We start from the raw sequence: 288,358 nt of genomic DNA on the forward strand, positions 1-288,358 counted from the left end.
ACGGAAGGAATTCGACCCATAATTGCTGGTCATCAGCAACATACAACCTCAGGAATTGTTCCACAGACTGATTGAGGCGTTCAGTCTGCCCATTACTCTCAGGATGGTAGGCGGAAGAAAAAGACAACGAAATTTTACATCTTTGACAGAAGGCCCTCCAGAATTTGGACACAAACTGCACACCCCTGTCAGAAACAATATTTTCCGGGATGCCATGTAAACAAACAATCTCTCTCACAAAAATAGACGGCAGGGTTTTAGCATTCGGAAGTTTAGAAAGGGGAATGAAATGAACCATCTTGCTAAACCTATCGACCACTACCCAAACCACAGTCTTACCCTCCGCCAGCGGTAGGTCAGTTATAAAGTCCATCGAGATCTGGGACCAGGGTCTACTGGGAATGGGTAGGGGTCGTAGGTTACCAGCTGGGCGAGTCCTAGGTGTCTTAGACCTGGCACAAACCTCACAGGCTGACATGTAGGACTTGACATCCCTGGTCAGAGTGGGCCACCAATAAGATCTAGAAACCATATCCTTAGTGCCCTCAACACCCGGATGTCCACAAAAGGCAGAATCGTGACACTCACCCAACAGCTGGAGACGAAATTGTACGGGGACAAACAACTTATCTGTTGGGGTGGATGCCGGTGCCAGATGTTGTTCAGCCTTAATGCGAGCCGAGAAATCCTGGGTTAGAGCCGCTAAGAAGATGTTTGCTGGTAGGATGGATTCAGGCGGCGTCTCAGTGGGTTGAAAAGCATGGAAGCTCCGAGATAATGCGTCTGCCTTCACATTTTTACTTCCCGGCCTGAACGTAATGGAGAAATCAAAACGGGTAAAAAACAGAGCCCATCGGGCTTGTCGGGGATTCAACCTATTAGCAGACTCGAGAAACATTAGGTTTTTATGATCAGTGACAACAGTTACTCGATGCCTTGCCCCCTCCAAAAAATGCCTCCACTCCTCAAATGCCCATTTAATAGCCAGCAGCTCCCTATTCCCTATGTCGTAGTTTCTCTCTGTGGGAGAGAATTTCCTAGAGAAGAAGGCACATGGTCTCAGGTTAGTGAGGCTAGCAGGACCTTGTGAAAGGACTGCTCCTGCGCCGTCCTCGGACGCATCCACCTCCACAATAAAGGGTTTCTCCTGATCAGGCTGGATCAGAATGGGAGCGCTACTAAATGCCTTTTTTAATGTTTCAAATGAAGAAATGGCCTTGGTAGACCAATTCTCCAAATCCGCCCCTTTCTTAGTAAGGTCGGTCAATGGCTTAGCAATTACAGAAAAATTCATGATAAATTTACGGTAGTAATTAGCGAAACCCAAAAACCGTTGTAAAGCCTTTAAGGATGAAGGCCTTACCCATTCCTTAATTGCTAAAACCTTACCAGGATCCATCTTAAAGGCGTGAGGAGTCAAAACGTGCCCTAGAAACAGTATCTCCTGTACACCAAAGACACATTTCTCTTGCTTAGCGGATAGCTGGTTCTCCCTCAACACCTCTAATACTTGTTTGACATGAGACACATGAGATTCGAAATCAGGAGAGAATATCAAAATGTCGTCAAGATAGACAATAATAAATTTCCCTAAGAACTCCCTAAGAATATCGTTCATTACGTTTTGGAACACAGCTGGGGCATTGCTGAGTCCAAAAGGCATCACCTGATATTCAAAGTGTCCTATCAGAGTATTGAACGCTGTCTTCCATTCATCTCCCTCCTTGATTCGGATTAGATTGTATGCCCCTTTCAGGTCAATCTTGGAAAACCAGGTTGCCCCCAAAACCTGGTTAAATAAATCCGGAATCAATGGGAGAGAGTATCTATTTTGGACAGTGATTTTATTTAATCTCCGGTAATCAATACAAGGCCTAAGACCACCATCCAAAGGAAAACCCTGCTCCCATAGGAGAGACTGAAGGTCTAATATGCCCTTTAGCAAGGCTCTCCTTAATATAATCCTCCATAGCCTTGCGTTCGGGCCCTGAAAGATTATAAATTCGCCCTTTAGGAAATTCGGCACCCTCTATTAGCTCTATGGCGCAATCATAAGGTCTATGGGGGGTAGAACCTCTGGAGTAGGGGATGAGAAAACATCAGAATATTCTTTAATAACAGAGGGTAATGTATTAGACCTTACTGAAACCCCAGCCTGGACCACGGACAAGCACGAGTCACACTTAGGTCCCCATTTCACCAACTCTCCTTTGGACCAATCAATTGTGGGGTTATGTAAACGGAGCCAAGGCAACCCTAGTACCACCTCAACCGGTAGGTTCTCCAGGACTAGAAGAGAACATCTCTCAGAGTGGCACACACCCACGGTCAGAGAAATTTCAGAGGTACATGACCTCACCGTACCACCAATCAGGGGAGTAGCATCAATAGCCATGACATGGATAGGTGTAGGTAAAGCAAACATTGGAATACCCAATTTACTAGCAAACTCAAAGTCAATAAAGCTGGCCGCTGAACCAGAATCAATAAAGGCCTTACCCGGCCACTTATTAACCCCCAGAGAAATTGTTATGGGTACCAAAAGCTTACATTTAGAAAAATCAGGGTGTACCTGGTCTTTAGGTTGTCTTGCCTTAGGAGACTTGTCAGAGAGGACCCTCTTAGGACACTTGTTGATCCAATGGCCAGGATCTCCACAGTAGAAGCACTCTCTGCGTCTGCGACGAAGATTACCCCGAGTCATGCCAACCTGCATGGGTTCCTCGGTGGAGACCTCAGTGTTGTCCCTGGAAAAGGCCTCTGGCTGGACCACCATCTGAGAACAGAACTGTCGTTCTTGTCGTCTCTCTCTAACTCGTCTGTCAAGTCGGACAACTAGGGTCATCATCTCCTCTAAGGTCTCAGGAATTTGATAATTGACTAATAGATCTTTTAAATTATCAGATAGACCAGACCTAAACTGACTCTTCAGGGCTGGTTCATTCCATCTTGAGGGGACACACCACCGTCTGAATTGGGTGCAATACTCCTCCGCAGGGAGATGGCCCTGAACCAGTGCCCTAAGAGCCGTCTCGGCTACCAGGGCCCTGTCTGGTTCGTCATAGAGGGTACCCAGGGCCTGAAAAAAAACCTCCACAGAAGTTAGACAACTGGCCCCAGGAGGTAACGAAAATGCCCAGTCCTGGGGATCATCCTGTAGTAGAGAAATGATAATCCCCACGCGTTGGCTCTAGGGACCGGAGGACACCGGGCGCAAACGGAAGTAGAGTTTGCAACTCTCCTTAAAGGAGAGAAAGCTCTTCCGGTCTCCAGAAAAGGGTTCTGGGAGCTTGATCTGGGGTTAAAAATGTGGACTGGAGGGCAGAGGAGTGGAAGAACCTTGCCCTAACTCAAAAGAACGGAGTTTCTCTCCTAGCTCCTGCACCATCTGTGTCAAGTTAGAGACATGGTCAGTCAGGGTAGTAAGAGGATTCATGATACAGTGGTTATTGGGCCTGTTAATCTGTAACGGTCACGTCCACACACACAGGGGGAGGGATAGTGACCACTGGCTCCACCCTCACCCATGGCCCTGCCTACTTGCATCACGAGTCCTGATGACAGGGGACAACTGGACGACAGTCCCTAACTTAAGATACGTGCAGGAAGAGACAGACAAGACAAAATACGGAACATGAACGGACCGGGTCAGAACCAAGAGAGCTACGCAGTACAAAGGGTTAAGCAAAGAATGGTCAGGAGAAGCTGGGGTCAAATACCAGGAGAGCAGAAAAGTACCAGAGGAGTCCTAAGAGAGTAGTCAGGTGGCCAGCGTCACATGACCGACAGACCAACCAGTTGAGCACCGAGTGATCAGCTCGGCGCTCAAGGCAGACTTAGGAGCAGGGAGCCACCCAGCAGTAAAGCCGCCCTGGGAATGAGGTCAAATACAGATCCACATTCCCAAAGCTAAGCAACAGGTCTGCGGGTAATGGGGGACCGAGTGCACCTTCGGAACCCCGTTACATATACATTATAATATCAAACCTCTGTTTTTTTGTGTACTCAAGTAATTGTTCTTTAAGCAAAACAATGTTATTATTCTTTAGATATAATAATATTTGGGTAAAAGTATTGTTCTTTGAGTAAAATAATATTAAATAAGAATAAAATATTTCTTTATTGAGTAAGAACAACAATTTGTATAAAAATTTGAATAAAAATAAAAAGATTTTTTATAATTAACTGTTATATAGTCTGAGAAGGATAAAAGTTCAAAAAACGCAGGTGCGTTTTTGTTGCGTTTTCATTGCGGTTTTTGCATAGACTCTGGTTTTTCTCTATAAGTAGCATGCTATATGTATTTCTATTAGTTCTTTAGATTTTTATGTGTTGCTGTGAAGACATTGTAGTGAAGACAGTGTATTGGGTAAAAATTTTTACCCAATACACTGTCTTCACTACAATGTCTTCACAGCAACACAGAAAAATCTAAAGAACTAATAGAAATACATATAGCATGCTACTTATAGAGAAAAACCATGTTTTGCTTAAAGAACAATTACTTGAGTACACAATAAAACAGAGGTTTGATATTATAATGTATACCTGTATATGTATATAACCTATGTCTGTATATAATCCACATTAATGCACAAGATATTGGTGGAACATACAATATTAGGACTATATATATACATATGTAGCTAGGAGAAACGTATGGAATAGACTCATTGCATACCTAAGAAGATTAAAAAAAAAACAAAAAACGCAATTTTGAGAAAAACCGCACCAAAAACGCAGAAGCGTTTTTTGTTTTTTCTCACTCTTTTTTCCTTGAAACATGCATTGAATAGAAAGTGGATCGCTATCCAAGCTATATACTGTATACTTTGGAATATACCACTTATATATGAAAAATGACATGTAAGAATTCCTACCAGAGTTTCCAACACCCCGAAAATCCGGGTTTTCGATGTAACCATCGACTATATGTAAAGAGAAAGTAGTTTGGTTTCCATTCAAGCCACTGATGAAGAGGTGAGGTCACCTCAAAACCCGTCTGGCGGGCTAAAGGAAACAAACTCTCACAGAGATATATACCCTGCCAGGGGCGTACATAGAAATCCTTGGGCCCCATAGCAAGAATCTTAATGGGGCCCCACTAACTCCGTCCACTGGCCCATCCCACCACCTGCCCTGGCTTCTCCCCTGCCATACCCCCAGCAGTTGCAGCCGTGTAGACATTAGGAGCTACTTTCACACTTGCGTTTCTATTTTCCGGTATTGAGATCCGTCATAGGGTCTCAATACCGGGAAAAAACCCGCTTTTGATTGTCCCCATTCATTGTCTGAGGGCACTGTCCACTATAAGCAGCACACAGGGGGTGCTATGGTGGTGCTGGCATAATAGTATACCAGTGCCACCATAGCCCCCCTTGCCTTATGAACTGTCAGAACCTCCTAATGCATACCTCAGCTGCTGCAGAACATATAAAGCTTCGTTCACATCTGTGTTGGGGCCTCATTCGTGGATCAGGTCATAAATGCTGGACACAATTTTATAGCCTGGAAGATGGAAACCTGACAGATCTCATCATAGTCAGCGGGATCCGTGTTGTCGTCCATGAAGTGCCAGATCCGGAACTGCAGTGATTTTCGTTGTTGTGCTCCTATGACAGCAGAACAGCGACCGTCACCAGCACAGAAGTGAACAAGTAATACACACCTCAGCTGCTGCAGAACATTATAATAGTGACAAGGGAACTACAAGTCTCATCATCACCAGATTATTATTGGAAATTAGGGAGCAACACAGGGAGAGGTGAAAGTGGAGAGAACTACAATTTCCAGCATGTCCAGGCTGTTATGATCAGATACAAGTAGATATTACACAGAGTATAAGGCCGGGTTCATATCACCGTTTAGTTTTCAGTTCTTCTGATCCGTCAGATAAACAGAAAAATAAAGAAAAAAAAAATGATCCTGTATTTCAAGCATCAGTTCTGCACATTTGGCATCCGTTTATGCCATTTCTGTCGGAGATCCGTTATTTTAGACAGAAAAAAGTCCTGCATGCAAAACTAAACTGTGATGAGAATCCAGCCTAAGAAAAGAGAACTACAACTCTCAGCATGTCCAGATTATAGGACATCATCTAGTTGTACCAGGTAAGAGCTTTAAAAAGAAATAACTATAACCCCCAGTATGGCCAGACTTATTATGGGTCATCAGTTTACATTCCAAAGAGGGGGTATAAGAGGAGAGAACTACAACTCCCAGCATTACCAGCCTGTACTAGGGCATACGTTTAAATTACATTGAGAAACATATAATACGACAAAACTACAACTCCCAGCTTTTCTAGGATGTTATGTTATCCCAGAACACCACTAACCTCTCCTTCAGGCACCACACAGAAGCTCCGCCCCCTCACAGTGATATGCCACAGGTCTTTCACCAGTCCTCTGCACTGGTCACATGATGATGACATCACCAAAGGTCCTTTAGACTTCTGCTGCTCTGCTATTCATTGGCTTCCTGCACTGGTCACATGGTTGATGACATCACCAAAGGTCCTTCGCCACCTCTTACTTTCTCAGGTAGCCATACAAGTGTAATTAGTGGGCGGGGCCTATCCTCCACTGCGGGCCCCCTTCCCCCAGGGGCCCCATAGCAGCTGCGTGGTCTGCCTCTATTGGAGGTACGCCACTGTACCCTGCAGGAACAAGAAGTGTGCACTCGAAAAAAATCTGAACTATAAAAGACAAATAGCATAACTTCGTCTTTTCTTCAGCATCTATCTCGTAGAGAAAACACGTGACCACAAACCACCACGTGGGATGCCGACATTTAAGTGCCACAATAGCACAGTACGAAAGAAAGAAAAAAAGCTCCTGGTTTGGGTGAGTAGCTGTACTGCGGGAGGGACGCCCCTGCAGTAAGTACCATCAAGTCTTATATAAATAGAGACAATCGATCATTTAGTCATTTGCAAGAAAAATCGCATTGACAATTAGAAAGATACTTATCGATCACAGCTACATAGCCAGATTATTTCAATCGAAAATAACAGACATTTCAGTGGATTAAGTCAAAGCTATTAGTTCTGGACGATTATATATTCTGCAGATCACTATAACCATTGCAACTACACATTTTTTGTATGGAACTTTGAATTGACTCACCAGTAATTTCAATAAGGACATATAGATAATACCTATATTGGATGACAAATGCATGTCTAAGTCTCATTTGAATTTTATCCGAATATTTCCATTCGATATTGCACTCGATTTTTATGTGACTACCATATATTTCAATACTGCATTTTTTACCCTCTTTTAAGTTAGGTTAAGATTATTTTTTATGTCATATATTTTTGGAGTATTGTTTATTTCTATTATCTACTAAATTTTACAAAATTTTTAATAATTTCAATAAATGTGTTATATACACTCACCTAAAGAATTACTAGGAACACCTGTTCTATTTCTCATTAATGCAATTATCTAGTCAACCAATCACATGGCAATTGCTTCAATGCATTTAGGGGGGTGGTCCTGGTCAAGACAATCTCCTCAACTCAAAACTGAATGTCAGAATGGGAAAGAAAGGTGATTTAAGCAATTTTGAGCGTGGCATGGTTGTTGGTGCCAGACGGGCCAGTCTGAGTATTTCACAATCTGCTCAGTTACTGGGATTTTCACTCACAAACATTTCTAGGGTTTACAAAGAATAGTGTGAAAAGGGAACATCCAGTATGCGGCAGTCCTGTGGGCAAAAATGCCTTAAGGATGCTAGAGGTCAGAGGAGAATGGGCCGACTGATTCAAGCTGATAGAAGAGCAACGTTGACTGAAATAACCACTCGTTACAACCGAGGTATGCAGCAAAGCATTTGTGAAGCCACAACACGCACAACCTTGAGGCGGATGGGCTACAACAGTAGAAGACCCCACCGGGTACCACTCATCTCCACTACAAATAGGAAAACGAGGCTACAATTTGCACGAGCTCACCAAAATTGGACTGTTGAAGACTGGAAAAATGTTGCCTGTTCTGATGAGTCTCGATTTCTGTTGAGACATTCAAATGGTAGAGTCCGAATTTGGCGTAAACAGAATTAGAACATGTATCCACCCTCTGATGGCTACTTCCAGCAGGATAATGCACCATGTCACAAAGCTTGAATCATTTCAAATTGGTTTCTTGAACACGACAATGAGTTCGCTGTACTAAAATGGCCCCCACAGTCACCAGATCTCAACCCAATAGAGCATCTTTGGGATGTGGTGGAACGGGAGCTTCGTGCCCTGGATGTGCATCCCTCAAATCTTCATCAACTGCAAGATGCTATCCTATCAATATGGGCCAACATTTCTAAAGAATGCTATCAGCACCTTGTTGAATCAATGCCACGTAGAATTAAGACAGTTCTGAAGGCAAAAGGGGGTCCAACACCGTATTAGTATGGTGTTCCTAATAATTCTTTAGGTGAGTGTATGTGTGAAATACAGATGGTGAGTGCCTGCTGATTAATATACAATTGTTCAATTCAAGAGATTAGGTGAATCGCTTACAGCAGGGCACCATTACCAGAGTGACAAGTAAGGTGAGCCACTATATTCCACATAATTTTAGGGTGTAGTTTCTTAGGGGGGGTCACTTTTATAGTTTCTGCAAACTACAGAATTGGGGCAATAAATTTAGAATTTTGTTTGCTTTGTTACTGGAAAAAATGGATTAAAATGGAAAATTTGCCAATAAATTGAAATTCTCAAATTTCATCCCCATTTGCCAATAACTCTTGTGCAACACCTAAAGGGTTAAAAAAGTTTGTAAAATCAGTTTTTAAATACCTTGAGGGGTGTAGTTTCTTAGATGAGGTCACTTTAATAGAGTTTCTACTCTAGGGGTGCATCAGGGGGGCTTCAAATTGGACATGGTGTAAATAAACCAGTCCAGCAAAATCTGCCTTCCAAAAACCATACGGCGCACCTTTCCCTCTACGCCCTACTGTGTGCCCATACAGTAGTTTACGGCCACATATGGGGTGTTTCTGCAAACTACAGATTCGGGGCAATAAATATACCATTTTGTTTGGCAGTTATCCCTTGCTTTGTTACTGGAAAAAATGGATTAAAATGGAAAATTTTCCCAAAAATTGAAATTCGCAAATTTCATCCCCATTTGCCAACGACGTTTGTAAAATCAGTTTTGATTACCTTTAGGGGTGTAGTTTCTAGAATGGGGTTGCTTCTATTATGTAAGCCTCACAAAGTGACTTTAGACTTGATCTGGTCCCTAAAAATTGGATTTTTGAAAATTTCTGAAAGATTTCAAGATTTGCTTCTAAACTTCTAAGCCTTGTAACGTCCCCAAAAACTAAAATGTCATTCCCAAAATGATCCAAACAAGAAGTAGACATATGGGGAATGTAAAGTAATAACTATTTTTGGAGGTATTACTATGTATTATAGAAGTAGAGAAATTGAAACTTGGAAATTTGCAATTTTTTCAAAATTTTTGGTAAATTTTTATTTATTTTTTATAAATAAAAATGAATTTTTTGTACTTCATTTTACCAGTGTCATGAAGTACAATATGTGACAAAAAAAAACAATCTCAGAATGGCCTCGATAAGTAAAAGCGTTTTAAAGTTATCACCACTTAAAGTGACAGTGGTCAGATTTGCAAAAAATGGCCGGGTCTTTAAGGTGAAATAAGGAGTTAAAGAGCATTGTACAACTAGAGTAATCACGTGTGCCATGCAGGGAGCATGTGTTATTTCCCCCAGGTTCAGAGCAGCCATGATGTTGTGGCCATTGTCGCTGACTACCTTGCCCAGTTGAAGTTGGCGGGGAGACAGCTAGCGAGATGTTTGCTGCTTGATTTGCACTTTTTGCAAGTGATCGACCATGTGGCTACTCCCACCCAGGCCGATCACCATCGCATGGCAATGCTTGACACATGTGACAGGAGGGAGAGGGAGGGGACTAGGGGAGTGATGGTCTGCCCTGCTGCTGTTGATGAAGGGAGGATGTCCATGGAGGAGTAGATGGAGCATAAGTGCCTGTTGTGGGAGCCAAGCGACACAAACATGGTGGTGTCAAAATAACCTGGCCTTGTTGCTAGGGTGCTGCCTCGCCACTGCACCAAAAACATTTTCCCAGTCAGCCGTGAAAGACATGTACTGTCCCTGCTCATAACAGCTGCTCCTGGTGTTCACCATGGAGTGCACCTTGCCCAACAGTGACAGTTGCAGGGAGTGGTCCATGTTCGCCGCCACATGAGAGTAAAATGTAGGGATGGTTTTTTGGGAGAAATATTGCCAGCTAGATATCTTTCACTGAGGCTGAGTGCAACTTGGCCAGTCATGTCACTCCCACGTAATTTGTGATCCACTGCCTGTTGTCAAGCAAGATCCGTCTCTAGTGTAACAGGGACACAGAGAGGAAGCGGGGGCATGTCAGAGCTAGCTGATATCCTGATAAAGGAGATGCTTCTACACTGCTTCTGAATTCACAGAAGCATCCTGATTTTCTGCATATATGATCTCCCCCTCCTTAGGCTACTTTCACACTAGCGTTTTTCTTTTCCGGCGCTGAGTTCCGTCCTAGGGGCTCAAATCCGGAAAAGAACTGATCAGTTTTATCCCCATGCATTCTGAATGGAGAGTCAGTCCTTCAGGATGCATCAGGATGTCTTCAGTTCAGTCTTTTTGACTGATCAGGCTTTTCAGAAAAACGTAGCATGCAGTATTTTTACCTCCGGCCAAAAAGCCTGAACACTTTGACTGAACGCCTGATCAGGCCTTTTTCCCATTGACTTGCATTAACGCCGGATCTGGCACTGTGTGTTCAGTCAAAACGGATCCGGCTTTTGCATGTTAAGCCCGAAAAATGTGAAAAAAAAGTTAAAGTCCATAAATGGCGGATCCGTTTTTTCCAATGCATTTTTTCATTGTGATCAAAATCCTGATCAGGATTCAAATGTAATCCGTTTTCACACGTTTTTCCGGATCCGGCGGGCAGTTCCGGTGTCGGAATTGAACGCCGGATTAAAACAACGCTAGTGTGAAAGTAGCCTTAGCTGTTCTGTGAGCTCCAGCGCTGAAAACAAACATAGTGGGAAGTAAAGGAAAGGATGTCACAAAAGTACAGTGCTAGCAGATTCCACAGAAGAGAGACCACCCCTGCTTCTGTGAGAACTGCACCTAGCTGTTCAGCTGAAAAGGGGTATAATTAGGCTAAAAAAGACATTAGGGAAGCCCAAAAAAGACCTATTACTTCCCAGCTATGATTCTACAAAGAAGCACAGCCATTATGAAAATATTTTTTTGCAAGCTCAGGTACGCTTTAATGGCTATTTACACCTTTGTGGGATTTCTTTTTGTTATTGCATTTTACTCATTTTGATGTAAAAAACCTTTTTATTACCGGTAATTTTATTTATTAGTTATCTCACTTTATTAAAAATGTTGAACCACTACTGATGAACTGGTCCCATACCCCAGAGGTGCTACACACCTTAAACAGGAGTATCCCTAATGTCTGTTGGAGATGCTCAGCCAATGGTGCTTCCATATACTCTGGACGTGCCCCTTAGTTGTGCCCTTCTGGAGGATGGTAGCTTCTGTGCTGCAGGACGTTCTGGGCCATTCGGTGAGGATGGACCCCCTTACATACCTATTGAATGTCCCACCTAGGGATATGGGAGGTCACGTCTCCAGGCTGCTCTTGCATGTTCTCACTGCGGCTAAAGGTTTGATTGCCCTCTTTTGGAAAAGAACCACTCTTCCATCTAAGGCGGATTATTATTCCCGTATCCAGGAGATTCGCTCATTAGAATATTATACAGTCGTATCGCAAGGAACTGCAGACAAATTTCTGCAGATATGGTCCCGCTGGGATACCCACCATGAGGAGCTGCACTTGTAATAAAGGAGAGATCTCTGGGCTAACTACCTTCTATTCCCTCCCCGCTTAACCTTCTTTGTTTTCCCCCTTTTATTTTTACTTTTATTTATTTATTTATTTATTTTTTCTTTCACGGAATATGGAATGGTTTTGTTTATATTATATGGCTGATGATATTATGTTATTCTGTATTTTACATGTAATACCAAAGACATGATGTCTGTAAAAGTTTTTCTTTTCTCTTTTATTACATATGTTGATATATGGAAAGTGAATTTTTTTTAATAAACATAAAGTTGGAAAATAAAAATGTTGAACCACTGTCTTTGTGCAGCTTTGGGTTTTTCTAAGAGCAGGATCTGAATTTCCACTCCTTATCTCTGACATAAAAATGTGGCTTAAATAAGTGTTTATGACCCAGGCCGAGGGTGTTTGGCAACCAGGACGGGTCCTTTCTCTGGCTTCCCCTCACAGTACTATTGCCCTCATTGTACAACCTTCACAGTAGTTTTGTCCAGATATGTGCCCCCGATATTATGCCCACACTGTGCCCCCTCACAGTATGCCCTCACTGTACAACTTTCACAGTAGTTATACCCATATCGTGCCCCCTTAAAGTACTTATCCCTTCATTGTGCCCCCTTTACAGTAGTTATGCCCTCCCTGTGTCCCCTTCACAGCTGTAATGCCTGCTCTGTGCCCCATATTAGTAGTAATGCCCTCTATGCCCCTTTACAGTAGTAATGCCCATTGTGCCCCTCACCAGTTATGCCCACCCCCTTCACAGTAGTAATGCCCTCTGTACCTCATTCACAGTAGTAATGCCCTCTGTGCCCACATCATAGTAGTAATGCCCATTGTGCCCCCTTCATAGTAGTAATGCACATTGTGCCCCCTTCATAATAATAACAACACCCATTGTGCCCCCTTTATTACAGTAATTCCCTCTGTGCCCCCTTTATAATGGTAATACCCTCTGTGCCCCCTTTATAACAGTAATGCCCTCTGTTCCCCCTTTATATCAGTAATTACCCCCTTCACAGTAATTCTCTCTGTGTTAAAAAAACAAAAAACACAGTAACAACTTACCTTATCCTGTTCCTGAAGATCACATCCCTCTCTCCCCCTGCAGGCACAGATTGCTCTGCAGTCCTGTGTGTGAGGAGCTTAGGCAGATTCCCGGGCTGCAGGCTCCTCACACACAGGGCGGCAGTGCGATCTGTGCTTGCAGGCTGAATGATGGAGCAGGGAGAATTCTCCCTGCTTCACCATTCTGTGTACTGCGGCCTTAAGAAAAGGAGCGCGGGGTGCTGAGCTGTCAGTGACAGGATGGCAGCTCCCCGGCGCTCTAGTATCTGTATTGATGGAAACGCGCATTGCTTCTGGCACCCCCCCTTTCGCGACAGCGGACATCCAGGGCGGACCGCAAACCCCAGCCATCCCCCACCCCCTGTTAGCATGCCACTGTTTGAGTTAAGGTTTATGGCACAAAGTGAAAGTAAAAAGTAGATTCATACCGTTAAAAAACTGTAAACCCTTTGTGCCAGAATGGCTCAATATGTTTAATAAAGAAAAAGAAAAAAATTATTTTTAGCCCAAAATTACTAAAATGCAATCATAAAACAATTTCTCCCAAGGTGTACATAACATTTAAGCTTGCACACCATCGGATTGCTGGGCATATAAAGTTGTTTCCTGTCCATGCATTTCGTTATTTATGGCTTAAGATGGAACTGAGGAGGAGGAATCTGAGCGGGATAAGTAGTAACTGATGATGACGATGACAAGGACACCATACTGCATGTGAATGTGGCCTGGCTGCCGCAAAGGAGACCAGGAGAGAGAGGACGCTCTTGTTGTGCTAGCTGGTGGCCACCTCTGTTTTTCCACTGGATCAAGTGATGCTACGTCATGTGGTTCAATAGAGTTGTGATGCCTATGTTTGTGTTTGACTGCCCTCGGCTTATTTTACTCTTGCCGTTCTTGCACAGGGCAATGCTGTTGTCTTCCGGCAGCATGAAGAAAAACTGCCAGATGGGAAATACTCATGCAGGCCTAGCAGCAGTCAAGCTTCGCTTAGCTCTGGCAGATTTTGGGCCTGCTGCACCCGCAGTATTAGTGTCATCACTAATTCACAAAGCAGATCTGGCTCTGGCAGTTCTTTCTGAGGTTCTGGCTCTATGTCGCATCTGTTTTTTATTGCTGCCACCACCCTCCTCATCTGATATTATCTCCTCTTCAGCACCCCGATCCAGCTCCCAAGTCCTGTCCAACACACAATCATTATCAGAGTTCTCACCCTCCCCGCCACTTTTATCCAACTGTGATATTACATGGTGGGCTCCTTGGCTCCCCTCTCGATTCCCTGCTCTGTATTTGCCCCAATTGCCACTCTTGCTGACACTCCCCTCACCACCAATACCATGGAAACAGACGCCACTATTTACCACCACCAACACAGCTGTGCATGGGGTCCCCTAACTCCCCTTGAACTTTCTCCTCAAAGCAGTCCAAACGTTGACTGCTCTCACACAAGTCATCAAAAGGGAGACTCTCTTGACTATCTGCCGGAGTGCAAGGTGCGGTTTTTCTTAGAGTTTTTCTAGGAGTGGGCAGTAAAGACAGAGAGGATGCAACTGACTATTATTACTACTACTACAGCCTGGATGCTGCATCTGCTACTACCCACATTCTGGCTCTGGACAAGGTCTGGGTCTTTAGTTTTGAACCCTTCCGTTTTTCACACATTTTATTACGAGGCCTAAAGTAAACTCACAATTTTCCTAAATGAAAAGTCACAGGTTTGGTACATCGAATAGTTAAAGCTAAATTGCAAGCATGTTTTCTGTAACTTAACCCTTTCAGGACCAGGTAATTATAGGTTTTTTCATTTTTGTTTTTTTACTTCCAGCCTCCCCAAAGCCATATATTTTTAATTTTTCCATTCACATAGCTGTATTACAGCTTGTTTAATGCAGAGCAAGTTTTACTTTCTAATGGCACTATTTACAGTTGCATACAATGTAGTGAGAATCGGGGATAAAAATCCAAATGGGGGGAATTATTAAAAACACATAATTTTACCACATTTGTATGGGTTTTATTTTTACAGCATTTCTTATGCTGTAAAACTGACCTGTTACTTTCATTCTCTGGGTCAGTATGATTACAACAATACCACATATGTATAGTTTTGTGTTTTAATATTGAAAAAAAAATATATAAAATAACTTGTTCTTTGCATTGCCATATTCTGACCCCCATAACCTTTTTGCACTTATGTACATGGAGCTGTGTGAGGACTCATTTTTTGTGGGGCAACCTGTACTTTTCATTGATACCATTTGGGGGGAATTTTTGGTCACTTTTTATTTAATTTTTAGTGGGAGATGAAGCGACCAAAAAATGGCAATTCAGCCATTTGGACTTTACACCGTTAATAGTAAGGGCATTTTCGCACACGGTGATGCCCATGATGTTTATTTTTTAAAATTTATTATGTATTTTTATTTTCATTTTAGGGAAAGGGCGGTGATTTGAAATTTAATTTTTATATTTTTAAAAACTTTTTTCTTTCCCCTATGGAACTTTAACAAGTAATCATTAGATTGCTTCTCTCATAGACAACAAAGCATTAGCAATGGTGTCTATGAGGATTACACTGTGTTCCTATGGAGCTCTGCCACAGGCATGCTCTCCATAGGAACTAATGTGTGCAGTCTTGTACCACTCAGGAGTACAGAGGCTGCTGCACGTTACATCTGGCTCCCACAATCCTCACTAGGGGGAGCTGGTGCATGGCCAGGAGCAGGCACTCAGTTTTTAACCTTACATACAGCGTGGTAAGATTTGACTATGGCATCTGAGGGGTTAAATGTATGCGACCGACGTTGTCGTCGATCGCATACATTAGTCCCGGATGCTCTTAAGCATAGCCAGCGTCATCTTTAAACCGACAAACATAATTTTATGTTGGAGCTGCGGGAAGGGGTTAAAGACAGAGGCCTAATTAAATGTCCTTCTCCTTTTACAAACACAGGAAATACTGCAATTGATTTTTTACTTTGGGAATAATGCAGTATTGGCGATGGTAATATTTATCTACTGTGTTATTTGTGTTTAAAAACAGTTTAAAAAAAAAAGACCTTTCTCTACTGTAAAACACACATTTGAAACCTGTAATGCGAATATCCTCCCCCCAACAACGCCAATATAACGATGCAGGAAAGGTCAATGTAAGATTTGTATATTGTGTTAATTTATGTGTGTCAAAACTGAGATTTTCTATATTATAAAATACACATTGCAAACTTGTAATGCGGTTAGTCTCCTGCCCAGAACACCAATGTATAGCAATCCAGGGCAGGCGGTAACATTTCTGTTTCTACTGTGTAATTTGCATCTAGGTTCACTTGTATAACTGGCATTTTTGCCATAAAATGCTTGTGCAATTACTCAGCAGCAGAATGCTACTGGGGCGCCATGCTGGCAATAATAATATGTACTAAAAACCCAGCAATCTCTGTTGAAATGAGAATTTTTTTAAAATTTTTTCTTGCAGGTGGCTGGTTTTGTAACACAAAACTGCTATGAGGTTCTGCAGCAGCTGAAAACTTGTATTGCGATTAATCTCCTGCCCACAATACCAATGTATAACATTTCAGGATAGGCAGAAAAATTTCTGTCTCTACGGTGTAATTTGCATCTAAGTTGCTTTTTATAACAATGGCGTTATTGATGTAAAATGCTTGTGCTATAATGCAATGCGTTTAATAACACTGGACAGATATAATGCACTGAAAAATATTTAATTGCTTGGCACAGCAAAATACTATTGGAGTGGTGCGCTGGCAATAATCATATGTACTAGAAACAAGGTTTTGAAAAAAAAAAAAGTCTGTCTGTTCAAAAGAGAAAAACTCAATTTTTTTTTCTTGCAGGTGGCTGGTTATGTAACGCAAAACTTGTAATGCGATTAATCTCCTGCCCACAAATCCAATGTATACCAATTCAGGAAAGGATTGCTGTGCTGGCAATAATAATATGTACAGGAAACTTGAGGTTTTGAACAAAAAAAAAAAACAGCTGTCTCTGTTTAAAATAGAAAAACAAGAATATATTTTTTTCTTGCAGGGGGTTGGTATTGCAGCACAGAACTGCTAGGATGAAGTTCTGTAGCAGCAGTATTATTAAGCACTGTCTGTGCCCCACCCAGCCCCTCACTCCATGAAACTTCTTTCCCTAAACAGATCCTAGTTTTCTACACAATTATTTTTTTCTATTCTGTCCCTACACTGTCCCTGTAACACTAGAAACGATGATTGCTTGTGCCTCTGTATACTGCTTATATTCGCACACCCTTACTGCACACTCAACTTTATTATACAATTTATACCTTTCTATTTTTTATAGAATCTGGGCATGCTTTTATTATTATTAGGCCTTACGTACACTATATTTTTCATCCGTGTGCAGTCTATGGGGCTATGCACCCATCTGTGTTTTTGCAAATCCATTTTTCCATTATACATTATTTATGGCCATAGTATTTCACCCCGTATTGACCACACAGTATTTACTAATTGTTATTATATGCTAGTTTAACCCCTTAAAGAAGCAGGACAATCTCTTTCTAACAAAGCTAGAACCAGCCCTGTACATACCTCTCATGGATCCAGAGATCTCCACATTGATTGTTTTCATTGCTTTTCAAGATTTATTTCAAGCTGGCAGCTCAGAGAGGCATGTCCTTTCTCAGGGGCATGTCCTTTCTGCTGCAGATCTGTTCCTATCACAGTCCAGGGGATGTAAGAAAACCGGCACTCCCAAAAATCTTTGCTGGTGATAGATTTATTGGTCACTCATATGACGCGCAGCGTTTCGGCACTCACAGGTGCCTTTTTCAAACAAGAAGTGAGCAGCAGTATGAGTGGAAGAACATGCAAACAAAACAGGTTTAAATAACCCTCCCCTGGTCATGTGATGATGACATCACGTTGCCGGGGAGACACATAAACAACAATGTGAGTGAACGCCTCCTGTTGAGTCTTCACAGAGGTCACACCCTGGAAAGTAAATTTCAGTTGCACTGTGAAGAGAAACATTGTTGCAAGTAAGTAACACAAATTGTGCATATAAACATATCATGGTAGCAACATTCACTAATTGTTATATATTACAAAATTGTGCAACCAACAATAAATTTCAGTTGCACTGTGAAGAGAAACATTGTTGCAAGTAAGTGACACAAATTGTGCATATGAACATATCCTAATAGCAACATTCATTAATTGCTATATATTGCAACAGTGTGCAACCAACAGAGAGAGAGAGGCAAAAAAGAGGACTAAGCGGTCTTATAAAAGATCTTATAAGAAGCTGTTAATTGCATAGTCCCGGTTTAACCCTTTAGGAGCCAGTGTCTGTAGCCGATGGATCCAAAAAGCCTCGCGTCTGAGTAACATTTCTATACGGTTCCCACCCCGTCTAGGTAAAGTGACTTCTTCAATGATCTGAAACCGGAGTTGTGAGGCATTGTGTCGCTGCTGGTGAAAGTGTTGAGGAATGGGGAGTAGTAAATTCTCATTGCGTATGGTAGATTTGTGTTTACCAAAGCGTTCCTTCATGCGCATGCTGGTCTCACCCACATAACACAGACCGCAGGGGCACTTCAGCAGATAGACAACAAAGGAGCTGTCACATGTGAAGTGTCCCCTCACTGGGATCTGCTCACCTGTATGGGGATGTGAGATACATGCCCCTTTAATGACACTATATTCCAATGTTTATACATGACAGATCTATAGTTAAATCCTCTTACCCCACTGTTGCAGAACTCCAGAACCCTCCCATGATCTGCTACAAAAGGGCAAGAAACATCAGGGACATGGTGATTAGGGCCGACATAGGCAGCAATAAACTAAACATTAGACAAAGGACACTTGCCACTGTCAGAAAGGGCACCTTCCCTTGTCTCAATTGCGTCCACTGCTCAAGTGTCATTAAAGGGGCATGTATCTCACATCCCCATACAGGTGAGCAGATCCCAGTGAGGGGACACTTCACATGTGACAGCTCCTTTGTTGTCTATCTGCTGAAGTGCCCCTGCGGTCTGTGTTATGTGGGTGAGACCAGCATGCGCATGAAGGAACGCTTTGGTAAAGACAAATCTACCATACGCAATGAGAATTTACTACTCCCCATTCCTCAACACTTTCACCAGCAGCGACACAATGCCTCACAACTCCGGTTTCAGATCATTGAAGAAGTCACTTTACCTAGACGGGGTGGGAACCGTATAGAAATGTTACTCAGACGCGAGGCTTTTTGGATCCATCGGCTACAGACACTGGCTCCTAAAGGGTTAAACCGGGACTATGCAATTAACAGCTTCTTATAAGATCTTTTATAAGACTGCTTAGTCCTCTTTTTTGCCTCTCTCTCTCTGTTGGTTGCACACTGTTGCAATATATAGCAATTAATGAATGTTGCTATTAGGATATGTTCATATGCACAATTTGTGTCACTTACTTGCAACAATGTTTCTCTTCACAGTGCAACTGAAATTTATTGTTGGTTGCACAATTTTGTAATATATAACAATTAGTGAATGTTGCTACCATGATATGTTTATATGCACAATTTGTGTTACTTACTTGCAACAATGTTTCTCTTCACAGTGCAACTGAAATTTACTTTCCAGGGTGTGACCTCTGTGAAGACTCAACAGGAGGCGTTCACTCACATTGTTGTTTATGTGTCTCCCCGGCAACGTGATGTCATCATCACATGACCAGGGGAGGGTTATTTAAACCTGTTTTGTTTGCATGTTCTTCCACTCATACTGCTGCTCACTTCTTGTTTGAAAAAGGCACCTGTGAGTGCCGAAACGCTGCGCGTCATATGAGTGACCAATAAATCTATCACCAGCAAAGATTTTTGGGAGTGCCGGTTTTCTTTCATTCTTCTGATTTTGGGATTACCTCCACACAAACCGAGCACCCCTCAACCAGTACGCTGTGCCGCCTGACTTCATTACACAGTAGTCCAGGGGATGTGTCCCTTCTCAGGTGTGTGTCCTTTCTGCTGCAGCTGGTGGAGCAGGTGCATCCAGCTCAGAAGGTGGACAGAGAAATTAGAAAAATAGCAAACAGCAGGAGGCATTATACATATACATGTTATTGAATAACTCAGTGGCTATACAAAATTTTTATTATATGCAATTACAAAGGTTTTCAAATCAAAGTCCTGGTTTGAAATCAGTAGAATGTTTTTCGTAGGACAACCCCTTTAACGATAAGGCTTATTTTTGGCTGTAGGGCCATGACAATTTTCTGTTTTTCAAATTTTATTATTTTGTCGCTGTTGCCATATGAGAGCTTGTTTTTTGCTAATGAATTGTAGTTTTCAATGGCAACATGTTGGGATACATATAACTTATTAATTAGCTTTTAGGAAGAGGGTATGCAAATCAGCTCTTAGCAAGCTCTGCCTCAAATGCCAACAGATGTAAGGTAGCTATTGTATAAGTCAGGAGTGGGGAACCTCTTTGCTGCCAAGGGCCATTTGGATATTTGTTACATCGTTCGGGGCTCATACAAAATTTTGTAGCACAAAATGGCGCCTGCGCTATATATTGCAAATAGTACAGGCGCCATTTTGACCACATATAGTAGTCTAATTTTTAAGTTGAGAATGTTATATTTAGTTCTTTATTTGGCATTAATGGCAGCCAAGCTAAACCCAGAGGGGTCCAGCGAGGGCTTCACCCAGCTTTCACTCTCCCTGCCACTGCCTCTTTCTTCGCAACTGTCTCTGCCTGTCCTTTTCTCAGCCTCAGATCTGCCCCCCACCTTCATCAGCCTCAAATCAGCCTCCCATCAGACCCCGCAGCCTACAACATCCTCAGATCAGACCCTCATCAGACCCCCAGCCTCAGATCACACCACCATAAAACCTCCTAACCTCAGATCAGACCCCCATCAGACCCTCCCTAGCCTCAGATCAGACCCGCATCAGACCCCCAGCCTCAGATTACACCCCCATTAGACCTCCCAACCTCAGATCAGACCCCCATCAGAGACCCTCCCTAGCCTCAGATCAGCCCCAATCAGACCTCCCAGCCTCATATTAGACCCCCCAGCCTCAGATCAGACCCCCAGCCTCAGATCAGACCCACCAGCCTCAGATAAGACTCTCAATAGGCCCCCCAACCTCAGATCAGACCCCTATCAGACCACCAGCCTCAGATCCCCCAGCCTCAGATCAGCCCCGTCAGACCCCCCAGCCTCAGATCAGCCCCCATTAGACCTTCCAGCCTCAGTTCAGACCCCAATTAGACCCTCCCCAGCCTTCATTAGCCTCAGATCAGCCCCAATCAGACATCAGATTAGACATTTAAAATAAATAAAAAAATAAACTTACCTCTCCAGCTCCGGACGGCGCTGCCACTTGGCTGATTCACTTACCCTCCCTGGCCTTCTACTCGTTGCGCTGTACTGTGACCTGACAGCGCACAGCATCAGGTCATATTGCGCACCTACATGCACTATCTCCTGATACTGTAGGTCAATGTTCAACCTTTTAAACAGGTCTTGAGAAGCAACTTGGATAATAACTAAGCCAGCACCTCATTTGCAAACAGCTGTTTCAACTAACTTAGCTGGGTGAAAGGTCAGGATTTGAGGGATACTATATCTCTTTATATGACGAGGCAAACACAAAGCATGTAGCATGGAGACTTAACTTGAGCACAGAGAAGCTTGACAGGTTGGGTTAACTTAAACACATACTGGACTTGAAAGGGGATGGATTTTGAAATGCGTCAACTGGCCCTTTAAGAGGCTAGGAGTGAACATGCGTGCCCTAAGGGAGCATCAGGCAGGGGCATGGAGGCAGAAGCATAGAGAGGACATTGGCAACATAGACTCTGGATCTCATAGTAAGTGGCATAGCATCTGCTGCCACAGGGGACAGTAGGAGGTCACTGAGAATGGACTGCACACCTAACAATACTCCCCCTTCTTCAAGCCACTCTTTTCCAGAAAAGGAGCATCAATATTCTCCCTTGGATCCCAAGACCTCTCCTCTGGACCATAGCCTTTCCAGTCCACCAGAAAATATGTTTGGCCCTTGAGTTTTTCATTCCAGCAATATTCTTGACTTCATTAGAATCTTCAGAACTGATAGGACAAGAGACTTAGGCCTCATGCACACGACCGTTGTGTGTTTTGCGGTCCGCAAATTGCGGATCCGCAAAACACGGATGGCGTCCGTGTGTGTTCCGCAATTTGCGGAATGGCACGGACAGCCATTGATATAACTACCTATTCTTGTCCGCAAAAAAACAGACAAGAATAGGACAGGTTATATTTTCTTCGTGGACCACGGAACGGAGCAATGGATGCGGACAGCACACGGAGTGCTGTCCGCATCTTTTGCGACCCCATTGAAGTGAGTGGGTCCGCATCCAAGCCGCAAAAACTGCGGGTTGGATGCGGACCAAAACAACGGTCGTGTGCATGAATCAAATGAAGACTAGTGGCTTGAGCAGAAATACTTAAAAAGAATATGGTACTAAAGAGATATGAGAAGTTATAATTTATAACAAACAGGATTTATTTTCTTGATAATTTCAAATGGTCCAAGGAAGCAAGAAGACAATTTGTTGGATGGCACTTTAAGTTTTAGTTTTTTTTACTTAAATACTGATGACCTCCTCTGGACAGGTCATCAGTACCTAATTGGTGGGGGTCTGACACCCGGGACCCCCACCGATCAGCTGTTCAAGGCAGCAGTAGTTTCTTTATCTGAACAGAGGCTTTTTCCAATGCGGTTATGGTTTCCTGCCAGATTCTAGAAAAAGTCCTCACTGAAACATCAGCCGCTTGAACTCCTGAGGAAGCAGAAACAGCTAGAGGGATGCTGGTTTGCTGACCATATACAACAAAAAAATTGAGATTTTACATGTGGACTTGCTGACATTATTATGAGAAAAATCTGCTCAAGGTAACAGTTCAAATCAGTCATCTTGATGGTCATTGGTGAAATGATGTAAGGCAGGGATGCTCAACCTGCGGCCCTCCAGCTGTTGTAAAACTTCAAATCTCACCATGCCCTTCTGTAGGCTGTCCAGGAATGATGGGAGTTGTAGTTTTGCAACAGCTAGAGGGCCGCAGGTTGAGCATGCCTGATGTAAGACATTGGTAAGGATCTGATTGATACATTCAACCTGCCCATTAGATTGGGGATGATATGCAGAATAAAAATCCAAAAATACATCCAGGAGTTTACAGACCGCCGTCCAGAATTTTGAAATAAATTGAACACCTCCGTCAGACACAATATATTGTGGAAAGCCATGGAAACAGAAGATAGGTATGAAAAACTTTGCCAACTGAGAAGCAGACAGAAGGCCAGACATTTTTGAAAAACGATCATGCACTACCCATATACAGTAACTGTGCAACCAAAAGGTGGCAATTCCGTAATAAAATCCATAGCCACATGTTGCCAGGGAGCCTCAGGAACTGGAAGAGGGAGAAGACCAGTAGGTTTTTGTCTTGGCGTTTTGTTTTGGGCACATGAGGAACAAGCTGAAAAGTAGTCTTGTACATCCTTGAGCATGGTTCGCCACCAATAATACTGAGAAATTAGTATAAAGTTTAATGCTTCCCAAGATGTCTTTTCGAACAGTGTCCCCAGGTCAAGACCTGCTTTCTCTTAGACTGTGGCATGTAAATTTTGTCAGAGAAATGTCCTTTATATTGACTGGAGTCACTGTTACAAACCTTGCTGGATCTATATGTTGTGTTTTTTCTTCATGGTCAGAAGAGTGAAATAATTTTGAAACAGGGTCAGCTTTAACATTTTTGACTGAGGGATGGAAATAAAGGAGAAAATGAAATTAAGCAAAAAACAATCCCTCGCTTGACAGGGATTAAGCCTCTGTGCAGACTGGAGATATGTAAGATTTTGGTCGGTGTAAAATACCATTGGGTGAGTTGCATCTTTAAGAAGATACTACCATTCTTCTGGAACCATCTTGATGGTCAAGAATTCCCTATTGCCAATGGAATAATTTCAGTAAAGACCTTGGAGAAAAAACACACATTACAATTTTGCCACAAAAATACATTTGGGTTAAGATTACTCCATCTGCTATAGAAGACACATCTACCTCCAAGCAAAATTGCTTACTGGAATCCAGATGATGCAAAGCTGGCACTTAAGAAAAGGCTTGTTTTAAAGTCACCAATGCTGTTTCAGCCTCAGGAGTCCACTTTTTAACATCTGCTCCCTTGCAGGACAAGGCTGAAATGGGAGCCGTGAAATTATGGATAAATAGCTGATAATAATTTGCAACCATTGGATTGCTTTCAGACCAGATGGATGAGACCAGTTCAATGCAGCAGTTAATTTTTCGGGGTCTACCTGAAGACGATCTGAAAAGATATAGCCGAGGAACGGGAGCAAAGATTTTTCAAAGATACATTTTTAGAGTTTAACATAGAAACAATTCTCCCTCAGTCCCTTTACAATTCGGACATGTGTGCAATGGGACTCAAGGTCTTGAGAAAAAATTAAAATATCCTCCAGATAAACTACTACACAGATATACAGAAGGTCTCTGAACACATAGTTGACAAACTCTTGGAAAACTGCCAGAGCGTTGCTTAAACCAAAGGGCATCAGCAGGTATTTCTAGTGAATGGGTGTTTTCCATTTGTTACCTTGATGAATATGAATCAAATTATGGGCCCAACGTAAGTAGTCGGTCAAATAATGTTATTCAAAAATTAATGGTAGCAGATACTTGATGGTGATTTTATTGAGGCATCTGTCAACTACAAATGGATGAAGATATCCATCTTTTTTCACAAAAAGGAAACCAGCACCAGCAGGAGAAGAAGAATTAATTGGGCCATTCCTCTCCCATAAAAGATGGACCCTTTCCTGGGCCTCTCCACCCAGATGAGAGACTATGAAGACCCCTTTGGCCTGTTCAGACAGGAATTGGTGTGGCAATAACTCAAAACGAATAGTAGATAAGTTCAGAAATCCATGGCAAAACTTTGGATCACCATCATAGAGTGGGGGAGGAGACAATGTAAGTCCAGAACCTATGGAGGAGAAAACCTTGCAGGAGCAGTGCAGTGGCTGCAGTGGTTGTTGCAGTACCACTGCAGTTGTAGTCAGAGACTCTCAACGGGTAGATACAAAATGTTAATAGGATAGTATTTGTTTTTGACTTGCACTCTGGTTTTCAAGCTCTTGGAGGACCTCTGATTCATTTGAGATGGGCCAGCTGGGTCCATGGTCTGAGCTTACTGTTACTAACTGGTTTGGCTTTGGGCTAAACCCTGAGAACGTTATTCAGGCGCTCCCCTGATATTCACCCTTTAACCCCTATACAGAGATCTGGACTTTGCTGCAAGGAAGCAACTGGAACACTACCTCCGGGGATAGTTCCGGTGTAGATGGCAGCTGACCCACTGGGGTCATAGACTGGGGTCTGGTGACGTTGGCGACCAGGACGTCAGATGGCATGGTAAGTGGCACAGTGTCTGTGCCCACAGGTGACAGCAGAAGGGTGGCAGGCACGGACTGCAGACCTAACACTAATGACTGTACAAAGATGAGAAATGTGCAGGCCTTCATTAGGCTTCATATTACCATGAAAACCCATTGGCATGCCGAAAAGAGTGACATTGTCTCTTTCAAAACCCCTTGGATGCTGTGGTCAATAGCGACTGTGGCATTCAAGGAGTTAAATAACAGACTGGAGTTATCTCTGTGCAAGGGAAAGTGGGTGTGGAACCAATATACCAACCAAGCCGTTTGACTTTGCACTAGACCTAAGGGCGCTATCCTCGCAGTTCCCTCGTTTTCACCCTTTCACACCTATACAGCAATCTGGATTTCGCTAACTCTTGGAGTGGTCCCGGTGAGGTTGGAAGCAGATTCACTGGGGTCAGAGACACCTCTGCGAAGCACTGAGGGGTCAACCAATACTCTTAGTCAGTAAACAGGCAGAGTTCAGGGCAGGCAGAGAATATGCGTGTCCATGAAATAAATGTAAGGTCAGGGCAGGCAGCAAAAGGTCAATACATGGGTATACAGAATGGCACACCTTCTCAGGAAACTAACAAGCTAGACAACCTAAACCTCAGGCACCCTTCCCTAGGGGAATGTGCCTTAAATACCTTGAGGTGGTAAGCCATAGGCTGGTTAAGATTAAGATGTATGTATGCTGGCCCTATGAGCATACAGGAGAGGCCGGGCAATGAAGCACAGGCTGTGGCCTGCAGCACAAGCTGGAAGATGGAGCTCCCACCGGGCCGGCTTTGGGAGAGGAGAGGAGGGGTAGCAGATCCAGACTGCCGAACCAGCAGCAGGAACAGGATGAGTAACGCACACCCAGAGGAGCGGGACAGCGGTTGGCATGAACCACCAGCGTAACTCTCTGTTCATAGCTGTTGTAGCAGGATGTCAGTTGTATATTACAACTGACAACCGCTGATGGCAGTCTCATCTCCTGAGCCTATGCATTCATGATGCTGTAAGGGTATGGAATATCGCCTTTAAAGGGGTTATCTTACTTCAGCAAATAGCATTTATTATGTAGAGGAAGTTAATGCAAGCCACTTCCTAATATATTGTGATTGTCACTTTTTCCTATAGTGTGCAAGCATGACCACCACTGATGGATTGCATGGTGGTCATAACTATGGAAACGAGCAGTGTATAATGTGATGGAAAAATGAATTCAGCCAGCAAAGAAAGCAATATGGACAATCATAATACATTAGGAAGTGGCTTATATTACCTTCCTCTACATAATAAATGCTGTTTGTTGAAGTGAGACAACCCCTTTAAGGGGTTTTCGATTGTGTTGCTGTGTCCTTAGGGGTAAAATATATACCGTATTTTCCGGCGTATAAGACGACTGGGCGCATAAGACGGCCCCTAACTTTTCCATTTAAAATATAGGGTTTGGGCTATACTCGCCCTATAAGACTGCCCAGCCCTCCCTGTCTCCAAGACGATCTTCTCCAGTCCAGGGAACTGACCATGGCAGCCAGGGCTTCAGTAGCGTCCTGGCTGCCATGGTAACCTATCTTTTTCTTTTGACATTCCCAGTTTCCCACATAGGAACTACTAGGGGCTGGGAAAAGATGGTGGGTCCATTGCCATGGGGGATCTGTGGATGGCAGGGTTATGGAGGGGATCTGTGGATGGCACTGTTATTGGGGGGGGGGGGATCTGTGGATGGCACTGTTATGGAGAGGGGGATCAGTGGATGACACTGTTATTGGGAGGGGGATCAATGGATGACATTGCTATGGAGAGGGGGATCAGTGGATGACACTGCTATGGGGGATCTATGGATGCCACTATATAGCATCTTATGCTATATGTGTCATCCACAGATCCACCCCATGACAGTGTCATACACAGATCCCCCTCCCCATAACAGTGCCATCCACAGATCCCCCTCCCCGCCGCTCACAGAAGTATACATTTATAAACTGTAATCCGTAACTTTAACTTTAAATCAGCGCTCATCTCTTTACTACCTTACTCTCAGCTCCGGTAACAGGCAGTGCGGGCGGCGCTCACTCACTGACGTCACGCGCCTGCCCCGCCTAGTGGGCACTGCCTGATACCGGAGCTGAGAGTAAGGTACAGGGGCGTAGCTATAGGGGGTGCAGAGGTAGCAGTCGCTACCGGGCCCAGGAGCCTGAGGGGGCCCAACGACCCTTGTGCCGCATATGAAGACACCAGTATTATAGAAAGGGCATGTTGTTTAAGTTAGACCTCTGACTGGAGGGAAGGGGTTAGGTCAAGAATTTGGCATGGGGCGGGGGTACAGTTTTAATTTTTGCCTCAGGCAGCATGAAGGCAATGTGCTTCCCTGCCCCTGGCGACAAAGCACTGAGGGAAGGGGGGCCCAAGCTGAACTCTTGCATCAGGGCCCATGAGCCTTTAGCTACGCCCCTGGTAAGGTAGTAAAGAGATGAGCGCTGATTTAAAGTTAAAGTTACGGATTACTGTTTATAAATGTATACTCCTGTGAGCGGCGGGGCCCTGTATATTCTAACCCTCAGGCAAGCGTCCCCGTCACCATGGGAACGCCTGGGGGTTAGAATATACCATCGGATCTGAGTTTTTTTACGATCTCACTGAGATCGTGAAAAAACTCAGATCCGGTGGTATATTTTAACCGCCAGGCAAGCGTCCCACTCACCATGGGAACGCCTGGGGGTTAGAATATACCATCGGATCTGAGCATACCCAGCGTATAAGACGACCCCCGACTTTTGAAAATAATTTCTAGTGTTAGAAAGTCGTCTTATACGCCGGAAAATAAGGTGTATATATATATATATATATATATAAATATATAAACACACACATACAGTTGTGTTCAAAATAATAGCAGTGTGTTTAAAAAAGTGAATAAAGCTCAAAATCCTTCTTATAGCTTTTATTTCCATACACACAAATGCATTGGGAACACTACACATTATATTCCAAATCAAAACATGAAGAAAAATATATCAAATTTGTGTTGTTCCTCTAAACAAAATTGAAGAAAAGTGAATATTAGACTGTTCAAAAAAATAGCAGTGTTTGTACTCTTCTTTACAAACTCAAACATTCACTATATAAACTGAAAAATGTTTGAAGATTTTGCTTTCCTTTGAATTACTTAACTAATATTTAGTTGTATAACCACTGTTTCTGAGAACTTCTGTACATCTGTGTTGCATGGAGTCAACCAACTTCTGGCACCTGTGAACAGGTATTCCAGCCCAGGATGATTGGACTACATTCTACAGTTCTTATCTATTTTTTGGTTTTGCCACAGAAACTGCATTTTCGATGTCACCCACAAGTTTTCTATTGGATTAAGGTTCGGGGATTGGGCTGGCCACTCCATAACGTCAATCTTGTTGGTCTGGAACCAAGATGGTGCACGTTTACTGGTGTGTTTGGGGTTGTTGTCTTGTTGGAACACCATTTCAAGGGCATTTCCCCTTCAGCATAAGGCAGCATGACCTCTTCAAGTATTCTGACGTATTCAAACTGATCCATGATCCCTGGTATGCGATAAATAGGCCCAACATCCCCATATCATGATGCTTGCGCCACCATGCTTCACTGTCTTCACAGTGCACTTTGGCTTAAATTCAGTGTTTGGGGGTCATCTGACAAACTGTCTCCGGCCACTAGACCCAAAAAGAACAATCTTACTTTCATCAGTCCATAAAATGTCTCTTTAGGCCAGTCATTGTGCTCTTTGGCAAATTGTAACCTCTTCAGCACATGTCTTTTTTTCAACAGTGGGACTTTGCGGGGGCTTTTTGCAGATAGCTTGGCTTCACATAGGCTTCTTCTAATTGTAACAGTACTCACAGGTAACTTTAAACCTTCTTTGATCTTCCTGGAGCTGATTGTTGGCTGAGTCCTTGCCTTTTTGGCTATTTTTCTATCCATTGGAATGGTAGTTTTTCACTTTCTTCTACGTCTTTCAGGTTTTGGTTGGCATTTTAAAGCATTTGCGATCATTTTAGCTGAGCAGCCTATCTTTTTCTGCACTTCTTTATATATTTTCCCCTCTCCAATCAACTTTTAATCAAGGTACACTGTTCTTCTGAACAATGTCTGGAACGACCCATTTTCCTCAGAATTTCAGAAAGAAATGCACTGTAACCAGCATGTACAACATTTGCTGCCCTCCTTCCTTAAATAAGGGCACTAATTGCCATCTGTTTTTCAAAGAATGAATGACCTCACTCATTGAACTGCACACTGCTATTATTTTGAACATGCCCCTTTCAATAAGTGATTCAATTACAGAGAATCAGCAGCATGTATTTCATGACTGTTGGGTCTTTTGAGTTTCTATTACTCTACTACACCTGCTAGTAAATTATTATCCATGTAGAAATATCATTTCTACCAAAAACAGTGATTGATAAGTTTAGTGATGTCTGACTGCTATTATTTTGAACACAACTGTATATATATATATATATATATATATATATATATTGTGGGGATTCGCTCTGGTAGGCAGGTTTGCGGACGCAGTATAGAGGGAAAGGACTAGGTTTCTAAATCACTCTTCAGTGTTTATTCACACTTAAAACATAACACAACAGTCACTTTTCAGGCTTGGTGCTTGTTCACACACAGAAAAACAAAATAAAGTTCACCTGGTATCCTGGGTGTCAGTTCACACCCGGCTGAATGCTCAGCCTCAGAAAGTCCACTTGCAGGCTTTAAGGCGGCCTGCTCGCCTGACACACAGTCTTCAGACCTCAGCACAGAGATCTCCAGAGCTCCACTGTCAGAGGGAGGTAAATCCACCACACCTGGCAGTGCTGGCTGGTTTTTATGCCTGGCAAAACCCGGCCTCGAACATGAGGAGTAGTCACCCACCCAGCACTTTGACTACTCCCAGTAAGAGCCGTCCCAGATCAGCTATGACAGCCATACTAAATCTCACTGTGTCAATTAGCAATAGCTGCTGCTGCTGACACATAAAATACCGGCTCTTACTTCACCGAGGCCAGGAATCTTGGTGACACATACCTTCCGTCCACGATGATTCCAGGTACCTTCTTACATACCCCCCCAATAGCAAGCCTTCATCCAGACACAAGGCTCCCAGATCCCATCACAGAGACCCCACTTCTGAGCCCAGCTGCCTATTTAAGGACAGCCAGCTGCTGCCAAAACCCAGACCGGCACTTAAAATCCGGTCCAGTATTTGACCTCACCTGGCTGTAAATCAACCCAGCAGCACTTGCTGGGAGGAAAATACCTGTTTTCCAAGACAAAACCTCTCACTGTGTCACATACCCCCCCCCCCCCCCCCTTGTTCAACCCTGAGGGGGTGAACACGCGCCAGACAGTGTCCGCGTTTCCCTGTAACCGGCCTGCCCTTTGTTCCACCGAAAACGTAAAGTTTTATAGGGAGAGAAACCATTGGGTAACCCGGGCATTTCTGTCCTTGGCCTGGCTCATCCACTTTCAGAGGGGAGTGGTCAGTCATCAGGCGGAATTTTCTCCCCAATAAATAGCAGAGAGATTCTAGTGCCCACTTGATAGCCAGGCACCCTCTCTCCACTATAACTATACCGGGTCTCGGCTGGGGTGAACTTATGGCTGAGGAAGACAACAGGATGCTCCTCCCCGTTGACTTCCTGAGACAATACAGCACCGAGGCCTACTTCGGAGGCATCGGTCTGTACTATAAACTCCCTTTTAAAGTCGGGTGTCACCAAAACCGGTTACTCGCACAGGGCCGACTTCAAAGCGGAGAAAGACTCCTCCGCCCGATCATCCCATCGAACCATCATTGACTTGTGTCCCTTTAGGAGTCCTGTCAAGGGCGCGGCTAGAGTAGCAAAGTGGGGAACAAACCTCATGTCAAAGCCCACCATTCCCAGGAATGACTTTATTTGCCTAGTGGTGACAGGTCGGGGCCAATTCCGTATCGCCTCTATTTTGTTCACTTGGGGTTTGATGACTCTGCGCCCAATGACATACTCCAGGTACTTAGTCTCTTCCAACCCTATCGCACATTTTTTTGGGTTAGCGGTTAGGCCAGCTTTCCCAAGGGAGTCCACTACAGCCTGCACTTTGGGTAGGTGACTTTTCCAGTCGGTACTATGGATGATAATATCGTCCAGGTAAGCCGATAGCGTCCATTAGTCGCTGAAAAGTGTCGGGGGCGCCATGCAGACCAAAGGGTAAGACCTTATATTTATATAGCCCCTCAGGTGTGATGAAGGCAGTTTTCTTTTTTGCAGCCTCCGTTAAAGGCACCTGCCAGTACCCTTTTGTGAGGTCCAAAACAGAAAAATACCGGGCTTGTCCTAACCTCTCGATGAGCTCATCCACCCGGGGCATGGGATACGCATTAAATTTGGAAACCTCATTAAGTTTTCAAAAGTCGTTACAAAACCGCAACGTCCCGTCCGGCTTGGGTATCAATACTATAGGACTGGCCCACTCACTTTTTGACTCCTCAATGACGTCTAGCTGCAACAATAGCTGCACCTCCTGCAATATGGCTTGTCGCCGATCCTCGGGTACCCGGTGTGGTTTTAGGGTACATTCACGCGTCCATAGTGTATTGCGGATCCGCAAATTGCGTATTCGCAATACACCCAGCCGGCACCCCCATAGAAATGCCTATTCTTGTCCGCAATTGCGGACAAGAATAGGACATGCTCTCTTTTTTTCCAGAGCTGCGGACCGGAAGATCGGGGCCGCGCTCCGGAAATGCGGATGTGGAGAGCACAGTGTCTGCTGTCCGCATCCATTCCTGCCCCATTGAGAATGAATGGGTCCGAACCCGTTCCGGATATTGCGGAACGGATGCGGACCCATTCCACGGACGTGTAAATGGAGCCTAAATCTGACTTTTGCCTGAGGCTCAGTGACAATGTCATGCTGGATTATGGAAGTGTGTCCAGGGAGATCCGAGAACACATCCGTGTTCCGACTAACGAACTCCCTGGCCTCCTGAGTCTGTTTAGAGGAGAGGCTGTCAGCAATTTTTACTGTGGCAGCCGCCTCTCTTGCATCAGACAGAGGGGCCCAGTACCTCTTCTCCTAGAAAACCAGGCCACGGACTGTCTTCTGTACAGGTTTCCCTATCTTTCCACGGTTTAAGTAAATTCACATGGTAAACCTGCTCTGGCTTTCGCTGCCCTGGCTGGTGTACCTTGTTGTTTACATCTCCAATTTTCTCGAGTAGCTAGTAGGGCCTAGGATGCACCTACCTAGGAACTTACTGTCCACGGTTGGCACCAGAACCAAAACCCGATCACCCAGGTTAAAGATCCGGACCCGAGCCTGCCGATTATAGACCCGACCCCGGCTCGCTGAGCTGCCTCCATATGCTCCCTAACAAGAGGCAACACTGTCTCTATCCAATCTTGCATCTGGGTAACGCACTCAATGACACTTTTATGTGGAGTGGGTTGTTGTTCCCACGCCTCTTTGGCCACCTCCAAGAGACCACGAGGGTGTCTGCCATATAGAAGTTCGAAGGGCGAGAACCCAGTAGAGGCCTGGGGTACCTCTCACACTGCGAACATGAGATAGGGCAGAAGGAGGTCCCAGTCCTTCCCATCTTTAGCCACCACCCTTTTTAACATATTTTTTAATGTTTGGTTAAACCTTTTTACCAGACCGTCCGTTTGCGGATGGTAAACGGACATCCGTAGCTGTTTTATGAGCAGCAACTTACAGAGTTCCCTCATCACCTTGGACATAAAAGGGGTCCCTTGGTCGGTCAGAACCTCTCTTTAGGTAGTCATACTCGGCAAAACATCTCCATTAATTCCTTAGCTATGAGTTTGGCTGAGGTATGTCGCAGTGGCACCGCCTCCGGGTACCGAGTGGCGTAGTCTAGAATGACTAAGATGTGTTGATACCCTCTGGCGGACTTTGGTACTGGGCTTATGAGGTCCATAGCTATTCGGACAAACGGTACTTCGATAATCAGGAGATGTATTAGGGGACTACGGAAATGTGGCTGGGGGCTAGTTATCTGGCAGGTTGGGCAAGACTTACAAAACTCTTCCACTTCTTTGAATATGCTGGGTCAGTGAAACCGCTGTAGAATACGATCCTGAGTTTTCTGCAGCCCCAGGTGATCCCCGAGAATGTGTTGGTGGGCTAGATCTAACACAAGCTTGCGATAAGCCTTGGGAACCACCAACTGTTCAATAGGCTCACCCTGTAGTTGGTTTACCCGATACAACATATCCTGATGAACCACAAAACGGGGAAACACTGACTCTGCCCCAGGTTGTTGTGGTTCACCATCTACTATTAACACATTTTCCCAGGTGCGGGATAGGGTTGGGTCCCGACGTTGGGCGGCACCAAAATTATCCCCGGAGACATTGAGGTCTGCCAATTCAGGGCCCGGCGGCAAGTCCTCCACGTCTCCTACCATCACACTTAGCGGGATTGTCTCCCCCTCTTCCACCGAAGTGGCGGTCACCCTACTGCTGGCACTTCGGTCTCAGGTTCCCAGGGTTCTGGTCTTCCCCTGAGCCGGGCCACTCTGCTAGGGTTACCCCTGTCTCATGGGTATCAGTCACTCTCATAGCAGGCCACAGTGCTGGGAAGTCTCTCCCTATTATGAGTTCATAATGTAGATTTGTGGGTCCATCTACCGGCCACCGTAGTTAGAGACACCAGCGCGGTGGGATAGTCTTTTAAGTCTCCGTGGATGCACATCACCCCGACTTTCCGGCAGGTATACTCAGGGGACCGCACCAGGGTAGCCCTTACTAGGGTCACCAAACTCCCTGAGTCCAGCAGAGGCTGCGCCAGAGTGTCTCCCACTTCCACCTGGCACAAATGATCTAGAGACTCTGGGGAACCTGTTGCACACAGCCTGCTGGCATATAGCGACTGACGGTAGCCATAGTTAGTGTCCATGGGCTCAACCCGATGGGGACAGTCAGCCCTTACATGGCGAGGCTCCTGACACCGCCAGCAGACTATCGGAGCCAGGTCTGCCGTGGGTACATCCCGGGCGGGTTTTATCGGCTCAAATCTCCGGGCCTGGGGTGGAGATTTCCGGGGTTTGCCGACCCCCCTCCCAACAGAACCCTCCTTTAGATTCCTGGTAGCTTCATAGCGTTCCACCAGGTCCACCATCTCAAGGGCATTGCCAGGAGACACCTGACTGATCCAGTGCTGGAGAGGGTATTGCAAAGCCCTCCAGAACATATCGACTAACATACGATCTAGCATAGCAGTGGGACTCAGCACGTCAGGCTGTAGCCATTTTTGCAAGAGGTGAAGTAAGTTATAATACTGGGGTCTTGCAGGCTCAGCCGGGTTGAACCCCCACTGATGCACAAACTGGGCCTGGACCAACACATTCACCCCCAGTCTTGCCAGAATCTCACCCTTGACTTTCTGGTAGTCGGCCGCTTGATCGTCCAGCAAGTCAAAATACACCCGCTGGGAATCAGATGCCAGGAATGGAGCGACGACCTCAGCCCACTGGTTAAGGGGTAGCTTTTCCATGATGGCCACTTTCTCGTACATCGCCAGGTAGGTGACGATGTACGTCTGCGGGGGTCATCTTAGGAATCGCGGCACGGACTGCTTTCCGGGCATCGTGGACACTCGGGGTTGCTCCTGCTGTCTGCAAAGCCATCACGTGTTGTAGCAGCAACTGGTTAGTCTCCTGCTGCTTATTAGCCTTGCATTGCTGCAGGTTTGTCTCTCACTGCTGCAGATTAGCCTCCATGAGGGCCTTTACAACAGCCTCCATTTTGTCGTGGGGCACTGATTGTAATACAGCTGGTTTAATGTACAACATACAACCGTGCTTGAAAAATGCAGAAACAAAAAAAAAAAAAAAACGGCGTTCATGCCAGCCTCACTGCTCATGCCCGTATCCTCCACCAATTGTGGGGTTTCGCTCTGGTAGACAGGATTAGCGGACGCAGTATAGAGGCAACAAGTTCTTTGGATCAAACAGTTCAGTGTTTTATTCACACTTTAGGCAAGTGACAAAACAAGCTGTCATATTCAAAAAGTCACCTTGCGGTGTTGGTGGTAATTCACACCATGCAGCAATTCTGCCTCAAAGAGTACTTGACCATAGCAGCACCAACCTGTTTACATGCCAAACAGGTAGAAAGCTTTCATCCAGACACAAGTCTCCAAGATCCCAACACAGAGACATGGCTTTTGAGCCCAGCTGCCTATTTAACAGCCAGGTGCTACAAAAACCCAGACCGGCATTTAAAATCCGGTCCGGTATTTGACCTCACCTGGCTGGAAATCAGCCCAGCAGCACATGCTGGGAGGAAAATACCTGTTTTCCCAGACAAAACCTCTCACTGTGTCACAATATATATATATATATATATATATATATATATATATATACATACATACATATGTACATACATATATAGTAGTAGAAAAAAAGGCAGCACTCCAGCATAATGTGAAAAAGGTGGATGGTTTGTTAACCATCCTAACAGCAACATTTCAGCTCTACTCAATGGAGCCTTTGTCAAGCTGTGGTAACATGTGCCATACAAGATATATAAATACCAGTGTGTCATGATCAGTGTGGGGGGAAACTCCACACTGAACACATGAGGAAAGGGGAGCAGTAACTGGGCCTGGAACCTAGGGAAGAAACAGGTCACCTCCTAGGCAACCCTAATCCGAGCCCTGACTACCTATCAATATGAATAGACCTTGAAGGTAGGAATATTCATAAGCAGGATACCTAGACCCTGATTTCCCTATAAGGCCCTGGAATAAGTATAAGACCAGAGACAACCGATTCCTCCCCAGATGGACGAATGGAAGTCTCTGTCTCAGGCCCAGATACAACAGGGAATATAACAAATAGGAAACAAACGTGACACTTAACTTCAGTAGAGATGGAAGAACAGGAACACCAGAGAGGATCTCACACCAGTTCAGCCAAACCCAAATGAAGCTATCAACCGCATAGTCAGAAGGGTGGGGTGAGACTATAAAGGGTAGAAGTGATGACCACTGAGCAACAGCTGAGAAAAGGGAAGTGGTCATTAACCCCATAAACACTGAATCAAGAGAAATCAAGGAGGCTGTTAGATTCCTCCATGATAAGCCAATCTCCTTGATTTCCTAATATCAGTCATCTGAGGGACCGTGACATAGTGTCAATCACGTGTAACATAATTGCATGATTATCAAAAAAAATCAAATAAAACATGATTACAGTTCAAAATTCCAATATATGCATAATTTTACAGTGTCTCTTCAGTTTGTGGCATGATTGCAAAAAGTCATCCTTTGTTTTAAAATATCTTGTGCATAAAGTCCATAATGTGGCATGATTCCCGTTAGTGAATTAATCAGGTGTACAAAATAAATCAATTGTGCATAATATAAATAATTAAAAGTGTCCATAGGCAAGTCTCACCAGGAGCTGGATAACCACGAGATCTAGTTCGGCATCAGGAAACATGGTGCGCGCATGCGAGACGCGGGATTACAAAAAGGAACTGAGAAACCACAGTAAAGATGGCCGCCGTCTGTTAGGTATTCAGAGCGCATGCGTCTGCCCATAGAATTACCAGCATGGGCCGTATCAACATATTGGTCACCTAGGTGACCATAAACAAGCCATGTTCCATGGATACCATATAGCGATCAAATACCACTATTGGAGGAGGTCCATGTTGGCAGGGGGGAGGTGTCCTGAAAAGGGCATCAGTCACCGGCCCACCTAGAATAAATAGATCACCGCGGCCAGCACCAATAGGGTGTTGGACGCTGACATTACTGTCATTCATCCAACATTGGAAACCACCACAGATAGACCCAAGGGGCAAGGAGACTGCCCCTGTATCTCCCGCAAAGCAGTCCCCTACCATATTAGGGAGAGAGGTCCCAATGTTACGTTTATGTGACTCAGGGCCTCATCCCAATTCAAGGGAGTGGTTCTATATACAATCTATGTTTCCATATACTAATATAAAACAAAAAAAATAAGTCGCTATCAAGGGTCCCACCATCCACTGTCCCATAAGGGGCAGAGGAAGGAAGAAGTCAAGATATGAATGCAGACACCATCCCCACAGAAAAATAACACAGAAAAAAATAAAAATACAGCCTCGATGATCTTGGGGTCCAGCATCAGGTGTGACTGTCCTGTTCAGATTCATATATAATGATACTGCCTAAAGTAAAAGAAGAAAAAATATAAGTAAATCAGAAGCACATGTCTTTCCATATACTACGTGAGGTCAGCAAGGACACTACAGAACTGCAGATGTGTAACGTATAGATTTCCCCTACCTTATGTCACCTTAAATTCCACATTCAGTCCCCTCGGTTTGAGGGTCTGAAGTGTATAGATCCAATAGAGCTCCCTTTTCTTTAATAGCGCTGTCCTATCTCCACCACGTCTCAATACCGGTATCTGTTCCAAAACCCTGAATCTGAGATCTCTTTCAGAATGTTTGGCTTCTGTGAATTGCTTGGACATGGGTAAATCTAACCTTTTCTTCCTAATAGAATATCTATGCTGGTTCAGTCGGGTTTTTAAGTCCCAGGTCGTTTCACACACATATATTAGGTGACAGGGGCATTGTAGAACATACACCACGTAGGTGGAATCACAGGTCAAAAATTGCTGGATTTTGATCACCTTACCAGAGGAAGGGTTCAAGAAAGTGTCTCCCCGTGTCGGGATTCGAACCCGTGACCAGCCACATCCCAGGCCGTAGCCCTGTTTACTAGGCTACCGTCCTCTCTGGACATTCCTCCCTGAAACCTATTATGTAACCTCAGTCTTGCCAAGCCTTGCTCATCACCCTTGATTCCCCACACCTGGTACTTCCCCATATAAGTCCAGCCCCTTGCACTCCAGCTTGCTGATTATTGAGCTCCTGAGCCTTGATCAAGCTTCTCCTCATCTGCTGCTCTTGCTACTGGAAGTCCATTGCTGACCAGGAATTGCCTACCGACTACTCTTCTGCTTTGTCCCTACCTACTGAACTGCTACCACCGTTGCCATCCGGTTTGTCTGACCACGCTTACTGCCACCTGCCCTGACCCACCGCCTGCCTACCGACTACTCTTCTGCTTTGTCCCTACCTACTGAACTGCTACCACCGTTGCCATCCGGATTGTCTGACCACGCTTACTGCCGCCTGCCCTGACCCACCGCCTGCCTACCGACTATGCCTCTGCCAGACTTCCTGCACCTACTACCTGCCTTCGGTCCTTGTCACTGGGCTCCACTCCTACCTCCAGCCAGCGGTCCTCTGACTCAGGTGAGCCTGTAGGACTGTTACAGAATAATCAGCCTCACTATGGAGTCCGCAATGGCCACTCTGCGTAAGCAGGTCTCCGAACTTCAAGAATTTGGTACTACATATCAGGAGAAATTTGCCCAGCTCCAAGGCGTAGTCCAAAGCCAACAGAGGGAGATTATGGAACTACAGAGGCAACTCCTGGACGTCCGTGGCGCGCCCGCAGACACCCGCATGCCACTCCCATCAAGATTCAGCGACGATAGACGCCAGTATCGGGGGTTTCTAAACCAATGCCGCATCTATTTTCAGATGTACCCGGCCCCCTTCACCACCGAGAAAAAGAAGGTTCTATTCTTGGTCAATCTCCTGACGGATGAAGCATTAGCATGGGCATCACCATACGTGGAGACTAACAGTCAGCTCCTGGACAACCTAAACAACTTCATCACCGCCATGAGCCAAGTCTTCGATGACCCCAACCGCTGTGCGACAGCCGAGGCGAGACTACATGGTCTGCGGCAAGGGAGATGCTCAGTCGCCGAATACACCGCCGAGTTTCGCCGTTGGGTCACGGACACCACCTGGAACCCAGCGGCACAGAGAAGCCAATTCCGGCGAGGCCTGTTCGAATTAATAAAGGACGAACTTGCCAGAGTTGAGGCCCCGGACGATCTGGATGACTTCATTCAGTTATGCATCCGGATAGATCAAAGACTCTCCGAGAGGAAGAAAGAAAGACTCTGGTCCTCGGACCACAGACCCACTTACTCCTTCTCTTCCACCGCCCAGCGCGACCCCCAGTCAGTAACTGAACCTATGCAGGTCGACGCTCTACGTAGGTCTCTATCCACAGCTGAGAAGGAGAGAAGGCTGGCCGAAAACCTCTGCCTCTACTGTGGGGAGCCGGGTCATTTTGCCATCAAATGTCCTCATAAGATCCGAAAGACTATTGCCGTCACGGAGCTAAAGGAGCAACCACAGACTCCAACCCCGCCAGCAGCGCCTGAAAATAACAACACGGCGGCTCATGGATCCCACTTCATCGTCCCGATCCTCATCGACATTGAGGGGCGACAACTCCCTTGTTCAGCGATGTTAGACTCCGGGGCGGGAGGAAACTTCATGGACCAAACCTTCGCCCGCGAAAAGAACATTCTACTGACAATCAAGGAAGCCCCCGTTGACCTGGAAACCGTCGACGGATCCCCACTCTCCTCGGGGCCGGCCACTCACAAGACCACCGAACTACAACTCCTCATAGAACCAGATCACCGTGAAAGGATCCACTTCTCGCTGATCGCCTCCCCGAAGTTCCCAGTGATCTTGGGCATCCCATGGTTGGCCACCCACAACCCCTCGGTGGACTGGGAAACCCGCTGCATACGATTCCCGTCCGAGTTCTGCTCGCTAAATTGCTCCCACAAACCCGTCCTTCCACCCGAAGACACCACCACCTCAAAACTATCCGTCAAGGATCTGCTACCCCCTCAATACCGCGAGTTCCAGGATGTCTGCGACAAGAAAAACGCAGACAAGCTGCCACCACACCGACCCTACGACTGCCCTATAGAACTGTTGCCCGGGGCCGAAATACCTTTTGGCAGTATCTACCCCCTCTCAGAGCCTGAACTCAAGGCTCTGAAAGAGTACCTGGACGAGGACCTGAGGAAGGGGTTCATCCGGCCCCCTACCTCCCCCGCGGGAGCCCCCTTTTTCTTCGTAGAGAAAAAAGACTCCTCCCTGCGTCCCTGCATAGACTACAGAAAGGTTACCGACATAACCGTAAAAAAACGGTACCCGCTCCCACTGATTTCAGAACTCCTCGAGAGACTCCGGGCAGCGAAGATCTTCACTAAACTTGACCTTCGAGGGGCCTACAACCTCGTCTGAATCCGCCCTGGGGACGAATGGAAGACCGCCTTCCGGACACGTTATGGTCATTTCGAGTACCTGGTCATGCCTTTCGGACTCTGGAATGCTCCCGCCACCTTCCAGCACTTCATTAACGACATCCTCAGGGACATGCTGGATCTGTTTGTAGTCGTTTACCTGGACGACATCTTGATCTTCTCTGAAAACCTCGAGCAGCACCGCGAACATGTCCGCAGGGTACTGCAGAGACTCCGACAGAACTCTCTCTATATCAATCTAGAGAAATGCGAGTTTGAGCGAACCACCACTCAGTTCCTCGGATACATCATCTCCCCAGAGGGCCTAAGTATGGACCCGGGGAAGGTCCAAGCTGTGATGAACTGGCCCGTTCCGAGAAACGAGAAGGAGATACAAAGATTCATTGGCTTCGCCAACTTCCATCGGAAGTTTATCCGGAACTTCTCCAAGGTCATAGCACCAATGACCCAACTCACCAAAAAGGCAGTCCCCTTCTCCTGGACACCCGAGGCCCAGGAGGCCTTCACAAAGTTGAAACTCCTCTTCACTTCTGCCCCAATCCTAATCCACCCGAACCCCGAGCTCCCATTTACAGTCGAAGTAGATGCATTAGACTCCGCGGTGGGGGAAGTTTTGTCACAACGGACAGAGAAGAGGATGCTATTACACCCGTGCGCATATTTCTCCCGCCAGATGTCCCCCTCCAAAAAGAACTATGACATCGGGAACAAAGAACTACTGGCGATCAAGGATGCCTTCTCCGAGTGGAGAAACCTGCTGGAGGGAGCCACCAACCCCATAATCGTACTAACTGACCACAAGAACCTCGAGTTTATCCGCAGCGCTAAGAGACTCTCAGCCAGACAGGCCAGATGGAGCCTATTCTTTTCCCGCTTCAACTTTCTCATCACCTATCGCCCCAGATCAAAAAACGGCAAGGCTGACGCCCTCTCCAGAATGTTTTCCGATCCCTCACAGAGTAACAAGGGCCAAAATAACATCTTACCCGAGAGAAGGGTCGTAGGGGCCACCTACTGTAAAGAACTCCTGGGCACAATCAAAGAAGGATACGAAAATGACCCCATCCTCGCCCACCAAACAGGGAATATCAGTCTTACGTTTAAGAACGGTCATTGGTTTCATCAGGACCTACAACTATCTGTACCAGAAATCGCACGGCTCGAAGTGCTCAAACTCAACCATGACTCCAAGCTGGCCGGCCATTTTGGCACAAGAAAGACCCAGGAGCTTCTCTCCCGCTCCTTCTGGTGGCCAACATACAAGGAGGACATCAAGAGGTACATCTCCTCGTGCACGGTCTGTGCCCGCAATAAGACTCCTCGTTCCTCTCCTGTGGGTCTGTTACAACCCCTCCCTATTCCCTCCTGCCCCTGGGGCTCGATCTCCATGGACTTTGTGGTAGACCTTCCTCCTTCAAAAGGGATGAACACCATCCTGGTCGTGGTCGACCGTCTCACCAAGATGGCCCATTTCATCCCCTACAAAGGCATACCCACCGCCAAACAGACGGCCGATCTTATTCTCAGAGAGGTCTTCAGGCTGCATGGGATCCCGGACTACATGGTCTCCGACCGAGGCGTACAATTTGCCTCAAAGTTCTGGAAGAACTTCTGCCTGGTGCTCGGGGTTAAAGTGAACCTGTCCTCCGCTTTCCACCCTCAGTCAAACGGGCAGACTGAGAGAACTAATCAGACCCTAGAGCAGTACCTACGCTGTTTCAGCTCCCACCTGCAGGATGACTGGCTTGACCATCTCCCCACGGCCGAGTTCGCCTACAACAATGCTGAGCACAGCTCAACCAAGCACAGCCCCTTCTTTGCTAACACAGGCTCGCACCCGGTGTTCATTCCCCACCTGCCCGTCGCCTCCACCCTCCCAGCAGTGGCCGAACGCCTAACAACCCTACAGGAGGCACAAAAGAACATTATAGACAACCTCCAGCTCACCCAGAGGTGCTTTAAACAGGGAGCAGACAGACGTCGCAAACCCACCGCGGGCTTCCATGTGGGAGACAAGGTGTGGATGTCCACCAGGAACCTCAGATTGAAGGTCCCCTCCAAAAAGTTGGCCCAAAGATACATGGGTCCGTTCCGGATCACCACACAAATCAACGAGGTCACGTTCCGACTCGACCTTCCGGACTCCATTAGAGTGCACCCTGTCTTCCATTGCTCACTCCTCAAGCCATACGTGGAGAACACCTTCACAGGCCGCCACTCGACCCCTCCACCACCCGTGAGGGTACAGGGTGAAGAAGAATACGTTGTCGCAAAGATCCTCGACTCCATGATCCACCGGGGAAGACTACAATACCCAATTGGGTGGGAGGGTTACCCTCCCGAGGATAACTCCTGGGAGCCAGAAGAAAATGTCCACGCCCCCAGGCTGGTAAAAGAGTTCCACCAACGGCACCCCGGTAAGCCTGCCCTTGCGGTGCCCAGAGGTCACCTTGGAAGGGGGGGAGTACTGTCAGGATTCGAACCCGTGACCAGCCACATCCCAGGCGGTAGCCCTGCTTACTAGGCTACCGTCCTCTCTGGACATTCCTCCCTGAAACCTATTATGTAACCTCAGTCTTGCCAAGCCTTGCTCATCACCCTTGATTCCCCACACCTGGTACTTCCCTATATAAGTCCAGCCCCTTGCATTCCAGCTTGCTGATTATTGAGCTCCTGAGCCTTGATCAAGCTTCTCTTCATCTGCTGCTCTTGCTACTGGAAGTCCACTGCTGACCAGGAATTGCCTACCGACTACTCTTCTGCTTTGTCCCTACCTACTGAACTGCTACCACCGTTGCCATCCGGATTGTCTGACCACGCTTACTGCCACCTGCCCTGACCCACCGCCTGCCTACCGACTACTCTTCTGCTTTGTCCCTACCTACTGAACTGCTACCACTGTTGTCATCTGGATTGTCTGACCACGCTTACTGCCGCCTGCCCTGACCCACCGCCTGCCTCCCGACTACGCCTCTGCCAGACTTCCTGCACCTACTACCTGCCTGCGGTCCTTGCCACTGGGCTCCACTCCTACCTCCAGCCAGCGGTCCTTTGAGCCTGTAGGACTGTTACACCCCGCAGTATTAATGGACAATTTACACAGTTATAACAGGGATAACATCCCTGGCGCCACAGGTTTCCATTCTTTTCTTAATTCAATTGATCTGGAGGTTAAGTTTACATTGACCTACTCGACAGAGATGGTAAAATTTTTGGATACTAAGGTCAGCATACAAGGCGAGACCCTTAGCACCGATCTACACTCACCTAAAGAATTATTAGGAACACCATACTAATACGGTGTTGGACCCCCTTTTGCCTTCAGAACTGCCTTAATTCTACGTGGCATTGATGCAACAAGGTGCTGATAGCATTCTTTAGAAATGTTGGCCCATATTGATAGGATAGCATCTGGCAGTTGATGGAGATTTGAGGGATGCACATCCAGGGCACAAAGCTCCCGTTCCACCACATCCCAAAGATGCTCTATTGGGTTGAGATCTGGTGACTGTGGGGGCCATTTTAGTACAGTGAACTCATTGTCATGTTCAAGAAACCAATTTGAAATGATTCGAGCTTTGTGACATGGTGCATTATCCTGCTGGAAGAAGCCATCAGAGGATGGATACATGTTCTCATTCTGTTTACGCCAAATTCGGACTCTACCATTTGAATGTCAACAGAAATCGAAACTCATCAGACCAGGCAACATTTTTCCAGTCTTCAACAGTCCAATTTTGGTGAGCTCGTGCAAATTGTAGCCTCTTTTTCCTATTTGTAGTGGAGATGAGTGGTACCCGGTGGGGTCTTCTGCTGTTGTAGCCCATCCGTCTCAAGGTTGTGCGTGTTGTGGCTTTACAAATGCTTTGCTGCATACCTCGGTTGTAACGAGTGGTTATTTCAGTCAACGTTGCTCTTCTATCAGCTTGAATCAGTCGGCCCATTCTCCTCTGACCTCTAGCATCCACAAGGCATTTTTGCCCACAGAACTGCCGCATACTGGATGTTTTTCCCTTTTCACACCATTCTTTGTAAACCCTAGAAATGGTTGTGCGTGAAAATCCCAGTAACTGAGCAGATTGTGAAATACTCAGACCGGCCCGTCTGGCACCAACAACCATGCCACGCTCAAAATTGCTTAAATAACCTTTCTTTCCCATTCTGACATTCAGTTTGGAGTTCAGGAGATTGTCTTGACCAGGACCACACCCCTAAATGCATTGAACCAACTGCCATGTGATTGGTTGACTAGATAATTGCATTAATGAGAAATAGAACAGTGTTCCTAATAATTCTTTAGGTGAGTGTATATGTTAAGGCAGAAACACAAAGAAATAGAGCTCATAGTACCAAAATATATATATTTTATTGACACATAATAAAAATTACATAAATACAAAAGGACAATGAATGTGATGCCATAGACCAGTGGTCCCCAACCTTTTTTGCACCAAGGACCGGTTTCATGCGAGACAATATTCCCAGGGACCGGGTGGGGGAAGGGGGCGGGGGTTCTGGGGCGGGGCTTAGGGGGTGGGCAGGGCTGACTGATTCACGCGCATAACAAAACACAAGGTGCATATTAAAATGTATAACACTATATTATGACTATATAAACTGACTATGGTCTCTGCTGCACTGGTCTCTGCTGCACTGTACTGTATTTTTCGCCCTATAAGATGCACCTAGTTTTAGAGGAGAACAATAAGAGAAAAAAAATTTCATTACACCTCAGGTCAGACCAGCAATCAGACCCCCAATGTTAATCAGACCTCAGATCAGACCCCCAATGGCTCAGATCAACCCCCAAACCTTTAGCCATCTATCAGCCCCCAATGTCAGCCATAACCCCCCCAATGTCAGCCATAAACCCCCCCAATGTCAGCCATAAGCCCCCCAATGTCAGCCATAAGCCCCCCAATGTCAGCCATAAGCCCCCCAATGTCAGCCATAAGCCCCCCATTAGCCCCTCATGTCAGCCATAAGCCCCCCATTAGCCCCTCATGTCAGCCATAAGCCCCCATTACCCCCTCATGTCAGCCATAAGCCCCCCATTAGCCCCTCATGTCAGCCATAAGCCCCTCATGTCAGCCATAAGCCCCCCATGTAAGCCATAAGCCCCCCATTAACCCCTCATGTCAGCCATAAGCCCCCCATTAGCCCTTCATGTCAGCCATAAGCCCCCCATTAGCCCCTCATGTCAGCCATAAGCCCCCCATTACAGCCATAAGCCCCCCATGAATAATATAACATATTTATACCAAGCTAAAGAAAGTAACAACTAAATTGAGGAACTCAACAGGACTTTTTTCTTCTGAGATTTTTATTTTTAATGATTTTATTGATCTTATATGTATTCTCTTATATGTATTATTATAAATATTATATAGCATGCTAAGTATATATGTTTAATTACGATTTTATCTAATACTATATACAATTTGGTTTGAATAAAATACATTGTTTTCATAAAAACTCTCCATGTGCAGCTGATTGTAGGTGTGCCCTACTATTTCTTAAATATATATATATATATATATATATATATATATAAACACAATGTTTGGTAAATTACTGGAGAGCTAGAGGGGGTACATAGCTATTCCAGATCGCTTAGGTGGGTGAAGTAAAAGAATCCAGGAAAGTTGGGTTGTTTCAGCAAAGTGTAGATTTTTATGGAATGGTATGTAGTGCATCACTTTCTCCTAGTCTGAGGAAAAGCTGCTGGGCTCATTACTGTGGAGATAAATGCAGGACTGAAATGCCTATTTAGGGTCAGAGCATGAAGGCTGCATGACCTACTGGTTGAGTAAAGCCATTGCCATTTCCTTAGTTCGAAATGTAATTAAGAAATGGTAGTAAACAGGAACAGTGGAGGTCAAGAGAAGGTCTTGAGAAGGCAAATGAGAACCCCCGCTTGACTGTAAAAGACCTTCAGGAACACTGAGCAGACTCTCGAGTTGTGGTACATTGTTCTACTGTTCTGCGACATCTGCAACACCAATCATGGCCCTCAGGAAAGCGTCCTCACCACAAAATTTAGCATCAGGCTTTAGCAAAAGAACATCTAACATTTTGGAAACAAGTCCTGTGGGCTGATGAGGTAAAATAGAACTGTTTGGTCACAATGAGCAAAGGTATGTTTGGAGAAAAAAGGGTACAACATTTCATGAAAAGAACACCTCTTCAACCATTAAACATATTGGTGGATAAATCATGCTGTGGGGTTGTATTGCAGACAATGGCACAGAGAACATTTCATGGGTAGAATGGATTCAATGAAATTCCAGAAAATTCTGGAAGCAAACATACCGTAACACCAACTGTAAAAAAGCTGAAGTTAAAAAGAGGATGGTTTCTACAAATGGATAATGGTCCTAAACACACCTCAAAATCCACAATAGACTACCTCAAAAGGCCCAAGCTGAAGGTTTTAGCATGGCCCTCAGAGTCCCCTGATCTGAACATCATTGAAAATCTGTGGATAGACCTCAAAAGAGCAGTGGATGCAAGACGGCCCAGGAATCTTACAGAACTGAAAGACTTTAGCAAGGAAGAAGAAATAAGAACTGAAAGACTCTTAGCTACAAAAAGCATTTACAAGCTGTGATACTTGCCAAAGAGTGGTGCTACTAGGTATTAAACATGCAGAGTGCCCAAAGTTTTGTTTTGGGTCCTGCTAATTTTTTATTATTTTGAAAATGTAAAATATAAAAATAAAAATAGTTTTTGCTTCAAATACAAAAGGGGATCATTTTATCTTCAACTTGCTTAAAGAGGACCTTTCACTTGTAAAAACTATGTGAACTAAGTATGCTGCCATGTAGAGCGGCGCCCGGGGATCTCACTGCACTTACTATTATCCCCGGGCGCCGCTCCGTTCTCCCGTTATGCCCTCCGGTACCTTTGCTCCTTAAGTTATAGTAGGCGGGTCTTCCCTTGTCCTGTGGGCGTCTCCTTCTCCTAGGCTGCAGCGCTGGCCAATCGCAGCGCACAGCTCACAGCCTGGGAGAAAAAAACCTCCCAGGCTGTGAGCTGTGCGCTGCAATTGGCCAGCGCTGCAGCCTAGGAGAAGGAGACGCCCACAGGACAAGGGAAGACCCGCCTACTATAACTTAAGGAGCAAAGGTACCAGAGGGCATAACGGGAGAACGGATCGGCGCCCGGGGATAATAGTAAGTGCAGTGAGATCCCCCGGCGCCGCTCTACATGGCAGCATACTTAGTTCACATAGTTTTTACAAGTGAAAGGTCCTCTTTAACTAATCACAGTAACAGTAATTTTGACTAAGGATACCCAAACTTTTGCATGTCTCTAGTGTATATATAGTGAGAGAGAAAGAAGCAATAAAAGTCTTTGTGAAAAGATTACATGGCTAACCTGTAGCAACACTAATTCAAGTTGGAACTCAGAAAATGAATCAAGAAATAAACCAATAAAGTTTCCAAAGTATCAAATAAAAATGTACCTATTAAAGAAAGCTTGGGCCATTATTTACAATAACAGTGAAAGATTATATAATTAAACTATAATTGAAAAACCTTTAGGAAATCAGGACCGAAATGCGCCTGTAGTGTTCAGGAGACGTTTGGTCATGCTCACACCATGGCCAATCCAATAAAAAGAAAAAATCTATGCAATTAAAGAATAACCATTTTTTTAAACCACATACCTCCCAAAGTGAAACCATCATGTTTTCATAAAAAAAAAATTTGCATATGTTACTGCTGCAGCAGCATTATGCATAAAGTAATCTTTAGTTTCTTCACATACCGCTTTTTTTTTCTTGAGTCTTTTCCTTAGTTACGGCTGTTTAAACATTTACAATATGAGGACCTTCTCAAGATAGCTCCTCTGCCAGTTCTCTGAGGCCAAAACTGCTTTCCCTCACTTCACATACAGACTTGCTGTAGCCAGCAGATCCCTGTCAGCCAATCAGATTGGGTTACTGAGAGACACGCCTCCTCACTCTGAAGCCTAAGGCAGGCATGCAGTGTGAAGGTCTGCCCCTCCTTCTTACTGTCTTCTTAGCCGGAGACAGACAAGCCATAGCGCCTTCCTACTAATTCCAGCAATGTAATTTTTATTTTTCTAGCCCCACACCTGTTGTCCCTCTATGGCCCCTGGTCTGTTTTACCACCAGATATGCATCTCATGTCCTCTCTAGACAGTCTTCTGCATTGCACTGTTGCTGTCCAATCAAAACGGACAGCCTCTGAGCGACACATAGGACCTGAAGACTTTACAGTGGCTGATCATGGCTGATGGTACTCAAACCTCCTCAGTCCAGTCCTTTACCTAGCCTCATATATATATACTACTAGAAAATTAAAAAAGAGCTGAGATTTGCAAAGTATGAACTGCTAGTCGTGCTTGGTTAATGATCACACAACCAAGGTGGTGCACCCTTTAATTTGGGTTCTACAGCAGGCTATTTGTTGAGGCAGGGTTACATTAATACTGCAGTTTATACTATGTAAATCTCAGCCTTACATTTTCCAGGTGGTCTTTTTCAATTTGCGGTAGTGTATAAATTATCCAAGAAAATATTGGCCGGCGGTGGAACCCTACAAGTAAACATCAGTGGGAGAAAGAACAGTTCGTTTCAGCACTCTAGTAGTAGACATCTTATGAGAAATGCACAGGATGGACATCCCTGTACATTCTCCGGACTCCAGGCAGCAGGGCCGGTTTTAGACAAAATGTGGCCCTGGGCGAAATTAAAAGCGGGGCCCCAAATTCTGAAGTACTGTATCAACAGTCACGTTTATTCACTTGATGCAAGGGGAGAAGTCACCGCTATGGCCCAAAATTGGTTGTAGGCAGTGTCAAAATGGATGATGACATCCAGGGACCTGAGCAGAGGTCGGAGAGCACTGGAGCTGCGAGCCAGTGTCAGGAAGCAGGTAATGCTCAGTTCACACTTCAGTTATTTGGTCAGTTATTTCCATCAGTTATTGTGAGCACAAACCAGTAGTGAAGGCTACTCAGAGATAAGGTATAATGGAAAGATTTCCTCCTGTTCTGTGTTTTTGACCTGAATCTGGTTTTGGCTCACAATAATTGATGGAAATAACTGGTGTGAACTCAGCCTAAGGGCTCGTGCATACAGCCGTTGCTCGTCTGCAATATGTGGGCACCCCCCCATCACGGATACGGATCCATTCATATGAATGTGTCCGCAATCCAAAAGGAGCAATGTGGAACGGAGGCACGGAAGCACTACGGAGTCCTTCCAAGAGGTTTCTCTCCGTGCCTCCGCACCGCAAAAAAATGGAACATGTTCTATCTTTTTGCGGTGTGGACGGATCACGTACCCATTCAAGTTGAATGGGTCTGTTTCCGTCTGAAGCAACCGCACGGATGGTGCACCTGCATTGGGAACAGCAAATTGCAGTCCCCAATGCACGGAATGGTTGGCACACGTTTGTGTGTATGAGCCCTAAGTGTGCTTCCCTTAGCAACTTTGCCAGGAGACTTGCTTAACTCTCTTAGGCTACTTTCACACTAGCATTTTTTGCGGATCCGTCATGGGAGGCTACTTTCACACTAGCATTTTTTGCGGATCCGTCATGGATCAGCAAAAACGCTACCGTTCTGATAATACAACCGTCTGCATCCATTATGAACGGATCCGGTTGTATCATCTTTAACTTAGCCATGACGGATCCGTCATGAACACCATTGAAAGTCAATGGGGGACGGATCCGTTTTCTATGTCACACAGGTTCCATATGGTATTCTGTGGCACATTTGCACACAGATGTTACAAGTGGTCCTTTAGATCCTGCACATATGTAGGTTGCTGAAGCTGGCGTCCGAGCTGGTCCGATAAATACTCAACTGCCAATAAATCTGGCAACCAGGCAGACCAAGGAAGTGTTGCAATCTGGTGGTGACATTCCTGGGAAACCCTTGCTGTGTGTGGGTAAGCATTATCCTGCTGAGAAATGCCAGTTGTAAGCCCTGCCATGAGAGGAAACATGTGGCCACAGGATGTCTTGCACATATCAAAGAGCTGTAAGTGTCCCTAGTATCACTAGTAGGGATAACTGACTGTTGCATGAGATAGCTTCCCCGATCATCACACTAGCAGCAAAGGCAGATTTGAAGCGCTCACCACAGGACTTCCATACTCGAACCTGGCCGTCATCGGATCCAAAACAGAACCTGAATTCATCTCAACAGGCCATACGGTTCCAGTCTGTAGCAGTCCAGGTTTCTTGTTCTTGACACCACTGCAAATGAAGGAGATTGCGACTGGCTGCCAATAGCAGGATATGTGACGAGTGCCATGAAACCAAATTTCCTTATGCTAAGTGTCTGTAAATGGTCTGGGCAGAGACAAGGGTGTGTAATGAAGGTGTCACCTGTGTCTGGATGGTGGACAACAAAACTGTGGGTGCGGCTTGTGCCTGTTGGCAGATCAAACAATCCTCTCTACTGGTAGTCTGTCTTGGCTGTCCAGAGCCTATTCGCCTTTTGTGTGCTCTCATGTGACCACTGCTCCCAACATCTTCTAACAGTTAGGTCACAACGGCCCAGATGGTGAGCAATTAGTTGAAATGACCATCCTGCTTCTCTCAGTCCAATGATGTGCCCCCTCTCAAAGTCTATCATCAACTGGGCAAAATGTATTTAAGTGCATTATAGATTTACATCTAGCAGTCAACTATTTCTCACTAAGAGGTACATTACCAAAAAGTAAACTCTAAGAGCCTTTTTACAGGGCAGCAGGGGAAGCACTTTTATGGCCTTTTGTGGCAACATCCAGTGTCTGTCTCTGCCTCAGACATAACGGCATACAACGTTTTGCAACGATCCGACATTTCTATCTGGGTGCATTATTTTTTTTACGTTAGCTTTTGACAGTGCAGCTCCTTTGCACATTACAACTGTCCTGCTGGATGGCACTTGTCACATTTAGAGCTGTTCTGGGTCTAATGGCCAAATATATGCCAAAAGGACAATCTTTTTAGCATACAGCTCTCTAATGGTAGCCTATGGGCATTAGACATATATGTTGAGAGAATTTTCCAGCACGCACACCGAATTTTATACCACATATGACGGGAACCATGCATTAGAGACAGCAGTTCAGCCTTCATTAGAAAGTCTCATTGATCACTGCATGAAAACAGGAGGCGGAATTGCTGTAGCGGTATTTTATAACTGAGAAGATAAAAAAATGCAGTATTATAGATGGAGATCTTGGCAATTACTGACAGCTAGTTCTCCTGTGGGTGTTTGATTACTTGTGAAGTTTATAATATAATAAGATTATACATAGATCTTAACTAATTGTCACATGGAATAAAATGTGGATCAGCCCAAACTTTTAGGGCTGCATTTGTGTTGACAAGTGTCATCACATTCAACATATCCTCTAATGTATGTAGAGGCATAATCTGGGGGCTATATACACTGCGTGCAGAATTATTAGGCAAATGAGTATTTTGACCACATCATCCTCTTTATGCATGTTGTCTTACTCCAAGCTGTATAGGCTCGAAAGCCTACTACCAATTAAGCATATTAGGTGATGTGCATCTCTGTAATGAGAAGGGGTGTGGTCTAATGACATCAACACCCTATATTAGGTGTGCATAATTATTAGGCAACTTCCTTTCCTTTGGCAAAATGGGTCAAAAGAAGGACTTGACAGGCTCAGAAAAGTCAAAAATAGTGAGATATCTTGCAGAGGGATGCAGCACTCTTAAAATTGCAAAGCTTCTGAAGCGTGATCATCGAACAATCAAGCGTTTCATTCAAAATAGTCAACAGGGTCGCAAGAAGCGTGTGGAAAAACCAAGGCGCAAAATAACTGCCCATGAACTGAGAAAAGTCAAGTGTGCAGCTGCCAAGATGCCACTTGCCACCAGTTTGGCCATATTTCAGAGCTGCAACATCACTGGAGTGCCCAAAAGCACAAGGTGTGCAATACTCAGAGACATGGCCAAGGTAAGAAAGGCTGAAAGACGACCACCACTGAACAAGACACACAAGCTGAAACGTCAAGACTGGGCCAAGAAATATCTCAAGACTGATTTTTCTAAGGTTTTATGGACTGATGAAATGAGAGTGAGTCTTGATGGGCCAGATGGATGGGCCCGTGGCTGGATTGGTAAAGGGCAGAGAGCTCCAGTCCGACTCAGACGCCAGCAAGGTGGAGGTGGAGTACTGGTTTGGGCTGGTATCATCAAAGATGAGCTTGTGGGGCCTTTTCGGGTTGAGGATGGAGTCAAGCTCAACTCCCAGTCCTACTGCCAGTTTCTGGAAGACACCTTCTTCAAGCAGTGGTACAGGAAGAAGTCTGCATCCTTCAAGAAAAACATGGTTTTCATGCAGGACAATGCTCCAACACACGCGTCCAAGTACTCCACAGCGTGGCTGGCAAGAAAGGGTATAAAAGAAGAAAATCTAATGACATGGCCTCCTTGTTCACCTGATCTGAACCCCATTGAGAACCTGTGGTCCATCATCAAATGTGAGATTTACAAGGAGGGAAAACAGTACACCTCTCTGAACAGTGTCTGGGAGGCTGTGGTTGCTGCTGCACGCAATGTTGATGGTGAACAGATCAAAACACTGACAGAATCCATGGATGGCAGGCTTTTGAGTGTCCTTGCAAAGAAAGGTGGCTATATTGGTCACTGATTTGTTTTTGAATGTCAGAAATGTATATTTGTGAATGTTGAGATGTTATATTGGTTTCACTGGAAAAAATAAATAATTGAAATGGGTATATATTTTTTTTTTGTTAAGTTGCCTAATAATTATGCACAGTAATAGTCACCTGCACACACAGATATCCCCCTAAAATAGCTAAAACTAAAAACAAACTAAAAACTACTTCCAAAAATATTCAGCTTTGATATTAATGAGTTTTTTGGGTTCATTGAGAACATGGTTGTTGTTCAATAATAAAATTAATCCTCAAAAATACAACTTGCCTAATAATTCTGCACTCCCTGTATATTTTTTTTAAATCCAATTTTTTTATACAATTTACACCCCAATAAAAGTATATAATTTCAAGCTATACCTTTTAGTTTCAAAAGTATATTATTGGAATATAAACAAAATAGGTATGCCACTCAGTTGGGTCAGATAACCCCTTGCAGGGGGAACGGAATAAAGTGACAGTCTTAAACAAAAACTAGTAATGTTGTTCAATTTCTTTTATTCAAAAGAGTTATGAAAGAACATTACATCAAGAAACATTAACAGCTCGATGACAAGTCGAAGCTGTGAACAAATAGAAATATACACTCCAATGTTTAAAGATACAGAGAACTTCAGGGAGCATATAAGGGTACAAACCAGTGGTCATTCTTTACAGTCAAGTGGCACAACACAGTCTGGTTGACGGACGCTGTAAAGTAAACGCTCTGTAGCATACAATCGCAGACAGACAAATGACATAGACAGGACATACACAAAAGAACATGGGGGGGGGAAGGGGAGATAGATCCTGACCATAGATGTAGAGAAACAAAAGTCAGAATAATAAAATACAATTGAAGCGAACCAGTCGGTAAACCTATACCCATTTCAGGTGTGAATGGTAGCCTGAAAAAGGGAATAGGGTAATGGAGACTAGAGAGGGGGCCAACATCTCCTCAGGGACTGGCCTCATCCCTATTCAGCCAGTTGGTAAATTCGTTACAAAAACTAGTAATGTTCCACAGTAATAATGATCTCTTAGACTACTTTCACACTGGCGTTTTGGCTTTCCGTTTGTGAGATCCGTTCAGGGCTCTCACAAGCGGTCGAAAACGGATCAGTTTTTGCCCTAATGCATCAGTTCAGTCTCCATTCCGCTTTGGAGATGCTTGCAGCGTTTTGGTGTCCGTCTGATGAAACTGAGCCAAACAGATCCATCCTGACACACAATGTAAGTCAATGGGGATGGATCGGTTTTCACTGATACAATGTGGCACAATAGAAAACTGATCAGTCCCCCATTGACTTTCAATGGTGTTCAAGACGGATCCGTCTTGGCTACGTTAAAGATAATACAAACTGATCCGTTCAGAACGGATGCAGACTGTTGTATTATCTGAATGGATCCGCCCATGACGGATCCGCACAAAACGCGAGTGTGAAAGTAGCCTAACAAAAAGAAGCTATACACAGTCTGACACTCTTGTCCATAGCAATGTCCAACGGGTTTCATGCAATAAGTTCCTCACTGAAAATGCCGCCTTGCATCTGTATCGAAATATAATAAGGCTAGTTTCACACTAGCGGCAAGGAACTCCGGCAGGCTGTGTGCCCCCGGACTACCGCTCCGGCCCCATTGACTATAATAGGGGTGGGCCGGAGTTCCGGCGGCAGCACGGCAAACATGCCGAGAGGCGGCCGGAATAAAACTATGACATGAACAAAAGTTGGAGGAATGGGAAGAGGACAACCAAGGGTGTCATACTTTATCGCACAGCCAGAGTCAGCATAAATTTTTTCATAGATAGCTGGCAGCAATTGAAAAAATCAGGCAATTTCCATCTAACTGCTATGTGGAGGGGGGCTGCCAATAACATCTAGTGTCATTTTAAACATTGTGTATTTCACGACAGTCGATTTGTCTCCCAATAGGCAACTAAATGGCTGCATATTGAAGACCAAAATGTGCTAACTATAGGCCAGGACCACCGCATATAATACATTGTGCCCAACGATCCACAACCACAAAAAAACATGGGTAATACAGATAGGAATGCTGCATGAAGACAAGCAGGTACCATGTACTGTAGGTACTGTGTAGTATTTTTAAAGCAATTTCAACTAAGGGGACTTGCCAACTGCTTTTACTAATGAATTCACTGCAGTGGTGCCATTTTTGGAATGATAGTTGACATGAGATGTCTTCCCCCATTTTATCTTAGAAAGTAGCTTACTAATCTTTGATGACTTGTTAAGTTCACTGTATATATGAGAGATCAAGCCAGCTCTCTTCAAAGAATAAATTATGATAGGAGTATAATCGATGGAATTACCCATTAGTGACTGAGTTTTTACTCTGGGGATGTCTCCCTGACCAGATGAAGTGGGTCACATCCTTATGGAATTTCTGACATTCAAATATGGGGATCTGTAGTGATCAAAACAGGTAGATTATAAAAGGAAGGACCACTTTTTTATAGTGTGTAGAAAGGAGAAGACCCATTTTTTCAGGTCTTCTCTAATTAACTTTAAAGGGGTTAATCGAGGCGGCATTTTCAGTGAGGGACTTATTGCATGAAACCTGTTGAACATTGCTATGGCCAAGAGTGTTCACTGTATATATGAGAGATCAAACCAGCTCTCTTCAAAGAATAGATTATGATAGGAGTATAGAAAGGAGAAGACCCATTTTTTCAGGTCTTCTCTAATAAACTTTAAAGGGGTTAATCGAGGCTGGAAATGACCCCCCCCCCCCCCCCCCCCCCTTCCATATGCCCGGGCCACTCACACTTATTCTACTTACCTGGCTCCCCGCACCCTCTTGGTCCTCACATGGCTGCCGCTGCTTCTCCCAGTGCCATATGGAAGGGAAGGAGTGCCATATGGCGTTTAAAGAGCAGATTTCAATGGAATCATTTTCAGGTGCCATATCACATTTGAAGACACCCTGAGATACCCCTACAGTGGAAACCCCCAAAAAGTGACCCCATTTTGGAAACTACACCCCCAAGGAATTTTTTAAGGTGTGCAGTGAGCATCTTGACCCAAAAGTTGTTTCATAGAATTTGGAAACAGTTGGTCGTGAAAATGAAAAACTACATATTTTACAAAAAATGTTGCTTTAGCCCCAATATTTTTATTTTTAAAGGGGTAACAGGATATAATGCACCCATAATTTGTTAACCATTTTCTCCTGAATATGACAACACCCCATATGTGGTCGTAAACTGCTGTATGAAAAAGAGCACCATGTGCATTTGAGGCTTAGATTGGTGATTTATACAGCACTGGCCAACTGCAGAGGCTCTGACGTGAAATAAAAAAGACAACCCCTAGAAGAGACACCATTTTGAAAACCACACCCCTCACAGAATTTACCAGGGGGTGTCATGAGCATTTTGACCCCACAAGTGTTTTGCAAAAATCAATTCACAGCAGATGGTGCAAAGTAAAAAATTAGGGCTGCACGATATGGGAATTTTGTGCGATTGAGATTAGGGCCCTAAAAATTGCGATAACGATGTGCGATGCAATATTTTAAGGGAATTTTGCTAGAGGTCTATTTGCTTGGATTTTCCCATATGAGCCGCTGACGCGGCTGGGTATGACATAGTTATGGGGGATCTGTGGATGGCGCTGTTATGTGGGGGATCTGTGGAGGTGTAGATCTGTGGATGACGCTGTTATGGGGGATCTGTGGAGGACGCTGTTATGTGGGGGATCTGTGGATGACGCTGTTATGTGGGGGATCTGTGGATGACGCTGTTATGTGGGGGATCTGTGGAGGACGCTGTTATGTGGGAGATCTGTGGAGGACGCTGTTATGTGGGAGATCTGTGGATGACGCTGTTATGTGGGGGATCTGTGGAGGTGTAGATCTGTGGATGACGCTGTTATGGGGGATCTGTGGAGGACGCTGTTATGCGGGAGATCTGTAGAGGACGCTGTTATGCGGGGGATCTGTGGATGGCGCTGTTATGTGGGGGATCTGTGGAGGACGCTGTTATGGGGGATCTGTGGAGGTGTAGATCTGTGGATGACGCGGTTATGGGGGACCTGCGGAGGACACTGTTATGGGGGACCTGCGGAGGACACTGTTATGGGGGACCTGCGGAGGACACTGTTATGGGGGATCTGCGGGGGACACTGTTATGGGGGATCTGCGGAGGACACTTATGGGGGATCTGCGGAGGACACTGTTATGGGGGATCTGCAGAGGACACTGTTATGGGGGATCTGCGGAGGACACTGTTATGGGGGATCTGCGGAGGACACTGTTATGGGGGATCTGCGGAGGACACTGTTATGGGGGACCTGCGGAGGACACTGTTATGGGGGACCTGCGGAGGACACTGTTATGGGGGACCTGCGGAGGACACTGTTATGGGGGACCTGCGGAGGACACTGTTATGGGGGACCTGCGGAGGACACTGTTATGGGGGACCTGCGGAGGACACTGTTATGGGGGACTTGCGGAGGACACTGTTATGGGGGACCTGCGGAGGACACTGTTATGAGGGACCTGCGGAGGACACTGTTATGGGGGACCTGCGGAGGACACTGTTATGGGGGACCTGCGGAGGACACTTATGGGGGATGTGTGCTACGACACATGGGGCCACGAGGGGGGCCAGCATAAGACACACATATAGCATCTTATGCTGGTCCCCCTCATGGCCCTATGTGTCTCTTCATGTGTCCTAAACGCACATAACTCTCCTATTCATAAAATGGCCAGCCTCTGTACTTTCACTATGAATGCACTGCAGTGCAGAGAGCGGCAGAGAGCGAGCCGGCCGGCGCGTGACTGACGTCACTGTCACGCTCCTCCCACTTAATTCAGGAAGCAGGAGCGTGGCTAAGTGACGTCAGTCACGCGCCGGCCGGCCGCCTCGCTCGCTCCCGCTCGTCGCTGCAGTGCATTCATCGTGAAAGTAAGTACAGAGGCTGGACCTGTTATCAATAGGACAGAGGACTTTTTATCAATAGGGGCCCCTTCATATATAATCGCGGCCTTTTTTGGGTCGGCCGAATCGCCAAATCGCATTTGCCGATTATCGCGATTCGATTACTTTTGCGATATATCGTGCAGCCCTAGTAAAAATTGAAATTTGTACACAGATATGCCATCTCAGCGATCAATGTATTGTGCCCATTGTGTGCCAGTGTGAAAAGCAAGCCCCCGTATAATTATGCCTTGCATCCTGGTTTTATACCCTACATGTGACCCTAATCTTTTGTCTGGACATACCATAGGGTTAAGGAGTAAAAAAGCACTACGTGCATTTGAGGTGCATTGTGGTGATTTACGCATCATGTGATGACAACTGCAGAGACTCTGGTGTGAAATAATAAATGGAACCCGAGAAGTGACCCCATCTTGAAAATGACACCCCTCAAGGTGTGGGTGGAGTGAGCATTTTGATACCATAGGTCAGGGCTGGCCAACCTGCGGCTCTCCAGCTGTTGCAAAACTACGACTCCCAGCATTCCCAGTCTGCCTACAGCTATCAACCTACAGCAGGGAATGGTGGGAGTTGTAGTTTTACAACAGCTGGAGAGCCGCAGGTTGGCCAGCCCTACCATAGGTGTTTTGCAGAAATGAATGAGCAGGGGACAGTGCGAAATTAAAATTTTACGTTTTCTACAGATATCACATTTCAATGCTCAATATGTTGTGCCCAGCATGTAGGCACACCGTGCCCTTCAAAATGTTAGGCAGGTTCTACTGTTACTGAAATGCCATAAATGTGGACGCACACTGCTTGTAACGGTCACGTCCACACACACACACACACACACACAGGGGGGAGGATAGTGACCACTGCACTCCACCCTCATCCCTGGCCCTGCCTACTTGCCACACGAGTCCTGATGACAGGGGACAACTGGACGGCGGTCCCTCACTTAGGATACGTGCGGGAAGGACAAACAAGACAAATAGCGGATAGTGAACGGACCGGGTCAAAACCAAGAGAGCAACGCAGTACAGAGGGATAAGCAAAGAATGGTCAGGAGAAGCCGGGGTCAAATACCAGGAGAGTAGAGAAACACAACAGGAGTCCGCAAAGAATAGTCAGGTGGAAGCCGAGGTCAAAATACCAGGAGAGATGCGCAGTACAAGGGAAGCAGGCAAAGGATCGTCAGGGAACAGGATCAAGTAAGTATGCAGGTATCCAACAAATCGCCAGGAACCTAAATTAACAGGCAACCTGTGGCCAGCAGGCTGCCTGTTAAATACTAGTTAGCTGGGGTCATGTGACGTGGTCACCGTGACCCGGACCAGGAAGTACAGCTGAGCACCGAGTGCCCAGCTCAGTGCTCAGACCTCGCCTGGTTGCTGGGGAAACTGGGGACGCCGGCTGCGCGGAGGAGACATGCGCGGCCGGTCCTTCCCGCCCCCTATCACCAAGGAGACGAGGACGCTGTGCGCGTCCTTGCTCCTGAACATAAATGGGACGGCGGCGGCGCTGAGGAGAGCGAGCGCCCCGGCGTCTCGTGACAGTACCCCTCCTTTTATGCGGGGCCACCGGACCCAAGACTTCAGATGACGGCCTTTCAGGGTGTTCTAAATTAAATTTTCAAACAAGTCTAGGAGCATGAACCTCCCTAGCAGGTATCCAAGATCTCTCTTCAGGTCTATACCCCTTCCAGTGAATCAGGTACTGCAAGGAATTACGCACCTTCCTGACATCCACTATTTTAGACACACATATGCAACAGCATCATTAACAAGAACCGGCGGAGGCGAGGCTTTCGATGGTACTACAGGTTCAAAATATTTTTTAAGTAGAGATTTATGGAACACATTATGAATGTGGAATGACTCGGGCAGCTCCAACCTAAACGATATCGGGTTAATCACCTCTGTGATCTTATATGGACCAATAAAACGAGGAGCAAACTTTTTAGAATCTACCTTGATAGAGAGATTCTTGGAGGACAACCATACCTTATCCCCAACCTGAAAATTCACCCCCCTTGAACGTCTCTTATCGGCCTTGAGTTTCTAAAAACTTCGAGACTTTTCTAGGTTCGATTGAACCCGGGCCCAAACTGTGCACAGTTCGAAGGAGAGCCTATTCGCCTCAGGGTTAGAGGAGGAGACAGATGACCCAGAATGAAAACGGGGATGGAAACCATGGTTACAAAAGAAAGGCGAAACCCCAGCAGAAGAATTAACACGGTTATTCAAAGCAAATTCAGCCAATGGAAGAAATTTAACCCATAATTGCTGGTCATCAGCAACATACAACCTCAAGAATTGCTCCACAGACTGATTAAGCCTTTCAGTCTGCCCATTACTCTCAGGGTGGTAGGCGGAGGAAAAAGACAATGAAATTTGAAATGTTTGACAGAAGGCCCTCCAGAATTCGGACACAAACTGCACACCCCTGTCAGAAACAATATTTTCTGGGATACCATGTAATCAAACAATTTCTTTCACAAAAATAGATGCCAGGGTTTTGGCATTCGGGAGTTTAGACAGGGGAATGAAATGGACCATCTTGCTAAACCTATCGACCACTACCCAAACCACAGTCTTACCCTCCGCCGGCGGTAGGTCAGTTATAAAGTCCATAGAGATATGGGACCAGGGTCTACTGGGAATTGGTAAGGGTCGTAGGTTACCAGCAGGGGGAGTCCTAGGTGTCTTGGACCTAGCACAAACCTCACAGGCTGACACGTAGGACTTTACATCTCTAGTTAGAGTGGGCCACCAATAAGACCTAGAAACCAGATCCTTAGTGCCCTCAAAACCCGGATGTCCACAAAGGGCAGAATCGTGACACTCACCCAACAGCTGGAGACAAAATTGTACGGGAACAAACTTATCTGTTGGGGTGGATACCGGTGCCAGATGTTCAGCCTTAATGCGAGCCGAGATATCCTGGGTAAGAGCTGCTATGAAGATATTTGCTGGTAGGATGGATTCAGGTGGTGCCTCAGTAGGTTGAAAAGCATGGAAGCTGCAAGATAATGCGTCCGCCTTCACATTTTTACTTCCTGGCATGAACATAATGGAAAAATCAAAACGAGTAAAAAACAGAGCCCATCTGGCTTGACGGGGATTCAACCTCTTAGCAGACTAAAGAAACATAAGGTTTTTAAGGTCAGTGATAGAAAATCCTCCAGAGAAGGCCTCTACTCCTCAAATGCCCATTTAATGGCCAGCAGCTCCCTATTCCTTATGTCATAGTTTCTCTCCGTGGGAGAGAATTTCCTGGAAAAGAAGGCACACGGTCTCAGGTTAGTGAGGCTAGCAGGACCTTGTGAAAGGACTGCTCCTGCGCCGTCCTCGGACGCATCCACCTCAACAATAAAAAGGTCTCTCCTGATCAGGCTGGATCAGAATGGGAGCGCTACTGAATGCCTTTTTTCATGTTTCAAATTAAGAAATGGCCTCAGTAGACCAATTCTCCAAATCCGCCCCTTTCTTAGTAAGGTCGGTCAACGGTTTAGCAATTACAGAAAAATTCAAATTAAATTTACGATAGTAATTGGCGAAACCTAAGAACCGTTGTAAGGCCTTTAAGGATGAAGGCCTTACCCATTCTTTAATCGCTAGTACCTTACCAGGATCCATCTTGAAGGCGTGAGGAGTCAGAACATGCCCTAGAAACAGTATCTTCTGTACACCAAAGACACATTTCTCTTGTTTAGCGGATAGCTAATTCTCCCTCAACACCTCTAATATTTGTTTAACATGAGACACATGAGATTCGAAATCAGGAGAGAATTCAAACTTCCTGCGCTCCTCTCTCCCCTCCTCTTCCTGTCCAGCACCCTGACCGTGCAGCACCGTCCAGCTCCTGAGTCCCCCTAATCGTAATCCATCACCCTCCTGCACCCATCGCCACCCAGGTAGGTTAGGGTCAGTGAGGGAGAGGCACCGTTAGGAAGGGAAAGAAGGGAAAAGTTAGGGGAAAAAAAAAACTTTTACACTAAACTTTCTTTTCTTTCTTTCTGATCCATCTATCAGACCCCAGACCGCCCCCTGCCAATTGCCCCCCCCCACCCCCCACCTCACCAGCCCCCCCCCCCTTTCACCACCAGCCCCCTTACCACCACTTTTTTTTTTTTCTGCGTGTGCTGACTGTCCGGCACTTTTTTTGTCCGGCCACTGTTAGGGCATCGCCCGCCCCACCGCTGATCAGCGTTGTACCGCTGATCAGCAACTTAGAACTTTTTTTTTTTTTTCTAACACTTGCCCCTTTTTTTTACTTTTTTAGTAGGCGAACACCCGTTGCCCCCACACACACGCACATATAATAAAGTTTGCCACACACGCACACATACACGCACACACACCCATGGCCCGCCGGATGTTCTCGGCCGAGGAGGCATACGCCCAGATTGCCTCCGACTCCGAGAGCCCCAGTGAGGATGAGGATGACCCCAAGATCCTTTTATCATCCGCCTCATCATCATCGGATGACGATGAGCCACCAAGGCGGCGGAGCCAGGGGCCCCACATGCTAGGGATCCTGTGGCCCACCCTAGTACGAGCCGCCCTGGGGTTCGTACTGGTTTCCCGGCCCACCAAATAAGTCCACCGGAGCCCCCTGCCGATGAACTTAGCTGGTGTCCCCCAGTGGACTTTGAGCCTGAGATTCCGGATTTTGCTGGCAATCCTGGAATCCAGATTCCCACAGTGGGGTTTACTGAAATTGACTATTTTAGTTTTTTTTTCAGTAACCCACTGGTGAATCTGATGGTGGAGCAGACGAATCTGTACGCCCAACAGTTCGTCGCTCAAAACCCAGGCTCATTTTTGGCTAGACCCGGTGGCTGGACGCCGGTCAGTGCAGCCGAGATGAGGACATTTTGGGGCCTTGTGCTGCATATGGGTCTAGTCCAAAAACCCAGTGTCAGGCAATACTGGAGTGGGGACGTCCTATACCAGACCCCACTGTACAGTATGGTCATGACACGTCCCCGGTTTGAGGCCATCCGGAAATGTCTGCATTATTCCGATAATGCAGCATGTCCACCCCGAGGTGATCCTGCCTATGACCGGCTGTATAAGATACGGCCGGTCATCGATCACTTTGGGGCCACATTTCAGCAGGCCTACGTACCTGGAAGGGAGGTCGCGGTTGATGAGTCTCTCGTTGCGTTCAAGGGGAGACTCAGTTTCCGCCAATATATTCCCACAAAGCGGGCGAGGTATGGCGTGAAGCTATACAAAATTTGTGAGAGTACCTCAGGGTACACTTACAAATTTCGTGTGTACGAGGGGCGAGATTCCCGGATTCAACCCCCAGAATGTCCCCCCACTCTGGGTGTTACCGGGAAACTCGTGTGGGACCTTATGTACCCACTGCTGGATAACGGTTACCACTTGTACGTGGACAACTTTTATACCAGCATTCCCTTGTTCAGGTCCCTTGCCGCCAGATCCACGTTCGCTTGTGGGACCGTGCGGAAAAATCAACGCGGCCTCCCTGCCCACCCCCTCCAGGTACTTATCCCCAGGGGTGAGACCCGTGCACTTACCAGTGGAAACCTGTTGCTGGTCAGATATAAGGACAAGAGGGATGTCCTTATGCTGTCCACAATCCACGGTAACAGCACCACCCCAGTCCCTGTGCGAGGTACCGCGGCAACGGTCATCAAGCCCGATTGTATCGTCGATTACAATCGGTATATGGGAGGAGTTGATCTCTCTGATCAAGTCCTCAAGCCATATAATGCCATGCGCAAAACCCGGGCATGGTACAAAAAAGTTGCGGTCTACTTGGTACAGGTTGCCATGTACAACTCTTTTGTACTATCCCGAAGCGCTGGCAGCACAGGGACATTCCTCCAATTCTATGAGGCAGTCCTCAAAGACCTGATCTTTTCGGACCGGGAAAGAGCAGGCCGGAGTACCTCGGGAATTGGAGGCACCCGGATCGTCCCTGGCCAACACTTTCCAGGTGTGGTCCCCCATACTGGAAAGAAGGGACGAACCCAAAAAAGATGCAGAGTGTGTCACAAGAGGGGGATACGGAAGGACACCACTACTCAATGTGACACGTGCCCCGATCATCCGGGCCTCTGCATTATCAATTGCTTCAGGGAGTATCACACTTCCATGGAGTACTAAATTTTTATAATCCCAACAGTCCACTAGAGAACATAAAAAACTATGGCTCTCAGACTTTGGAGACACGGAAACAATTTTTTTTCCCCAAAAAAATATTAGTTTTAGAGCAGGCATCCTCAAACTGCGGCCCTCCAGATGTTGTAAAACTATAACTCCCAGCATGCCCAGACAACCTACAGCCATCAGCAGGGCATGGTGGGAATTGTAGTTTTACAACATCTGGAGGGCCGCAGTTTTTAGGATGCCTGCTTAGTGTCTCCAAAGTCTGAGAGCCATACATACTGGGCATCGTCGCGTGCGTAAAAGTCGTCGCTATAAAAATAACTTTTGACCAAACGCCTCGGATGAACGGTGTTAAAAATATAAAATAAAAACGGTGCCAAAACACCCATTTTTGGGCAAAATTTCCATTTGAATCCTTTTTGCCGGTAATAAAGCAAGGGTTAACTTAACAGCCAAACAAAACTCAATATTTATGGCCCTGATTCTGTAGTTTGCAGAAACACCCCATATGTGGTCGTAAATGGCTATATAGCCGCACGGCAGGGCATAGAACGAAGGGAACTCCATACGGTTTCTGGAAGGCAGATTTTGATGGATAGTTTTTTTTTTTACACCATGTCCCATTAGAAGCCCCCCCTGATGTAGCCTAGACTAGAAACTCCAAAAAAGTGACCCCATCTAAGAAACTACACCCCTCAAGGTATTCAAAAGTTACTTTACAAACTATGTTAACCCTTTAGGTGTTCCACAAAACTAAATAGCGAATGTAGAAACAATTTTAGAATTTTTTTTTTGTTACATTGCCTCAAAAAAGAGTAATATAGAGCAACCAAAAATCATATTTACCCCTAAAATAGTCTCAAAACAACAACCACCTTATCCCGTAGTTTCCTAGATGGGGTCACTTTTATGGAGTTTCTACTCTAGGGGTGCATCAGGGGGCTTGAAAGGGTACATGGTGTAAATAAACCAGTCCAGCAAAATCTGCCTTCCAAAAACCATATGACGTTCCCCTTCTTCTATGTCCTGCTGTTTAGCCAAATAGCAGTTTACGACCACATATGGGGTGTTTCTGCAAACTACAGAATCAGGGCAACCCATTTTGAGTTTTGTTTGGCAGTTAACCCTTGTTTTACTCCTGGAATAAATTGATTATATTGGAAAATTTTCCAAAAAATTGAAATTTCTAAATTGTTTCTCCATCTGCCAATAACTCTTGTGGAGCACCTAAAGGGTTAACAAAGTTTGTAAACCCAGTTTTGAATACCTTGAGGGATGTACTTTCTTAGATGGAGTCACTTTTTTGAAATTTCTATTCTAGGGGTGCAACAGGGGGCTTCAAAGGGGACATGGTATAAACAAAACCAGTCCTGCAAAATCTGCCTTCCAAAACCCATATGGTGTTCCCCTCCTTCTATGTGCTCCCGTTTGGCCAAACAGTAGTTTACGACCACATATGGGGTGTTTCTGCAAACTACAGAATCAGGGCAACCCATTTTGAGTTTTGTTTGGCAGTTAACCCCTGTTTTACTCCTGGAAAAAATTGATTATATTGGAAAATTTTCCAAAAAATTTAAATTTCTAAATTGTTTCTCCATCTGCCAATAACTCTTGTGGAGCACCTAAAGGGTTAACAAAGTTTGTAAACCCAGTTTTGAATACCTTGAGGGGTGTACTTTCTTAGATGGAGTCACTTTTTTGAAATTTCTATTCTAGGGGTGCAACAGGGGGCTTCAAATGGGACATGGTATAAACAAAACCAGTCCTGCAAAATCTGCCTTCCAAAACCCATATGGTGTTCCCCTCCTTCTATGTGCTCCCGTTTGGCCAAACAGTAGTTTACGACCACATATGGGGTGTTTCTGCAAACTACAGAATCAGGGCAACCCATTTTGAGTTTTGTTTGGCAGTTAACCCTTGTTTTACTTCTGGAAAAAATTTATTATATTGGAAAATTTTCCAAAAAATAGAAATTTCAAAATTGTTTCTCAATCTGCCATTAACTCTTGTGGAAGACCTAAAGGGTTAATACAGTTTGAAAAAACAGTTTTGAATACCTTGAGGGGTGTAGTTTCTAGAATGGGGTCATTTTTGGGAGGTTTCTATTATCTAAGCCTCACAATATGACTTCAAACCTGAACTGGTCCATAGAAAGTGGGATTTTGAAGATTTCTGAAAAATTTCAAAATTTGCTTCTAAACTTCTAAGCCTTGTAACATCCCCAAAAAATAAAATATCATTCCCAAAATGCTACAAACATGAAGTAGACATATGGGGAATGTAAAGTCATCACAATTTTTGGGGGTAATACTATGTATTACAGAGGTAGAGAAACTGAAACTTTGAAATTTGCTAATTTTTCAAAATTTTTGGTAAAAATTTTATTTTTTTATGCAAAAAAATTAACTTTTTTGACCCAATTTTAGCAGTGTCATGAAGTACAATATGTGACGAAAAAACAATCTCAGAACAGCCTGGGTAAGTCAAAGCGTTTTAAAGTTATAAGCACTTAAAGTGACACTGGTCAGATTTGCAAAAAATGGCCAAGTCCTTAAGGTGAAATAGGGCTGAGTCCTTAAGGGGTTAAATTATCAGACAGACCAGACCTAAACTGACTCTTAAGGGCTGGTTCGTTCCATCCTGAGGGAACACACCGCCTTCTGAAGTGGGTGCAATACTCCTCCGCAGGTAGATTGCCCTGAACCAGTGCCTTTAGAGCCGTCTCGGCTACCAGAGCCCTGTCTGGTTCATCATAGAGGGTACCCAGGGCCTGAAAAAAAACCTCCACAGAAGTTAAACAACTGGAGCCAGCAGGTAACGAGAATGCCCAGTCCTGGGGATCACCCTATAGTCGGGAAATGATAATGCCCACGCGTTGACTCTCGGGGCCAAAGGACACAGGGCGCAAACGGAAGTAAAGTTTGCAATTCTCTTTAAAGGATAGAAAAGGGTTCTGGGAGCTTAATCTGGGGCTCAAAATGTGGACTGGAGGCCTGAGGAGTGGAAGAACCTTGTCCTAGCTCAAAAAACCGGAGTTTCTCCCTAGCTCCTGCACCATCTGCATCAGGTTAGAGATATGGTCAGTCAGGGTCACCAGAGGATTCATTATACAGTGGTTTTTGGGCCTGTTAATCTGTAACGGTCACGTCCACACACACACACACAGGGGGGAGGATAGTGACCACTGCACTCCACCCTCACCCCTGGCCCTGCCTACTTGCCACACAAATCCTGATGACAGGGGACAACTGGACGGCGGTACCTAACTTAGGATACTTGCGGGAATGACAAACAAGACAAATAACGGATAGTGAATGGACCGGGTCAAAACCAAGAGAGTAACGCAGTACAGAGGGATAAGCAAAGAATGGTAAGGAGAAGCCGGGGTCAAATACCAGGAGAGTAGAGAAGCACAACAGGAGTCCGCAAAGAATAGTCAGGTGGAAGCCGAGGTCAAAATACTAGGAGAGATGCGTAGTACAGGAGGAGCAGGCAAAGGATCGTCAGGGAACAGGATCAAGTAAGTATGCAGGTATCCAACAAATCGCCAGGAACCTAAATTAACAGGCAACCTGTGGCCAACAGGCTGCCTGTTAAATACTAGTTAGCTGGGGTCATGTGACGTGGCCAGCATCACATGACCCGGACCAGGAGGTACAGCTGAGCACCGAGTGCCCAGCTCGGTGCTCAGACCTCGCCTGGTTGCTGTGAGCGTCCTCGCTGCTGAACAGAAACGGGACGCCGGCGGCGCTGAGGAGAGCGAGCGCCACGGCATCTCGCGACACTGCTGTTTGGGTACACTGCAGGGTTCAGAAGGGAAAGATCGCCATTAGCTTTTGCAGTGCAGATTCTGATGGATTCAATTACCGGGGCGCCATGTTGCTATTGAACCAGTACAGCCTTTTTCTGACAACCATACGTTTATGAGCCATTTCCTGACAACCATACAGGGAGTGCAGAATTATTAGGCAAGTTGTATTTTTGAGGATTAATTTTATTATTGAACAACAACCATGTTCTCAATGAACCCAAAAACTCATTAATATCAAAGCTGAATATTTTTGGAAGTAGTTTTTAGTTTGTTTTTAGTTTTAGCTATTTTAGGGGGATATCTGTGTGTGCAGGTGACTATTACTGAGCATAATTATTAGGCAACTTAACAAAAAACAAATATATACCCATTTCAATTATTTATTGTTACCAGCGAAACCAATATAACATCTCAACATTCACAAATATACATTTCTGACATTCAAAAACAAAACAAAAACAAATCAGTGACCAATATAGCCACCTTTCTTTGCAAGGACACTCAAAAGCCTGCCATCCATGGATTCTGTCAGTGTTTTGATCTGTTCACCATCAACATTGCGTGCAGCAGCAACCACAGCCTCCCAGACACTGTTCAGAGAGGTGTACTGTTTTCCCTCCTTGTAAATCTCACATTTGATGATGGACCACAGGTTCTCAATGGGGTTCAGATCAGGTGAACAAGGAGGACATGTCATTAGATTTTCTTCTTTTATACCCTTTCTTGCCAGCCACGCTGTGGAGTACTTGGACGCGTGTGATGGAGCATTGTCCTGCATGAAAATCATGTTTTTCTTGAAGGATGCAGACTTCTTCCTGTACCACTGCTTGAAGAAGGTGTCTTCCAGAAACTGGCAGTAGGACTGGAAGTTGAGCTTGACTCCATCCTCAACCCGAAAAGGCCCCACAAGCTCATCTTTGATGATACCAGCCCAAACCAGAACTCCACCTCCACCTTGCTGGCGTCTGAGTCGGACTGGAGCTCTCTGCCCTTTACCAATCCAGCCACGGGCCCATCCATCTGGCCCATCAAGACTCACTCTCATTTCATCAGTCCATAAAACCTTAGAAAAATCAGTCTTGAGATATTTCTTGGCCCAGTCTTGACGTTTCAGCTTGCACGCTTGACTTTTCTCAGTTCATGGGCAGTTATTTTGCGCCTTGGTTTTTCCACACGCTTCTTGCGACCATGTTGACTATTTTGAATGAAACGCTTGATTGTTCGATGATCACGCTTCAGAAGCTTTGCAATTTTAAGAGTGCTGAATCCCTCTGCAAGATATCTCACTATTTTTGACTTTTCTGAGCCTGTCAAGTCCTTCTTTTGACCCATTTTGCCAAAGGAAAGGAAGTTGCCTAATAATTATGCACACCTAATATAGGGTGTTGATGTCATTAGACCACACCCCTTCTCATTACAGAGATGCACATCACCTAATATGCTTAATTGGTAGTAGGCTTTCGAGCCTATACAGCTTGGAGTAAGACAACATTCATAAAGAGGATGATGTGGTCAAAATACTCATTTGCCTAATAATTCTGTACACAGTGTAAGTATACAGGGTGGGCCATTTATATGGATACACCTTAACCACCTCAGCCCCTATGGCTTAAACACCCTGAAAGACCAGGCCACTTTTTACACTTCTGACCTACACTACTTTCACGGTTTATTGCTCGGTCATGCAACTTACCACCCAAATGAATTTTACCTCCTTTTCTTCTCACTAATAGAGCTTTCATTTGGTGGTATTTCATTGCTGATGACATTTTTACTTTTTTTGTTATTAATCGAAATTTAACGATTTTTTTTGCAAAAAAATGACATTTTTCACTTTCAGTTGTAAAATTTTGCAAAAAAAACGACATCCATATATAAATTTTGCTCAAAATTTATTGTTATACATGTCTTTGATAAAAAAAAAATGTTTGGGTAAAAAAAAAATGGTTTGGGTAAAAGTTATAGCATTTACAAACTATGGTACAAAAATGTGAATTTCCGCTTTTTGAAGCAGCTCTGACTTTCTGAGCACCTGTCATGTTTCCTGAGGTTCTACAATGGCCAGACAGTACAAACACCCCACAAATGACCCCATTTCGGAAAGTAGACACCCTAAGGTATTCGCTGATGGGCATAGTGAGTTCATCGAACTTTTTATTTTTTGTCACAAGTTAGCGGAAAATGATGATTTTTTTTTTTTTTTCTTACAAAGTCTCATATTCCACTAACTTGTGACAAAAAATAAAAAGTTTGATGAACTCACTATGCCCATCAGTGAATACCTTTGGGTGTCTTCTTTCCAAAATGGGGTCACTTGTGGGGTAGTTATACTGCCCTGGCATTCTAGGGGCCCAAATGTGTGGTAAGGAGTTTGAAATCAAATTCTGTAAAAAATGGCCAGTGAAATCCGAAAGGTGCTCTTTGGAATGTGGGCCCCTTTGCCCACCTAGGCTGCAAAAAAGTGTCACACATGTGGTATCTCCATATTCAGGAGAAGTTGGGGAATGTGTTTTGGGGTGTCATTTTACATATACCCATGCTGGGTGAGATAAATATCTTGGTCAAATGCCAACTTTGTATAAAAAAATTGGAAAAGTTGTCTTTTGCCAAGATATTTCTCTCACCCAGCATGGGTATATGTAAAATGACACCCCAAAACACATTCCCCAACTTCTCCTGAGTACGGCGATACCACATGTGTGACTCTTTTTTGCAGCCTAGGTGGGTAAAGGGGCCCACATTCCAAAGAGCACCTTTCGGATTTCACCGGTCATTTTTTTACAGAATTTGATTTCAAACTCCTTACCACACATTTGGGCCCCTAGAATGCCAGGGCAGTATAACTACCCCACAAGTGACCCCATTTTGGAAAGAAGACACCCCAAGGTATTCGCTGATGGGCATAGTGAGTTCATGGAAGTTTTTATTTTTTGTCACAAGTTAGTGGAATATGAGACTTTGTAAGAAAAAAATAAAATAAAAAATATCATCATTTTCCACTAACTTGTGACAAAAAATAAAAAGTTCTATGAACTCGCCATGCCCCTCACGGAATACCTTGGGGTGTCTTCTTTCCAAAATGGGGTCACTTGTGGGGTAGTTATACTGCCCTGGCATTCTAGGGGCCCAAATGTGTGGTAAGGAGTTTGAAATCAAATTCTGTAAAAAATGGCCAGTGAAATCCGAAAGGTGCTCTTTGGAATGTGGGCCCCTTTGCCCACCTAGGCTGCAAAAAAGTGCCACACATGTGGTATCGCCGTACTCAGGAGAAGTTGGGGAATGTGTTTTGGGGTGTCATTTTACATATACCCATGCTGGGTGAGAGAAATATCTTGGCAAAAGACAACTTTTCCCATTTTTTCATACAATGTTGGCATTTGACCAAGATATTTCTCTCACCCAGCATGGGTATATGTAAAATGACACCCCAAAACACATTCCCCAACTTCTCCTGAGTACGGCGATACCACATGTGTGACACTTTTTTGCAGCCTAGATGCGCAAAGGGGCCCACATTCCTTTTATGAGGGCATTTTTAGACATTTGGATCCCAGACTTCTTCTCACGCTTTAGGGCCCCTAGAATGCCAGGGCAGTATAAATACCCCACATGTGACCCTATTTTGGAAAGAAGACACCCCAAGGTATTCAATGAGGGGCATGGCGAGTTCATAGAAATTTTTTTTTTTTGGCACAAGTTAGCGGAAATTGATTTTATTTTATTTTTTTCTCACAAAGTCTCCCTTTCCGCTAACTTGGGACAAAAATTTCAATCTTTCATGGATTTAATATGCCACTCGCGGAATACCCGGGGGTGTCTTCTTTCCGAAATGGGGTCACATGTGGGGTATTTATACTGCCCTGGCATTCTAGGGGCCCTAAAGCGTGAGAAGAAGTCTGGAATATAAATGTCTAAAAAATTTTACGCATTTGGATTCCGTGAGGGGTATGGTGAGTTCATGTGAGATTTAATTTTTTGACACAAGTTAGTGGAATATGAGACTTTGTAAGAAAATAAAAAATATTTCCGCTAACTTGGGCCAAAAAAATGTCTGAATGGAGCCTTACAGAGGGGTGATCAATGACAGGGGGGTGATCAGGGAGTCTATATTGACAGGGGGGTGATCACCCCCCTATAAGGCTCCATTCAGATGTCCGTATGTGTTTTGCGGATCCGATCCATGTATCCGTGGATCCGTAAAAATCATACGGACATCTGAATGCAGCCTGACAGGGGGGGGTGATCAATGACAGGGGGGTGATCAATGACAGGGGGGTGATCAGGGAGTCTATATGGGGTGATCACCACAGTCATTGATCACGCCCCTGTAAGGCTCCATTCAGACGTCCGTATGCGTTTGGTGGATCCGATCCATCTATCAGTGGATCCGTAAAAATCATGCGGACATCTGAATGGAGCTTTACAGGGGGGTGATCAATGACAGGGGGGTAATCAATGACAGGGGGGTGATCAGGGAGTCTATATGGGGTGATCACCACAGTCATTGATCACGCCCCTGTAAGGCTCCATTCAGACGTCCGTATGCGTTTTGCGGATCCGATCCATCTATCAGTGGATCCGTAAAAATCATGCGGACATCTGAATGGAGCTTTACAGGGGGGTGATCAATGACAGGGGGTAATCAATGACAGGGGGGTGATCAGGGAGTCTATATGGGGTGATCACCACAGTCATTGATCACGCCCCTGTAAGGCTCCATTCAGACGTCCGTATGCGTTTGGCGGATCCGATCCATCTATCAGTGGATCCGTAAAAATCATGCGGACATCTGAATGGAGCTTTACAGGGGGGTGATCAATGACAGGGGGGTAATCAATGACAGGGGGGTGATCAGGGAGTCTATATGGGGTGATCACCACAGTCATTGATCACGCCCCTGTAAGGCTCCATTCAGACGTCCGTATGCGTTTTGCGGATCCGATCCATCTATCAGTGGATCCGTAAAAATCATGCGGACATCTGAATGGAGCTTTACAGGGGGGTGATCAATGACAGGGGGTAATCAATGACAGGGGGGTGATCAGGGAGTCTATATGGGGTGATCACCACAGTCATTGATCACGCCCCTGTAAGGCTCCATTCAGACGTCCGTATGCGTTTTGCGGATACGATCCATCTATCAGTGGATCCGTAAAAATCATGCGGACATCTGAATGGAGCTTTACAGGGGGGTAATCAATGACAGGGGGGTGGTCAGGGAGTCTATATGGGGTGATCACCACAGTCATTGATCACGCCCCTGTAAGGCTCCATTCAGACGTCCGTATGCGTTTTGCGGATCCGATCCATCTATCAGTGGATCCGTAAAAATCATGCGGACATCTGAATGGAGCTTTACAGGGGGGTGATCAATGACAGGGGGGTAATCAATGACAGGGGGGTGATCAGGGAGTCTATATGGGGTGATCACCACAGTCATTGATCACGCCCCTGTAAGGATCCATTTAGACGTCCGTATGCGTTTTGCGGATCCGATCCATCTATCAGTGGATCCGTAAAAATCATGCGGACATCTGAATGGAGCTTTACAGGGGGGTGATCAATGACAGGGGGGTAATCAATGACAGGGGGGTGATCAGGGAGTCCATATGGGGTGATCAGGGGTGATCAAGGGGTTAATTAGTGACAGGGGGGGGGGTGTAGTGTAGTGGTGCTTGGTGCAACATATTACTGAGCTGCCTGTGTCCCCTGGTGGGCGATCCAAACAAAGGGGACCACCAGAGGACCAGGTAGCAGGTATATTAGACGCTGTTATCAAAACAGCGTCTAATATACCTGTTAGGGGTTAAAAAAAATCACATCTCCAGCCTGCCAGCGAACGATCGCGGCTGGCAGGCTAGAGATCCACTCGCTTACCTTCCGATCCTGTGAACACGCGCGCCTGTGTGCGTGCGTTCACAGGAAATCTCGCGTCTCGCGAGATGACGCGTAGATGCGTGACTGTGCGCAGGGCTGCCACCTCCGGAACGCGAATCTGCGTTAGGCGGTCCGGAGGTGGTAAATAAAATGGGAATGGTTGGTGATATTAACTTCCTATTTGTGGCACATTAGTATATGTGAGGGGGGAAACTTTTCAAGATGGGTCGTGACCATGGCGGCCATTTTGAAGTCGGCCATTTTGAATCCAACTTTTGTTTTTTCAATAGGAAGAGGGTCATGTCACACATCAAACTTATTGGGAATTTCACAAGAAAAACAATGGTGTGCTTGGTTTTAACGTAACTTTATTCTTTCATGAGCTATTTACAAGTTTCTGACCACTTAGAAAATGTGTTCAATGTGCTGCCCATTGTGTTGGATTGTCAATGCAACCCTCTTCTCCCACTCTTCACACACTGATAGCAACACCGCAGGAGAAATGCTAGCACAGGCTTCCAGTATCCGTAGTTTCAGGTGCTGCACATCTCGTATCTTCACAGCATAGACGATTGCCTTCAGATGATACGAGATGTGCAGCACCTGAAACTACGGATACTGGAAGCCTGTGCTAGCATTTCTCCTGCGGTGTTGCTATCAGTGTGTGAAGAGTGGGAGAAAAGGGTTGCATTGACAATCCAACACAATGGGCAGCACATTGAACACATTTTATAAGTGGTCAGAAACTTGTAAATAACTCATGAAAGAATAAAGTTACGTTAAAACCAAGCACACCATTGTTTTTCTTGTGAAATTCCCAATAAGTTTGATGTGTCACATGACCCTCTTCCTATTGAAAAAACAAAAGTTGGATTCAAAATGGCCGACTTCAAAATGGCCGCCATGGTCACCACCCATCTTGAAAAGCTTCACCCCTCACATATACTAATGTGCCACAAACAGGAAGTTAATATCACCAACCATTCCCATTTTATTAAGGTGTATCCATATAAATGGCCCACCCTGTATATTTCTCTCAATGGAGCTGTTTGAGGGCTTATTTTTTGCCACCATCATTGGTTCTATTTTGGGGTATATATGGCTTTTTGGTTACTTTTTGGGAAGCAGGATAAACTTTTTGGGTTTTGTTATTGTGCAATGCACCATTTGGGAAAAATGACACATTATCCTTATTCTGCTAGTCAGTACGATTACAGAGACACCAATTTTATCTAGTTTTTAAATGATTTACCACTTTTACACAAAGCATTTTTGATAATAAAATCATGTTTTTGCAATACCATTTTCATCTGTTTTCGGGGTGGGGGGGTCACTGTAGCAGGGTGTGAGCGCAATTTACACTCTTCTGCCTGTGCCAGCACATTTCCTGATTAGATAAAAGAATATACAAGCTCAGAGGAAACACACAAGACCCAGCTATGGTCTCAAGCACTTACCCAACGTTATTATCAAAACATACAATCTTATAGGTAATGAAACTAGCCATTTGATTAGTTATTCATATTACTGACTATACTAACGGCATTTTAGTAGTTAAAGGGAGTCTGTCACCTCCATACGGCCATATACAGTGCTTACATGGCTCTGTAGCACACCTATACAGGATTGTAACGGTACCTTTGTTCTTTTCTTTAGACTTGCACAAGCTGGAAAAATGTATTTTAATTAATATGCAAATGAGCAGTCGCAAGTGCCCAGGGGCGGCGTTCACTGTGTAGGTGCCCAGGGGCGGCGTTCAGTGTGTCCCTACCTGGCGCTCTTGTCCCTACCTGGTGCTGCCTGAGGCAATCGCCTCACCTGGCCTCATTGGTGGTGCACAGCATGCATGACTGAACGCCTTTAGAGGCATTATGCAGGAGTCCGCTTCTGCATAACGGAAACCGGACATATCCGTTATGCAGGCCTTAGACTTTTATCATAATGGAATGTATAACGGAATGCCTTTACTTGCGTTATGCTCCCTGGTAACGGAATCCATAACGCAATTCAGCATATACCCCAACTTCAAAAGTTGGCTCATGCCTATTTAGACCATTTCCCTCACAAGGAGTACTGTATGGCAGGCACTGCATGTGACCTCCTGGCCCCACCACAAAGCCTGCCTCATAGGAAGCCGCATCAATAACGCCTCTAAAGAACAGCTGTATAATACACCGCCTATTCCTAACCCATAGCAGATTGGAGGAACATTTCCTTCTTCGCTGTTTTTGACTATAATGTTGAAACTCCAAAAGCTTCCGTCCCCGTCCCCCGCCTCACAACAGGTAACAACAACACAGCAGACTCCGCCCCTCTCGTCCGGCCAGTACGCAGGCGCAGTGCTGCCCTGCTCCGTGGAGACGGCGGCCACAAGTTGCACAGTTGTCGGTTATCGTTCTGCACCGAGGTGAGTTTTGCCGGTGTGGTGGCTCGGTCTTCTCACAGTGCCTGCCGCTACTGTGGCCTCGTAGTTGTAGTGAGACACCTGATTTGTAAGCTGGGGAAGTGTTGGTTACCATGACGACCTGTCACGCTGCTCTCTGGGCACGTCACATTACATATTGATGCACGTGCTCTGCCAGCGCATTGTGCCCCAGGAGCTGCTCCTGAATTATTCACCATCATAGCAAATTTGACTGAAACTTTAATTTGGCGGCGAGTGGGTCTGTATAAGTTAGTAAGAGCTGGAGAATCACCAGTGTTCCTGACGTGTATCATTACTGTGCACAGTCCGATATTTAGAAATGACACAACCCAGACACATGCCCCTACCTAGGGGCAGCCACAGATCACCCTATGTTAGTTAGATGCCAGCATACCAGTTGGGGGAGCCGCTGGTGTGCCCCCAGAGTGGTTGAGGGGGCAGCCACAGATGCCTCCATACGTGTGCCAACCACTGACGCCACAGGAACAAAACCAACTTCAGGCAGAGTTTTTGTGTGGCATTTTCTGCACCTAAAATCCGCACATAAAACGTGCAGCCCACCGCCCATTGATTTCACTGGTACATCAAAAAACACGCCAAAAAAAGTGCAGAATGTTGAAGTGGATTCAGCATTGTCTTTTTTTTTTTTGGGCAACTGTGTGAACTCATCCTTCACATGAGCGAGTTTTCCGCGCGGGTGCAATGCGTGACGTGAACGCACAGCACCCGCACTGAATCCTGACCCTTCATTTCAATAGTTCTGTGTGAGAATCGCAGCAGGTTCTATATTCTGTACTTTTCCCGCAGCCCTGGCCCCATAGAAGTGATGGGGGCTTCAGTGAAAAACGCATTGCGTCCGGATATCACCTGGATGCAGTCTGATTGCACCCACACGGAAAAAATGGAACAACTGAACGCAATTGCAGACAAAACTGACTGAATTTGCTTGCGAAATGGTGCGAGTTTCACGGAACTCACCCTGAACGCATCTGGAGCCAATCCGTATCGTTTGTGTGAAAGAGGCCTAAAAGCCTGTTCATATGGCGGATTCACGGGGTATTCCACAGCAGAAGCCACCATTGTGCTTGGAGTGCAGCAGGCCCGCTGAGGGACTGAATGGAGGTAAACAGCAGACGACGCCGCTTCTACCTGCAGACACGAAGAAAAGACATGTCCCTTCTTGGCGTGGTCGCAGTTTCACACCTGAATTTTTGCCAGTAGGAAATGATGCCATGTGAACAGCCAAGTTTTTGGTGGTGGTTTTTGTCATTTTTGCGTTTATTTTTGCTCCAGTGTTTTTGACTAGTATTTTGCAGTAAAAACTCCAACTCCAAATGTCAGCTGAAGCTCCATGGAAAGCAGGACACTGAAGCATTTGTTTATGGCATTTGTTCAGCTTTTGGAAGAGAACGCAGCTCTTGTACAAGCGCCGCCTTCTCTTCACTGTTTACCTACTCCCTGTCAACATTGCAGAGGCAGAGCAGCTCTGTCTCAGTAACTTACATGGGACGGAGGAGCTGTAATTACGCTGCTCTGACTCTGCAATGTAGACAGGAAGCAGGTAAACAGTGAAGAAAACGCAGCGCTTGTACGAGAACTGTGTTCTCTTCCAAAAGCTGGTTGGCGGAGGTGCCTGCAGTCGGTCCCCCACCAATCTGAAATTGATGACCTATGCTAAGGATAGGTCATCAGTATGAGAAAACAGGACAACCCCTTTAAGAACCGAGCCGTGCCGTTTTTTGCGGGCCGCAAAACGGACAAAAATAGGACATGCCTCATAATTTTTGCGGGGCCACGAAACTGAGCAACGGATGCAGACAGCACACAGTGCTGTCCGCATCTTTTGCGGACCCATTGAAATTAATGGTTCCGTATACGGAATCAAAATACGGCCAGTATACAGAACGCAAGAAACGTTTGTGTGCATGAGCCCTAATTTTGTAAATCTGACATATGTTCCTTTATGTGATAACAACTTTGGATGGTTTTTACTTCTCCAAGCGATTTTGTTGACCTTTTCGTTACACATTGTACTTCATGTTAGTGGTAAATTTATTTATAAAAAATAAATCCAAATTCATTGAAAATTTGCATTTTTCTACATTTAAATTTCTCTGCTTTTAAGGCCTCATGCACACAAATGTATTTTCTTTCCGTGTCCGTTTAGTTTTTTTTGCTTATATGGAACTATTCATTTCAATGGGTCCGGAAAAAAACAGAAGTTACTTTGTGTGCATCCCATTTCCGTATGTCCGTATTTCCGTTCCGTAAAAAAATCTGTGTTACGGACAAGGATAGGACTGTTCTATTAGGGGCCAGTTGTTCCGTTCCGCAAAATACGGAATGCACACGGACGTCATCCGTATTTTTTGCGGATCGCAAAATACATACGCTCGTGTGCATGAGGCCTAAGACAGAGAGTGATACCTCACAAAATAGTTATTAATGAACATTTACCATATGTCTACTTTATGTTGCCAGCATTTTTTTTAATGTCATTTTATTTATTTTTTACTTTTTTTATTTGTATTTTTTTTATTATTATTACTAGAAAGAGATACAGCAGAACAGATGATACATAGCTGCTTCCCATAACATGGCACTATAGTACAGAGGTCATAAATGTAACAGTGACATATCAATAGATCAGCTTTCACAATTTCAGACTTCAGCACTATGGAGAAGTAATATAAAATAATTTTCCTGTATTTTGACACAATGAGAAAAACCATGAGAAAGAATAAAGTGTATCTCAGGGTCCGACACTGGTATAATTCCGCCTCCCATTTGATGATGTATGTAACATCAGACATAGTAACTAGTCTTACATAGAAGCTGATATCTTAGGGGTGGCAAGGACTCTTCAAAGTGGTTTCTAACCAGCTACTAAAGCTGACTTGTGGGAGAGTCTTAGAAGAAATGCGCCATGTACATTCAAAATTGTGTTTCTGGATTAAATCCATAAGAGAGATGTTTGTAAGGCTACTTTCACATCTGCGATTTTCCGTCACAGCATCTCAATACCAGAGGAAAATGCGTCAGTTTTGTCCCCATTCATTGTCAATGGGAATGCATTCCGTTCTGTTTGGTTGCATACTGGTCATTGAGGCCCAAAATACATGTGGGATTAGGCTAGGGCTACACGACGACACCTGTCGCGGCCAGGATCGCTGAGTACCAGTGATCCCATAGAAATGAATAGGATCGTCGCGGCAGTCGCAAGAAATCCAGCGGTGTTGGTCTTCTTGTGACTGCCGCTTCGATCCCATGCATTTCTATGGGATCACCGCTACTCAGCGATCCTGGCCGCGACAGCATTCCCGCGACCAGTGTCGCCGTGTAGACCTAGCCTTAAAGTGAATCTGTCACCAGCGACCTCCCTAGCAAACTGTTTGCATAGACACATGGCTGCAATTCTCCTGATTAAAATGCTGTGTTTCTTTTGTTGATCCGAGGCCCCGTTCCCGAGTTATGATACTTTTTCTTAATATGAAAAGTAGGCCTTTGGTGCAATAAGGGCGTTGCCGTTGCTCTTGTTACACCCAAGCTCCACTCCTTTCTGTGGTAAACCCCTCCCTCACTGCTTTGCCACTGCCTGGCTGTGTCAATGAAAGCAGCAATGGAGGGGCTGGCCACAGAAAAAAGTGATGCTTGGGTGCAACAAGAGCAACAGTGACACCCTCATTGCACCAAATTTTCATAGTAAGAAAAAGTATCAAGCAGTGCTTCACAGCTGTCCCTTACTAAACATGTCCAAGGGTCTATATGGGAAGGGAGGAAAATAATAAACTATTGACAGATCAGCAGCCACAGGAACCGGAGTATAACGGAAGCCGACTAGCTGGGTCAAAACCGAACCAAAGCAGGAACCGTATATCAGAGTGAGAACCGTGCCGGAGTCAATACCAGGATATCACACATGGAAAAACAGGAATAAACAAATCAGATACGATACCAAGCCAGGGTCCAAATCAGAGGTCGAGATTCGTGGGGTATGCGATACACAGAACAGGGATGGTGAGGCGATCAGGAGAACTTGTGTCTAGCTGATGGCCTATTCAAATATGCCGCTCTTCCTGGTCATGTGACGTGCCCGGCGCCATGAGACCGGTGACGTCAGCACATCGGGCAAAACATATAATTGGTCAGTGCTCCTGTACAGGGAACACCCGGTGGTGCTGCCTGCAGAGGAGCATGCCCTCCGGCCCTAGACATGGCACTATGGGGGTCATTTATTAAGACCGGCCCATCCCCTTTCCCGCCTATGCTACGCCCACTTGTTTAAAAAGTCACAGATTGCAGCACAAAAGACCTTGCTGTGCAATCTGCGCCCAAAATACACCCAATGTAGGCGTATTTCCCGTTAGTAAATGACCCACTATATGTGTATGCAAACAGTCTGAAAGGGAGGGCACTGTGGGCAAATTCGGTTATATCACTCACCTTTTTTTCTTTTTACTCACCTGGAGGATTTTTTACCCCTTTTGTGGACTGGCCTCAGTTCAAATCTCCCAGAATGCAATGCAATTATCACCTGTTAAAGGGTTACTAAGTTTTGGTATGTCATATGAGACCCAACACAGAAAAAAACCAAAACAGGATCCAAAAAAACGGATCCTGTTGCACATTTAGCATCTGTTTGAGCCATTTCGGTCTGAGATCAGTTTTTTTTAGATGGGGGGGGAAAAAAGATCCTGCATGCGGATCTCAGATGGAAATGGCTCAAACTCTCCCCAAGTTGGTATTATCTGTAACGGTGGAGGCCGTTCTCCTGGAAGTGCATTTCTCCGCTTGATTATCTTTATTGTCTTTTAGCTGGTGGTGCTGGTAATGGTATTATTGTGACCGGATGGAAGAATCCAAGGCTTTACAGAAGATGCATTCCTCCCGTGATAAGAGATCAGACCCTTTTTATAAACCCCCCAATTCTGTCCAGAAGACCAGCGCAGAAATAATAAATGAAGCCAGAAATTCTCTTCGGACTCTGAAAACCAAAAGACCTTTCACACCAAGAGAAGATCAAAGAAAACTGTTTGGTCCTTTATCGTCCAGGACGCCAGACAACAGACCGCCTTCCTCATTCAGGTAAGTGCCCCGTTCAGTGTTTTATCCATCCTAAAAAATGCTGAATAATGTTCACTATTTTGCCGTATCTAACATCTTTTATACCAGAGTTTTTATGATCACGTGTCTGTTTCCCCATGCAGCATCCTGTTATAGTTTTGAAGGAAGATTGTATTCTCTAGTTGTTATATGGCTTATATCCTTGATGGGTAAAAAAGAAATACTTGATATAAATGAAGTATACTATATTAACCCCTTCATGACGCAGCGATTTTTCCCTTTTTACGTTTTCATTTTTTACTCCCTGCCTTCGCGGAGCCATAGCTTTTTTTATTTTTCCGTTCACATAGCCATATGAGGGCTTGTTTCTAATAGAACCATTTAATAATACATACACTATAGTGGGATGCTGGAAAAAATCCAAATGGGGTGGAACTGAAAAGAAATGCAATTCTGCCATCATTTTCTGGGTTTTTATGGTATTCCCTATGGGGTGTGGTGGAAGCTGGGCAAACAGCTCGTTCAAACCGCTGATCAGCGGGGATGCTGAGCGCCAGAAAGCACAAATCGGGAGCTCGTCTCATTACTGGGGCATAAAAGCTCTGGAGTTTGGGGATGTTTAACCCCTTCCTGACCTATGGTGAAAATGTGCTAATGGGACTGAAAGAAAACAAAAAAAAAATGTATACAATGTTGAAAAATAAGAAAAAGCACAGTAGAAATAGATCATCAAGTTTCAAAAAAATACAATAAAGTAGTTGGTATTGGCATGTCCCTTATGAACCACACTATAAAATGATCATGTTAGTTAGCTTGCATGGTGAACACTGTTAAAAAACAAAACAAAAACAAATGTTGTTTGTCACCTTACCACCCAGCCAAATTGAATAAAAAGTGATCAAAAAGCTGTATTAACATGTAGATAAAAGAAACAATGGCACTCGCCAATATTCTTTCTGCAGCTTTTATTGATCCAAAGCGGGTACAGCACAGCAAAAGGCAACAGCCCCTTCGCGCTTCCTCAGGCCTCAACGTGACGAGGCTGGCGCATACACGTAAAATCCCTTACGCCAGCTTCGTCACCATCACTACATAAGACAACTCAAAATAAACAAAAACTAAAACAAAACTATACGAATACTTCTAAATTGTTCTTATCCTTGAACCCCAAAGGACCCATTGCCTTTGTCTTCATAACCCATGAAGCTTCTCTTTGTAATAGTAGACGGTTTCTGTCCCCACCACGATCTAGGACTTGCACTCTCTCTATTCCTGCACATGCTTCATGTACATGTTCTATCAATCTAGATGCTCCAACTCCTCAATATCTATCTTCCTGGTAAATTGCATATTCATGTGATTGTTCACATTCAGATATTCCACAAATTCGTCAAATTGCACCATGGTACCTGTCCACACTATAAAGACACCTTCAATGAATCTCACAAATACCTTAATATATGCCACAAAAGGATTCCTCACCGTAAATACATATTGATCTTCGAAAACTGCAAGAAACAAATTAGCAAAAGTACAGGAGTCCCCATGGCTGTCCCCGTTTTTTGTTTATACCACTTTTTGCCAAACATAAAGGCATAATGGGTTAAAATAAACTGCAATGCTTCAGTCACAAAATCCACATACCCATGAGTTTTACCTTGTCTCACAAGAATAATGCGGATACACTGTTGTGGTAAAAATCACCGGTGTCTTCCAAATAGGAAGGTATCCCTTTTAATAAAGCCAATCTACATTCCTACAATGGAGGATGCCTGCAGCGGACCACAAGTACCACAATGGACATCCTACACAGGATAGCAAGTGTGTGGATGTGATAAACAGTATATATAATATAACACTGCGCCAAGGTTTCTCAAGTAGCTCGGGACCTAACGCTAAACCTACCTGGGCCGTATGGGCAATGCCCGAGCTACTTGAGAAACCTTGGCGCGGTGCTCGGGCTCAGACATGTCCTCACGTAGGACATGTTGGCTAATCTCTAAATTTTAACACCAGTTTGAGGGCTTAGTAAGACCGCAGAGTGCACCTGTCTTTGTTTTTGTTATATTATATATACTGTTTATCACATTCACACATTTGCTATCCTGTGTAGGATGTCCATTGTGGTACTTGTGGTCCGCTGCAGGCATCCTCCATTGTATGCATTTTTGCTGGGGATTGCCATTGGCAACGGGCCACAAGTGCAGGATCTGCCCCCCCCCCCCGGTATAATTGCACCACTGCATATGTAGTTGTGCACTTCCTGCTTTTTAATACCACGCCAATTTGTAGTTTGTATTTTAGAATTTTTTGGAGGTGTAGAAACTCCTAGTCTGAATGTGCCTTCATTTCCATCCACAAGCAGCATTCTGGTGCACATGTAAGGCCCGGGCTATATCAGCCAGTCTTGGGTGGGGCTCAGAGCTCTCTCCCTCCTCCCACTGTATACATGGTCACATGCTGGAGGTCACTGGGTGATTGCTTTGAGTCGGACCTTGCGCTCCTGTAATTTGCCCACTGGCTCCTGGTATTGCCCATACGGCCCAGGTAGGTTTATCGTTAGGTCCTGAGCTACTTGAGAAACCTTGGCGCGGTGCTCGGCTCAGACATGTCCTCACGTAGGACATGTTGGCTAATCTCTAAATTTTAACACCAGTTTGAGGGCTTAGTAAGACCGCAGAGTGCACCTGTCTTTGTTATATTATACAAAAAGTGGTATAAACAAAAAATAAGGAGAGCCATGGGGACTCCTGTACTTTTGCCAATTTGTTTCTTGCAGTTTTCGAAGATCAATATGTATTTACGGTGAGGAATCCTTTTGTGGCATATATTAAGATATTTCTGAGATTCATTGAAGGTGTCTTTATAGTGTGGACAGGTACCATGGCACAAATTGATGAATTTGTGGAATATCTGAATGTGACCAATCACATGAATATGCAATTTACCAGGAAGATAGATATTGAGGAGTTGGAGCTTTTAGATGTTAAGGATAGGGTGTAAGAGATAGTAATCTATGTACTACTGTCTTTTGGAAACCCACTTCCACAAATTTACTCTTGCACTATGGTATCTTCCACCCGCCCCATGTGAAATTGGCAGTCCCGTATGGACAGTTCATGCGCCTTAGAAGGATAATAACCAACTCCTTAGATTGTTCAATGGACTCATCCCCGTCAAAGAGTTTTTTTGCAGAGAGGTTACCCCAAGAATGTGATAGACTCTGCTTATAGGAAGGCCCTTGCACGAGAACGAGGGGGTCTCATTAAACATAAACAGTTTAGAGGTAAAGACAAAAGTGAGAGACCGGTTTTTATTTTTAATTACACCCCAATGGCTCCTCTTATTAAAAATGCCATTTTAAACAACTGGCATGTATTGGCCCAGGATGAGTCCTTAAAGGTGAAAACCCAATTGAATCCCATTATCAGTTTTAGGAGGAGTAGAACTATTAAGGAATTTGTAGTAAGAAGTCGCTTCCAAGAAGAGGACTTGAATTGGCTAGGGAAGTATACCCCACAAGGTAATAGTTGTGGGCATTGCTCCATGTGTAGATTTATGTGCAGACGTAAGTATCTTCAGATAGGAAGGGTTGAACATGTGGTGAGACACTTCATATCCTGTAAGACACAATTTGTGGTATATGTCATTTTTATGACCTTGTGGTAGATTTTATATAGGAAAAACCACAAGATGTCTGCATGTGAGATTTAGGGAACATAGGAGGTCCATAGAGACAAGAATATGAGCATCTAGATTGATAGAACATGTACATGAAGCATGTGCAGGAATAGAGAGAGTGCAAGTCCTAGATCGTGGTGGGGACAGAAACCGTATACTATTACAAAGAGAAGCTTCATGGATTCTCAAGACAAAGGCAATGGGTCCTTTGGGGTTCAATGATGAGAACAATTTAGTTGTCTTATGTAGTGATGGTGATGTAGCTGGCGTAAGGGTATTTTACGTGTATGCGCCAGCGTCGTCACATTGAGGCCTGAGGAAGCGCGAAATGGCTGTTGCCTTTTGCTGTGCTGTACCCGCATCCACTGTGTTTTAATGGATCAATATAAGAATATTGGTGAGTGCCATTGTTTCTTTCATCTACATGTTGATTCAAGACTTGAAGCTGTAGGCCAGCTGAGCACCGCCGGAGATCACAAACAAATGTACGCAGGAGTAGTCCACATACGTATATGGTTCGCTCTGGGCAGTGCCGACCGCCTTTCTACATATTGGCGTCAAAAAGTTGTATGTATGCTAAAATGGTCCTGATGAAAACATCAAATCATCCTAGAAATAGTAAGCCCTCACTATAAATAAAAAGTTACGGCTCTCGGAGTATGGCAGCACAAAATCAAAATTCGTTCATGAGCTAATGGATGGTGGTTCTGCAATGCATCACACAGATCATGATGATAATTGTTCCCCCTCTAGGCCTTGGAATGGCTTTAGAGAGCGTAAAATAACTTTTAAAATATGGGGTCAAGTCATGAAACTTTATTTCTTATTGGTGCTCATTGCGTTTCACTTTCCAGGTCACGTCACAGAACCGCAACTCTTTCTTTGCTCATCCATATAGTGAGATTTATCAAAAACTGGCATAAAGGAACCCATAGCAACCATTCTTCTTTTTTTTTTCACTCTGAACGCTGAAAAAAGAGAGGTGGAATCTGATTGGTCCCTATGGGCAACTAAATCAGTTTTCCTTTGTGATAAATTCCCCCATAATTCAAGGAGATTTTACTTTGTTTTTCGTCAAAGGTGAATTTTTGTTTGGCCTTTCACATTCATTTCATTTCGGTATGTAGTAGTCACAAGTACTTTAAAGGAAAAGAAATCACAGCTTTTCAGTGTCCTCCACAAGGAGCAAACAGCGAACGGCTGTGCCAACTGCGGAGTGAAAGCGTCTCAGAGATCTGTTGTTATTTTACTAAAGCATATGGTTTCAGTTTAGTAATTTCTGATATTACTAGAACTCCCACATGTTCTTGTTTTCTGTGCGCGATAGCTAGTCATGTTTATCTCAGAAATTCACTTTAGTGTTGAAATGAACAATGCTCCAGTGCATGAACTCAGTGGGGCAGATTTATTAAGGCTGAGCTCACATCATCGTTTAGCTTTCCGTTCTTCTGATCCATCAGAAGAGCAGAAAAATAAAGGAAAAAACGGATCCTGTTGCACATTTGGCATCCGTTTGAGCCATTTCTATCTGAGATCCGTTTTTTTTTAGACAGAAATCAGAAGAACAGAAAAATAACGGTGATGTGAACTCTCTCTAAGATTGGCGTATCCATTTTTAGAATTGATAAGGCTACTTTCACACTAGCGTTCGGGTGTCCGCTCGTGCGCTCCGTTTGAAGGGGCTCACGAGCGGCCCCGAACGCATCCGTCTGGCCCTAATGCATTCTCAGTGGAGGCGGATCCACTGAGAATGCATCCACCTGCCAGCGCTCAGCCTCCGCTCCGCTCAGTGAGCGGACACCTGAACGCTGCTGGCAGCGTTCGGGTGTCCGCCTGGCCGTGCGGAGGCGAGCGGATCCGTCCAGACTTATGATGGAAGTCAATGGGGACGGATCCGCTTGAAGATGACACCATATGGCTCAATCTTCAAGCGGATCCGTTCCCCATTGACTTTCAATGTAAAGTCTGAACGGATCCGCTCAGGCTACTTTCAGACTTAGAAAATTTTCTAAGTAATAATGCAGACGGATCCGCTCTGAACGGATGCAAACGTCTGCATTATCGGAGCGGATCCGTCTGATGTTTCATCCGCTCCGAACGCTAGTGTGAAAGTAGCCTAAATTTGTCAGCTATGCCTCTTTCCACATAACCCACGTTTTCACATAAAAAAGTGATGAAAAGGGAAAAAAGATTTTATATTAAGCTAGTTAGCAGCATATGTCGGCAGTGCGTATGAGCGTCTGGGAACTGTAGCTTGTCATAGGAAAATAGGCAGTCATGTGGCAAGCGGGACTGGACCACCCATTTTCCCTGCAGCCTGGTGAAGACATCCAGTAGGCGCCGCCAGGGTAAAAAATTAGAAGAACAGAAAAACCTAGGAGGGGTCTGAACACAAGGTGAGCTTAGTTAGGGTTAGAGCAGAGGGTTAGGGTATGTTCACTCGATGCATTTTGAAAACATGCAGTGTTTAATTTTCACAGATTTTAAAAGTGTTTTTTTTTATGTGCAGGTTTGGTGCTGTTTTTGATACGTTTTTGTGTGTTGTTTGGAGTGTACGCTTCAATGCGAATCTGCATTTTTGCTGGTGGTTTTTGGCGCTGATCTGCCGCAAAAACAACGCGAAAAAAACACAGGCACGAGTACATGGCGTACGACACATTTTTTTTTTTCCACTTGATGCGGAGCAGTTTCTGTGCCAGTATAGGGCATGCTGCCTCTTTTCTCCACATGGGAAAAAAAAGCAAGTGCTGTTTCTTATTGAAATGAAAGGGAGGCTATTTACCTTGGCTGGCGCTGAAAAAATTCTGTAGAAACTGCTTGTGTTTTTTCCATACCGCATGCAATTTTTATGACTTTTTTTAGCGGTGTTCTTAGCATATTTTGTCCCCTATGGAAAAGGAGTTTACCATTTATTGTGGATGTCAAAAATGGGTCAACCATGGTGAGAAGCCACTAATACACATACTGATATCGGGGTCTGATGCAAAATAGTCCAGGTTTTTACATCTGTAAAGTGGACGCAGATATGTAAATAACATTGAGCCTACATTTTTCGTGCAGCATGTTTTCTGTACTATATTCTTGGGGAAAAAAGGCTTGGTCCTATAGGACAAAATAGACCCAGTCCTTAAAGGGGTTGGCCACCATACGCAAAAAAATAAATAAATGGCCCCAGATAATAACTAAAGCCAAGAGGTATTAGTATAATGAGAGATATACTGTGTATGTATAATTTTTCTAATGTGTTCAGCATAGTATGCTCCCATAGAGGACAGTCTGTGTGGGAGGAGCAGCAGCAAAGTGAAAGTAAAAATCCCAGCATGCATCACAGCAAGCATCTTCAGAGGAGTGGTCACATGACATCCCTGGCCAACTGTGATACCATCCATAACAGGATCTCAGGTGTCATTTCATCACAGACAAGTCAGCATAAGGGAGCATTCACATGACCGTGTTGGTTTTGCGGTCCGCAAATCACGGATCCGTGTGTTCCGTATGTCTTCAGTTATCTTTCCGTTTCCGTTCCGTAAGTCCGTATAATACGGACGTGGTGCTTCCGTGTGTCATCCGTTTTTTACGGTCCGCAAAAAATGAAATGGGGTTTCCTAGAATGTTTTCAGTCCAGGGGTCCGCAAAAAACGGATGACATACGGATGCATTTCCGTATGCTATCTGTTTCTTACGGACCCAATGACTTTCTATGGGGCCACGGACTGCAATTTGCGGCCAAGTATAGGACATGTTCTAAAATAAAAGGAACGGACAGCACAGGGATGACAAAGAAAGGCATTCCGCAATTTTTTGCGGAAACATAGAAATTAATGGGTCCGTGAATTGTCCGAAGAAAAACACGGTCGTGTGAATGCTCCCTAATGATGAGAATCTCCCATTACCAGCAATGAATAAAGATTATTACTGTTCACAGAAAATAAAGTGATCAGTACAGTACAAACATGTAAGTCTATCTATAAAATATCTATCTGCCTATCTATTTATCATCTATCTCTTATATATCTATATATCTCCTATTTCATATATATATATCTATGGTTTATCTGTCTGTCTATTTATCTATCTCATATCTATCTATCTTCTATCTATCTAATATCTATCTATCTTCTATCTATCTAATATCTATCTATCTTCTATCTATCTATCTATATTCTATCTATATCTCATATGTATCTATCTAATATCTATCTATCCCATATCTTTATATCTATCTAATATCTATCTCCTATTATCTATCTAGCTATCTATCTCCTATCTACCGTATTTTTCGCCCTACAAGACGCACCTAGGTTTTAGAGGGGGACAATAAGAAGATTTTTTTTTTTTTTTCATGACACCTCAGATCAGACCCACAATCAGACCTCAGCTCAGACCCCAATGTGAATGACCCCCACTCTGACCTCAGATAAGAGCCCCATGCCTCTTATCAGCCCCCCAGCCTCTCATGTGCCCCCAGCCTCTGATCAGCCCCCCAGCCTCTCCCTCTTATCAGCCCCCTCTGGCAACTCAATCCCCCCCCCTAGTATTAATCATTGGTGGCAGTGGCCACAGGGTCCTCCCCCCCCATCATTGTTGGCAGTGGTCAGTTCTGATCGGTTGCCATGGCAGCCAGGACGCTACTGAAGTCCTGGCTGCCATGGTATGTTAGTGAGCAGCATTATACTCACGTGCGCCGTGGCCGCCGGGTGCTCCTTTTTCTGTCTGTGCGGCGCATTGTTAATGCTTATAGCATTAGCAATGCGCCGCACAGACCTATGAGAAGAAGGAGCGCCCGGCGGCCATGGAGCACGTGAGTATAATGCTGCTCACTAACATACCATGGCAGCCAGGACTTCAGTAGCGTCCTGGCTGCCATGGTAACCGATCTGAGCCCCAGCATTACACTGGGGGGTTAGGGTTATGTGAGGCTGTGGCGCCAGTGACAGACTGGGCATGCGCTGCGAGGATGAGGAAAAGCAGCGCATGCGCATTTACTCTGCAGGCATGGACGAAGCTCCTCCATGTCACGTGCAGCCATGGACGAACTGGCTGCACGGCAGAGCGGGGTTCAGGGGGCGTGTCATCAGATTGTAGAAAAAACAGGCAGATCTACTTAAAGACATATATTAGGAAAAGTACTTTTTTCCTGCCTCCCACACAGTAGTAGAAAATACATGCAGAGTGGCCAACCATTATGGTTGAGACTTTATAAGGGTACTTTCACACTTGCGTTTTTCTTTTCCGGCACTGAGTTCCGTCCTAGGGGCTCCATACTGGATAAGAACTGATCAGTTTTACCCCCATGCATTCTGAATGGAGAGCAATCCGTTCAGGATGCATCAGGATGTCTTCAGTTCAGTCTATTTGACTGATCAGGACGGAGATAACGCCTAACGCTAACGCCTCCACAACGGCACTTATTGGAGGAGTGTCCCCGCCTCGGACAGGAAACAACGACGTAGAAGCAGAAGATTTAAGAACCTCCTCCCCTTTACCTAGTCAGTCGTTGTTTCCTGTCCGACGGAAGACGTGGAAGCCGCTCCTGTAGCAGGAGTATCTTTTCTTCCGCCCAGCCTCACCTCGGTCCTGGGGTTCTCCCCACTTTCATGTGGGAGGGCTGGAGCAGGGAACGGGCCCTCGGGGACGCATGGCCTCCCTTCCTGTTCCTTGGAGTAAGTCCTGGTTGCAGGCGTCCCCGGGCGCCTGCGCGGTAGTTTCCAGGAACTATCGCGGGATCCGGCGTGTGACGTCAGCGGGTGAGATTCTCCTTGGGCAAGAGAATCTTGCGAGAAGGCGGAGCTCCAGCGGCGCGGTTTTTAAAAAGAGTTCCTCAAACACAGCTTCCTTGTGCTACGCAGAACGATGCAAAGCCCTGGAGATATGGACACCGCTAGAAAACCCGTGGATCCTTCAGCCTCTGCCCTCAGCCCGGTAAGCCTCCTCCCAGAGGAGAGATATGCTTAAAAGTGTGTGTTTTCTGTTCTTACCTAAGTATGTACACACTTGGTGCCTGCTGCTTTCCACCACCGGTGAAGGGTCTGGCCTCTTAAACAACTCTACTGGTCTCTAAATATGCCCCATTCTTTTGTGTTGATCTTAGGCCAGAGAGACCGTGACCCTGAAACCACCTGGTGGAGATTTGGCACGGAAAAAATGTGGCATTTGTCGCAAAGCACTCTCCTCCAAGTCAAAAAAGCCTCTGTGCCCCAAGTGCACAGAAAAAATTGTCTCAGAGGAATCCACTTCCCTTCTCGAGTCCATGAGGTCAATAATTAAGGAAGGAATTAAGACCTAAGAATGCCGTCATCCCCAAGACCATCCACCTCTCAAAGATCCCTAACCTCTGACGCCGGGTTTGAATGGGATGAAGGGGAAATCTTTTCCGAGGTAGTCTCCTCCTCTGAAGACGACTCGGGTAAACCCCTCTTTCTGCCGGAAGAGACAGATGGATTCTTAAAAATCATCCGAGCAACTATGAACATCGAGGAGGTGAAGGAGGCTCACTCTGTACAAGACCGAATGTACCAGGGGTTAGGGGAAAGGAAGAAAAGAACCTTCCCCATTCATAATAACGTCAAGTCCCTTATTGCTAGGGAATGGAAAGATCCAGAAAGAAGGGTTGCTATATCGGGTACCTTTAAACGCAAATACCCCTTTGATGATGCTGATTCTAACCTGTGGGAAAAAACCCCAAAGGTAGATGCACCTGTAGCCCGGATCTCTAAAAGAACCTCGCTACCCTTTGAGGATACTGGCCTCCTCAGAGACCCCATGGACAAAAAGTGTGAGAGCCTCCTAAAGAAACCATGGGAGACTAACACAGCTATGCTGCGACCAAGTATAGCTTCCACCTGTACTGCAAGAACACTCTCAGTATGGCTGAACCAGCTAGAGGATCACCTGGCGGCAGGTACCCCGCGAGAAGAAATCCTGACTTCCCTACCAGCTCTAAAGAAGGTGTCTAATTTTCTTGCCGATGCATCTGCAGACTTAGTAAAGTTTTCTGCCCGGTCAGCAGCCTTATCGAATGCCACAAGAAGAGCTGTCTGGCTCCGCACCTGGTCAGGGGACGCAAGCTCAAAGAATCGCCTATGCTCCATCCCGTGTGAAGGCGATAGACTATTTGGGTCCACCTTGGATGATATTCTGGATCAAGCTGCGGACAAGAAGAAGGGCTTCCCTATAGAGAACCGCTATTTCCATCAGAGGCGTTCCTTTCGGAATCAAAGAAAGCCCAAAGGAGATCCTAAGAAAAAAGAGAGTTCAAAGAGGTGGCAGCCCTCCAGAGGTAGGGTAGAGGGTTTCTCTTCAACCCCAAGAATGCTTCATCCTCAAAACAATGAAGCTAGACATCAAGTGGGGGCCAGACTAATCCACTTTGCTGCCGTCTGGGAAAATATAGGAGCATCTCCCTGGGTGGTGAACACCCTAAGTCATGGCCTAAAGTTAGAGTTACTGTCAATACCCACAGATCATTTCATGATCAACAAAATCCTGCCTCATCGAGAAAAACAATCTTGCCTAGAGTCAGAAATTACGTCACTCATTCAGAAAGGAGTAATCTGTCAGGTTCCTGCGGAAGAACAGGGAAAAGGGTTTTACTCCCCTGTCTTCTTAATCCAAAAACCCAACAAGACCTATCGACTAATTATTAACTTAAAAGGCTTAAACAAGTTTATCGTTTACAAACGCTTCAAGATGGAGTCGGTGAGATCCACCATAAATGTCCTTCCCCAAGACTGCTTCATGGCGACCATAGACCTTCAGGACGCCTATTACCACGTCCCGATTGTTATGGCCCATCAAAAGTATTTGAGAATTGCTATCTATATAAATAACCGGCTCTGTCACTTTCAGTTCATAGCCCTTCCCTTTGGGCTCTCCTCAGCCCCAAGGGTGTTTTCAAAAGTTATGTCTGATGTCGTCAAAGCCCTTCACCTAAGAGGCATCCAAATTATACCTTACCTGGACGACTTTCTGGTAGTTGCTCCCTGTGCAGAGACCCTTCTGTCCCACCTAGCAGACGTTCAGAAATTTTTTACCACCCTAGGGTGGATAATACATTTCAAAAAGTCAGACTTAAATCCAGCACAAAGGAAAACCTTTTTAGGGGTAACATTAGATTCCCATCGATTAATGTCTTTTCTTCCACAGAACAAACAGATCGAGCTCCAGGAAAAAGTCTCGCTATTCTGCAGTCAAAGATCCACAACGATAAGGAACCTCATGACCATTCTAGGTATCCTTACGTCCACGATCCAGTCAGCAAGGTGGGCCCAACACCACACAAGACCACTTCAGGCGTTCCTCCTATCTTCCTGGGATGGCACCTCCTCGGCCCTAGAAAAGCGAGTGTTGATTCCGAAATCGGTAAAAACATCTCTTCTGTGGTGGAGAATCAGAAAACACCTTCAGACAGGTGTTTCCTGGAGACAAGGAGATCAAATGATCATAACCACAGACGCCAGCAGCATCGGCTGGGGGGGGTCACTCAGGCGGAAGAGTGGTCCAAGGCACTTGGGGAGCGGATCTACTACAAGCCTCCTCCAACTTAAAAGAACTCTCAGCGGTATACAAAGTCATGGTCGCTCTCTTTACGCCCACATCACCAAAAAGTATAAAAGTCTTCTCAGACAATACTATCGCGGTCGCCTATTTAAACAAACAGGGAGGAACCAGGAGTCGCTCCCTAGCGGCCGTAAGCGAAAAAAATCTTCTCCTGGGCAGAGAGCAACCTAATTTCCCTTACAGCCTTACATGTCAGAGGAGAAGAAAATACTTTGGCCGACTTCCTCAGCCGTCAAACTCTGAAAGAAGGAGAGTGGTCCCTAAATCCACACATATTTCACCAATTGTGTCTCAAGTGGGGGACTCCAGAAATAGATCTGTTTGCGACAAAGTCCAACAAACAGACCAAACAGTTCTGTTCCCTCTCCCAAAGGGACCAGCCACTATGGATAGATGCCCTATCCCGACCATGGCCAAACTGCCTTCTCTATGCCTTTCCTCCCTTCAGCCTAATATCGAAGACTCTGATAAAGGTACAGGAAGAGAAGGCCAAGGTAATATTTATAGCCCCTCACTGGCCGAGAAGATCCTGGTTCCCCTTGCTACTTCACCTTTCAGCAGGGGAATCCTGGGTCCTCCCATTCATTCCGGATCTCCTTCATCAAGGCCCAGTAGATCACCCAAGCGTCAAAAACTTGAACCTGAGGGCCTGGAGACTGAGCGCAACACTTTAAGAAAGAAGGGACTCTCGGATTCAGTTATCTCTACTCTCATGCTTAGCCGGAAACCTATAACATCCAGAATTTATATGCGGACCTGGAAAGCCTTTCAGAAATTCGCGGGTGACGCGATTTTGCCCAACATTCCTCAAATTCTGCAGTTCCTTCAAGCCAGACTTGACAAAGGCCTCAGGCCAGCAACCCTTAGAGTGCAGGTATCAGCCCTAAGTGCGTTTTTATACGTCAAGTTGTCAGAATCCTCTTTAATAAAGCGTTTTCTCAAGGGCGCAACGAAAAAGACTCCTGTAGCCCGTCCTACCATTGCTCCCTGGGACCTTAACTTAGTGCTGTCTGTACTAATGTCTCCCTCGTTTGAACCTATAGAAGATATATCCCTGAGACTTCTAACGTTGAAGACAGTATTCCTTATGGCCATTACAACGGCTAGAAGAGTCGGGGAGATCCAAGCCTTTTCATATAAACCTCCTTATCTGACAATCTTCGATGATCGCATAATTCTGAAACATTGCCCAGCCTTCCTACCTAAGGTAGTGTCCAGATTTCACTGCGAACAAGAAATATTGCTGCCCTCGTTCTGTCCTTCACCAACCTCGGAAAAGGAGAAGAATTACCACAACTTGGATGTAAGAAGGGTGGTAATCTGCTACCTCAACAGAACTTCATCTTTCAGGCACTCAGACCAACTGTTCTTACAGTACCAAGGGCCCAACAAAGGTCACGGGGCAAGCAAACCTACGATATCCAGATGGATAAAAAATATGATCCAGTTAGCTTACCTGCAGAAAGATCTCCAACCCCCGGTTGGAATAAGGGCTCACTCCACCAGAGCAGTATCATCCTCATGGGCGGAGGCGGCATCAGTATCATTAGAACAGATATGTAGAGCCGCAACCTGGGTCAATCCTATGACTTTTTTCAATCACTATAGGCTGGATATCCTTAAGAACTAGGACTTATCATTTGGGCGCAGGGTACTTTCTGCTGCTGTCCCTCCCTAAATCCTATTACTCTGTTAATCCTCCAATAAGTGCCGTTGGGGAGGCGTTAGGGAAAATAAATAATTACTCTTACTGGTAATTGGTTTTTCCAATAGCCTCCACAACGGCACTGGGATTCCCTCCCTAAAATATTACATGGGTCTAAGTTTTGAAAAGACTTATTGTTTTCCTTCTAATGATGTAATTGTCCTTGGTTATTAATACATGATTTATCTTGGCATCACTTCCGTGTCCTCTCTTATTGACTGACTAGGTAAAGGGGAGGAGGTTCTTAAATCTTCTGCTTCTACGTCGTTGTTTCCTGTCCGAGGCGGGGACACTCCTCCAATAAGTGCCGTTGTGGAGGCTATTGGAAAAATCAATTACCGGTAAGAGTAATTATTTATTTTATCTCCGCCCCAAAAAACTGAAGACTTGCCTGAATGCCGGATCAGGCATTTTTTTCTATAAGAATGTATTAATGCCGGATCCAGCATTCAAAATACCGGAATGCTGGATCCGTCCTTCCGGTCTGCGCCTGCACAGACGGGTAAAAACGTGAAAAAAAAATAATCAAAACGGATCCGTTTGTCCGTATGACAAACGGACAGACGGATCCATTCTTGCAATGCATTTTTAAGACGGATCAGGATCCTGATCAGTATTAAAATACTATCAGTTTGCATGCGTTTTGCCGGATTGCGACGGAACTGCTTGCCGGATCACTCTGCCGCAAGTGTGAAAGTAGCCTAATAGGAAGTTTTTTTTGAACATTTCATATTGGGGTTTTTTTTCGTTTTTTTTTTGCGTTTAAAGAACTATATTTGGTGCTTTTATTTTAGTTCTCCTAATGCTTCTCTGTTGCAGTGTATTGTACCTGCATGTCATCTTGCCTCTAATGTAATGGAAGTATGACAGTGGCAGGCCTAGGGGTGTCATGACAACAGATGTTTCTAAACTGTTAGTTTTTAAATTGTTTTTATTTTTATTGATTGTTTTGCATGTATAAAACAATGCAAAGAAGCTATTCAGTACCCTAGTTAAAACATGATCCATCTTCTTAAACATTTAAAAGTATGTCTCATGTTATAGAGAATTTTGAAGACCACCATAGACTACAGACATTTTAAGCTCTTGTTTAAAGGATAACTGTCGTATTTTTTATTTATTTCCTGGTTTATTAGAGCTAGGCATGTATACCTGAGTTAGTCTGTCAATGATTTGTCAAAAGATCTGTAATTACCTTATAATAACAGCTTTCATTATGTCCTCTGTCCCTTTCCACTGCTCCCTTAAAAGACAGTTGCTATGGCTCATCTGTCTCTGGCCAAGAAGACAGGAAAACGGAGGGACGGTCCTTCACACTGCATGCCTGCATTAGGCTTCAGAGTAAGGAGGCGTGTCTCCCAGTAATCCAATCTGATTGGCTGGCAGGGAGCTGGTGGCAACAGCAAGTGTGTATGGGAAGTGAGGGAAAGCAGTTTTGGCCTCAGAGAACTAGCAGAGGAGCCATCTTGAGAAGGTCCTCATATTGTAAATGTTTAAACAGCCATAATTAAGGGAAAAACTCAAGGAAAACAGTGGTATGTGAAGAAACTAAAGATTTCTTTATGCATAATGCTGCTGCAGCAGTAACATATGCTAAAATAGATTTTTTGATGAAAACATGACGGTTACACTTTAAAGGGGTTGTTTCATCAAGAAACCCTGTTTTAATTAGTCTGAGACGGATTTTGTAAGAAAGAATTTGTCTAATCAAGGCAATCCCTTTTTAAAATTGAAGTCCACCTGCTGATCTGCCAATCACCACTGGTCCAGCTTTATGCCTCTTACAGACGAGTGTGTCTTTTGCTCTGTGTGTGAGCGTTATTCTCCGTTATGGACACTACTCGTTGTGCGTGACAGTATACTGATTTATAATGCTGTGTGTCTCTGCATGACCTTAATTCTACAGAATTATACTGCCATAATGCTGTCAGTTTAAGGACTGAATTGTACTGACCTAAAGCTATCAGTATAATTCTGTTGAGGTAAGGTCATGCAGTAACACACAGCATTATAAATCATTATTATGCCGTGCGATCCTGTGAAACGAGCAGTGTCTACAACGGGAAATCCTGCTCCCACATGGAACATGTTTTCCGCACTGGACCCGTTTGTCTGAAAGAGGCCTTAGAAGGCCTTGGGGTGCTATTAAAGTTACAAGTAACAGCTGTCAACAAGAGTTGCATAGGTTGGACTTGTTAAACTCTAGTCAAAAATCCATGCGAAACGTTCCATAACAGAGTACAAGGTCTGTTACTTCCCCACACTGGTTAAATATTGCATAGCGCTGTGCTATATTTATGTATGCATTCACTTCCTCTTTCTATAATAAAATTGTCATGCACCACTGAGGTATATGTAATGAAAATGGAAAAATACATAAAAACTAGTGTCAGTAGCAGGCCTCATGCACACTACCATGTAACGAGCCCCCACAGCTTCCGAGTATCCGTTTCCATTAATATTTTTATATGTAGCAGTTTTTTCATTAAACGTTGTAATACATGGCTTTATTTATTTGTATACATGGTATTTTATGGTGATATAGTAGCAAACTCCAGCTTCTGCTCGGACCTCCGGGGCACGGATAGTGCAGGACTGCACTCACACAGCGACAAATGTAAACGATGTCCAGCCATCGGTGTTGGTAAAATCCATTTAGTTTTTTTTTTTCTCCATTAAAAAGCAGTTACAAAATGGTGGGCACAAACCAGGCCTTACATCTCTCTGATTGTGGTTAAGGAGTTAATACGGGAGTAGTTTGTATTCTCTAATGCCACCTACTGGGTGTTTCCCCTCCCACCTTTTCCACTATATAGCCTGACTGATGTAGTCATCTAGTTAGTCTATGATTAAGGGTGCTAAAAACATGCACCCGAAACGCGTCAGGGAGATGTAAGGCCTGGTTTGTACCCACCATTTTGTAGCTGCTTTTTAATGGAGAAGAAATAAAACTGAATGGATTTCACCAACACCAATGGCTGGACATCGTTTACATTTGTTGGTAATTATCTTATAAGATTAGTACTACATTCACCTGAACCCTTCCTTTCTTCACCTGTTTCTTAGTATTTACTCATTTTCACTTTTTTTATATATTTTTTCATAAAGTCGTATGTTGCACTGTTCTGCTTTTAAAGGCTCATGCACACAAACTTATTTTCTTTCTGTGTCCGTTCCGTTTTTTTTGTGGACCGTATGTGGAACCACTTATTTCCATGGGTCTGAAAAAAACCGGAAGTTACTCCATGTGCATTCCGTTTCCGTATGTCCGTTCCGCAAAAAAAAAAAGAACATGTCCTATTATTTTCCGCTTTAGGATAGGACAGGACTATTATTGGCCAGCTGTTCCATCCTGCAAAATACAGAATGCACACAGACATTTTTTGCGGATCCATTTTTGCTGACCGCAAAATGGATACGGTCGTGTGCATGAGCCCTAAGGCTACGCCATTAATCCATGTGGAATGTGCTAAGGCACCTAATGCATTCTGATAATTTATCTTATGTAAATGTTGTATAACCAAGACGTTAAAGCATTCCTACTGACATCCATGGCATGTACAATCGCATCTTTCTTCTCTTTTCCCAGCCTGCATTCCTGTAGCTTTGAATCTCCTGAATCAAGGCCGTTGTCTGGAACACGTTTAAGCCCTTTGCCGCATGTGAGTATCTCACTACATCCTAATATCTATACAGATTTCTTAAATAAAGGAAGATAAGTCTACGGTCTGAGAAGCCAGCCATAATTATAGCTGATTTCTATGTGTATTTCCATCAGACATTTTAGTGCATTGTATGCTAACATGTTATTTTGTTATTCATTTTGTATTCAAAAGGGTTACCCAACCCCAAAAATGCCCCCCTAAATGCCGGGCCCCTCACACAGATTGTCCTTACCTTGCTCCCTGTCACCCACGTCTCTTCTGATGCCCACACGGCCGCCACTGCATCTTCAGGCCACAACGGGAACAAACCCCCATAGTGTCACCTGCGATGCTAGGAAGGCTTGTCCCTGTCACGGCCTGCTATTGGCTGCCCCCCCTTCCCTGTCCCCAGTGTTTTGATCCGCACGATGGGGAGATGCAGCGGCGGCCATGCGGGCATCAGACGCGGTGCCGGGGAGCAGGGTAAGTACAATCTGTGTAAGGGGCCCAGACATTTGGCATTTGGGGGGAAATTTTCGGGGTTTGATAACCCTTTTAAATGGAACAGTACTGCCCACATAATAATTCACCAAATCAGTGTGGGTGATAAGGCCTCCATATACATGAGTAAATTGTCAGCTTAATCTGCTGAGAAAGGCAGGTTCAGCCAACAGTCTAATATGTATGTGGCACTCCAGTCTCTCAACCAACAGATGATGTTGGGTAGAGTAGGATTGAGTGAAGTGAATATTTTTGCGCCATTCTTTTGTTCTCCTGCCAGAGTTGTCCGAATGTGTATGTCAGCCTTAATGTGCAGATAATATGATGTAGGTACATGAACCTACAATTTTGATCGTTCACTAGGCAGGGGGCTGCCTGCTCCTATCACTGCCTGTCATTGAGTAGGTGTTTTTTTAGTTCTTGAATATACTGTGTATGTGATATATATGATCCTAATGTCATAAAATAGTTTGGATGTGGCCCTGAGTTTAAGAATAACTATATCTGAATTGACGTTTTGCACAGCTTATTTTTTAAGTAGTAATTTCTTCCATATTTTACAGAGATAAAGCAGCACAGACTTCCCATTGTCCATACCGCCAGATGCAATAAATTCTCAGATTTAGCACATTAGCCTTTCTGTGAGGCTCAACGAAAAGTAGAATTGCAGCAGAGGCTCCTGTGGTTGATACTAGGGTCTAGGAGAGAGGGTTTTTTCTCCATTTCTTTAGAAGAGGCCCGTGCTCTGTTATTTTTACAGTGCAATACAACTGTCCAGCAAATGTTATAAAAATAATGTTAAATGTAATCCATACAAGATAGGAATAGGAATAATCCATGAAGACCAGATACAACTTTATCAAAATATCATATTCATTCACATCTATCCATAGGCATCTGTGGTTATACCCACCATGTTATAAGGAGATTTAGCATGCAGTGTATACAGCCAGGTCCATAAATATTGGGACATTGACACATTTCTAACATTTTTGGCTCTATACACCACCACAATGGATTTGAAATGAAACGAACAAGATGTGCTTTATCTGCAGACTGTCAGCTTTAATTTGAGGGTATTTACATCCAAATCAGGTAAACGGTGTAGGAATTACAACAGTTTGCATATGTGCCTCCCACTTGTTAAGGGACCAAAAGTAATTGGACAATTGGCTTCTCAGCTGTTCCATGGCCAGGTGTGTGTTATTCCCTCATTATCCCAATTACAATGAGCAGATAAAAGGTCCAGAGTTCATTTCAAGTGTGCTATTTGTATTTGGAATCTGTTGCTGTCAACTCTCAAGATGAGATCCAAAGAGCTGTCACTATCAGTGAAGCAAGCCATTATTAGGCTGAAAAAACAAACCCATCAGAGAGATAGCAAAACCATTAGGCGTGGCCAAAACAGCTGTTTGGAACATTCTGAAAAAGAAGGAACGCACCGGTGAGCTCAGCAACACCAAAAGACCCGGGAGACCACAGAAAACAACTGTGGTGGATGACTGAAGAATTATTTCCCTGGTGAAGAAAACCCCCTTCACAACAGTTGGCCAGATCGAGAACACTCTCCAGGAGGTAGGTGTATGTGTGTCAAAGTCAACAATCAAGAAAAGACTTCACCAGAGTGAATACAGAGGGTTCACCACAAGATGTAAACCATTGGTGAGCCTCAAAAACAGGAAGGCCAGATTAGAGTTTGCAAAATGACATCTAAAAAAGCCTTCACAGTTCTGGAACAACATCCTATGGACAGATAAGACCAAGATCAACTTGTACCAGAGTGATGGGAAGAGAAGAGTATGGAGAAGGAAAGGAACTGCTCATGATCCTAAGCATACCACCTCACCAATGAAGCATGGTGGTGGTAGTGTCATGGCGTGGGCATGTATGGCTGCCAATGGAACTGGTTCTCTTGTATTTATTGATGATGTGACTGCTGACAAAAGCAGCAGGATGAATTCTGAAGTGTTTTGGGCAATATTATCTGCTCATATTCAGCCAAATGCTTCAGAACTTATTGGACGGCGCTTCACAGTGCAGATGGACAATGACCCAAAGCATACTGCAAAAACAACCAAAGAGTTTTTTAAGGGAAAGAAGTGGAATGTTATGCAATGGCCAAGTCAATCACCTGACCTAACTCCGATTGAGCATGCATTTCACTTGCTGAAGACAAAATTGAAGGGAAAATGCCCCAAGAACAAGCAGGAACTGCAGACAGTTGCAGTAGAGGCCTGGCAGGGCATCACCAGGGATGAAACCCAGCATCTGGTGATGTCTATGCGTTCCAGACTTCAGGCTGTAATTGACGGCAAAGGATTTGCAACCAAGTATTAAAAAGTGAAAGTTTGAGTTATGATTATTATTCTGTCCCATTACTTTTGGTTCCTTAACAAGTGGTAGGCACATATGCAAACTGTTGTAATTCCTACATCGTTCACCTGATTTGGATGTTAAAAGCACATCTTGTTTGTATAATTTCAAATCCATTGTGGTGGTGTGTAGAGCCAAAAATGTTAGAATTGTGTCGATGTCCCAATATTTATGGACCTGACTGTATATTCTTCCTTTTAGGCACTTTGTACATCCCTCAACTGGAAGGGGCAGTTGAGCTATGCTAGGCTCCCTGTCCTTTGACAGATCCCGAGCCTGCCATTGGTTATCTTAACCTGTAGACTACTTGTATACAGTACTTTTAATCAAGCTGGATTCCAGGATATGTTTAAACTCTATCTTTTAATTTCCTAGAAACCTAAGCTTCCCTCTCTAGAAACAGAAGATGAAATTACACCAGCAGCTCCTCAGCCACCTCCGCACGCAGTGCCGTCTAGACGGCCTAGTAGAACTCGGACACACTTGTTGAGATCTCATGGAAACATTTTGGCCGAATCTGGAATTCACCAAGTAGAGGGTACGTCTGCATTGTTACATGGAGCTCACCAAGTAGAGCAGGGCTGGCCAACCTGCGGCTCTCCAGCTGTTGTAAAACTACAATTCCCACCATGCCTGGCTGCAGGCTGATAGTTGTAGAGGCTGTCTGGGCATGCTGGGAGTTGTAGTTTTGCAACAGCTGGAGAGCCGCAGGTTGGCCATCCCTGAAGTAGAGGGTACGTCTGCATTGTTACATGGCGCTCACCAAGTAGAGGGTACGTCTGCATTGTTGCATGGAGCTCACCAAGTAAAGGGTACGTCTGCACTGTTACATGGAGCTCACCAAGTAGAATGTACGTCTGCATTGTTACATGGAGCTCACCAAGTAGAAGGTACGTCTGCATGGTTACATGGAGCTCACCATGTAGAGGGTACGTCTGCACTGTTACATGGAGCTCACCAAGTAGAGGGTACGTCTGCATTGTTACATGGAGCTCACCAAGTAGAGGGTACGTCTGCATGGTTACATGGAGCTCACCAAGTAGAGGGTACGTCTGCATGGTTACATGGAGCTCACCAAGTAGAAGGTACGTCTGCATGGTTACATGGAGCTCACCAAGTAGAGGGTACGTCTGCATGGTTACATGGAGCTCACCAAGTAGAGGGTACCTCTGCATGGTTACATGGAGCTCACCAAGTAGAGGGTACGTCTGCATGGTTACATGGAGCTCACCAAGTAGAAGGTACGTCTGCATGGTTACATGGAGCTCACCAAGTAGAGGGTGCGTCTGCATTGTTACATGGAGCTCACCAAGTAGAGGGTACGTCTGCATTTTCGCATGATGATAGAAATCTGCTGATAGCAGGAGGCATAGTAACTGTGAGCTGCGATCTTTGGAAATATCTTGTTGTCAGGATTGCTTGTAGGCTAATGACACTCTTTATTAAAAGAAGATGAGATCTGATAGTAGCCAGCTGGTCATGCTGGCCACTTTTATGTTGTTGTCATCTTAGTGTCTGCAGATACAACCTAAGGCAATTTCCAGGCAACCTTAATGCAACGTAGTGAGGGAGCTGTAGATATAGTATTTTGTGGCAAGAACAGATACTTATCAGAACAAAGCTGTTGGGGAAAGGGATCTCTGCTTTATTTTGAGTCAATCTCGCTCTTGGCACAATGTATTTTTATATGGGGCCATATTACGGCCACCTGACAGCGGCCTTCAACAGAAAATATTGGCAGGTTAGTATTGATAATTTGTTAATACCTTGGATTTCTAAATTTGCAAGGCAGGTCAGTTTCCGCATGGAGAAAAAAAAGCTGTGTACATGAAATTTGTCAAATCTCGTTCACTTTGCTTTTACTCTATTGAGCTGTTTTAAATTTTAGCTTTTGAGTTCTGGTGATTTTATGAAGATATGTGCTTGTAAATTTAGTCCTAAGTTGTATGTATGAACGTTTATTTCTAAGAGGTGTGGTTTGTATAACCTTCTGCTTGGGTTATACTTTTTACCCACTTAAATGTCAACATTTTGCAATTTGTATGAAAAATTACACTTTGATGCAAAGTTGCACGAAGGTGTATGTGTGTATACAGGGCCGAGTGGCATTTTGACAATGTACTAAGTATCTACTTTCAGAAAATATATGGGGGAGTTAGTATTATTTTTATTTTATTTTGTAATTTAGGTTTTATTTGTACTTGTCGAAACTTTGAAAATTGAGGTGCAAAATGACATCGAAAGCGTTAAAGGTGCCCATACATGGAGTGACCAAGCAACAGTGATCGTACGTTGTTTACCACTAATTGTCATGGTTTCAAGGCAAGTAGAGGTGAATCACATGGCTTTTACTTGCTTCACTTTTTCTTGCAGCAAAACCACAGCAATTAGTGGTAAACTGCATGCGATTACCTTGGCTCGGCTGCACCGTGAACGAGCGGTGTGTAAAACCACTCCATGGTTAGTACCTCATTCCCATATTTGCATGTAAGGGTCCATTCACACGTCTGTAGTGCGCATGAAATGCGGATGCGCACAGCACAGTGTGTGCTGTCTGCATCCATCCCGTCCCCATATAGAATGAATGGGTCCGCACAATTGCGGACGTGTGAATGGAGCCGTAGATGGCCTTGAAACTGAATGCAATAAATATATGAGCAGGAAAGTTTTACTGTTTGTCTACTTTAATTTATATATTTCGTGGTACATCAACCAGCTTTGCATTTTCCAAAGGTCCATTTCATACGTGATTTTTCATCAGTGGCTCTCAAAATTGTGGCCGGGATAAGATTGACTTCCTTCATCAGTATGATCCCAGCAACAAGAGCCATGCACTAGGCAACAATGCCTAAGAATCGATACAAGCGTCATGCGCCAATTATGCTGCAAATAACAGATTATTTTTTATATAGTGGCAGAATTGATAAAGATCCACATTAAATGCTAGAATTCACCTCCATGTAAACTTTGTTGATACGATCACTCGGAAACAAGCAAAGTGTGACAAATATTGGCCAGTGTAAGACTTCCTTCACATTTCTGTGTCCGTTCGACGTCTATAAAAAAATCCATCTTTGTTTTATCCATGAAGGATCCCTGGGTTTTTGCCCTCTGTCATTCATATTCCACGGATGCTGCTCAGCTGAAAATTAATTTCCAGACTATTTCCTACCAGTAGTCAGTGAAAAACGGACCAAACGTGGATGCCATAGACTTCCGCATCACGGACCAAAATGTGCATGTCTCAATGTTTTTTTGACTGACCCACAGTACGTAAAAAAAAAGTGCTGTTTGTGGAAAATGCGGATAGCACAAATCAGTGAATAACAGAATTGTGAACGTGGCCTTAAAGGGGACCTGTCTCCTCTCGTGACATGTCTGTTTTAGTAAGTACTTGCATTCCCCATGTCATTACAATTTTTGTAACATATAGTAATACCCATCAGGATCTTTATTACAGAATGTTGGCAAATCATCCCTAAACGTGTAGAAGGAATAATAGAGGAATGGCACAACACAGAATCACAAGAAAAAATGTTCCTGAATTGTTATTACATAGGGAGTGCAGATTCGTACTAAAACAGACATGCCTCAAGAGGTTCTTCAGCAGGTCTTTAGACAGTGGCCAGTTGTTCCACTGTAAAAATCACTGTTATTTGCAGCAAATTTGGCACATAACGCTTGGAGCAATATTTAGGCATTGGTGCCTAGTACATGGATCTTGCTGTTGGAATCATACTGATGAACAAGTCAATCCTATTCTTGCCCACGATTTTGAGAACCACTGAACTGATGTGTAAATTAAATAAATTCAGGCCGATGTATGACTTGTGCATTTCCATAATTTCAGAGAGCTTAATTGATGCAACAAAATGTGCTCGTTTTATATGACCTTAATTTAATGAATCTGACCTGCTAAGTGATGATTCTTATTGAAGGAATCTTATTGTTGTAATGTTTACCCATGAAGGAAAGAGCTTGAACGTCTCAAAGGAAACTCTGTTGTTGAAGGATACCTCTGAAGACGACAGAATGTCCCTCTCCTTAAATAACCCTCCAAACCACCTTGGCTACAATATTTATGGTAACCCAGAAGCACAAAGAAGAGCTGAAGAGCCATCAACCCGACAAGATAACAAGAGCAGGTTTGTGTTCTGACTACTTATTTATATTTTATTTTACTTAAAGGGGTTATCAAGGTTTTTATATTGATTGTTTATCCTCAGGATAGGACATCAATATTAGATCAGTAGGATCTGATTCCTTGTGGCTCCGGTGCAGCTCCATCCATTGTATAGAGGACGGAGTTGGTATTATTATTATTATTATTATTAAAGTGACTCTTCAGTGCAAACCTAAAATTTGATTATACTTGACTCATATATATATATGGTAGTCAACATACCTGGTACCCTCCTCCGATGTTGACTTTGTTTTTTATGTCCTCCTCTGGATTATTTTCAAGATGGCTGCCACACTGTCAGACTTCTACAGTGCTGTTGGAAAGTCTTAGGCTACTTTCACACTAGCGTTCGGGGTTCCGCTTGTGAGTTCCGTTTGAAGGCTCTCACAAGCGGCCCCGTACGGCCCCAATGCATTCTGAGTGGATGCGGATCCGCTCAGAATGCCTCAGTCTGGCACCGTTTGACTAAGTCAATGGGGACTGACACAATATGGTGCAATTTCAAACGGATCCGTCCCCCATTGACTTTCAATGTAAAGTCTGGACGGATCCGTCTGAATAACTTTCACACTTAGAATTTTTTCTGAAAGATAATGCAGACGGATCCGTTCTGAACGGATCCCATCGTTTGCATTATAGGAGCGGATCCGTCTGTGCAGACACCAGACGGATCCGCTCCGAACGCACGTGTGAAAGTAGCCTAAGACATGTCCTTATGTAAGGACCAGCGCTGACATCATCAGCACTGGTCCAGTAATGGTCCGATAATAACAGCTTATTTGGGTATTGTGATCTTAATTTGCATTATGCTATAATTGTATGTTTTATAAATGATGATGGCACAGTGATGTTTGATGCAGAACATTTCTGTTCGATCCCATCCATCTTTCTGGTTTCTTATCTTGGCTTGACCTGTCTACTCTTTTCAGAACATTTTATAACTACAATTTCAAACAGAAAGCTTCGTATTAATTCTCCTGGTTTAAAAATCACATAGTCGTCCACATACTTTTTTGTACTGAACTATGTTAAGATTTTCCCTACATTTATTTTATATACTGTATCTCATTTCACTGGTCAATTACTTTAATGTCTATATTGTTTTGCCAATTTCCAGTCTCGCAGTTTTGAAATTCATGAATTCTTTGCTTACAGCTCTTATTTGGAAAGGTAGACCTCTAGTGGTAATAAAAAAGTTTAGCTTTTATTGTACAGTTATGTTTCAAAAAGTATTCATTGGCTTTTAAGGCAGTGGATATCGGCAACATACTGCCAATGCATCCCTCGCAGGGGGAATACATAAAATATAGAAACAGGATATAATAAACAATAAAAAGCAGAACAAATGATCTGATAGCTAGTCAAATATACAGACTGTGGTATATTCATACAGAGTAAATATAGTCCTAAGTGACTGTATATGACTTCAACACTTTTGAACATAATAGTGTAGGTCTGGAACAGCACAGTATGACATCCAGGGGGATCAGATTTTTTCAAAATGCATTACCCTATCCATAGGAATGGCTGTAAGTTTCTCATAGAGCATTATTTTATTATATCCGTCCAATGACTGCTTCGAGACAGAGGGTTGATTGTCCCCACTGTTGTGCTATATGGATTCGGACTTCCATGATAATATGTTAGTGAGTTTAGGGGGTTAGTCTCCCAACAGCAATACAGATAAGGGGTAGCTATAACTGAATAAGGTGGCAGATCCTATTCCAGAATCTCTTTACTATCGGGCAGGACCACCAAATATGTCGATGCGAGCCTCTTTCCAAACAACCCCTAAAGCACTGATCTGGAACATCTGGATAGATTGAGTGTAGTCTACCAGGGACCATACAGTGGAGGAAATAATTATTTGACCCCTCACTGATTTTGTAAGTTTGTCCAATGACAAAGAAATGAAAAGTCTCAGAACAGTATCATTTCAATGGTAGGTTTATTGTAACAGTGGCAGATAGCACATCAAAAGGAAAATCGAAAAAATAACTTTAAATAAAAGATAGCAACTGATTTGCATTTCATTGAGTGAAATAAGTATTTGAACCCCTACCAACCATTAAGAGTTCTGGCTCCCACAGAGTGGTTAGACACTTCTACTCAATTAGTCACCCTCATTAAGGACACCTGTCTTAACTAGTCACCTGTATAAAAGACACCTGTCCACAGAATCAATCAATCAAGCAGACTCCAAACTCTCCAACATGGGAAAGACCAAAGAGCTGTCCAAGGATGTCAGAGACAAAATTGTAGACCTGCACAAGGCTGGAATGGGCTCCAAAACCATTAGCAAGAAGCTGGGAGAGAAGGTGACAACTGTTGGTGCGATTGTTCGAAAATGGAAGGAGCACAAAATGACCATCAATCGACCTCGCTCTGGGGCTCCACGCAAGATCTCACCTCGTGGGGTGTCAATGGTTCTGAGAAAGGTGAAAAAGCATCCTAGAACTACACGGGAGGAGTTAGTTAATGACCTCAAATTAGCAGGGACCACAGTCACCAAGAAAACCATTGGAAACACATTACACCGCAATGGATTAAAATCCTGCAGGGCTCGCAAGGTCCCCCTGCTCAGGAAGGCACATGTGCAGGCCCGTCTGAAGTTTGCCAATGAACACCTGAATGATTCAGAGAGTGACTGGGAGAAGGTGCTGTGGTCTGATGAGACCAAAATAGAGCTCTTTGGCATTAACTCAACTCGCTGTGTTTGGAGGAAGAAAAATGCTGCCTATGACCCCCAAAACACCGTCCCCACCGTCAAGCATGGGGGTGGAAACATTTTGCTTTGGGGGTGTTTTTCTGCTAAGAGCACAGGACAACTTATTCGCATAAACGGGAAAATGGACGGAGCCATGTATCGTGAAATCCTGAGCGACAACCTCCTTCCCTCTGCCAGGAAACTGAAAATGGGTCGTGGATGGGTGTTCCAGCACGACAATGACCCAAAAAATACAGCAAAGGCAACAAAGGAGTGGCTCAAGAAGAAGCACATTAAGGTCATGGAGTGGCCTAGTCAGTCTCCGGACCTTAATCCAATCGAAAACCTATGGAGGGAGCTCAAGCTCAGAGTTGCACAGAGACAGCCTCGAAACCTTAGGGATTTAGAGATGATCTGCAAAGAGGAGTGGACCAACATTCCTCCTAAAATGTGCGCAAACTTGGTCATCAATTACAAGAAACGTTTGACCTCTGTGCTTGCAAACAAGGGTTTTTCCACCAAGTATTAAGTCTTTTTTTGTTAGAGGGTTCAAATACTTATTTCACTCAATGAAATGCAAATCAGTTGCTATCTTTTATTTAAAGTTATTTTTTCGATTTTCCTTTTGATGTGCTATCTGCCACTGTTACAATAAACCTACCATTGAAATGATACTGTTCTGAGACTTTTCATTTCTTTGTCATTGGACAAACTTACAAAATCAGTGAGGGGTCAAATAATTATTTCCTCCACTGTATATGCTCTATGAAAAACTTTTAGTGGTTTAAGTTAATGAAACTTGCCAGCTATTCTTGCTCAAAAGAGTATAGCAGTGGTGCCAACGTTCCATAGACATAGTGGTATTCATTTTTATTGGACAGTTATAACAATTAATTACAAAAATGTATTAATTCATATTATTTCAACTCTGATTTTTATCACAAACATATCTTTTTAAAACTTTTGGTGTTTTTTAAAAATATTTTATGAGACTAGAAAATTCTGATTTCACACTTTCCATTGGAATAAGCACCATAATATTTCCAGTCTTCTCTAGCTCACTTCTCAGCTTTGTAGATCAAGGCCTGGCCAGTAGTCATCTTATTATCATTAGAGCGCAGGGTTAATAACTAATGACAGCTCCATTGTACTATTGGAAGCTCAGAAAAGTAAAAATTGCAGCACAAGACATCTGCATAATTCAACTGCCATTTATGTAATACAGCAAGCGCTCACCCACAGTCACCAGGATCTGAAAAAACATTGATCCTGGTCATTTAACCCCTCAGATGCTGCTGTCAATACCAACTGCTGTATCTAACTGGTTAGAGTGAGGTTGCTCCTTCTGACTCCTTATCGCTAAGCCCCTTTCCCTCCGTAGTTGGTTGGCAACTAATGGCAGTCTGGGGCCCTATGAAGGCTTCACAGTCTGCCATTGTAGTCTTTCTATTAATAAAGAATATTCAAATCTCTAGGGGACTAAAAATAAAAGTGGAAAAAAAATAAAATGAAAAATATTAATTACAATCTCCCCTTTCCGAAATTTACATATAAAAATGAACAATAAGAAAATAAGGATTATGCTACATGCACACGACCGCGCCGTGTTTTGCGGTGCGCAAATTGTGGATCCGCAAAACACGAATGCCAGCCGTGTGCGTTCCGCAATTTGCGGAACGGAACAAGGCCGCCCATTATAGAAATGCCTATTCTTGTCTGCAAAATGGACAAGAATAGGACATGTTATTTTTTATTTGCGGGGCCAAGGAACAGAGCAACGAATGCGGACAGCACTTTTGCAAACCAATTGAAGTGAATAGTTCTGCATCTGAGCTGCAAAAAAGGCTCGAATGCGAACCAAAACAATGGTTGTGTGCATGCAGCCTAATTGATATTGTTGTGTCTGCAAAATGCCTGAACTATTAAAATATAAAAAAAAGTATTTATCCTGGACAGGAAAGAAAAATATAAATGTCCGATTCGCTGTTTCTTTTGTCACTTCGCTGGCCACAAAATTGAATAAAAAGTGATCTTAAAGTTGTATGTACTGCAAAATGGTACCATTATAAAACTACAGCTTGCCCCTCCAAAAAACAAGACTCATAGACCTCTTTCACACGGGCGTCCCGGATTTGCTCCGGATGCGTCGCATTTGCATTGCGGGAAACCCGCGCAAGTGCACACACAATTTCGATCAGTTTTGACTGCGATTGCGTTTTTCAGTTTTTATCGCGCGGGTGCAATGCGTTTTGCACACGCATGATAAAAAACTGAATGTGGTACCCAGACCCGAACCCGGACTTCTTCATTGAAGTTCGGGTTTGGGTTAGGTGTTCTGTAGATTTTATTATTTTCCCTTATAACATGGTTATAAGGGAAAATAATAGCATTCTGAATACAGAATGCTTACTAAAATGTGGCTTGAGGGGTTAAAAAAAAATAAAAAATAACTCGCCTCATCCTCTTGTTCGCGCAGTCGGTATCGTCTTTTTTTCTTCTTCTTTCAGGACCTGCAAAAGGACCTTTTTATGACGTAATCGCGCTCACCACGTGGTGAGCGCGGTGACTTCCACGCAGGTCCTGCTGAATGAAGATAGAGGAACGCGATTGCGTCATCAAAGGTCCTTTTGCAGGTCCTGAAAGAAGAACAAAGAAGACCATGACGGCTGCGCGAACAAGAGGATGAGGTGAGTTAATTTTTAAAAAAATCTTTAACCCCTCAAACCACATTTTACTTAGTGTTCGGTATTAAGAATGCTATTATTTTCCCTTATAACCATAATAGAGTGATTAGACTTTAATGGGGTTGCTCATCCCTATCATTTCCTAGCAACCATGCGTGAAAATTGCACCGCATCCGCACTTGCTTGCGGATGCTTGCGATTTGCACGCAGACCCATTCATTTCTATGAAACATGCTGCGATTTTCACGCAATGCACAAGTGATGCGTGAAAAGCACCACTCATCTGAACAGCCCCATTGAAGTGAATGGGTCCGGATTTAGTGCGGGTGCAATGCGTTCACCTCACGCATTGCACCCGCGCGGAATTCTCGCCCGTGTGAAAGGGGCCATACAGCTCTCATGGCTCAATTTTTTAAGTAGTAAGGCATAATGAGAGCTATATAAATTTGGTGTTGCTCTATTCACTCGCATAGTTAAGGTAAAATGCACACACTGAAAGCCGTAAAAACTCAAGAAACAATGGCCGAAATGCTTTTTATCCACAAGTATTTGTTTCTAATGTTTCTATACATGATATGGTAACTCCGGTTACGTGACCATGCACAGGTGAGTAATTAATATGGCAATTAAAAACTAACATAAATCGTTAGATAAATACAAATTCATATATCCATACACACTCGCCTATAAAAACAAATTAAAGACAGCAAGATCATTCTTATCGTTAAGTCCTAGCGGACCCGTGGCATGGGTTTTTATAATCCAAGCCGCTTCCCTCTGCAGGAGGAGACGTTTCCTGTCCCCTCCTCTTACGGCATACGAACCACCTCTAATCCTGCACACTTTAGGACATGTTTATCACCTCCGTGTTCTTCATGTACATGGTTAATCAAACGTGTAGCTCCCACTCCTGTGTCGATAGATTTTTGTGTTCCCTAAACCTAATATATAGGGGTCTAAAGGTTTATGTAGAATTTTCCACATGGGCAAAAGATGGCGTACACCACATATTGCGTTTTACATGATATAAAACAGAATGCTGCACCCCTCTATTATAAGAAATGTAGACTTATGCATAAATTTGCACATGAAACACTTTCCACATGCAAAGTTACTATTAGGGGCACATTTTCCTAACCAGTCAACATCATATGTCTGTAAATTACTTCTAACAATGGTACTTCCTATAGTCCCACTTGTCCTGGAGCTAATGATGGGATTCATCATGGTTTTGGCCTTAAGGCCCCTTTCACACGGGCGAGTATTCCGCGCGGATGCGATGCATGAGGTGAACGCATTGCACCCGCACTGAATACCAACCTATTTTTTTTTATGGGGCTGTTCAGATGAGCGGTGATTTTCACGCATCACTTATGCGTTGCGTGAAAATCGCAGCATGCTCTATATTCAGCGTTTTTCACGCAACGCAGGCCCCATAGAAGTGAATGGGGTTGCGTGAAAATCGCAAGCATCCGCAAGCAAGTACGGATGCGGTGCGATTTTCACGCACGGTTGCTAGGAGACGATCGGGATGGAGACCCGATCATTATTATTTTCCCTTATAACATGGTTATAAGGGAAAATAATAGCATTCTGAATACAGAATGCTTAGTAAAATAGCGCTGGAGGGGTTAAAAAAAATAAAAATAAAAATTTAACTCACCTTAATCCACTTGCTCGCGTAGCCCGGCATCTCCTTGTGTCTCCTTTGTTGAAGGACCTATGGTGAGCATTAAATACAGTTACAGGACCTTTGATGACGTCACTCCGGTCATCACATGGTACGTCACATGGTCTTTTACCATGGTGATTCACCATGGTAAAAGATCATGTGACGTACCATGTGATGACCGGAGTGACGTCATCAAAGGTCCTTTACCCAGGTCCTAAAGAAAGAATACCGAAGCAGATGCCAGCTGCGCTATCAAGTGGACTAAGGTGAGTTAAACATTTTTAAAAAAATATTTAACCCCTCCAGCGCTATTTTACTTTGCATTCTGTATTCAGAATGCTATTATTTTCCCTTATAACCATGTTATAAGGGAAAATAATACTATTTACAGAACACTGATCCCAAGCCCGAACTTCTGTGAAGAAGTTCGGGTTTGGGTACCAAACATGCGCGATTTTTCTCACGCGAGTGCAAAACGCATTACAATGTTTTGCACTCGCGCTGAAAAATCGCAGGTGTTCCCGCAACGCACCCGCACATTTTTCCGCAACGCCCGTGTGAAAGAGGCCTAAGAGATTCATCCTGCACCAGCATCTGCCAGTTATTCAGGATGGCTTTCTTAATAAGGGGAGCCATCGGCGTAAAATCAAATGTGAATATAGGCCTAGTACCTTCTTGGTTACGCTGTGTATTCTTTCTCTTTTTCTTACTACAGTCTCTTGGCTTTAATCCGATCACCCTCTGATAAGCTATATTAATGGCACCCTCGGGGTAACCCCTTTGTAAAAAACGAGACTTAAGATCTATACACTGCTTCTTAAATTCATTGTCATCCAACACAATCCTCCTCAATCGGAGGAATTGCCCATAAGGGACCGCTTTTTTGACATGGGGCAGATGAAAACTATCATAAGGCATTCGTGGAGGTCAGTTTTCTAAAGACACTAGTGCAAATGCCATCCTTAACATTTATTTTGACATCCAGAAAATTTAATTCACTACAATGAATCTGGCTAGTGAACCTCCATATTCATATCATTGGTGGTATTTAGAAACTCCACGAATTCACAATACTGCTTCCGTCCCGGTCCAAATTATAAACACGTCGTCGATGTATCTAAGAAATAACCTGATATATTGGACAAACGGATTATCAATTGTAAACACAAATTTTTCTTCAAAAGCAGCTAAAAATAAATTGGCAAAGGTGCACGAGACGGGTGTCCCCATCGCAGTTCCTGATACTTGGCGATACCACTTACGATCAAATGTGAAAGCATTATGTGTAAGAATAAATCTCAAAGCTTGCACAACAAAATCATTGTAGTCCTTACTACCATCAGCTCTCTCCAGAGCACTACGGATACACGGCACCCCCAGGTCCTGTGGGATTCTAGTGTAAAAACTTTCAACATCTATGGATGCAAATAAGTATCCATCTTGCCACTCAACATCTCTCAAAACCTCCAATAAGTCACAGGTGTCCTCTAGGTAAGAAGGTATGCCATTCAGTAATGGGCGTAACAGCCAGTCCAAAAACTGGGATAATGGCTCAGTCACAGACCCAATTCCTGCCACAATTGGGCGTCCTGGGGGATTAACCAATGACTTATGGATTTTGGGAGTACAGTACCAAACTGGTGTGATTGGAAACTGGGGGTACAGTTTTCTCCGCAGTGCTCTGGGGTAGAAAGCCAATGTCAACGTAATGCCACAATAAGGATCTCAATTGCTGCTGGTATTTCAAAGTAGGGTTGGATTGGAGGGGCTCATACGTGTCAGTATCGGGTATAAAAATGAAGTTTGGGTCCGCGCTGAAGCTGCTTTAAGTAGAGGTCAGTCCACACTCAATCCCTTTTCCTCAGTCTCTGGTTTCAGCCCCCTCGATCTCTGAACCAACCGGCAGCAGAAACAGTTGTTATCCCTTCAAAAGGAGAAAAACATAGTGCAGACCCGCAAGTAAAAGGATTATCTGTGTTTTATTATACTTACAAAGTCTGTTCTTTTAACATAATACAGAATACCATTTTTTACGTGCGATGTTAAAAGAACAGACTTTGTAAGTATAATAAAACACAGAGAATCCTTTTACTTGCGGGTCTGCACTATGTTTTTCTCCTTTTGAAGGGATAACAACTGTTTCTGCTGCCGGTTGGTTCAGAGATCGAGGGGGCTGAAACCAGAGACTGAGGAAAAGGGATTGAGTGTGGACTGACCTCTACTTAAAGCAGCTTCAGCGCGGACCCAAACTTCATTTTCATGTGCTACGTGTCAGTATCGTGTCTCTGCCTCCTCAATATATGCATCCCTGTTCATCACCACTATAGTACCACCCTTATCCGCCGGTTTTATTACCAGGTCACTGCGCTGCTTGAGCCATAGTAAGGCCGCCTGCTCACCCGCAGGAAGATTAGACTTCCACTCCGGATAAATTAAGGCTTTAATTTCCTTAAGTACCTGTTTTTGGAAAAGATCCAAACTACTACCGGCGGGCAAGGGCGGAGTGAAAGTGGATTTGACTCCTCTCATGAAGCGCTCATTCACACTAGACAGATCTTGCTGATGGTCAAACTCACATCCCTGTAATTCTAAGAGTGTGTGTACTACATTTTATTCTGCCTGATCAAAATGCTCCCCTAAGTGGAACCCTAATGCTCCAACTCTGACAGGTTGTTGCAGGTACGTGGTATACTCTCACACTTGGGCCCTTGCTAGGACCCTTGGGATAATTACTGACAGCAAACAAAACCGTCCTCTGACCAAGAAATCCTTTTAGGGGTCCTAGTTATATACAGTATATATCTAAAACGACATCTTTTATTATATTCACTTAAACTGCTATTATAGAAAAGAAAAAGCAGGACTAAGCAGAGGGTATCCGTTTTAACACCAGTGTATGGCAGTACTATGATATGTGCTTTTTGTTGTAACACTGTGTTTGAGAATACATACTGCTTGTTGTTGCTAGTTTTTTTTAAAATTATTATAATATCAACACCTCCATATATAACCTTTTTGTATATTCACTTTTGCACCCTATATGGTATTGCGGTGTATAGTGTAATGTGTTGCTGGTAACAGCAACAATATGTTCTGGGGGTGGTTATTATGGGGGTGGTTATTAGCAGTGTGATTCAACTGTGATATTGATCGTTTGATGTACTATCACCTACACATTTGTAATCCACTACTATGTTAGTATAACCGTAGTCCGTTCAGTGCTTTATTTTATAGCACTATGTTGTTAATAAACACTGTTTTCAAGGGACGAACAGTGTGTTATCATTATGTGATATCAACACCCCCACATGTGGCCTTTTAATGTATTGACATTTGCAGGCTGTTTAGACTTGCAATGTAGGACACGTTGTGCTATGGGGGTGAGAGACTCGCAGTATAAGGCTACTGCGGTATTCACCGCTAAGTTTGCTATGACATGCGCACTGATTGTACACTCTGCTCGTTCACATGTGCTATGTGGATTGTGATTTCAAGCACTGAGCGGATTGGTCACATACACAGTTCACTACACACACAGCACTCTATCCATCTAAATTTTCCCTATCGATTCCAATTGGTGCCCTCTGCTATTCCCTGTCTAAAATACAACAGCAAACACTACCCCTCCCGACATGTTTCACCGCTGCTTGCGGCTTCGTCAGGGGAGTGGGGTTATTCCCCTGATCGCTATTGGTTGTCAGTGTGCCAGAAAAGAAAACTGTCTACACCAGTGATGGTGAACCTTTTAGAGACAGAGTGCCCAAACTGTGACCCAAAACCCACATATTTATGGCAAAGTGCCAACACGACAATTTAAAGGGAACCTGTCACCGGGATTTTGTGTATAGAGCTGAGGACATGGGTTGTTAGATGGCCGCTAGCACATCCGCAATATCCAGTCCCCATAGCTCTGTGTGCTTTTATTGTGTAAAAAAAACGATTTTATACATATGCAAATTAACCTGAGATGAGTCAGAGCTTGAAAATATGACTCTTCTCTGGTCACACAAGTAAGATATGACTCTTATGTTAATTTGCATAAAAGGTGGGAAGTACAAAAATGCATAATACTTATTCAATTCATCTGCAAATGAAATTAAAAGTGTAATTTATATGTTTAGGGTAACACCATGAACATTTAGAAACGCTCAGGGAGGGTAGCACAGTAGAGGTGACAGGTTCCCTTTAACCTGAACACTACAGTCCAGTATAGTATATCTTCCATGTACTTTATCATTTAGCTATAATAACCTGCCTACATTCAGTGCTGCCTCTGCCGTTCATAGTTCACCCTGTGCTGATGAATGGCAGGAAAGGTCTAAGGCATATAGGTATGCCTTAGACTTTTTACAGGGTGTGGGTGCCCACAGAGAGGGCTCTGAGTGCCACCTTTGGCACCCGTGCCATAGGTTCGCCACAACTGGTCTACACTATAGGCAGGTGTAAATTTGCACCATTAATTTACACCAATTTGTAAACCCACTTTTAAAAAGTTACGGGAGAAGAACAAAACTGAAGTGTGAGTTGCACCAAAATTTGCAACCTTTTTACACCATAAGCAGTTATTCACAAGACCGTATTTTTGGTCCGCGTTCCATCCGCATTTTTGCGGATCACACGTGGACCCATTCATTTCAATGGGGTTGCAAAAAATACTGACAGAACATCGTGAGCTGTGCTCATCCGTATGTCCATTCTGTGGCCCTGCAAAAAAGTTTTAACATGTCCTATTCTTATTCAATGGGGCCCTCAAAAAGTGCGAGATGCACACGGACCGCAAAAGAGATACAGTAGTGTGAATAGCACCTTAAACTGGCCTAAAGCCATTGATGAAATCCCACATCCCATCTGAGTGGCAGACTAATTGTTGGAGTTGCTGGTTCATATCCAGTTATATATATGGCTAGGAGGGAATTGCCTGAAGCAACCACTTGATTGGTTAATTTTTTTTTCATCTATTATTGGTTACTTAGGGACATTGGCGAAAACAAGAGCAAATCTCCATCTCCAAATGATTCCAAGAAGACCTTACACAGAGGTAAAATAGTAGAGATTTTTTTAATGGGTTTTAAAAGTATTTTGGGGTAATACAAATTGTATTAAAATTTTGCTTCTTATGGCTTCTGTTTCAAACGAATTAAATAATCAGACTAGGTATCTGATGGCTGGGTCTCCAGCTTCTCTTTCTCTTCTTATGATCTACCTTTTAAAGGGCATCTGTCAGCAGATTTGTACCTATGAAACTGGCTGAGCTGTTACATGTGCACTTGGCAGCTGAAGACATCTGTGTTGGTCCCATGTTCATATGTGCCTGTATTGCTGAGAAAAATTATGTTTTAATATATGCTAATGAGTTTGTAGGAGCAACGAGGGCTTTGCTGTTACTCCTAGAGACTCAACTATCTGTGCATCTGCCTCGCCCTCCCCACTTTGATTGACTAGGAGAAGTCATGGCCAGGCATGGTCACGTTTTCACTGCCTGGCCCTGTGAACCAAAGTGGAGAAAGCGCAGCAGTTGCAGAAAGAACAGAGCCTGTAGGTGTAATGGTAACACCCCCGTTGCTCCTAGAGGCTCATTTGCATATATTAAAACATCATTTTTCTCAGCAATGCAGACACATATGAACATGGGACCAACACAGATGTCTTCAGCTGCCAAGCGCACATGTAACAGGTCAGTCAGTTTCAGAAGTACAAATCTGCTGACAGATGTCCTTCAAGCTGATTAATGAGCAAATCAAAGTTTAAATTTTATTTGGTCATAAATTAACGTAGAGGATGGTTCAGGAGCGGAGAGGGAGGGGATGGTAAAAGTGAGAACCAGACTGACAAATTTATCACAGAAAGGCATTTTGCAGCTGGCATGTACTGTGAAACAGAAGCCACATGAAGCAACATTTTTAATAATTTTGTTAATTAAAAAACTCTTAAATCATGTTACCTGGAGGTTCTGATTCTGTTATTTGCATTCTTCCAATCAGTTGCTATTCAAGCATGGGACCTTGTGAAGGCCCGCCATTTTTACATTCTTAGAGGGGTTCTCTGAGCTTTTGACAAAACTCATCTTTTCTTCTACCCTGTGAAAGAAAGATAGCTTGATTAATACATACCCATCGATCGTACACTCGCACAAGCTTTGGGCTCTTCCACTCAGGACCCGAGCAAATGTACAGATGAGTTCCTCTGCTCAGCACTGTTATACAGCTGAACACTAAGGCTAGGGAACACATCCTAAGGGTTTTCCGGTGCCAGGAGCCTGCCCCACTAAGCATACTTACCTACTTCCTGTGACTCCGATCCTCTGTGCTGCCTTCAGTGTCTCCATCTTCCGGTCTCCACACTGTTTCCTTCCAGCTCTGCATGGGCATGGTTACATGCTCTGCTGCAGCCAATGACTGGCTTCTGCATTGATGTACTGCATGTGGCCACGTCACTGCTGAAGCCAGTCACCATGCCCATGCAGCTCTGGAAGAAAACAGTGAGGGGACTGGTAGATGGAGACACCAGAGGCACCACAGAGGATTGGAGTGGTGGGATGCAGAGGAGTATGATTCCTTTAGCTTGGTTGGACAGGCTTCTTGCACTTGGTAAAATGGCATTATTACTGAACCCCTTTAAGGGTGTGTCTTTTTGGAGTGCAGCAGTTTGAGCATCTCTGTGACATATAGTAGTGCCTGCCTTTTAATTTTTGGCATACTGATCCACAGTGTAATGTTAGTAAAATACATTAATATTCACCTGTTTGCCATAGTTGTAATTGTAAGGCTGCAGAAGTTAGTCTCACCTTGGTTCAAGGGTTTCAGAGGGTGTCCCATCTTTGTACTGTGATATCACTGTTTTTTATCCATTTACTATGACATAACTGTGTTCAGTCTTCTTATCTTTATTATAGTTTTTATTATCCCTGTCCTGCAATATCACTGCTTTATTTATGAATATACAGTGACATTATTGTGAGCCTTAATCTATGATGCTGTAACATTGCTGCAGTTCTTGACAATTATGTGCGATACCGTTTATTATACTTGTTCTGTGAGTGTGACATGACTGTGTGGCCCTCTCCTGCTATATCACAGTATTTATTATTCGTGTACTGTGAAATTGCTGATTTTTATTCTTTTTTGCAGTATTACACTGTGCATTATCCCTGTATTGTGACACACTGTTACCATGATTACTACACTTGTTTTCTTTGACTTTACACCATTTATTATCCATATTATGTGATATCACTGTGTGCAATTAGTTATTGCCAACATTCCTTTCATGTGACAGTACTTAAAGGGATTCTGTCATGAGATCTGAGCCCTATTATTATTATTATTATTTATTATTAAAGCGCCATTCATTCCATAGCGCTGTACATATGATAAGCGGTGCACATACATAATACAGACAAGTGCACTAATCATAAACAAGACGAGTTACAGACTGGTACAGAAGGAGAGAGGGCCTACAATCTACATGGTATGGGAGAAGGACACAGTAGGTGCGGGTTAAGTTGGTCATGGCGGTATAGAGGCAGCAGGGTCACTGGTTGTAGGCTTGTCTGAAGAGGTGGGTTTTCAGGTTTCTAGTGAAGGATTCCACTGTAGGTGAGAGTCTGATATGTTGGGGTAGCGAGTTCCAGAGTATGGGGGATGCACGGGAGAGATCCTGGAGGCGATTGTGGGAAGAGGCAATAAGAGGAGAGAAGGAGGTCTTGTGAGGATCGGAGAGTGCGTGTGGGGATGTATCGGGAAAGTAGCTCAGAGATGTCGGGAGGGGAACGGTTATGGACGGCCTTGTATGTATTTGTTAGTACTTTGAAGTGAATTCGCTAGGCAATGGGGAGCCAGTGAAGGGATTGGCAGAGGAGTAATAGGGTGAGAGGTGGATTAGTCGGGCAGAAGAGTTGAGGATAGATTGGAGGGGTGCGAGAGTGCTAGATGGAAGGCCACAGAGGAGAATGTTGCAGTAGTCTAGGCGGGAGATAATGAGGGCATGTACAAGCATTTTTGCAGATTCAAGTTAAGGAAAGCGCGGATGCGGGAGATGTTTTTGAGTTGGAGGCGGCAGGTGGTGGAAAGGGCTTGGATGTGCGGTCGGAAGGAAAGGGCAGAATCCAAGGTCACTCCAAGGCAGCGGGCCCTATAAGCTAAACATATGGCCAGGTCCGTACTAATAACATGAATCCTAAACTGCCCTCATTAAACCTGCTTGTGGCTCACCTACCTAAGGTGCCCAAGGGGTTTTACGTTAACCCAGGGTGCCCGCCCGCACCCCTCGCCGTCTGGTGCCCAGCGCCGCCTTCCTCACCTCAGCCCCGCCTCCGCAATCCTCCCGTCCCTCTTCTAGATCCGGCGCCTGCGCACTAGGCTCAGCCTGATGCGCCACGGACTCCTGGCAGCGGCTTCGTTGAGCAAAGTGCGCATGCGCATCAGTCTTATCGGTTTAATAAGGGCACTTTAGGATTCATGTTATTAGTACGGACCTGGCCATATGTTTAGCTTATAGGGCTCAAATCTCATGACAGAATCCCTTTAAAGGGGTTCTCTTACTTCAGCAAATGGCATTTATCCTGTACAGAAAGTTAATACAAACCACTTCCTAATGTATTGTGATTGTCCATATTGCTTCCTTTGCTGGCTGGATTCATTTTTCCATCACATTATACACTGATTGTTTCCAGGGTTTACGACCACCCTGCAATCCAGCCGCACTTGCACACTGCACCATAATGTGCAAGCACGAGCACCACTGCTGGATTACAGGGTGGTCGTAACCATGGAAACCAGCAGTGTGTAATGTGATGGAAAAATGAATCCAGCCAGCAAAGGAAGAAATATGCGTAATAACAATACATTAGTAAGTGCCTTGTAATAACTATTTTTACATGATAAAGGCTATTTGCTGAAGCAAGACATCCCCTTTAACTGTATTTATTATTGAAGTACTGCAACATCACTGTTTATTACCCATTTTCTGCTGTTTCATTGTGCATTATTTTGATGGATTGTGATATCATTAGGTGGATTATCATTGGGACGAAATTTCATGTGCAGTCCATAGCAAAGTGAAAAACAATAAGCCATTTATATTTTATTCAATAAAGTGGTGTACATGCACCATTTCTAATCTTGTTCTGCAACATATCCAACAAATTAAAAAATGATGCATCAAAAGGAAGCTGGCTAAACAAATCGTATAGGCTGGAATTTTTTTATAGAATTGCACTGGTTTTTGGAGTGCACCATTTGTTTTAATTTTAAAAGCTCAGAAGACATTAAGTACAATGAGATAAATCATGTCAGTCACCGTCAGATTATACCAGAGCTTTGAATACTGGATGACACAAGAGACCAACAAACTTATGTGTATGGGGTTATTCCTTGACAGCAGATCTCAGAGTACAGTAGGATTGGACATGATGGATGTCAGCATGCCCGATCTTTTGTTTCCATAGGATATAGGCAACTGCCAGAGATGTTCAGATGACCACCATCTAAAGTGTTTGGGCACCTTTAGGGTACAGAGACACTTAGCAGGTCCAATGTGCCCTCTAAGCCTTTGTAGTTGCAGGAGAAGTTAGGAAGCTGGGCGATACATCGTTAAAGGTGGGCAATCTGTTAATAAGGGAGCATTCCCGTTTAGCAACCACGTGGTAAAACTGCAGTACTGTGCAAACATCATTTAAAGGGGCAGTTCCATCTCAGAATTTTCTGTGCATATACCATAAAAGTCTGAGAGACGCGGACTCTAACTTCAGAGGAGGGCTTCATTTATCTACTGCAGTGTATGGAGAGGTGGCTCCACATCTGTGCCTCTCTCCATTTACTTCTTTAGGAGAATTGGACCCGTGGTGTGACCTGCATCTTTTGGACTCTTGTGGATATGCCATGAAAGTCTTACCTACAGTCCTGTGTAACACTACAGATGACACGGTGATACATCTTTGAGTACAGATAATGTAGTAGATGGTACCTGCAGTCCTATGTAACACTACAGATAACACGGTGATACATCTTTGAGTACAGATAATGTAGTAGATGGTACCTGCAGTCCTATGTAACACTACAGATAACACAGTGATACATCTTTGAGTACAGGCGCGCGCGCTCACAGGAACGGAAGGTAAGAGAGTGGATCTCCAGCCTGCCAGCGGCGATCGTTCGCTGGCAGGCTGGAGATGTGTTTTTTTTAACCCCTAACAGGTATATTAGACGCTGTTTTGATAACAGCGTCTAATATACCTGCTACCTGGTCCTCTGGTGGTCCCCTTTGTTTGGATCGACCATCAGAGGACACAGGTAGCTCAGTAAAGTCCCACCAAGCACCACTACACTACACTACACCCCCCCCCCCCCGGTCACTTATTAACCCCTTATTAGCCCCTGATCACCCCATATAGACTCCCTGATCACCCCCCTGTCATTGATTACCCCCCTGTCATTGATCAACCCCCTGTAAAGCTCCATAAGACGTCCGCATGATTTTTACGGATCCACTGATAGATGGATCGGATCCGCAAAACGCATCCGGACGTCTGAATGAAGCCTTACAGGGGCATGATCAATGACTGTGGTTATCACCCCATATAGACTCCCTGATCACCCCCCTGTCATTGATTACCCCCCTGTAAAGCTCCATTCAGATGTCCGCATGATTTTTACGGATGCACTGATAGATGGATCGGATCCGCAAAACGCATCCGGACGTCTGAATGAAACCTTACAGGGGCATGATCAATGACTGTGGTTATCACCCCATATAGACTCCCTGATCACCCCCCTGTCATTGATTACACCCCTGTCATTGATTACCCCCCTGTAAAGCTCCATTCAGACGTCCGCATGATTTTTACAGATCCACTGATAGATGGATCGGATCCGCAAAACGCATCCGGACGTCTGAATGAAGCCTTACAGGGGCATGATCAATGACTGTGGTTATCACCCCATATAGACTCCCTGATCACCCCCCTGTCATTGATTACCCCCCTGTAAAGCTCCATTCAGATGTCCGCATGATTTTTACGGATGCACTGATAGATGGATCGGATCCGCAAAACGCATCCGGACGTCTGAATGAAGCCTTACAGGGGCATGATCAATGACTGTGGTTATCACCCCATATAGACTCCCTGATCACCCCCCTGTCATTGATTACACCCCTGTCATTGATTACCCCCCTGTAAAGCTCCATTCAGACGTCCGCATGATTTTTACGGATGCACTGATAGATGGATCGGATCCGCAAAACGCATCCGGACGTCTGAATGAAGCCTTACAGGGGCATGATCAATGACTGTGGTTATCACCCCATATAGACTCCCTGATCACCCCCCTGTCATTGATTACCCCCCTGTAAAGCTCCATTCAGATGTCCGCATGATTTTTACGGATGCACTGATAGATGGATCGGATCCGCAAAACGCATCCGGACGTCTGAATGAAGCCTTACAGGGGCATGATCAATGACTGTGGTTATCACCCCATATAGACTCCCTGATCACCCCCCTGTCATTGATTACACCCCTGTCATTGATTACCCCCCTGTAAAGCTCCATTCAGACGTCCGCATGATTTTTACGGATGCACTGATAGATGGATCGGATCCGCAAAACGCATCCGGACGTCTGAATGAAGCCTTACAGGGGCATGATCAATGACTGTGGTTATCACCCCATATAGACTCCCTGATCACCCCCCTGTCATTGATTACCCCCCTGTAAAGCTCCATTCAGATGTCCGCATGATTTTTACGGATGCACTGATAGATGGATCGGATCCGCAAAACGCATCCGGACGTCTGAATGAAGCCTTACAGGGGCATGATCAATGACTGTGGTTATCACCCCATATAGACTCCCTGATCACCCCCCTGTCATTGATTACCCCCCTGTAAAGCTCCATTCAGATGTCCGCATGATTTTTACGGATGCACTGATAGATGGATCGGATCCGCAAAACGCATACGGACGTCTGAATGAAGCCTTACAGGGGCGTGATCAATGACTGTGGTTATCACCCCATATAGCCTCCCTGATCACCCCCCTGTCATTGATTACACCCCTGTCATTGATCAACCCCCTGTAAAGCTCCATTCAGATGTCCGCATGATTTTTACGGATCCACTGATAGATGGATCGGATCTGCAAAACACATACAGGCGTCTCCCTGGAGCCTTCCAGGGGGGGTGATCAATGACTGTGGTGATCACCCCATATAGACTCCCTGATCACCCCCCTGTCATTGATCACCACCCCTGTCATTGATCACCCCCCCTGTCATTGATCACCCCCCCTGTCATTGATCACCCCCCCTGTCATTGATCACCCCCCTGTCATTGATCACCCCCCTGTCATTGATCACCCCCCTGTCATTGATCACCCCCCCTGTCATTGATCACCCCCCCTGTCATTGATCACCCCCCCTGTCATTGATCACCCCCCCTGTCATTGATCACCCCCCTGTAAGGCTCCATTCAGACATTTTTTTGGCCCAAGTTAGCGGAATTATTTTTTTTTTTCTTACAAAGTCTCATATTCCACTAACTTGTGTCAAAAAATAAAATCTCACATGAACTCACCATACCCCTCACGGAATCCAAATGCGTAAATTTTTTTAGACATTTATATTCCAGACTTCTTCTCACGCTTTAGGGCCCCTAGAATGCCAGGGCAGTATAAATACCCCACATGTGACCCCATTTCGGAAAGAAGACACCCCCAGGTATTCCGTGAGGGGCATATTGAGTCCATGAAAGATTAAAATTTTTGTCCCAAGTTAGCGGAACGGGAGACTTTGTGAGAAAAAAATTAAAAATATCAATTTCCGCTAACTTGTGCCAAAAAAAAAAAATTTATATGAACTCGCCATGCCCCTCATTGAATACCTTGGGGTGTCTTCTTTCCAAAATGGGGTTACATGTGGGGTATTTATACTGCCCTGGCATTCTAGGGGCCCCAAAGCGTGAGAAGAAGTCTGGTATCCAAATGTCTAAAAATGCCCTCCTAAAAGGACTTTGGGCACCTTTGCGCATCTAGGCTGCAAAAAAGTGTCACACATCTGGTATCGCCGTACTCAGAAGAAGTTGACGAATGTGTTTTGGGGTGTCATTTTACATATACCCATGCTGGGTGAGAGAAATATCTTGGTCAAATGCCAACTTTGTATAAAAAAATGGGAAAAGTTGTCTTTTGCCAAGATATTTCTCTCACCCAGCATGGGTATATGTAAAATGACACCCCAAAACACATTCCCCAACTTCTCCTGAATCCGGCGATACCACATGTGTGACACTTTTTTGCAGCCTAGGTGGGCAAAGGGGCCCATATTCCAAAGAGCACCTTTAGGATTTCACAGGTCATTTACCTACTTACCACACATTAGGGCCCCTGGAAAATGCCAGGGCAGTATAACTACCCCACAAGTGACCCCATTTTGGAAAGAAGACACCCCAAGGTATTCCGTGAGGGGCATGGCGAGTTCCTAGAAATTTTTATTTTTTGTCACAAGTTAGTGGAAAATGCTGATTTTTTTTTTTTTTCATACAAAGTCTCATATTCCACTAACTTGTGACAAAAAATAAAAACTTCCATGAACTCACTATGCCCATCAGCGAATACCTTGGGGTCTCTTCTTTCCAAAATGGGGTCACTTGTGGGGTAGTTATACTGCCCTGGCATTCTAGGGGGCCAAATGTGTGGTAAGGAGTTTGAAATCAAATTCTGTAAAAAATGACCAGTGACATCCGAAAGGTGCTCTTTGGAATATGGGCCCCTTTGCCCACCTAGGCTGCAAAAAAGTGTCACACATCTGGTATCTCCGTACTCAGGAGAAGTTGGGGAATGTGTTTTGGGGTGTCATTTTACATATACCCATGCTGGGTGAGAGAAATATCTTGGCAAAAGACAACTTTTCCCATTTTTTTATACAAAGTTGGCATTTGACCGAGATATTTATCTCACCCAGCATGGGTATATGTAAAAAGACACCCCAAAACACATTCCTCAACTTCTCCTGAATACAGAGATACCAGATGTGTGACACTTTTTTGCAGCCTAGGTGGGCAAAGGGGCCCATATTCCAAAGAGCACCTTTCGGATTTCACAGGTCATTTTTTACAGAATTTGATTTCAAACTCCTTACCACACATTTGGGCCCCTAGAATGCCAGGGCAGTATAACTACCCCACAAGTGACCCCATTTTGGAAAGAAGAGACCCCAAGGTATTCGCTGATGGGCATAGTTAGTTCATGGAAGTTTTTATTTTTTGTCACAAGTTAGTGGAATATGAGACTTTGTATGAAAAAAAAATAAAAAAAAAAATCATCATTTTCCACTAATTTGTGACAAAAAATAAAAAATTCTAGGAACTTGCCATGCCCCTCACGGAATACCTTGGGGTGTCTTCTTTCCAAAATGGGGTCACTTGTGGGGTAGTTATACTGCCCTGGCATTCTAGGGGCCCAAATGTGTGGTAAGGAGTTTGAAATCAAATTCTGTAAAAAATGACCTGTGCAATCCGAAAGGTGCTCTTTGGAATATGGGCCCCTTTGCCCACCTAGGCTGCAAAAAAGTGTCACACGTCTGGTATCTCCGTACTCAGGAGAAGTTGGGGAATGTGTTTTGGGGTGTCATTTTACATATACCCATGCTGGGTGAGAGAAATATCTTGGCAAAAGACAACTTTTCCCATTTTTTTATACAAAGTTGGCATTTGACCAAGATATTTATCTCACCCAGCATCGGTATATGTAAAATGACACCCCAAAACACATTCCTCAACTTCTCCTGAATACAGAGATACCAGATGTGTGACACTTTTTTGCAGCCTAGGTGGGCAAAGGGGCCCATATTCCAAAGAGCACCTTTCGGATTTCACTCGTCATTTTTTACAGAATTTGATTTCAAACTCCTTACCACACATTTGGGCCCCTAGAATGCCAGGGCAGTATAACTACCCCACAAGTGACCCCATTTTGGAAAGAAGAGACCCCAAGGTATTTCGTGATGGGCATAGTGAGTTCATAGAAGTTTTTATTTTTTGTCACAAGTTAGTGGAATATGAGACTTTGTAAGAAAAAAAAAAAAAAATCATCATTTTCCGCTAACTTGTGACAAAAAATAAAAAGTTCTATGAACTCACTATGCCCATCAGCGAATACCTTAGGGTGTGTACTTTCCGAAATGGGGTCATTTGTGGGGTGTTTGTACTGTCTGGCCATTGTAGAACCTCAGGAAACATGACAGGTGCTCAGAAAGTCAGAGCTGCTTCAAAAAGCGGAAATTCACATTTTTGTACCATAGTTTGTAAACGCTATAACTTTTACCCAAAGCATTTTTTTTTTTTACCCAAACATTTTTTTTTTATCAAAGACATGTAGAACAATAAATTTAGAGCAAAATTTATATATGGATGTAGTTTTTTTTGCAAAATTTTACAACTGAAAGTGAAAAATGTCATTTTTTTGCAAAAAAATCGTTAAATTTCAATTAATAACAAAAAAAGTAAAAATGTCAGCAGCAATGAAATACCACCAAATGAAAGCTCTATTAGTGAGAAGAAAAGGAGGTAAAATTCATTTGGGTGGTAAGTTGCATGACCGAGCAATAAACGGTGAAAGTAGTGTAGGTCAGAAGTGTAAAAAGTGGCCTGGTCTTTCAGGGTGTTTTAAGCACTGGGGGCTGAGGTGGTTAAAGGGAACCTGTCACCTGGATTTTGTGTATAGAGCTGAGGACATGGGTTGCTAGATGGCCGCTAGCACATCCGCAATACCCAGTCCCCAAAGCTCTGTGTGCTTTTATTGTGTAAAAGTCCCGATTTGATACATATGCAAATTAACCTGAGATGAGTCCTGTACGTGAGATGAGTCAGGGACAAGACTCATCTCAGGTTAATTTGCATATGTATCAAATCAGTTTTTTGACACAATAAAAGCACACAGAGCTATGGGGACTGGGTATTGCGGATGTGCTAGCGGCCATCTAGCAACCCATGTCCTCAGCTCTATACCCAAAATCCAGTGACAGGTTCCCTTTAAGTTCCAGATAGTTAAAATGCTGTAAGAAATGAATCCATTACAAACGCATCAAACATTACATTAAATGTATCACGCTCTAATACTAACTAGTATTCTTATCATAAAATCTGACACCAATACAATTTGCAGCAAACTGGGCACTGGGGCTTAAAACTCCTGTGTACATAAAAACCCCCGGGTGCAGATATTTCTGGGTGGTGAATGTCGGGGGACGCAAGAGTTTTTATAGGTTGAATTATTGGTTTATGAAGAGGAATAGCAACTGATCAGAGCGCTCCTTTCTTGTCTTAAAGATCACATGTTAGTAGGACCAACACTATTAAACCAGGCATGCTTCCTGGTAGGGTTGATCCTGCTTATCGCAGTCATACCTGTCTTGGGAAAATCGGTTGGTGCATGCCCGAAAAAGAAAAAAAAAGGCTTGTATTCTTTATTCAAATAAGTACGTCAGTGCAGCAAATGGTGGGGCTCCTCAGCTCTCCGGTGCTGGCCACGCCCTTGGTGCACTGAAGCTCTCATTTGCATAAAGAACAAAAAACATTTTCCTCAGGAACGCCACAACAAATTCTTCACAAGACAGGAATAATTTAATTGGCAGGATCAACCCTATTCGGCAGTATGCCTGCTTTAATAGGGTTGATCCTACGGTCAGGATCAACCCTGAAAGCTAAACTCTGATTGATTTGCTAGGAGTAGAGAGTAAAAAAAGTTATTAAAAATGTGATTCGGCTGCTTCACAAAGCACAAAGCAGTTCACAAAGGAATTTGTTTTGTTACGAATCGCATTCCATTGTATGTAGCGGGCGCAATGACTGGGAACGGCGATCGCACCGCCTCCGTCATTGAACACCTCAGTTGCTCCGTTCAACACTGATCGTGGCATCTGACAATCATATTGAGGCTTTTCAGGGGTTAATGAGGGGTTTAAAAAAAACTCACCTCATCCATTTGCTCGCGGAGAGACTATTGCGTAGTGACCTGGTGACCTCACACGTCAGTGTGCGAGAGATTGGACGCGTTTTCTTCTATGGAGTTGTCCGTTGCAAATGGATGAGTTGAGTGTTTTTATTTTTTTTTGTACCACTATTTCAGGAAAAATTCGTGGCGAATTGGATTTTCCTGAAATTGAGATCAAAGTCAATTTGTTTAACTTCGATTCACTCAACATTAGGAGCAACAAAACCCGTTTTTAAGTTTAGGTAAATAAGGCCCATGTTTGTTTTTTTTTACATTTTTATTTGTTTCAATTTAAAATATTACAGAGAAACGTACTGTCGCGGGAATTCTCTCCCAATGGCACAATAAGTGTAAAGAAAAATCGGGGTTTGCATTCGTATTAAACGTAATTATTTCAGAATATAATTTGGCTGTTTTTTTTATGTCTTTTAGTGTTTATGTCATTTTTGTGTTATTGTGCAGTGCTCAGTAGTCATACGACCAACATATTATTTACACCTTGCTTTATTTGGCATGGCGTGTTTTCCCAGTCATTCGTGCCAGTTTGCCATATTTATACTACAATTATGTCTCAGCAGGCTTTTAGATTTGTTTATGAAATTATTTCTTTCTGTTGCGGTGAGCACTTTGAGGAGACAATCAAGAACAGTGTACGACTTAAGTATGTGTGGGAGAGGCTTTAAACTGCTGCAGTGTTGCTAAGGCTCCTGAAACCCTGTGCTAAAAACAGGAGCCAATCGCTGACGGCTGGGTAGTGTTTGTGTGACCAGTAGAGTGATGTGTGTGTTGTGAGTACACCACCGAGACCGCAATATCTCGACAATCTTCAATACTCATTTGTCTGTGTATTTCCTGTTCATTATCTAAAACCCAAAGTAGGCTATTGACGTATTCTGAAATAGACAAAAAGTCATAACTTGGTTTTGGTAGAATTGCACAAAATATTAACTAAAAACAGCTACAAAATGGGTGGCCATCTGTGCTCCAAAATTCCATACATTTTATTATGTTATTGCACACCGTATTAACCCATCATATTCCAGTAACTGAATTTATAAACATTATAAATGTTTGTTTGTTTTTGGGCTGTCCTGGCATGTAGTGTTTTTTTTTTGCTGCAGTTTTGTAAAGAACATTGCTCATTATGCAAAGACTTAAAATTTTTGGCGTTCATGTACAATGACTATAATGTACTTTGTAGGCTGTAGACTCATGTTGGCTTATTATAGGTTCTGTCAAGGATTTTGTAGCTTTGATAAGGATAATGCTGCCTGCTGCACTATTCTTGCCCTCTAAAATGGAATAAACTCAGAAGGCATTCGTGAACAGGGTCTAAGGGACCTTCTAATCTGGGTGATGATCGGCTGAACATATGAACACTTAGGGTACTTTCACACTAGCGTTATTCTTTTGCGGCATTGAGTTCTGTCCTAGGGGCTCAATACTGGAAAAGAACTGATCATTTTTTTTTTTTGTTTTTTTTTGTTTCAATCGTTTTTATTGGAATTTCAAAAGTTTTGCATGTTACAATAAAGATGCATTGCAGTAACATTAATAATATTTGAGTTACATTTGAGTTATTTCAAACATAATAACAGTACATTGACATAAAACTTGTCAGTACATAACCCCACTGGATCTGATGGTCGCCTTTCACGTCTGGAACCCACCTTTGAATACAATATCATAAGCTTTAATCAGAACAAAAGCCTTACAAATCTGATAAATAACAGAAATTAACAGAAAAAGGTCTCCCCCTTCTCTTGTTACCAAAGTGTATATTTATGCTAGGTGAGTATAGACAGTCCCAAGCGTGAAGTACAGTAGATGCAATTAGAACAGAGCACAACATGCACACGTACCACGCATACTTATCCCACACATCCGTGCATCAGCCCTTTTTTTGCAATAAGGGGAGTCTATCCACAGTTGCCACTTTCTCATGGATTTTTGGTATGAGCCATTACCCAGGGCAATGATTTTTTCATAGGCAAAAGTGGTGTTTATTTCGGATATCAGATCCTCTATTTTAGGCACTTCTTGAGATTTCCATCTCCGCAATAGCAACAGCTTAGCTAAAACACAGAATATGCATATCAATTTTCTGTCTTCTGCTGGGAAATCACTAATCCCAATTAAAAGTAACGCAAGTTGCGGTACCCATCCAAACCGTTGCGGAAGTATCAGTCCCAACAGTTCCCCACAAGCTTTCCAGTATCCTTTAATCAATGGACACTGCCAAAGAATGTGGAAAGGTGTCCCCCCGCATCCACAACCCCTCCAACACTCACCAGACATTCCTGGGTACATGTATTTTAAAGTTTCCGGTGTATAGTACCAGTGCAAATTCGTTTTTAGAGCTGATTCAACATGGGTGGAACAGTGTAGATGAGAATGGATTGCTTTAATGGTCTTCTGCCAGTCACTATCTGATATGTGAATGTTCAGAGATCTCTCCCATTTAAGCATGGGGTGAGATTTCTTGAATTGTACTGGCTGGAGTAATTCTTCATATAGCAATTTAAGCCCTTTGGTGTTAGTGGACAAATAAATCATACCCACTTGATTGTAGCTTAAGTTAGTAGGGCGTAGTGTTTGCAGCAGGTGCCTAATTTGGAGGTATTTAAAAAATTCAGACTTTGGAAGATTAAATTGTTCCTTCAAAGATTGAAAGGACTGTAGTCTCCCATTCTCATACAACATCTCCACTCTATCTGTATCTCCCAGGTGCCAATTGGATAAATCAGTATGAGGAAGCAAAGCTCTAACCATAGAAAAGGGTAGAGAAGTCAATACTGACTTGCTCCCCTCGTTAGCAATGCTGTGCAATTGTTTCCAGGCTGCTATGGACGCCCTAATTACTGGGGTAAAATTGCTTGCAATCGGGACATCCCAAAAGGGTAGGTGTAGTAGGTCTGTCAGAGTAAACGGCGCTGCTTGAGTTTTTTCCATCTGCACCCATGGAATCTCCACCTTTCCCTGCCCCCAATTTCTAAGCATAGAAACCAAAGAGGTTAAATAATATAGTTTCATATCCGGTACTGCAAGACCCCCCATTCTGCGAGTCCTCTGGATGATGCTTCTAGCTACTCTCGGTTTTTATTCTTCCAAATATATTTAGACATCATACTCTGTACCTTATTGAAGAAACTGTTCGGTAACAGGATTGGGACAGTGCGGTACCTATAGAGGAAACGGGGGAGGATAAACATCTTAAAAGCCGCAATTCTGCATAGCCATGACGTTTCATGTTTATGAAAGTTTTCCAGATCTTTACCAATCTCCAGAAGCAGAGATTCATAATTGAGCGTATATAGCTTTGACAGGGAAGGGGTCATGTTAGTGCCCAAGTATTTTATGCTCTCCTTGCACCAGTCAAAATCCCATGTCTCACGAAAGGACCTAGTTAGGGTTTCCGGGATATGAATTGGGAGTGCCTGTGTCTTGGAAGAGTTAAGATGATAATATGATAAATCACCATAGGTTTTTATCTGGTTCATAACCGCTTGCAGTGATACCTCTGGTCTTGTCAGTGACAAAAAACATCATCTGCGTATAGTGAAATTTTATGTTCCTGACTCCCAATTCCTACTCCAGAGACCCGGAGATCTAACCTGATCGCTTGAGCTAGTGGTTCCATGGCAATTATAAAAATTAATGGGGACAGTGGGCAGCCCTGTCTGGTGCCGTTTGTCAGTTCAAACGCCTCCGACAGAGCCCCATTAACATATATGCTGGCCGTAGGGCTACTATACAGAGCCTCTATTGCAAGCATGATAGGACCTCTAAAACCCATAGTTGTAAGCACCGAAAAGGCGAACGACCATCTAATCCTGTCGAACGCCTTTTCGGCGTCCAGGGCCAGGACCAAGAGGGGACTCCTCCTGTGTGTGATCTGATGAAAAATACCCAACATTCTCCTAGTGTTGAAATAGGACTGACGGGATGGAACAAAACCAGTTTCGTCCGTATTTATTATGGATGGAAGTATCGTGGCTAACCGAAGAGCCAAAAGTTTAGCGTATATTTTTACGTCTTGATTCAGCAAAGATATGGGCCTAAAGTTTTGGGGCCTGTCAGAGGGTTTACCTGGTTTAGGCAGGGTAATAATCGTAGCCTGTAAGTTTTCTTTAGGAAAGGCTCCAGAGGATAATGCAGTCTGGCAAAAATCCCGCAAAAAGGGACTCAGTATGTGTGAAAACCATTTATAGTAATGACTAGCAAACCCATCTGGGCCTGGTGCCTTATCCCTGGGCAAGGAGGTTATCACCTTCTCTATTTCCTTGGTTGTTATTTGGGCATTGAGGGCCTGGAGTTGTACACTCGTTAGGGTTGGCAAGTTTAAAGAGCTGAGGTACTTATCCGTCAACTCTGACAGGTTTGGGGGAGTTCGTATTGTTTCTTTAAGGTTGTACAGGTCATGGTAGTAGGACTGGAAACCCTCTGCAATGTCCGACTGCAAGTATAGCTTGGTTTGTGTCTTGGGATGTAGGAGATACGGAATTCTGCTCTTTACCCGTTTTGCCTTAAGATTAGCTGCCAAAAGTTTGCCTGCTTTATTCCCCTGGGAGTAATAGCGAGCTTTATTTTTACGAAGCCCTTTCTCATATGACTCTAACATGCGATTCCTCAGATCCTGTCTTATTTGTTTTAAAGCCTCGGGCCGTTGAGGGTGAGGGACTTAATTTATAGTTATCCTCCATTTGCTTTAGCTTGGCTAGCAATTGCGATGTGGCCTCCTCCAGTTTCCTCTTTCGCACCGCACCTTGTTGTATAAATGACCCTCTGATGTATGCTTTATGGGCATTCCATAGAACTACGGGGTTAGTAGAGTCTATTTTGTTAAGGTGAAAGAATTCTTTCAGGTCTGATTCAATGCGCTGACCATGCTGAGGACAAGATAGCAGTATCGGATTACTCCTCCAAAGATACTTTGGTGAGCAGTTATTGTCCTCTGCCAGCGTCCTGGTAATAGCAGCATGGTCAGACCATTTAATCTGCTTGATCTCCGTATCCACCACCTTAGACAATGCTATTCTGTCGGTAAGAAACATATCAATGCGAGAGTAAACATTGTGAACCCCTTAGTGGAAAGTAAAATCTTTAACTGACGGATGCTGGATCCTCCATATATCATATACCTCAGCCTTCCACACATCCTCCGCTAGAGCTGGGACGTTCCTCCCGCAATATGAGGAGGTGTCCATTTCAGGATCTGCAGTTATGTTAAAGTCGCCAAACATTATCAGTTGACCCCTCTTTTTCTTATTGATCAGTTTCATTACTCTATGGAAGAAACCTTTTTGTCCCGCGTTGGGTGCGTATATAGATACCAGAGTGACTGTTACATTATTTAAAGTACAAACCACTATCACATATCTTCCTGTGGGGTCGCTAATACTTTCAATCAGTGTGAACGCCAGCGTGTTCTTTATGGCTATCAGAACCCCTTTGGTTTTAGAGTCAGAGTGAGCTTGGAATATATGGGGGAATTGTGCATGCTGTACCCTGTGGGCATCCTTGGTTACTATATGGGTTTCCTGTGCTCCCAGGACATCACATTTAAGAATTTTGGCCTCTCTCCATAAGTGTGATCTGCGCATAGGACTGTTCAACCCATTCACATTGAGACTAGCAAATACAATTACCATAATAAAGCAACTTGAAACGAAAAGCAAAAAGGTCGCACATTAACCAGTAAAGAAGGTGCAGGACGCCTCCCAGCCAGCACGTCCGCAACCATATTATGAAGGTGGTGGAATATTGTACAGGCATACTTGTGGCACCGGTCATGACTCATGCATCAAATACCAGTGGTAAAACATAATAACATAGGATTAAAAGCATGAATACTTGAAGGTGTATTCACAAGAACCAACAGGCTCTCCAACACCAAAAAACTTGGGGAATTAAAGTCCCGTCTGAAGCCTAGGTTTGTTACTCGTATCGATAGACACTCAAACCTATCACGTAGGCACTAACAGCCTTGGTTGTCCCCCGATGAACCATCTTCCTCTATTCAGCGGGCTACGTCCCAATCCTTTGGAATCTTGTCAGGAGGGGCTCGGCGGTGCTCCTTCGGTAATTCAATTGGAATGTCCCAGCTTTGCAGCACCTTTCTACCCTCTTCTACAGATTTAATTATGTGCAGGTCCCCCAAGTGGTGTATCATAAGGCGTACCGGGAACCCCCATCTGTGCTGTATCTTTGCTGCTTGCAAGGCTGATGTAATGGGGAATAGGGCCCTCCGGAGCCTAAGTGTAGCAGCTGATAGATCCGTATATAACGACACTTTGTGGTATGGAGCGGGCAGCCCACCATTTTTTCTGGCAAAAGACATAAGTTGCTCCTTACTTGAGTAGAAATGAACCCTGGCGAGAACATCTCTGGGGATATTTTCCTCCAAGTGTCTGGGGCGAGGGACTCTGTGAGCCCGATCAATTTCTAAGTCCCTGTCCCTTTTAATCAACGCTTTCACATAAGAAGGGATATCCTTGGCTACCACAGCCTCTGGAATGCCTCGCAGCTTTATGTTGTTGCGCCTGCTGCGATCTTCCAAATCCGCCATCTTGTTTTTTATTGCCTCCACCTCTGCTTCTAAGGCATAATGGGCGTCAATGAGGTCATTATGAGAGCCCGCGAACTCTCCAAATTTGCGCTCTAGGTGGTCTGTTCTGTCCCCAATGTCCTCCACCTCTCTCCGCAATGGAGTCACTAAGGAGCGCATGTCATGTAAAAGAGAGCGCCTCTTGATTAAAAGCATGTCCCTCATAATAGTGTCAGTCAGGGCAATATTATTAACTGGTAATGCCAGAATTTCTGCCTCACCCGTGTCCTGTGGGCCCCCTTGTGCTCCCAGAGTAACTGCAGTGGTAACGTCTGTCTCGGACGCTCGGGTGTCTTTCGGAGTATGTGGAGGGTCCGCTGATCCCGCTGCCATCTCTCTCCCGGCATCTTGGATCGAAGCTGCCGCATCCCTCACTTCCTCTTGTCTGGCTTCTAAACTGTCCTCATCTGGCGCATGTCTCGGGGAGGCCCATACCTCCGACCCCTTCTTAGAGTCTAGGCAAGTAGTTGATTGTAGGCCTTCGGTATGCTCACGTATCATGGCATTTCTGTCCCTGGCGCCATCTTGAGACCTTCCCGCTTCTCTTGTAAAGTAAAATTTCGTCAGTTGCGGGTGCTTCATTGTTTTCTTTTTGCGACCCGTCATGCTCCGGTAAGGTTCCAGGATTAGTTCCTCCACTTTTGGGTGGTTCACCGTGGATTTAGTCGCTGGTTTGTAGTGCTATCTCCGGAGCTGAAGCACACTACATCCGAGTGCCTCGGCAGCCAGACCACGCCCAGAACTGATCAGTTTTATCTTAAAGCGAACCTTTCACCTGGATTTCACTTAATAAACTATCAAAAGTACCTTATAGATCATCCTCATTGTGTTAGCACACGGTCTTGTCCTGCTTTTCTGTCATGTATATGCATGGAAAAATCGCTTTATAAAGTACTCTTCTCCAGCTCCACAAGTCACGGTAGAAGTCAAGGGGGTAGCCCTTCCCTCACTCCAGGCTGTAACTCCCCTGCCCTAACCCCGCCTCTATGCAGTTTAATTGACACCCGGCTCAGTCGCCGGGACCGCGCTTGTACAGGCGGCGCATGCGCCGTCGGACTCAAGCGCAATCCTGTAACTGAATCGCGCGTGAGGAAGAGAAGACAGGCATCGGGGACGGCGCATGCGCGATTCAGTTACAGGATCTCGCTTGAGTCCAACGGCGCATGCACCGCCTGTACAAGCACGGTCCCGGCGACTGAGCCGGGTGTCAATTAGACTGCATAGAGGCGGGGTTAGGGCAGGGGAGTTACAGCCTGGAGTGAGGGAAGGGCTACCCCCTTGACTTCTACCATGACTTGTGGAGCTGGAGTAGTACTTTATAAAGCGATTATTCCATGCATATACATGCCAGAAAAGCGGGATAAGACCGTGTGCTAACACAATGAGGATGATCTATAAGGTACTTTTGATAGTTTATTAAGTGAAATCCAGGTGAAAGGTTCGCTTTAATGCATTCTGAATGGAGAGCAATCCGTTCAGGATGCATCAGGATGTCTACAGTTCAGTCTTTTTGACTTTTCAGGACGGAGATAATACCGCAGCATGCTGCAGTTTTATCTCTGTCCAAAATTCCGGAACACTTGCCGAAATGCCGGATCCAGATTTTTTTCCCATTGACATGCATTAATGCCGGATCCGGCCCCGAGTGTTCCTGCAAAACGTAGCCGGCATTGCGGTCTGCGCATGCTCAGACTGCAAAAAATTTGAAAAAAATAAATGTTGGATCCGTTTTTCCAGATGACACCGGAAGGACAGATCCGGCATTTCAATGCATTTGTCATATGGCTCCTGATCCGTATGACAAATACCATCAGTTTGCATGCGTTTGGAAGGATCCGGCAGGCAGTTCTGGCGACTGAACTGCCTGCCGGAATCCTCTGCCTGGCATAAATAGAGAAGCGATTACTTAACAAATGAACAAATGCTTGTTATGCACATGCGAAGAAGGCCTGTGCTGCCGACATAATTTAAAGTGTATTGGAGATGAATGATCATAGTAATGATCATTCAACCCCAATACAGTTTCCATTAGCACATGTAAAGTGTCTCTAAACGAGCACCTATTGACTCGTTTTATCTGTGAACATTATGATCCTGCCTCGGGCTGTGTAAAAGTACCTCTAATTCTTGCCTTTTAATTTATTTAACCCTTTAATGACCACCCACAGGTTTTATTTTTGTAGTTGCTATTTTTGAAGGAGCAAACTACGAACAAACTGTGACTTACAGCTCCGATTCTTAGAGCAGCTTTTTGCTCTACAGCCAGGATCAGAGGTAGCTCCGCTTACAACTGTTCACCCTTTGATTGCTGCAGCCAGTGACTATACCATGCTAAAAGGGAATTTCCTTCCTTGATTGGGTCCCAGTGATCTAATTGGAGGTTGGATAAGGCCTCTGCAGTCAGCCCTGGGGACTAGAAAGGACCCCAGGACTGTAGGTTTATTAATCCTCCTGTTAGCGCAAACTAGTGTTGCCCTAACCATAGCCTGTGCCATAGAGACACATTCTTATGCTAATACATTATAAGTATAAATTCATTTATACAATATTTAATGAATTTTTTTTTTTTTTTTTATAAAAAAGCTTAGAAAAATAACTACTGGTAAGCAATTTTACATAAAATATATTTTATTGTGCATGTATTAGGTAAAAGCAATAAAACAAACGCACACTTATTAGGTATACACTGAAAAACTCATTTAACAGGTTATTCAGGGCAGCACAGTGGCTCAGTGGTTAGCATTGGTGCCTTGCAGCACTAGGGTCCTAGGTTTGAATCCAACCAACATCTGTATGGAGTTTGTATGTTTTTCCTGTGTTTGTGTGGGTTACCTCTAGATACTCAGATTTCCTTCCACACTTCAAACATGTACTGATAGGGAACCTAGATTGTGAGCCCGATTGGGAACAGCAAGCAATGATGTCTGTAAAGCGCTGAGGAATATGAGAGTTAAAATAGTTAACTAATATTCCCCATAAGTCTACTTTGTGTTGGCATCATTTTGTATATGTCATTTTATTTATTATTTTTACGACATTAGAAGGCTTAGAGGCACTTTGACCCCACAGGCGTTTCAGAGAATTTAGACACTTGGCTGTGAAAATTAAGAATTACATTTTTCTAATAAAATGTTGCTTTAGCCCCACATTTTATTTTCACAAGCGGTAACGATAGAAAAAGCACACCACAATTTTCAAACCATTTTCTCCTGAATACAGCAACACCCAATATGTGGTTGTAAACTGCTGTATGCGCACACCACAGGACTCAGGGGGGGGGAGTACAGCCATTAGGTTTTTGGAGGCAGTTTTCGCTGGAATGGTTCTCGGGTGCCATGTCATATTTGCAGAGGCCCTGAGGTACCAGTACAGTGCAAAATTACCCCATTTTGCAAACTAAACCTTTCAAGGAATTCACCTAGAGGTGAATATAGAAGGCTTGACCCCACAGTTGCTTAACAGAATTTTTTAAGATTGGGACATAAAATGAAAAATGACATTGTACTTCAATTACAGTGGCATGGAAAAGTTTGGGCACCCCTAGTCAAAATTACTGTTACTGTGAACAGTTAAGCAAGTTGAAGATGAAATGATCTCCAAAAGGCATACAGTTAAAGAGGACCTTTCACCGATTATTACACTATGAACTAACTATACAGACATGTAGAGCTGTGCCCGGGATCTCACTGCACTTACTATTATCCCTGGGCGCCGCTCCGTTCTCCTGCTATGTCCTCCGGTATCTCCGTTCACTAAGTTATGGTAGGCGGAGATTCCAGTCACTAAGTTATGGTAGGCGGAGTCTGCCCTTGTTCTTCTGTAGCGCTGGCCAATCTCATTGCAGAGCTCACAGCCTGGGAGAAAATAACCTCCCAGGCTGTGAGCTCTGCGCTGCGATTGGCCAGCGCTAGAGCAGAACAAGGGCAGACTCCGCCTACCATAACTTAGTGACTGGAATCTCCGCCTACTATAACTTAGTGAGCAGAAATACCGGAGGGCATAGCAGGAGAACGGAGCGGCGCCCGGGTATAATAGTATGTGCAGTGAGATCCCCGGGCGCCGCTCTACATGTCTGTATAGTTAGTTCATAGTGTAATAATCGGTGAAAGGTCCTCTTTAAAGATGACACATTCCCCTTGTGTTTTAAGCTAAAACTTTTTTATTTTAATCTTTTATATTTTCAAAATAACAAAAAAGGAAAAAACTTTGCATGGTTAGTACCTAGTAGTACCCCCTTCGACAAGTATCACAGCTCGTAAATGCTTTTTGTATCCAGTCAAGAGTCTTTCAACTCTTGTTTTAAGGATTTTCATCCATTCTTTCTTGCAAAAGCCTTCCAGTTCTGTGAGATTCCTGGGCTGTCTTGCAAGCACTGCTCTTTTGAGTTCTATCCACAGATTTTCAATGATGTTCAGAGTAGGGGACTGTGCGTGCCATAATAAAAATGTCAGCTTGCACCATTTGATGTAGTCTATTGTGGAATTTGAGGTGTGTTTAGAATCATTATCCATTTGTAGAAACCATCCTCTTTTCAGCTTCAGCTTTTTTCAGTAAGTGTTATGTTTGCTTCCAGAATGTGCTGGAATATATAATTGAATCCATTCTTCCCTTTACCCCTGAAATGTTCTCTTTGCCATTGGCTGCAACACAACTCCAAAGCATGATTGATCCACCCCCCTGCTTAATGATTGGAGAGGTGTTCTTTTCACGAAATTCTGTGCTCTTTTTTTTCTCTCCAAACATACCTTTGCTTATTGTGGTCAATTTTAACCTCATTGGTCCACAGGACTTGTTTCCAAAATGAATAGGCTTGTTTAGATGTTCCTTTGCAAACTTCTGACGTTGAATTTTGTGGTGAGGACGCAAGAGAGGTTTTCTTCTGATGACTCTTCCATGAAGGCCATATTTGTGCAGGTGTCACTGAACAGTTGAACAATGCACCACAACTCCACAGTCTGCTAAATCTTCCTGAAGGTCTTTTGCAGTCAAGTGGGAAGTGCTTTTTTAGAAATCCTACGAGCAGCTGTCTGAAATTTTTCTTGGTCTTCCACAACTTGTCTTGACCTCCACTGTTCCTGTTACTGTAACTGCTATTTTTTTTATTACATTTTGAACTGAGGAAATGGAAACCTGAAAACGCTTTGCTATCCTCTTATAGCCTTCTCCTGCTTTGTGGGCCTCAACTATTTTTATTTTCAGAGTGTTAGGCAGCTGCTTAGAAGAACTCATGGCTGCTGTTTTTTGGGACAAGTTTAGAGGACACTGGGTATTTATAAAGCTTTGAAATTTGGCCTTTTCTAACCATGATTGTGCACATGCCTTAACCCTAACAGGGTATTTAAGGTCTGAAACCTCAGTCAGTGTTATCTGAGCGCTCAAATCTCCTGCAAGGTACTCCTTTCATTGTTTCACTCAAAATTTTTACAAAGCCAAGTTTCATCTTTAACTTTATGCCTTTTGGAGATCATTTTATCTTCAACTTGCTTAAAGAGGACCTTTCACTAGAATAAAAAATGTAAACTAAGCATACAGACATGGAGAGCGGCGCCCAGGGATCTCCCTGCACTTACTATTTTCCCTGGGCGCCGCTCCGTTCTCCCGGTATAGGCTCCGGTATCTTCATATGTTCGGCTCAACTGGGTGGAGCCTGCCGGCGTCTCCTTCTCCCAGGCTGTAGCGCTGGCCAATCGCAGTGCTCAGCTCATAGCCTGAGAGGGTTTTTTTTCTCTCAGGCTATGAGCTGAGCGCTGCGATTGGCCAGCACTCCAGCCTGGGAGAAGGAGACGCCGGCAGGCTCCACCCAGTTGAGCCGAACATATGAAGATACCGGAGCCTATACCGGGAGAACGGAGCGGCGCCCAGGGATAATAGTAAGTGCAGGGAGATCCCTGGGCGCCGCTCTCCATGTCTGTATGCTTAGTTTACATTTTTTATTCTAGTGAAAGGTCCTCTTTAAGGCTACATTCACACGACTATATGCTTTGCGGTCGACAAAACACGGATACCAGCCTTGTGAATGTAGCTGGCCCTATGACAGAAATGCCTGTTCTTGTCCGCAATTGCGGACAAGAATAGGACATGCTCTATCTTTTTTGAGGGACCGCGGATCAGAACTACGGATGCGGACAGCACTCAGTGTGCTGGCTGCATCTTTTGCGGCCCCATTGAAATGAATAGGTCCGCACCCTTTCCACAAAATTGTGGAACAGATGCGGACCCAAAAATACGGTCGTGTGAATGCACCCTAACTGTTCGCAGTAACAGTAATTTTGACCAGGTGTTTCCACCATGCCGCTGTATATGTGGTTGTAGCCTCAAATGTTTTATTTTTACAAGGTGTAATAGGTGAAAAGGCACCCCAAATAATGTTACATAATTTTTCCTGTGTATGGCAACACCCCCTATATGGTCACAGACTGCTATTTGGGCACACTGCAGGGTTCAGAAGAGAAGTAGCACCATGTGCATTTGAGGCCTAGTTTGGTGATTTATACAGCACTTGTTGACAACTGCAGAGGATCTGAGGTGAAAGAAAAAAGAAACCCCCAAGAAGAGACCCCATTTTAGAAACCACACCCCTCACAGAATTTACTAATGGGTTTTGTGAGCATTTTGACCCCACAGGTGTTTTGCAATAATTAATTCCAGTATGGTTATTTACGCAGCTTGTACTGACACCTGTAGATGCTCTGGGGTGATATAATAAATAAACCCCCAAGAAGTGACCCCTGTTATTAAGGGGTGGAGTGAGCATTCTGACGCTGCAGGAATTTAGCAGAAATGAATGCGTGATTGACCATGCAAAATTTTTATTGTTGTTGAGTGCCTAATATGTTGTGCCCAGCTGGTGCCATCTGTTCTGCCCAGCTGGTGCCATTGTTGAACTCAAAGGCAGGTTCTAATTGATACAGAAATGCCATAAATGTGGATGTAAACTGTTGTATGAGGACATGGCAGGGCTCAGAAGGGAAGGAGTGAAAACTCCCAATAAGTGTCCCAATTTTGGAAACTACACCCCTAAGGTCACTTATCAAGAGGTGGAGTGAGCATTTTGACATCACAGGTATATTGCAGAAATTACTGAACAGGGTGCTATACAAAATGACAATTGCAACTTTTCCACAGATTTGGCATTTTCAGTCCCCACAATGCTGTGCCCAGCTTGTGCCATATGAGATACATCATGCCCTTTAAATTGTTAGGTGGGTTCTACTGGGTACAGAAATGCCATAAATGTGGATGTTAACTTCTGTTTGGGTATGCTGCAAGGTTCAGAACATAAAGACCTTTTGACTTTTGCAGCATAGATTGCAGTACAGCTTTTTTCTGACAATCATACCTTTTTTTTCTCTTGGTGATGTATGAGGCCTTTTTTTGTGGAATGAATTACCATTATTATTGATACTATTTTGGGGTACATTCCAAGGAACGCATGATCGTCTGCTGGTGTAATACAGCCTTTAGGCTAGGATATGTACTGCCATACAGTAATGGTGTTTTGAGCCCTAAATTTAAGCCGGTCAGTACTCCTTGGCTTTAACTGGTGGTGGAGAGGCAGTGTTTGTTGAATAAGGCTACGTCTACACGACGACATTTGTCGCGCGACATATTGTTGCACTAATGTCGCGCGACAATTTTTAGAATGGCAGTCTATGGTGTCGCACTGCAACATGCTGCGACTGCGACGCAACAGTCGCAGAAAAGCCATTATATAAATTGTCGCGCGACATTAGTGCAACAAAATGTTGCGCTACAAATGTTGCAGTGTAGTTGTGCCCTATCTGTCGCGCGACAAATGTCGTCGTGTAGACGTAGCCTTAAACTCAGAATCATTTTCTAATGTTAAATGCATTATAGAGAGTTATAAAAATGACTTATAATTTTGTAATGTTCAGTTTTATTGAATTTGGGGGGAAAAAAATTAAACTTTGCTTTGTCTTTTTATTAAGTAATGTCTTTTGGAGAGCAGTCATCTCGTTTTGGGGACTGGATGACTAAAGGAGCTCTCTTTGTCTAAGCTCTCAAGTGCCTCTTTCAGTATTGCCTGTGGTTTCTAATGGTTCCAAGTGTGTTACTGCAGGATGTCTTCAGTTAGTTAGCACTGCCTCCCACTTGTTGGCGTGGACACACATCCTGGCCTGCCCTTGACACACAAATAAAACATTTATTTGTGTCTTACTGATCATATTTTAAATGGCTTGGTTCAATATATGCAGTCTTGCATACATAAAGTTTTTATTAGCCAAAACTGTAAACTTTCAATTCTAATCATTGCTGTCCTCCCTTTAGGGTCTTTAAAAGTGATATTACAGTATAAACATGAATTCAATAATTGTGGTTATTGTATCAGACCTCAGTTTGTTTATTCCTTACCATTGTTTCTCGTTCAACTCGGAAGCAGAATCAACAGCAAATGAATCAGAAAGTGAATGGGAGAGGAGTTACTGGAATGAGAAAATTTCACCAATTCTGCAGGCTCTGGAGGCCGCACACCAAGGTAAGGATGACTTTAATGCCTTTTAGGAGGAGTTTGTATATCCAAGTATTCATTGATGGCAGATCACACAGGCTGTACTAAATTAGATTGTAGATGAGGACATATGGTATATTGTAGTCTGCAGGGAATTGACTCACACAGGCTGATATGAGCAGAATCTGCAGGGAGAGGAAGGGGGAATTAGACGAGATCTCTCATGGGCTGTAAAAGGGGGAAGCAGTGCAGGAAGTAAGCAGGGCTATATAAGAAATTAGAGGGTACAGATATTTCAATGGGAACCCTATTACAGCTTTATTCACATAAGAATGGTACAGTTACCTAAAGGTAAAATTCAACAATATATTGCCTGCAGCTAAATCACTGCATAAGAAGACAGATTTCTTCTTACGTTTTCAGTTAGATATAGCAGACTATTGTCGAGAAGGAAGCATTCCTTCCCGGCAAGTGTCTGCTTGTCAGTAAAGAAGACCACTGCATTTCTATGCAGCAATCTCCTCCACCGTATGGGAAGGAGCGTTCTCTAATGCCATCACTTGTCCCCATACTGACTCGTTGTTTGCCATTGAAAGGTGACTGTCAAAAAATAAGACATGTCCTATTTTTGGTCATTTTCATGGCCAGACGAACCCTATTGAAATCAATGGAACCGTTTTTAACGGCCGTTAGACAAGAGTGCACCCATTCAAAGGCCATTCAAAACGAGTGCACTGGTGAAAAATAGTTAGGGGTTAAAGTAAAATGAAAACCTCATCCACTTGTGCAGAGGCAGTTGCTCCTCTCTTGATGCTGAAGGACCTGTGCTCCTAGTAGTAGATGGTGACTGAGTACATTTATTGGGAGCGCAAATCCTTTAGCATCAAGAGAGGAGCAACTGCGTCTGCGCATGCAAGTGGATGAGATGAGTAATTTTTTTGGGCATAAAAAAACCTGCACATTATTAATGCTGGGGGCCACTCAGAAGGGCATTATTACTGCTGTGAGACACTCTGGGGGACATTTTTTATGCTGTCGGACACTCTGGAGGACATTATTACTGTGGGGAACCACTTTGGAGGACATAATTACTGCTGGGAACCACTCTGGAGGACATTATTACTGCTGGGAACCACTCTGGAGGACATGATTACTGCTGGGAACCACTCTGGAGGACATTATTACTGCTGGGAACCACTCTGGAGGACATTATTACTGCTGGGAACCACTCTGGAGGACATTATTACTGCTGGGAACCACTCTGGAGGACATTATTACTGCTGGGAACCACTCTGGAGGACATTATTACTGTTGGGAATCACTCTGGGGGACATTATTAATGCTGGCGATCACTATTGGGGACATTATTACTCCTGGGGACCACTCTGGGAGTACACTAAAATAGGGAGAGGTGTGCAAGTCCCTAAATCTACATACAAACAAAAAAATTGATGTGGACACTAGACACTTATAAGATGCATTTAGATCCCACCAGTACATATGGCTGTACGAAAGGTGCGGAACCAGTTACTGCATCAGCTAGTGACAAAACATACGTATGAATGCTGGGTAAAAAATGCTAACCTAACGTGGTTATAGCACCTGTGAAAAAACTACTGTAGCGTGCTCTAGTCACAGGCTAACATTCGCTATATCAACGAAATGAGGGTATACAATATCTAGGACTGTAAAGTGCCAGGGGGAAGGGAACTATCAACCTTAACATGGGTGATCCTCATTAACTGAACACCAGGTGAATATATAATCCCTAAACGCCCCTCCATACAGCAAACAGTGAGAGTCCTAACTAATCCAGCAAGCGGCTGTCTGCCCTGAACAGATCACATATGGATGCGCTATGTCCGTACCCTAAACCTAATAGTAGAGCTCAACGTTTCGCACATAAAGGCTCATCAGGAGCTAGGTCAAGTACAGGACAAACAAACATATAGGTGCCGTACGCCCAGTGGCGTACCAAGGGGGAAGGGTGGGGGGGCCATGTGCCACTCACAAGGGGGGTGCCATGACGGAGTCACCCCTCCATCCACTGCTGCACTGCGACGCAACTCCGCCAGGCGCCGGCTTCTGTGGAAGGATTATTGCGGCGGCGCGCAACATGATGTGCTGACGCCGCGCCGCCTTCACGGATCTTTTAAAGAAGCGGAAGGATCCATTACCAGCGGTCGGACGGAGCCTGAGGCATCATCAAAATGTGAGTAAATAATTGTGTAATTAAGGGGTGTGTGTAATTAAGTGGGGGTTTGTAATTAAGGGGGGGTGTAATTAAGGGATGTGTGTGTGTAATTAAGCATGAATATGCAGGCAGATTAGCTTTGATGAAGTAATCGATAAATTTGCAGAAACGAAGGCTCGAAGGCAGAGGATGTAAATCCTTTCAAATTACCTCGGCCTAATAGACTGAGTGGTCACTTTGGATCTGTGTTTTTTTTGTTTCTAGAAAGCTGTTCAGTAATTATTTAAGTTACATTTATTTCCAAGTTAATTTATTTTTCACAGTTATAGTTTTTTCAAGTTGATATAGAGCTTACAAATTTGTAATAAATATTATTGAAAACCATGTTTTCTTAACTTTCTTGGGGGGGGGGGGGGGGGGTGCCAAACAAAGGGTTCGCCCTGGGTGCCAAATGCTCTAGGTACGCCCCTGCGTACGCCTCAGGTGGTGAGGCGACAGCTCCAGCGCTATGATGGCCGTAATACGGCTGCCGATCTCTAAAGTTTAAATAGGGAGAAAACCCCTCCCATAGCTGGGCGGATCAAGTGGCAGCTGACGAGTCACGTGAGGTGGGTGTGTGAGAGACCCGCCCCTCTCCATGCCGCGATCCTGCACTGAGTGTCAACACACTCGAGGATATTATGAACAATCGGCGATTCTGTTAAACAAATTGTCAGGAAAAATTACAGATGGGACATATGTCTGTGAAGGTTCTCATTTATCCAGGTCATGGTATATCTGTAAAGAATAAATCAAGGCAACTGGACTTACTGTAGATTTCTTAAAAACGTTTCACTCGTTCTTCCAACGAGCTTTCTCAATTCTCTCAGAATTGAGGAAGCTCGTTGGAAGAACGAGTGAAACGTTTTCAAGAAATCTACAGTAAGTCCAGTTGCCTTGATTTATTCTTTACAGATACAGATGGGACAGATGAAAATGGCGCTATATACATAGAATACCGCACATAAGCAATACATGTATGGATAACACATACCGTCGGCCATATATACATATACCAGAGCACCTTGTAAGATGAATTAACCCCATATGGGCTGTAATAGCCATACATATAAACTCAGGAATAATGAATGACTACGTCCACTTCAGACATAACCCAGGGAGGTGGACAATTAGGTGTGTTGGAACCGTAGTATATTTATATATAAATACCAAGGGTATTGTAATGGGGACCAATATATGGTTACAAAAAACAGACGTTTGATATATGTTCATTCAGGACGAACAGTGCGCAGCCTGAATGTCCACTCTGCCTCCTTTTGTAACAGTCTCCTATCATGGTCTCCACCTCTTAAAGTCCTGTTAACCACTTCAATACCCTGGAACTTGATGTACCCCACATTGCCAGCGTGTTTGATGGAAACATGACGTGCGATGGGAGTGTCCGCACCATTGCGGATATCTTTGAGGTGCTCACCTATCCTCCGCCTAAACTCCCGTACCGTTTTGCCCACATATTGAAGACCGCACAAGCACGTGGCAAAATAAATGACCCCACTGACATCCGACAAGGGGGGGAATATCGCAATTTATCCAGGTCATGGTATATCTGTAAAGAATAAATCAAGGCAACTGGACTTACTGTAGATTTCTTAAAAACGTTTCACTCGTTCTTCCAACGAGCTTCCTCAATTCTGAGAGAATTGAGAAAGCTCGTTGGAAGAACGAGTGAAACGTTTTCAAGAAATCTACAGTAAGTCCAGTTGCCTTGATTTATTCTTTACAGATACAGATGGGACAGATGAAAATGGCGCTATATACATAGAATACCGCACATAAGCAATACATGTATGGATAACACATACCGTCGGCCATATATACATATACCAGAGCACCTTGTAAGATGAATTAACCCCATATGGGCTGTAATAGCCATACATATAAACTCAGGAATAATGAATGACTACGTCCACTTCAGACATAACCCAGGGAGGTGGACAATTAGGTGTGTTGGAACCGTAGTATATTTATATATAAATACCAAGGGTATTGTAATGGGGACCAATATATGGTTACAAAAAACAGACGTTTGATATATGTTCATTCAGGACGAACAGTGCGCAGCCTGAATGTCCACTCTGCCTCCTTTTGTAACAGTCTCCTATCATGGTCTCCACCTCTTAAAGTCCTGTTAACCACTTCAATACCCTGGAACTTGATGTACCCCACATTGCCAGCGTGTTTGATGGAAACATGACGTGCGATGGGAGTGTCCGCACCATTGCGGATATCTTTGAGGTGCTCACCTATCCTCCGCCTAAACTCCCGTACCGTTTTGCCCACATATTGAAGACCGCACAAGCACGTGGCAAAATAAATGACCCCACTGACATCCGACAAGGGGGGGAATATCGCAATTTATCCAGGTCATGGTATATCTGTAAAGAATAAATCAAGGCAACTGGACTTACTGTAGATTTCTTAAAAACGTTTCACTCGTTCTTCCAACGAGCTTTCTCAATTCTCTCAGAATTGAGGAAGCTCGTTGGAAGAACGAGTGAAACGTTTTCAAGAAATCTACAGTAAGTCCAGTTGCCTTGATTTATTCTTTACAGATACAGATGGGACAGATGAAAATGGCGCTATATACATAGAATACCGCACATAAGCAATACATGTATGGATAACACATACCGTCGGCCATATATACATATACCAGAGCACCTTGTAAGATGAATTAACCCCATATGGGCTGTAATAGCCATACATATAAACTCAGGAATAATGAATGACTACGTCCACTTCAGACATAACCCAGGGAGGTGGACAATTAGGTGTGTTGGAACCGTAGTATATTTATATATAAATACCAAGGGTATTGTAATGGGGACCAATATATGGTTACAAAAAACAGACGTTTGATATATGTTCATTCAGGACGAACAGTGCGCAGCCTGAATGTCCACTCTGCCTCCTTTTGTAACAGTCTCCTATCATGGTCTCCACCTCTTAAAGTCCTGTTAACCACTTCAATACCCTGGAACTTGATGTACCCCACATTGCCAGCGTGTTTGATGGAAACATGACGTGCGATGGGAGTGTCCGCACCATTGCGGATATCTTTGAGGTGCTCACCTATCCTCCGCCTAAACTCCCGTACCGTTTTGCCCACATATTGAAGACCGCACAAGCACGTGGCAAAATAAATGACCCCACTGACATCCGACAAGGGGGGGAATATCGCAATTTATCCAGGTCATGGTATATCTGTAAAGAATAAATCAAGGCAACTGGACTTACTGTAGATTTCTTAAAAACGTTTCACTCGTTCTTCCAACGAGCTTTCTCAATTCTCTCAGAATTGAGGAAGCTCGTTGGAAGAACGAGTGAAACGTTTTCAAGAAATCTACAGTAAGTCCAGTTGCCTTGATTTATTCTTTACAGATACAGATGGGACAGATGAAAATGGCGCTATATACATAGAATACCGCACATAAGCAATACATGTATGGATAACACATACCGTCGGCCATATATACATATACCAGAGCACCTTGTAAGATGAATTAACCCCATATGGGCTGTAATAGCCATACATATAAACTCAGGAATAATGAATGACTACGTCCACTTCAGACATAACCCAGGGAGGTGGACAATTAGGTGTGTTGGAACCGTAGTATATTTATATATAAATACCAAGGGTATTGTAATGGGGACCAATATATGGTTACAAAAAACAGACGTTTGATATATGTTCATTCAGGACGAACAGTGCGCAGCCTGAATGTCCACTCTGCCTCCTTTTGTAACAGTCTCCTATCATGGTCTCCACCTCTTAAAGTCCTGTTAACCACTTCAATACCCTGGAACTTGATGTACCCCACATTGCCAGCGTGTTTGATGGAAACATGACGTGCGATGGGAGTGTCCGCACCATTGCGGATATCTTTGAGGTGCTCACCTATCCTCCGCCTAAACTCCCGTACCGTTTTGCCCACATATTGAAGACCGCACAAGCACGTGGCGAAATAAATGACCCCACTGACATCCGACAAGGGGGGGAATATCGCAATCATGGGATGGGAACAATACAGGGCTATGTGTCTCAACATTCTGAATGATAGCAGTTGCTACAGAGTGTTGGAAACCAACCCTACTGATAATTTTACGAGGGAACTGAGGAATATTCTGATGTCAGCCCTGGCGGAGAATTTCATTAATCAAGCGGAATTCGATTTTCTGCTCCCCAAACACCCGGTGGTTCCCTGTTTCTACAGCCTCCCCAAAATCCATAAAGGGATTACTCCCTTGAAAGGGAGACCTATCGTTTCAAGAGTTGGTAGCCTTACATCAGTATATACGTGGACAAAATCTTACGACCTTTTGTATTGGCCCTTCCGTCGTATGTGAGGGATGCAACGGATGTGATCAACAAATTTGAAGTTATCCAGATTGACGATCAGACCTTACTCGCTAGCCTGGATGTGGAGGCACTCTACAGCTCCATACCCCATCTGAAAGGGTGTGGTGCTGTGGGGACCTTCTTACAGGAGCGAGGTACATATTTGTGGCGACACGGTGCATTTGTATTACAACTGCTGCAGTTCATTTTGGAACATAACGTGTTCCTGTTCGACCGCCGACTATACCACCAGCTCAGGGGAGTGGCAATGGGGAGCCCCTGTGCACCGACCTTTGCCAATCTCTACCTGGGCTGGTGAGAACGGGAGGTTGTCTTTGCGGAGGAAATAAACGAATGGACCCGACATATAGGGTTTTGGTTACGTTATATCAACGGCGTGCTGATCCTCTGGTCAGGGAGTGAGGGTGACTTTAAGAACTTTGTCACCTACCTCAATAAGAATGACCGGGGACTGTACTTTACATCTGAGATTCAGAGGAATCAGATTACATTCCTGGACCTCACAATATTTAGGGATATGGAGGGGAATCTCTGCACACGTCTGTTTCGAAAGACTACGGCCACAAACAGCCTCCTTCAATGGGATAGCTACCACCCCCGAGCCTTGACAAAAGGTATACCAAAAGGGCAATATTTGAGGTTACGCAGAAATTGCTCTAGGCTCACAGACTATCAGGTGGCAGCGAGGGACCTCCAAGGTCGTTTTGAAAAGAGGGGATACCCACGACAGGTCCTCAAAAGTGCATAACAGCATTCGCTGGCGGCTAACCGGGATATACTACTGAAGCCACGGGCTAGAGAGGATGAGTCAAATCAAATCCGTACGTTTGATGAAGCACATCAAAGTGTTTGAGATGTTCTCACTCCGTTTTGGGGTATTCTGAAATCAGACCCAGATGTGGGACATCTGGTGGGGACTACTCCCACTATCACATTCCGCCGTGGCCGTAATTTGAAGGATAGGCTGGTTCATAGCTTTTTACAAACCCCACAGCCAGTAACGTGGCATGATTGGCAACCTAGGGGGACCTTTCGCTGCAGTGGTTGCGTCGCCTGTGAGGCGATCCAACGGGGGCATAGCTTTACCAGCACAGTGACACAGAGACAATTCCAATTCTATCCTTTATCAATTGCAGGACCAGCGGGGTCATTTATTTAGCCACGTGCTTGTGCGGTCTTCAATATGTGGGCAAAAGGTACAGGAGTTTAGGCGGAGGATAGGTGAGCACCTCAACGATATCCGCAATGGTGCGGACACTCCCATCGCACGTCATGTTTCCATCAAACATGCTGGCAATGTGGGGGCCATCAAGTTCCAGGGTATTGAAGTGGTTAACAGGACTTAAAGAGGTGGAGACCATGATAGGAGACTGTTACAAAAGGAGGCAGAGTGGACATTCAGGCTGCGCACTGTGCGTCCTGAAGGCCTGAATGAACATATATCATACGTCTGTTTTTTGTAACCATACATTGGTCCCCATTACAGTACCCTTGGTATTTATATATATATATATATATATATATATATATATGGTATGGTACGGTATTTGTTATCCATACATGTATTGCTTATGTGCGGTATTCTATGTATATAGCGCCATTCTCATCTGTCCCATCTGTGATTTTTCCTGACAATTTGTTTAACAGAATCGCCGATTGTTCCCTGCATAATATCCTCGAGTGTGTTGACACTCGGTGCAGGATCGTGGCATGGAGAGGGGCGGGTCTCTCACACACCCACCTCACGTGACTCGTCAGCTGCCGCTTGATCCGCCCATCTATGGGAGGGGTTTTCTCCCTATTTAAACTGTAGAGAGCGGCGGCCATATTACGGCCATCAAAACGCCGAAGCTGTCGCCTCACCACCTCAGGCGTACGGCACCTATATGTTTGTTTGTCCTGTACTTGACCTAGCTCCTCATTTCGTTGATATAGCGAATGTTAGCCTGTGACTAGAGCACGCTACAGTAGTTTTTTCACAGGTGCTATAACCACGTTAGGTTACCATTTTTTACCCAGCATTCATACGTATGTTTTGTCACTAGCTGATGTACTAAGTGGTTCCGCACCTTTCGTACAGCCATATGTACTGGTGGGATCTAAATGCATCTTATAAGTGTCCACATACATTTTTCTGTTTGTATGTAGATTTAGGGACTTGCACACCTCTCCCTATTTTAGTGTATATCCAATAAATTATTTAAGTTTTATCTTATTCACAACGTTTCTTCTAGCTGTGACTCCATTTACAATTGTGAAACGTAAATTTCATAGCAGTGTGTTTCAGAAGGACCACTCTGGGAGACATTATTAATGCTCGGGGCCACTAAAAACAGCTATAAAAAAATTAATGATTTTCATTGTTTTTTTTTTAGCATCCCAACCCCTGTATTGCCCTCTGTACACCACCACAGTGCCCCCAGAATCTATAATGGCCCACTCTAGCGTCCCCAGGTTCTGTAATACCACCCATAGTAACCCCAGACATTGGGGGCATATCCTGTACAATAATGAAGTGACCTTTTCAGGGGAGTTTAATGTGACTGTTAGAGGGTTGCACCCTTAACCATTACATGATCTCTACTAAAGCCATTTTAGTATTTTAAAATGTGGGATAAAAAGCTATTTAATTCCGGTGTTGCTATATGAAGAATCTTGAGGAGGAAATATAGTCATAAGAAAGTTCTTCCTACAGGAGACAAGGATAGCCAGGTACTTTAAAGGGAAATCACATTTTAAGGGCTCCTGCACACAACTGTATGTGTTTTTGTGGTCCACAAATTGAGGATCCGCAAAACATGGATACCAGCCAAGAGCTTTGGTGCCATTTTTTAACCTGCAGAAATGTCCTATCCTTATCCACTATTTTTTTTGTGGGGCTGCAGAATAGAATTACGGCTGTGAACAACACATAGGTGTGCCGCCCGCATCTTTGGCTGCACCATTGAGATGAATGGGTCCGCATCCGATCTGCAAAAAATGCTCACATAGAGAGCTCTCTCCTCACTGCAGGAGACAGAATGGAGTCTCCGTACTCTGACCCCCACCAATCAAAACCATTGATATGTTGTTATGACATATAAAAAGTATTTTCAAGGTACAGAGATACATTAAATACATTTTTACTGTATGTTACTCTAAGTCTTTCACATGGAGGGTCACAGGCAGCACTGTGTCAATAGGATTTTTCTACATCTCCTTCACTAGAAGCTTGTTTCTGCAGACACATCTGGTTCTGGAAACCAGTGGCATCAAACCCACCACATCAGACTCTTTGCAGATTTACATGTTGCCTAGAATTGATCTCTAGCTCTGTTTATGGCTCAGGTCCACATAAATTTTCTAGGCAGTTTTTGAAGCTAAAGCCAGGAGTGAATTTATAATGAGAAGACAGATTTACTAAGACTGGCGCTTTCTGTCACTTTCAATAAAAAGTCTGGTCATGTACCAAATGTATCAAGAGACAAACACCTCGTAATAAATGTATTGCATCTTTAAGCTGAAATGTATGCTACCTATGGGCTGGCATAGATTTCAGGTATAATTTACACCAGTTTTCGTGTGTAAATTATGATAAATGTGCCGGATGGATGTTGTGTTGTGTCCTACCCCCTCCTGCCCGCTTCATAACACTAGAATACAACTTGATAAATTTCGTGTCCCATCTCCCCCCCCCCCCCCACCTTTCCTTTATATGTGGCCTATGTTTATAATATAATCTTGACTTTGACTTCAAAAACTGCATAAGAATTTCCAATGATAAATTGCAGGGATTGGTGTAAGATCAGCACTTCTAAAGGGGTTGTGACATAAACTACTTTTCACTCTAAAGTGTATTTTCATCAGTTACTGTAGCTCTCTTTCCTTCTTGGATTTATTTTTTCAAATTTACCTCATTTGCAATTTTCTCTTATCCCCCATGTTTGAACCCTACTTCCTGGTTCGTCATGTGACTGCTGTGCCTTCATACCTTGGGGCAGTAAGATGTGTCTGGACATCAGCAGATCGAGTGACACTAACTGCACCCCTTGTTCTAACTAATGAGGCTTCCTACATTATAAGGCCTCCTGGACACATACGTGTGCGCCCCGTGGTCATGCTGCGTCCCACAATGCACGAACACCGTCCGTGGGGCAGCCGCAGCGGATCGCAGACCCATTCACTTTAATGGGTCCGTGATCCGGCCGTTCCGCAAAAAGATAGGACATCTTCTATCTTTTTGCGGAACGGAAGTACGGGACGAAACCCCACGGAAGCACTCCGTAGTCCTTCCGCAGGGTTCCGTTCCGCACCATTCCACATCTCCGGATTTGCGGACCCATTCAAGTGAATGGGTCTGCGTCCGTGATGCGGAATGCCCACGGAACGGCACCCGTGTATTGCGGATCCGCAAAGGCTCCAATGCAGGATGTAACCAACAGCAGCTGAAAATCGAAACTGATTTGCCACTGGGTGCATTGGTAGGCTAATAACGTTAAAACCCCTTTTACAAGGGCTAGGAGAGCGGGCAATAATCGAGAATGAACGTTCCTATGGACATCTGTTCCTGATCATTGCCCGCTCGTTAGCTGCATTTACATGCAGCAATTATAGGGACCGAATGAGTCTGATCAATCGTTAATACAATCTTTCAGTTGTCTGGATCCTACATGATCATTTATCTGGAATGAGCAATAGTAACAATGCTCATCCTCAATAATTATCTGGATCCTCTGCCTGTGCAAAAGGAGCTTTAGAAAGACACATGACATCTGAGATACTCCTTCATTACCCCGCCAGCTCTGTGAAGCGTATGCTGACTGATAAAGAACCTGCATATGTAAAACAAGTTGCAGTATGTAGTAGGTGCAACCTTCATTAATATCCATCCGGTCCAGTTTGTTTTTAACTAGAAATGAAACATTATCAGATCTAGGCAATGTGAGCGTTCCTTAGATTTTATTACCTTCTGTTAATGTTTGGCTAATGTTCTCCTTTGGCTTGGGTACTGTTCATTTTACAGTTCTAGGAGTTTCCTATTCTTTTATGTATTACGTTGCAGTATGAGAATTGGAAAAATGCCTGTAGATATGTAACGGAGAACTCCGATGTCTGGTATTGATTATATGATAGGAAGGCTTGGCTTTAGAAGATGTATTTATGCTGGAAAAAAGAAATGTTAACAAAGGATTAGAATTCCTAGAAATTAACAGATCCTGTAGTTTACAGTTCTTGCTTTTTTAGAATAAAGAAGATTTTAGCCCCAAATTGCTATTGGAGGGTCAGTAGGTGTGTGATAGCCTAAGCCTATAGGTACAAAGGAAGGGTGGCTGTGGTACTAGTATACATTGAGATCTTCAGTCCGTTTACCTGTTGTGTTATATCATATGACAGGCACATGAGTTCATTACCAGCCCAATTTAAAGGCTCCTCCTTTCTTCCACGTGAATGCCTAAAATATTATATGTTATTATATTATAGTTACATTTTACTTCTCCTAAACTACTTGCCCATATTTCATGAGCTTATTCTGGTTCTTCTTCCTCTATGATAGATGCAAACCACGAAGACCTGTGCAGCTTGTGCGTCAAGTTGTGGAAGACCTTGGATGATGGCAGCATGTTAGGAAAGAGATGCAAAAGGCGATCTCACATCTTGAAGACTTTGTACAAGTTGGTTGATGTTGGTTCAGATAGACTTGGTCTTACCTTGGCTAAGTTAATTTTAGAGGTAAGCATACAAGCTTTCAGCAAATACACACTCCTTGAAGTATCTGGCACTATTATTTTGTGAATTGGCAAATTTTTGGATGTGTTACAAAAGTTACAATTTAATAGAAAATTCTCCAGTTCAAAAAAACTTCATATTCTTTGTGTGCTTTTTCACTAAGGCCCCTTTCACATGGGCGAGTATTCCGCGCGGATGCCATGCGTGAGTTGAACGCATTGCACCCGCACTGAATACCGACTCATTCATTTCTATTGGGCTGTTCACATGAGCGGTGATTTTCACGCATCACTTGTGTGTTGCGTGAAAATCGCAAGCATCCGCAAGCAAGTGCGGATGCGGTGCGATTTTCACGCACGGTTGCTAGGAGACCTGATCATTATTATTTTCCCTTCTAACATGGTTATAAGGGAAAATAATAGCATTCTGAATACAGAATGCATAGTAAAATAGCGCTGGAGGGGTTAAAAAAATAATAATAATAATTTAACTCACCTTAATCCACTTGATCGCGGAGGCCGGCATCTCCTTCTGTCTCCTTTGCTGAACAGGACCTGTGGTGAGCATTCATTACAGGAAAATGACCTGTGGTGACGTCACTCCGGTCATCACATGATCCATCACATGATCTTTTACCATGGTAAAAGATCATGTGATGGATCATGTGATGACCGGAGTGACGTCACCACAGGTCATTTTCCTGTAATGAATGCTCACCACAGGTCCTGTTCAGCAAAGGAGACAGAAGGAGATGCCGGCCTCCGCGATCAAGTGGATTAAGGTGAGTTAAATTATTATTATTATTTTTTTAACCCCTCCAGCGCTATTTTACTATGCATTCTGTATTCAGAATGTATTATTTTCCCTTATAACTTGGTTATAAGGGAAAATAATAGCAATCTACAGAACACCGATACCAAGTCCGAACTTCTGTGAAGAAGTTCGGGTTTGGGTACCAAACATGCGTGATTTTTCTCACGCGAGTGCAAACGCATTACAATGTTTTGCACTCGCGCGGAAAAATCGCGGGTGTTCCCATAACGCACCCGCACATTTTCCCGCAACGCCGGTCTGAAAGAGGCCATACCGTTCAGATCAATTAATGTGTTGGAAATTAATTAGGGAACAGCAAAACCTACACAGTTAGTATAATATGCAAGTCACTACCAAGCTGCATCGTAAGTGTGAACAAGGACTTAGTCTTCTTCTGTTTGTTCCCAAAAATTTCAAATAGTAATAATAATAATATCCCTGGTTGGAGCAGTATTTCGATGCATTGTCATACATGGATATATGCCCCCTGATAGTAAGTCAGTTAAAATGTAGCGCTCAGTTTTTTAAAGGGAATCTGTCAGCAGTTTTGACCATGCTAAACTGCTGACTGCTCTAGGTAGAGACTGAGAAGAGCAGAACAAACATACTTTTTGTGGAGCTTTTATTATCAGAAGTACTGTGAATATAAACTTTTATGCTACCAGTTTCTGTTCCTTCAAGAGGCTGTGTCACTAAATATACTCTACATTTTTCAAACCAGCACCTTGATCTGAATACTTTTGTAATTGCGTGTATCTCGTGTAATTACAAATTTAGTATAGCCACTGAGTTATTCATGAAAATGAATCTGTATAGCGCCACTTGCTGTTTTGTTTTTTTCTTGTCTATTTCACTGAGCTGGTCGAACGCGCTCAGTTCTTCAACTTCAACTGCTACCAGCCATATGTTCTGTTAGAAGCTGTGGCAGTTACAGGGAGAGCTGCAGCAGAAAGGACATGCCCCTGAGCTGCTAGCATGAAGATAATCCAGCAGAGCAATTGGAGGAGCTTTAAAGCAGCTAAATGCAGAGAGCAGAGTGCAATTCATAATGAAGCTTCACCTTCAGTGCACTTTAGGAGCAGTACCAGGAAGAATAAATGTTCATATTCACACCTCTCCTGATAATAAAAGCTATGCAAAATGTATGCTGGTCTTGCTCTTCCCTAGGTAGTGCTGTCAGCAGATTTTTATGGTCAGATCTCCTGACAGACTCCCTTTAAATGTTATTTACATTTACCACATTAAAGTAACTTTAACTCTATGGGACTTGGCATGTTAATGTATCACATGCTTGCCTATTGACTGTGTTAGGCACTCTGTTTTACTATATTTCTCTTGCAGAAAAGTGGACCTGGTGGCAGCTTTCCCCCACTAAGGCTACGTTCACATCACCGTTCAGCCTTTCCGTTCTCCTTCTCCGTTTAGGAGCAGGAGAACGGAAAGGACGGAAAAGGCACATAACTGACGCCAAACTGAGTCAAACTGAGCCCTTTGGACCCCATACATTATAATGGGGTCCGTTATGTTTCCGCTCAGAAGATGATTTTTAAGCGGAGACAAAAGTCCTGCATGCACAACTTTTGTCTCCGCTTAAAAATCATCTTCTGAGCGGAAACATAACGGACCCCATTATAGTCTATGGGGTCCTTAGGCTCAGTTTGACTCAGTTTGGCGTCAGTTATGTGCCTTTTCCGTCCTTTCCGTTCTCCTGCTCCTAGACGGAGCAGGAGAACGGAAAGCCAGAACGGTGATGTGAACGAAGCCTAAGCTGATCATCCAGGAAGCTTCCTGAAATGACACATGAAGTTTTTAGAGAGTTTTTAGTGCTGTTTTGATGTTTGTTTGTTTTTTAGAGCCAAAACCAGGAGTATAATCAGATGGAATGGGGATTAAAGGAAACACTGACACTTTCCCACCTGCTTTATCTGGCTTTGGCTCAGAAAACCTACATGAGAAATCAAATGTGTTTTTGTAACTTAACACTGTTAAGGGTTATCCAGGCTTCTGAAATTGATGGCCTGTCCTTAGAATATTAAATTAGTGGTGGTCGGACTCAGCAGTATGAACATTGTCCAGACCAATGTAAGCAATGAAGAAGCTACAGCGCTCGCCCAAGCACCACAACAGTATTAGTAAATGTGGGCCATTGTGGAAGGCTATCCGTTTACAAACCCTGGCAGTCTATTCCGGCAGAGAACCTGACACTGCTGCGCCCTGCTGGATTCCTATTGACTATAATGGGATCCGATGGGGATCTGGCCTCCTTCTTATATAAATGCCGGTTTTCGGCTGGACAAAAAGTACTGCATGCAGGACTTCTCGTCTGGCTGAAAGCTGACATTTATGCCAGAAAGCAGCCAAATCCTCCCTGGATTTCATTATAGTCAATGGGGATCCAGCGGAGATCAGCCGTGTCCAGCTATGCCAGTTACTGTAAATTCCAGTAGTCTGTTCTCTGCCAGAACAAACTACCAAAGGTTAAAAACAGATACGTGAACATAGACTAACTTATAAAATTGTCTCAAGATAAGTTCATTATCTAGTAAAGAGTCAGTCAGTACAACAAAAGCTGATTAGTCATTGGCTTCACACGTAGACATTTCTGATGCTTTTGCTTATTCTGAGTTTAACTTTTTGTTTCTTTTGGCCCAGCTGAGAGTAAGTGGCAAAAACCTCTTAAACATCTGCAAACTTGTATTTAAAATAAGCAGAAGTGAGAACAATGATTGCCTCTTCCAAAGTGATAACATGATGGGTGAGATCATTTATTCCTGTTTTATGCTTCTCTATTTTCCACAGAAATGCTAGCTTGGCAGTGTTTTTTTTTTAACATTGTATGATATATCCTTTGTCCTTATATGTGAACATCTTGCTTATTAGAGCATTGGGATGCAACCTTTTACCTGATTAAAGAAAATGAATATGCCATTGTAGAACCAAGATCAAAGCCAGCAATGCACACACAGTTCTATTACTGGCCCCAAGCTGAATCCAGCCAACCGAATTAACATGAGTATTAATACTAATTATGTGATAAAAACATAACAGTACTCCAGGCACATGCGTTCACTTGTTTGTGATAAAATATGTAACAGATAGGGGGAGAGGGGATTTATTAAAAGTGTTTTGCCAGTTTGCGGCTTTTCTCATACCAGGCATAGATTTGAATGTGTGTCTTCAGGACAGCCCAATTTTCTTCAAATGTATTAATAGACATGCAAAGCTTAATAAATTTGGGGCATTTTACTGCAACATACCGGTTTAAGACTAGCATATGAAACACCACTCTATGGCATTGCGGGACATAGCTGAGTACAGCACTCAGGTCGGGTATGCACACTGCCACTCCATTCATCTCTATTGGACCTGCCAGAGTGCTGTACTCAGCTATGTTGGGGCCCCATTCTCATAATTGTTGGGGATCCCAGCATTAGGACCCCTACTGATATAACAGTTATCAATAAGCACTACAAAAAGTCTAAGGAGGGAATGTATCATTCTGGCATAATAAAGTCGCAAATTTCTGCTTAAGTGCCATTTTTCTCCCAAATGTGCAAATTTTTTTACTATGTCTGCCACCCTCACCACTTTTACAAGTGGACGGGAGGAGTTGGCGACTCTATACCAACTTCCCAGCTGGAGTAGATTTATTTGTTGGTACATGGAACTCCTAACAATGCGCCATAATTATTAAATCTTAATAATTCTGCTGCATTATATGCCAGTAGGGTCTGCTATTAAAAGGGTTGTGTGTCGGATCGGTGCGAGTCCCACCATGTATGCAGAGCACACTGCATAATGGTGACAGAAGGGTGGCCATTGGACATTTATAGCATATCCTATTCATTTGCCATAAATGACAACCCCTTTAAGACTGGTATATAAAACACCAGTGTTAATACTCCTTCACCATCCCCCCCCCCTCCCGCCAAAGTATGGCCCCAGCCTAAACTGGATACAAGTAGAAAGCATTTCATGTAACATATCCCATATTTATTTATGCATGTTTATGTATAAAGATATAGATTTATTCAAGTTCGGGCACATTTACATCAGGGTTTGAAATCTGGCCATCTCTTCCAGCAGAGGAACAGCCTGCCTGAGTTCACCGTATCTGGCATAGCCGGATAGTGCCGAGAACCACCGGATCCCCATTGACTGTGATGAGATCTTGCTGCTTTCTGGTTTTGGCCAGACAAATACAGCTACATACACGGGGGCGGATTGGCCATAGACCTTACAGGGAAATTTCCCAGTGGGCCGATGCCCAAGGGGCCGCCTGAGCCCTCCACACAGCCGGCAACTGAAAGTTTTTGGGGATATATTTAGTGCTGATGGGGGCAATATTTTGTGATGGACTGTGGTATTTGGCTCTGTTAGGGTGGTATTGCTGGCCCTGCCTACTTGTGTTTGCCCTGCCTTCCATTAATTTGGACCCGACTACAAAACGGGGCCACTTTTAGTAATTTTTCCAGGGCCACTTTAAATTTCCAATCCGCCCCTGTACATGCAGCGTTTTTTGTCTAGCCGACAGTCAGCATTTATGCCACAAAAGGCTGCTGGATCTTCTAATGCTGGTGTGAACCTAGTGTTATCATAGTTTTTCCAGCCATGTCTATTAAACCATAGCAGATATGTATGTATTGCAATGCATGAATAAATATGTTTTCATGCTTTATAAGCTGCTTCTTGCCTGTATTTCGTGCAGGTGTGCTGCTAGAGGTCCTGCAGAATGAAGATGCACAAGCAAACAGTGAGGCCTTCTTGTATTGTTTGGGGACGATCAAATTCCTGTCTGGGAATACAGTGCTGCTCCATGAATTACTCAAAAAACAAGCAGTGGAAATACTAGTCGAGTTAATGAAGCAGATCATCCAATTCAACGCCGTTCCGAAAAATACTTCTTCAGATATGAGCCATCTGCTAGTTCAGGTCTGTTCTCTCTTAAACATTACTACCTTGGCTTGATAATCTTCATATCAGCCGACTATTGTGTACGTGTTTATGGGAACCTAGATAATTACTGTGTTATTATTGCGTCTTCCAAGCTGATCTTGGAGGCAAATGTTTGAGTTATAAGCTGATTTTGACTTAAAAGCAGACTCCCGTGAATGAGAGGCAGTTTTGAGATGTTTTTTAAAGGGCCTGTTCACATAGTGGAAATTACCGGCGGAACTTTGGTGCGGACACCAGGCCAAAATTCTGCCAGCTGCTGGTGGTGTTTGCCTCCCCCATTGTTTTGGGCCACTGGTTTAAAGCTGCAACCATGCCAAGAAGGGATATGATCCATGTTGTGGTGCTCTCCCTTCAATGGAGTTAAGCTGCGGATCTGCAGCCTCTAAAGTGAACAACAGTTTCAAAATTTGTCGTGTGAATGCGCCCTTAAAATGGAAAAAGTGTCAAAATCAGTTGGAAAAAAAAAAACTGACAGATCAGTAGGCTGAGACACTGTGATAAATCTGGCACAATATTATGACAGTATTTGTAAATCTGCCCCAATGTTCCTGTTATAAAAAAAAAAGAACTTTTTATTTTACCTTCACTCAGCTGACCGCAACACTAAGGAACCTCGCTGATCTTTCCCAATCACGTCCAAAGTTTCTTGCAACTAATGCTTTCATGGAGTTGTGCGTCCTGTTGGAGCATTATTTACATGATAAAGATATATGCACCAATGTTTCACGGATACTAAGGTATGTATCTTTACTTCTCGTAATTGCAATTTACACTGCCTGTCCAAAATAAAAGCCGCCACCTGGATTTAACTAAGCAAATAGGTATGAGCCTCCTATTGGATAATTACTGCATGGGCGATTATCTTTCAGCTGGCAACAAGTTATTTAACCCCAACTGGTGCAATGAGTTGCTTCTCATTTCTTAAACAACCATGTCGAAAGACACATCTCGTGATCGTGGAAAAGATGTTAGTCTGTTTGAGAAGGGTCAAATCATTGGCATGTATCAAACAGATAAAACATCTAAGGAGATTGCAGAAACTGCAAAAATTGGGTTAAGAACTGTCCAACACATTATTAGAAACTGGAAGGATAGTATTAGAGGAAAAAATCCTGAATGATCGTGATCGGCGATCATTTAAAGGGATTCTGTCATGAGATTTGAGGCCTATAACCTAAACATATGGCCAGGTCCGTACTAATAACCTGAATCCGAAACTGTCTTTATTAAATGTGCCTGTGGCTCTATTAGCACATAAAACAGGTTTTTATAACCTGTCATTCACCTACCTAAGGTGCCCAAGGGGACATCGCTTTATACAGGGTGCCTGGCTGCAGCCATCTCCGTCTGGTGCCCAGCGCCGCCTTCCCACTAGAAATTGCCGCCCTCCCTTTCTATAGAGCTGCCTTCCTCACCTCCTGTTTTATGTGCTAATAGAGCCACAGGCACATTTTATAAGGACAGTTTTGGATTCAGGTTATTAGTAGGGACCTGGCCATATGTTTAGGTTATGGGCCTCAAATCTCATGACAGAATCCCTTTAAACGTTTGAAATCAAATCAAAGAAAAACAGCAGTAGAACTTAGGGCTATGTTTAATATTAGAGTGTGTGACCTTTTTTTTGTGGTGGCGACTTTTTTTTTTTTGGACAAGCAGTGTACATGGAGAAATATGGAGTAAATGACTCTAATTTGAACAGTGCCTCATTTTAATATTTGCATCTGATTTGTGCTATGGAGTGATAGCTATAATGTACAGGACTGTGGATTTTCACTGAATATAGACTCATCGCTCTCAATAAGAGAAACACAGTTATTATGGAATGCATACACTGATTAATATATGGATTGGCCTTGGTGCCAAACACTTTACTACTGTCATATTAATCAGTTCCGTAATTAGTGGTTCTGTGTTTTCTTCCTTGCATAATACATCTCATTTTAAGAATAAAAAATGGCAGTATTTTTTTTAGAAAGCATATATAGTATTACCTATCATTTTTTTTATGCTTTTTATTGCTTTATGTATTGTGCAATAAAAGGTCTACTTTAAGAAATGTTTTCTTAAAATCTACATTAACACCCATATCTTTTACATTGCTGAATATATTACAATATGAAATATATTTATAGATCTATCTATCTCATGCCTATCTATTTATTATCTATAGTTATTATTTATCTTTCTTTCTGTCTATCTATCTATCTATCTATCTATCTATCTATCTATCTATCTCATATCTATCTATCTATCTATCTCCTATCTATCTATCTATCTATCTCATAGCTATCAAATCAAATAAGCTTTATTGGCAGGACTAAATACATTTTAGCATTGCCAAAGCAAGTGGGAAATAATTGGGTAGGGTGGGGACATATACAGGGTGGGGATAAAGGAGTCCGTGGTATATCAGGCTCCTCTCGGTCTATGGCAGGCAGTAATATATTGTGCTGCTGTGGCTGCTGTGTTCTCCTCTTCCCCCAGCAGTATGGAGAGTCTCTCTTCCTCCTCCATGGAGGTGAAGTCTGGGCAGAGATCAGACAGTCTCCCTCACTGCTGAGTATTTGGGGCACCGCAGCAGGAAATGAACCTCATCCTCCACGGCCTCCTGGTCGCACTGCTGGCACAGTCTGCTCTCCCTGGGCATGTACCTCTGTCGGTGACGCCCGGATTCAATGAGCAGGCTGTGGGCGCTCAGTCTGTACTGGCTCAGGATCTGTCGGTCTCTTGGATTGGGGAGTTTCTCCAGATATGGGGCTAGTTTGTACTCCCTCTGCAGGCTATGGTATACTGTCAGCTTCTGTGATGTTCGGATGTCGTTTCTCCAGACGCTAATATACGCTTCTTTTATCTTGTGTATCGTCCTATCTATCTATTTATCTATTTATTATCTATCTATTTATTATTTATCTGTCTATCTATCTATCTCATATCTATCTATCTATCGTTGTATTTCTGGTGAATAAACTATACGCTTTTACTGAAGGAAGTGCCGTGGATTTCCTGGGATTATTATTTTTGGAAGCCTGGATTGCTTCATCAGCCGCCGGCACCCGTTATCACAGATTACTGCTATGCTGTTCACATTTGTTGAATATTTTGCTATCTATCTAAATATCTCATATCTATCTATCTGTCTATCTCATAGCTACTTATTTATTTATCTATTTATTATTTATCTGTCTGGCCACCTCTTCAGACAAGCCTACAACCAGTGACCCTGCTGCCTCTATACCGCCATGACCAACTTAACCCGCACCTACTGTGTCCTTCTCCCATACCATGTAGATTGTAAGCCCTCACGGGCAGGGCCCTCTCTCCTTCTGTACCAGTCTGTAACTCGTCTTGTTTATGATTAGTGCAATTGTCTGTATTATGTATGTGCACCGCTTATCATATGTACAGCGCTATGGAATGAATGGCGCTTAAATAATAAATAATAATAATAATCTATCTCATAGCTATCTAGCTATTTATTATCTGTCTATTATCTATATATCTATCTATCTATCTTTATGGCTATCTATCTATCTTCTATCTATCTGTAGGTATATATCTCATAGCTGTGTATCTTTATGACTATCTATCTATGTCTATCTATATGTCTATGTATTTATCTCATAGTTATCTATCAATCTAGTGTATCTCACTGATGTCTTTCTTCTTTTTTTTTAGCAAACTTTCTCTCTACCACGACTGCTGCATGGCTTTGGCAGATTGCTCCAACTGCTATACCATATTCTTGTCTGTACTAAACAAACATCCAGATAAACAGGTTTGTTCCTTTGTTCCCATTGTAAATCTGTATAATGTATAAACATCATATGACGTTATTCATCTGAGCAGGACGGGGCTGAAATCCTGTTCCTGGGGTTAGTACATGTACCCAGAATATGCTGCTGTGACACTGAAGAAAGCCAGCGATGCGCTTCCCTATATTCTTGTCTCTGTATCTTTATTGATTTTGCCTTGTTGCTTTTATAGGTTTTATATATAAAATATGTAATAGATGTGCTTGCTGCTTTTTCTGCTGTCTGTCAGTAATCTGCTCTCTTTCTTTGAGAAAATTTGCTTCACTCAGAGGAACAACACACCAAAATGGATGTTGGCTGTCGTTTCTTAGCACACGCTGCATATCCTTACTTGGATTAAAGATTCTATGGATATAATCATATTTTCCCGTTATGTACAATGTTCCTTCATATCCTATGTTCCTTTCTAGCCCATCAGGAAATCAGTTTACAGCTACAATAATGTGTTTACAGATACAATAAAGTCTTCCTATGGTTAGCTTTTATTCCCACAAGGATTCCACACCCAAGCACTGAGCGTCCCAACAACAACAGCATTAAGGAAAGCATGGAAAACATGTGTCTGCCATCATTTAATAAAAGCAAGATGGAATATCCCCCTGGGAAAAGCCTTTTTTCTTCAGCGCAGGAGACAGACACAAACATTTCTTAGAAATCGGAGTGCAGTGTGGATTTCTATTCAGGCCTTGCTAGCCTGCTTTACTGCCATACCAATCAAAGTCATATTCAGCAATTGTCTATTAATTTACTTCTTCCAAGCAAGTTTTTAACCTAAAAGGAAATGGTAAGATTCCTGTGGTGGCGAGACATCTGTAGCTAGTGTAATAAATATTTATATGTCATTTCTCCTGCAGAAAAGCCTGGAGTCATTGCCGTCTCTTCGGTATGTCACTGGTGGAGAGATGCACAGGCAGCTGTTGACATTTAGGCAGTCCGTGGGTGTTCGTAGATTTCACGTCTCCTGCGTTGGATTTTTTTTATATCATGCATGGTATTGCAGAGAGTAAGAAGCGATATACTGTACATAAGCAAGCTACAACACGCACTGTTCCTTTATTCTAAAAAAAGAAAACTAAACATTTTTTGTAACATTTATCATATAAATGAAAAGTTTGCTATACTAAGGCTACTTTCACACCAGCGTTTTTACTGGATCCGGCAGGGTTCAGCAAAAACGCTTCCGTTACTGATAATACAACCGTCTGCATCCGTTATGTACGGATCCGGTTGTATTATCTTTAACATAGCCAAGACGGATCCATCATGAACTCCTTTGAAAGTCAATGGAGGACAGATCCGTTTTCTATTGTGGCAGCGAAAACGAATCCGTCCCCATTGACTTGCATTGGGGGTCATGCTGGATCCGTCTTGCTCCGCATCCCAGGACGGAAAGCAAACTACAACATGTTACCATTTGCTCTCCGGTCTGGGAATGCAGCTAAACGGAACGGAGTGCATTTTGGAGCATTCCGTTCTGTTCAGTTTTGTCCCCATTGACAATGAATGGGGACAAAACTGAAGCGTTTTTTTTTCGGTATTGAGCCCCTATGATGGATCTCAATAACGGGAAACTAAAACACTAGTGTGAAAGTAGCCCTAGGCTTCTTTCACATTATTGTTATTCATTGTTGGCTCCTGCGCGCCATATTTGCCAGGTAGCGGCCAAATCCCATTATAGTTATTGGGGCCGGCAGGCTTTGAGGCAACATCCGGCTATGCTGGATCCAGAGAGGTCCGACAGGCTGTTCTCTACCAGAACAGCCTGCCAGAGCTAATAAGGCTGTTCTAAAACTAGCCTAATTTTTTTTATTAATTTTATACACTCCTTATTAATATTCAAACATAGAAAACAAGGTACAGAAAGGCAAAAAACAAACAAATCAGAGGGAGACAATGAAACAAGTGCAATTTGTTTCTTATTTAAGATCAGTGTCCATTACCATCTAATACAATGTTAGTAAGTGTAGAACCACTAATGGGTTGTTTGTCATACTGCTCAGTACTGTTTGATGCTGAAGTATAGACAAAACCACAGTTTAATTTTGAAGAGGTTGTCCACCTTCGGGGGACTGTTCGGCCAGACTGCCCCACGTCGCCGGACCTGCAGAGGGAAGCATACATTCCTGCTCTCTACTGCGGAGTTCTCGCTCCTTTGTGCTCCAGTCCCACTGATAAACCTGTTTGATGGGGGTCACGTGGCTGCTGAAGGCAATTATTGGCTGCAGCCGTGTGTTGCCCCGCATGTCAAGTGACTCTTGACGTTACACATGGAGGACATGTCATTGCTGTGGCCAGCCATTGGCTGCAGTGGCCAGCTGAACTCCATCAAACAGGAAGTTTACCAGCCGGGACCAGAGTGGGGGAGAGAAGGAGCCAGAACCCAGTGGTGGGAAGCAGGTAAGTATGTTTCCCTCCGCAGCTCCACTGATATGGGGCAATCTGGCCAACTAACCCCCGAAGGTGGACAACCTCTTTAAGGACAAAGCAGAATGCTGAGAGCGGTTATGCATATTAATGGAAAACGGCATTCTATAACTCAAAATCGACATCTCTGGTACCAGTTTCCAGGTTCGACGGCAGCCGAGCTGGATTGGTAGGTATATAAGATGTGCGATAGGCCGTCTGCACATATATCCCTCGTTGCTGTCATGGGTGAAAGTGCAATCTATCAGAGAAAAAAGCATGATTATTGGCTTTTGGGCCAAGAGTGGCAGTATTTCTGAAATTTGTGAACTGTTCTGTTGTGGTCAAAGTGTATCTTGAGTGGACAAATGGCACTATTGTGAATAAGTGAAGTGGAAACTGCAGAGCACCACGTGCCATTGATGTGAGAGGTGAATGTCGGCTATGAAGGTGTTCCAGGACGTACCAATATGCTACAGTGGAGCAGCTCACCACCAAAATTAACAAGGGGCTACCGGACCTGTATCTAAAACAACAGTTAAGCAAATCCTACTGCGTATAGGGCATGAAGCAGAGAGATGGTCCCTACACCTCTTCTAAAGAAGTTGCATTGGCAGAGAAGGCTTCCATTGGACCTCTGCCTCTGCTGATGAGTCATGTTTTCTACATCATGTAATGGATGGACATTGTCATGTCAGGCAAGAAATATCAGAGAACAAACACCCTTCTACCATTAGTGGAAGAACATAAGCTGCTGGTGGCAGCGTCATGGTCTGGGGCACTGTAGCCTCTTCATAGAATAACAAGCACATATATTGTATATCGGCAGTGCTTGATATCGCAGCTCAGTCCCATTTCCTTGAATGAGACTGAACTACAGAAAGGCCAAGTGGTTTTATGGTGTAAAAGTATTAGAACATAAGAAATATTAATTTGGTATCGTAATAGTGGACAGAGCTGGTAACTGCGATGCTGCTTCCATTCACTTCAATGAGGAGAGGCCATCAATATTAAAATCCTGGAAAACCCTTTATGGCTTTACACTCCCCGATGTTCAAGTAGGATGAGGATTAATGGACGTTAAGCGCTGGGATCAGCACAAGTTTGCATCATCCTATTACACAGGCCAATGCAGTCTTTCCTCCATCATTTAGTTCTATTGACTATCGGCAGCAAATCCCTAATTACACAGGCCGATATGCCGCCGACAGTTGTCATCTATTATTCTGAATAAAAGATGCTATCAGCCGACAAACAAATGTTTGATTGTTTGTTGGCTGATCCGCAGCATTTACACAGGTAAATTGCCTGGAATGAGCATTCTTATGAACTCTTGTTCCTGATAATTGACCCAGAAATTGAGCAGTGTAAGAAACCTGCTGTAAGGGTTTTTCAAGGATCCGAAAAAATGTCTGCTTTATTTTCCCGAAACACCTCCCTTACCTATGGGCAGTGTCTGGTATTGCAGCTTAGCCCCATTTGCTTGGGATTAATTCAGTGGGAATAAGCTGTAATTCCCAACAGAAACGATAGACAAAAAGAAGAGCTGTTTCTAGAAAAAGCAGACCCTTTTTTTTTTCTAATCATGGGCAACCCTTTAATGTTTGTGATTTGCTCTAATTATCTTGTTTTCTTTCATTTTTATATGTCTTTATTAATACACAAAGCTTCATTCAGTCACTTATTTCTAAATCTGCATCTCCCTTAGGATCTTCTTGTGCGAATAATTTTCACACTTGGGAATCTTACAGCTAAGAGTGATACGGCTCGTAAACAATTTTATGAAGTGGAAGGAAGTATTAAAACTCTTTTACGTTTACTGCACGCTTACTGTGACCTTGACAAAAAGACACAGCGTGCTGTGTCTTCTGCAAAGGAAAAACCCAAGGGCCAAAAACAGCCCACTGAAGTGGAAGATGTCTTAATTAAAATAATAAGTCTTCTGGCTAACCTGTGTGTCCATCCGAAAGTTGGGGAAGACCTGGCAGCTGACCAGAATTGTGTCTTACACCTAATGCAGATTCTAGGTAAGTGCTATTTGCTGTCTTAGGCCTTATTCACACATCAGTGTTTGATCAGTGATTTCCATTAGGGATTATGAGCAAAAACCAGGATTGGAGCCTCCACAGACATAAGATATAAGGGAAACATCTACACCTGTTCTGTGTTTAGAGACGCACCTGGTTTTGGATCACAATCACTGATGGAAATCACTGACCAAGCACTCTACATGTTAGATAGATTTCTCTTATTTTCACTCATTTTTTAAATTTGACCATCTAAAATGATGTTTGGTGTGGGGATGTGGAATAAATAAAGCTACCACCTATGGCTCTGTATTCATAATAGAAACCACAACGCAATGATCTGTTGTATGAATGGAGACTGTGATGCAAATGTGAACACAGTCTAACAAAGTAATTCTTGCTGTGATTTGCATGACCACTTGAAGGCTGATATACCTCAGGGTACAGGTCACAGTTCTTGCTCCTTTCCTCTTTATACTATACACTGGTAGATGAGAGAAGGATACTATCCAAGTTGATCTCCATACTGGAGAATAACTTCCATCCCATTCATGACAGAGTGATAGCACTGGGCAGTACCGTCAGTGACTGACTGCTTCACCCCAAGTGTAAGAGCGCTGTTGGATGTCATTCCTCCCTGTTGCTGTTTGGCTGTACAACCAACACTGACCCAAGTGTAAATAGACTGCACTGAACGCCTACGTGTTCCTGTGGATATCATTCCATCCAGAGACTGAATTCTGTAGGCTGTGATATCTGTATCCCTTATTTTTTGCATTTTTATCTGTACCCTACTGTCACTGTAATGCCTTTATTTTTTTAGTTTTTGTGCACTCTGGGCTGCTCTAACACCAAATTTCACCAAGGTGGGACTATTAAAGGATTATCTTATCTCGCACATATACACATTTGGTTTGGCCGAGCAAGAAATATTAGGGTTAAATCAATTTTCATGTTCATTTTTATGCTGTCAATACCTCAGTGTTGTTGAGTAATCTCATAACACTGGAGTCCTCAGGTGTTATGAAGTAGATGTGGATCCGCTGTGTCTCTTGATTTGGCTTAGGGCTACCACTAAGGGTGTTATCTGTGTGGTCCCCCTGGACTTCACCGTTTAACCCCTGTACAGGGATCTGGACTTCCCTGCAGAGGAACCACCAGGTTGGTACTTCTTGGAGTAGTCTCGGTTCAAAGACTGCTGACCCACCCAGGCACCCATTGCAGAGCACCAAGGGATCAGGCAAAAATCAAGGGTTAAAACAGATCTGGCAGAGGTCAGGTCAAGCAGTGAAGGGTCAAATCCAGGAAACGGGCAGAAGTTGGTATATGAGCAGATGAATGTAGAACAGCACAGCTTTGCAGGACACTAGTGGACTAGAACCTATTATTCAGGCACCCTTCCACAGGGGAAGGTGCCTTAAGTACCTCCTATGGGCTGGGGCCCTAGGTATGAGGAGAGAGAGGCTGCTGGGTCCAAGTTGCTAAACCCGGAGGTGCCGAAGTAGGTGACCATAGAGGTGGGGGGCCACAGGCCACTGCTGTAACATCATGTATCACATTTTTGCCTATAGCAATCATTCAGAGGTCACAATAACACTATTTTCTTTAAATATTTTTTTTTGAATTTTGATGAGGCCCAGGCTTTCTGTATGTAACTTGTACCATACATACTATAGAATACCTACATAGACATAGTGTATAGCCAGATTATCAGACTACAAACAACCATCTTATAAGGAAAAAAGTATTTCTTTAATACACATACATAAAAACATATACAATGGAGTCCCCACCATTCAGTGGGACAGAAATACATAAAAGAGGGACAACTGGGATGAGGCTGAATAATTAATTATATGTATAAACGGGTTAGAATAGCAAAAGTTTCTGCTAACTAGTTACATGCAAATTACATAATTAAAGTGCTTAATCCAAAAGAAAGGAGGGAGAAAAAGGCACAAGGGGTGGTGGTCTCCACTACAGGCTGCACATAAAGTGGAATCCAGTCTATTGTTGTGAAATCACAAATGGTAATGTAATAATACATTTTTTATATATCCAGTCTATTGTTGTGAAATCACATGTAGTATTGTTGAGGAGAGCGCAAGAAATTACAGAGGAAGCTTACCAATTCGCATAAGAAAGTGTAACCAAATCTCCAATAGCAGTGTCCCTCACTTAGTCAACGCGTTTCGTCAGGGGAAGTGAGGGATAGTGGAATGGTTGTTCTATATATACCAAAAGTATTTAAAATCACCTGTATGGCATCTGTGTCATATTCCTTGCATAGATCGTGTATCCACATCCCCAAGTGTCCTCCTACCTTCCCCTCACATGATTGCCTATGCGGACCATCATTGGTGCAATTACTTACGTGCCTAACATCGCACTATTTGCTGTTGGGTGAATGCCAGTATCCAATCTGGCTGCCGTATCGTCTATGCACATGTATTATTCGTAATGCGGTCACATGAGAACATCACGTGTCCGCAATATGTGTCTGAACGTCCTACGATTGTGAGGGAGAGGGGGAATTAAATATACTAAAGCACGGATTACCTATTAGAGGAATGTTTACATGTAAAAGGGGGGATTAAACCCCGGTATGTATCCATGTCAGAAAATAATAAGCAGAGATAACAAATTAAATATGCAAGTCATTGCAGACGCCATACTATTATCCTCCAAAATATACCGTAAACATTGAAGCATGCATAGATCATAACCCATAGGTGACAAATCAAATCAAATACATTTATGATAAAAGCACTTATATATTTCTCCAAAAACCATTGGTATCCCTGCGGATATTATGAAATCACATTATCAAATAAATCATATATACAATTAAAATGACCCCATACATACCGGTAATCGTGTGACAAAATAAGTAATGATGCATAAAGCTCATGTGTCATGAGGCCCAGGCTTTCTCTATGTAACTTGTATCAGACGTACTATAGAATATGATTCTATATTGTATACTCGTATACATTCTCTGTTTTCACTTTTTGGACTAAAACTCCACAATGTACTAATTTAATAATTTTTGGTGTCTGACTCTTCTTTGAAATTAGAATATAAGTCAATTAATGAATGTGAGGAGCTGGTGATCGATACCCTGGCAGCATTTGGCAATTTATCTTACTATCAAAATGACACCTCTGTAATTACCAAGAGAAGAATGGAGATTTCTAATTGTAAGTTGTGTTTTTTTATCTGAATACTCTTTTAAAACTTGAAATGCTACTGATTAACCCCTTTTATTGTTAGAGTTAAAGGGGTTCTGCAGTTTGTTTAAACTGATGATCTATCCTCTGGATAGATCATCAGCATCTGGTCTGCGGGGGTCAGACACCTGGGATCCCCACTGATCAGCTGTTTGAGAAGGCAGCAGCGCCGCGGCCTTCTCACTGTTTACCGCCGGCCCAGTGGCGTCACGGCTAGTATCAACTAGCGTGGGCGCGGCTAAGCTCCGTTCAAGTGAACAGTGCTTAACCCCACTCAGGCCAGTGATACTAGTCGTGACGTCACTGGGCCAGCGGTAAACAGAGGATAGATCATCAGTTTAAACAAAGTGCAGAACCCCTTTAAAGAAGACTCATCTGTGAGATACACCACATGTAAACCCTCCACAACTTTTCTTTGCTAAAATACACAGTTCAGATGTGGCAGGATTCTCAGTGTTCACATCTGTATTGAAATTAGTGGAATTATTGAAAATCTCATTCCCCTGCTGCAAAAAACTTGAATAGCAGCATAGCCAGATTAGGATTTGAGTGACTCAGAGTGTACCAGGAGAACTGTGTGCCAGGAGCATCCACACCTCCGTTGGTAGTGAAACTGCAGATTTTTGTGTGGTTCACTATTACAGCAGTGGTGATTCTGCAACTCGCAGCAACATTTGAACTTCACCTAAGGGCTCATTCAGACGGCCGTATGCTATCCGCAAAAATGCGGATCCGTTTTTTTGCGGATTAGATACTGACCCATTCACTTCTATGGGGCCCTTTTCTATTCCACGGTTCCACAAAACAAATGAAACATGTCCTATACTTGTCCGTGAAAATCAGGAGATGGCCCCATGGAAGTCTATGGGTCCGCAAAAATACTGAATGCTATCCGTTTTTTTGCGGATCCGCAAAAAAACGGATAGCATTCAGTATTTTTGCGGACAGCATACGGCCGTCTGAATGAGCCCTAAGGGACCTTAGTTTTGTTTTGTCTGATAGAAATTGTAATTGGAGCAGGAATTATACTTTACAGCAGAGAATCATAATCAACGTTTCCATTACTGGATTTCACTTGATTTAGTGGATGCTGCAGTTTTTTCACAGCAATCCTGGTTCAACAGGAGATATTGTAATAAAGCGTCTCTGTGTTTTTAACAGTGCTATTACAATTAATGCTGTCTAGCAACATGGAGGGAATACTTGAAGCTACTCGAGTTTACGGCAATCTGTCTCAATACCAGGATGTGCAGGATTTCATTTTGGAGCAAAATGGTGAGCAGCAGTGTCATTCTCCAACAAAAAATATTACTATGTTTGATCCTTTTTTTGTTTTTTTATCATATATCTTTATACACATACAGTGGGATGCGAAAGTTTGGGCAACCTTGTTAATCGTCATGATTTTCCTGTATAAATCGTTGGTTGTTACGATAAAAAATGTCAGTTAAATATATCATATAGGAGACACACACAGTGATATTTGAGAAGTGAAATGAAGTTTATTGGATTTACAGAAAGTGTGCTATAATTGTTTAAACAAAATTAGGCAGATGCATAAATTTGGGCACTGTTGTCATTTTATTGATTCCAAAACCTTTAGAACTAATTATTGGAACTCAAATTGGCTTGGTAAGCTCAGTGACCCCTGACCTATATACACAGGTGAATCCAATTATGAGAAAGAGTATTTAAGGGGGTCAATTGTAAGTTTCCCTCCTCTTTATATTTTCTCTGAAGACTAGCAACATGGGGGTCTCAAAACAACTCTCAAATGACCTGAAGACAAAGATTGTTAACCATCATGGTTTAGGGGAAGGATACAGAAAGCTGTCTCAGAGATTTCAGCTGTCTATTTCCACAGTTAGGAACATATTGAGGAAATGGAAGACCACAGGCTAAGTTCAAGTTAAGGCTCGAAGTGGCAGACCAAGAAAAATCTCGGATAGACAGAAGCGACGAATGGTGAGAACAGTCAGAGTCAACCCACAGACCAGCACCAAAGACCTACAACATCATCTTGCTCCAGATGGAGTCACTGTGCATCGTTCAACCATTCGGCGCACTTTACAAAAGGAGATGCTGTATGCGAGAGTGATGCAGAGGAAGCCTTTTCTCCGCCCACAGCACAAAAAGTGCCGCTTGAGGTGGGCTAAAGCACATTTGGACAAGCCAGCTTCATTTTGGAATAAGGTGCTGTGGACTGATGAAACTAAAATTGAGTTATTTGGCCATAACATGGGGCGTTATGCATGGAGGAAAAAGAACACAGCATTCCAAGAAAAACACCTGCTACCTACAGTAAACTATGGTGGTGGTTCCATCATGCTGTGGGGCTGTGTGGCCAGTGCAGGGACTGGGAATCTTGTCAAAGTTGAGGGACGCATGGATTCCACTCAGTATCAGCAGATTCTGGAGACCAATGTCCAGGAATCAGTGACAAAGCTGAAGCTGCGCCGGGGCTGGATCTTTCAACAAGACAACGACCCTAAACACTGCTCAAAATCCACTAAGGCATTTATGCAGAGGAACAAGTACAACGTTCTGGAATGGTCATCTCAGTCCCCAGACCTGAATATAATTGAAAATCTGTGGTGTGACTTAAAGAGAGCTGTCCATGCTCTGAAGCCATCAAACCTGAATGAACTAAAGATGTTTTGTAAAGAGGAATGGTCCAAAATACCTTCAACCAGAATCCAGACTCTCATTGGAACCTACAGGAAGCGTTTAGAGGCTGTAATTTCTGCAAAAGGAGGATCTACTAAATATTGATTTCATTTCTTTTTTGTGGTGCCCAAATTTATGCACCTGCCTAATTTTGTTTAAACAATTATAGCACACTTTCTGTAAATCCAATAAACTTCATTTCACTTCTCAAATATCACTGTGTGTGTCTCCTATATGATATATTTAACTGACATTTTTTATCGTAACAACCAACGATTTATACAGGAAAATCATGATGATTAACAAGGTTGCCCAAACTTTCGCATCCCACTGTATAAATATGGTTCACACTGACTATCATTACAGGCTTACATTTCCTTTTCTGTAGTTTGGACAGACACTTCATTACCAAAGTGTTTGCCCCCCTTTCTTGCCCGGCTAATTTTTCAATTTTAGCAATGGGCCTATTTAACTGCAAATAGCTATTTAATTTTTGAGCCAGCCTACGTGTATTTGATATATTTTTTTTTTCACAAGACACATTAGGCCTGTCTTTTTGTCATTAGATGACATATATAATATGTAAAAAATATTGAAGGAAAAACTGTGAAAATGATGAAAAAATACATTTTTCCTTTATCAATTTTTTTTTGTTACAAAACATTTCAAGACAAAACATTTCTAAAGCTTTTACCGTATGTTTTTTCTGTGAAAATGTATGTTATTTGTGCAGTGTACCTAGTCACTGGGATCACCACAAGACTTTAAGTGAGTTGACTGCGAGACCTGAATGAGTGGAGCGATTTTGGAGGCCTAATTTGCTATTGCTGCTTTTATAACACCATACTGCCAGTACAGATGTTGTACTGTGACAAAGCATTAGAAATGCCTTCAAACTGACTATTGTTTAATGTTAACCCCTCTAAGGTATTCATCTTAGAGAAATATGGATATTTTTTTTTTTTTTTTTTTTTTTTAGTTTAGTGGCCTATTTGTCACATTCACTATGTGGCCCTGAAAAACACACACATTAACACACGTTCATATATGTATGATACCCTAAATGTGCTTTTTACACCTTGTTTGGGCTCACGAGAAGACTTGAAAGGACCTTGCGTTTTGGATTGTGGAGGCCTAGTTTTCCATTGCTGGTTGTATGGCACCACACTGCCAGAACAGATGTTGGACACTACCTAAACATTATAAACACCCACGAAGTGACAACTTTTTAAAATGTTGCCCCTAAGGTATTCATTATGGGGAAATATGAACATTTTGAGATTTTGGCTTTTTTTTTTTTAGGAAAATAGAATGGAAACAGGTGGAGAAAATGAAAATAGCATTATTTTCTAAAATGTATTGATTCAGTGGTTTATTTTTCACAATTACCATGTGGCCTTGAAATGACACAATTTACCACACATTCATATACTTTTGTTGTTTAGAATGATACCCTATATATGCTTTTTATAACTTGTTTGGACTAGAGCACATTTTGGATTTTGGAGACCTATTTTTCTATTACTGGTTCTATGACACCATACTGCAAGAACAGATGTTGTGAACCATATATTGCCCCTGAGCTGTCCTTACCCAAGGGACCTAGGCAGCAATCTACAGTACCAGGGAGAGCAGATACGGCACGGGAGAGATGTAGGGTGCTCCTCCAGGCAGCAGAGAGGAGAAGGAGATCCTCCTGCTGCCTTCTTCATGTAAGTAAGAATGTGTGGGCTGGCGGCAGTACATACAGAGAAGCCGCCTGCCTGCCCAACGTGAAAGTGAAGGGAAGCGCATAATTTAGCATTTAGTGAAGCCGCCAGCCCGCCCATCAGATGCTGCTTAGTGCCGCGATGTATGCGCGGGCTGGCAGCTTCACTGAAGCCTGCGCTGCCCGCCTGCCCACAGTTTCATGGCACCTCAGGAGCCATTAGTGAGCGCTGCTGCAGCCGGCACATTTCCCCCACCTTCCCTTTATATAAAAAAAAATACGGCTGTATCTAGGGCTTATTTTTGGAGTAGGACTTATATTTTGAGCCTACGCCAAAAACCCTGCAAAATATTTTAGGTGACAAAAACTGATGCAAACTCATACAGAGGGATGCGAAAGTTTGGGCAACCTTGTTAATCGTCATGATTTTCCTGTATAAATCGTTGGTTGTTACGATAAAAAATGTCAGTTAAATATATCATATAGGAGACACACACAGTGATATTTGAGAAGTGAAATGAAGTTTATTGGATTTACAGAAAGTGTGCTATAATTGTTTAAACAAAATTAGGCAGGTGCATAAATTTGGGCACCACAAAAAAGAAATGAAATCAATATTTAGTAGATCCTCCTTTTGCAGAAATTACAGCCTCTAAACGCTTCCTGTAGGTTCCAATGAGAGTCTGGATTCTGGTTGAAGGTATTTTGGACCATTCCTCTTTACAAAACATCTTTAGTTCATTCAGGTTTGATGGCTTCCGAGCATGGACAGCTCTCTTTAAGTCACACCACAGATTTTCAATTATATTCAGGTCTGGGGACTGAGATGGCCATTCCAGAACGTTGTACTTGTTCCTCTGCATAAATGCCTTAGTGGATTTTGAGCAGTGTTTAGGGTCGTTGTCTTGTTGAAAGATCCAGCCCCGGCGCAGCTTCAGCTTTGTCACTGATTCCTGGACATTGGTCTCCAGAATCTGCTGATACTGAGTGGAATCCATGCGTCCCTCAACTTTAACAAGATTTCCAGTCCCTGCACTGGCCACACAGCCCCACAGCATGATGGAACCACCACCATATTTTACTGTAGGTAGCAGGTGTTTTTCTTGGAATGCTGTGTTCTTTTTCCTCCATGCATAACGCCCCATGTTATGGCCAAATAACTCAATTTTAGTTTCATCAGTCCACAGCACCTTATTCCAAAATGAAGCTGGCTTGTCCAAATGTGCTTTAGCCCACCTCAAGCGGCACTTTTTGTGCTGTGGGCGGAGAAAAGGCTTCCTCTGCATCACTCTCGCATACAGCATCTCCTTGTGTAAAGTGCGCCGAATGGTTGAACGATGCACAATGACTCCATCTGCAGCAAGATGATGTTGTAGGTCTTTGGTGCTGGTCTGTGGGTTGACTCTGACTGTTCTCACCATTCGTCGCTTCTGTCTATCCGAGATTTTTCTTGGTCTGCCACTTCGAGCCTTAACTTGAACTGAGCCTGTGGTCTTCCATTTCCTCAATATGTTCCTAACTGTGGAAACAGACATCTGAAATCTCTGAGACAGCTTTCTGTATCCTTCCCCTAAACCATGATGGTGAACAATCTTTGTCTTCAGGTCATTTGAGAGTTGTTTTGAGACCCCCCATGTTACTACTCTTCAGAGAAAATTAAAAGAGGAGGGAAACTTACAATTGACCCCCTTAACCACTTGCCATCCGGGCCATTTGCCCCCTTCCTGACCAGGCCAAATTTTGCAAAACTGACATATCTCACTTTATGTGGTAATAACTTTGGAACGCCTTTATTTATCCAAGTCATTCAGAGATTGTTTTCTCGTGACACATTGTACTTCATGATAGTCATAAATTTGAGTCAAAATATTTCACCTTTATTTATGAAAAAATCCCAAATTTACCCAAAAATTTGAAAAATGACCTCATTGTAGAAACTACACCCCTCAAGGTATTCAAAACCGATTTTACAAACTTTGTTAACCCTTTAGGCGTTCCACAAGAATTAAAGGAAAATGGAGATCAAATTTTTAAATTTCACTTTTTTAGCAGATTTTCCATTTTAATCAATTTTTTTCTTTAACACATCGATGGTTAACAGCCAAACAAAACTCAATATTTATTACCCAGATTCTGCGGTTTACAGAAACACCCCACATGTGGTCATAAACTGCTGTATGGGCACACGGCAGGGCGCAGAAGAAAAGGAACTCCACATGGTTTTTAGATGCCATGTCCCATTTGAAGCCCCCTGATGCACCCTTACAGTAGAAACTCCCAAGAAGTGACCCCATTTTGGAAACTAGGGGATAAGGTGCCAGTTTTATTAGTACTATTTTTGGGTACATATGATTTTTTGATCATTCATTATAACACTTTATGGGGCAAGGTGACCAAAAAATTGGTTGTTTTAGCACAGTTTCTATTTATTTATTTTTACAGCGTTCACCTGAGGGGTTCAGTCAAGTGACATTTTTATAGAGCAGATTGTTACGGACGTGGCGATACCTAATATGTATACTTTTTCTCATTTATTAAAGTTTTACACAATAATAGCATTTTTGAAACAAAAAAATTATGTTTTAATGTGTCCATGTTCTGAGAGCTATAGTTTTTTTATTTTTTGAGAGATTTTCTTATGTAGGGGCTCATTTTTTGCGGGATGAGGTGACGGTTTCATTGGTACTATTTTGTGGGACATACGCATTTTTGATCACTTGGTGTTGCACCTTTTGTGATGCAAGGTGACAAAAATTGCTTGTTTTGACACAGTTTTTTTTTTTTTTTTTTTACGGTGTTCACCCGAGGGGTTAGGTCATGTGATATTTTTATAGAGCTGGTTTTTACGGACGCGGCAATACCTAATATGTATACTTTTTTTTATTTGTTTCACTTTAACACAATAATAGCATTTTTGAAACCAAAAAAATGATGTTTTAGTGTCTCCATGTTCTAAGAGCTATAGTTTTTTTATTTTTTAAGAGATTTTCTTATGTAGGGGCTAATTTTTTGCGGGATGAGGTGACGGTTTTATTGGTACTATTTTGTGGGACATACGCGTTTTTGATCACTTGGTGTTGCACCTTTTGTGATGCAAGGTGACAAAAATTGCTTGTTTTGACAGTTTTTTTATTTTTTTTTACGGTGTTCACCCGAGGGGTTAGGTCATGTGATACTTTTATAGAGCTGGTTTTTACGGACGCGGCGATACCTAATATGTCTATTTTATTTTATTTTTTCTATTTTTAATTTTTTTTTTTTATTCCTTACTTGGGAACTTTTTTTTTTTTTTACATGTGAAACTTTATTTTATTTGATTTTTTCAACCCTTTATTTATTTTATTTTTTTTACACTTTTCGTCCCCCATAAGGTCATACAAGACCTCTGGGGGACATTTGCTTCACTTTTTCTTTTTTTTTCACAGTTGATTTCTCCTGTAACTGGGGCTGACATAGTAGCCCCAGTTACAGTGGAAATGCACCCCTATAGAGGCTGTACAGCAGCAATCCAGCGCTGTACAGCCTCACAGCAGGGCTGATCGAGGTCTCTGAGAGACTTCACACAGCCCCTGCACACTCCGGTCACATGACCGCCGGGCCGGAACAGGAAGCGCACAGCGCTTCCTGCTCTGCAGACACAGCGCTCGGTGAGCGCTGTGTCTGCAGCGATCGTGAAGGCAGGGACACCTGGGCACTGTCCCTGCCTTGTCTTAGGGTTGCCCTGCTGTCACTGACAGCGGGCAACCCGATCAGCAGCTGCACGATTAGCGTGCAGCTGCTATTTCTGACAGGACGTTCTAAAACGTGCTGTCAGAAATAGACGTCCACCCATAGGACGTTTATATCCTATGGGCGGACGGGAAGTGGTTAAATACTCTCTCATGATTGGATTCACCTGTGTATGTAGGTCAGGGGTCGCTGAGCTTACCAAGCCAATTTGAGTTCCAATAATTAGTTCTAAAGGTTTTGGAATCAATAAAATGACAACAGTGCCCAAATTTATGCACCTGCCTAATTTTGTTTAAACAATTATAGCACACTTTCTGTAAATCCAATAAACTTAATTTCACTTCTCAAATATCACTGTGTGTGTCTGCTATATGATATATTTAACTGACATTTTTTATCGTAACAACCAACGATTTATACAGGAAAATCATGACGATTAACAAGGTTGCCCAAACATTCGCATCCCACTGTAACTGATGCTAAAAAAAAGACAGATCTGTTATTTTTAGTTGAAACTGATGCTTTTGATTCGATTTCTTTACCACAAAAAAGTATATTTGATACCACGCGGAAAAAATAAAACGCCAAGAAAGCTGCGTGAATTTTATGGAACGTCCGGCCCATAATAGAACAGGTGACAAAAAAAATGGCAAATCACGCGCTTTAATTTTTTTTCCTGTTACAGCGTTCACCGCATAGGAGATATTTTTTTATATTTTAATAGTTCACACTTTTTCAGGCGTGGCGATATGTAATATAAAATATATAAACAATAAAAAAATAAACATATGTAAAATACATAAACAATGAATTAGGGGTCATACTACAAGTAAAAATGGAGTGCACTGGCGATTCAAATCAACACATATATACCCAAAACAGGCCGCATGGCCCAAGAAAACCCCAATAAAGTGCACATCCACTAGATATAAAAGCAATATATAAAATGTATTTTATTAGGCTACAAAGACACACAGACATGATTAAAAATTGTATACAATATACCATGTGCTGGTACAAAATAAGACCAGACACCAACTCAACTCCCACCAAGAACCACAAATGTGGGCACAATGTATATAGTCCAAATAGCAATAACCAATGGTACAAAGCAAAGATGCAACCTAAAATCCACAATAAATAAATAATGTGACATCAAAACACCTGGTACCTGAATGAGATAAAGAATATAAGCTCAGGACTATCTGGGTGGGCCTGAGTGAAGGAAGTGACGCCCCACGCATATCGCCAGTAAAGTCCAGCTTCCTCAGGGGTAAATGCCTATGTGCCCCAAGGTCCTTTATATATACCATAATAATCAATCATAATCAACAATGTATGAAAATCACCTGGAGAAGAAGTATGCCTGTTATGCTTCTAGCGTCCATAGCAGCTCACCACGCTTGCGTCGGTGGCCGCTTTGATGAGGTGTGGAAAAGTCATGTGATCGGAGATCACATGAAACAGAGACACACCCCTGCTAGAAGTGGAACACAAAAGCGCTCCACGAGCAGAATGGTGGAATGTAGGTGCGCATGATTGCGGAACAAAAGTCCCGTAATACATGTGATACAGAGGCGAACGTATCGTGACCTAATGAAACGCAAATGCGCTCCACTCGGGTGACAGATATACTATTGAGAAATGGTGAAAGGATATACATAAAAAGAGAATATGTGTAATAACATAATTATCTGTGAATTGATGAATGAATGAATAAAGAAAGTGAAAAAAAATTTTTTATCACAAAATGAGTGAGAATATGAAAGTAAACCTATTCACCCATAAACAAAAATAAATTATAAATATATATGGCTAATTAAATTAATACACCAAACATACCGTCAATGAATCAATAGATATCACAATTACATACATGATTAAATAAAATAAAATAATGTGTTAAATGTCCAAAACATGATTTATTGGCCAGTAAATACCATAAAAATGAATTCATGTGTAGTAATACATAACATACATATGTAATAAATAATAAAAAGTCTATTCATATGTAATGATAAATAGCAAATCAATATCCCCATAATCAATAGTGGCTATCATAAATTAAAAACCTCAATATCACATGTAAAACATGCTGTGCTAAGATGCTGCAACGCCAGAAGCATAACAGGGAAGAAAAAAAAAGGTCATTTTCTTTTTGCTTCCCTACTTGCTATTTATACAATTATATCCAGTATTAGTTGTACATTATTTGTAAATATGGCACTAATATATATATATATGTCAGAAGACCAAAACATAAAGTAAAAAGAAAGAAATATTCTAGAAGGACCTAAAGGAAACCAAAAACAAGTGAAATTAAAACAAAAAAATATATATCTATATATGATATAAACATAGTGTGTATCCATAAGTGCTGAAGAAGTGAAGATTCGGTAAATGCACATCATAAGACAAAGCTTGAACCTGCAAAGAACTGTGAACGTGAATTCTTCATTCATACCATTTGGTGTCAAAGAATCAAGATCAAAGATCCATCTGGATTCTAGGTGGAGAAGCTGTGGAGTAGTAGGGCTCCCCCTGAGGTTGTTGCGTAGCCAGCCTAATCCAACAACTCGTAGGCCTGTAGGTACTACTTTGATGGTCATCCAAAAAATGCGCGGCTACAGAGGTCAATGGTTTTTCTCCCTTGATCCTTTCGAGACGTGCCAAAGCAATATTAGATAAATGTTGCTGGATGCGTTTGCGTAGTTCTTGGCCAGTTTGGCCGACATATGTTTTCCCACACTTACAGATAAGAGCATAGATGACATTTCAGGTACGACAATTTAACATAATGTCTGAGGCAAATTTTTCTGGAGTCCCTTGGATTCACATTGATCAATTCACAGATAATTATGTTATAACACATATTCTCTTTTATGTATATCCATTCACCATTTCTTTTTTACGTTGGTACATCACCATTTTTCAATAGTATATCTGTCCCCCGAGTGGAACGCATTTGCATTCCATTAGGTCACGATACGTTCGCCTATGTATCACGGGACTTTTGTTCCGTGATCATGCGCACCTACATTCCACCATTCTGCTCGTGGAGCGCATTTGTGTTCCACTTCTAGCAGGGGTGTGTCTCTGTTTCATGTGATCTCCGATCACATGACTTTTCTACACCTCCTCAAAGCGGCCACCGGCGCAGGCGTGGTGAGCTGCTATGGATGCCAGAAGCACAACAGGCATACTTCTTCTCCAGGGGATTTTCATACATTGTTGATTATGATTGATTATTATGGTATATATAAAAGACCCTGGAGCACATAGGCATTTACCCCTGAGGAAGCCGGACTTTACCGGCGATACGAGTGGGGCTTCACTTCTTTCACTCAGGCCCACCCAGATAGTCCTGAGCTTATATTCTTTATCTCATTCAGGTACCAGGCATTTTGATGTCACATTATTATTTATTTATTGTGGATTTTAGGTTGAATCTTTGCTTTGTACTATTGGTTATTGCTATTTTGGACTATATATATTGTGCCCGCATTTGTGGTTCTTGGTCGGAGTTGAGGTCTGGTCTTATTTTGTACCAGCACATGGTATATTGTATACAATTTTTAATCATGTCTGTGTGTCTTTGTAGCCTAATAAAAAAAAATCTATATATTGCTTTTATATCTAGTGGATGTGCACTTTATTGGGGTTTTATTGGGCCATGCGGCCTGTTTTGGGTATCTATTAGGGTGAATAGGATCTTACACTGTCCCTGCTGCCCTGTGCTTTGTGCACACAGCTGCAGGGGGGATTACCATGGCATCCAAGGTTAAATTTGCGTCCTGGCTGCCATGGTAACCGATCGGAGCCTCGCGATTTTACTGCTGGGGCTTCGATCGGAAGCTGCCACTGCCACCAATGAAGAGGGGAGGAGGCGACCCTGTGGCCACTGCCACTAATGACTTTAATACTCGGAGGTTGGGGGGGGGGAGGGTGCACTGCGCCACCAATGAAGATAATTTATAATACTGGAGGGGCACACTGCGCCACCAATGATTATAATTTATAATACTGCGGCACCTGAGGGGTTAATTGCTGCGGTTCACGGGATCACTGTGCCCTTTTATTGAGGCCAGGTATGTGATACCGCCGGCATCTGCTTCCTACACTTAAATTAATAGGTTAATTATATTCATTGGTGGTGCAGTGGCCACAGCCCCTCCTCCCCTCCATCTTCTCATTGGTGACAGTGGCACAGTGGGGAGCGAGGAAGGGAGAGACTGCCTCCTTCCCCACTGTGCTGCTGAAGAGAACATGGTGCGCCCTGAGAGCGGTGCGTGCCATGTTCTCTAACAGCAGCGCAGCCTAGTATAGTTATAATAGTACAACCCGGTAACGTATCGATCCGGGGCTAAAAGTATGAATACTTCGATACCCGGTGCAACCGTATACTCTACTACATACTCACTGATATGATCCTTCAAATGTTGTACGTTGCTTACCCTTTAGATTTCTCTGTCATATTTATTAAACCTTTAATTAAAATACATTTTTTAAATTTATACTTATATTTCATAAGCTTTTTTTGGCTGTGTTGCTATTTTCTTTTTAGCCAATAGGTGTCAGCAGAACAGACACACAATCAAGGTTGGTAAAACATGACCATCTTTTCAACTTCCTGTGAAAAACTCCTGTGTTGCTAGTAGTATTAGTAGTAGTATTATCCCGTTATAATACAATTCAATGGAAATCTTTTATTAACGTCTCTAAATACAGTTGTGAGGCGAGTGCCACTACTTAGAAACTCTGTGTCTGATAGCATACGGTTGAATTACATAACTCCTATAGGATTACGTAGTAACATAGTTTGTAAGGCTGAAAAAAGACATCTGTCCATCCAGTTCAGCCTGTTATCCTGCAAAATAGATCCAGAGGAAGGCAAAAAAAAACACATCATGAGGTTGAAGCCAATTTTCCTAATTTTGGGGGGGGGGGGGGATGCCAGTCAGGCATAAAAACTCCCTGGATCAATGAATCTTCTCAAGAAATCTAGTAGCTATAGCCTGTAATATTATTACACTCCAGAAATACATCCAGGCCCCTCTTGAACTCTTTTTAGTCAGTTCACCATCACCCTCTCCTCAGAGTTCCATAGTCTCACTGCTCTTACCATAAAGAATCCTCTTCTATGTTTGTGTACAAACCTTCTTTCCTCCAGACGCAGACGATGTCCCCTCGTCATAGTCCTGGGGATAAATAGATGATGACAGAGATCTCTGTACTCTACCCTGATATATTTATACATAGTTTTTAGAGCTCCCCTCAGTTTCTTTCTAAAGTGAATAACCCTAATTTTGATAATCTTTCAGGGTACTGTAGTCCACCCATTCCAGTTTTTACTTTAGTTGCCCTCCTCTGAACCCTCTCCAGCCCTGCTATGTCTGCCTTGTTCACAGGAGCCCAGAACTGTACACAGTACTCCATGTGTGGTCTGACTAGTGATTTGTAAAGTGGTAGGACTATGTTCTCATCACGGGCATCCATGCCCCTTTTGATGCAACCCATTATCTTATTGGCCTTGGCAGCAGCTGCCGGACACTGGTTTTTACTGCTTAGTTTGTTGCTCACAAAAATTTCTAGGTCCTTTTCCATGTCAGTGTTACTGAGTGTTTTACACCATTTAGTATGTACGGGTGACTTGCATTATTCCTTCCCATGTGCATAACCTTACATTTGTGAGTAGGGCTGCAACGATTAATCAAAGTTATCGATAATATTCGATAACTGGAACGTCACTTAATCATGTGACACGCCTGCTCCGACTGCTTCATTCATAAAGTGGGCGGAGCAGGCGCATCACGCGAGTATATAGTGTCATCCACAGATCCCCCTCCCCATAACACGCCATCCACAGATCCCCCTCCCATAACAGTGCCATCCACAGATCCCCCTCCCCATAACAGTGCCATCCACAGATCCCCCTCCCATAACAGTTCCATCCACAGATCCCCCTCCCCATAACAGTGCCATCCACAGATCCCCCTCCCCATAACAGTGCCATCCACAGATCCCCCTCCCCATAACAGTGCCATCCACAGATCCCCCTCCCCATAACAGTGCCATCCACAGATCCCCCTCCCCATAACAGTGCCATCCACAGATCCCCCTCCCCATAACAGTGCCATCCACAGATCCCCCTCCCCCATAACAGTGCCATCCACAGATCCCCCTCCCCATAACAGTGCCATCCACAGATCCCCCTCCCCATAACAGTGCCATCCACAGATCCCCCTCCCCATAACAGTGCCATCGCACAGATCCCCCTCCCCATAACAGTGCCATCGCACAGATCCCCCTCCCCATAACAGCGTGTCATCCGCAGATCCCCCATAACAGCGTGTCATCCGCAGATCCCCCATAACAGTGTGTCATCCGCAGATCCCCCATAACAGTGTGTCATCCACAATTTGTTTTAATATGGCCTTTGAACATAATTTTTCAAGTAAAATCATATAAACCCCTTTTTTTGTCATTTTTGTGTCTTTTCCTGATTAATCGATTAAATTATCGACAACTTATCGGTTATTCAAATAATCGTTCGCTGCAGCCCTATTTGTCAGTGTTAAACCTCATCTGCCACTTATCTGCCCAAGCCTCCAATCTATCCAGATCCATCTGCAGCTGTATACTATCCTCTTCCGTGTCAATTACTTTACACAGTGGCGGTGTACTGTACATGCTCAGCCACTGCTCCATAAAAAACGATCCTAAATTTGAACATGCTGGTGAGAAGGAAAGGGGGGGGAATGGTTGACCTTTTACATACTGTAGGTAAGAAATTTTGATTGTAGGAAAACTCCTTTATGGGAATCTTCACATTGTATTTTGGTTTGGGAAAGTCCATCAAATGGACAGGGAAGGTAACCATCTTTCTCCAACTAGCATACCACTCTTGCCGTGCAGAAAAGGTTGGCGGTGGTGGCTTCCGAAATAGTATATAGTGAAATATTAACAAAATATTGAAGTTATATCATTAAAGAGGTTCTTCGCTCTTTTTAGGAAATCTATCCTTTCTTCTGTCCTGAAGAAGAAAGATAGTTTAGTTGGGGCTTATTCCCCTGTTGCGCCACCGATGGCGCTGTCTCCGCTGCACTTACAGTACACAGGTTGCGTGTTCTTCCACTTGGGTATGACTGGATGTGTGCCCTTCTCATCCTGTTCAGTTGCTTAATAGTAAAGGCAGCTTAACAGGAAGAAAAGGGCACACATCCGTTTGGGACCCAAGCAGAAGAGTCTGCAGCCTGTGTGAGTGGATCAGAGATGCGACGGAGGAGTAAGTACTAACTTAAAGGGAACCTGTCATGTGGATATTTGATTATAATCTAACTAATTATATACAATCATTAACTACTAAAAAGTGCCTTAGATGTATTCACTTACTGGTGTGACAGATGGTTACCTCATAATATACACACAAAGATGCCACATGCCGCATGCTAATGAGCTGAATTGAGTCCAGCGTGATGTCATTGAGTCCAGCGTATATTTAATTCAGAGCTATAGCCACTCCCCCGCCCACCTGCTGCTGGTTCATACGGAAAAAAAACTGTCAATCAGCAGCAGGTAGGCAGGGAGAGCCAGGAGCTCATGAATATTCAGGACTCATCTTTATGAGCTGGAGCTTTTCAATACAAGATGTTGGCAGATTGACTGGGTCAATTAAAGAAAGTGACCCAGCATTTTGCTAAGAGAATCAGTCACTTATTTATGTTGCCCTTAGTTAGGACACTATAAAACTGGTGACAGGTTCCCTTTAACTGTCTTTCTTCCACAGGAGAGAAGAAAACACTGATTTCCTAAAAAGCCCGGAGAACCCCTTTAAAAATGACACTGACAATTTGTGCCCTTTTAACATTGCCAAATAACTGATAATGGTTTTACTTTTAAAAAATCATACCATATTAGTGTACAGTATTTTTATTGAACATTGTTTAACCGCCTCCGGACCGCCTAACGCAGGATTGCGGTCCGGAGGCGGCAGCCCTGCGCTCAGCGACGCATATACGTGTCATCTCGCGTGAGCACACAGGCGCGCGCGTTCACAGGATCGGAAGGTAAGAGAGTGGATCTCCAGCCTGCCAGCGGCGATCGTTCGCTGGCAGGCTGGAGATGCGATTTTTTTAACCCCTAACAGGTATATTAGACGCTGTTTTGATAACAGCGTCTAATATACCTGCTACCTGGTCCTCTGGTGGTCCCTTTTGCTTGGATCGACCACCAGAGGACACAGGTAGCTCAGTAAAGTAGCACCAAACACCACTACACTACACCCCCCCCTGTCACTTATTAACCCCTTATGAACCACTGATCACCCCATATAGACTCCCTGATCACCCCCCCTGTCATTGATCACCCCCCTGTAAGGCTCCATTCAGACGTCCGTATGTTTTTTACGGATCCACGGATACATGGATCGGATCCGCAAAACACATACGGACGTCTGAATGGAGCCTTACAGGGGGGTGATCAATGACAGGGGGGTGATCACCTCATATACACTCCCTGATCACCCCCTGTCATTGATCACCCCCCTGTAAGGCTCCATTCAGACGTCCGTATGATTTTTACGGATCCACGGATACATGGATCGGATCCGCAAAACACATACGGACGTCTGAATGGAGCCTTACAGGGGGGTGATCAATGACAGGGGGGTTATCACCCCATATAGACTCCCTGATCACCCCCCTGTCATTGATCACCCCCCTGTAAGGCTCCATTCAGACGTCCATATGTGTTTTGCGGATCCGATCCGTGGATCCGTAAAAATCATACGGACGTCTGAATCGAGCCTTACAGGGGGGTGATCAATGACAGGGGGGTGATCAGGGAGTCTATATGGGTGATCACCCCCCTGTAAGGCTCCATTCAGACATTTTTTTGGCCCAAGTTAGCGGAAATTGTTATTTTTTTTTTTTTCTTACAAAGTCTCATATTCCACTAACTTGTTTAAAAAAATAAAATCTCACATGAACTCACCATACCCCTCACGGAATCTAAATGCGTAAATTTTTTTAGACATTTATATTCCAGACTTCTTCTCATGCTTTAGGGCCCCTAAAATGCCAGGGCAGTATAAATACCCCACATGTGACCCCATTTCGGAAAGAAGACACCCCAAGGTATTCCGTGAGGGGCATATTGAGTCCATGAAAGATTGAAATTTTTGTCCCAAGTTAGCGAAAAGGGAGACTTTGTGAGAAAATACCCAAAAAAATCAATTTCCGCTAACTTGTGCCAAAAAAGAAAAATTTCTATGAACTCGCCATGCCCCTCATTGAATACCTTGGGGTGTCTTCTTTCCAAAATGGGGTCACATGTGGGGTATTTATACTGCCCTGGCATTTTAGGGGCCCGAAAGCGTGAGAAGAAGTCTGGGATCCAAATGTCTAAAAATGCCCTCCTAAAAGGAATTTGGGCCGCTTTGCGCATCTAGGCTGCAAAAAAGTGTCACACATCTGGTATTGCCGTACTCAGGAGAAGTTGGGGAATGTGTTTTGGGGTGTCATTTTACATATACCCATGCTGGGTGAGATAAATATCTTGGTCAAATGCCAACTTTGTATAAAAAAATGGGAAAAGTTGTCTTTTGCCAAGATATTTCTCTCACCCAGCATGGGTATATGTAAAATGACACCCCAAAACACATTCCCCAACTTCTCCTGAGTACAGCGATACCAGATGTGTGACACTTTTTGGCAGCCAAGGTGGGCAAAGGGGCACACATTCCAAAGAGCACCTTTCGAATTTCACCGGTCATTTTTTACAGATTTTGATTTCAAACTACTTTGCACGCATCTGGGCCCCTAAAATGCCAGGGCAGTATAACTACCCCACAAGTGACCCCATTTTGGAAAGAAGACACCCCAAGGTATTTCGTGATGGGCATAGTGAGTTCATGGAAGTTTTTATTTTTTGTCACAAGTTAGTGGAATATGAGACTTTGTAAGAAAAAAAAAAAAATCATCATTTTCCGCTAACTTGTGACAAAAAATAAAAAGTTCTATGAACTCACTATGCCCAGCAGTGAATACCTTAGGGTGTCTACTTTCCGAAATGGGGTCATTTGTGGGGTGTTTGTATTGTCTGGGCATTGTAGAACCTCAGGAAACATGACAGGTGCTCAGAAGGTCTGAGCTGCTTCAAAAAGCGGAAATTCACATTTTTGTACCATAGTTTGTAAACGCTATAACTTTTACCCAAACCATTTTTTTTTTTTATCAAAGACATGTAGAACAATAAATTTTGAGAAAAAATAATATATGGATGTCGTTTTTTTTACAAAATTTTACAACTGAAAGTGAAAAATGTCATTTTTTTTGCAAAAAAAACGTTAAATTTCAATTAATAACAAAAAAAGTAAAAATGTCAGCAGCAATGAAATACCACCAAATGAAAGCTCTATTAGTTAGAAGAAAAGGAGGTAAAATTCATTTGGGTGGTAAGTTGCATGACCGAGCAATAAACGGTGAAAGTAGTGTAGGTCAGAAGTGTAAAAAGTGGCCTGGTCATTAAGGGTGTTTCAGCTAGGGGGGCTGAGGTGGTTAAGATTTAAGAAAGTCCCAGTAACTAAAGCCTGTATTACACCAACAGATCATCTGACAAATTTTCTAACCAATCATTGGTCAGATGGCCGTTTACACACACAGATCTTTTGTTATATACGCCAGCTATTGGTCTGATTGGACAGAAATTGGTTAGATAATCTGTTGGTGTAATATAGCCCTAAGAGACACCCTGTGTCTAGACTCAGCAGATAGGAAGAGAACCTAATAGTGTGAGCCATACCAACATTTATTTAGGCGCCTTGCAGACATTAAGACAAAAACACAGAAATATAGTGGCAATACTGGAGGAGCGGCTCAACCCCTAACACTGTAGCGTGTTTTTCATTGGGGGAGCAGCCCCACCGCATGTGGACCGCAGCAAACGACTATCCCCAGCAAAAAATGCATACGGTGGAGGATGTCGGCACGTTCCACATGCACCACAAGGGCATCCTACACAAAACGGAACATTGTGCAGATGTAAATACAATCATATAAATCAGAGAAAAAATGCACCAAACGGATATGCCACTGACTATACTGGCTAGTCATAAATGCAGATATTAAAAGCTGAGACTTTCGCCAATATATTCCTGTCAGGAAAATATCGGAGCCCTTCATGCACCACGTCATGGTCACTCAGCATGGCAAAGGGTCCTACCACTACGCTAACTATGGTGTGAACAAGGTCTGAAGGTGATGTAATCTCACAGCCAAGCTTCCACACAAATGCCTAGCAGAACAACTAGTGCAATGTGAACAAAGCCAAGACTGCAAGCCACACCCATATCAGACCATGTGATGGAGGTCACCAGGTGCAAAAGAGTGTTTGAATGCCAGGTAAAAGGCACATACACTACATATAGAACAAGACAAAAACACAGAAATATAGTGGCAATACTGGAGGAGCGGCTCAGCCTTGCAGACATTAAGGCCACATGCACATGACAGTGAAAAACGGACATGTGATGTACATTTTTTTTTTTTAACAGCCGTCACACGTCCGTTTTAAGACCAATTGTAGTCTATAGGGTTATGCACATGTCAGTTTTTATGACTGTCAGTGAAAAACGGACATAAAAAAATAGTGTTCTCTTTTGTCTGTTTTTTTTACTGACTGACTGCCCCCATACAATTGAATGGGTCAGTTTTTAACGTCCATTTTTCAGAAAGGTATCAGTGAAACAAAAAGTCAGTTACAAAATTAACAGTTTATCCGTTTTTAACAGACGTTTTTTCACTGTCGTGTGCATGAGGCCTAACATTGCTGTCTCCAGGGGAACTCACAATCTAGATGTCTTGAAGTGCGGGAGGAAACCGGAAGAACCTGGAGGAAACCCACACTTAAGGTCCATTCACACGTCCGTAAGTGTTTTGCGGATACACTATTGCGGACAAGAATGGGACATGTTCTATTTTTTTGCGGAGCCCCGGAACGAAAGTGCGGACAGCACACTGTGTGCTGTCCACATTTTTTCCGGCCCCATTGAAAATGAATGGATCCGCACATGCGGAACAGATCCGGACCATTCATACAGATGTCTGAATGGAGCCAAACACAGGGAGAGCATACAAACTCCATGAAGATGTTGTTCTTAGTCAGATTTGACCAAGGCACCAGTGCTAACCACTGAGCCACCGTGCTGCCCATGCGTCCTAATATAAAGGTACATTAATGAGATTGAAAGGTATGAAGACCGATGCTAAAGGGAAGTCTGAACCATTCCTCTCCTAAACCCTTGATCGTGAAAACAAATTGTCCTTCCCGTTTAATGATTTTGCGTTACATGGCTGCTAAAAGTGACTTTTAATAGAGTGTCATGGAATAATGAACTTGCTCTGTGTCACCATCTAGTATATAAATTCCTTGTTACCTTACTGGATTCTGGACAGCAAGAGGTCTGCTTCTCTGCCTGTGGGGTACTGATAAATCTGGCTACAGACAGTCATAAGAAAACTTTACTGAAAGAAGAAGGGGCCGTTGAAAAGTAAGTAGCAGTTTGGTTTACAAATGATATTTATATTTTTTTAAAGGTTCAGAATGATATAAATATGATACCTCACAGCCCCCTCCTCCCAGGTCTCCTGCCAGTCTCTACTTCTTAGTCCCTGTTGACAATGACCATTCAGTCAATCACTGGCTGAGATGGGTCGTCCCTATAGGAAGCATCAGGACTGAACCGATAGATGATCAGTAAGTGATCATTTCTCTTAATTTTGTATGCCATTCTAAACCTTAAAAAAAAAAAAGAAAAGTTACTGACTGGACAATACCTTTTAAAGGGGTTTTCCCACTCACTTTTATTACCTACGCACCTAAGTGGTTTCGAGTACCCCAATCAGTCTTATATGCCTAAATGTCTACATTGTCATGCTATAGCCTCTGTGATAAACAGAAACAGCCAAAGCACCTAATTTTATAGCAAGATGAAAGTGATAAGCAAAGTTCTTACCCTACAGGTTGGTTGAGTGTTTGCGGGACTTTGGATGCTCAGACTGGCAGCTGGCTGGACTAGTGTGCAAGGCTTTCTGGAATTTCATGGACAGAGCAACAGATGCAGAACTGTACATTGGATTTGAAGAAACGAACAAACTTGTGGACCTCTTGTCCACCTACCTTGGTAAGACACTGTGAGAGGGAAGTATTGCATAATTCCTGGTATAAAACACTGATATACAGTATAGAATTGGTTACCTCATATTGTTTAATTGAGGAGTCATTGTATTTCTTATTGCAGCTTTACTGGGTTTTATGTTTCTAAGGCAAAGGCCAAGCAGTTTTGTTATACATTTCTTTGTATGTTCCCTTTTTATAAAAAGAGATCCCATTTTTCTTTTCTTAAAGATGAACAGGTTGCACTGGATTGTCGGTGGAATGTAGACTTAATGGACTACCAAAGGGAATGCTGGGAAGCAGAATTTAAACCTGTGGCTTCACTGCTCTTGGACAAAATTCATGGCCATCATTCCTATCTGGAGCCCTTGCCAGGTCCAGTTTAGTCTTGTTGGAAGAATGTGAATCTTCTTGGCTGCCCCTCAGAAGTGTGTCTTCTTCCTTATCCTGAGTTTCTGACATTGTATAGTAATTTATTGATTGCAGAGCAATGGTGGTATGGTGATTTGACGATGCTCTCAATTGTGTCTGTCTATGGAGAATATGTGTATAAGAAGTGCACATTTATCAGGTGGAAATAAACAGATATTTTCTTAGTTTTCACATTTGAACAATAAAAATGAATAGTCTTGAAAGTGAATTTGTGTTACAGAAGCATCAGAATCAGGCCTCTCAATTTTCTTAAACAGAAAATGTTGGCAAATCAGAACAAATCCCTTATTGAGATAAACCTTAACATTATACAATAGGACTTTTCTTCAGTTTTAAAGTAGATTTACATTGCATTGAAGATCTTGTCAGATACACATACCGCAGTTAACCAGGTACTTACACTATTGCGCAAGTACTGTAGGACCTAGATGGGGAGAATTCAAAGACAGAAGAGGAGCTACAGTCAGGTCCATAAATATTGGGACATCGACACAATTCTAACATTTTTGGCTCTTTACACCACCACAATGGATTTGAAATGAAACGAACAAGATGTGCTTTAACTGCAGACTGTCAGCTTTAATTTGAGGGTATTTACATCCAAATCAGGTGAACGGTGTAGGAATTACAACAGTTTGCATATGTGCTGATTAGACAGCATGAATATTGCACAGGTGTGCCTTAGACTGCCCACAATAAAATTTGCATGGTTTTGCCTTACTGGGGGGAGGGGCAGAAAACCAGTCAGTATGTGGTGTGGCCACCATTTGCCTCACGCAGTGCAACACATCTCCGTCGCATAGAGTTGATCTGGTTGTTGATTGTGGCCTGTGGAATGTTGGTCTACTCCTCTTCAATAGCTGTGCGAAGTTGCAGAATATTGGCAGGAACTGGAACAAGCTGTCGTATACGCCGATCCAGAGCTTCCCAAACATGCTCAATGGGTGACATGTCCGGTGAGTATGTTGGCCATGCAAGAACTGGGATTTTTCAGCTTCCAGGAATTGTGTACAGATCCTTACGATATGGGGCCATGCATTATCATGCTGCAACATGAGGTGATGGTCGTGGATGAATGGCACAACAATGGGCCTCAGGATCTCGTCACAGTGTCTCTGTGCATTCAAAATGCCATCAATAAAATGCACCTGTTTGTTGTCCATAACATACCGCCTGCCCATACCATAACCCCACCGCCACCATGGGCCACTCGATCCACAATGTTGACGTCAGCAAACCGCTCACCCGCATGACGCCACACACGCTGTCTGCCATGAACAGTGAAAAACAGGACTTATCCATGAACAGAACACCTCTCCAACGTGCCAGGCGCCATTGAATGTAAGCATTTGCCCACTCAAGTCGGTTACAACAACGAACTGCAGTCAGGTCCAGACCCTGATGAGGACGACGAGCATGCAGATGAGCTTCCCTGAGACTGTTTGACAGTTTCTGCAGAAATTCTTTGGTTATGCAAACCGATTGCTGCTGCAGCTGTCCGGGTGGCTGGTCTCAGACGATCATGGAGGTAAACATGCTGGATGTGGAGGTCCTGGGCTGGTGTGGTTACACGTGGTCTGCGGTTGTGAGGCCGGTTAGATGTACTGCCAAATTCTCTGAAACGCCTTTGGAGACGGCTTATGGTAGAGAAATGAACATTCATTGCACGGGCAACAGCTCTGGTAGACATTCCTGCAGTCAGCATGCCAATTGCACGCTCCCTCAAACGTTGCAACATCTGTGGCATTGTGCTGTGTGGTCAAACTGCACATTTCAGAGTGGTCTTTTATTGTGGGCAGTCTAAGGCACACCTGTGAGGTGGGATGGATTATCTCGGCAAAGGAGAAGTGCTCACTAACACAGATTTAGACAGATTTGTGAATATTTGAGAGTAATGGGTGTTTTGTGTATGTAGAAAATGTTTCAAATCTTTGAGTTCAGCTCATGCAAAATGGGAGCAAAACCCAAAGTGTTGCATTTATATTTTTGTTCAGTGTAAGTGCCGTACACATAGCCCACCCATAGAATCAGTGGTCCCAGATTACCTTCAATAATAGTGCCCCCTACAATAACCCCAATAATGATAATTTCCCCCAAAAGTGCCTCATTAGTAGCAATGCTCTCAATATTGTGCCCAATAATGCCTCCACAGTACCCCCAGTAGTAGTTATACCACCATAGTTCCCCCAGTAGAAATGAGGCCCCCCTATAGTAACAAGGCCCTGCTATAAGGCACCCCTTTAGAGCTAGGGATCCACAGGTTGAAGAGCACTGACTATAGTACAGTATTCTTAGCCACCACTCAGGATGACTCCATCAGCTTGTCAGTTACAGACATTGCTCTCCTATCCTCTTTAGGCCCTAGAAAAGCCTCCTCTTTAGTGCAGTCTTTAAAATTGACATCTTTCAAAAGACCTGGTTTAAAAAGGGGGGGGGGGGGGGGTCATCATTTAGAATGAGAGGCCCACCATAAATAGACTAATAAAGTAATTGCAAAGGACACAGCAGGACATATGCATCCTTGGGGTTAAGATTTAAAACTCCAGGGTTTTCTTTTTTTCGGCCGCACAATAAATTTGTATTAAAATATATAATTTGGTTAAGTTACCACTTAAAGGGTTTCTCTGCGAATTAAGAAAATTAAAATATTACTTTATTATAAATATTATCAAATACCTTTTATTATTTAGAATGGCTTGTTATGTCTGGGAAGCAATCATTAGGAGAAACAAAACGGCCGCTGTCCCATTAGTTCACACAAAACCTGTCCTGATCATACAGGAGGACAAGTTACTTTACAACACGAGAGCTGCCTCATCCTCCTCCTACTTGTCAGGGATTATGATCCTGAATACAGATAAGAACTTTAGCTGATACTCTTGGGAATTTAGTTCATGAGAAGACATGAAGTACAGAGAGGACGGACAGGCTGTGGTAATGTGCTGCTGCTCTTTAGTCACACCTTACCCTCCTCATCATCTCCATTCCCACAGAGATTTATTTGTATTCAGGCTCATGATTCCTGACAAGCAGAGCAGAGAGGAGGATGAGGCAGCTCTATGGCTCATTGTGGTGAAGTAACTTGTCCTCCTGTTGGAGGAGTACAGCCGCCATTTTATTTCTCTTAGTGATTGCTCCCTAGACAAAACAAGCCATTCTAAGTAATGAAAGGTATTTGTGAATATAATTATTATAAAATAAGTATTTTAATTTTTTTTTAAATTCCTGGAGAACCCCTTTAACGGGTTTCTGAGAGTTGTTAAAAAGCCTATCTATACATGAGACTTTATGTTCTGATTCCTGTTAAAGCATACCTCCACCTAAAATTCCATTTGGATATGCACCTCACAGTATAGATTTTCTAATCTAAAATTAAAAATAAGTGCAGCCTTGGACAGTACTGTATTTGTAACAAGGCCACAAATGGCAATTCCATGTTAATGTATTAGGAAGAAAGAGTGTTTTGCAGAGCAACAGCTCAAAGAGCACTGCACTTTTTTTGGCACATCATTTTTATTTTATAGAAAGCAAGCAAATGAATGTGCATTCCTCATCTATTGGGGGGGGGGGGGGGGTGGCTGATCAGGATGTTACATTACAACAGTTATATGCTGCTCTAGTTTTACAATAGAAAGTTACATTAGGTATGCTTACCTACTGTACAGTTGCTAAAATAAGCAATTTACTAGAAATTAGGGACAACAAAAAGGTTAATAAACAAACAGGAAAAGAAAGTAGGTGACCCTATGATAAGGAAAATAATTTTGTTAGGGATTAAACAATTCTGTAAGGATTTCTTCTATGAGGGTATGGTTGAAATGGTCACTGTACTTTCAATATACTTTGCATAAACCATTAGTACTTTTGAGTGAATTAATTGTAAACACATTTGTGAAAATTCAAGTTGCAGCTCAATCCATTCAGGATACAGTGTTAAAAAAAAAGACTAGAGCAAAAAAATATATATAATATAGGAATTAGACTTACTGGTAATTTGGCTTCCAGAGATTCCCTCACGACAGCACAACAGGAGGCCATCAGAGAACCCACCTATAGGCTCAGACTCCGCCAAGTGGGTTCCGGGCTACTAAGGGACCTCTACCTCGAGAGGTGTTAGCAAGGCTGTTCGAGACCTGGAAGGAGAGGCCGGACACCCCCAGATCCTAGTCCCAGCCTTAGGCCCTGAAAGTTCTTGTAGAATCTCTTCAACCCTAAAGCAGGGAACCTCTCTGCGTCTATCCCCTGTAGGGACAGGAAGAACACTGGTGGGAGGGACCTTTTAACCTATCTGTTTACGGTTCCAAAAAGGTCAAAGGGGAAACAACCTCCTGTTGTGCTGTGATGAGCTGGAAAAATTCATTCCTAGGAGACCTCATAACATCACACACAAATTTATAGGGCAATTGGAGCACTTTCAGGTATAATTGATTCAGAACCGAATCAAACCTGTCGACCTAATCGAACACAAATGTCCTGCAGATAGATGCCCTGGCTAATTCAATTTTTATATTGATTACCTGTCCTCAGGATAGGTCATCAATATCTGATTGGTGGGGGTCTTATGCCCGGTACCCTCACCGATCAGCTGTTTGAAGAGGAGGCAGTGCTCCGTGCAAGCGCTACTTCCTCTTCATTACACTGCCTGTCATCTTGAAAGCAGGTGTAATTACAAGTACTCGCTTCATCACTTAATGTAGCGAGTACTTGTACTACACCACTGCTGCAAGGGAGACAACGCGCACTATAATGAAGAGGAAGCAGTACTCGCATAGGGCGCCACCTCCTCTTCAAAACCGCTGACTGGCAGCGATGTCAAGTGTTGGACCCCTCCGATCTGATATTGATGACCTGTACTGAGGACAGGTCATCAATATAAAACCCCTGCACAACTCCTTTATGGAGGCTATTGAAGATTAGAAATAAATACAAAACATTACTATTTTTTTTTTCTTTTTCATTTTTATTTAGAAAATAACAATAATACTGAAAAAGCGTCAAAAGATATTTACCAGTTTGAACTTCTGTAATACAAACCCCTCCATACAATTGTTTTCCAAAACCAACTACTTTTTCATTTAACATTCACATCGTTATCAAGTTTTAAACTGTAAACCGCGGGTGTTTTTCCAGCAGCAGCGAACGACTAGTGAATCACTAGGTCAGTTAAGCTAACTGCTTCCTTCTACCCCGACTGCTGTCAGAGCACAGCAGCGTGATTCCCAAGTGTGCACCCCACAACCAAGAGGTATTCCACATTCCCTGTAGTCAGACTTAAAGCGTGAAGAGAAATATGTATATACACACACACACTTTAAAGGAAGACAAAATTCAAATGTAATATCTCACAGCTTTTTGTACAGCAATATACGCAGCCAGTGATCTAGCTGTAAATCTGCAAGTTATGGTTGGAGGTTTGAGAATTGCTGTATATGGTGAGAAGACATGCACAAGTGTATGGGAATGCACACTTTCTGTATGTTATAACAAGGCTCAGGTTGTAGCAGTATCCATATGTGTTTATTTAGCTTAATGGGAACGTCCGCATCTTGTCACCAGGAGAGCAGCACCACTGTAGTCCTAGTGGGAAACTAAGCACATGTTTCCCAGTCCATCCACAATACTTCCAAAGAGTCCATCACTGCAAAAACACACAGGTCTGGTACGGAACCAGGCAGTGTTGTGTGTGTTCACGAGTTGCAGGTTTGCAAGGCGACATGTCTTTCACAACATTCAACTGTCAGCCCACTGGAAACCAACTAGCTGAAATGATGGGAAATATGGCACAATGGACTTCTGAAAAAAGGTAGCTACCAAAAAAGGCAAGGGAAGTCGGCAGTCCAGACAGATTTCCCTGTGGAACATTCACTGTGGGTCATTCAAGACAGAAGTCAGGTCATATACCAAGTGATTGCTCTCAGAGCATAAAGGAGTTCAGCTTGCATCCTTGCTTCCATAAGAAGCAAATTAACATGGACCTGGTGAAACAAGGCAAAAATGTTAGGTTTACAGCGACAACATAAAAACATCCACTGCAGCAAGTATCAAGCAGCAAAACATACACATTAAATAGTCTCAATGTTTATACATCTATGAATCGTGTTTTTCCCCAGCATAAACCTGCCCCTGCCACATACAATGTAAGTGATAATTCAGAAGTATTCTGCTTTGACTATTTAAGAGCCAGAAAGTGAAGTTGTGCATAATAATAGGCCATTCCAATGTTAGGCTACATTTAAAGGGCTTCTATCACCCCACTAAAGTTTTTTTTTTTTTTTTTTGCTACTTATAATCCCTATACTGCGATATATCAATAGATAAATGTTATTAATCATTTTCGTTAGGTGGATAATTAAAAAAAACTGACTTTTATCATATGCAAATTGCCGGTCTACCAGCAAGTAGGGCGGCTACTTGCTGGTAGCAGCCGCATCCTCCTCTCAAACACGCCCCCTCCTCATGTTGATTGACAGGGCCAGCAAACACTCTCTCTCTGCTGGCCCTGTCTGCATTCAAAATCTGGCGCCGGCGCCGTACCTGTCTTCAGTCGGCGCAGGCGCACTGAGGGGAGGACGCACGCTCGGCCGCTCCTTCCTCAGTGCGCCTGCGCCAGGTGTAGATGTGACGTCACCGGCGCATTGAGGATGGAGCGGCCGAGCGAGCGTCCTCCCCTCAGTGCGCCTGCGCCGACTGAAGACAGGTACGGCGCGGGCGCCAGATTTTGAATGCAGACAGGGCCAGCAGAGAGCGCGTTTGCTGGCCCTGTCAATCAACATGAGGAGGGGGCGTGTTTATGAGAGGAGGATGCAGCTGCTACAAGCAAGTAATTTGCATATGATAAGTCAGTTTTTTTAATTATCTACTGAACGAAAATGATTAATAACATTTATCTATTAATATATCGCAGTATAGGGATTATAAGTAGCAAAAAAAAAAAAAAAGCCAATGGCAACATCTGTTGGAGGTTTACGTCAGTGAACATTCCCAACACATATGACTGACGTAAGGCTTGGCCCTAATAGACTGTACGATTTTCAGATCAATCAGGAAACTTGTTTTATATAACTAGCCCGTATAATCAAGCAGCCCATGTTTGTCAACCGATGGGAATCTTTCATCCGGATCAAAGATGCCCAATTATCGGTAGCACATCTCCTTGTGTAATCATGGATGTGCTGCCGAAAATCAATAGAACTGAATACAGGAGGAATGACTGCGCTAGCAATCGTTCATCCCATATGCAGTTTGCATCGGCCCGTGTAATCAGGCCAGTGCAAACGAGCACTGATGGATGTGTTTTCACCCATTGGCGCTCGAAAATCTGGCAGTTTAAAACAGCCTTTAGATGTGATGTGAATAGAGCCTTATATGAAGCTCAAACCAATCATTAAAGTGGACTGCTTTGCCATAGTGGCCACTACAGCAAGCTTGATCTAAAACTTAGCATAACACACGACCCTACTGTAAAAATACATTTCTGTTTTACAAAGCTGTAGAGTGTCCAATATAAGAAAGAGCAGCAATGTTCTTCTCAGTCGCCTGGCCTTCACCATGGCTCACCTTTTCAGAATGCTTGAACTGCCTCCAGAAGCTGTCATACATTCTTTTGGTTGTCTTCTCTGGACTGCACACCACATTTTTTATGTAAACTTTAAAGCTGCGGTCCAGTAACTGGTTTATTTCTCCATAGTCATAATCATCATACCTGTAAATAAAATAAAAAAATAATTAAATATCAGGATGACCGCATAAGGAGACAAACCTCAAATCACATAATTATCAAAATAGAGGCAATTAAGCTTCTGCTTCAATCATACACATCAGGATGGGCATTTCAAGCGGGTTGTGCCACTAATAACACTTGTGGATAGGGGCCTAACTGTTTGATCGCTGGGGGGCCCGATTGCTGAGCGGCAGTCCCATAGAAGTGACGTGAGAGCAGGAAGCACAGGCATACTACTGCTCCCTTCTCATGGGGAAGTCTGGCGGCACTTCTAGACCCCTGTTCTCATGATAGCTGGGGGCTCCGGCAATCGGGCCAACCATTATCAAACATTTATCTCTTATCTGGATAAGGGATAAGTGTTTTTATTGGCACAACACCTTTATTACTAAAACTGGCTTTAGTACAAAACTGAATCCTAAAATATGGTCTACATTTTTTTCATTCTTCTTGGCTGTGACTCAACTACTACAAACCACGAGAAGGATATAATCAGAAAAATCTCTCACCTTATTCCAAACATACAATGCACATAGTTCCATATGGCCCGCCGTAGTGTTGAGGTATCTACATCACTGTGCATTGCCATGGTGTTATAAGTAAGGTTATATGCAATGTGAAACTTCTCATCTAGTAGCTGCCCAACGTCTGGATAAAGCCGATTAACTAAGGAGTAGCCATGGTCTTCCCAGCTGAAATCCTGCAAATAAAAATCATGGTTTAATTATAATGCAGCACTCATACTAGGCTAGGACCCAAAAAACGTGCGTTCCCTCCACTGCTTATAACTTTCATATCTTTATGTGATGTGTAACTGGACTCCATTGGTGGAATACAGAGCTCCACAATCCTTGCTGCCTTTACTACCATAGTGCTAGAGCATCTGTCAGCACTGTCTGTTGTAGTAAATACATGCACGTCCATTAATATCACCAATAGGGCTGCAGCTAACGATTATTTGAATAGTCGATTATTTAATCGATTAATAGGGGGGGGGGGGGATTACAAAACAAAGGTTTATATAAATTTACTTGTAGAATTATGTTCAAAGGCCATATTAAAACAAATTTGTTATGGGAGGAGGATCTGTGGATGGTGTGTGGTGTGTGGTGTGTGGTGTGCCGTCCGCTCTGCCTGTTACTGGAGCTTCATTGTCAGGTAATAAAGATGCGCTGATTTCAAGTAAAGTAAACCGCCCGCATAGCAACGAATCAGCGATTATTCAATAACTGGATTAATCGACAACGAATCCAGTTATCAAATATTATCGATAAAGTCGATTAATGGCTGCAGCCCTAATCACCATTTTGGAGTCTTTTTATAAAACTTTTCCTTGTGCCCTTCCTCTGTTACATAGCAGAAAAATCTGTGGTGTAATTAGCATATGAAAATGGATCTATTGGTGGCGTATGTGCTTCCAAATATGCAGATTTGTTGTGGATTTGTCTGCAGATATGCTACAGATTTCTCTCTATGCTCTGCAAAGGGCGAAAAATGTGATTGAAATATGTAGCATAAATTGCCATGCTGGGGATTTAAAGTCTGCATTACAGGTCAATAAACCTGGCAGATCAGATTTCTTAAGGTCTCAAAGAGTTTGCTGGAACTGTAGAACACTGTATATGCCCCTTCTCAATGTACCCAGAGACTCATTTTTTTTCTCATGCAGTGGGGTTCATGTAGTAATTCTGGTGTTTCATATACCAGTCTTAGTAAAAATGCCAGCCAGAGGAAGATCTGCCCAATTTATTCAGTGGCGCATGCCTCTTAGTACATTTTCAGCATCTTCCGCTGTCCATGAGCCAGAACTGAGCTGGTGTAATGCGTGACACGCGTTAAAAAAGTCAGGCCCTTAGCCCGCCTCTTCCCAAGGGTTTTGAAAAAAGCCAAAAAGTCATTTTCCCTGCAAACTTACAAACATTTGTGACTTTTCTACACCAGAAAACTGGCATAGAGCTATGGTAAATGACCCCCAGTATGTTTGTTAGGCTACATTCACACGACTATTTTTGGCTCCATATCCGTTCTGCAATTGCACGGAACGGGTGCAGACCCATTCATTTCAATGCAAAAAAGATAGAGCATGTCCTATCCTTGTCCGCAAAAGCGGACAAGAATAGGCCTTTCTATCATAGGGCCGGCTACATTCACACAGCCGGTATCCGTGTTTTGCGGATCCGCAATTTGCGGACCGCAAAACACATACGGTCGTGTGAATGTAGCCTTAAAGAGGACCTTTCACTAGTTTAAAAACTTAACTATATCAGTGGGCAGAGCGGCGCCTAGGGGCCCCGCTGCACTTACTAGTATGTCTGGGGGCCGCTCCGTTCGCCCAGTATAGGCTCCGGTGTTTGCAGCTCCCTCTGTTGTACTGGGCGGAGTTTTTGTATTAGGGTTGTCCCTTGCTGCAGCGCTGGCCAATCATAGCGCACAGCTCATAGCCTGGGGCTCATAGCGAACGGAGCGGCGCCCAGACATACTAGTAAGTGCAGGGGGACCCCTGGGCGCCGCTCTGCCCACTGATATAGTTAGTTTTTAAACTAGTGAAAGGTCCTCTTTAAGGAAATAAAGCAGTTCGTGACAGATCTCATTAATGTCTATGTATTTGTCACCAATCATGTTTTGTTTTTCATCGCCATTGAGGTGAATGGTTAGTATACACACTGAATGTCACTTATATGAACCTAGCCCGATTCGTACAGATTTACCAAACAGAATGCTGTATCAAAACATGCATATAGGTTACATCCATTATATAATCGATAGATGGCCCTTTCTAAAGAATACACCCCTCTAGGGTGGTTATATAGAAGACTTACCTGTACTCGGAATGTGGGAACATGCATCCCGCGGCGAGAGAAGTCTTTGTAGCCATAACTTGTGTCTTCAAAATGTTTTGAGACCTCTTTAACTGGAGGGGGATCTTCATCTTCTACAGAGAATGAAAGACAATCATCTAATGGGCCAAGGTTATACTGTTTAGAGGGATTTCTTATCTTAGCCATTTATGGCATGTCCTGTGGATGTCTGACAGACGCAGGACCCACCTCTGGAACTCGCCCCAGTCTCTTGAACAGGGGTTACCTGACCCCATCCTGGGCATCTAGTTGTCACATGAATGACCAGAGAGGTGTTCAGAAATACAGAAACAGTTGAGCTCACTGTTCTACGCCGTTTCCACAACAAACTCTCATTCACTTCTATCTGCATTATGAAAGCAGCATAGCACAATGGGTATCTGAAATCCCAAACACATCTCTATTCACTTATAGAGCAGCTGGGGACCTCATTCTAGAGACAGGTGCAGAGTCCCAGAGGTGAAACCTGCATCAGACATTTATAGCATATTCTGTGGATATGCCAGAAGGCCAAGATGAGAATGCCCTTTTTACTTGCCCGTGTTGTGATAATACATAGGACACACTGTCACGGAAACGTCCAGTGTGCCCATCTTTCAGGCATTGCCCTACCTGGAGCAAAAGTGAGCATGCTCTCAGTCTTCTCCTTTTCAAAGCGTGTAGCCATTTCTTCCTGACTCGCTTCTTCTTCATCTCTACATTCTTGAAGCTGTTTCATTTTCTCCATCAGAACTTCAACTTCACAAGAAGAATCAGAGCTCTATAGAGAAGAAATAGGGAACCCGTTTATCTAAAGTCATCAAGTTTACATTAAATATGCAACTATATATAGTTTTTCCAGAAACTGCCTCCAGTCTTTATACAGGACTTCTCTTGAGAGTGGGCACATCTATGTATCCTAGCCAAAGGACTATATGTGACCCCATTGAGGTTTCCAAAATGCATTGGCTCTTGATACTGAGGAACCTTTTCTAGTGCCAATAGACAACATGGGCTCTACAGAGACCCTAATATATGGAAACACTCATGTTACCCAGGGCAAAGCTACCAAAGGTTGTAAAATCTTGACTGGTTGCCATAGAGAACAGCAAGTTGTCATTTTTTTTCGTGATGGGGCATTTGCCAGTTGTTACTCTTAAAATAAAATAAATTGGGCCTAGACCGGTGGCTAGAAACAATGCACAAACTCTGACATGTCCAACTAGCCAACTTACCAAGCTTCCTGCTCTCTGGCGACTCTCATTCCCTCCATGGTTGCCATTTCTTATATCACAAATGCAGTAGTTACTGACAGATGGGGGACGGAAAGTGTGCCCACCATTACTATGGATTTCAGGACTTATGCCACAGCCAAATGTGAAGGAGGCCAATGAGTGGTAGTGAGCAAGAAGAACGACTGCGTGGATCAACTCTGCCAAAGACCAGCTATGCTCTCCAGTTTTGAGCAGTTGCTGCAAACACACACAAAAAAAAAAAAAATTAATACACGTGTCACTCTACACCAATAGATGGTGTAAAACTGGTTGCAAGCCTTGTAGCCAACAGTGCCAGCCTGATACAAAGGAGCCTACAAGTGTGTACCTCAATGTGTTCTTTTGTGATCAGCCAAGGTCTGTGTGCCAGCAGCTTGTTCAGCTCTCCTAGATTACGGAGCTTCAGTGGAGCATTTTCAAGACCATTCAACCACTTCTGGTCTCCTCCACTCTGAATAAAGTCATTGACGTGTAGATTAACAAGATAAGAACACTGATGCCTGGCCGCGGCCTGAAAGAGCGACAGACACATTGCTGTCAGTACATGCTATTTTCCAACCCTGTGTTCCTGAATTCTGGAATTCATACACGCTCAGGATTGTAGAGGGTATGACTATGGACATTGGCACATCTGAGGAGGACTTACCATAATCCCTATGTAGTGCTGATAACAGGCAGGTAAAGGGCCATCCATCTGCAACAGGTAATGCTGTGTTTTCAGAAAGCTTTCTAAATACTGCGGGTGGAAAACCATCACCAGGGTGATATTATCCAGGCGACCCATATCTGCAAAAGCATCAGCAAACACTGTGTGCATATTTGCATCCTCCATCCCAGCTTGTAGAATCTGTAGAGGGCATAAAACGGTATTAAGGTTGGACTGTTTGCTTAAACCAGAGACTGCAGAAACCCCCATCCATAACAATGCCCAATACATCAGAGGAGGCCTCCTACAAGTCTTCTCAGATCTATACATACAGGTTTCTACTTGTCTGAATGATACATATTTATTACAAGATAGAAAAACTAAATAAAAAAAAAACACACCAACCTCTTCCTCGGGGATGAATCTGCTAGGCCCTTGACCTACAGGGCGAGGGATTCGGATACCCAATTCCTGGAAGAAACAACAAGCCAAGTATTATTTCCTTGATGAGACTTTAAGAATTGACCATTTCATAGAGGTCCATTCACCGATCACTGCCAAACTCATTGAACGGACAATGGCGGACCTACGGAAATGTGATATTTCTTATGATGGAGCAGGAAAAAGAATATGCCGGCACATTTACCGTGGTCTAATGAGTCAAAATATTGTCCAGATAGGTTTACCTTGACTGTCATAATGACCAAAAATGGATAAAAATACTTCACTAAAAAGTCAAATTGGCTCCTGAAGTGGCCATAAAGGTAAGTATGAGGGACCCTGCGATGTCACATCATTGTAATTCTACAGTGGCTGTCTGCTCCGTCATACAGGTGTACATCTAATACCGGAGGAGCAGGCAGTGCCTCCCCTGTAATAGGGACCCTGCGATGTCACATCATTGTAATTCTACAGTGGCTGTCGGCTCCGTCATACAGGTGTACATCTAATACCGGAGGAGCAAGCAGTGCCTCCCCTGTAATAGGGACCCTGCGATGTCACATCATTGTAATTCTACAGTGGCTGTCGGCTCCGTCATACAGGTGTACATCTCATACCGGAGGAGCAGGCAGTGCCTCCCCTGTAATAGGGACCCTGCGATGTCACATCATTGTAATTCTACAGTGGCTGTCTGCTCCGTCATACAGGTGTACATCTAATACCGGAGGAGCAGGCAGTGCCTCCCCTGTAATAGGGACCCTGCGATGTCACATCATTGTAATTCTACAGTGGCTGTCGGCTCCGTCATACAGGTGTACATCTAATACCGGAGGAGCAGGCAGTGCCTCCCCTGTAATAGGGACCCTGCGATGTCACATCATTGTAATTCTACAGTGGCTGTCTGCTCCGTCATACAGGTGTACATCTAATACCGGAGGAGCAGGCAGTGCCTCCCCTGTAAACATTCCTTTGTTTCCCAACAGGTAGCCGCTGCTTACTGCAGAGGCAATGCATCACTGAGGCGCCTCATACCAATATAGGTCGCCCATCCAAGTATTTGTCCCTTGTGCTCTTACATGGGACTGCAGGTAAACCACCTCTACACTGGTTACACCACTTGCGCACAATCTTCCATACAGGAGAGTTACAAGACTTTATCAAGTACAAGGTCGGGCATGTTTATTTGCAATGGGAACCTATGATGCTGCATGCCAGTGCCAGTTCTAGTCCCAAGACCAATGCCCCTGATGAACCCCCCTTCTCTCCAGACTTGCCCCTACATGTCTCAGCAGGCAGAAGTAGCGGACTCCATGTAGCCAGCACTATATACAGCAGAGGACTAGTGCAAACACTGCGACATCTGACGACAAAGACGATGAGGCATCCAAGGCGAATGAATGGCCGGCGCCTGGATAGCAATGAGGCGCAGAGATTAGGCAGAAACAGGATCGGGCAGATGGCCACGACGATCCCGGGGACGATCTGCGCATTCCTAGAAAGCGACGTCTGCACGGCACCCTACATGCGGAATCGCACACTGCTAGAAGTCGGTCCGGTAGCGCAGCACAGCGGGCACCATCTCCAGGACGGGCGCTCACCTTGACTTTGTTGTCGCACACTCCGCTGCAGTGACTGCAGATGATTTCTGGAACTGGAGCAGCCGCCCGCGGTGACAACCTCATCGTTATTATGGTGGCACACATACGCACTGACGGAGCTTGCACAGGTATACGTCTGCCTGTCGTATTCCACTGCGCAGAGAACAATGTCAGCGCCGTATCTATTGTTATCACGTGTACAGCAGAGCTGAGCCTCCTCACACCCCTCTCCGCAGCGCAGACAGCCGAACACTGCCTTGTACTCAGCTTCATAAACAAGTCCTGGCGGGGCGGGACGAAGCGTCCAGGCACGCCCCCATGGGACGCTTGCCCAATGCGAATGCACCTAGCGTTAAAGGTTCAGCCAATCAGGAGGGCTCAAAGACACTGATGAAATGAGGCGGGACTCTCGGCCGGCCTGATGTAATGTGGGCGGGAATCCAGTCTGTGAAAAACAAGATGCTCTGAAAAACACCAGGCTCTGCAAACAGTTTTTCTTTTTTTTTCTTTTTGTCTTAACTCGTTGAAGGCTGAAAGAGCCGTGGGCTTGTACCACACACTTGTCCCTCGGTGTGCTGGCGACCGTGCCCTCCTCCAGGCACATCCACTGGGATGAAAAGCAACTCTTGTCTGTAATGGGAAAAATAAAACCTCACACCCATACAAATAAAATAAAAGTACTGACACTCAGTGCCAACCCACGCTACCAACACTGCGGTTTGTGTTATTCCTAATCCAGTGGCCTCAGCAGAACATATTAATATTCTGGGTCTGGGCCAGAACTGGGGTAGCACATAAGGCGCAGTGACCCTGCCTTGTTTTACACAATGGATAGCGTTTTCTGTCACATTTTTATTTCTGTTTTTACCACATAGGAGTCAGTTCCCCCCCCCCCCCCCCCCCCCCCCCAATCTTTATACAGTCAGGGTTCATTCATTCACACCACAGTGAAAAAAAAATACACAGCCAGTTTTTCCTGGCCATATTGCATCAATGTGTGCATCCATTTTCTGTCCGTCAAAAACATGCATTAAAAACGGAGTCATTGGCTATTTTTGCTTTAAATCCAAACTCCTGAAGTGCCCTCAGTATATATTATGGCCCCCTACAGTATCCTCAGTATTATAAATGGCCCCCATAGTGCCGCCAGTATTATAAATGGCCTCTTATAGAGCCCCCAGTAGCATATATGCTCCTATAGAATATATATATATATAAATATAATGGACCCCATAGTGCCGCCAGTATTATAAATGGCCTCTTTTAGAGCCCCCAGTAGCATATATGCTCCTATAGAATATATATATATAATGGACCCCATAGTGCCGCCAATATTATAAATGGCCTCTTATAGAGCCCCCAGTAGCATATATATATATATAGATCCAGAAAAAAGAGAGGCACTCCGATGGATAAAAGCAAGTGAACCCTTTATTCACCCAGGTGGTGCAACGTTTCGGCTCCAAACATGAGCCTTCTTCAAGCAAAGATACAACTCAAATGATGGCAATTATATAAGGGAATCAATCTACATGCAAATCATGTGATCACACCCCACCCAGTGGGTGTGTTACAAATAGTGACAATAATATGATGAAAAGAATATGCAGTGACACATAGTGACATTGATGAAAATACATATCATAAAGTAAGAGACATGACCTTGCATGTCATGTGCATCGCAAACATAGTGCAAAGTGTACATCGATCGAATACAGAAAAGCTTGATCGGATGATGTATCAAAATAATTGTGTGTCATGCAGGGGGAGGAGCAGAGAAGTGATATCGCAGACATACCCGATCAGCAGGGAGGCTCATTCAATGCCGCTGTTTCGGCGTTGTAAACATCACATTGCGCAGGCGTGGCGCAGCACCAGTCAGAGACTGAGGACGAACGGCGAACAATGGGCGTCATCAGAACGAGCCGACGCTCGTGCGTCACCCAGTCGTCGCTCTGTTCAGACTGGCGCATGCCCAGTGAGAAACCTCACTCAGAGCGCCATTTTGGTGACTGGAAAACTGCCCATGAGTCATAACTCCGTGTACCACATCCAACCTACTAATAAGTCGGGTGTTGGCAACTTGAAAAGGCAGTGAGCTCCCTTAGGATCAGGGTGTCCATATACCCAACCCAGGCAGAAACCCACCGCAACCACGGAATCCGCGGTATCTGCAGGGGTGTCGCCAAGGGTACCAAGCCGCCGTCTTACCCGAGAGGGATCTCCTCTTGTAGGTACATAGATGCCACAGAGTGCGGATAACTCATTGTGTCATGTGGAAAAATTGCACCATCAAGGCTGTTGACCAGTTCCGTGGTGCCCGCCATGCCAAGCAAAATCAGATGTAAAAAAATTCAATGCTGTATATAAACAAAATACATAGTGTATATTAGAATGACCCCCTCCTGCGGTATACTGCGTCCACTCCATCCGTATATTCCATCCCCCTTGGCGCTGAGTATAGGTGATCTATGAAAGAAAGAAAAACATTAAAGCAAGAAAAGGTTGAGCTATATAACTCTCTGAGTGTGTACACAAATCGCTGACTTACATCCAGCTCACACCTAAGGGAGCTCACTGCCTTTTCAAGTTGCCAACACCCGACTTGTGGTACACGGAGTTATGACTCATGGGCAGTTTTCCAGTTTTCACCAAAATGGCGCTCTGAGTGAGGTTTCTCACTGGGCATGCGCCAGTCTGAACAGAGCGACGACTGGGTGACGCACGAGCGTCGGCTCGTTCTGATGACGCCCATTGTTCGCCGTTCGTCCTCAGTCTCTGACTGGTGCTGCGCCACGCCTGCGCAATGTGATGTTTACAACGCCGAAACAGCGGCATTGAATGAGCCTCCCTGCTGATCGGGTATGTCTGCGATATCACTTCTCTGCTCCTCCCCCTGCATGACACACAATTATTTTGATACATCATCCGATCAAGCTTTTCTGTATTCGATCGATGTACACTTTGCACTATGTTTGCGATGCACATGACATGCAAGGTCATGTCTCTTACTTTATGATATGTATTTTCATCAATGTCACTATGTGTCACTGCATATTCTTTTCATCATATTATTGTCACTATTTGTAACACACCCACTACATGATTTGCATGTAGATTGATTCCCTTATATAATTGCCATCATTTGAGTTGTATCTTTGCTTGAAGAAGGCTCATGTTTGGAGCCGAAACGTTGCACCACCTGGGTGAATAAAGGGTTCACTTGCTTTTATCCATCGGAGTGCCTCTCTTTTTTCTGGATCCATTTATCGGGGTAGGAAGTCCATTCCCCTTGGGACGTGCACCCGTACCTTTCCCCTTTTAGCCAGTGCCGCCATTTTTCTTCAACTATATATATATATATATATAAATATAATGGACCCCATAGTGCCGCCAGTATTATAAATGGCCTCTTATAGAGCCCCCAGTAGCATATATGCTCCTATAGAATATATATATATATATATATATATATATAATGGACCCCCACCCTTGGTAGTGCTGGCGATAAAAAAAAAAAACTCAACCACTTGTACACGTGGGGACACTCGTACTTCACTGGAGGCGGCACGATCTGAGGCCCCCCAGTGTGATCATGTGACAGATCTGAAAAGCTCAGCACGGCATGTGAATGTGCAATCCGTGTCTTTTTTTTTCTACAGATTGGTATATTTGCATTCTGTCCCCTCAATTTTATTTTTTTGCTTTCTCTCCTGGTGTCAGCACTCCTCACATTCAACCCAGGTGTTTTTAATAAGGAGACTGCCTAAGGCCTCCTGCACAAGAACGTGTGCTGTCCGTTGCCGTATTTGCGGATCCGCAATACACGGGCGGCGTTCCGTGGGCATTCCGCATCACGGATGCCGACCCATTCACTTCAATGGGTCCGCAAATCTGGAGATGCGAAATGGTGCGGAACGGAACCTAGAGTGCTTCCGTGGGGTTTCGTCCCGTACTTCTGTTCCGCAAAAAGATAGAACATGTCCTATCTTGTTGCGGAACGGGCGGATCGTGGACCCATTAAAGTGAATGGGTCCGCAATACACTGCGGCTGCCCCACGGTCGGTGTTCATGCATTGCGGCCCGCAGCACGGCCAAGGGCCCACACGTTCGTGTGCAAGAGGCCTAAGGGTTAGGCCTCATGCACACAGCCGTTGCCTGGCCATGGCCGTATTGCGGCCCACAATATGCGGGCACCGGCCGTGTGCTCCCCTCATCACTGATGCAGACCTATTCATTTGAATGGGTCCGCAATCCGGAGCTGCGGTGCGGAACGGAGACACGGAACCCCACGGAACATGTTCTATTTTTTGTTGTGCGGACAATCACTGACCCATCCAAGTTGAATGGGTCTCGATCCATCCCGGCCGCCGCACGGATGTTGCCTGTGCATTGGGGACTGCAAATTACATCCGTTGCCCCACAAAAAAAATAGAACATGTCCTATTCTTGTCCGTTCTGTAGACAAGAATAGGAATTTCTATAATTGCAGAACACACACGGGTGGCATCTGTGTTTTCCGGATCCGCAATTTGCGGACCGCAAAACACAGCATGGTTGTGTGCATGTAGCCTAATGTGGAAGTTCTTCTTTTCATTACCATGCATTTTAGTTTTTCACTCCCTGCCTTTCTGGAGCCATAACCTTTTTATTTTTCTATTCTCATAGCTGTATGAGGGCTTGTTTTTTGTGGGATAAGTTGTACTTTCTAATGTCACTGTTTAATATTGCATATGATATAGTGAAAGCTGAAAAAAAATCCAAAGGGGAGTTGGAAAAAAATGTAACACAGTTTTCTGGGCTATTTCATAGCAATACCACATTTATATATTTTTTCTCGTGTTTTAATACTTTTTTTTTTTTTTTAGTTTTTATGTTTTTTATTTGCATCGCCATATTCTGACCCTCATAACTTTTTTATAGTTGCATCCAAGGAGTTGTATGAGGGCTTATTTTTTTGCGGAGCGATCTGTAGTTTGTTATGTGTTTATGGTACGGGATAAATATATGGGATAATCTCCCATGATCTATTCATACCCAGGACTGTGACGAGGGGACATCCTCTGCGCCTGGAGGAAAGAAGGTTTGTACACAAACATAGAAGAGGATTCTTTACGGTAAGAGCAGTGAGACTATGGAACTCTCTGCCTGAGGAGGTGGTGATGGTGAGTACAATAAAGGAATTCAAGAGGGGCCTGGATGTATTTCTGGAGTGTAATAATATTACAGGATATAGCTACTAGAGAGGGGTTGTTTATCCAGGGAGTTATTCTGATTGGAATCGGGAAGGAATCCCCCTCCCCCTAAAATGGGGACAATTGCATCTACAGTTTTAATAGTCTCAGATTCTTCATAGAGACCGAGGCTATTACATAGAAGGATTGGCTTTACAATTGTCCATGGCATCTGAGGGGTTAAATGTCTGTTATCAGTGTTATTGATGATTGGAGATATTGCCTCCAGGTGTCTGCTGTTTAAAACAGCAGAAACCTGGCAGCTATGGCACCCCCTCTGCTCAGGCCCTCATCTTTAAAGACCCTACAGTTGATGTATATAGTCGTACAGAGGTAGGGAAGTGGTTAATATTTGACTCCTGGACATTTAAAAAGCTACAGGATAACACACAGCCACTACCAAAAGTATGGAGCCACAGTATATCTGGTAAACAATGCTCCCAAGAGTCAGACCTCCACCAGTCTCATACCAGTGGACCATCCTGAGGATAGACAATCAATTTCTGGTTCTGGACAACCTCTTTAAGTCCATCTTGGAGACAATGACAAGCTGACCTCAGGGCTTTGACCAGGAATGGCATCATTAGATCAATATAGTTCATCAAGAAGCAAATATCATGTCTGCAACCTAACTGGTTTGTAGACTGCATCACAAATTAATCAATCCTGAGTCACTTTTCACTGTGCAAACATCTTGTCAACTGCTGGTTACATATTTCCTTGTCTGAACATGACCCATACACCAAGTAAATAATGAAGACATCAAATGCACTCTGGATTGGTCAAACCTTACCACCCCATAACAGCTGACTTCCTGTTCTTCACACCTCTGTGCATTTTCCAGAGTGTCGTTTCTCTGTGTGACCTTTATGTGCTGGCCTCAATTATATATATGAAACAGAAAACATCTGAAGGAATTGGTTATTTGACTGTATTTTTCAGTATGGCTGTAAATATAGCAAAAGTATAGTGGCTAAAAATGACAAAATGACAGGTAAACATAAAACTGTAAAGTACATTGTATTCCTCTAAAGTCATAGCTAGTAAAACAACTTGCAGATTTTTTTTTTATACCAGTCTCTTGGTTCTGTGCTTTGCTTCTTCTGGGTATGTCTGTAGTTTCAGCAATACGCTGAAAACTATGGGGATCATTTATTAAACAGAAATATGCCTATGTATTTATAATATGTATTTCTGGTGCAGTTTGCGGTGGAAATGTACTTTGCGGCGCAATCTGCGACTTTTCCCCACTCACCCCAGGTCTAAAAAAGTGGGCATGGCATGAGCCGGCGCCTCTACATTACTTCAGCGGATCCCCGGCCAACGCAGGGCCTTATTAAGACCAGTGTCTAAAACGCTATATCCCTGACATATCTATTTCAACATCTCCACATCTACAGCACATGCACCATTGTAGGTTTCACTGAAATGATTTTTGCTGAAAACTGCGCAATAGCAGTAGCTCTGCAGACTAGCTCTCCCCCATGTACAACACGTTATCAGGGATATTTGGCTTTCGGGTGAAATTTATTGAAGTTCACACTACAGTGATAATATATCATGAAATTAGGGCATTTAAGTAGAAGCATGCAATGGTGATTTCCTCATCTGAAACTATTTATTGAAACAAAAGCCAACAACAGTGGTGGGTATACCCCTACAAATGTCAATGTCTCAGTAACTTGTCATGTGGCCTTGAGCATCAATTACAGCTTGACGTCATCTCAGGCTGTTCACAAGTCGACTTACTGTCTGCTGAGGCATGCCATCCCACTCTTCTTGAAGGATGGCCCTCAGGTCAGTGAGGTTCTGGGGTATAGAGTTACAAGCCTCTACACTGCAACTCAGCTGATCCCATAGGTTTTCAATGGGATTCGGGTCTGGAGAAAGCGCAGGCTACTCCATTGGAGGTACCCCAGTCTTTAGCAGCTGTTCCCTAATGATGTGACCTTAATAGGCTGCCACATTGTCATCCATGAAGATGAAATTAGGCCTGTGTTGTTCATGCAGAGGCACAATGACTGGATTAATGATGTTATTCAAGTAGTATGTGCTTGTCACTGTATTATTCACAAAGTGTAGGGCAGTTCTGTATTGACTAGACATACTGTAACACTACCACCACCAAAGGCTCATCTGGTGACAACAGTGGCTGATGCATAGCGCTCTCCTTGACATCTCCAACATTATTGACGGCCATCATTTCTCCTCAGTGTGAATTGACTTTCATCAGTGAACAGCTTGAGGCCCACTGGTTCCTCGTCCAGCGTAGATGCTCCCTGGCCCATGCAAGATGTTGACACCTGTTTAGGTACCCTTGCAGGTCGTCTAGAATGCAGACCACACTGATGTAAACAGTTAGGAATGGTCTGATGTGACAATTGGCTGCCTCTCACCTCCCTTAAATGTGCTTAGAGTTTGGCATTCATCATCCAGTTCTGTAGGCCGTTATTTACAATGAAACAGTCATCAGTGTGGGATGTGGCCAAAGGACGTCCACTTCTATACCTTTTCTGTGACTCTTCTAGTCTCTCTGTATCTCTGCTGCAACCTGCTGATGAAACTCATCTGAGAACATCCTGCTTGAAGCCTCGCAATGGAGAGGTACTGTTGATCAATTGTTAGGTGTCGTCTTGGTCTCATGATGTCAAAATGTGAACAGCATGATGAGGAGTATTTAAATACCAATTCTAATTGAACCAGGAAATTTATTGGGAGATTCATGGATCAAACACCTGTTGTGAATTTTGCTGTTAAGCTCGTTAGAGAACAGCAAGTTGTGCAAAAAGTACTAAAAAATTGAACTGTTGGACATGTGCATTGAGAAATTTAGAGAATGCCACATTAAGTTCACCTGTATAAGTTAGAGTGCATTTTAGGTTCATTCTGAAATTTCACCCACAAGCCAAATATCCCAAACTTTTTGTGAGTAGTGTATATCCTCTGAGCACAAAACACTCTGGGTGGACACAGTCTCAGGCTCCAGCCTGGGGAGCCCCATTAAGGGAAAAAACTTCAGTACCATGTCCAATATGCAGTTGAAAGCAGCATGGCTATTTCTTTCTTTCTGTTTCTCAAGCAAACGTAGCTTGTCTGGTAAATAAAACCATGATGTTTGAACTGCGTATTGTTGTACAGTAAATGGTACATACTCAAAATGGGCTAAAGTCAACTGTGGGTTACCACAACTTGTGGTCAAGGATGTTTATTAGGCCATATTCTCTTTAAAAGGGTTGTCTGAGTGTTTAATACTGATGCCTTATACTCAAGTCTGCCCACTATAAACTGTGCATCTTTGGATTGGGCATATTCCTATCTTCAGGATAGGTTATCAGTATCTGATTATTGGGGGTCTGACTCCCAGCAGCCCTGCCGAATAGCTGTTTGAAGAGGCTTCTCTGGTGAGTGCCGTGGCCTTCTCGCAACTTAACAAGCACTGTTCTGTATGAGGCTTCATACACACGGCTATAGTTTCGGTCCGTATCCATTCAACATTTTTTGCAGATCAGATGTGGACCCACTCATTTCAATAGGGCCGCAAAAAAAATAGAACATGTCCTATTCTGGTCTGTTTTGCTGGCAAGAATAGGCAGTGCTAACAGAGGACAGGACATACCGATCTGTAATTTGCAGACCGCCAAAACAACTACGGCCGTGTGCAGGAGCCCTAACAGATAGCGACTGTGTTTGGTATTACAGATTAGCACCATTCACTTGAATGGGACCGAGCTGCACCTAGGCCATGTAACTGATAAATGTGATCTCACTGGCCTAGGAAGAGGCTGCAGTGGCTGTCTCTGATCAGCAGGGGTACCGAGAGTCGGACGCCCACCAGATACTGAGGATGGGTCATCAGTATTAAACATTCAGAAAACCTCAATTATTTTGTGGATGGGATTGAAATGAAAGTGTCAGGTTTTGCAGATAACAGGATATGTAAAACCCAGCTTGATTGTTAAATATTACAGAAAGACCTAGATAAGCTGGCAACATGGTGACATGGCATATTTATTGTTGATAATGTAAAGCAATGTACATAGTCAACAGTAATTCTATGGCTAAATACCAGGGCGGATTGGCCATAGACGTTACAGGGAAATTTTCTGGTGGGCCAATGTTCCTGGGGGCCGCCTGGCTGGCCAGTGGAAGTTTTTGGGTATGTATTTTGTGCTGCTGGCAGTATTTTGTGATGTATTGTGGTATTTGTCTCTGTTGGGGTGGTATAATGTGCCACAATATGGTATTGCTGGCCCTGCCTTCCATCAATTTGGACCCAACTACAAAACGGGGCCACTTTTAGTATTTTTTCCAGGGCCACTTTAAATTCATAGTCCGCCCCTGGCTGAATACACATTAAGGCCTCATGCACACGACCGTTGTGTGCATCCGTGATCCGTGTTTCCTGTCCGTCAAAAAAATATGATCTGTCCTATTTTTTTGACGGACAACGGTTCACGGACCCATTCAAGTCAATGGGTCCGTGAAAGAACACGGATGCACACAAGATTGGCATCCGCGTCCGTGATCCGTGGTCGTAGGTTACTTTCATACAGACGGATCCGAAGATCTGTCTGCATAAAAGCTTTTTCAGAGATGAGTTTTCACTTTGTGAAAACTCATATCCGACAGTATATTCTAACACAGAGGCGTTCCCATAGTGATGAGGACGCTTCTAGTTAGAATATACTACGAACTGTGTACATGACTGCCCCCTGCTGCCTGGCAGCACCTGATCTCTTACAGGGGGCTGTGATCCGCACAATTAACCCCTCAGGTGCTGGACCTGAGGGGTTAATTGTGCATATCATAGCCCCCTATAAGAGATCAGGGGCTGCCAGGCAGCAGGGGGCAAACCCCCCTCCCTCCCCAGTTTGAATATCATTGGTGGCCAGTGTGCGGCCCCCCCGCCCCCCCCTCCCTCCCTCTATTGTAATATCATTGGTGGCCAGTGTGCGGCCTCCCCGGCCCCCCCTCCCTCCCTCTATTGTAATATCATTGGTGGCCAGTGTGCGGCCTCCGTCGGCCCCCCTCCCCCCTTTATTGTAATATCATTGGTGGCCAGCGTGTGCCCCCCCCTCGCTCTATTGTAATATCATTGGTGGCCAGTGTGCGGCCCCCCCTCTCCCCCCCCCCCCCCCCCGATCATTGGTGGCAGCGGAGAATTCCGATCGGAGTCCTAGTTTAATCACTGGGGCTCCGATCGATAACCATGGCAACCAGGACGCTACTGCAGGCCTGGTTGCCATGGTTACTTAGCAATATTACAATATTAGAAGCATCATACTTACCTGCTGCGCTGTCTGTGACCGGCCGGGAGCTCCTCCTACTGGTAAGTGACAGATCATTAAGCAATGCGCCGCACAGACCTGTCACTTACCAGTAGGAGGAGCTCCCGGCCGGTCACAGACAGAGCAGCAGGTAAGTATGATGCTTCTAATATTGTAATATTGCTAAGTAACCATGGCAACCAGGCCTGCAGTAGTGTCCTGGTTGCCATGGTTACCGATTTGAGCCCCAGCGATTAAACTGGGACTCCGATCGGGGGGGGGGGGGGGAGAGGGGAGGCCGCACGCTGGCCACCAATGATATTACAATAAAGGGAGGGAGGGGGGGCTGACGGAGGCCGCACACTGGCCACCAATGATATTACAATAGAGGGGGGGCCACACACTGGCCACCAATGATATTCAAACTGGGGAGGGAGGGGGTCTGCCCCCTGCTGCCTGGCAGCCCCTGATCTCTTACAGGGGGCTATGATACGCACAATTAACCCCTTCAGGTGTGGCACCTGAAGGGTTAATTGTGATGATCACAGCCCCCTGTAAAAGATCGGGTGCTGCCAGGCAGCAGGGGGCAGTCATGTACACAGTTCGTAGTATATTCTAACTAGAAGCGTCCCCGCCTCTGTGTTAGAATATACTGTCAGATCTGAGTTTCACGATGTAACTCAAATCCGATGGTATATTCTAACATAGAGGCGTTCCCATGGTGATGGGGACGCTTCAAGTTAAAATATACCATCGGATTGGAGAAAACTCCGATCCTATGGTATATTAACTCCTGACTTTACATTAAAAGTCAATGGGGGATGGATCCGTTTGCAATTGCACCATATTGTGTCAACGTCAAACGGATCCGTCCACATTGACTTGCATTGTAAGTCAGGACGGATCCGTTTGGCTCCGCACGGCCAGGCGGACACTAAAACGACTTTTTTTTCATGTCCATGGATCCTCCAAAAATCAAGGAAGACCCACGAACGAAAAAACGGTCACGGATCACGGAAAAACGGGACCCGTTTTTGCGGACCGCAAAAAAAAACGGTCGTGTGCATGAGGCCTAAATAGAATAAAACTGGGAACGATAGAACAAGAGTAGGGCTTGGGTATTCTGGTTACATGTGACCTAAGCGCCCATACTCAATGTCAGGCAGCAGCTGCAAAAGCAAATAATATTTTAGGGTGTATAAAAAGAAAGAGGAAACCTGTGATCCCTTTGTAATATTATCACTTTATAACTACAGATTTCCTATACATTTCAGAGAGCAAGTTGGGGGAGGAGAAACAGCATTTTCTATGTTAAGATATATTACAAAGTTTATTATAATCACCTATACTACTGTTTATGCAAAGCTATCTGAAACACATGTTTCCACACCGTTGCCCTTTACTACAGTATGCAACACAGCACCTTTCTCATCCATGGTTCAAGTGAAGAGGCTCCAGTACCAGACATAGCTAAATTGATGAGAAGTCCTGTATTGCATACTGCATGGACAGTTGGGGGTTCAGACAAGCACCGCGACCCCTTTTTCTGCTAATTATGTGGTGGTCAAATGCACACATTGATGACCTACCACAGGGACAAGCCAATGAAAACCCCTTAAAGCTATGTGAGCAAGTAATAACCAGCTGGTGCCCACATTTACATGAGTATAACAGACAGGTGGACCATCGCTAAAAATAAATAAAAAATACCTTTCACTGTTATTTCATTTGAGAATAAACAACATACGAAATTGGTTTCCAATATAACACATGATATGTGTTCTGTTCCTAGATGGCTGCTCGGGTTAGATATCCTGACTAGACCAAAGGTGCTTCCCTTTCATTCTGCTCTCATGCTAAAGTTGTGCAGAAGGTCAATTACTCGAGCAGCAGAGGAAGGGTGTGCAGTGTATCCTTTCCTTGCCAAATAATGTAACTGGTGCTTGCTGGAGAACCAGACTTCTCATCAGCCTTGTATTCACTTTTTCCTGCCTACAGACAAACTGTAGCTGTATAACACTACTTTCTGTAACAGTTAACACTGAACCTAGGGACGACCAATGCAACAAACAGTATTAGTACGAAAGACTGATTTATTTTATTACAAATATGCAATGTGCTGAACACAAATAAGAACCCCTTAATAGTTCTCTGCCCTGCAGACTACATGCAATTTGGGAAATCATATGATAGATACCTACACACATTAGTTCGCCTTGATAGCTCTACATTGTCAATGCCTAACATTGTTTTTTAAACTGCTGACAAGAATAAAAAACATATGAAAGATTTGGCAATGTGAACATTGAGGTGTTGTTTGCACCAGGAGCGTGTCACCAAGGGGCCCGGCCTTGGTGGAGTAAAAGCCCTAGTCCAGGTGTCCACTAAAGTAGTTGGGGGACACCATATAGATAGTGTAGCTGGTTTAGCTATTTCAGGGCAGGCTTTTGCTGGGAACAGGCAATGTATTGGGTGGGTGCCTGTTCCCCATGCTCCAGTCCAGGACTTAGGGATTCCATTTAATCTGGTTTCTGGAATTGGGTGTGGCTCACTCTGGAGTGTTTTGTGAAGCAGAGTCCTGGTGAGGGGCCACGAGGCTAGGCGATAGCCTGACCTTTGGGGGATGCAGTGACGCCTGTGAAACAAGGATCACGAGGCCAGATTCGGGAGGACTACTGGGCCACAATCCCCTAAAAGGTATTGAAGTGTCACAGCCTGGAGGTTGCTGGACTGAATGGCTGAGAAAAGCCGCATTTGTGTTCCATGTGTGAACAGGGCTCTCTAGGTGAGTCAGGGATACGCTTATGTGTTTAGTTAGAGCCTAGCCAGGCAGGGGTTTGTTATTTTGTGTGGATGTCACACGTGATAAGTTGAAGCTGCGACTTCATAACCTGTTTTGCTGAAACGTCCGGAATAAAACACGAGTTTGGACATTCTACCTTTGTATGGTGAAGTAATTTGTGATGGCGACCCCCTAAAAGTAAACGATCCCTTACAATTGGTGTCGGATGCGGAAAAGTTGTCTATGAGAGAAGGGCAACGGTTGTTTGCTAGGGGCAACGCTGAGACTGCAGGTGCTGCTAAAAGCTTTTATTTTGCCGTGTGTGGAGTTAAAGGGCCGGAAGCTTTTTTTTGTCCAGTGGAGCAGGTGCTGCTCATAAGAGTGTGGACTATTTTGCTGTGGTGCAAGTAAAACTGCACTTAATTAAAGGGCCAGTAGCCCAGCAAAAGTGGACTTGTGGCTGAAAGTTTTTCCTGCTACCAAGGGTCTCGGGGAAGAGTACGTCCGGCAGCGCTGGCGCATACAGCAGGCAGAAGAAATGGCCATAGCGATTGGCTACACTAAAAATTAATTGGCAAAATTTGATGCAGAGCGAGAGGCTTTGGAGCCACAATTGCAGCTGGCCTTGAGAAATGGGTTCTCAACGCTGTATGGACCCTGTACAAAGTTCCAAGAGGTTGGTGGTGTGCCGGGACTATCGGGGGAAAAGCAAAGATATGCCGTTGCCAAGGGCAACCGTCGGGAAGATAAAGAGGGGGAGAGCGGTTCAGCTCTCAGGAGGTCGAATGTTCCCTACCAGTGGAGACAGAGTCCTACAGAGGATGTGCCGAGGATCTGCGAGGCTGTTTCTAAGGGCAACCACCCACAACAGCGTGCGGCTGCCCAGTAGCTTTGGAGCGGAGCAAGTGGCTCATATTCTGTGGCTGGAGATCCCAAGGACAGGTCTCCCGAGAGTGTGACTCCACATCTGGAAGGAGGATGGAGTCACAGCGTTTCTCGTAGCAACCACTGCAGTCAGGAGGCTGCAGGTGATTTTGTAATGGAGGATCCTGGAGTATCCTTGGATTCTGGGACTGCCGAACCCGTGACATCGCTGGGTAAGATTGCTCCTGTTATTAATTATGTGACAGACCCAGTGACAGTAAGCCGACGGCTGGGGATACCTGCTGGGACGGTGAGTGATAAATCACAGAGGCGAGGAACTGTCTCTGAAGTGTGTGACATTGGGAAAATCTGGTAAGCCTGTTGCAGTTGTTCCCTTGCAGGACTTTGCAGGGGAGAAGGTTGTTGTGTTGCCTAAAAAGGCCGTGACCAAAGCTAGGCATGGGGTGGCAAAAATTAGAGACCCTATGATGGCCCGGGTAAGAGGTAGCACAATATGGAAACCTGAGATAAATAGAGTGATAAATATGCTGGACAGACATGCGGTTAATGAGGACTGTCAGGTAGTTCTCACTGTGTGAGGCTTTAGTGACAGCTAGGACTGATGGACTTGCTGCCTTAAATCCGCCCATACAGGAGAGAAGGTTGTTCCGTGATTTATGGGGTAGAAACACTTCTGCGGTTGGTCACGTAACTCCCGCAGAACTGGTACCTAGCCCTTTAAATGAAGTGACCATTAGAAACAGTGGAGCTGATAAGGTGCAAAGTGACGGTACCATGTTTGCTGAAATGCATAATGGAAATGTGATGTCATGTGAAATATGTGATAATAATGACATGCCTTTTCCTTTGCAGGCTGTGATTGTGAAAGAAGCTCCCTCTATTGGTAAACATGTGTCTGATGTAAAAGTGTTGATAAATGCTGAAGGAACACTGCTAGTAGACCCCATTGTAGACAATGTGGCGGGGCTAGAGAATGCACCACATGTACCAGAAGTTGGTATGCAGTCTCCACAGGGTTCTATGGTTACTGAGGAAATGTCTAATGTGGGGATTAGCTCATGTGTGCCCCTAAAGGTCAGGGATGATAATGACAAGAGTGGGACACGTGATATACACAGGTCCATAAATATTGGGACATCGACACAATTCTAACATTTTTGGCTCTATACACCACCACAATGGATTTGAAATGAAACGAACAAGATGTGTTTTAACTGCAGGCTGTCAGCTTTAATTTGAGGGTATTTACATCCAAATCAGGTGAACGGTGTAGGAATTACAACAGTTTGCATATGTGCCTCCCACTTGTTAAGGGACCAAAAGTAATGGGACATAATAATCATAATCATAATTCAAACTTTCACTTTTTAATACTTGGTTGCAAATCCTTTGCAGTCAATTACAGCCTGAAGTCTGGAACGCATAGACATCACCAGACGCTGGGTTTCATCTCTGGTGATGCTCTGCCAGGCCTCTACTGCAACTGTCTTCAGTTCCTGCTTGTTCTTGGGGCACTTTCCCTTCAGTTTTGTCTTCAGCAAGTGAAATGCATGCTCAATCAGATTCAGGTCTTTGGTTGCTTTTGCAGTATGCTTTGGGTCATTGTCCATCTGCACTGTGAAGCGCCGTCCAATGAGTTCTAAAGCATTTGGCTGAATATGAGCTGATAATATTGCCTGAAACACTTCAGAATTCATCCTGCTGCTTTTGTCAGCAGTCACATCAATAAATACAAGAGAACCAGTTCCATTGATAGTCATACATGCCCACACCATGACACTACCACCACCATGCTTCACTGATGAGGTGGTATGCTTAGGATCATGAGCAGTTCCTTTCCTTCTCCATACTCTTCTCTTCCCATCACTCTGGTACAAGTTGATCTTGGTCTCATCTGTCCATAGGATGTTGTTCCAGAACTGTGAAGGCTTTTTTAGATGTCATTTGGCAAACTCTAATCTGGCCTTCCTGTTTTTGAGGCTCACCAATGGTTTACATCTTGTGGTGAACCCTCTGTATTTACTCTGGTGAAGTCTTCTCTTGATTGTTGACTTTGACACACATACACCTACCTCCTGGAGAGTGTTCTTGATCTGGCCAACTGTTGTGAAGGGTGTTTTCTTCACCAGGGAAAGAATTCTTCGGTCATCCACGACAGTTGTTTTCCGTGGTCTTCCGGGTCTTTTGGTGTTGCTGAGCTCACCGGTGCATTCCTTCTTTTTAAGAATGTTCTAAACAGTTGTTTTGGCCACGCCTAATGTTTTTGCTATTTCTCTGATGGGTTTGTTTTGTTTTTTCAGCCTAATGATGGCTTGCTTCACTGATAGTGACAGCTCTTTGGATCTCATCTTGAGAGTTGACAGCAACAGATTCCAAATGCAAATAGCACATTTGAAATTAACTCTGGACCTTTTATCTACTCATTGTAATTGGGATAATGAGGGAATAACACACACCTGGCCATGGAACAGCTGAGAAGCCAATTGTCCAATTACTTTTGATCCCGTAACAAGTGGGAGGCACATATGCAAACTGTTGTGATTCCTACACCGTTCACCTGATTTGGATGTAAATACCCTCAAATTAAAGCTGACAGTCTGCAGTTAAAGCGCATCTTGTTCATTTCATTTCAAATCCATTGTGGTGGTGTATAGAGCCAAAAATGTTAGAATTGTGTCGATGTCCCAATATTTATGGACCTGACTGTATGTAATGTGGCTGATAGCAGCTCAGAGAGTGAGGCTGCCATGTCAGTTTCTGGTGAAACTAAGGTGGTTACTAGTAGCGACCAGATGACAGTTATACCTGACGTGACGAGAGCTGAGTGGGGAGACTGCAACCTAGTGTCTGAGACCCATACCCAAGCAGGGGTAGATGACCTGACAGGTCAGTACAGCTACAAACTTGAAGATGTTTTCACTCGCTTTGCACAGTCTCTAGATACACTGGAGAAGGGATTAGCGGTAATCGCAGATCAACTGCAGAAAGCTCCAGAGGAGTCACAGGAAGAGACTCGGAAAGAGATGAATGAACTGAAGAATCTAGAGTCACAAATAGAAGCGGAAATTCTCCAACTTCAAGAGGAACTTGCAGTTTCTGAGCGATCCAGACGTCATGCAGAGCAGGAAAGGGATGAGCTGGCTGATGAGGTCTTAAACAGTGCCTCAGAAAAATCTGCTCTCTTGGAGGAGAAAAGACATTTGGAAGCCAGGATGGCTCAACTTGATCAAGAGTTGCGTGACAGGATGGTGGACCTGGACCACCAGAGACAAACTGTGTCTAGATTGGAGAAGAAACAGAAGAAGTTTGACCAGCTCCTGGTTGAAGAGAAATACATATCGGATCGTTATGCCGAAGAACGTGACCGAGCGAAGGCTGATGCTCGGGAGAAGAAGACCAAAGCCCTCTCCTTGGCCAGAGCCCTTGGAAAAGTGCTTGAGGAGCGAGATAAATTTGAGAGGCTGAACAGGCAACTCGAAGCAGAGATGGAAAATCGTGAAGAACGTCTATGAGTTGGAGAAATCTAAGAGTGCTCTTGAGCAACAGGTGGAAAATGAGCAACCTGAAGAGGCGAGTCCTCTGAAAGACGTCAAGAAGTCTAAGCTAGAGCCTGTTAAGAATAGGACTGGAGATGGTGGCGCCGTGGTGCTGGCCCGAGGCAGAGAAGAAGATAGAAGATGTATCTGCTGAACCAGTTGATGGGGCTGATGTGGATGCAGAAGACAAGAGATTAATGTCAGTGTGTGGCCAGAACCTGGTCATGAAAGACATTTCCTCTACTGTCAATGCCCTCCAGAAAGCCAGCAGTCGTCTGGGGAAGAAATACGGGGAGACGGATGACCAGTATGAGGATCCTGTCTACTACGATGGACTGGCTCTCCTGAATCCTGCCCGAAAGGAGAACAATAACCTGGGTGAGCCTATGGAGAAAATACCAGAAGACGACGAGTCTAGTGAAGATCCCGGTGTCCCCAGTACCTCCAACCTTGATGAGAAAGAGGAGGAGGGGTTAATATTGGAAGTATATGATGCCGTGTCTGAGAAGGATGAGAAAGCTAACAAAGTGAATGAAGACTCCAAAGGAAACTCAAAGGCTGAAGAAGCTAAGGCCGATGAGTTGGAGTGGGAGAAATCCTCAGATGTTCTAAAGACCAAGGATAAGGCTGAAGAGGGGTCTGCCGAAGTGGGGAGAGCCACAGAAGAAGCAGAAGACTCTGATACTGAAGCCAAACCTGAGGTAACCCCTGTGGGGACTAAAGAAAAAAGAGAAGTGCTATCTGGTGATAGAATAAAGAAACAAAGTGAGTGTGAACAACAGGTGACATTAGAGCGGCTGAAGGGTGGTTTAAAACTGATCAGCCGGATCTCCAACAAAAGGAGGAGACGGGAGCTCCCCGTGGAAAACACGGCTGTAAAGGTTGCGGAAGTTAAAGGTGGGCCTAAGAAGAAATCTAGAAAAGAAGCAAGTCAGAAAGCTAAGTTCTCCAGCGAAGAGGAGACGGAGGAGGCCATTAAACACTGTAGTCTAGGTAGGAAGGCAGTGTTTATGACAAACCAAGCTCTGATGGCCTGGGTCTGGCAAAATAAAGGGAAGCCTGCGACGCTGGCCATCTCTTCCAGGGGGAACGTTGAGCCATAAGATGCCAGTATAATGCGGATGCCCTATCACGAGCATCCAGTTGGTACGCATGTTCACCCCCACAGGTTTGAACAGATGGGAAGGGGGGGATATGTGGCAATGTGAACATTGAGGTGTTGTTTGCACCAGGAGTGTGTCACCAAGGGGCCCGGCCTTGGTGGAGTAAAAGCCCTAGTCCAGGTGTCCACTAAAATAGTTGGGGGACACCATATACAAACCGGATTCCAAAAAAGTTGGGACACTATACAAATCGTGAATAAAAACTGAATGCAATGATGTGGAGGTGCCAACTTCTAATATTTTATTCAGAATAGAACATAAATCACGGAACAAAAGTTTAAACTGAGAAAATGTACCATTTTAAGGGAAAAATATGTTGAATCAGAATTTCATGGTGTCAACAAATCCCAAAAAAGTTGGGACAAGGCCATTTTCACCACTGTGTGGCATCTCCCCTTCTTCTTACAACACTCAACAGACGTCTGGGGACCGAGGAGACCAGTTTCTCAAGTTTAGAAATAGGAATGCTCTCCCATTCTTGTCTAATACAGGCCTCTAACTGTTCAATCGTCTTGGGCCTTCTTTGTTGCACCTTCCTCTTTATGATGCGCCAAATGTTCTCTATAGGTGAAAGATCTGGACTGCAGACTGGCCATTTCAGTACCCGGATCCTTCTCCTACGCAGCCATGATGTTGTGATTGATGCAGAATGTGGTCTGGCATTATCTTATTGAAAAATGCAGGGTCTTCCCTGAAAGAGATGACGTCTGGATGGGAGCATATGTTGTTCTAGAACCTGAATCTATTTTTCTGCATTGATGGTGCCTTTCCAGACATGCAAGCTGCCCATGCCACACGCACTCATGCAACCCCATACCATCAGAGATGCAGGCTTCTGAACTGAGCGTTGATAACAACTTGGGTTGTCCTTGTCCTCTTTGGTCCGGATGACATGGCGTCCCAGATTTCCAAAAAGAACTTCGAATCGTGACTCGTCTGACCAGAGAACAGTCTTCCATTTTGCCACACTCCTTTTTAAATGATCCCTGGCCCAGTGAAAACGCCTGAGCTTGTGGATTTTGCTTAGAAATGGCTTCTTCTTTGCACTGTAGAGTTTCAGCTGGCAACGGCGGATGGCACGGTGGATTGTGTTCACTGACAATGGTTTCTGGAAGTATTCCTGAGCCCATTCTGTGATTTCCTTTACAGTAGCATTCCTGTTTGTGGTGCAGTGTCGTTTAAGGGCCCGGAGATCACGGGCATCCAGTATGGTTTTTTACGGCCTTGACCCTTACGCACAGAGATTGTTCCAGATTTACTGAATCTTCGGATGATGTTATGCACAGTTGATGATGATAGATGCAAAGTCTTTGCAATTTTTCGCTGGGTAACACCTTTCTGATATTGCTCTACTATCTTTCGGCGCAACATTGTGGGAATTGGTGATCCTCTACCCATCTTGGCTTCTGAGAGACACTGCCACTCTGAGAAGCTCTTTTTATACCCAATCATGTTGCCAATTGACCTAATTAGTGTTAATTGGTCTCCCAGCTCTTCGTTATGCTCAAATTTACTTTTTCCAGCCGCTTATTGGTACTTGTCCCAACTTTTTTGGGATTTGTTGACACCGTGAAAATTGGAATCAACGTATTTTTTCATTTAAAATGATACATTTACTCGGATTAAACGTTTGATCTGTCATCTACATTCTATTACAAATAAAATATTGATATTTGCCATCTCCACATCATTGCATTCAGTTTTTATTCACAATTTGTTTAGTGTCCCAACTTTTTTGGAATCCGGTTTGTAGATAGTGTAGCTGGTTCAGCTATTTCAGGGCGGCCTTTTACTGGGAACAGGCAATGTGTTGGATGGGTGCCTGTTCCCCATGCTCCCCGTCCGGGACTTAGGGACTGCTCACGTCCAGGGATTCCATTTAATCTGGTTTCTGGAATTGGGTGTGGCTCACTCTGGAGTGTTTTGTGAAACAGAGTCCTGGTGAGGCTCTGTGTGAGTGGTCTCAGCCGGGTGGGCTGAGGGGCCACGAGGCTAGGCGATAGCCTGAACTTTGGGGGACACAGTGACGCCTGTGAAACAAGGATCACGAGGCCAGATTCGGGAGGACTACTGGGCCACAATCCCCTAAAAGGTATTGAAGTGTCACAGCCTGGAGGTTGCTGGACTGAATGGCTGAGAAAAGCCGCATTTGTGTTCCATGTGTGAACAGGGCTCTCTAGGTAAGTCAGGGAGAAATCCTCAGATGTTCCAAAGACCAAGGATAAGGCTGAAGAGGGGTCTGCCGAAGTGGGGAGAGCCACTGAAGAAGCAGAAGACTCTGATACTGAAGCCAAACCCGAGGTAACCCCTGTGGGGACTAAAGAAAAAAGAGAAGTGCTATCTGGTGATAGAATAAAGAAACAAAGTGAGTGTGAACAACAGGTGACATTAGAGCGGCTGAAGGGTGGTTTAAAACTGATCAGCCGGATCTCCAACAAAAGGAGGAGGCGGGAGCTCCCCGTGGAAAACGCGGCTGTAAAGGTTGCGGAAGTTAAAGGTGGGCCTAAGAAGAAATCTAGAAAAGAAGCAAGCCAGAAAGCTAAGTTCTCCAGCGAAGAGGAGACGGAGGAGGCCCTTAAACACTGTAGTCTAGGTAGGAAGGCAGTGTTTATGACAAACCAAGCTCTGATGGCCTGGCTAGGCTCTAACTAAACACATAAGGGATACGCTTATGTGTTTAGTTAGAGCCTAGCCAGGCAAGGGTTTGTTATTTTGTGTGGATGTCACACGTGATAAGTTGAAGCTGCGACTTCATAACCTGTTTTGCTGAAACGTCTGGAATAAAACACGAGTTTGGACATTCTACCTTTGTATGGTGAAGTAATTTGTGATGGCGACCCCCTAAAAGTAAACGATCCCTTACAAAGGCCTAGAACTTTTAGGGCAATACCAAATGGTCCAGCGGACTGCATGCAACAGGCCACGCCCATCTGCGGCAACTGATGGTCACATGAAAAATAGTTGGCTGCTATGGGGGAGCCATGGCCTCTGTTGCATGTGGTCAGACCATTTAGACTTATTCTTATATTGCTCTGCCCCCGTCAACTTCTTCTTTCATTTCCTCTACCTTCTTGCCCGGTAAAAAGGGTTGCCAACCAGAATTTAGCTTTTTTCTGGACAACTTATTCCAAAATAATGGTCAACATTTTTTGGAAAACCATAATGAATGATAAAGATAAGTATGTCTATAGCTCAATATACTGATAAAATCTCATTACCAGCATATACTGTGAGCAGCAAAATGATGATAATTACCACCAAAATAATCTAGTCAAGTGTTACCTGCCTCAAAAAAATGACGAACACATCAAATTTTTTTCATGGAAAAAGTCACCTATTTTTACAGACTGTCCAGAAATTTCTAGACAGTTGGCAACCCTGGCAGCAATTGGTGATAATAGCATGTCGAGCAGCACTGATTATCTGCATTTACATACAGCAAAGATTGCACTGTATGGGCATGAATGATCACTAACACAATCATTCATCCCTATACAATTTGCATATTATTCGCAGAAAACAACCACTGTTTACATGTGAAGATGGTGACATTGATATGCAAATGAGGTTGTTGGAGCACAGAAGGACTGGCCTGAGCCCTTAGAGCACCAGTTTGTCACCACTAAGCAGCTCCAGAAACACCCTTCTCCTCCTTGAATGAGAGGGGCAGACATATTGCCGCCTAGCGCTGTGTTTCTGTGCTTGTTCTATTGCTCCAAATATCAGTGCAAGCGCAGAAGATCTGCTGCTGCTTCCTAAGCAGCGTAGATATCTACTGCACGCGTGTCAACGTCAGAGTACACCCAGAAAAGGAGGCGGCTGCTTCTGACAGAGGAGTCGAGCTGTATGTCTGTGATCGCTCATCCCCTTACAGATTGCTTCTACCTCAAAGCTATTTTTGATGCTGACTAAAAGACACGATCACCTGAGGAACAAGCGTTTGCTCATTCATTGGGGGCCCACCAGCACCTTTTACACTAGCTCATTATTGGGAAAAATAGTTTCTACAAATGTTAATCATTGATAATTGCCCCAATGATCTGTCTGTGTGAAAGGCTCTTGAGTCTATTTTCCAAAATGACTGGCATTGACTATAACAAAGGCTGAATTAGTTGGTCCTTCATAATCAGCTAGAAATTAAGTACAACCTAAACTTGGCTAGGGAAGTGTAGAACATGAGTGAAAGAGACTTGCAGGAGGCTTGAGCTTGTCACAATAAGCTGGCATACAATCACGTCATTGAATAAACATCATGTGCTGTAAGGAACATGGAAACACAACACCTGCCTCCTAACCAAAACTGGTTTATGAGATTCTGAAATCTGTGGTCAACAAAGCTCTAGTGGTAAATCCTCCTCTCTTCTGTCTCAGTACACAATATCTTGATAAATAGTTTCAGCAACATTCCCGCAGTTGGCAGCACTTAACCACTTGCCGCAACTGTAACGCCGAAAGGCGTCATCGCGGCGGCTCCCCCAGGCTACGCTAACGCCGATTGACGTCTTCTCGCGTGAGCCGAGATTTCCTGTGAACGCGCGCACACAGGCTCAGTAATATGTTGCACCAAGCACCACTACACTACACCCCCCCCCCCCTGTCACTTATTAACCCCTTATTTACCCTTGATCACCCCTGATCACCCCACATAGACTCCCTGATCACCCCCCTGTCATTGATTACCCCCCTGTCATTGATTACCCCCCTGTAAAGCTCTATTCAGACGTCCGCATGATTTTTACGGATCCACTGATAGATGGATCGGATCGCCAAAACGCATACGGACGTCTGAATGGAGCCTTACAGGGGCGTGATCAATGACTGTGGTGATCACCCCATATAGACTCCCTGATCACCCCCCTGTCATTGATTACCCCCCTGTCATTGATTACCCCCCTGTAAAGCTCCATTCAGATGTCCGCATGATTTTTACGGATCCACTGATAGATGGATCGGATCCGCAAAACGCATACGGACGTCTGAATGGAGCCTTACAGGGGCGTGATCAATGACTGTGGTGATCACCCCATATAGACTCCCTGATCACCCCCCTGTCATTGATTACCCCCCTGTAAAGCTCCATTCAGACGTCCGCATGATTTTTACGGATCCACTGATAGATGGATCGGATCCGCAAAACGCATACGGACGTCTGAATGGAGCCTTACAGGGGCGTGATCAATGACTGTGGTGATCACCCCATATAGACTCCCTGATCACCCCCCTGTCATTGATTACCCCCTGTCATTGATCACCCCCCTGTAAAGCTCCATTCAGACGTCGGCATGATTTTTACGGATCCACTGATAGATGGATCGGATCCGCAAAACGCATATGGACGTCTGAATGGAGCCTTACAGGGGCGTGATCAATGACTGTGGTGATCACCCCATATAGACTCCCTGATCACCCCCCTGTCATTGATTACCCCCCTGTCATTGATCACCCCCCTGTAAAGCTCCATTCAGACGTCCGCATGATTTTTACGGATCCACTGATAGATGGATCAGATCCGCAAAACGCATATGGACGTCTGAATGGAGCCTTACAGGGGCGTGATCAATGACTGTGGTGATCACCCCATATAGACTCCCTGATCACCCCCCTGTCATTGATTACCCCCCTGTAAAGCTCCATTCAGATGTCGGCATGATTTTTACGGATCCACTGATAGATGGATCGGATCCGCAAAACGCATACGGACGTCTGAATGGAGCCTTACAGGGGCGTGATCAATGACTGTGGTGATCACCCCATATAGACTCCCTGATCACCCCCCTGTCATTGATTACCCCCCTGTCATTGATCACCCCCCTGTAAAGCTCCATTCAGATGTCCGCATGATTTTTACGGATCTACTGATAGATGGATCGGATTCGCAAAACACATACAGGCGTCTCCCTGGAGCCTTCCGGGGGGGGTGATCACCCCATATAGACTCCCTGATCACCCCCCCTGTCATTGATCACCCCCCCTGTCATTGATCACCCCCCTGTCATTGATCACCCCCCCTGTCATTGATCACCCCCCCTGTCAGGCTGCATTCAGATGTCCGTATGATTTTTACGGATCCACGGATACATGGATCGGATCCGCAAAACACATACGGACATCTGAATGGAGCCTTATAGGGGGGTGATCAATGACAGGGGGGTGATCACCCCATATAGACTCCCTGATCACCCCCCTGTCATTGATCACCCCCCTGTCATTGATCACCCCCTGTAAGGCTCCATTCAGACATTTTTTTGGCCCAAGTTAGCGGAAATTTTTTTTTTTTTCTTACAAAGTCTCATATTCCACTAACTTGTGTCAAAAAATAAAATCTCACATGAACTCACCATACCCCTCACGGAATCCAAATGCGTAAAATTTTTTAGAGATTTATATTCCAGACTTCTTCTCACGCTTTAGGGCCCCTAGAATGCCAGGGCAGTATAAATACCCCACATGTGACCCCATTTCGGAAAGAAGACACCCCAAGGTATTCCGTGAGGGGCATATTGAGTCCATGAACGATTGAAATTTTTGTCCCAAGTTAGCGGAAAGGGAGACTTTGTGAGAAAAAAATAAATAAAATCAATTTCCGCTAACTTGTGCCAAAAAAAAAAAAAATTCTATGAACTCGCCATGCCCCTCATTGAATACCTTGGGGTGTCTTCTTTCCAAAATGGGGTCACATGTGGGGTATTTATACTGCCCTGGCATTCTAGGGGCCCTAAAGCGTGAGAAGAAGTCTGGGATCCAAATGTCTAAAAATGCCCTCATAAAAGGAATGTGGGCCCCTTTGCGCATCTAGGCTGCAAAAAAGGGTCACACATCTGGTATCGCCGTACTCAGGAGAAGTTGGGCAATGTGTTTTGGGGTGTCATTTTACATATACCCATGCTGGGTGAGATAAATATCTTGGTCAAATGCCAACTTTGTATAAAAAAATGGGAAAAGTTGTCTTTTGCTGAGATATTTCTCTCACCCAGCATGAGTATATGTAAAAAGACACCCCAAAACACATTGCCCAACTTCTCCTGAAAACGGCGATACCACATGTGTGACACTTTTTTGCAGCCTAGGTGGGAAAAGGGGCCCACATTCCAAAGAGCACCTTTAGGATTTCACAGGTCATTTACCTACTTACCACACATTAGGGCCCCTGGAAAATGCCAGGGCAGTAAACCTACCCCACAAGTGACCCCATTTTGGAAAGAAGACACCCCAAGGTATTCCGTGAGGGGCATGGCGAGTTCCTAGAATTTTTTATTTTTTGTCACAAGTTAGTGGAAAATTATGATTTTTTTTTTTTTTCCTTACAAAGTCTCATATTCCACTAACTTGTGACAAAAAATAAAAACTTCCATGAACTCACTATGCCCATCACGAAATACCTGGGGGTGTCTTCTTTCCAAAATGGGGTCACTTGTGGGGTAGTTATAGTGCCCTGGCATTCTAGGGGCCCAAATGTGTGGTAAGAAGTTTGAAATCAAAATGTGTAAAAAATGACCAGTGAAATCCGAAAGGTGCTCTTTGGAATATGGGCCCCTTTGCCCACCTAGGCTGCAAAAAAGTGTCACACATCTGGTATCTCCGTACTCAGGAGAAGTTGGGGAATGTGTTTTGGGGTGTCATTTTACATATACCCATGCTGGGTGAGAGAAATATCTTGGCAAAAGACAACTTTTCCCATTTTTTTATACAAAGTTGGCATTTGACCAAGATATTTATCTCACCCAGCATGGGTATATGTAAAATGACACCCCAAAACACATTCCCCAACTTCTCCTGAGTACGGCGATACCACATGTGTGACACTTTTTTGCAGCCTAGGTGGGCAAAGGGGCCCATATTCCAAAGAGCACCTTTCGGATTTCACTGGTCATTTTTTACAGAATTTGATTTCAAACTCCTTACCACACATTAGGGCCCCTAGAATGCCAGGGCAGTATAACTACCCCACAAGTGACCCCATTTTGGAAAGAAGACACCCCAAGGTATTCGCTGATGGGCATAGTGAGTTCATGGAAGTTTTTATTTTTTGTCACAAGTTAGTGGAATATGAGACTTTGTAAGAAAAAAAAAAAAATCATCATTTTCCACTAACTTGTGACAAAAAATAAAAAATTCTAGGAACTCGCCACGCCCCTCACGGAATACCTTGGGGTGTCTTCTTTCCAAAATGGGGTCACTTGTGGGGTAGTTATACTGCCCTGGCATTCTAGGGGCCCAAATGTGTGGTAAGGAGTTTGAAATCAAATTCTGTAAAAAATGACCAGTGAAATCCGAAAGGTGCTCTTTGGAATATGGGCCCCTTTGCCCACCTAGGCTGCAAAAAAGTGTCACACATCTGGTATCTCCGTATTCAGGAGAAGTTGGGGAATGTGTTTTGGGGTGTCATTTTACATATACCCATGCTGGGTGAGAGAAATATCTTGGCAAAAGACAACTTTTCCCATTTTTTTATACAAAGTTGTCATTTGACCAAGATATTTATCTCACCCAGCATGGGTATATGTAAAATGACACCCCAAAACACATTCCCCAACTTCTCCTGAATACGGAGATACCAGATGTGTGACACTTTTTTGCAGCCTAGGTGGGCAAAGGGGCCCATATTCCAAAGAGCACCTTTCGGATTTCACTGGTCATTTTTTACAGAATTTGATTTCAAACTCCTTACCACACATTTGGGCCCCTAGAATGCCAGGGCAGTATAACTACCCCACAAGTGACCCCATTTTGGAAAGAAGACACCCCAAGGTATTCGCTGATGGGCATAGTGAGTTCATGGAAGTTTTTATTTTTTGTCACAAGTTAGTGGAATATGAGACTTTGTAAGAAAAAAGAAAAAAAAAATCATCATTTTCCGCTAACTTGTGACAAAAAATAAAAAGTTCTATGAACTCACTATGCCCATCAGCGAATACCTTAGGGTGTCTACTTTCCGAAATGGGGTCATTTGTGGCGTGTTTGTACTGTCTGGGCATTGTAGAACCTCAGGAAACATGACAGGTGCTCAGAAAGTCAGAGCTGCTTCAAAAAGCGGAAATTCACATTTTTGTACCATAGTTTGTAAACGCTATAACTTTTACCCAAACCATTTTTTTTTTACCCAAACATTTTTTTTTTATCAAAGACATGTAGAACAATAAATTTAGAGAAAAATTTATATATGGATGTCGTTTTTTTTGCAAAATTTTGCAACTGAAAGTGAAAAATTTCATTTTTTTGCAAATTTTTTTTCGATTAATAACAAAAAAAGTAAAAATGTCAGCAGCAATGAAATACCACCAAATGAAAGCTCTATTAGTGAGAAGAAAAGGAGGTAAAATTCATTTGGGTGGTAAGTTGCATGACCGAGCAATAAACCGCTAAAGTTGTGGAGTGCCGATTTGTAAAAAAGGGCCTGGTCTTTAGGGGGGTATAAACCTGTGGTCCTTAAGTGGTTAACATAATGATCGATCACAGTTTGATAATATTGTAGGGCTTCAGGAGATCCGCTCTCCTGTCCATAGCTAGGATTGGATATCAACAAGAAGAGGAGAACCATTCCTGGACATTCATCTCTTAGGGCTCTTTCACACCTGCGTTATTGTCTTCCGGCATAGAGTTCCGTCGTCGGGGCTCTATGCCGGAAGAATCCTGATCAGGATTATCCTAATGCATTCTGAATGGAGAGTAATCCGTTCAGGATGCATCAGGATGTCTTCAGTTCCGGTACGGAACGTTTGTTGGCCGGAGAAAATACCGCAGCATGCTGCGCTTTTTGCTTCGGCCAAAAATCCGGAACACTTGCCACAAGGCCGGATCCGGAATTAATGCCCATTGGAAGGCATTGATCCGGATCCGGCCTTAAGCTAAACGTCGTTTCGGCGCATTGCCGGAGCCGACATTTAGCTTTTTCAGAGTGGTTACCATGGCTGCCGGGACGCTAAAGTCCCGACAGCCATGGTAAGTGTAGTGGGGAGCCGGGGAGCAGTGTACTTACCGTCCGTGCGGCTCCCCGGGCGCTCCAGAGTGACGTCAGGGCGCCCCAAGCGCATGGATCACGTGATCGCATGGATCACGTCATCCATGCGCATGGGGCGCTCTGACGTCATTCTGGAGCGCCCCGGGAGCCGCACGGACTGTAAGTATACCGCTCCCCCGCTTCCCGCTCCTACTATGGCAACCAGGACTTTAATAGCGTCCTGGGTGCCATAGTAACACTGAAAGCATTTGGAAGACGGTTCCGTCTTCAAATGCTTTCAGTACACTTGCGTTTTTCCGGATCCGGCAGGCACCTCCGGCAACGGAAGTGCATGCCGGATCCCAACAACGCAAGTGTGAAAGAGGCCTTACTTCTACTCCTTTTCATTAAAAAAGACATGTAGTAGAGCAGATATCCAAAATGTGATGTGAAAGGAGGATTAGTCTATGATTTTACATGCACAATAAATCATAAGTTACTGCAACCTCCTATAGACTATAAATGTATGGGCGGTCAGCATATAACTGTGCACTTACATATTAAGGCTCCATTCACACGTCCGTGGAATGGGTCCACATCCGTTTCGCAATATCCGGAACGGGTGCGGACCTATTCATTCTCAATAGGGCAGGAATGGATGCGGAGAGCACACAGTGTGCTATCTACATTTCCGGAGCGGGGCCCCAATCTTTCGGTCTGCAGCTCTGGAAAAAATTAGAACATGTCCTATTCTTGTCCGCAATTGCGAACAAGAATAGGCAGTTCTATGGGGGTGCCGGCCGGGTGTATTGCAGATCCGCAATACACTATGGACGTGTGAATGGACCCTTAAACATCAGTGCTGAGATCACAGCTGTACGAGTAGCGAAGAGCCCGCTGTCAGTGACTGGTAGACTCCCGCCAAGAGTCTGTGGAGCTTGCTGGGTCTTAGCAGACCCAGACCAACTCTGCAGTGTGATTCTGAAGTGATGTATAACCTCTCTGGGGGCTGTACTCCCCCTGTAACTGTCAGCCCCAGTTATAGAAGAAAGCAGTAAAAAATATATATATAAATTATATATATACAGTGAGTACACCCTTCACATTTTTGTAAATATTTTATTATATCTTTTCATGGGACTACACTGAAGATATGACAATTTGATACAATGTAAAGTAGTCAGTGTACAGCTTGTAGAACAGTGTGAATTTGTGTGCCCTCAAAATAACTCAACACACAGCCATTAATGTCTAAACCGCTGGCGACAAAAGTGAGAACACCCCCTAAGTGAAAATGGCCAAATTGTGCCCAATGTATCAATATTTTGTGTGGCCACCATTATTTTGAGGGCACACCAAATTTACACTGTTATACAAGCTGTACACTGACTATTCCCTCAAAGGTCTTGTATGTAAAATAAAAAAAAATACAAAATACATTTTTTTTTAAAACTTCCCCACAGTGAAGGTTCTAGCTCTGCCCCCAGCCACCATAACCCATACATTCCATATATTAAAATGACCATAATAAAAAAAGTAGTTAATGTCACGATGTACTATTAACAAAAACAATGGAAAAAAAATGTGAAACAGACTATTTCCCCCCCCCCCTCCTTTTTTTTTTTTACACTTTCCTGGTTATAAAAAAAATAAAATAAAAATGACATCAAAATAAAGCCCCATGTATCATTAAAAAAAGGCGCAAGCATAATTTACATATCGAAGCGGGGGGAAAAAGTTATAGCTTTCAAAGACGTATGTGGTAAAAAATGGTAAATGAGCCTGGTCAGGAAGGGGGATAAATGGCCCGATCAGGAAGAAGTTAAATAAAAGAACATTCCTGTTGAGTAGATAACAAAAAACTACAGCAGAGATACTGAAACCCTGCGGGTCCTCCTCCACAACTACATAAAAAAAAACAATACTAAGACTAGATTTAGCTTGTTTGAAACGGTCTGCCGACTGTATGTTCTGGATCTGTAACTATCTGTATCCCTACAAATATGCATACATCTGCGAATGACACCCATGGCGGTATACATTTTTAAATTACATACAGATGAATTAAAAAGCATAGGCAAATCAAAACTACCGTACTCAACATAGTGGGGGCCAAAATATACAGACAAATAGCGTTAAGGGTATTTTTTCTACTTTTTGAGATTCGCATGTCACGGTCGCAGTAAACTTGTGAGTCTCACTGTGACCCCATTCATTCCTGTGGCAGTCCTGCTACACTGCAATACTTGTGCACAACGCCAAAATCGCTATGAAGCCGTACACTTAAATTTGCACTGAAATACATTGTTAGCACTGCTTTGCATGCACAAAGGAGTCCCCTCCATTAAATTAGCACATCATTCCAGACAGTACTTTTCAGCACAACTTTGAGAGCCAACAGCAAGGGAATGGGGTGACAGTAGAAAAATTCACTAAGGGTCCATTCACACGTCCGTTGTTTCTTTCCTGATCTGTTCCGTTTTTTGCTGAACAGATCTGGACCAGATCTGGACCCATTCATTTTCAATGGGTCCTGGAAAAAAACGGACAGCTCAATGTCTGATTTTTTTCAGGACCCATTGAAAATGAATGGGTCCAGATCTGGTCCAGATCTGTTCAGCAAAAAACGGAACAGATCAGGAAAGAAACAACGGACGTGTGAATGGACCCTAAGAGATGCACATGACTCTGTTGATGCGGAAATTGACAAATAGGGACCAGAAATCCGGTGAAGGGAACTGGAACCGAGTGGCAGGGAGCAGGTAAGAATATACTTCAGAAGTACTGCTAGGTGAATGGAGGTGGATTTAAAAATCCTGACAACCCCTTTATAGATGCTGTAATCTTATTATCAATATCACTTGCTTTACAAGCAGGAGCAATTTGATAATGGTATAACAGTACACTGTCCACATGATGCACTGCATTTTGTAGATACGGTCACCCGTAGCAGAAATCCACAGTTGAAACTGCCACAGATTGGCATGCGGATCCACACATTGTAATTCAATGGAGCTAATTCTCTGCATTTAAAGGGAATCTGTCATCAGTATGTTCCTGCCCTATCTATCAGAGGGCAGTATAAACTCGTGACAATTTCTGTTGCGACAGTCGGTAGGGAAGACACTGACAGGGAGGCCCTAACTGAAACCCCCCCACACTTTCACTGCCTACTTGCAGTGCAAACCCTAGGCGGCAAGTCCACAACTGGTCGAGGTTCCCTATCCTACTAAGATGCAAGACAGACGAAACACAGAAACAATGCCACACAAAAGCAGTCGTACAGGAATGGGTCAGAAGGATGATACAGTACAAAATCAAGAAACAGAGGGTAGTCAACTAGCCAAGCCGAGATCAGAATCAGACGGGAGACACAATGCCAAAAACACGAGGCAGAGAGTGGTCAAAAGCAAGCTGAGGTCAATAATATGAGCAATCCAAATGCACAGAAAGAACTGGAGCTGGGAACACAGCTAGGAAGTCACAGACTATTACTGGCACAAGGCCAGGAAGGGGTTTAAATAGAGCACTGAGTCCCAGGATCAGAACCTGATAGGTCAGGACTCAGCAGTCCATTAGTCAGAACGCTAGCACACAGGAATAGATCAGCTCAGCAATCAGCCCACTGCTAGTCTCCTCCAGCACACTTCAGCTGTGGGGAGAAAGAGCATTGCATCCTGTTGCTAAGGACGCTGTCAAGTCACCTGGGGCGTGGCCATGCAGCGCTATACGGGGGGCATGGCCCTGCAGCGTGCCAAAGCCAGAGATCAAGCCCTGGACAGGTAAGTTTGTGACAATTTCCTTGTTGTTGTTTAGTTAGTGTAGGGACTCGCAAGAGAGTGAGGATACAACGTGGGCTTGTCGCTGTTTTTTTTTCTAACAAGTCATTGGTCTGTCTTCCCGGTATTGTCAGTTTGTTCTCCAGATCCTTCTATCCTACTAATCAGTTGTCCCTGAAAGCCTTATCTAGGCAGAACATTACATTATTACTCAGGAACGAGGCAATAACAACAAAGTTGCTTTTTATTTTTTTTTGTATAGACCTCAATTATCCATACAACATTGCCTATGCTGTAATCCTGTATTATGCATTCAAAAATCTCAATTAAAAAAACTTCCAAAACCTCATGACAATTAGCCCCTCCAAATCATTGCTTATTAACAAGTTACAGTACATATTTTTTAAAGTTTATAAGAGATTTACTTTATGTTTTGCCCTATAAGACATGCTTTTCCCCCCATAAGTGGGAAAAAAAATGTCAGTGCATCTTATAGGTCGAATACTATTGAGCGCTTCCATTATGGAAGTGCTTATTAGCACACTAGGACATGGGAGTGGTGAATAGAGCTCTCCTTGTGCAGGCAGTGCTTACCGCCCCCTGGTCTTCCTCTGCTGGTGCTGCACGCTGTTCTGTGAACTGCTCACAGTGCGAAGACGTAGGCGCTCTCTGTTGCGTGACGTCGGGTCACAGCACGGCAGGAAGAGTGCTAGATGTCCGGAATGGCGGCGACATCCAGGAGAGGCAGGATTTTTTTTTTTCTGTTTGATTAACATTGGGGGTGTGATCTGAAGTCTAATTGGGGGTCTGTGCTGTGGTCTAACTAATATTGGGCGGTCTGACTGGGCATCTGAGCTGAGGTCTGCTGAAAAATATTTTTTCTTATTTTTCTCCTCTAAAACCGGCTTTGTTGCCCATAGTAAACAACCAGATTCAAGGTTTCGTTTTTCAGTTCTCCTTTTGAAAATTAAAAGATCAATATGAATGTTTGCTATGGGCAACTAAGCCAGTGTTCATTTGCACCAGTTTTTAAAAATCCCATGATATCTTTGTTTTAAATTTAAAAAAGGTGCTGCACAACTTAAAATAGAGACTTAAATTTCTTGACAATCAAACACTAATTAATGTTTTCTTGCTCAACTAAAACTCCATGGAAAGGTGCCCTTTGGACTTGGTTAAAATATTCCCTATCCTGGGAGAACAGAGGCGGAGTAGTGAACTCTTGGAGCAGGAGAACGTGGGCCTGGTGTACTGTGGCTTGCAGATGGTTGACATATCATTCTTAGGCCTATTGCACACGACCGTATGGCTTTTCAGTGTTTTGCGATCCGTTTTTCACGGATCCGTTGTTCCGTTTTTTTGTTTCCGTTGTGTTTCCGTTTCTGTTCCGTTTTTCCGTTCCGTTTTTCCGTATGGCATATACAGTATACAGTAGTTACATAGATAAAATTGGGCTGGGCATAATATTTTCAATAGATGGTTCAGAAAAAAAACGGAACGGAAACGGAAGACATACGGATGCATTTCCGTATGCGTTCCGTTTTTTTGCGGACCCATTGACTTGAATGGAGCAACGGACTGTGATTTGCGGGCAATAATAGGACATGTTCTATGTTAAAACGGAACGGAAAAACGGAAATACGGAAACGGAATGCATACGGAGTACATTCCGTTTTTTTTGCGGACCCATTGAAATGAATGGTTCCGTATACGGACCGTATACGGAACGCAAAAAACGGCCAGTAAACGGGAAAAAAAAACGTCCGTGTGCAATAGGCCTTATCCTTAGGCTACTTTCACACCTGTGGCTTGTATTCCAACAGGTTGTTCCAGCAGAGAACAGCCTGACTGAATTCACTGGATCCGGCATTGCCAGATTGCAACCGTGATGCCCGCTGGCCCCAGTAAGTATAATGGGGTACGCCAGAGATCTGGCCGAAAAATGTCGAAAATCGTGATTTGTGTCCGACAGATTGCCAACATTCTCTGATGGATCAGACGGCTGGATCTGCGTGCCACAGGCGTGAAAATAGCCTTAGCTGCTCAATGAATTGCTGAATCTCCACCGGGTCATATTTACATGTCTAAGGCCTCATGCACACGACCGTTGTTGTGTTCCGTTCCGCAAAATGAGGTTCCGTGATCCATTTCCGTTTTTGTTTCCGTGTGTCTTCCTTTATTTTTAGAGGACCACCAGACATAAAGGAAAGTAAAAAAAAGTCTAAGTCAAGTTTGCCATGCAAATGATAGGAAAAAACGGACGCGGATGACAATCTTGTGTGCCTCCGCTTTTTTTCACGGTCCTATTGACTTGAATGGGTCCGCGAACCGTTTTCCGTGAAAAAAATAGGACAGGTTATATTTTTTTGACGGACTTGAACTACGGATCACGAACGCGGATGACAAACGGTGCATTAGCCGTGTTTTCAAAGGACCCATTGAAAGTCAAAGGGTCCGCAGAAAATCACGAAAAACGGAACAACGGACACGGAATAAAACAACGGTCGTGTGCATGAGGCCTAAGGTAGTGATGAGGCCAATACACTGCCAATGGTAGAGGGCAAGACTCTTCCGCAAAGTCTCCTCGTGCCCCTCAGCTCTGTTTCTGTTTGACTCGAGCACCAGAGCATAATTCGATGTATTCCAAGGCCAGATTGGTACATAGTGGGGAAGCAGGGGTGAGTATCCACATACAAATGGCTGCTCTGGAGTCATCGACAGCAGTACTATTCATGTATTACTGGACTTGACAGCACTTGCTGGAGGTGACAGATTCCCTTTAATCAGCATTTATAAAAAGTGCTACCTAAACAGATAGAAAAGAATATAAAAGACATCAGGTATGAATGTGCTCTCAGGAACTGGAGGTTTTTATTACGTCACATAGGATATGGTTTCCCCTCCAGTAAGGTTAGAGAGTTCACAGCCTACATGGTAAGACACATGCAGTACTGATGTGAGTAATGAAGTTATGTGATGAAATTTGATGTACGTGACTTGCCTCATCCAGGTTTATTTGTATACACACTTTTTGCAAAGCACATCACATTTTACTTGCAGTAAGCAGATTAGAATATATTGCAACCAGACTTCTGCAGCTTTAGGCCCCATTCACATGACCGTGTCCGTTTTGTGGACTGCAAACCGCAGATCTGCAAAGCACGAACATTGACTGTGATCACCCTGCATCACAGTGCGGACTCACTGACTTCAATGGGTACGTGATCCACATGTCAACGCCAAAGATGGGACATGTCCGCAGGGAACGGATCCGGAAACACACAGAAGCCATTGAAGTCATGAAGCCATTGAATCCGCGGTTTGCAAAACGGATATAGTCATGTGAATGGGTCCTTACTTCTTCTTATTTTCCTACCCATTTAGTTATTTTATGTTAAAACAGGAGTTGTCAGCATGGGTTATACCATTTCTTCTGGATAGAATATTATACACTGAAATGTTTACTAGAAAGGCTATGCCACATCCAGCAATCTGGGCAGTGACCCGAGTAAAGACATCCCTGACAGGCAAAGAACTTGAACTCAACTTGCTAACATCTACCAACGTGAATGAGAGACAAAACAAGACCACCTGGTTAAAAGGGGAATTCCACTGAACAATGAAAGTTAACCCAGCTTAACCTGCCAATTTCAATATGCCCTATTCTTTTGTTTTTGGTGAAATAAGCCACCACCAGAGGGGTCTTGCGGCAGCTCTCTTTATTCAGAACCCATGCATGCTTGGCCAAGCTGAGTGTGCATGTCTATAGGGGGGGGGCAGGAAACACATGTATGGCTTTACTCTAGAGCTTCTGCAAAATCTTGACCTATCAAAAAGGCTTCCAAAAATATATACGGTATGCCACGGCTGAGGGATGAGGGAATCGACTTTGGATGAAACATCTGAAGTCGATTCACATAAAACTTCTGTACGGAGCTCCACTTGGAACTGAACCCGAGTTCTGGAAATGTTTTTTTACAGTACAAATTAATTTATGAAGTTATTACCCGAAGTCTCGCAAGACTTTGCAAAGCAAAACTTCGGCTCATCGGAGTCAATACATTCTAGTACTGTACGGAGCTCCTCCTCCGTACAGTATTGGAACGAACTTTTATGCGAATCGACTTCAGATGTTTCATTCGCTCATCCCTAGCCACGGCCAATGGCTTCCACATTATTGAGAAGTGATATAATTGATATTTAATATATTATGTTGACTTCCCTTACTACTAATCTTATGGTGCACATGTCACTTTTTGTACTTAGACTCATACATTAGTTAAAATTTGGAAACACTGAAGGACATTTAACAAATCTGCTATGCCAGTTTTGTGGCATAAAAATGGCGGAAGTGAGTCCCATATGTGACATTTGGTAATCCTCGTCACTTTTAGAAGTGGCGTGAAAACTAGGTGACAATTTCAGATTAGAACATCTTTATATCTCTTTTATGATGTGCAACTTTGTAAAAGTTGCATCTCCATGCCAGTCAACGTCCTGGTGTACTTTTAGGCCTCTTTTACAGTACCGTATGGCTATTTCAGTGTTTTGCGGTCCATTTTTCACGGATCTGTTGTTTAGTTTTTTTGGTTTCCGTTGTGTTTCCGTTTCCGTTCCGTTTTTCCGTATGTCATATACAATATACAGTAATAACATAGAAAAAATTGGGCTGGGCATAACATTTTCAATAGATGGTTCCGCAAAAACGGAACGGATACGGAAGACATACGGATGCATTTCTGTATGTGTTCCGTTTTTTTTGCGGACCCATTGACTTGAATGGAGCCATGGAACGTGATTTGCAGGCAATAATAGGACATGTTCTATCTTTCAACGGAACGGAAAAACAGAAATACGGAAACGGAATGCATACGGAGTACATTCCGTTTTTTTTGCAGAACCATTGAAGTGAATGGTTCCGTATACGGAACGCAAAAAACGGCCCATAAAATGGAGAAAAAAAGGTCGTGTGAAAGAGGCCTTACAGACATAGGCATAGACCACATTGCATTTGTGCCAAATATATTATTACTGTGCATCATTTCATAAATTTGGCAAAATTTCACAAAGCAAGACTTAAAACTGGCACCAAATCCACCACAAATGATAAATTCCCTGCACTGACTTTACCAGGGGCATAGTTCAACTATATAGAAACTATTCCTTGATTCACCACCTAGCCAAGACTGTTTCCTGGATTTTATGAAATTCCCATGAATATAATCTGTATACTATACAGTATATACAGTACTCACAAAAAGTTAGGGATATTTGGCTTTCGGGTGCAATTTCTGGAAAACTTAAAAAGTTCACACTACAGTGATATTATATCATGAAAGCATGCAATGATAATCTCCTCATCTCAAACAATTTATTGAAACAAAAGCTAACAGAGGTGGGTATACCCCCACAAATGTCAATGTCTCAATAACTTGTCATGTGGCCTTGAGCATCAATTACAGCTTGACAACGACGTCTCATGCTATTCACAAGTCTGCTGAGGCATGGCATCCCACTCTTCTTGAAGGGGCGGCCCTCAGTACATTGAGGTTCTGGGGTATAGAGGTACGAGCCTCTACACGGCAACTCAGCTGATCCCATAGGTTTTCAATGGGATTCAGATCTGGAGAAAGTGCAGGCTACTCCATTTGAGGTACCCCAGTCTCCAGCAGCCATTCCCTAATGATGTGACCTCGATGAGCTGATGCATTGTCCTCCATGAAGATGTAATTAGGCCTGTGTTAAGCTCCTTGTTAGAGAACAGCAAGTGCATTCAAAAGTTTAGAGAAGGTCACATTAAATTCACCTGTAAAGGTTAGAGTGAATTTTAGGTACATCCTAAAATTTCATAAACAAACCAAATATCTCAAACTTTTTGTGAGTAGTGATTAACACAGCTTGCTTAGCAAATTATCTTCCTTGCACAGCTCTTGCCAATGCCACTCTTTTAGACCCCTCTAAAGGTGCCCATACACCTTCAAGAGCTGTCAGCCAAATGCTCATTCCACAGCAGCTATCTCTCCCGACTCCTTCATATACAAACACAGGGGAGAGTCGGGAGCTCCCCATACACATTTGATTGCCAGTCGATCCCACTGAAAATGTAGTGCTACATGGAAGTAATGGCACTACATTTTACATAAAAAATAATTTGGCCAATCATAACTTATATGTTCATATACTTTCAGTTTTATGAATTGACTACATACAAAAGGAGTGAAATACTATTTAATAATACAAGAGCATCATCTGCCACAAGTGAAACCTCACACATAAATTCGAAATTCTATATGCCCAGAGGAAAAGGTTAATCTCTTGTTCAAATATTTCTGACACATTTTCTTCACACACTCTTCACACATTATGTGACATATTTCACTATTTATTCTTAAACTGGGGTCAAGAAATGAAACAATGGAAATTACTTGTCCCCTCCTGAGATTGAAGAAGACTCTGCTGTGCTTTCAATGAATGTAAAGCCATATAATCATTTCGTAAATGATCCGAAACTTTTACTTTCTGCTTCATTAGAAAAGGCAGAAAAATCTGAAATAGAACAGATGTTGCAAAAAGCAGCTATAGAATCTGGATTTCATTAAAGGGCTTTTTTGTTTTGTTTGCATCAACTTCCTTTAACCCTTTCAATGCCAAGAGTATTTGAATATTTTGCACCTTTGGTCGCCAGGACAATTTTTGCAGTTTTGAAATGTTCAAATAAAACCTAAATTACAAAATACAAAAATCACACCCCTCCCCCCCCCCCCCCCCCCCCCACATACCCATATATGTTTTCTGAAAGTAGACACCTGGCACGTTGTCAGAATGCAACTAAGCACTTTAGACACAGACCACTTGATGCAACTTCGCGTGTGATTGTAAGTGTCATTTTTCATAACAATTGCATAAAAGTTGATATTAGTGGCTAAAAGTGGAACCCAAGCAAAAAGTTATATGCACCACAACTCCTAAAAATAAAAGTTCAACATGTGCAGAGTTCATACATACAACTTACACCTAAATTTACATGCCCATATCTTTATAAAATCACCAGAGCAAAGACCAAATATCTATCACTGCTTGAGAAAGGTTCTATTGAGCGGACCGAAACGTCATTGTCACTTGGTGAATAAACACACGTTTGATTTTGGAAGTGCCGTGGAGTTTAGTCATGGTATATTTATGGTTGGTAGATCGCCTCTACAGTTGCTGGCACTCCGTTTTTACTCTTCTTACTGCTGTGCTGCCTGCCTTTTTTAGTTTTAAGATGAAAATGTTAAAGTAGAAATCTATCAAATATAACCTAAAACGCACATCCAAGGAGAGGATACACATACAATGTAAATGTAATATAGTGAAGTATGAAGATCTCATATGTACCACAACCATATACATCAACAAGAGCTTGTGGTCTTAAAAACACTGGACAAAGGCCATGCAATATATGTCATCCACCAAAATATACATTTTCTGAGAGTGCAAAGCATACTGTATATAAAATAATCTAACCTAATAATTAATACACACAACAACCTTCATGCAACAGTTATTAACAACAATTGGACAAAAATTCGAAATTGTATCTAAAATGCGTACTCTAGCAGACACCAAACAAATATAGTCTGAAAAAACTTTAATATGTGAGGTAATAGATGCCACATGTCTACACTCAATGCTACATGTGTTAAAGAAATGCAAAAACTGCATTAATGCACCCTGACAGATCCAGCAAAATGCAGATGTGAAAGTAGCCTTACCGATGTTTGTGTGTTTGGTGAAAATCTTTTGGTACCATGATCCAGACACTAGTAAACATCTGGGCCATGGCCAATAAACAGCCAAATTAGGTGCAAATGGGTGATTAGTTAGGCAAGCACTCATCTTCTCTTTCCTTTTCTGGAAGAAAAGAAGAACCCCATATGTAACAATGAGAGAGCATTTATGCTCCCTGATTGATGGGTGATGGGGATTGATAACATTCAAAAAAGTCCATGTTATCCTCCCCCTGAAGACATGTACAGTAAGAAAGGGAGAGATAAACTATGTCTCTGCCTTTGCTGCCTGTCAGCACTCCCCCCCCCCCCCCCCCCTCTCCGCTGGCTGAAGTGGGGAGAACTACTTTCTGCAAGCATATCTCAGTCTAAAGCTTCAATCTTGGTCTTGCTTGTCAGCCATCAGCAGCAAAGATGTATGAGTTACATCCTTGGCTACTGAAATGCCACCATGCAAAGACATATGAGATACGTCCTTGGCAGAGAAAGGGTGAAAATAATTATTTGCAAAGGTAGCTTTTTTTCAAGCCTTGTCGCACTCTGTCGCAATCTGTTCCCACCCCAATTAATCAATGAAAGAAAACTCCAGCACAGATAGTATATTAAGGTGATTTCCTTTATTTTTGTGGTTAATGCAGATTTTTTTTTTCCCTTTTTTTCTTTTTTTCCTTTTTTTTAATAAATATTTATTTTATTTTAGAAACCACAAATTAGTACAAAGTCCAATATTGATCAAGTCAGTATACATAACACAATAATTATAAACATCATTGTGGCAAACTTGTACCGATCAATATAAGTTTACACCCAATATAATAATAATTATACTAATAATACCCCCCCCCCCATATTGGCTGCCGTCCAATCCATTCAATCAGCTATAGAACAACATTAAATATACCTAAGAGGTCTTGCGTGACACCCCCTACTTTCTTGCGATATCCTCATATACTCTAATTTGTTGAAGGTATAAACTCCACTCGCTTACCGAGGGCGGGGAGACAGAGCCCCAATACTTAACCAACATAGCTTTGGCGACCAACAGACCCCTCATCCAGATCTGTCTGACCCGGAGGGGGGTTTCCATTTCTGAGAGATAGTATCCCAAAATCACTGTCAAAATGCCCGGGTTGTAATTCGACGCGGACTCCTTTTGTAGGGAAGAGAACACTTGGTCCCAATATTTTTTGATTTTACTACAGCCCCAAAGCAAGTGTATATAGTCCGCATTAACATATCCACATTTAGGGCAACAACACTCCCTAGCTTTATTTTGACGGAATTTTCCTTGGATTTTTGGGGTATAATATAATCGATGCAAAATCTTAAATTGGATTAATCTATGGGCATTGGAAACCGACGCCTTCTTCACATTCTTATAGATGGAAGACCACTGTAGTCGAGAGCAATTCAACTCTTGCTCCCACTTAGTTGGACTATTAAAAGGAGTAACAGTTGCCAATGCCGTTCGGAGTTTAGCGTACAATGCAGAGATGTTCACCTTCTCGTACTTGTGAGCATCACAATAATCGAAAAATAAATTCTCTCGTGGAAAAATGAAGTCCCTATTCCTAGAGGCTAGAAAAGTGTGTTTTAAGCGTGTATACATAAACACGTCTAGTGGTGAACTATAAGTGACACCAAATTACCAAAGCGATTTAAAATGACCCGAATAAAAAAGGTGAGACACTGTATTAATACCCTTACGTGACCAATAACCAAAATCTGTAATTTTGAAGAATTCCGCCAGCCCCTTGTTCTCCCACAGAGGAGTAAAGGCAAAGGGACTAGAAACTTTAAGGATATCCTTCAGCTTATTCCATACCCTCTGTAGTGAACAAGGGATCGGCAAGGACTTCTCCAATCCCATATACCCAGTCTCCAAACATGCAAAAATATTCTCTATTGGTTTATCCATCACTTTAGTCAAATAGCGTAGGAGTAAACTCTCTTTCAAAAAGCAACAACGCTGTATCTGTGCACATAAATAATAACCTTGAAAAAAAGGAAGTGACAACCCACCATCTTCCTCCGACAACCATAAGTATCTCTGCCTTATACGCACCCTCTTCCTTCCCCAAATTAGATCGTTTATCAGAGTCTCCAATCTATGAAAAAATATATTGTCAATCCAGATTGGGGAGGCACATATCGGGAACAAGACGATAGGCAAGATAATCATCTTAATCAATGCTATTCGATCTGTCTGAGCCAACATCAATTTCTGCCAAGCTCTTATCTTGATCTTAACTTTATTCAATACCGGGGCCAGATTCAGCTCGTAAAACCTATTTATGGGTACCCCAATCTTAACTCCCAAATATTCCAAAGTATCCTTAGGGGCCAGAACACTGATCCCCCTCCCTTCATCTACAGCCTTCCGGTTCAGCGGGAGGAGCGATGACTTTGTCCAGTTAATCATATAACCTGATAATTTACCATATTCCTCTATTACCTCTATCACGTAGGGAAGAATTTTCCATCCCTGGTCCAGGAACAGAATCACGTCATCGGCATACAGACTTATTTTATCACTCACTCCCGCCACCCCAAAGCCATCTATACGATTATCTGAGCGAATCCTGCAGGCCAATGGTTCAATAAAGAGGGCGAAGAGAAGGGGAGACAGAGGACAACCCTGTCTCATCCCTCTCCTCATCATCACAGGAGGAGAACTCAAACCATTAATATTAATAGTTGCGACCGGCTGTTCATATAACATTTGGGTCATTTCCAAAAATGAATTCCCCAGGCCAAACCGAGACCTAGTAGCCCACAAAAAAGGCCACTCCATCCTGTCAAACGCCTTTGCGGCATCTAATGACAGGACGGAGTGGTCTATACCACCCCCAACAGAAAGATTCAGATACACCCTATATAGACTCATCTGTATTTGGCGACCCGGGATAAAACCCGTCTGGTTAGGGTGTACCAGGGAAGCTATAACCCTCTTCAAACGATTAGCCAACATTTTAGCGAGAATCTTATAATCCGTATTAAGGAGCGATATAGGTCTATATGACCCCATATCGGATGGATCCTTCTCCTTTTTAACACCAGGATAATTACTGCCTCTCTGAATGATGGTGGTAAAGAGCCAAGCCTACAGGATTCATTCAAAACTAGAAGCAGGATCGGAAGGAGTGATTTAGCGTGGTACCTGTACAGTTCAAACAGCAATCCATCTGGACCAGGGGATGAATTATACTTAAGGAGTGGAAGTATCGCCTGCAATTCCTCAAAAAGGATAGGGGAATCCAAGAACTCTCTATCTTGTGCCGATAAACTAGGAAGCTCCAATTGTTGAAGGTATTGGTCCATATCGCTGCGACTGAAAATAGAATCAGACTTATAGAGAGTAGAATAAAATTTCACAAATTCATCGCTGATCTCCTCTACGGACCTCACACTATTTCCTAGTGCATTCCTGATTTCCCTTATACTGGTAGCCTCTCTCTGGTTAGCCACCAATCGTGCCAGGAACCTGCCTGTTTTACCAGATTCACAAAAGCGCTTTTGGCCCTGGAATAAAAGCTTATGTTGTGCTTTTCTATATAACAGTGTCTTAAGCTGTGAATTGGCCTCCTTTAATTGATCAATGTATTGGTCCTTGTGGCAGGCAATTAAGGCAGCGCGTAGACTCCTTATTGAATCAGTCAGTTGTTGTTCCCTTCACCGCTGTTCAACTCTAAACCTATTGATTTTAGTAAAATATAATCCTCTTATATGGGCCTTCAAAGAGTCCCACACATAATGAATATGTGCAGAGCCCAAATTGAAGCCCCAAAATTCCTGTATATCCTGGTCTATTTGACCTTGTTCACATCAAACCAGTGCGGATTCAATTTAAAGGCTCTACGTGTTGGCAGGGCCTCCACGAACCCAATCAAGACTGGGGAATGATCTGATATTCCATGCGGTTCATACTTCATTCTGAGAACACGACGACACAAATCCTGCGGATTTTTAACGTAACCTTTCAGCCTTATGGCCTTCTTCAGACTAATGCCGCTGGTGTGAGAGGAGCAAGGTTAAGGCGCAGTGAAAATTGCAAATGTACCGCCAGTGGGAAAAGCCCCTTTTTAAGGTGATTTCCTTTATTTTTGTGGTTACTGCGGCTTTTTAACGTAACGTTTCGGCCTTATGGCCTTCTTCAGACTGCAGTAAAATAATTCAAAAATATATACTTAAGTACATGTTATACATTTGTGAAGAGAATATGTAACACTTGCATATTTAAAACAGCATATGTCTCATATATACCCATCTGGGTGTAAAAGCACATCAGGTATAATGTCCATCTCTTTGCATTCTTCCTTTTAATAGAGTCCTTATATTAAATTCCATATCGTTTTCTCCATGGTGTCATAAGAGAGTTGGTTATATGTTATCTCCCAAATCTATGTACAGGTATGTCGTCCTTTGATAAAATCGACCTCTTGGTGGTGGTCCATCTTGTCACGCACATCTAGTTACATAGTTATCAACAAACAGCAGTCACTCAGTTTCACTGATCTCTGGTTGCCTAGTGGCCCCAATATGAACATAGGTGGTTTAAAGCACCTGCTAAGTGTTGTTAGGTTAAGGTAAATGACACTTCATAATAGGCTAGTCAGTAACTGCTTAGCGGCTGAGTCATATTTCCAGTGTAGCTGGTTAATGAGAGCAGAACAGATGAACATTATAGTCGGTTAATGACAACAAAGTAAATGAATAGTATGGCCATATAGGTCAAAAGACTTACCGGCGTCCGGAAACCACTTACCTAATGCCGCTGGTGTCAGAGGAGGAAGGTTAAGGTGCAGTAAAAATTGCGGATGTACCGCTACTGGGAAAAGCACTGTAGTAAGAGAGGCTCAGAGGTTTACATAGCGCGCGTCCCTGTGGCGTGTGAATCATTTCCGGAACTCGCTGCTAGAGCGGAAGTGCGCTTTTCCCACTAACTGTATATCCGCAATTTTCACTGCGCCTTAACCTTCCTCCTCTCACACCAGCGGCATTAGTCTGAAGAAGGCCATAAGGCCGAAACGTTACGTTAAAAAGCAGCAGTAACCACAAAAATAAAGGAAATCACCTTAATATACTATCTGTGCTGGAGTCTTCTTTCATTTACAAAGGTAGCTGTAATTTTATAATGTATTTCTTTTACCTTTATTGCTCCTGTTTTCCATTCTGGCCTGTGGTCACGTGACCATGTCCATACAGCTCTTTATTTCCTGTGATGTTATGTCCATGGGCATGTCAAAGCAGCAACAGGAGCAGCGATAGGGGAGTGTCTATGTAACTAGCTGGGTGGGAAGAGCTATGAACTAGTTGGACATTGTTAGGGGCTGTGGTAGAGAAAGGAGTGCATCACGGGTTTGGTTGGATACAGCAGCAGGAAATGCTAGATACAAGATGTAACCAGACCAGAGTGATTTGTATATATGCTGAAAATGGGTCAGGGAATCCAAAATTAAAAACAAAGGGTATGTGGAAGATGTGCATGAAGTAAGCAACTACTTCTGTTAAGCGTACCTCATGTGCATAGTAATCCTGGAAAACTCATTTAAGTGTCCTGGAGAAAAGTTATTAAATATATTAGAGTACATGGAAATAAATGGCGCAGAGGTCATTGTGATGCATGTGTAAATTAACAGTTGATAGGGGTTGACCATTTGCTTCTTTCTGGGTGGCAACTGCACTCTCCAATTGCTCTGGCTTTTGGGGAGTTCGCATCTTGTGTCCTCTTCCCACCATTAGGACTAAAAATGTACAAACATTCCAAGAATGAGACAACACTCCAGCTTGCATTTCAATATCAGTTATTTTATTTTTATCCAGCATAGCAGTGCAATATTTCAGGGCAACCTGATTTACCGCATATACAGCAATGTTTTGGGCCACAAGGGATGTATGAACCCTTTATCAAGCTACACTCTGGGCACGTGTGTTTGGCTGGTGTTGCTGGTGGGTAATGGAGCTGAGAGACGACGTGCGCTAGGTTCAAAAGCATCACTGACTAGGCAATGGTTTGGAAGGGATAGAGCATTTGGCTTGCCTTGCTCTAAGGACTGAAGAGGCCACATACATAGTGTTGCAGAGGTTGTTTGATCTTTATAATTACAGATGAGAGAGGCATTTAACATGTATCCAGTTAGTAATGGCTTAATGTCACGTGACGCCGAGGCGCTCGCTATCCTCAGCGCCGTCGGCGTCCCGTTTCTTTGCAGGAGCGAGGACGTGCACAGCGTCCTCGTCTCCAAGGGGATAGGGGGCAGGACGGACCGGCCGCGCGCGTTTCCTCCGCGCGGCCAGCGTCCTCAGTTCCCCTAGCAACCAGGGGAGGTCTGAGCACCGAGCTGGGGACTCGATGCTCAGCTGTATTCCCTAGTGTGGGTCATGTGACGCTGGCCACGTCACATGACCCCAGCTAACCAGTATTTAACAGGCAGCCTGCTGGCCACAGGTTGCCTGTTAATTAGGTTCCTGGCGATTTTTGGTTTCCTAGTATACTTACCTGATCCTGTGTTCCCTGACGATCTTCTGCCTGCTCCTCCTGTACTGTGCTACTCTCCTGGTATTCTGACCCCGGCTTCCACCTGTCAATTCTTTGCGGACTCCTGTTCCTGGCGATTTTTGCTTTCCTAGTATACTTACCTGATCCTGTGTTCCCCGACGATCCTCTGCCTGCTCCTCCTGTACTGTGCTACTCTCCTGGTATTTGACCTCGGCTTCTCCTGACTATTCTCTGCTTATCCCTTGGTACTGCGTAGATCTCTAGGTATTCACCCGGTCCGTTCACGTTCCGTTATTTGTCTTGTCTGTCCTCCCTGCACGTATCCTAAGTTAGGGACTGCCGTCCAGTTGTCCCCTGTCATCAGGACTCGTGAGGCAAGTAGGCAGGGCCAGGGGTGAGGGTGGAGCGCAGTGGTCACTATCCTCCTCCCTGTGTGTATGTGTACGTGACCGTTATACTTAACCATCACTCCTATTAATATGTTAGTAACATTATTATAACTATGATAGAATTCAATGTACTACGTTTCAACCTCTGCAGCAGATCCACAACCACAGTCTGCGTGTATTACATGTACATTTTGCTGTGTACTTCACCCTTTGCATTACAGCATCATTTAAATCAGCAGTGGAAATATCTACATGTCGACTGTTTTTTCAACATTTTCTGTGCCTTAGGCCTCATGCTTTCTGTTCTTCCATAAGAAAAATAACTTTTATATTCTGGCCCGTAATAGAGCTATTCTACCATACACAGTCCGTCACCTAGAGAGACTCTTGTAACGTATAAAATCCTAGTCAGCGGGTTCTCCTGTCCCTGCTAACCTTCTCTCTCTGTTCTGGAAGGCTGCTATGCATGGTAACTGAGACCAATCTACTTATGCACTTACTGTACATAATAAAAGTTCATGGTGGTCTTTTACTTGCTCTAATGCATCTAGTTTTAGATTTATACTGAAACAGATTGAAATACAAAACACTACAACTAGGACAACAATGTGGCAAGTAATATCTATTCAATACAACACAGGCCCCAGAATAATCCAGACACTATTTAGGCTACTTTCACACTAGCGTTCGGAGCGGATCCGTCTGATGTTCCATCAGACGGATCCGCTCCGATAATGCAGACGTTCGCATCCGTTCAGAACGGATGCGTCTGCATTAAAACTTAGAAAATTTTCTAAGTGTGAAAGTTGTCTGAGCGGATCCGTTCAGACTTTACATTGAAAGTCAATGGGGAACGGATCCGCTTGAAGATTGAGCCATATTGTGTCATCTTCAAGCGGATCCGTCCCCATTGACTTACATTGTAAGTCTGGACGGATCCGCTCGCCTCCGCACGGCCAGGCGGACACCCGAACGCTGCAAGCAGCGTTCAGGTGTCCGCTCACTGAGCGGAGCGGAGGCTGAACGCTGGCAGGCGGATGCATTCTCAGTGGATCCGCCTCCACTGAGAATGCATTGGGGCCAGACGGATGCGTTCAGGGCCGCTCGTGAGCCCCTTCAAACGGTGCGCACGAGCGGACACCCGAACGCTAGTGTGAAAGTAGCCTTACTTCAAAAATAGAAAGCCACAATCCCTTTGAACACCTGCTGGGACCCCTATCAATCCCCAAAACGGGCAGCCCATTCCCCCAATCTAATGTAGTGGCAGGTCAGGCATGCCCCTTGCCACTCCATTTAGTCTCCCTGGGAGTGCCAGAGATAGCCGAGTGCTGTTCTTTTCTGTCTCTAATGCTCCCATAGTGAATGAATGTAGTGGCAAGGCACATGCTCCACCTGTCACTCCATCAGGGGACGGGACACCTATTCTTGGGATTGGTGGGGATCTCAGGGGTTGAACCCCCACTGATCAGTTAGTTTTACCATATCCTGTGGATAGGGCATAACGTGAACTTGGCACAACCCCTTTAACTTAAAGGGGTTCTGCAGTTTTCTAAAACTGATGATCTATCCTCTGGATAGATCATCAGCATCTGATCGCCGGGGTTCCGACACCCGGGACCCCTGCTGATCAGCTGTTTGAGAAGGCAGCGGCGCTGGCAGTAGTGCCGCGGCCTTCTCGCTGTTTACTGCAGGCCCAGTGACGTTATGACTAGTATCACTGGCCTGGGCGCGGCTAAGCTCTGTTCACTTGAATGGAGCTTAGCCCCGCCCAGGCCATTGATACTAGTCGTGATGTCACTGGGCCTAACTCACGAGCGGACACCCGAACGCAGGTGTGAAAGAAGCCTAACTAAACTCAGATTCTGTTTTTACAATTGACTTCGAGTCGTGGTGTCTGCATGACGTGCTGTAATAAAATGAAAACAATGTAGCCGATCTGTACTGTAGCCAATCCTGTCTCAAGATACATGGCTTAAGCTGGTAAGTATTTGCTAAGCCACTGTTGCTTAATACTATGACCCAGACAGGAGAAGTCACTATCTTGGACATATCACTGCATATATTTCATCACCACGGCTGTTTGTAACTGCTTTTAAAGCACAAAAAATGCTATGTAGGATGTTTTAAAGCCCTGCTTTCTACAGTACATCAGAAAATATTGCTTCTACAGATAGTTCCTAATGTACAGAATATAATCTGCATAAGCATGTAAACCCTATTTAAAGGAGTAGTCCCATCTCGGACATTGGGGCATATTGTTAGGATATGCCCCCTCTGTCTGATACCCTGTTTCCCCGAAAATAAGAAAGTGTCTTATATTAATTTTTGCTCCCAAAGATTCGCTAGGTCTTATTTTCAGGGATGTCTTATTTTTCCATGAAGAAAAATACGGTACACATTTATTGTTGAACAAAAAAAAGGAAATCAGGGTGGGGAGGGGGATCACTTAAAATGGCACAGGGTGATCAGAGAAGGGAATCAAAATGACACAGGGGTATCAGGGTGGGGAGGGGATCACTTAAAATGACACAGGGGGATCAGAGGGGGGAATCAAAATGGTACAGGAGAATCAGAGGGGGGGGGGATTACTATAGCATTTTAGTACCCCCTTCTGATCCTCCTGTGTCATTTTTATTCCCCCCTCTGATCCCCCTGTGTCATTTTAAATGATCCCCCTCCCCACCCTGATACCCCTGTGTCATTTTGATTCCCTGCTCTGATCACCCTGTGTCATTTTGATTCCCCCCTCTGATCACCCTGTGTCATTTTAAATTATCCCCCTCCCCACCCTGTGTCATTTTGATTCCCCCCTCTGATCACTGTGTGTCATTTTAATTACCGTTTTTAGTCCTCCTCCCCCCCCCATCTTCACCAGACATCCCCCACCTTCCATCAGATATTCCCCCCCCTACCTGTCACCCCGTCCCCTGTGTGTTTGTGCCAGCCAAGTTGTGAGACTCCGTCAGGGCAGAGCGAGCAGCGGGCGGAAGAAGGCGGAAGCTTGTCCTGGCGGCGGCGCGGGCTCTCTGATTTAAAGAGACCTCGCACCGCCTGCGCTGCGGCCAATCAGTGAGCTCCTTACATTCTGGGGTGGCTTGCTTTATAATCGGGGAATTTAAAGATGATAATGCAATGCACGTAGATACCCCCTCTGTTTTTTGGGATACAGCAAAAGCAGTTCTTAGAGGTCGAATTATGGCATATATGCGAGGCCTTAAAAAATGGGTAACACAACAGCTTCAGGGGATAAGTCAAACCTTACGCTCTGCATACACTAGTTATCAAACTACCCCCACTGTGCAAAATAAACACCAATGGCAGATAGCGAGACGAGAATATGAATTATGGTATGAACGTAAAATGCAACTAGACATGTCTAACACAGAAGCTAGATTCTTTAAATATGGTAATAAGTCGGGAAGACTGCTGTCTGCAATGATTAGAAATTTCAGGAGACAACCTCATATCTTAAAACTAGCAGATGACCAGGGAATGATACATGGACATCCAGATAAAATAGTCTCCATTCTAGAGAAGTTTTATGCCAATCTTTATAAAAATCCAGGCCCCACTGATACCATGTCCGAATTTTTCTGAACTGTGTGTCTCTCCCATCACCTTCACAGGATCAGATTGACGAACTGAACGCACCAATCACAGAAGGAGAGATACTAGAGGCCATTAAAAAACTGCCCCTTCACAAAGCACCAGGCCCGGATGGATACTCAGGGGAATTTTACAAAATCCTAGGGGAAGAAATTTAACAGCCACTCTTTAGGGTGTTCAATGGTTTGTTGACGGGTGCCTCTCTATCAACTACAGATAACATGGCATATATAAATTTGATACCCAAACCAGGGAAAGATGCAGTGCAACCCTCCTCATACCGCCCAATCTCATTGATAAATGTGGACCTTAAATTGATTGCTAAAATAATGGCAGATAGTCTATCTTTAATTATGCCAAACCTGATAACACATTCCCAATCTGGGTTCATTAAGAACAGGTCTGCAGTGTCTAATATACGAAAGATGTTGGCGGTGTTGCCACGTGACTTCTCTGCACCGTCACTGATAGCGATTGACGTGGAGAAGACATTTGATAATGTTAGATGGGATTGGTTGGAAAGAGTCTTGGATAAAATGCAATTTATGGGCGCTTTTAGAACATTTATCTCCGCCCTATACACGGCCCCCAAAGCAAGAATCTCAATACCAGGATTCCTCTCTGCACCGTTCTCGTTGCATAAGGGAACTAGACAGGGCTGCCCTCTTTCCCCCCTATTGTTAATTCTGGCATTGGAACCTTCGGCAAGGATTCTGGAAGATGGGAACGTGTTCAAAGGGATCAGAGTAGGGGAGAAGGAGGCTCACATATCGCTTTTTGCGGATGATCTTCTTCTATTTATGGCAGACCCGGTTGAAGATCTGGAAAAAGTTTTACAGTTACTACATTCTTTTAGTCCAGTTTCGGGATTCAAAGTAAATATAGGTAAGTGTAAAATACTACCATTAAACACTTCAACTTCCCGCCTGCCCGAATCCTGTAGACAAATCCCAGTGGCAGACTCATATATAACATACCTAGGTATCAAAATAGGGAAAACTACTAATTCACTGTATAGATTAAATTACACTCCCCTGTTTCAAACAATCGCTAAAGACTTACGGAGATGGCAGGGTCTTCCATTGTCTTTAACAGGCAGAAGCCACTTAATTAAGATGGTTTGTTTCCCAAAATTGCTATACTCCCTTCAGACACTATCTATATTATTGAAACACGCAGACATCAAAGATCTCCAATAAAATTTTAGTACTTTTCTATGGTCAGGGAAAAGGCCGCGTATAGCCTTGACTAAATTAATGTTACCTAGGAATAAGGGGGGGGGGGGGGGGGGGTTAAATATACCCAACCTAAGAATATATAACATCTCCTGTCTATTTAGACATTGTATTGACAGTAATACGTAAATCCAATTACCATTCAAACTACACACTAGAATAACAACTGGCTTCCCTATGGCCTTTAGTCAACATACTGCATTCAAGGAGAATGAAGCATTCCATTATTATTAGAGATACCATGATAGCCTGGAGAGAAACACGTAAACTAGATAAAAGACCTTTCCTGGCCTCGAGAGAAATGAGCCTATGGTGTCATCCTGAATTTCCGCAAGGAAACCAGAACAAAATGTTTGAGACTTGGAGAGAGAAAGGGATTGATAAATTTCAAGATCTATTGCAGACCACAGAGAAGAGATATATTACTTTTGCTGAATTATGTGGTAAATTCAATCTTAACAAGTCACATTATTTACCTTACCAACAGATTGTCAATTTTTTCCGACAGAGATTACTTGACGTCACCTCTGAATGCAATATTAGCAATCTGCTATGCTCAATAGGGTCTGAATGCTCTCTCTCTTTCATTTATCAAACCCTTAGAGAAACAGGAGGAAAAAAAGTAGAAACCAATCTGTTTAAAAAATGGGAACAAACACTCAAGATTAAAATCTCACCTGAGGAACTTTTACAAGGGTGGATGAGGGTTTGTAAAGTGTGAGAAATGGAGAGAATCCCACCTTCGTTTGATACATTCAGCCATTTATGCCTTTAAGTTCCCTAATAATTATAATAATCCTGACTACCTGAAGGCATGTCCTAAGTGTGGATTGGTGAGAGCGGACTTGGCACACTGTATTTGGCAATGTTCCCATGTGCAAGAGTTTTGGGAGAAGGTTAGAAATTGGATTGCTTGCACATGGAATTACAAACTAAACCTAAACCCAGAAATAATGCTTTTCCATGTCTTTACGGGGGATCCCAGGCCTCACTCCATAGTAGACGTCGTCTTATTAATATCCTTGAGATGTTTGCTGCAGTGTTGGCTGAGACCTGGGACACCCCAGTTAGATGAGTTGATATCTCAAATGACACACTACATGTTCATAGATAAATTGGATGCAGAGACGCAAAAAGAGGAGAAGACAAAATATTTCTTCAGCAAATGGAGGGTTTTTATTAGCAAACATATTCCACAAGAAGAGATCGCATCTCTTATGACTACCATCAAATACACGGAATGGTATGCCAAGGAAGCTCTAAAAGGAACGTTAGGAAAACTAAATGTAGGGAATTAATGAGATGTTCAAGATATTAATCAGATGGTAACTGTACAACAACTTATTTGCATATCCATACACCTAAATTGGTGAATGGTAGGGAGATCCTAATAGACATCTTTGGTTCTGGGGTGAGTTGGGAAAGGTCATGTTATGAATCTGTTCCTTAATGCAAAATGTAAAATGTATCACCTATACCTAATATCTTTCGATTGATGGTATGCAAAGTATATTTGTGGTGATTTAATAAAAATATATAAAAATAAAAAAAATCTGTGGTGGATCATAAAAGGTGAGATGGTATACGGGACAGATATGACTTCTCTTTTTATAATTCACTCCTGGGTTTGGTTTCCAAAAAATGCATCAGGAAATCATTGTTTCTGGGCAGCGGTTGCAGCAGCCATCACTCATCCTAATACTGTGGAGGTGACTACTGTGTGTAAACACAGCTTTTCACCTCCACTTAGTTATTGGGAAGAAGCGCTTCCTTCCCGATAATTGTCTGCTCAATGGCAAAGCATAAACGCACCTTTAGGGCTCGTTCACACGACCGTTGGTGTCCCGTTCCCGTATTGCGGACAGCATTTGCCGATCCGCAATACACGGGCACCGTTTCGTTGTCATTCCGCATCACGGATGTGGACCCATTCATTTCAAACTAAACCTAAACCCAGAAATAATGCTTTTCCATGTCTTTACGGGGGATCCCAGGCCTCACTCCATAGTAGACGTTGTCTTATTAATATCCTTGAGATGCTTGCTGCAGTGTTGGCTGAGACCTGGGACACCCCAGTTAGATGAGTTGATATCTCAAATGACACACTACATGTTCATAGATAAATTGGATGCAGAGACGCAAAAAGAGGAGAAGACAAAATATTTCTTCAGCAAATGGAGGGTTTTTATTAGCAAACTTATTCCACAAGAAGAGATCGCATCTCTTATGACTACCATCAAATACACGGAATGGTATGCCAAGGAAGCTCTAAAAGGAACGTTAGGAAAACTAAATGTAGGGAATTAATGAGATGTTCAAGATATTAATCAGATGGTAACTGTACAACCACTTATTTGCATATCCATACACCTAAATTGGTGAATGGTAGGGAGATCCTAATAGACATCTTTGGTTCTGGGGTGAGTTGGGAAAGGTCATGTTATGAATCTGTTCCTTAATGCAAAATGTAAAATGTATCACCTATACCTAATATCTTTCGATTGATTGTATGCAAAGTATATTTGTGGTGATTTAATAAAAATATATAAAAATAAAAAAAATCTGTGGTGGATCATAAAAGGTGAGATGGTATACGGGACAGATATGACTTCTCTTTTTATAATTCACTCCTGGGTTTGGTTTCCAAAAAATGCATCAGGAAATCTGACCATCTGGCCGTACCCTTACTGTTTAATTACACCTTCCCTGGTGTTACACTAGATGTTCTACTGAGGAAGGAGAACTTTTTTATTAAGCTACACAACATCATAATGTATATAGATCCTATGTACAATATCATCTTCAGGGGAAAAAAATAGGGCTCCGTAGGTTTTTTTTTCAAAATCTGCCTACAAAATTTATTGAGGATTTTTTTTTTTTTAACTAATGGCTTTTTACTTCAATACAAAACTGTATTTTCAGTACGTGCAGACACCTACGGAGAGTTTTTAACGCTTCCCATTCATTTCAGTGGGAGATTCAGCATGAATTCCGCCCCAAGACAGGCCATGCTGCTTCTCATTGAAATGAATGGGAGGCTGTTTTGAGGCATTTTTAAGTTGATTTTGAGGCGGAAAAATGCCAAAATAAGCACCAAAAAACTCTATGTGAACTGGCTCTAATAGTGCAGTAATAAAGATGCCATGAGCCCATAAAACAAGAAAAACTCGGTATCCACCAAAGTGAACATCACCAACACCACATATAAGCGCAGAGGGACTTAAAAGGGTTTTCAGAGATTTAAATACTGATGACCTATCCACTGGATAAGTCATCAGTATCTGATCGATGGGGGTCCGACACTCAGTTTGAGAAGACACCGATGCTCCTGTGAATGCCACAGCCTTCTCTGAGCTCACCAAGCACAGCACCGTACATTGTACAGCGGCTGTGCGTGGTATCGCGCTCAGCCCCTTTGACTTCCATGGGGCAGATGAACCCGTCGTCACTTGTCCTAGCAGTGCTACTGCGATTGCTGCTGTTTTCTGAAACAGCTGATTAGTGGGGGTCCAGGGTGTCAGACCCCCACTGATCAGATACTGATGACCTATCTAGAGGATAGGTCATCAGTATTTAAGTCTTGGAAAACCCCTTTAAATTACTACTCCCAACACAATGTACCCAGTGAACTGGGTATGTGCCAAGCACAAACCAATTAATTCCCAGTGCTGGTGTCATCAGCAAAACTTGTTCTTGCTGGTTTTATATTTGCCATCTGTTTTCTTCTGTAAATTTCTATAAATTACTGAGGTAGATGCTGTCCAGAAATGCACTAAGTTTATAACAGGAGTTCAGGCTGGATGATAAATTTGGTGCTTTTGTCTAACTTTATACTGATTAATGGGTGGCTTTTTTGAGACACAGTTGTGGTGCATTTCTGGTGCAAAATGTTGCATATTAGATCACACCCCTTTCCTGCAATGCTACAGCCCTTTTTGGTCAAGCCATGCCCTTTGTCAGGCTAGGTGCAGATAATTTCTCTAAACGTAGATGCGCCAAATTGCTCCATGTTTAATCTACGTGCACTCACATTAGTAAATGTTGTTTTCCCTTATGTATAATTTTCCTGCATTACGAATAATGGTGGTTTTATACGGCCCAATTTCGGACCAATCATCTGACATGAATGTTTTGTATGAATGCTCACTCCAGATAATCGTCCATGTAGAGGTGCCGCAAATCACCTGATAAGTGAGCAAAATGCTTGACCTGATAAGTGAGCAAATGAAATTCTTCGGGTGAAATGATCTTTGGTGCGGACACCTCAATCATTGTTTCTGGGCAGCGGTTGCAGCAGCCATCACTCATCCTAATACTGTGGAGGTGACTACTGTGTGTAAACACAGCTTTTCACCTCCACTTAGTTATTGGGAAGAAGCGCTTCCTTCCCGATAATTGTCTGCTCAATGGCGAAGCATAAACGCACCTTTAGGGCTCGTTCACACGACCGTTGGTGTCCCGTTCCCGTATTACGGACAGCATTTGCCGATCCGCAATACACGGGCACCGTTTCGTTGTCATTCCGCATCACGGATGTGGACCCATTCATTTCAATGGGTCCGCAAATCCGGTAATACGGAACGGAAGCATGGAATGGAACACTACGGAAGCACTACGGAGTGCTTTCTGGGGTTCCGTTCCGTGCCTCCGCACCGCAAAATAATAGAACATTCTCTATCTTTTTGCGGAACGGAGGGATCACGGACCCATAAGTGAATGGGTCTGCGATCCCCATGCGCCTGCCCCACGGAAGGTGCCCATGCATTGCGGACCGCAATTTGCGGTTCACAGCATGGGCACGGGACACCAACGGTCATGTGAATGAGCCCTTAGTCTTGAAGCCACCAGCTTTACTTCAGTATTTTCTGTGTTGGCCTATCAAACACGATTACACAAATATCACATTTGAAATATAATTATCCTTAAAATCGATAGAGGTTTTTTTGTGCCGTCATTTAATGCTTTAATTAAACTACAAAACACGTTTGTTTTCATGCTATGATGGGAACAGGGTGTTCTAGTCTTCAGCTGGTAACCACAGTTTATTTGTTTCTTGCTTTTATTGTGCGATGTCACTGCCATGCAGGTGAACACAAAGTCCAAGTAGAAAGCGCCAAGGAGTGGCAGACAAGGAGAATTCACTTGTAAGGGTGCATAATGTGGACGAGTTAATGAAATGTATAGGAGAAAAACATGTTAGAGGATGCATATTTATTGACTTCATACACAATAAACCTAAAGCAAATATAGCAAATCTATGGAGATGAGATTACATCAGGTCATGTCAAGTGCAGGAACCTCAGACATTTCTGAATTTATGTGTGCACTCCTTGACAAAAACGCACCAAGAAGGAGTTGTTGGAATGGAATGCTACTTTCTATGTGTGACTGTAATGATGATACATGTACGGGATTACAATATTAGAGGGAAAGGATACGTTTATTGGGGAGAACTGTACAACTGAAAGGAGGCTCTAGTACCCTGTTGGGCTGCAACAAATGATCGTTTTGGTTGAAATCATCAATTTTTGCTAAACTAATGTGTATGGTCATCTTACCGTTGACAGAATACCGTTACTGCTGAGGGATCATATGTAGTTTCTATACTTAAAGGGGTCTTCCAAGATTTATATACTGATGACCTATCCTACAGTTTTTTACATAGGCAAATCACTTGGTCAGAATGCGTGTACTCCATGGCATAGTACCAGATTGATATGTCTTTACCGTGAACATTGGGGTGGGTCACACTTCATTTCTAGCACTGTGGGTCCCCTGCGCAGTACAGAATCACGTTGTTGGAACGTGTTGCTTGGATACATAACAGATAATGCAGTTTTATCTAAACACAGGAATATCCTGCGATCAGTGTTCACTTCCCCATAATGAAGACTATACATTGAAGTGTGAGAAGGAGTTATAACTCTGGGTCACTTTCCATATAACCTCTTATTAAAAGGGATAAATGCAGTAGCTTTATACAGAACATTTCATTACATTTTCTATATACTCTCTCTTTAATGATTTGTCTTAAGTGGCCTAGACATCTTAGATTGCTCTTACCCAACCTTCCCTATCCTCCCATACATACTCAGTTTGGCTGAGAGTTCATGTGTTCTGGATAGGGAGAAGGGAACCTCTGACGGCACCCTATCTCTGCAAGAAAAAAAAAAAGATAAGACATGTTGAGACCTAACTGCCCAATCCAGTCCCCATATACATTAAATGGTCGTTCCATCCCGCCAAAATTGACAGGTTTAGTAATCTAATGCTTTCCGACAGCTTTGCATTTTACTAGCTTAAAACAGACGTTCAGATGTGCATTGATGTCCACTAACAGTGAGGTGAAGCAAGTTGGGAACAGGGTGGGGCCAAGCTTTCTCCTCGTAAGACAAATTAACATAACTCAAGGAAGAAAGGTCTGGAACTTCTCTTCCACCACCAGTAAGGGTCCATTCACACGTCCGTGTTGTATTGCGGACCCGCATCACACCCAGCCGGCACCCACTATAGAAATGCCTATTCTTGTCCGCATCTGCGGACAAGAATAGGACATGTTCTATCTTTTGCGGAGCTGCGGACAGGAAGTTCAGGGCCGAAACCTGGAAGTTAGGGGCCACGCTCCGTAAATGCGGAAGCGGAGAGCACATAGTGTGCTCTCTGCTTCACGTCCGGGCCCATAGAGAATGAATGGGTCCGCACCCGTTCCGCAAAATTGCGGAACGGGTGCGGACCCTTTTGCGGACGTGTGAATGGACCCTAAAGGCGGGTTTACACTGCACGATGTTACAGCGTTCCTTCCTGACAGTCGTCTGCTAGTTCAGTGTGGGTGAAGCTCAGCATTTACATGCAGCAATCTCCTCCACAGTATGAGGATGAGGGGTCGCTATTGCGATCGCTTATTCTCATACAGCTGCATTGTTTCTGGGAAGATTGCTGCCCAGAAATAATAATTGATGTGCCTTCATGAATGACAGGATCACCCGATGAACAAGCGTTTTACTCGTTCATCAGGTGATCAGCAGTACCTTTACACAGGCAGATTGTCGGGACGAGCATTCGCAGGAACATTCATTCCCGATAATCTGCCTGATTATCGGGCTGCGGAAATCTGTCTTGCTTCTATGCCACTCTAAAAACCTAAGAAGGAAGATAAAAAGCTAATATAAAATGGACACTATCACCTTTATCTCCATGCTATTGAATAATCGCAATGCCAGACTATCAATATGTCTGGAAGTGTTTTCCCACTTATGGCTCATCTCTAGACTATGCCTTCATTTACTGATTTGTGTTAGTCAGTCATAAATCCCCACCAATCATGTGGCCTGTGCCTCATCATAAATTAAACTGTAGTAAAGTGAGGAACCGCACTCTGTTCAAGGGTGTCACCGGTGTCAATCAAGGGCTTGTTATGCCGTTTAGCAAAGTAAAAAAGTATTGAGGCACTCAGGTTGAGATTTTTTGCAATTCAAGTGAGGTTTATTTCATACTCTCTGCATCATCCATTTGCCCATGGCATATATAAGCGTCAACAAAATATTTCTGACCAGACGTTTCGGTCACGGTGGACCTTCATCAGTGGTCATGTTATCTGAGTAGTGGGTAGCGGTATTCTGGGGCGCTGGATGCAGATCATCATAAATTAAATGCCTCCTCCGGCAGAGCACAAGCTGGTCTTCATAAATCAGGGCTTTTGTCTTTCATTTCCTCACAATTTCAAGGCTCGCGCTACATGTTGACTTTGTTGACTTTGGCCGTGACACACACTACCTGGTCAAAGATTGCATTCCAAGTAGTGAGAGTAAATGGGGATATGTTGTGACCCACAAGGTACCTCGACTACGACCAAAAAGTCACAGGAAAACATATTTTTAAAAGCAAAGTCATGCAGCCCCAGCCATAAGATCTCATCATGTTGTCAGAGATAAGAAATATTCCTGTTTATGCCCAGAGGTGGAAAATCTGTCCTTACTGTAGTGTCAAACTGACATGGGGCCCCGACTTGCTAAGTGCATCTGAACCCCTTTTTGTCCTGAGCTGTGTAAGTGAAGTTCATTGAGTACAATGAAGCCTCTCCAAAAGACCATCTCCTTCTCCAGACAAGATTTCCTGTGACAAGTTTTCAGTTCCACCATATATTCGACACACTGGCTATCTTCTTTGAGAATTCCATCCCCCAAACCACTATTTACTGTAATTTTGTATCTATGTCTGCCTATGTTCTCAATAAAACTTAGAAAAAAATGATATTCCCCATCTGAAGAACGTTTACTAAGCCTATAGGATAATCAGCAGAAGCTTCCTATAGACACAGTCATGTGGGGAGATAGTAGACTCACTAAAACCTAAAATAGCAGGCATCTCAACAGATCCTAAAATATACTTAGAGGGTTTCTGTTATGAGAAATAACGTTATGTAGCTGACTGACATTAGCGATGTACTAATGTCAGCAGTACATAACTGTATGACTTATAACTCCCTGCCTGACGCCCTTCTCTTAAAATAAACACTTTTAAAATATGCCAGATCCAGTTGATTGACTGGCGAGTTCTCTTCTTCGTCCATTAAATCCTGCGCCTGCACTCTCCCGTTTACTATTCGGCGCAGGCACAGTGAGTGAAGGACGCGCTCCAGCTGCCGGCCTCATTCATTGCGCCTGCGCCAGCTTCACTCACTGCGCAGGTGCCGGCCCGTTTAGTATTCAGCGCTGGCGCAGTGAGTAAAGGACGCTCTCCTGCTGCCGGCTTCACTCACTGCGCCTGCGCCAAATACTAAATGGGACGGGATTTTACGGGCACAGAGGAGAACTAGGACGTCAATCAACTGGACCTGAGCGTGCCAAAGGGTGCGTAGACCGAGCCTCTAGGTGCTGAAGCAACGCCCTTATAGCACCTAGAGGCTCATTAGCATATTTTAAAAGTCTTTATTTTAAGAGAAGGACGGCAGGCAGGGAGATATAAAGCATACTGTTATGTACTGCTGACATTAGCACATCGCTAATGTCAGTCAGCTACATAACTGTAACGGATCTCCTAGCACCCCGACCGGGTACCTCCTTCGGTGGATGCTCCTAGCGCTTCCAGAGTACTCCAAGCACTCCACTTGACACCATAACCGCCACAGACCCCACGAACCGCCGAAGCTTAGTTGAGGTCTCGCCGTCTCCTACCCACCCTGGACCTACGACAAGGCTCCAGGCTCCAGTGGGTGAACCTCTCCTAAATCCAGAGAGCAGGAACAGCTCTTACAAGAGCTAGTAGTTATAGCCAGGGGAGTATAGCAAATCTTCAGCGTATAGAAATCCCCAGTGTCGATCAGTTACCCAAACACCAGCCTCAACATGATGAAGGGTAAAACAGGAACTCTTTATTGAACACACAAGCATTGACTTATACACATTTTCCAACAAGGTTACCACCCACAGGGTTTTGTAAAAACAACCAATAAAGACGTACAATACAGTAAAACACTCCCACACAAAATCCTCCCCTCTGCCTGTGATACCATTACCTTACACAATGGGTTAATGTAATCATCACAGGCATGAGAATACACAATGTCTTCTGTCCTGGAGACAACCGAGGAGTAATTCAATTATCTCCCAGGACAAAGGGAAATCGCCAATACACACGTGGAGACAATAGGACAGACATCACTACTCAAATATACAATGTCCCACCCTTTACAGTACACATAGACATTTAACATATCCCAAAATGGCACGAATTAGACCAGGGGTTCAAAAGTTTAGTATGGGCTGATGAGAGGGCCCATAATCCTGGGCAAGAGGCTGGCAAACAGGCCCCTCCAAAACCCAGTGGTGAGGTTGGTTTTGCCACAATAACGTTATTTCTCATGACAGAAACCCTTTAGGCTTTTTCTTCTATTTTCTCAAAAATTTCTGGTTTAAAAGAATTATGAGGATATTTATCATCTCGCTGAACCAGAAAAGTGGTGGTAAAAGCCACAAACTGTGTGTTTGTGACTTTTTTCATTTCAACTTTGACACATTTTGCCGCAAGTGGCATTTCTGCGCTACCCTCTCCACTTGTCCAAGGGGACATGGCCAGGGCAGGGAGTTAGCAGGGCCATTGGGTTCGCCACATTTTCTCTTTATCTATGCCTGTTTACTGGTTCAAATGTAGACAGAAAACTACAGCAGCTCAGAGGTTGCTTTAGATTTTGCTTTGGTGCACGGACAGCCGGAGGTGTGCATAATTTATAATGAGGCCTGTGCCACTTCATAAATTAGGCTAACCACACTTGCTGCAAAGCTATCTGGCTGTTAAATGCCAGGATTTGACCAGACAAAAAAAAACGTGTGCAGAGATCTTTGTCGGGTCAAATCCTGGCATTTATGACAGGGCAGCTGCCGGATCCCATTACAGTCAAGGGGATCCAGCAGGCACACAGCACTGTTCTCTGCCAGATGGCTTTGCCGCAAGTGTGTTAGATGCCTCCTCTGGCAGCGCAGATTTCAAAGACTGATAAGTCTCCCCTTATGACACTAGACTATCCTGCATACTTATACAATCCGTTCACTATAAACAGTCTAGTACAGTATCTCATTTATTCTTGGAGGCATTATGTAAGATGCTAGAAAAACCTGAAAAATATAATTTACATAATCCATTTTGTAAGAAGGCCAACATCTACTTACAATGTGCCTTTTGTTTAAAAGAAGACAGCCTGCATCGTATGATCAGAATTAGGGCTCGTTCACACGAACGTGTGCTGCCCGTTTCCGTATTGCGGACCGCATTTGTGGATCCGCAATACACGGGCACCGTTCCGGGGCCATTCTGCAGCACGGATGCGGACCCATTCATTTCAATGGGTCCGCAAATCCGGAGAAGTGGAACGGTGCAGAACGGAACGGAACACTACGGAAGCACTACGGAGTGCTTTCTGGGGTTCCGTTCCGTGCTTCCACAACGCAAAAAAGATAGAACATGCTCTATTTTTTTGCGGAACAGAAGGATCGCGGACCCATTCAAGTGAATGGGTCTGCAATCTCCATGCGCCTGCCCCTCGGACAATTTGCGGTCCACAGCACGGGCTTCACACATTCGTGTGAACGAGCCCTTAGGCATCTTGCATACAAGCGGCTTTAAAACTTATTTCCTTTTTACAGATTGGGAGTATTAACTTCTGATTCCATGTACTGTATTACTGAGGCTGTCGTTCCGGAAATCCGATAAACGGGTTACAAAATAATTCTATATGTTTTCTCAACCAAACCCAATCAGTCCATGAAAAAAAAAAAAATGAACGTACTGGGAAAACAGCATTTTGTACAATGGACCACAACAATAAATGAATTGGAAGCTGAGAGGACGACAAGTATCCATGTGCTCACTATCGCACAATCCTATGAAAAGGGCACATTGAGGGTACAATGACACAGCGCGGTCATGCTGCAGTTGCCTTGCAGTCTCGTACTGTGTGGCTGTACGAGCCATAGCAGGCTCCAATTAACTAACACACTGTCTGCATTATTAATGGCCATGCGGTATTGTGGGTGCCATGGGGCTATTAACAATGCACACCGACTAAACAGTGCAGCCCTGATTAGTTAATTGGAGCCCATCGTGACTTGTAAGAGGTAAAGTGGATTTTCCAGGGGAGATATAATTAAAAACACACAAACGCAGACACAAAGTGTCCTCAGCTAATCACTAGCCACAGAAGTGACTCAGTGAGTCAGTGATTGGCTCAGCAGACCTTTAATGTGGCTTCTGGTGTCTCAAATAGGGACCAGCAAGTGGAGAACAGCAAGGATCAGACCAGTATTAGAATGGCAATGATGGGAGATCGGTTAGGGTTAGCATGGTTTCTTTTTCTTGTTTAACCCTTTCTTGCCCTCTAAAAAATATCTCTCCAGAAATCCCCTTTACTGAGAGAGACCGACACATACAGGTTGATTTTTAAGGCCGTTTAAACCGAGCAATGAAAGTTTGGTTTCTTCATATCTTAACAATCATAACGATGATTATCAAATTAACAATATGGTGGAAAGTGGAATGGAAATCAGTAATACAAATGGATTGTTTGTCTTTATCTTTATCAGATGTGCCTGTGGAAAGCTTACCCAGTGCCAACTGTGTTACTGGTAAAACTTTAATGGTGCATGCAGTGACATTAAAGGGGTTCTCTGGGAATTAAGAAAATGAAAACACTGGTACTTAAATATTACTTTATAATAAATATATTCCCAAATACCTTTCATTATTTATAGTGGCTCATGTTGTCTAGGGAGCCATCATCAGGGGAAAAACAAAACGGCCGCCGTCCTGTTAGTATATACAAAACCTGTCCTAATCACACAGGAGGACAAGTTACTTCACAACACTGAGCTAAAGAGCTGCCTCATCCTCCTCTCTGCTCTACCTAACAGGGGTTATGATCCTGAAAACAGATGATAAGATCTTCAGCTGAATCTCTGTAGGAATGGAGTTCATGAGGAGACATGAAGTACAGAGAAGATGGACAGGACAGACTGTGGGGCTGTGGTAATGTAGAATGAATATAATAGCCTCTGCTCATTATCCACACCCTCCCCTCTGTACTTCATGTCTCCTCATGAACTCCATTCTTACAGAGATTAAGCTGATGATCTTATCAGCTGTATTCTGACAAACAGAGCAGAGAAAAGGATGAGGCAGCTCTTTAGCTCAGTGTTGTGAAGTAACTTATCCTCCTGTGTGATTAGGACAGGTTATGTGTGCACTAATAGGACGGTGGCAATTTTATTTCACTTAATGATTGCTCCCTAGACAAAACGAGTCTTTATGACTAATGAAAGGTATTTGTGAATATATGTATAATAAAGTTATATTTAAGTATTTTAATTTTTTTAATTCCCGGAGAACGCCTTTCACAATGCCTGGCACCCAGTTACGAGACAGTGATGCCCTCTGCCCATCATGTCAACTGTTCTAATAGGAAACATACATCCAACACTCATTTGTCAGTGGTTTTAAAAACTGTTCCATGTAAAATAAATTTTTAATGGCCAGTGTGAGATCAGGTAGGAGATTTTATGAGGCAAAACTGGCTATAATACACCAACCAGGTTTGTGGTGCCTTTCTCTGAATCAGCTAGCTCAGAAAAAGGCTGAACCTGAACTAATAGTATACTATCTTACGAAACATACTGGCCCAGATTTACTAATCATATAGATGTCTAGACCTGCACCAGATTTATCACCGGGACTCAGGCTGGATGATAAATGTGGTGCAGGGACAGATACTTTACTCTGACTCTATACTAACTGTTGTTTGGCTCACCTTGAGGAAGAATTTTACGCGTGTGGCAGCACCTTTAAACCGTCAATCACAATTTTTTGAAGCTGTTACAAATGTGCTAATAATTTTTGTAATATAAATTTATAGATTTTATTGTTTTTGTAGCAGAATAGGTTGCCGAAATACAGGCCTGTCTAGAGGGCTTTTCACTGCAGTTCATGCAGAATCCGCACACAATAGCCATATATATGCGGTGAATGAATTCTGACTATAAAGCCTTGCAGGGTACCCAGACCTGTCAGCAGAGCGGGCACAGGTTGGAGCAACACTGCTCACTGCAGCTCATATTGCAGAACACAAAATTCATACACTGTACGGTATATATGGCTTTGGTGTACAGATTCTGTATGCGCTGAAGTGAAGAGGACTTTAACAAGACACAACTTTGGGGGTCTGTTTTGCTAGAAAAACAAGAAAATGTAAATAATAAAATATATTAGCAAAAATATAGGGTATCTGCAACAGTTAAAAAAAAAAAGAAAAGATTGACGGTTTAGGTACACATTAATTGCAAACTTCAGTACAGATTACAGATTTTGTGTGCACACTTCAGGCCTCAGCCTTTATGAATCAACCGCTCACCTGGAAATAATCCTGAGCAGCGTTGACACTGCAAAGATTGTGAATTGTATCCATTGGACATTTCATCTCCGGCCCAGCTATAGGCACCGGGAGGGTCGTCGGCAGCAGCCACTTTCAGGAGATTACTAGTGTCGGTGACAGTGGGTGACCTGTGAGATGCCCCCATACATATCAGAAATTAAAAATGTGCATAAACCCTAAAGGAACTCGGTTGCAGAGAACGGAAAGAGTAGGGGAGCCTGACGCCTTGCTGGCAAATATTTTTTCCACCTGCAAATAAAAAAAAATGACAATCTGAAAGGGAAGTAGCGACATGGCTCTGAAATATCAGCTACGCAGTGGGTGTTTATAGACAGACAGACAGGAAGGTGTAGGAGAGCATATACTGTACATTGTAAGCACATGACAAGCCAGCAAGGTATTCTCAGATCAGGTCAAGCCACAAGAAAGTCCCGGGAGACAGATGTATGTTCAAGAAAAATGTCAGAACGCTGAACATTTCTGTCGAACCTATTTTAAAAGATGATACTTAAAATGGACCGAATTCTGTTAAATGCAAAAATGGTAAGTTCTGTACATGCCTGCAGCAAGGAGTTTAAGAGGCAGAGGAACCCAGGGGTGCCTGTCTGTATTTTACTCATTGGCAGGCGCTTGTATATTGTTTTCCGGTCACCATAGAGTTGAGACAGACCCAGCTGAAAGCAATCTCCTGTCTATGGCCAGCTTTAGAGACTATTCACATGATGCAGGTGTGACCTCAGCCACGCAGCATAAACCACAGCACAACCGCACCATGTGAATTTACCCTGTTCCTTCTATTACCTGCCGTAACAACGACTGCCACTTGTTTGGCTGAAAGGCACCTCTTCCGGCACCCCTATAAACATGCACACTCTGCTTGGCTAAGCGTGCATGTTTAATTCAATGGAGAGCGGATAATAAGCTGATGGCAGATACCCCTGCCAGCAACTTATCTACTATTAGGACAAATTGTAGCCACCTCTCCACTCAACTCTATGGAGACAGCAGCTGCCATATAACAGGAGTCACCAGGTAAAACCCACACCCACCAGTCACTCTTGTATATTCTCAGTATATGCCATACATTCTTAGGCCTCTTGCACACGAACGTGTGCTGCCCGTGCCCATGCTGCGTACTGCAATGCATGGGCACCAACCATGGGCCAGCCGCATGCGGATCGTGACCCCATTAATTTGAATAGGGTCCGCGATCCGTCCGTTCCACAAAAAGATAGGACAATTTCTATCTTTTTGCGGAACGGAACCCCACGAAAGCACTCCATAGTGCTTCCATTCCGTGGTTCCGTACCACATCCCCAGATTTGATGCGGAATGCACACAGCCGGTGTCCCGTGTATTGCGGACCCGCCATATGCGGGCCGCAATATGGCCACGGGACACACACGGTCATGTGCAAGAGGCCTTAAGATGAGAATACCACTTTAAGCCAGGGCGTGCCTTATCTGTGCAGCTTCTGCAGTGCAGAGTGACCTAGGGATCATGTGATAAAAAGACCATAGACATTTGTAAAACCAAGTAGCAGAATTTCATAACCACTAATGTATCAGATTTATTAATCAGAAAACACAGGAGTAGGATAAACTACCAATTGTAGCAGTCGCCATTTGCCCAGTGATAAGTTGTGGATTCTAGCTGTGCACCAACCTGTTTTCCATATCTTGCCTATAAAAGTGTTCTACACTGACCTTATTAAAGGGGTTATACCACGATTGCTGCAAAAAATGAACATTAAACAGTATATAGTTCATGTCAGTCTCTTTCTAACAAAGCTAGAACCAGCCCTGTACCTCACATGGATCCAGAGATCTCCCCATTCATTGCTCTGCTAGATTATCTTCAGCCTGGCAGCTCAGGGAGTGTGTCCTTTCTGCTGCAGCTCCCTCCCTGTATCTGTCACAGCTTCTAACAGAACATATGGCTGGTGGCAGTTAAAGATTGAAACTGAGCGTGTGCGACCATCTCAGTGAGGTGGACATGAAATAAGGAAAAACAAACAGCATCTGGCGCTATACAGATAAACTGAATAGCTCACTGGCAATACTACATTTTTAATTGCATGTAATTACAAAAGTATTCAGATCCAGGTGCTGGTTCTAAAATTGTAGAATATGTTTTGTGGCACAACCCCTTTAGTCATTGCTGGTAATTGCATAAACTTAATGAAAGTCAGTTGAACAGATTTACTATTGTAAATGCACCACAATTCTGTTGCACATGCCTAATAGAAACTATAATTCCCAGCATGCTCCATTCATTTTTATGGGAGTCCCAAGAAAAGCCAAGCAAGTATGCATGCTGGAAGTTGTAGTGCCGAACGTTGCTGATCCTTGCCTTGCTTTAGACAGTCTAAAGGTGCACCAAATTTATAATCCAACACCAGCCACTGCCTATTGTAAAGGTCCTTTTAGGCTACATTCACACGACCGCACATGGCCACCACTATGGTAGAAAATGCCTATTCTTGTCCGCAATTGCAGACAAGAATAGGACATGCTCTATCTTTTTGGAGGGGCCGCGGAACGGAACTACGGATGCGGACAGCACACTGTCTTTTGCGGCCCCATTGAAATGAATGGGTCCGCACCTGCTCCCACAAAATTGCATAACGGATGCAGACTCATTCATACGGCTGCGTGAATGAGCCCTTACACAGACTGATAATCGATCCAATTATCTAGGATGAGCCTTTGCGGAAACATTCGTTTGCAATAATTGGTCCATGTAAAGGTCCCCACGACCACCCGCTCGTTCATCGGGCTATCGTGTCTTTTGACGGCACCAAAGATCATCATTTTGTGAAGCACATGGTCCTGTATAAACAGGGATCTGCTGGACTGTTCCTGATAATTGCCCGCAACATCACTCCATGTAAATAGACTATGGATTATGAACTAATTTATCAGAAATTAGATTTTCTTCGAGTGAACGGACTTGAAACCACGTAGTGCAGGTTTGTCCTCATTTTCATAGTACAATCTCAGCAGCCTGCAGGGGTTAATAATAAAGATCCAAGTAAACGTATGAGAAAGATCTTTAAATCTGTTTCCATGAGGGCATTATCTAGATGGCTTAATTATCACAGATCTGAGTTTAACCAACTCAAATATTAAGGAAGTTTAATAATAGCTCTTGTTACTAAGGTTAAACTTTTACTGCGCCTCCTTCCTGTTTGCTCGCACCTGCCTGGCGGACATCCTATTGGCTCCTTCTGTTTCTAGGCTGATGCCTTTGTTCCTAGGGCAAAGTTAGAAAAGTAAGTGTAACCTGTCGGAGTGCCCTCCGTGCAGCACTCTCGTCACTCCTCACTCTCTTCTGTGTGAACTTGCCATGACTGATTAAAGGGACAGTACGCAGTGATCTGCTGGTCGTGCTACTGACTGCAAGCTGTCATGGCGGATCTGCATGGCGTGCTCACACATCACTATAAACTAGAGAGCTTACCACTCTACTGGGCAGGTCTGCAAGACTTCTTCAAGATGAACACTGGACCCTTGTATTAAGATCTTACTGTCCATGTATAAGTATGCTCTATGATAATACAATTGTTTATTTCTTTGGCTTATATAGCACCAACATATTCTGCAGTGCTTTACAGATATATCTATTCATCACTCAGTGGGGCTTACAGTCTAAATTCCCTATCAGCATGCTACAAACCCAGGGAGAACATACAAACTCCATGGTGATGAAGTCATAACCCACAAGTAAAAGCCAACAGTAACTAGTCACAATGGGAGGAATTTACCACTAAAATCCTACCAAAAAGTTGGACCTTTTTGTGCAAGCCCCATTTTATAGGAAAATGTGCAATTTTTTTGTCTGTTTACATCCCGCTCATCGCGTTTTTAAAGGGACGGGGCATGCCTAGGAGCGGGTGTCGGACAGATACTCTGATATTTACAACCAAAAGTGCATGTGAATTATACTGCAGATTTCAGTTTCTGCACCAGTCTTAAAGGGGTTTTCCAAGATGCGGCCACAATCCCACGCAGCTACCAATTCCGGGATCCATCAGCGGTGGTTGTGCTTGTACACTGCAGGAAAAAGTGCTTTTTTTTTCTATAGTGTGCAAGCACGGCCACCGCTGATGGTTTGCAGGGTGGTCGTAACCATAGAAACAAGCAGTGCATCATGTGATGGAAAAATGAATCTGGCCAGCAAAGGAGACAATATGGACAATCACAATACATTAGTAAGTGGCTTGTATTAACTTTCTCTATGTAATAAATGCTATTGCTGAAGTAACACAATCCCTTTAACTGTAATTAGCATTTTTCATACATATAGACCTCATATATACGTCCATATCGTTTTTTGCGGTCCGCAAAACACAGATACCGGCTGTGTGCCTTCCACATCTTGTGGAACGGTACGTCCTGCCCTGTGTAAAAACTGCCTATTTAAGGCTAGGTCTACAAGACGACATGTGTCGCGTCACATATAGGGCACAACTACACTGCAACATGTGTCGCGCGACATTAGTCTATGGTGTCGCACTGCGACATGCTGCGACTGCGAAAGTCGCAGAAAAATCCATCTCGAATGGATTTTTTGCGACTGTCGAGTTGCAGTCGCAGCATGTCGCAGTGCGACACCATAGACTACCATTATAAAAATTGTTGCGCGACATACATGTTTCAGTGTAGTTGTGCCCTATGTGTCGCGCGACACATGTCGTGTAGACCTAGCCTTAAAGACAGAAAATAGTGCAAGCTGTAGCACAAATCTATACCTGCCAATAGTAGGTGTAGACATCATGTTCTGCCTTTAGGACAGTATAAGATAAAGCAAATCTGTCAAAAGGGTTGTCTGCTTTTTTATATATTGATGACCTATCCTGGACAACCCCTTTAAGAGCCATGTATCTCTTAATACATTGTTTAGTACAGCAAACTTCACTTTGAGACTAAAACACCAGTTTTAATAAATCTCCCCCTTAAGGCTTGTTCACACAACCGTGTGAAGCCCGTGCTGTGGACCACTAATTGCGGGCACTGACTGTGGCCCAGCCGCATGGGAATCGCGGACCCATTCACTTGAATGGGTCCACGATCCGTCTGTTCCGCAAAAAGATAGAGCAAGTTCTATCTTTTTGCGGTGCGGAGGCATGGAACGGAACCCTAGGAAGCACTCCATAGTGCTTCCGTAGTGTTCCGTTCCATGCTTCTGTATCTCTGGATTTGCGGACTCATTAAAGTGAATGGGTCCGCATCCGTGATGCAGAATGTACACGGAACGGTGCCCATGTATTGTGGATCCGCAAATGCGGTCCGCCATACGGCAATGGACAGCACACGTTCGTGTGAATGAGCCCTTAGGCTGCGTGCACACTAACGTATTTTGTTTCCGTGTCCGTTCCGTTTTGTTTGTGGATAGGATGCGGACCCACTCATTTTAATGGGTCCGCAAAAAATGCTGACAGCACACCGTGTACTATCCGCATCCGTATGTCCGTTCCATAGCCCCGCTAAAAAAAATAGAACATTTCCTATTCTTGTGCGTTTTGCGGCCAAGGATAGGCATTATTACAATGGATCCGCAAAAAAATCTGATCCCATACGGACGTCATCCGTAGTTTTTTTTTCCGGACCGCAAATCACATACGGTCGTGTGCATGTAGCCTTAATCTGTAATTCTGCACACCATGTCTCGGTACTAGTCACGCTCTTGTATCTTAACTGCATGGCCAAATAGTTCTCATGCAGGCTGCACTGTTAAATGGAATTAAGCTTTAATTACTAAGCAAAAATTGTAGGATTTCTATCTCTTTATCTTGAGCTCTGGTTAAAGCAGGATGAAAATCCCACCCAAGTCGGACATCTCCCCACCCGTTTCTTCCTTACAGCTTTTTAATGACTAGCCAAGAGGCAGAGGACGACTGCGATTATATGGTGACATTCCTCTGAACTTCCTGACTATGCCAACTAAATTTCCATCCCATCCTGTTCTGTGCATCCCATGGGAAGTTCTGCAACAAACTCATACAAAGAAAATGGCTGTGTTAGCAGAAAACGAGGGATGGAGGGACATCTGAGCACTGCTGTACATTTCTTAGCCTCTGAGTGTGAAGACACACGGACTACTGTATCTTGAAGCCAACAAAGGGAAATAGGAGTTGCGTTCACATTCAGAACTTTTGTGCATTCGTTTTTAGGATGTACAAGGCACAAGTACTGATATTTCAAGTCTCTTAGATCCATACCGTCACAGCACTGTGGAGGTGATGTCACTAAGCTGGGGTCACAGGACATGACATAACAATGGACGTATGCCTGTACGTCCGCTGTAAACAGACACCGCAGCAAATACTGTATATTTGCCAAGTAAAGGGGTTTTCTGTGATTCATAAGGATCGCGGAAAGCCCCTTTAATTCAAGATTTCCTCCTGCATGAAAGAATTCAGCTTTTAAAAAATGAAAGAAGTGATATGATTGGTTACAGGAAACATACTGGGACTAAATGATGGCACTATCTAAAAGAAAGATGGTTCGATGCTCACAGCAAATAATCACTGTGCAACTTTCATTTTTCAACAGCACTTTAGAAAATGAAAGCTGCACTGTGATTGGTTGCTATGTCCAGGGCCGGACTGAAACCCGCCCTGGAAAAAGTTGCACACCAGCCCCACAGCTTTGCGTCATTATTTACTTGTTTATAATAGGAGAAGCATTCATTTTAAAACACGTGTGTAAACACGAATATGAACTTTGACCCACAATAGCTCTTTTGTAGAACCCCCATTGTTCATATTATCACAGTGTTTTCCCAACCAGGAGGCCTCCAACTGTTTCAAAACTACAACTCTCAGCATGCTCAGACAGTGTTTTACCACGCCCTTTGACCCGCCCCTTTTTTGTTGGCCATGTTGTTGCATGCAACATTTTACTTGACCAGCTATTTTATTTTATATTCTACGGCAGTCCTGTTACAATCCCCCCCAATGAGCCTTTCTACCAAATAATACAAATATTTATAAAATCTCACCCATATGCTGCAAAAAAAAATAAAAAATCTGCAATGTAAAATCAATAATAAAGATCAACTGCAAACATAAACATATTTCACATGAAAACTTACAATTACTTGGCTTGGCCCTTGGGGATCTCGGACACCACTTCAACACTTGGCTGGGGGGCTCGGCGGAGCTGATGTGTTTTATCCTAATGAGAAAGATTTCATAATAAGGATTTGGAGAAAGGGCAGAGGAATAGTTGGTGCTGCTACTAGGGGGTCATACCATGGGGGAGTAATAAAGCCCACCATAATGCCCCCCCCCCCCAGTAGTAATAATTCTCCTTATAATGTGCAAAACATACCCCCTTGTAATGCCCTCAGTTGAGCTAATGTTCCCATAATGTGCCAATATAAAATACCCCTTCTCAGTGTCCCCGTAGATGACCCCATAGTGCTCCTCCCCCCCTTCCCCATAGTATCCACCATAATGTGTCCCAGTATAAAATGCCCCTATACAGAGCCCCCCATATAAAATACCCCTTCTTTTTAGCCTCAGTAGATGCCCCTATAGTGCCACACAATAATCTGCCAGTAATAAGTGCCCCAATAGATGCCCCCAATCATGTGCCACTAAGATGTGCCCCCATAGATGCCCCCCAATCATGTGCCAATAAGATGTGCCCCCATAGATGCCCCCAATCATGTGGCAGTAATAAGAGCCCCCCCACCATCATGTGCCAGCAGCCAGAGCCCCCCCATATCATGTGCCAGTAGCCCTGCCTTATTATGTGCCAGTAGTCCCCCTTACCTGCCAGTAGTCCCCATTATGTGCCAGTAGCCACCCTCTTGTGCCAGTAGCCCCCTTATGTGCCAGTAGCACCCCTTATGTGCCAGTAATCGTCCTTATGTGCCAGTAGCCCCCCTTATCATGTTCCAGTAGCCCCCCTTATGTGCCAGTAGCCCCCCTTATCATGTTCCAGTAGCCCCCTTATGTGCCAGTAGCCGCGCCTTATCATGTGCCAGTAGCCGCCCCTTATCATGTGCCAATAGCCCCCCTTATCATGTGCCAGCAGCCCCCCTTATCATGTGCCAGTAGCCCCCCCTTATCATGGGTCAGTAGCCCCCTTATGTGCCAGTAGCCCCCCCATCATGTGCCAGTAGCCCCCCTTATGTGCCAGTAGTCGTCCTTATGTGCCAGTAGCCCCCCTTATCATGTTCCAGTAGCCCCCTTATGTGCCAGTAGCCCCCTTATCATGTGCCAGCAGCCCCCCTTATGTGCCAGTAGCCCCCCTTATCATGTGCCAGTAGCCCCCCTTATGTGCCAGTAGTCATCCTTATGTGCCAGTAGCCCCCCTTATCATGTTCCAGTAGCCCCCCCATCATGATCCAGTATTGTACCTATATATAAAAAAAAAACACTTATACTTACCTCCAGCGAGGCGATGCCTCTTCCGGCCTGTGTCCCTCGCTATACGGCTCAGCGGGCGCGATGACGCCATCGCGCCGCCTGCACCGGCTTTGATAGGCTGCCGGCCTAGTGCTGGCAGCCTATCAGAGGAACAGGAGGGGACACACCTCTCCCTCCCCTGCCGAAGCATAGACATCTGTATCGCCGCCCTGAGGACGGCGATACAGATGACTATGGAGATGAGCGCTTCCACAATGGAAGCGCTCATCTCCTGCTGTGCCCTGCCGCCGGCCGCCCCCACTTGTCACCAGGGCCGCGGCCTTGCGGCACTCAGGCCTTCCAGCCTAACGGGAAATTTCCTGGTATCCCGGCAGGCCAGTTCGGCCCTGGCTATGTCCAAAAAAGACAAGTAATACCCCTTGTGACAGAGTGTATAGATATAGGCAAAAAATAGAGGTGTTCACCTGGTATTATTTCAGATTTATTTCCACCTTTAATGTGACCCATATCTGTACAATTCCATTGAAAAACAAGTTAAAATTGTTTAGTAGGGGAAAATAAAAATAACAAAACTAAAATAATTTGTTGTATAATAATGGTTGTGTAAGTGTGAATACTCTCTTTTATAATGGGGGATGTGATTGTGTTCAGAATTAGCCGATCACATTTAAAATCATGTTAGGGGGAGTTCACATCACTGTTATTTTTCTGTTCTTCTGATCCGTCAGAGGGACTGAACTGAAGACATCCTGATGCATACTGAACGGATTGCTCTCCATTCACAATGCATGGGGATAAAACTGATCCTGTAAAAAAAAAAAAAATGTGGACATGTGCATACTGTATTGCATCCATTTATGCTATTTCTGTTAGAGATCCATTATTTTAGGGTACTTTCACACTAGCGTTTTTATTTTCCGGTATTGAGTTCCATCCTAGGGGCTATCTACTGGAAAAAAACACTTCAGTTTTATACTAATGAATTCTGAATGGAGAGCAATCCGTTCAGTATGCATCAGGATGTCTTCAGTTCAGTCCCTCTTACGGTATTTGGCCGGAGAAAATACCCCAGCATGCTGCAGTATTTTCTCCGGCCAAAATTCTGGAACACTTGCCGGCATTAATTTCCATTGAAATGTATTAATGCCGGATCCCGTACCTAGTGTTCCGGCAAAACATATCCGATTTCCCGATCTGCGCATGCGCAGACCTTTAAAAGTGCGAAAAAAAGAAATACCGGAGACGTTTTTCCAAATGACACCGGAGAGACGGATCCGGAATTTCAATGCATTTGTCAGACAGATCCGGATCATCTACAAATGATATCCGTTTGGATATGGATTTCCGGATCCAGCAGGCAGTTTCGGCAACAGAACTGCCTGCCGGATCCTCACAACACAAGTGTGAAATTACCCTTAGACGAAAAAAAGTCTTGCACGCAAGACTTTTTTTTTTTCATCTGAAATAATGGATCTCTGATGGAAATGGCTCAGATGGATGCCAAAAGTGCATAATTGATGCTCAGAATAGTTTTTTTTTACAGGATCTGTCTTTTTTCTATATTTCTCTGTTCTTCTAATAGATCAGAAGTACAGAAAAATAACTTTGATGTGAACTCCCCCTTAAAGGGGTTATCCCATGATTAATGTAAAAAAATGAAAATCATGCATCATATGGTACGTGACAATCTCTTTCTAACAAAGCTAGAACCAGCCCTGTACCTCACATTGGTCCAGAGATCTCCCCATTCATTGCTCCAATTGTTCTGCTAGATTTATATGAAGCTGGCAGCTCAGGGCAGTTGATGGATGGAACTGAGCATGTGCGTCCGTCTCAGTGAGCAGGACAGAGAAATTCAAAAAGAGCAAACAGCAGGTGGCACTGTAAAGATAGATTTCATTGAATAAATCAGTAGATATAATACATTTTTGAATACATACAATTACAGAAGGTGCTGGTTTGAAAACTGTAGAATATTATTTAAATAGTAGTCAGTACATTGCTGATTAAGGGCTCATGTACACGAGCGTATTTTCTTTCTGTGTCCGTTCCGTTTTTTTCTGCGGACCGCAAAATATGGAGCGCACACGGATGTCATTGCGGATCCGTTTTTTGCGGACCGGTAAAAATACATATGGTCGTGTTCATGAGCCCTAAGGATCCATTTACACGTCCGCAATTTTTTTCCGGATTCGTTCCAGGTTTTGCGGACCCGTTCATTTTCAATGGGGCCGGAATGGATGCTATGTGCTGTCCGCATCCGCATTTTCGGATCCGCACTTCCGTTCCCGAAAAAAATAGAACATGTCCTATTCTTGTCCGCAATTGCGGACAAGAAAAGGCATTTTCTATTCTAATGCCGGCGATGCCAGTGTCCGTGTTTTGCGGATCCGCAATTTGCGGACCACAAAACACCTACGGAAGTGTGAATGGACCCTAACCCTATATAAAATTTAGTTGTTCTAGTAGGGTTTTCCTGACATGAAAAGCCATGGTCCCTAAACAGCTTACAACACATCAAATGGATCTCACTGTTGAAAAGTATGTCAGGAGAAAGGTACAATTTTTTTTCCAAGCCATTGGATATATCATGGAACACAGTGAAGACGATCATCAAGAAGTGGATACAATTTGGCACAACACTGACATTACCAAGAACTGGATGTCTCTCAAAAACTGATGAAGAGTCAAGAAGAACATTGGTCCAGGAGGCTGCCAAGAGGCCTACAGCAACAGTAAAGGAGCTGCAGGAATTTCTGGCAAGTACTGGCTGCGTGGTACATGTGACAACAATCTCCCGTATTCTTCATATGCCTGGCCTAAGGGGTAGGGTGGCAAGACTTTTCTTACAAAGAATAACATCCTAACTTGCCTATGTTTTGCCAAA

At 43.7% G+C, this 288,358-nt stretch overlaps 2 protein-coding genes across 3 annotated transcripts; one reads left to right on the top strand and one right to left on the bottom strand.

Moving 5' to 3' along the window:
* Nucleotides 1-76,363: 76,363 nt before the first annotated feature.
* Nucleotides 76,364-196,978, top strand: ARMC2 (armadillo repeat containing 2). Of its 2 annotated transcripts, none has more exons than XM_040426836.1 (18): nucleotides 76,364-76,451; nucleotides 81,285-81,554; nucleotides 99,068-99,140; nucleotides 102,372-102,534; nucleotides 105,967-106,141; nucleotides 118,216-118,280; nucleotides 145,232-145,330; nucleotides 157,454-157,629; nucleotides 161,092-161,194; nucleotides 163,148-163,371; nucleotides 163,987-164,132; nucleotides 167,071-167,170; nucleotides 171,319-171,637; nucleotides 174,715-174,837; nucleotides 176,029-176,142; nucleotides 195,386-195,518; nucleotides 195,991-196,151; nucleotides 196,376-196,978. In XM_040426836.1, the coding sequence occupies exons 2-18, from the start codon at nucleotides 81,319-81,321 to the stop codon at nucleotides 196,528-196,530; spliced, it is 2,565 nt and encodes an 854-aa protein (XP_040282770.1). In that variant the 5' UTR covers nucleotides 76,364-76,451; nucleotides 81,285-81,318; the 3' UTR covers nucleotides 196,531-196,978. The 2 variants fall into 2 exon arrangements, with proteins under 2 accessions (XP_040282770.1, XP_040282771.1); XM_040426837.1 differs by having other exon boundaries at nucleotides 145,235-145,330.
* Nucleotides 196,979-201,852: 4,874 nt separating this feature from the next.
* On the bottom strand, nucleotides 201,853-211,341 carry SESN1 (sestrin 1). Its single transcript, XM_040428853.1, has 10 exons — nucleotides 211,093-211,341; nucleotides 209,459-209,524; nucleotides 209,054-209,254; nucleotides 208,736-208,918; nucleotides 208,369-208,605; nucleotides 207,767-207,914; nucleotides 207,116-207,228; nucleotides 204,806-204,996; nucleotides 204,134-204,278; nucleotides 201,853-202,551 (listed from the first exon to the last, which is right to left on the bottom strand). Exons 1-10 carry the CDS (start codon nucleotides 211,195-211,197, stop codon nucleotides 202,465-202,467), a joined length of 1,476 nt encoding a protein of 491 aa, XP_040284787.1. The 5' UTR covers nucleotides 211,198-211,341; the 3' UTR covers nucleotides 201,853-202,464.
* Nucleotides 211,342-288,358: the final 77,017 nt, after the last annotated feature.

Source organism: Bufo bufo, chromosome 4, assembly GCF_905171765.1.
Source record: "Bufo bufo chromosome 4, aBufBuf1.1, whole genome shotgun sequence".
Taxonomy (NCBI): Eukaryota; Metazoa; Chordata; class Amphibia; order Anura; family Bufonidae; genus Bufo; species Bufo bufo.

Coding starts and splice junctions, on each gene's coding strand:
- ARMC2 (XM_040426836.1), top strand. CDS start 81,319: ATGGAAGAATCCAAGGCTTTACAGAAGATGCATTCCTCCCGTGATAAG. Junction 118,281..145,231: donor CAAGAAGACCTTACACAGAG/GTAAAATAGTAG, acceptor TCAACTCGGAAG/CAGAATCAACAGCAAATGAA. Junction 157,630..161,091: donor TGGCTAAGTTAATTTTAGAG/GTAAGCATACAA, acceptor CTTTTGGCCCAG/CTGAGAGTAAGTGGCAAAAA.
- SESN1 (XM_040428853.1), bottom strand. CDS start 211,197: ATGTGTGCCACCATAATAACGATGAGGTTGTCACCGCGGGCGGCTGCT. Junction 208,606..208,735: donor TCACAAAAGAACACATTGAG/GTACACACTTGT, acceptor GTGTGTTTGCAG/CAACTGCTCAAAACTGGAGA. Junction 202,552..204,133: donor AGTTCAAGCATTCTGAAAAG/GTGAGCCATGGT, acceptor TTGTTTCACCAG/GTCCATGTTAATTTGCTTCT.